Raw genomic sequence first — 273,244 nt, forward strand, 5'->3', positions numbered from 1 at the left:
CTGGTTAAGTGTGGATTATCAGCTCTCTAGGCCATGAAAACTTGGACAAGATATGCTTGCAGTTCATGTTTCTTCTCCTCTCTATTCTCAATTATTTCAGTGAGCATCGTGGTTGGACTTAAACCAAACTACGGTTGTTACACCAAGCCCTCAAGCAACTACAAAGTATCCTTATAAGGATCTCATCGCCCTGCCAGACCTAAATTAGGAAAGTCACAAGGTCCTTTTTTTTGTTGCAAGGATTACATCTCATTTGTTTCTCATTAAAGATGAATACTGTTATCAAGCACCATTTGCACCAAATTATAGGACTTGTTTCATGAAAGTGGCCTTGATTTATCCTAGTAAGATATTTAATCAGTTTTTAAGAAAATCAGGTAGAGCTGATCAGAAATAGTTGATAACCCAAACATTTAAGCGGAGGAAGATAGATGTTGTTGAGGCTCAAAAATAAAGAGCAGACTCACCACCTAAAACACAAGGACTGAAAACTCCCATCACTCCCAAAAAGATTGACAGGTCTTTTAATACAGGCTCTAACACTGGACAACAACTGAATCCAAGTTATTAATGTTTGCTGATGCTGTTAGGGTTTGTTTACATCAATGTGAGGACAATTCAATCCGTCTGAAGCGATGCATTGACCCCTCTGTGGTGTGACTTATGGAGCCTTAACACTGAAGTGTGCCTTGTTTCAGGATTGTTCTCAAATATATGATACTAAAATGTGAGTTTATTCTGCAGCATTATGTACATTTGAAGCTTAACTTAAGATCAGGACAGCAGAAAGTCTACATATATTTTGTTGCAAACTGGAAACCCACCTGTTTCACCTGTACCTTGGCCATAAACTGAATCAGTTTTGCCCATTTGAAACTAAATGCTATTCAACTGTTTGGCTTATTTGACTGTTTGCTGTTCTGAGTTTGTCTCTTAATATTTTTTTTGCACATATTGTAAGTCGCTTTGAATAAAAACCTCTGCTAAATGTAATGAAAGAGAGACAGACTGCAAACGGTTGTCATTTGTCACGTCAGATTTTCAACATGCTGTTGTCTTACTATTGCACTGTTCTCTGTGCGCCAGTCCTACAGCGTTTGGCTCTGCTTTCAACAGGAAATTCTCAGAGGCCTTTCTTACAACCTCTCCTAACACTACTCGTGAGCGTCGCCTCAAACCCAAAGAGCTTGTTCACCACTTCAACACCATATCTTTGACCATATTCTTGATGCTGTCACTGCTTTTGAGAGAACAAACTACCATGACACAACATCATATCATTGAAAATTGTCTTGAGCCTTGTCATCAGTCATTTTTCTTGAATCAAATTGTTTCATTATAGTTCAACCCTCAATAGATCATCTCCTTGATCCTGTCAACTGTGTCTTTCTCTTGAGTGCTTATACAGTACTTACGGTTTGGGCAAAAATGATATCTTTGAACACAATTTTAGAAAGCACAAAGTCCGCTCTTGGCACACCAGCAGATACAAGCACAATTCTCAATTTGCATTCTTGCTAATGCTTTTGACCTTCAATTGTCTTGTTCTTGACTTCAGCAGAGCATGATGCTGCCACAATTTGTTGGCGTTTGCTTTTCAAAGACAATATCTAACCATTACATTTAACAACTCCGACAGCAGCAGCTCTGCCCTGGCGGTCTTTTGGTGTCCTCTCTGAGCTTTTTCCCCATATGGAGCCAATTTGAAAGACGATCATTAGGATCATAGTTTTCATTAAAACAAACTTCCACACAGTGGCGGCTGGTGAACATTTTTTTGGGGGGGGCGCAGTTGGGCGGCACGGTTTAAATAGCACTTTTTTAGAGGTTTAGCTTAAGACAGTTGGTTAGGTGGCTGCGGCCACATTCGTGCTTCTTACATTTTTGTGTGAAGTGCTTTAGATCCTTCATCCCGGTTGTAGTCCAAAGTGTTTCAGTCCCAGGACTTTGAAATAACAGACAAGGGAAACAAAAAAAGGCATTGCTCACTGTACAACCAGCTAACCAATTCCGCTTAGCATACAAGTTTGAGGAGAAAGTCCGAGTGTAGGTTCTCCCGCGATCAGTGGTCGTCTGTTGAATGTTTAAATCCGGACGCTCGGGTCCCAAGTCTTTCAATTTCTTCTTTTCGACATCTGATAGTCGATGAAATGGTGTTTTAAGTAGAGCTTGCACGGAGTTCTCAGCCATCGATGTCGCCATATTCACTCAATCTAAGTTTCAGCTAGCTACGGTGCTGCTCTTTACGCTTGTGGTTAGGGAATGATAACGATGCTGATTCGCCGAAATAGTCCAATCGCGTATCTAAGAATGTCACATTGAACTAAGAAACAATGCCATTGGCTGTGGGCGCAAAGATTTGCGCCCACAGATCTAAGTTTCATCCCCCAATGAAAAGCTATCCTTGCTAAAATGACTGAGAAAAGTATAAGCTCTCCTATACTCCCATGTTATCGGCGCCCACGGACGGTAGCCGACCTGCCTATTCTCAGAAAAGGCGAATGGCAATATATTATGTCCGGACACATTTTAGCGGTTCTTGACAGTGGTCTCCCATACACATTTAACCCATAAACACGGTACATTTCTTATTTCAATTATGTTGTATATATAACGTTTTTTAACTCAAAAAGTCAGGGTGGGCGGCGCCCAAGCGCCCACTATTGACGCACCGCCACTGCTTCCACATTTGAACTTTTTATATCCTCCAATAATCCGTGTATTAATCCGTCCTTGTTGAGATCACCTTCTCTCACTCTGTGCTAGCTTGGCTTCAGAATGTATATAAGGGCTTTAATTAGCTGTTTAATACAATGGCCGACAGGTGCAAACGAGTTACAACGGCCCAAAGCATTTCCATTTGGAGAAAAGTGCTTTAGTCTCCAAAAAATAATGCTTTTAGTAAACCCTGTCAAGTTGAATGTTTTGTAAATACTGCACATGTGTTTACAAGTTGGGGAAGATGTTTCTTCATTTGCATGTGTTTCGGCACATTTGGGTTTTTATTTGCATTGTTATTTTTAAAGTGCAGCACATTACTACTGGGGCCGTTGTGCGTTTGCACCTGTCACAGTAGTTCTAAAGTTGAATTCTTGAGGCAATACAACTCCACCATCCCATATTGGTGAATTAATCATTTCTGTGAACAGTTGAACTTTGGAGATGTAGCAGTTTTTCACTCTGCAGCACGGGCAGAAAGAAAGAAGTGCTGAATCCTCATAAGCACTGAAGGACATTAGTACCCTGGAGCCTTGCCTGGGTGGGTCTGTCTGTTAGCAGTTAGCAGTGTCCCCAGCCAGCCTTTAGCTCCAAGGGCGGTCTCTACAACAATATTACTGGGCCAAGTAAGGAAGGACCTGCTCCCAGATGCTTGAGTGGATGAATAATGACACTGTAACACGACTCCCCCCCCCCCCCTCTCTCTCTCTCGCTCCCTCTGGTAATGAGGAACAGAAGAGCAGACCCTCCCCGAGGCACAGCACCTGGACAGGACTGCCTTCCTGTCTACATCAGGCTCTATCTCTCTCAGGAGAGGCAAAGCAGAAGAGTGAGACTTTGGCCGTACGCCAGACTCTCCGTCTCACTTACACTATCACACTCCTTTTGGTCTAATTGTGAAATTATGAAACATCTTATAAAGTTACTTGACCATGATAGAGCTCATCAGGCCCCTTTAACCTGCTTTCTCAAACACTTTTTCATTTGTTTCTTTTTAGTCAGGCATCTTTAGATGTATATATATGCACTGTATATGCCCCCTGGCTTCCTCTCTCCACACCTATATCTTTCCTTCAGCTTCTCACTCCTCTCCCTGCAGAGAAGCTTTGCCAAGTGGAGTCAATTAAAACTACATCTAAGTGAGAAATGTCTGTTTTAGTGTGTGTGTGTGTGTGTGTGTGTGTGTGTGTGTGTGTGTGTGTGTGTGTGTGTGTGTGTGTGTGTGTGTGTGTGTGTGTGTGTGTGTGTGTGTGTATGTGTGTGTTGGTGCATATGGCTTCCTAACTGCCCTTAGTGCTTCTTTGTGAGAAGTGTGAATTTGTGTTATTTTCAAATGCATGTGTGGTGTGTGTGTGTGTGTGTGTGTGTGTGTGTGTGTGTGTGTGTGTGTGTGTGTGTGTGTGTGTGTGTATGTGTGTGCAATCAGTGTGAGTGTAGCGGCGGCAGCTCCCATGGGGCCTGGCAGTATGGCGCTGTAGCGCTGAACACTCCTCCTCCGAAAACGCCTCCAATGGGACCGGGACAGCTGTGGCCAACCTATACCGCTTCATGGGCCATAGCAAGCCTTATCACACACACACACACACACACACACACACACACACACACACACACACACACACACACACACACACACACACACACACACACACACACACACACACACACACACACACACACACACACACACACACACACACACACACACACACACACACACACACACACACACACACACACACACACACACACACACACACACACACACACACAAAAACAAAATCACCCTATTTCTCTCTTGCTTTTTCATGTAAGTGATGCTTCCTGACATACAGTATGTGAAGGTATTACTTTTTTTCCCATTTTTCATTCATACAGCCCACTCTTTCTGCCTCCCACGCAGCTACTCGGTGTCCTGCTCAAACACGAATGCCAAGAGAGGTTGGGAGTTATTAAAGGAGGTATTTTTCAAAATATACACAATGAAGAAATAAATTACCAAGGAACAAACATTGATTTATCTTGTCAGCTGTTGTATACATGCACGAGAGAGAAATAGCACCTGACAAGTACAAGTAGCTCAGAAGAATCCACTGAAATCTCTGAATTGCAAGGAAAAGGTCACAGCCATTTTTTTTGGAAAACAAATTCATGGTCAGATTCACAAAATTACAAAGACAGAGGTTTTCTTTTCATTTCATTTATTTAACAGTCACCAGATGATGAGATACATTCTCTTAGAAAAGAAATAGACAACAAAACTGATATTATTTTGAGATTTTTAAAAACTATTATACAATATTCTTAATATATAGATTTTGTACAAAATAAAAGTCAGTAAAAGGGGCAAAGGGAGAGTGACATCTTAAAAAACAGAGAAATAAAAGAAAGGAAAAAAGGAGTTGACTCAAACAACTACCACATTTAGGAGTGACAAAGACCAATCTCTTTTATAAATAAATATAGGAAAATTAGACATCATATATAGCTCTCTTTCCAATAGTAGGGCATCCCTAAATGTCTGTAGCATAGGCTAACATAACAGCTTTTTGTGGACCATTTGCTTAGAAAATTCCACGCATTTTCCACACAGAGATTGGCTGGAACCAGCGTAACTAAAAGCCCTGAAATAAAGGTATTTATCTCAATAATGGGTCTGATAGTCTGCGCCGTGCTTGACCTTTGGCTGTAACAATAACCCGCCGCCAGCCCTTACCCCCCATCTTTCTCTTTGTCTGCCGTACTTGGTGCAGACCAAGCGCAGACAGCCTCCTTAAGGGTGACCATAGAGAAAAGGGGTCTTTTTTTCTCTTTCTCTCTCAAGGCCAGTGAGAAACTAAGCTTCAGACTCCCCCACTCACAAACAGAGACAATTGAGGAGAGCGCGTGTGGGAGGGGTTGCACGGTATCAGAGCTTAGGAAGGTCATACTGCACTACCGACAACATCTCACCGTTGTATCCCGTCCTTACACTATGGATATTTAAGCGCCGTCCTTGTTGGTCTTTAGAAATTCAACAATACAACAACAACTACAAGACAACAGAATAAACGCACAAAAAGTGGATGTGGATGGCTTGACGCAGACTCATGCCACTTAGATTGGCTGATTGTTTTCTCCTTAAGTCGCTCCCTTTGCACCTATTCGAGGCTCAGGGTATAAGCAGTGGAAACATGGGGACAAGGGGGATACAGACATTGGAGATGATTTACAATACGGATACACTACCTGTTTTCAGACACACACGCCCAAAGAGTATGGAAACTGAGGCTAATGATTGATTCCACTGCAACAACAGACTTTTGTTCTCTCCTTGTCTCCCATTTTTTCCTTTTTGTACCCTCGGTGAGCCGGCAAGCGGACAGTGACATTGGCCCCTCTCAGAGCAGGACAGCAGGCAGAGTGACTTGGCGTTAATCACAGTTTGTCTCGCTTTCTTGGCACGTTAAGTCGGAAAGCCGGGGTGAGAGATGGGAGGACAACGCGTTAGATTCTCAATAATGACGCATCGCTGCCGCATCACTTTGGAGATTAAAAGCAAGATGCTGAATTTCAATCAAGCCACATTAATGGCTCGGTGTGAGGAATGGTCACTTTGTCTCCACTGGCAGGCAGGGGGGAGAGAGAGAAACTGGCGAGAGAAGCCCAGGTGAGACAAGGTGATACAACATTTTTAATTCAGCAGATTGCATGCTAGCCGGTAATGATGGAATCCATTTAACGATGTAGTGACAATATTCTCTAACCGAAAGGCAGAAGGGCATTGACAAAATGTTACATCCAAGATAAAGTCAAAGCACTAAATGCAGGTAGCTGTATTTAACAGGACTGATCTAATGAGCATGTGAATGTCATTATCCTATAAACGGTAAACTTGTTCTTGATCAGATTTCTATTTTAATATGGTGTACAATATCGTATTAATTGACAGTTTAAATTTGGTATATTATATTTGTATACTTGATACTTTTATAATGCTGCGACTTATCTCACTTGGAATGTGTAATTATTATTTGATTTTAAATATGGATGCCATGTCTCCATTATTGTCTCTTTGCTGTAACGACATAATCCGCCCCCCCCCCCCCCCCCCCCACACCCTCTGAGGGACTAATAAAGGAATTCTGATTCAAATAAAGAAGAGGAAACGTATACAGTTTTGCAAATATGAATCTAAAAGACACACAAAAAAAAAGATTGTCGTCACCACCTCTGCAAATGAAAGAGTATGAGAAGAGGAGTTCAATTTTAATTCAATGCCAAGACGTGTCACTTTATAAACAGAGCTTGTGATTTCCTCATTTGTTGCCGTCAAATGCTGCAGCCACCTTACAAAACATGTCAAGCTCTGCCTGCACTGCTCTGAGAACGCGTTGCACTGGGAGATGTGACCCACTTGCAATAAAGTGCATTGAGAGTTCAGTTCTCATGGTAGATGAGAAGCGATGTCGGGCAAGCACAGCTGAGAGATTGTCATCACAGTATAGCTGAAGAAAAAACTAACGTGACATGAACTAGTTCTCTGAAGGGGGGAGAAGGGAAATCAAAAGAGGGTAGGGTGACAGAATAATTGTCAAGACAACAAAGGGGGGAAAGTGTTGGTCCTATAGTCTCTGTGTCAAGTCAGGAATGTCACAGTTGAGCACAGTGCTTTATGGGTAGGGTAGTTCATTAAGGGTTAAGGATGTGTTGTCATAGACTTCAGCCAGGCACCCAGCTCTGGTTGCTGTGGGCTTGTTGTGGACCAGTCAGACCGCTCATCCCCATCCCCATGCCCATGGTCACACCCATGCCCATACCCATGCCGATGCCCACCCCCTGGGCAAGGGAGCAGTCAAAGTTAAAGTCCATCTCCTCCGCAGAGTCCATAATGTCATGGAGGAGGATGGACTCCACGTCGCAGTCCAAGCTACCGTGGAACATGTCAATGTCCAGGTCCGCTGGTAGTCTCTCGTGGGGGAGAGGTTGGTGATAGCCATGGTAGTTGCTACCAACACAACCGTTACCAATCCCCTGGCCATGATGGTATGGTCCGTTAGTCATGCCTTGGTGTTGTGGGTCTGGGTAATGGTTGTGACGGGGGTGTGGGGCGGTGGCCAAGTGGCAGGAGTCCTGGGGCATGCCGAGCATACCTGCTGGGTTTGGGGGGAGGGTGGTCGTGGCCGGGAGGTGGGCATGTGAAGGGGGGCTGTACAGGTAGGGGGCTTTGTGGTTGTAGGTCTGCAGCTGATTGCTGTTTCCGCGGGGGGTGAGGGCCACAGCCCGGGGCGGTGTGTGGTTATGGCTCTGGTTGAGGTTGTGACCGTTGTGAGCGAGGCTGTGAGGTGAGTTGTGGTTGTGGTTAGTGACATTGTTGTGGTTATGACTACTCGTATGGCTGTGAGTTCTGTTATGGCTATGAGCAGAGCTGTGATTATGAGGTCCATTGTGGCTGTGGCCATTGTGGGGGCCAGGGTGGTGGCTGTGATGGTTGGAGCCTACTCCATTACTCGTTTGACCCATCATAGGATGGCTTTCCCTCTCCTGTCCCAGCATCATGTCCTTGGAACAGTACTGCTGCCTTGCTGGAACTCCTGTTAGCAGACTCTGCAGGGCGTTGGTGCTGGAGTAAGCCCGCATGGTTCCAGAGAAACTTGCCGGCTTGTTCTCCTGAATGGTCTGCATGGGTGAGTGGTGGCGTAGCATCCCCATGCCTGTTGCACCATAGACGCCTGCACCATAGGGGCTCTGACCCTTCACTCCCGAGCTGTAGTGGTAGACGGGGGTTTGGTGCTTATGCCTGCCAACAGCTGAATGCTGCTGATGTTGCGATGGGTGATGATGATGGTAACTATCCTCCATCAGTTGCTCATCCAGGCGGATGGCACCTGTCAAGTTAGCTAGCTGGGGCAGCTGCTCGAGTGGAGGACAGAGATTTCCTGCCCCCCTGGACGGAGAGTGGGCACTGGTCGGTGAGGGATAGAGATGGGGGGAGGTGGAACAGGACAGGCCGCTCTCCTCTGGTTCCTCTGGCTCTCCTTCTGCGAGGATGGGTGACAGACGGCCGCTCAGTGTGGATGCTGAAGAACTAGCCCTGGAATGGAGGTCCGTCCAAGCATCAAACTCTCCGTCTGTCCCACATGAACCCCCAGTTGCTGGGAGGCCTTTCCGGGGTGGGCTGCCATGGTCGGGGGAGCCCTGAAGCCCAACGACAACAGACCCCGCTCCTATCCCAGGACGGCCAACCCTTTTGCCTCGGACGCGGCCTTTGCTCTTTAGGTATTTGGTGCTGTTGTCCATGGAGACTGCTCGCCGGCGGGGAGACTTGCCCATCTTCCCTCCATCCGGGTTCAGCATCCACCAAGAACTCTTCCCTGTTCCCTCATTCTGTACCCTGATAAAACGTGTGTGGAGGGATAGGTTGTGACGGATGGAGTTCTGCAAAGAGATAAGAGAGACACACACAGTGAGGGAGCGATCAAATTAAATACAAATCACTTATCATTTGTACATAAAGCACTTTTCTGAGGTAAGCACTTCAAATAAGACACATTAGCATAAGATTCATATAAAATGTTCCAGAGGAATATAGGATTTTTTGACATCAAACGTAAAAATCAATAATGCACACAAACATACTTATAAATCATTCAGTCTTTACATGCTCAGTCATAGAGAAATGTGCCAAATTATCGGGTCTCTTCCACGTCTATTATTAAATATACAAAACACACAGAATTGTATGCACAGCCCTCTATGCAATCACTGTCAACTGGAGTCAGAAAATTGGGTGTGCATTTAAAAACACAGACATGTATGACGGAAAGCTGCAGCTGGCACCAGCGCGACCCTGTCAACCTCAACCAACCTGAAACGACCCGAGACTCGATTATGAGACACACTCCTTATGTACGTCAATCCTCCCACTTTCATTTCCATCAATCCATCTGTCCTCCTCTACTTCTCCTTTCAGCCGGGCTGATGTAAGCTGCTGTGGTTGGGCGTACTGTATGTTTGAAGTCGGTGCCAGTCTGGCTTAGTGCCAGCCCTATCTCTTTTGCTCTCGTAGGTTGAATGGGGGGATGTATTGGAAGAATGAGCCGGGAGCAAGGAAGGCTAATGGATGTATCCCACCTTCCGACAGCTACCTTCACTCCCTATCTCCCTTCCTTCCCTTGTTCTGTCTTTATCATGATCGCTTTTTCTCCTTTGTCACGGAGTACTACATATTTTCTATTTTTCTTATTTCACACACCTCTTTGCACACAACAGTCATTTTCCACTTCTGCTTTCAATCTCTGTGCCTTCAATTATACAGCGTGTCACCAATTACTTTCCCATTATCCTCTACACTGGCATTACAGTCACTGACTCAGTAATTCGAAAGATATAGTGTCTTTTTATTATCATTTTACTATCATTTATCTCAAGGGTTGCTGAATGCTTAAGGTTCCCGGTGTGCAACAGTCTGTTGTTGCAATTCTGCTCTTTGTTGTGCGTGAGGCTTTTTGACGCTCATGCAGGAAAAATATCAAATCAAAAGCACCTCCCGTGGTTCGGGAATATACTGGGACAAAAGATTGTTTCAGATTGAGGGGTACTTCTACCATCTCCATTATGTTGCGGATTATTTGTATTCACACGGAATTGCACGGCGGGGAAACAAATAAATCAAATTGCGGCAGAGAACACATAAATGGGAGGCGAACTGAATTCAGGTGATCTGTGAATGCCTCCTTGGGTTATCTCGCTGTGACACCTCCGGCATTGGGTAGCCATGGCAACCGGGTAAACGTGCAACTGCAGAACTATATCATATTGTGTTGCGAGTCAATAGATGGAGAGATGGAGGGAGAGTGGGGGATGGGGGAAAAGGATGCAAGAGGAGGCGGTTGTTTGATGCTGCTGCTCCAACACTAAACAGCCTTTCATCTCGGCAGTGCAGGTCCGCAGGGGATGCCCGCTCCCTGCTTCTGACGGCTTCTCTACGTGCCGCACCAACTCCCCGTCTCACCCTGGCTGGATCATCCACCCATCATACCACTCCAAATCATCCCCATCAAGTCCTGTACATGCCTGAATTAAAACATATGTAAGCTTTCCACAGCGGCCAGTCGTAAATGGGGCATCTTTTAGAGAGCTGAACCACTTCATGCTGCCACTCTGTGTGACCTGTCTGATTCAAATCGCAATTTATCCCCGTATGAGGGACGAGCGGCCCCATTGAACTTGGAAGGATTTGTCATCATCCCAAACCCTCTTTATCTGATGAATCCACCTGCCACAGAGATTTGAGAGATTTCAGACTGCGGCCAGCCACGGCATCATCATCCTCGTCATCACTAGACGCTGGCTTCCTGTCGTGTAGTTTTCCACCACATGTTATTCTTTGTCATCCTGTTTGTGAGTTTTACGATCTAATAATAGCTCAGGTTGCAAGGTGTTCCACTGTGGGTGTGGTTCTGTCCGCCTCCTGTTCCATGAGTCTGAGTCAGGGGCAATTTGGCCAGCCTATGGCCCTCACGCCCCCGAAACAAGCAGTCACCGCTAATCCCCCTCCATCCCCGAGTAATCCCAGACAATCCTGGGCTAATCCCAAGTTGATTCAGGGGCACTCCCAGCTGGGTGTCTCACACAGAGCCATGCCAGGTCACCACGGACACAGCGGGCAGGCCGGATATGCTATGATCCAATAGTAGTACAGCATAAGGGAAGTTGAAGATGTGGGAAATAGGGACGCTATAAACCCCTTATGGATGTAGGGTTAAACCATTCCTGATGTTAGCGTGTGCATATTTTAGTAGATTTTTTTTCAAAATGTTAACTACAATTTTGATGCCTCCATCGAATCAACTACCTTTACCCTGTGTTCTGTCCTTGAGGGTTGGCTTTGCCACATTTCTGCCCCTGCGGGTTGAATAGAATAAAATTGAAAACTTTATTATGTATTAAATATTCATAAAATGGAAATTCTCTTTCAGCCCCCTGGCTTGCTGAGGCAGACGGATGAAGCCCACAGAAACATACAATGACAGAGAGGAACACACACATCACACGCCTGGGTCCAGGAAGCTGCTTCCTATTCAAATCATACCCCTTTAATACAATGGGCCTAGTGGAGAGGGTTCTAAATAATGAATGAACCGCTGGCTGGGTTTATGCAGAGAGATGCATTGCATGGTCCCATAATACTGAGAAGAACAGACAGAGTCATAAGTAGAGGTTTGACTTCTTTGTTTTGTTTTCAGGGACATTTACCCTCATCTAAGTCTCTAAACACAACTCAATCAGGCTGAAAGGGGTTAACCTGGACATAAAGTTAAAGAGGATAAGGGGAAGAGTTTATGGACCAATCAAGCCAATTAAGGTGAACAAGGTTCTCTTGGTTGCAGGAAAAACAATCAGCTTGGGTTCAACTCTCATTAAGACCTAAAAATCCTTATAGCTGATTTAGATATTTAGACAACGGACAACAAGCCGCAGGACAGCCCTCTTTGTCCACAGATTAAAAGCTTCGGCTCTTTTTGAACAAATCTGACTTGTTGACAATTTTTTTTCTATAACAGGTGGACTTAGTACAGAGAGGTTTCTTTTAATGGCTTAAGAAAGGAGACAGAATCAGACAGGAATTTCTTGATGATTGCCCAATTTTAATGGATGATCAGATTCATCGATAAGAATCTCTGAAAGAACCACCTATATGGTGCTGCTAACTCTTAAAATACCAATCAATTGTTCTACTGTTTCCCCTCCCTTCTCTCATGCAAACTCAGTTTGATTCAGGGACTGGAGAGGCCCCTTTAATGTTGGTAATCAATGAAGTTTAATGGCTATCAGGGCTGAGGCTTAGCACACATCAAAGTCCGTCTGCCTTCATGACCCAGCTCTATTATAGAGGCCAATATGGGTGCTCAATATGCAATATCCCCACTTTTCCCTCAACAATCTTTAACTGCCATTGGCTTGTCAGTTTAGTGACAAGCCAGTGACACAAGTGCAGTGGCACTTGTGCATTTTGGCTAGTTTCCCAATGAGTCCCTCTGTTGCCTCTCATGTCAGTCAGGCATTATCATTGGGTATTTGAGTATGGGGGCAGGGGTCTGTATGTGCAGGGGTCTGTATGTCGGGCCCAATGGCTGAGCTTGGGTAACTTGACTGGCATGGGGGTAGATGTGCTTGAGGGGACGGCAGGAGGTGGAGGCTCCTTGGGGTAAAGGGTGGGAATATGGAGGTAAGAGAGGCCCTTCCACGCCACACAAAGGGGTGCCCTCAAAATGCCCCCCATCCCCTCCATTAGCCCCCCCATCAGAACCCATACCAGGGTTTTTCCCGCTCACATACATGCTCACACACAGAGAGGCGAGGAAACAGGTCAAATGGTTTATAGGATCCATCTTGTGGCGAATGTGCACTCATTCAAACAGAACTGAGTGACGAACTAAAGGACTGTGAGTGGGGTCTGGGAACCAGCAAAAAGAAACCACTCACCCGATTCAAACAACCTCAAGGGTGAAGCAGCGTGGTGCGCTTGCCCAGCTAAGAACACAGCAGCTGTTCTTGTAGTGGCACTGGGTAAAGCCGTTTGCCACACTCGACTGGTATTACCAAACCATTTCATGCAGAATGGAGCCATTATGTATTGTCAAAGGGTATCCCTCTATGGTGCACATTCATTTGATAAGCCTAAATCAAGGGGGAGTAACAGAAGCACTAACTGTGTTTATTGTGATGCTGTTTTTGCCTGTGCAGAAGGCAGGAGGGTTTAGGGGGAGGGGGAGGATTCAACACAAGCAGTTTTGTTCAGCACAGGAATGAGTTTTGTCAGCTAAGCCTGTCTCCAGGCTATTGGTGGAAATTAGCGCCGGCTAAATATTCGCTTTCCATGATTGATGTCACGGCTCGCGTTGTCCCTTTGAAGGGAAATAAAGAATTTAGAGCCATGTGGATTAATAGGGACAGGGTTGGGGAGTTTTGTGTGTCTGAGGGGGACTTGAAGAGGGACTGAAGGGCCTAATGGCTGCACAGATATGGCCCAATGGAGCCAAGACGATATGGTGTATGAGAGAGTGAGAGAAGACAAGTGAGACTATGACAGTGAGTACAAGAAAGAAAATTGGAAATTGTTTGTTTGTGTGTGTATGTGTGTAAGAGAGAGAGGGAGGGAGAGAGAAAGAGAATATGTGTGCGAGAGAGAAAAAGAGAGATGTAGCCATTTGCCTGTGAAGCCCGAAGTCAGATGATTAAAATCCCTTTAGGAGGCTTCTTTAAGAGAGACAGATGGGCAGACGGGCCTGTTTTTGGAATGCAATCAAATTGAAAAGATTAAAAAGGAGTCTCTTTTATTAGGAGGTGAGAAACAGTTACTTCTCTGCCACATGCCATCATCGCCTCCACAGCAGTGGTCACGACTGCATTGGCATGCAAGGCACATTACAGCTCTTGTTGGAGAAGAAATAAACCTGGGATTAAGAATTGTACCTCAGTTTATAACTGTGGGGTCTCTCAAGGATTGGCAGCATTTCTAATTTCTTATTGGATAAATATGATTTACAGGAAAGAGACAAAAACTTCAGGCTATGATTTCTTCAAGAATCATTACAGTTAGAGCCTTAAGTGAACCGGGTTAACTCAATCTTTTCCCCCAATATTTGTCCTATTATGGCCAAAACTTTCACTTGATCTCAATGCCGAATCTGAACAGGTACAATTCAAATGTGAATTCCCTCGGCTGCGATTGTACTTGAATAGACCGAGTATGCACAGTAGAGCGATTCAAGCACTGTGAAAGGTGCTCTGTATTCGACCCTATTATTCCACAACACTGCAGGAGTGCCATTTATAAAAAGGTTTAAAATGGAAAGCAAGTGTGTGGTAGTGTGTCTGGTAGCCTCAGATCAGGAAGTGGCTGTGGAGAGGGGTGTAATGGAGTTGGTAGGGGATTCCTGCCTGACTGTGCACTAATTGCATCCAATGGCTTGCGAGTCATCAGCCGTGCCCACTCTGGCGCCAAGGGAAGGGTTGGCATCGGGGGCAGGGTGTGGGATAGAGAAGGGCTGCTGCAGCTTTGGAGGGTAAAAATAGCTGCTAACAGATTAGTGGAGCATCTGAGACCCGGACAGGGGATCGGAAAATCCGTTCGCCTGATGCCAGGGACAGCTGAGTGTTTCCGGTGGGCGCAAAGGGGACACAATCTGGGCATCACGTCTGACACCCACGCACGAAACGGGGGAGCCTCAGAACGGGTGTGAGCACATGGGTGTGGTTTTCTACTTGGACCTGCAAGGTAGGAAGAGCTCACGCCCTCCCACTGAGGATTCACACAACAGGTGTTTGGGCTTGGCCACCTGTGGGGCCGGCCGCCTGCTCGCACTTCACACCTCGTCTAGGGAGCAAACTAACATTTTCCACTGGGCCTGCCATGCTTTTTGTTAAACACCAACACGTTTCTGGAGAGGCTTTTACAGCTATTTTTACAAGATCTGCATGATATATGCATGTGCAAGCGTGCACAAGTCAATCTGCATTAATGCGAGCGCCTGTGTGTCTATATTTGTGTATCAGCCCATTTAATAGCCAACAGGCACAGTGTGGATTTGATTATATTGAAACCTCCCTCTGCTGTATACAAAGAAACTGTCGGTGGAATCAATGCAGGCCCAGGTTTTTTTTTCACACTTTGCCTCCACATAATCTCATTCATAACAATGAGAATCTCATTTCCCACATTCTAAAGGTCAGTGCACACTTCTGATCACACTTTAATAAACATCATTCTCAGCGTTTAATTTAATTTCAGCAGAGCAGGAAACTCATACGCAGCCATGCAAAATTCATCAGATCGTCCCTTTAATTGTTTCGCTTTCACACTACAGAGAAGAATGACCACAATCACGGGAAAGAAAGAAATAAGGCACAAAGATGCAGAAACAAGCACACATCTGCAGAACACACACACCCACCCACACACACACACACACACACACATCCAAACAGAGAAGACAGTCAAGTGCCAGTTTTTGTTACGTTTTAATAAAATAAGCTTCAGGATTTTTTCTTGGCTCAGCACCAACTCGTCGCTCCACATCTCTTTGTCATCACATATTTTAACTCTCTCCGAAATTGGCAAACTGTACCAAACAAACATTTCCCCCCACACACACACCTATGCACACACTCTCTCACTCTGTCACACAAGTACATTGCGCACACATGCCAACATGACACAAAGCCTGGCACACCGGGCACACTCGTTACCGCAATGCCAAGCTACCAGTTGCTAAGGAGACCTGTGGGAGAGGGAGGGTTCCTTGTTGTTGCCATAGCAGCCGGCTCGCTCCCTGCCAACCCTCTCCCTCAGGGAGAAACAAGGCGAGAGGTGGGGGGTGAAGTGGGTAGAGGTAGGGGGCAGCGGTTTAATAGGGCTATGAGGTGCAGAGGAACTTCATTAGCCATCAGTGTGCGTCGCACCAGCCGCTGCTTCCCATGAATGCAGACCCACATGCAGCACTTCAGCCCGCAGACTCCCACTTACTCACGCACAGCCCATAGACTTCCACTTATTCACACACCTATACGGGGACAGATGAAGAATGGCATGCTCTGAATGAAAAGCGGGGAGTTGGCAGTGAGGGTCGAGTATATGCGTAGGAGGGGGTTGAGAGGGCAGAGGTGGGTGAAGGATGGGGGAACAAAGGAGAGTTAGAAAGAGTCGTGGATGTGGGGGCCCGCTTGAAATAGTGCTACACTCTTAGGTTCTTAGGGAGTTAAGGCTGCATGAAAGCAGTTCCCTCTGTAACTGCGCCCCCTCCTTTCCAACCTTGACCTTCAGCTACAGCCTCGATTTTTCAAACAATAGAATAGCTCCGTATAGCCAAATACTTATGGCACACTGTACATACTGTATGATTTTTCTGTTGAACATTCAAGTGCACGACAAAGCAATGGTTCCTCTGTATAGCCCTTGGAGCTATTAAAAGCCTACTGGAAGTTGCTTTCTGATAACAATATTCTCCTGTACCATGTCCATTGTAAAGAATACAAATTTGATTTTTTTTAAAACTACATTTGCCATTATAGATTGCTTTCTAAAAGTTTGTTACACACACTTAAATTCCAAAGTACAGTCAGAAGCTCTGCTTGGTTGCATATTGACATATCCTTCAGTTTGTGTTGTCAGATTAAAAATAATAATTTGATTGTGACTGCTATGAACACCACGCTCCTGTAAGATTGACAAGCTTTTGCAAACACAGCCAAGGCGCCTCATCTCAGCCAACGAATGTCCCCGTGATACTAAAGTTGTATTAAATAAATGTAACTGTCAATAAATGTATTGGTTTCACAATAAAATGTTTTTTAATTGTCTTAATGTGGCAGCCCAAAAGCATTAGATAATAGACACCAAATGATGAGCATCATCCAAACACTTGGAAGGAAAATCTTCAACTTCAGGTGTTTCTCACTTTGATTTTGATGGAAGAAAAAACACAGAGAAAAAGGGATTTTAAAACCAATATGTACTAAAAAATAAGATGAAGTAAGGTAGTGGATTATTTATTTATTTTTATCAACAAAACAGTCCTGACAAACTTGAACAGACTGGGAAAAATCTGACTGTGTATCAACAGTTTCACCCAAAAGTGGCATTAATTTTGTACTGCAGTTCTACTTTAATTGCTAACCATTATAAATGCTTAATTTATTTCACAAATGACATGACAATTACATGCACGAGAAGAAATGACTGCTTTGGTTGACAAAAAAGGAAAGGAACTCCAGAAAACAGAACTAGATTTTTATTTCTTTTCAAAGAGATTGGCTACTGGTGCTCGAAAGCGCTGCCTCGGCTCAGATCTCATCTAGAGAGAAAAAGATGTGTTTCAAAAGAATCCACGTTAGTGTGGACATGACCTCCAAACAGGATGCTTGTGAAATCATTGAGAAGCGAGCTCGACTCCTGCTGTGGGGTCAAAGTGAAATCTGTATTCAGGAGCAGAGCCTGTGTTATTGACTGCCTGATAACCCACGATGCTCCTGGCTGCCTCAAATTCTCATACTTTAAGTACCAGTGTATAGTATGAACAAGGGGACGGTATTGATTGGGCCTGAATGAACTCTGTGAGGTTATATACGGTTAAGAAAACCACTCACCACCCCCCTAAAACCTCTCTTACCCCAACCAGAGCTTAATCGGGGGCTCATGAGGAGAGAAAATGCAAGATAGCAAGTGAAAGACACTACTGTCAAACTGAGAGGAATGAGGATATGGGGGGGGGGGGGGGGGGGGACAACACAAGACAGGATTTACCCCTCCTCCATCCCTCCTTTCTCCGTTTTCTGAAACAAAAAGAGCCCAATTAAGTCAGTTTGAGTTAGGGTCTTGTGTGTGTGTGTGTGTGTGTGGGGGGGGGGGGGGGAACATGTATCCAGATCATGTTGTGTGTGTGTGTGCAATAAATAGAAATAGGGGGCCAATGCAATGTAAGTTGTCTGAGAGAGGGGCGAGGGGGGGGGCGTTGGGAAGAAAGGGGATGGGTGAAGCTCTCTCTCTCTCTCTCTCTCTCTTTAGCCTAAGAGGGCCAAACTTGCTCTCAGCTCCTCGACGGGAGACGCTGAAATATTAATCGCCACGCTCCAGCCGCAGACTAGTGAACACAATCGCTTCAAACTCCCACCCTAATGAGTGTGTTCATGAATGGCTAATGTGCACAGATGGGGGGCTGATGACTGGATAGTTGCATCGGCGGGGTGAGGGAGGGAGAGGAAGAAGGGGGAAAGTGAACTTTTGGCGGGGCGGCGGTGAGGGTGTGCAGAGGCATGCCATGACCTTTTAAGATCCTCCTGAAAACTTAATTAAGACTAGCCCCGCGCTACTCTCTCTCACGCACACACCCTCAATCCTGCATGCCTGCACACACACACATAAAAAAAATCTCTATGATCCCTCTTTCTCAACCTCCCTCTTCCAAGTGCATGCTGCTTGTTTACCCCCTTGCCCTTTGCACACCTCCCACTGAGCAGTAGATTTCTGTTTCTAAAACAAAAATAACTCATGCAGGAACACATCAATTTCTTGGTCATGTTAAAACACATATCCAGAGATAAACAAAAAACACAAGTCGACATTAAAACTGCAGAACCAGGTATGTCGTTCCTTGCCCCCTGCGTGGAAACATCTCAGAAAGAGGATGGAACAAATCCACAGGGCTCTGAAGAGCAAGGTGAAGAGATCCTAAACTGGTTGATATGGCGGGGCGTGTATAGGCCAAGGCGCTCTCTCCACTGGAGCTTGTTCTTTGAAAATAGTAATGCTTCACATGCATCTTTTATAGCTGAATCTGACCTCTTCCCTCACCCCTGGGATACATTTTACCACGGCATCCTCCTCATCGTCGTCATTCCAGGTACTGACGTCAGACACATTTTGATAACATGTGGAGGAACACAGAAATGCGGGTTAACGCGTCCTCCATGCACTCTCCATTAACATAGAGGCCACCTACGGATTAAGTGCATTCAGCGTGCAGACGCATATACACACACACACACACACACACACACACACACACACACACACACACACACACACACACACACACACACACGCACGCACACACACACACGCACACACACACACACACACACACACACACACACACACACACACACACACACACACACACACACACACGCAGATGCAAACACTCACAGCATCTAATTAGAGGAGTGAGATGCTGTGACCTAATTCCTAATCTCGCCTCGGCAGTAAGGATCGGCGCCTATGCGGGGATCGGTTGGATTAGGGCGGGAAAGTGGAAGGTGCCTCATGGAAAAAAGTATAGGAATGGAGAGAGGGGAGTAAATGAGGAGACAGGATTTAGGTGGCAAAGGCTAAGACAACTATGACACCATTATGTGCAGCTAAATTTGACGCGTGACACTAATGTGCATCACGTAATACAATGCTCAACATGCACTTCCCCTCAAAATGAACTTTTGTTTTAGGACATTATGAAACTGCAGAATCTACATGTTGGCCATTGAAACTTTTTGACTTTTTGTTGACTATTTATTAGAGTTTAAACCTAGTTTCCTCAAAATAAACTTGAAAATGATCAAATCTTCAACATAATTCTGTTATCTATGCCAAATCATTTACTTACTGCTCATGCAACCTTACATTAATGTATGCAAAATGATTTGTTTAACACTAAATAGAGCATTTTCTTGAGATGTTTTCAACTAATCTGTATTCTTCCCTCAAAATCAGCTAAAGGTGATATAAAAAAGTAAGCTCGAACATAACAAATATATATCAAGTACTTTAAATATATAGAGAATAAAATAGTTATTTAGTAGTAAAGTTGTTATTACTTCTATTACTTACCTACAAATGTCCATTCCCTAGGATTGCCCCATGCATTTTAGGCCACACAGACTTGAAAACTAGCCGCAGCACAACAAGCTGCTTTCACTCTCCCTCCCCCTCCCACTCTTATCCCCCATCTAACTGCCTTTCGTGCCAACACACTGTAGGCGTAATAGAGGGAAACCAGTGGAGGTACTGAGAGGGAAATTAACCTTTTGGAAGGGACTGCTTTGGCAATGCTTTCTGTGATATAGGAGTTCAAGATTGTACTCTGCTGTCAACAGGATGCTACAGTGCATTTATCATCCTTTGGGGTAATTCTGTCATCTGAATTTTAAAATAAAGTGGATTTCATATGCAGTATACATCAAATCTTCCACGTTGATGCTGTACCTGCAGAGACAAAATGATACCAGTTCCATGTAGCCTTGCATATCTCTGCAAAAGGCAAAACTTCAAAATCAATTTTCAACTGTCTTCTCATTCTCATCATCGCCGCTTTCACTAATACATTTGTCATCAAGCTCACGGGCCAAAATACAGACTGGTAGCATCATTATCGAGCTAGCTGTACCCTGTGATTACCTCGATAGCCCAAGTCTATCCATCACATAAAAATTCCTGAGGACAGATGCAGCTGGATGGAGGCATATTTACAGTAAGTGCGTGACTGTGAGCACAGCGGATGGGTTATGTGATGGTTACATACACACACACACACACACACACACACACACACACACACACACACACACACACACACACCTGTCACCAGCTTTGCATGGAGCTGTTACATGTATGGGAGAGAGTGCTACACTTCTGTATGTTATTTGTGTGTGTGTGTGTGTGTGTGTGTGTGTGTGTGTGTGTGTGTGTGTGTGTGTGTGTGTGTGTGTGTGTGTGTGTGTGTGTGTGTGTGTGTGTGTCACAGCACTCCTGGAAGGGGGGTGCAGCCTTTTCCGCCTGAGTGCGACTGTCAGCGGGCATCACTCAGCCTGGCAGTGTGGCAGGACGCGGGGATCATTAGTGGACGTGAAGGGAGTGAGAGAGGGAGCAGAAAGGAGGAGAGTAAAGGAGGAAAGGGGGAGAGAGGGGCAGTGACTGTGTGAGTCGGGCCGCGCGTCTTAATATCCGTCTTGAGAGCATTACACACACAGCAGTGCACTTTCCTCTCAGTCACGCAATCGCCCCACCACGAAGACCCCCCTCCTCTGTCATTTTTCTCCCCTCTGTCACTCTCCCTCCCTGCATCCATCTAACCCCCTTTCACCCTGCATATCTGATTGACCCTCTCTGTCCCTCCCCATATCTCTCAAGCCATGGCCTCACTTAAGCACAGTGCGTTGCAGCTTTTCATTTCCCCAGCTCCAGATTTATCCATCCTGCTTCTCCTCTCCGCTTACATCTTTCCATTTCAGCCCATTGCTTCCATTTTCACCCACTCTGCATCGCACAGGCCCTCTTCTCCCTCGTACTGAGCATCATTGCAAGTTGACCTACTCTTTACCGCAGCAAGGTGAAACAACTGTTCTACACATGTGAGACAAAAGCTCTTTTCACGTGCTTCCTTACGCAGTCTGTCTCAGCACTTCATCCCCTGCAAGCTGCTCGTGCCAAGCCTTTACTCCTTCAACCATCAGCTTATTCCTTTGTACATTTGCCCATCAATCCATCTATTCATCTGACAATTTGTATCAGTATGCTTCATGTCCACAGTCAACCGTGCACCACATGACCGTCAGCGTTTCTCCATCATTCCCTTCCCCAACTCCCTCTCTTTAGTCAGGGTGATCCCTCTGATCTGCGCTGTGACCTGTGCTGCTGAATACCACAATCAAACATGCCTGACATTTAACAAACAGAACAGCTTCCACAGAGATAGTTGTGTTAGCACAAGTGCTAATACTCCCTATAGTTTGCTTACTCAGTATGTTCAGGGATCCATCTGTTTGCTGTACTGTCGTAGCATTTATCAAACACAGATTAGGCCCGTTCGCTAATATATTTGTCCCAGTGAAACATTTGTGAGCTTGGTTTTGGCACCTGCAGTGAGTGAGTAGTTTAGAAAATGCCCTGCTTTCTGGACAGATGCCAGCTCTGTTTAACAGGTTTTAGATTGTGTGGAGCCAAAAATGAAACTTGCATGTGAGCGTTTGCCCAAGGAACACATGACCCATCAGGTGCAACAGTGGATGGAGGGGTAGCTTCAGGGCAAAAAAGGCCATTGAAGCCTTCTAAAAAGTGGTACAAATGACCCCGTTTTTGGATGCTTGCATAAGGGCTTTGTCCTTATATTTTCTTCATTCATGCACTAAACAATAATCTAATAATGAACATAATAGATGGATTACTTTTATATCCACCAGAGGATTTGGCATTCCAACGTATTTAATGATCTTCATGGTCAAACGAGGTGAAAAGCTCCAAACTATAGTTTCCACTCCCTAATCATAAACAGGTACAATAATAAGCCCATCAACGTCTATCCTTGTATCTTTTTCTCACAAACACACATACAGAATCCCTTGCATGAATTACAACATCTTCATAATCCCGGTTCCAGATAACACAGCACTGAAAATGTACAAAGAAAGCTCCGCCAATCACACACAGCCTTGACCCTCTTGCACCTCCGTGGCTCTCATTTAGATCTCTCCCCGGCCGCTCTTTGGGCATGGATCACTTGTAAGGATTTGAGAAAAGACTTTGCTAAGCTGATTGCTAAAGGGGAGGGGGCAAATTACCCTTGCACAACCACGTAAAAACCTTCTTGGGTCATGATTTGCCTTATGTAATAGATTGTGTGTATGTGTGTGTGTGTGTGTGTGTGTGTGTGTGTGTGTGTGTGTGTGTGTGTGTGTGTGTGTGTGTGTGTGTGTGTGTGTGTGTGTGTGTGTGTGTGTGTGTGTGTGTGTGTGTGTGTGTGTGTGTGTGTGTGTTCCCGAAATACCACTCCCCACCCCCCTGCAGATCCTACCCTACGCCATTTATCCATTTTGCACTAATTGAGGGATCTTTTTTCGGAAGCTGTTATTGCACGCATTTAATTATTTATTTTGACGGGAAGCAATCTGGTGGCTAGTGAAGGGATCGTTTGTGTGTGTGTGTGTGTGTGTGTGTGTGTGTATGTGTGTGTGTGTGTTTGAGTGAGAGAAAGTGAGAGTGAGATTGAGACAGGTGCAAGACTGGGTCAGTGTAGCTTTTTGGGTAAATTTGTGTGAGGGTAGAGCTACTGTAAGCTAACTGTACTGGGGTTTTTCTCCATGTATGAACAGCAAATAAGAACTTTACTGTATTTGTGTGCATATGCGCGTGTGTTTTGCATCACAGAGTGCACGGCTTTCTGAGTGCAATGGGAGTGCACTAATGGACGCACACTTGAGCTGAAAAGTGCAGAGCGTGGCTGAAGTGCAGCCAAGTCTGGCTTCCAGTCCTGCTTGGATGCCCTATAATCTACTCTCCACTATTCCAGCTCTCTTTCCTCTGCCTCTCCATTTTCCTCACGTCCGTCTCCTTGTCTTTCTATCTCAGTCTCTCTATCAGTTTAATATTTTCATCCCGTTTTCATTGTCTGAGTGGGCTGCCCCTTCTCCCTGCTGTCTTCCTATTAAATCTCTTCATCCGGGTTCGGAAAATGAAGAGACGTGGATCAGAATCGTCGCGGGCTGGCCGCTGACTTTCCTTTACTCCCTGCTGTGCAGTGAAGAGAATGAAATAAGGGAAGAGGACATGCAGCCACCAGTAGTCTTGACCTTTATCAAGCTGTAGTGCCTGAGGCAGGCTGATGAGACATTAAGAAAATGACTGAGCAATATTAACCCCTACTCACTGACACACGTGGCACACTGTCTGGTCTGAACAATAGCTCTCTTGCCCATTTCCTTGGCCAGTTCTTCCTGACACTAAGGATATGCTAAAGACAAATGATCAAACTGGGAGTAACACTTATGCATTCTGCGTCACGTCACTTTAGAAAGAAAAGAATGGCAAGACGGGCCGGCCTGCCTGCTCAGATTGTTTAACTGTGATTGATCCCTTGTCGAGCCCCGGTTTCCCAGCACTCCCGTGAATGCCAAGTCCTGTTGAGAATTGATGCTTCATTATAAACCAACCTTACAAGTTCTTGAAATAATGCATCAGCATCTGAGTGAAAGCTGGACCTGCGAGAGCCAGATGTTAACCCTGACGGCTGCAGTCCCAGCAAAGCTACACTTCTAATGATAGATTGTTTCCCTGCTCCCTCTTCTTCTTCTGCTTTTCTCTTTTGTGCCAGTGTGCACGTCTGAGTGACTGGCGCATGTGCATGTGTGGCCATCCTTCTACTCCAGTCAATCAATGAGCAGAGACAATTCCCCGAGTGACATTTACGGAGAAGAAAGAGAGCCATTTATCACTTTAGTTTTGGGATAATAAAGGAATGACTGAATGAGCCAGTGTGTGTGTGTGTGTGTGTGTGTGTGTGTGTGTGTGTGTGTGTGTGTGTGTGTGTGTGTATAATGTGTGTGTGAGGGAAAGCAGGCAACAGAGAGAGGGAGCGCTAAAGATGAAAAGGGGATTTCAAAAGCACATGAAAGGAGCAGGAGAAATGAGCGAGGGAAGAGGCAAATGAGTGATAAAAAGGCTACTTTGTGAGGAGGACTGAGAGTGTGAAATAGAACAAGTGAGGAGAGAAGAGAAGGCCGTGAGTGACTGACAGTGAGAAAGAGAACACGAGGAAGAAGGGTATGAAAAAAAGCCTTGGGTATGGAAAGAAAAAAGGCAGAGAGACAGGGGAGGGGATAGAAAAAGGCTCTGGGCACAGAGAGAAAAAACGAAGGAGAAAGACTGGGAAGAGACGGAGATGAAAAAAAAGTGTCCAAGAGAAAGTGAGAAAGGGGGAGAGGAGACAGAGTGAGGCAGACGTGTTGGGTTCATTCCGGGCTATGAGCAGACTCGGAGTTCAGACCTCACACGGTCAGCATACTAAACACCGGACCCAGAGTCCTGACCCAGATTCAAGGCAGTGACATACCAATCCAATTGGGGAGAATTTCACCCCCCTGTCTGAGCATATCTCCCCCTCAAAACACAGACTCCCCTTCCCCCCTCAACCCCAGCTGGTCACCTCATAACCCAACAACCTCGCCCTAGTCCTGTAACCTCCCCACACATATGCTGGCTCCCACACAGATTTGCTCACACATGGGTTGTTCAACACATACAAATGCACACATCCAGGCAGAGCCATACATGTACAGTGATTTCTACCCAAGGTCAGAGTGCTTTTAATAGCTCAGGTGAGCAGACATTACAGCTCAGCGGGGTTCCTGACCAGCCACTACCCGAGGTGACCTCCACAGATCCATCCATCAGCCGCGGACGCATGGCACAGCCGCAGCATATCCACCAGCTATTAGCATAACAAGCATCTTTCTCTTGAACATAACTCTCGCTACTCCTCCCCTCCGCTGCCCTCCTTCGTTTTCCATCTACCTGCTCCGATCAGTCAACGTTAACTACATTTTCTTTTGTGAGCCGGCTCCCTCCATCACTTGCCGGGACCGCCAAGCTCAGGTAAACTGATAGACGGCCTCTCGTACGCTCTCCTTTCCCCTCCCACAATCCTTTGGCTCATGACAGCGGCTTGATGGACTGGCAGACAGGAACGAGAGACCCGGGCGTGGCTGCCAGGAAGTGTCCGGAGATGGAGCGTTGTGAAATACACCGTTTAGCCGTGCATACATCATCTCTTTCACAGGGACAGAAATGCTTGCAAGTAAACACACACATTTACACACATGCGCACGGCCATCAATCCCTTGCATACAGGAAGAGATATCCGACCAAGAGAAAAATTGAATTAGGAAATATGGGCACCGTGATTTGTGGAAATCGAGTTTTGTGGCCGGGAGAGAAATACAGCTTGGAGCACACTTCATCTTATAGCGAGAGCAAAGAGGAAGAAGCATCTGTGTTGTTTATCTAAAGCCCCATCTAGTTACAATGGGCTTATTTGAAATATTCATATACATGTATGACAAGATCAGGCCCATTATGTAGCTCTCTCGGTGGGGCTTCAGTGAATTCATTGAATGGAAACCCATCAGTCAGTGTAAATTATGAAGACAAGATACATTACATAAGCCAATAGATGATCGTGAAGAGGAGTATTATTGTAGCCTAATATCAATCATGACAACACACGTTCTATAGTGTCATCAGTATGATAATATGCTATAGGCTATTTCAAGGATAAACTTGCCATTATAATATATCACAAAGCATATACCCACAGCAAAACACATTAGGCTTTCTGTAGTGTGCATCATCATAAGGCATTATATGGCTTTATGTTCGAGATGGATCTGCAAGAACACAAATCGTGCTTCAGTCATAATGAGCCATGAATCATACAATCTACAAGGGCTGCCATTCTTTCTTTAGCAATAAACGTTAATTTTATGTTTAATCGTTGACAGACTCAGAAGACTTTGAAGGAAATATGCTAAAATATTACATTTATTATTATATTTAACCAAGAAAAGCAACATCTGGGAGGCTGAAAATAACATATTTTGGTATTTTTCTCTGATAAAATGGCTAAAGACATTCCTAGATTAACGAAATATCAATACATTTTTCTGCTGATCAACAAATATGATTAATTAATCTGGTATTTCATCCCTACAACCAACCAAATCATGGAATAAATGACGTCTTTGTTGGCCTACAACACCAAAAATTCCATAGTGATGCCCAAACAGTGCACGTGTCTGCATCTAATCAGAAATATATGAGGCACATCTTTAAGTACAAAGAAAATAGCATGTTTCATAGTGCTTTACGGCTGTTAAAGGTGTACGCTAGCATGGACAAGGCTAGCCTGAGGCCATCTTGCTGTGATAGGGGTGAGTACTGAAGGCAGAGGAGAACAGAGTGGAGCAGAGCAGGCCCTGTAGTTGTGGAGAAAAAGACAGAGAGAGTCGACCCAGCGTGACTACCGCCTGCCTGAGTGGAGCAGCCTGCCTGCAATTAAGGTGGAATCAGGGAGAAATCTGCGCTGCCTTGATAATGAGCCTCGTCTGAATTATTAACGAGAGCTGTTCCCCCGGGACCCGGGCTCCCACTGAGCCCATCAACCCCCCCCAACACACCCACATGCACACCCAGACACACATTCATACACTGATGCAGGGAAAAAGGGAGAGAAATGCAGTCATAAACCTCCACTCACACACACGACGGCAATCGCACATTATGCACATTGACACAGATGAGCAACAAGCATGCTGCTACACACGGAAACCAAAATTTCAAGCACCACGAGGTCTAACACATTTTATTCACACGCTGTAGTGAATATCCAAAGCCATTTACAACATTTGCAATACAAATAACAGTTCCCTGGGACAAAATAACTTGCTATCAGATTGAAACTGACAGACTTTTCTCTGTATTAAAATAAGCTACTTCTACACGACACTCGACGGAATTTGAGAAATTTCACATACATAATGCAGAAAGAACCCTTGATGTGTGTGAATCCTGTCCATTTAGCTTACTGTACTGATCAGGCATGATGACAATGGGCATTTTCATGACCAAATTATATTTAGAAATTGAGAAAAAAGGAACAAGCAAGTCATTATGAGTCATTTATGGCCTATTAGTCATTTTGTAAATGATTTATGTTTATGAATAAAGAATGCTTTATTGGAAGCAATGTAATCTGGAAGTAATATTACTATTAACTCAGCTGACAAAGATGTGTGATTGTTCCCTCTAAACTAGCAGAATATGAGCAATGCATGGAGTTTTTATTAGTAAGGCTACAAGTCACAGGGGCACTGGTGTCAACAGGATCTGGCTTGATGGTTAACTTAGCGAGAACACAGGGACTTTTACTCTCATTTTATTGAAATGTGGGCATTGTTGCTGTATGCCTCAAGCTCTAGACATACAGTATAGACCAATCAATAGGAGAAGACCAAGTTTCATTAACATGGAAAATAAAAAGAGATGTTCTAATCACCCAGCACTGGTGTAATCCCCCCCCCTCTCTCCTTCCCATCATCTCCATGACATCCCTTACACAGCCTCAGAGAGAAACACACACCACATTCTGTCCCTGCAGCTGTGAGCGGTTTTGCCAAAAAATCCGCGGGCGCTTACCAAACACAGCCACGCCTTCCAAATGAGCCAATCGCCGCGAGTCAGACAGGTTTCAAAACAAATCAGACAGCAAAACAGCACCGCAAACACTCGCTTCCGCTCTCGGTCAGCCCCCTCCTCTCCCAAAATAAATGGTTCACCCCACCCAAGAACAGAGTGTTCCTCCATGGGTGGTTCGAGGAGGCACAAGTGTGTTGTGTATTTCTGTGCAAATGTGACTGTGTGTGTGTGTGTGTGTGTGTGTGTGTGTGTGTGTGTGTGTGTGTGTGTGTGTGTGTGTGTGTGTGTGTGTGTGTGTGTGTGTGTGTGTGTGTGTGTGTGTGTGTGTGTGTGTGTGTGTGTGTGTGTGCATGAGCCAGAGGGGAATAGAGGAAACCATCACCCTAAATAGTGCAATGGGAAAAGAATGAGAAATTATCATTCTCTTCAGTTTATGGAAACTAAATTAAGTGAAAGGAGGCTTTAATAATCTGAGAAATGTCACTAAATGGCTCTAAAAAAATAAATGTGCAGAGCCATGAGTAACAAGCATGGTAAGAAATGCTTCAACAGCTGAAGTTCAGTTCGGCTGAGAAGAGCATCCAAATGATTCAACCCTGTCAAATTGGGAACTTGACGGTCTCATCCTATATTCTGCTCCAAAAGACCCAGTAGCTGAGAGGAGTCGAGCTGAGGAAAATACAGCATTGTTATCCCATTATCTCGGAGATAATGTGAGATATGAGATTTCTCTTAGATGAGAGGAGGCCCACTGCTTAAGGCAGTCTAGATTACTGGCAGGAGACTGATGCCAAAGCTCTCTTGAGAAAGACTCCTCACCTCAATTGGCCCTTGTGCCAAAGACTGCTAAGACAGTAAAAATGTATGGAATGTCTATTAGATGGATGGATTGAGAGAGAAAGGCGGGGAGATAAAAGAGGAGATAACAGCGGTGTCTGCCTGATAAAATGATATGATAGAGCAAAGTAATATCTAAGGCAAAATGATATTGTTTTTCATATTAGTGTCTCCTGATTGCTGTCTTGCATATTTGAATGTGTGCCCATGCTTTGGTAATTTGCATGTACATTAATCATTTTCAGTGATAAATGAACTGCCACGGCTGCCTGGCGGCTGCAAAAGGGAGAGAGTGGTGAGACCGGGCTTCTTGGCATCAGAAACCCAGCACAACCCGAATATACAGCATGAACCCAACCTGGCTACGGCTGCACGAGCCAAGGGGAGATGTAAGGTGCTCATAATCCTGGACCATAAATCTGTCCAGCATGCATCATATGCTCTCATTTTCTGAGTGTGTGAATGTGTGTCTGTCGCACTCTTAAATTACTCTGCTCCCCTGAGCCAAAACGGAGGATAAAATATGAATCAGCTGAAGTCTAGGATACTTTCCAGTCTCTCCAGACTCCCCAACCATCAACAAGCAACACAAGCATGTATTTCCACACACACACACACACACACACACACACACACACACACACACACACACACACACACACACACACACACACACACACACACACACACACACACACACACACACACACACACACACACACACACACACACACACACACACACACACACACACACACACACACACACACACACAGTTTCAAGTCTTTCCACTTCATGCTAAGCTTCTGTCAAACACGCTCTCTGCTGCAGCGATTTGACATTCATATCCCTCACATTTGACAAGTGTTTCTCCACTGCAGCTGCCGTAGCCCGTGCATAGTGACAGGATTACGAGACTCTGTCTGTCTTCTTACCTATAAATCAATTAGATAAAGTGATATGATCCGGCTCTGTTATAAAAACTACTACCTATGAAGACAGGGGTTATGTGATTATTTTATGTGATTAGACTTTACCTACCTAGGGATACATCTTTTCTTTCACATCCCTTTCTTTCCTCACGCACTGTCCTCCCCTCTTCTCTGCAGTATGTCCCATATTTGTCACTAACATTTTATTTAGTTCGATTTTATCAGATTTCTGACCTATGACCTTTTGCCCTGCTGACCCTGCACACTGCACTACCAAAGTACACTTTCTAAATAACAGTCTAGTTGTCATAGATTAAAGTGTCTGAGTGACTGCCTGACTAGCTTTTGCCGACCTGCTGCGCAATCCCCTGGCATCCAACTGCCCAATCCCCAGAAAAAGCCCTGTAAACACACGCAGGGGAAACTACGTGTGGTACAATAAAGCGGGTAGAAACAGACACACACTTCACTGTTGCACTGTAGTTGCAATTGCTGAAAACATCATGTGAGGATATCTTAGATGTGCATCATCTATTCCTATTTAAATAAACATAATGCATGAAAGCATAAGTGAATTATGGATTCCTTTATCCCATAACTTCCCACACGGACATACACAAAAAAGAAACCCCCCTGAGCGTAACAATGGCAGCATCTAACCCCCTTGAAGTTAATGAACTTCTAGGCGCCTACAGGGCATTCCCTGCACCAAGTTGCCTTAAAACCCCACCATTAGAGGCATTATGAAGTCAAGAGCGAGACTACGCAGCATTCTCTGCAGTGACATGCTGTCAGACCAATCAGCGGGCCCAAACACACATGTCTAAAGAAGTAGACAGCCCCTCCCCCTGCACTAGCCCCCACAAAGAAGCACACAACACTCCCAACCCTGATGCTTTGTTGCAATCGACATGTGCTTCGCCCGCGCACAAATGCAGTATATATCCACATGTATGAGTAGATATTTTTAGATATAATTAGCCAGAAAGATATAAAAATATGGGCCTTTAAAAACAATCACTAACTTCACAGCATCAATCAAATGTTGGATCAGCTTCTAGTTTAAGAACACTGGGAAATAAAGGCTTGTAAACTTGCCTTACATCTACAGTGCTGTGATGGTAAAAAGGTATCCTAGGGTTCACAAGTCCAATGTATACTTCCTTCCATGGGGAGGTGATTAGAAAGCCATGACCTCAGAATACCGCGTCTTTCCTAGAAATCAGAAGCCATTAGGTATTTATAGGAGCTTAATGGCACTATCTAGGTGTACCGGCTGTCTAGCACCAAGCCATCAACCCCAACCCCCTGCCTGCCCGCCTCCTACGCAAACTGCCAAGCTATACCACTTAATTTCATTTCGTTTCATCATCAGCTTACCAACAATTCTTTTATCTTTTTATTTCTCCCTTTGCCTGCCACAACAACAAAATAAATACACACTGGTTTGCATCAAATGCTTTGCTCGTGCGTTATATTTCTGATTGAGATGAAAATGTAGTGAATTATACAAGTAATGTTTTCCAACTCCCAAATGCTGCTGTCAAATAGAATGGCCTGATATGATTGTTGTGAGAGTAGAGCACCTGTGTTGGGGGGAGGTGGGGTAATTTAGGGTCCTGGGCTCATGGATTTAATCTGAACATCTTTTTATATATACCCCGTCAAACTTGCTTTTTTTAGCTGACTTTACATGCTATCCGACTGTTAATCTCTTATAAAAGAGATGTTTGTGTGTCCACGCCCTCTATTCCTACCAAGCTTCATGAAATAGCTACATGCACATTTTGTCACACTCCCAAAGGGCTTCATTATGTATTCCAAGTCCTGCAAATTAAAATGGGTGTCTCATTTGATGAACCAAGTTCAATTAAAAGTTGAACACATTTATTGCAGGAGCCAAGGTAGGCAGTTGCATCAGAAATGAGGGTTTCACTGTACATGCACGCATGCTGCTGGATGAACATTTCCATATGCAGTTTGTTTGGTTCCAGTAAGCAAGTTACACATGTGATTCCTAAGTGTATGTTTACATCACAATTCTGTCTCTAACCAAAACCAGGTCAGTCCTGTTACTGACATTATGGCTGCCTGCTTTAAACGACTTACCTAATGCCCCGTCATTACCTGGAATGGGCCCCATGTCTCGCCTGTGGCCTTAAATAGCCCTGGACCTCAGGCTGCCACGCTTAACCCCCCCCTAATTTGCCGTTTCATAAATAGCAAACTAGGATTTTGGCACTAAAGATAAAGTGGCCATGTGGTTGAAGATTCTTGGTGCAACTGCTGGGCTAATGAAACAGACCTGGAGGCACACCTTAGGAGAGTTCACTTTAACGGAAAGGATTCAAATGTGTCAGTCAAGTGCTTCAGATTAGGGCTCAATGCCAAGCTGTGAGATAAAGTATGTTTGCAACAGCAACAAGTTTTACCTTGATGTCTTTGGAAAGGCCAAAAATATGCACCATGTTGGACCGATCCTATTATTTTGGTCTTTGATCTATGATATTAAAAGTTCTGAGAAGGGAAAAATGATGTGATCTGCCAACTCTATAACTCAGGAACTAAGAATTTCATTTTTGCTATCAGCATCAACAGTCTATGCAATAATGTAAAGTCCTGTTTATTTGTTTCGCTTGAGTAAAACAAGATTCTGATGACAGACGAGGCATCTGCAAATAGCGACCATAGAGACACTAAGGTCTCAGCTCAGCAAAGGTGCAACATGAGGACATGCACTGCTGCCCTGCTGATCTCCCTGCCCCTTCTCCCTGTCCTCAGATGGCCATAATGAATAGAAACAAGATGAGGCTGGGAGCAGAGGCTGATAACATGGGCAAATGTCCAGGAGGTTATTCTAGGCTCTTAGCCAGACAGACAGTCGTGGTTGACTGTGGTCAATTGAACACCCTTCTGAATATTTACACTGTGGACAGCCGACCTGTGACTTCCTACTACTGAGTGTCCCACTACTGATGTGTTTTTAAACTGATAAGAATATTTGTGTTAAATGTACATTCTATAACTGCCTAATTTGTTCGCAGCAGATATGGCAATTAATCATTTGCAAATGCTGTGCTGTTATGGTGTAAGGATTTCATGCACTGCAACGGACGCTGTTGCCCATCATGAGCTGATCTGAGATGACCAAAGCCTTGTTACACATGCACAGCAAGTGACTACTCTCCAGTCTATTACATTCTGCCATCGATGCTCTACTACAATGACTGACGGCATTAATGAACTAAGACAAGATAACGCATGGCACCATTCATGCGTAACCTACACTGAATCCCATGGTGACATGTGTATGGCAAAGGGGTGAAAAAAAATCATAATGGCTTAACGATAATTCTACTAGACACTCTGTGATTAACACATCAAATCTACGTCATGTGTTTTACTCCTTACCTTCCAGCCAGCTGAGCTATTGCTGTCGCCCTTATCCTTGAAATAGGGCACATAACGGACCATCCAGTCGTATATCTGTGACAGCGTTAGTCTCTTTTCTGGGGTGCTCTCAATGGCGCGGGTAATGAGATCAGCGTAGGACTGGTTCCCCCACGCGTTCCGCCGCGAGGATTTGGCTTTGCGCAGCGGTCCGGTCACATCCAGCGCCGCGCCAACCAGGCATGGGTGCGTCGCGCCTGTGGGTGCTGGGGCACCGGCTGGATGCTTTAGCTCTCCCGGCGTTCCGCCTACGAGCCCCGCTATGCAAGCCGGGACGTCTTCTTGTTCTACCTTGATGTTGACCAGTGGAAGACCCCCGCTGACCTCGTTGCCTCCGGGGAAGTCCTCCGGGCAAGGCAGCGGCCAGGTGCACGAGCGAGGCCGGCTTTGCGGCTCGAAATCCGAATCAACCTGATGAGCGTCCAATTCGTCGTCCTCCATCATCAACATTTACCCTTCAGTTTAAAATGGAATAAATCAAATAAAGAACAAGGGAGGGAAATACCTCCGCGACCCCCGTATCCAACTGTCCTCAGCAGGCTTTCACTTCACGTTGAAATTCGTCTTGTAATGTATTGAGTTTACACTCTGAATCAATAAGAGGCAATCCAACGGAGTAAAAGGATCATGATGAATACAAGCAGAATCACTGCCTCGCGTGTAGAGATAAGAGAAGTAATAAAAGTAATAATAATTTCTCGTCCATTTTACCTGAAGTAAAAAACGGGGAATAAAATGCTTCTTATTTAACAGTCCATCCCAAGGCAGTCTATCTGAAACGCGTGTCAGAGCCAGTCATGGGGGTTTTTCAATCCAGTTGCAGCAACAGATGATATTTCAGATAAGCGTTATATTTGCCGAGCAGTCGTCGATAAATCCTCCACGACACAACAGGAAGAATGGGGAAAGAGAGGGAGAAATCACCAGAGCTGTGTTGAGTGCATCCACTGAGGCGATAATGCGTGATTACCGTGAATTATTAAATCTTCCAGTCTGCACGGATTAGGCTGGCAGCTACACATTCAAGTCCATTCAGCCTGAACAGCACCCAACTGTCTGCAATTATAATGAAGAGGCGTGCGCATGTGACGAATCGATAAATCCCCAGTCTGAAAATATAAAGAAAAATATAGTCCAGCGATCAAATTTCGTATCCACTTGTCAGGTTGATAAAAGAGTCCTTTATCACACCTCCTCTTGCTCCCCTATCCCCCCTTGCCTTTTCTCACTCTCTCAGATCCCACACATGTTCTCATTTGCTTACAACTCGTTCCGTCGATGTGAACCGAGGATGACGCGCCGGCGCTGTAGTGGAGATGCTGCCAATTGGATTGCGCTCACGAAATCAATACTCTCGGAACATGATTACAGCGAAATCCCGAAGTCCTCTCTCCCTCTCTCTCTAGCTCTACTCCCCTCCCTCTCCACCATCTCTGATATGAACTGAGAGCAAACCTCAAATTCTTAATCAAAACTGCATAATGATCTTTCTGGCAGAGCGTCACCCGGCGCTTTGTGTGCCAGCCCTCCAAGTCCAGCGGAGATAAAACAAGACAATGTGAAAATTACACGAGGGGAAATTCTTACATCATTTCGACAAGGTTTTTTTCGTCTTTTAAAAAATGCCTTTGTGCGTAGCAAATTGTCCCGGGCAACGTGCGGAGCGTCCAAATGCCCTCCAGGGAGAACTCACTCCGCGCAGCAGGTTTCACTGCTGATTATGTGCGGGCAATACCTTAGCCGGTATAATTTCCTATTGCCGATTAGACAGATTTAGTTCAGATTAAGAGAGATTAGGTAACTCTAGACTTTAATCTGAGAGGAGTGAGGTGAAATGGAGGTCTTCAGAGGCCAGATTGAAAGATCATCTCAGGTCCACACTCAAGCCAAGGTGGGGAGGCATAAAACACTTGCACATCCCAAATCGCATTTGCCAAGCCTCCATGCCAAAGACATCCTCCTCTGGCAGACAGAACCTCACTGGTCAGACCCATGTGCTCAAAACTGACCGAGGGGGATTCCATTCTCCATCCCACCCTCTCCCCAAATCTGACAGCAGGGCGGGCACACTGTCACAGGTGCTCTAATCCTATTGGCTTTTTATTTCCCTCACATGCCGAGATTTTTTTCAGGAAAAGAAATGAGTATGGAAGCCCTACACTGCCCCTCACTTTTCACCTTCATCCAAAAGATGTGCTGAGCACACTTTCAGCAACAGTCTGCTTCACATTTTTATGCACATTCACACCTGTTATTTTGATGGTTGCTGTGGGGACAATATTACTTATTCATGGACTTCTACTACTCACACACAGCTACACTTTCTGATAATATTTGGAAATTGGCAACCGCTCCATGTAGGCATTTTAACCACCCCTGGGTAATCAATATGACCTATGGGGACATGTTGGTATGAATGGACTGCAGTCAAAATACTCAACAGCTGAATAAATTGAAAGCAAGTTTTCATTCTGTGCTGTCAGACACTAAAGAAAGGACTGTTCTGAACATATTTCACTCCTACAATCTCGTATTTTTAGAGCCACACATGCACAGTTCATGAGCACCATCAAAACAAGCACCCTTGCAGAAAGGTGGTTAAAACTACCTGAGGATCCCGCCCTCTATTTGCAAAGGCTGCATGGACGGAGGCTGTACTTAAAAGTTGCACAACATAGCCACAACCGTGTGCACTCAGACATGACTGATGTTGAGAAATGTGTTTTCAAAATAGAACGATTTTAAATGCGGGAGGATGTGTCACAGTGTGTCATAGAAATGACTTAATGGTGAACATCAGTGGGATCAGATGGGTAAAAATGCCATGTTGCTAATAGTTTGTCTGTGTCTTCAAGCCCTATTGCAACTATACCTTTGATTAATGAGAAATAACTTGTTATATTTGTATCATGTACGTTACTTCAAATATATGCTTTAGTCTGGAACACAAAGGGACAGATTTGTTGAGAAAGACCACACAATGCATCTTGATTACACACAAAGCTGAAAGAAAAGTCATTATGAAGACAACCGATCAGATTTAGAGGCTCACAGCAGAACTAGGATTCCAAAACAAGACTCAGAGGAAGTCAGAAGGACAGAGAGGAGGGAGGCCCAGACAGCACAACTTTAAAAACTACATATGTGTTCAGTCCCCTCCAGGCAGACTGCTACGCTGTCCCCATACCAGACATTCCAGAGGCAGCGTGGCTGGCTTCAGGCTGACTGGCTGATCCTGGAACAGCATGTTCTGCACAGCAGTAATCACCTCTGCCAGCCACAAGCAAAGCAGAGCACCACATCAACAACAAGGCAGAGCTTTGTGCCCGTCAATTTGCACCCCGAAAAACTTCTCTGGAATTTCATTCACTTGGACACTTTTTTTTTTTTTCAGAAACGACCATCCTCTATCCTTGGCCCCCTGTCACTCCAGACATCCCCCGCAACCTCATGATGTTGTGCAATGTATCCCTGCAACCATCGCGCCCAAGGGGATTAGGAAGAGAGGAAGCTGCAGAAGCCACAAGAACACCCTTGGGAGATCGATGCCTGTTTGGGAAAACACTTCCCCCTGGTTCTCCTCCCCTCTCAGCAAACAACCCACACTGTCTAACAACCATATGGACTCCCAATGACACATGAAGGAGAGGGCTCAATTCCAAGATTCGAGGACGTTTCTGAGTATACCAAGCTGGATTTCAACCCTTGGTGGCAGCAGCCCAAAGTAGGATGACTTAAGGACTTCCTGCCCCGAGCTAGAGTTAGGTTTCTGTGGCATCTTGGCATGTGTGCTGCCAACTATGAACATTACGTTTAGAGGCATCAAAGACAATCGGTGCCAAGAGTTTTAATTAGGACTGTGTTATGGAATGGAAAGCAAAGGCATGTGCAGGTGATGGTGCCTCTCCCCATTGCAGAGGTCTAACAAAATATAATTAACTAACTGCTATCTGCTGTAGACAATTAATTTTTATTCAACAGTTAAAGAGCCAGAACCCACGGAATTACCCAAAGAGGAAAATCATTGTGCTCTGCTCTCACACCTAAAAGTGCAGCGAGCCTTGCATTATAATAAACTGAACATGTTGATGCTTAAAAGAGAGTAAAGGTGAGTGGATGGATAAAATCCCAACTCACTCCAAAATCACTGTAAGGGTTACTATGAAACCAGAAGAAAGAAGTATTATAGAGTCTTACTGCATTACATTTCCACCAGGTGTCTATAAACAAAGTGTCTATACTAACCAATAACATACATAAAAAGATCAAAATTAGTGAACAAAAACTAAGATATATGTTATCACTATGATTATCACTATGGAGCGATTGATTATTATTGTATCATAGTTCTGATTATTATTGAAGAAATATAAAAAGATTATGGTGTGATTTTTCTAGCGGACCTGTATCAAGCACACATGGTAGGTTAAGTCTGCAGAATATGATTAGTAGGCCTAGATTTCTCAGAATCTCCACTATACATCATTCAAATTGGTATTTAACACATGTGCTCCCTGCGTTTAGCAATTGCACTAGTCCCTAAAAAGTTTTTTTCATAAAAATGTGATTCATTGTACAGCCCTTATACATTTTTATTAAATATATGCTTTTACCAACAAGCATTCAAAACAGCAATGCTTATAAGCTTCTACATTCACCACATTTCTCTCCAAACAATCCCAGAATTAAAAGTAATTAGTTTCATGATCAGTCACACGGTGAAACTCTAACTCCTTGCGACATTTTATTCATATCAAGATCTTCGCCTTTATGCATTGAAATACTGTCACTCGTGTCTCAGTTTCTTTAAAATAAACCATGCAGAATAGTATCATGCCTCAGGCAACAAGTTAAATCCCTCACTTGTGGAAGTCAGTGGTTTGGCTACATCCACAATAGCCAAGAAGGCCTGATGCCAAGACTCTGATTAGCCTAGCTTTGCCTCAGTTCTCCAGGCGATGTGGAGTGGAGGTGCAGTGGGAGTCCAGCTCATCACCAAAGAGCACTGCGCTAAACACAAGTTTAAGTGGAAGAAAGCCAGCAGACTGAAGTGTATCCATGTTGGACATATAAAGCCTTGGGCAAGGAGGCATCTGCTTCTTTAATACATAATTCACTCAGAGCTGAAACATCATGCTTTAGACCTAAGGGCCAGTCTGCTTCTGGATGTTGGAACATAAAACTGTCTCCATCAGATAATCTGCTCTCATTGACGGGCATTTTTGTGTAATAAAAAAATGTGGTGCAATCTGAGCACAGATGATTCCAAAACACAAGCATTAAAAACAATCCCACTTCAATACAATGTACAGGATAAACAATCATTCAAAGCGAAGTTATCAAGGTGCACTGAATGTATTTGGAAGCAGTGTCAACTCACCTTTCCACCTCAGCAACTTTGTCCTCATCAGCCTTGATATGCAGGTAGGTCAACACGTAGAGACAGCACACTGCCCTCGAGCCCTCCTTTCAGACACGCACACGGTCACTTTACATCGCAACCGCTGCAAATGCATCTTCCTGTTGAGGTATTATTAGAAGCACTCATGTCTTATTGCCCACATTATTATCATAACTGACAGGATGTGCATTAGTTACATCAGTCTCTGTAGCAGATTGCCCATAATGTTGACACACAAGTGTACACGCCATTTTGGCATCGAGCATGAGCAGAGAAGAACCTGAGGCAGCGGTAGAGCTTTCACATGTAATAGTCCCAGCTCAAGTTCCCATGAAAGAGGCACTAATGGGTTAACAGTAGAAATGAGAGGGGAAGAGAGGGAAAATCAATGCTTTTGTTCAGGGGGAAGAAAGAAAGGCTTTTACAGGTCTATGTATCATTAAGCAATTGAGAAAGCTAATTAGAGTGGGGGGAAAAGATGTGCAGATCTCACAGCTAATTATTTCCATGGCAACCAGAGCTCTTGTAGATGATCTGAGGTAGCATTCAGATGGAAAGACGACCAGTCACACGAAGAGCAAGAGAGACCCCTAGTGGGTTATAATGAATGTGTTCACAAGAAGCCATAAAACCGATATGATTTTAAAACAGAAGTTTTAAACATAGCATCCAATCACAGCTGATATAAAACCTTGCATTTGTATGTGTTAATGCTCTCAGAGATAAATAAACCAATGTTTTCTTTTTCAAATCAAGTGCCTTTCTAAGAACTGTCATGTCTATGTTATTATGACAACTAACATTTGTCCAGATAAGTGTTCTTTTTTTCACTTTGGCCACTGAAATTTGTTCCCAAGCACATCCCTTTTGTATCTTTTATAAACACCACTGTGCAGGAAAGGATACATCCTGATGGATCTATAACAAATCCTACAATTTAAAAGCCATGATTTTAACCAAAATCATGCTGTTTTAATGATGAATTAGTGCTGCGATAACCATGTCATGTCTGTGACCACAATTTTGTGGAAAATGGTGGATTGCAGTAATAATATTTCGTAGTAAGTTCATACACAATTTGACCAGAAGTATAACTGATGTCAAAGTTTGTCAATGTATTTAATTTGAGTACAAAAGTAAACATTTAAAAAAGAAATGTGTCCATGGTAGTTAGAGATGATTAAAGGTCCCCCTTCAGTGTCTCTGTTTGCTGGGGTCAATCTTCTCCAGGTGAACCAGAGGTTTGAGTTGCTCTGCAAAGCTGCGCATGTCCTCTGAAACAGTGTCCTGTCCGGCTGGAGCCAACACACTCAGCTCCACCAGGTATGAAAGCGATAGACGCTCTGTGTTCTCCGTGTTCCCCGGTACCAGGATGCGTGACAGCTTGCTGACCACAATTTTCATAACACCTTTGCGGAATATGTGCCCGTTGGCCACAAACTCGTGGTCCATGCGGAAGCCCATCTCATTGAGGAACTCCGGCAGGCTGTGAGAGGCAGCCACGTCGACACAGTTGCGCACCAGAGCATGGCGGCTCTTATCTCCCACTTCTGGTTGGCCAAGGTAGCGTAGGTGCCATGGGGATGTGGGGTGGGAGAGGGAGCGCCGGGCACGCAGAATGAAAGGGTTCCCTTGTTGGCCTTTCAGAAGATAAACAAGTTCATGATCTGTGAAGGTCTCAGGATCCATGTTGTCACACAGGCCTCGGAGGCGATGCAAGAGGCTTTCCAGTGCCTGGTCTAACACACTGCCTGTTTGAATAATGAGTAGAGAAACAGTTATATACAGAATATACATCTGGGCTGCAATATATATTGTACATAGATTATAATACAAACGTCACTAAAATGGTACTTATTGTTGGTTTTTCAAACTCGATTCACCATATGTCTGAATACCACATGACTGTTCTCAATAGGAATTCACACACAATAGTTGTTATGCATTATAGTCATTTAAATCATAATGTGGCTGTTTTCTTAAAAAGAGACATTTATTAATTATATTTACAACTGTAACCATAACCAAAGCAATGTTGTAAAGCCAGTGGTGAAAAGTATGCTACTTTATACTTCTGTATCGTATTACTAATCCACACAGTATTTCAAGTTCATAAATGTGGTCCACATTGACAGACTACAATACTTAAATGCTCTTATATGTATAAAAACAGGATACAATAATTAATCCATTTGCATAACCAGTGTTACTGTTTATATAATAGGTTCATTTATTATGTACTAATTTTTTCTCAAATGGGCCATTGGGCAGAATGATTACTTTTACTTTTTGTTATAAAGTATATTCTGATGCTGTAATCAGAATGTGCTACTTGTAATGGAGTATTTTAAGACAAAGGTATCAGTACTTTTATGGATAAGGATCCGTATTCACTTTGTTTCATTAATTCCTACATATCGTAGAGCGTTATAAGCAGTAACCAGTAACCAGTGTTGCTTTCATTGTTTGTCTTTAGATGTGGATGTTTCTAACGCTTGCTTACCTTGCAGCAGATACTCCATCATATTGATTGCGCCCCCGGTGACAGGCATCGAAGTAACAGGAGGAGCTTCCATCTTTTCTCAGCCACAAGGATGCTTATACCTGTAAGGGGAACGTGTGAATTAGCTATGCTGGTACAGTCTGGAATGATTTGATACCGTATTCAAGTAGCGTTTGGTGTTGAAAGACTTTAAGGCAAGGCAAGTTTATTTATACAAAACCTTTCAAAACAAAGCAATTCAAAGTGCTTTACAAAAACAGTCAACATGAAGGGAATTAAGAAATAGGGCAGCATAATCACATTATAAAATAGCATTTCAAATCAGTCATTAAAAAGTGAAGATAATAAAAACAAAACATAAAACAAGCTGATATAGAATAACAGTTGTAAAATACAAGAATAAGAGCTACCATGCAGGGTGAGATATGAATAGTTCAATTGAAAGCAAAAAGAAAATCGTCAGCCTGGATTTAAAAGTGGCAAGATCTGCAGTAAAGGGATTAAAACTAGCTGCACCTTCACCAGCTTATATAAACACATTAATGCCTCAATCATTATAATCAAAACCTATATTGTACATCATTCTGAAGTGGGCAAATCTGCATAATGAGTACTCTGCCAATACTTTTGTACTTTTACTTGAGTAACATTTTGAATGCAGGACTTTAAATTGAACAGAGTATTCCTACAGTCTGGTACTTATACTTTTACTTAAGTACACAATCCCAGTACTTCTTCCACGTCTGTTAACAAGTAATGCTACCTTACAAACAGTGATAGCTTAATATAGCGTCCTAGCTAGCTAACTCACTTAGGTAGTTCAGTTAACGTCAAAACACTCTGAATAGTGGCTTGCTTCATTACCTGAGAAAGCAAAACACAGCTCTTGACTTGTTGGTTGAAACAGGTAGAAGTTGATGTGTTTGTTTTCGCAAACCACAGTTTAGAGAACCTCAACACACGGCTAGTTGCTATCCATCTATCAAGCTAGCAGTTAGCGAAATTACATAGAAATATTTAGCTCCAATAACGTTTGCTGTGGTATCCAGATTGCCGCAATAAGGGTATGTTATTACCCACTGGTTTTGAATGGGATGGCATATATTTACCTGTGGAAACAAATAGTGTATTTAAGTAAAACGGCTCCGTTTATTAACAGAAATAAAATGAACGACAACGTTGAATGAAAATCGTCCTACTTCTTCTTCTTCGTTGGTTTTTCTTCTGTTTCTCTCGGATTATTGGTGGGTCGCAAGCAATTTAAAGGTGCATACCGCCACCTGCTGTACAAGCGCGTGCTTCATCATGACAACTAATCACCACTCGTGGCAATAAACTATTTTAAATTATTCTTATCAGCCCTGTTTCAGTCACGCAAATAATTCAAAAATGCATCACTGGTAACCCCTCTCCTTCTGTTCCCAGTATCATTATCAGGCTCCACTCCACTTCAGAGGCAAAGTGTGTTCTTTTACTCCACTACATTTATTTAATACCTTTAGTTACTTTGCAGAGTTAGATTAAAGTTGTGAAATATAATCAACACTTAAGCCTTTAGTTCAGTGGTTCTTAACCTGGGTTCTATCGAACCCCAGGGGTTCGGTGAGTCAGTCTCAGGGGTTCGGCGGAGGTCAAGACACACACCCGACTCATATGATTCATGATGACACGCACCGCTTGGCCATCACTGGCTGCAGGTGATCACGCTACATCGCTTGGCCTATCTGTGCTGCAGGGAATTTGATGCGCTCAGTAGTCGACTCGACTCAGTAGCCGAGTGACTGTCGTGATCAGGGCCGGTTCTTCCTACAGGCCATCAAGGCGACCGCCTAGGGCGCCAAATTGGCGCTGTGTTGTCCTCACTGCAGTCTAGCAACTGTAGCTATGTACAACTAGCTAACTCTGATGCAAAATGACGACAAGTCGTAGTGAACGTTTACTTGCTGTTTACTGTGGCTTCTAACATCATCTTACATGACAGAGTGAAAACTATAACAAAGGAATAAAGTTTGACTGTTTTAGCATAAATGGAATATAGTTGTAAATATATGTAAATAAAACGTTGTACCTATGTGTTGTCTTTCCTTTTTAAACAGTATTTTAACATTAACTTATTAACATAACAATGAATTTGTACTTACGACATTGCTTCTAGTGCTAACAACCGATGTATTTGACGTGTACAGATTCTGTCTGTTTACTTTCCACTTTACAGGAAAATGGCCGTTTCTTACCCCAAACTCCGCGACAGCTTGTCAAAATAAAAGTCCCTTAAACATTTTGCCTTAATGGCAACACACTCCCCGCCTGGCCTCTGTGAGGTCACTATACAAACAAATTATGAATCAACTGAACTACACATCACTCTTTACTCAGAAGCAAAACCAGTTCTGTAACTGGTCTTAGGTAAGTTTTTGAATGTCCTTGATCTGTGGTCTTCAATTCCACATTACGGACTTTACCATCTTCTCCAGGAGTAGCCTTTGTGATTACCGCCAAAGGCCAGTTATTGCGGACAGCTTGGTTGTCTTTGAGAAGGACAACGTCTCCTTCTTTAGTCAGTAGGGGCTTGGACTGGGAATCGTAGGGTCGCCGGTTCAAGTCCCCAAACAGACATGAAATATGGAAAGTGGACTGCTACTTGGAGAGGTCCCAGTTCACCTCCTAGGCCCTGCTGTGGTGCCCTTGAGCAAGGCACCGGACACCTCCAATCCCCCCTCCCCATTGCTCCCCGGGCGCTGCGCAATAGCTGCCCACTGCTCCTAGGACTAGGATGGGTTAAATGCAGAGGACCAATTTCACTGTGTGTGCTCTGCTGTGTGCATGTATGTGACGATAAAGAGGGTTTCATCCTCCGATTCTATCGATTCTATCTATCTTCTTGCAGATTTTGGTGGGACTTAGTCCATTTTTTCCGGCTGTGCAAAGTTGACAAGTATACTTTTCTCCAACGGCTCCAGAACATGTTGGACAAGGCTTGTACTTGTCTCCACTGCTTGGTGAGGAGGTCTCTGTCCGTAAAGTCTCCTGGAGGAGGCGGGACGCCGATTTTCTGAGTTAATAGGAGGGATGCTGTGAGAATGAATGGATCCTCTGGGTCACTTGAAACCGGAACTAGTGGTCTTGCGTTCATAATTGCTGCCACTTCTGCCATTAATGTGCACAAGACTTTGTGTGTCAGGTGAGTGCCCTGTTCAAGAAGCATTGAATCCAGGATCCTTCGGGCTACTCCAATGAGACGTTCCCATGAACCACCCATATGCGAAGCATGTGGTGGGTTAAACACCCAGGAACACCCTTGTTGGTGTAGGTACCTCTGCACAGTGGTGCCTGGTTGGTCTGCATTGGTTGTTAATGTATCTGAGGACCACTTTGCTATCCATGTAGAACTTAGTGGAATCTAGCTTCAAGTCCAATTCATCCTGAATCAGTTCAGCCATTTCAACAGCCAAAACCGCTGCACAAAGCTTGAGTCTCGGTATGGTTGGCTCAGATTGAGGAGCAAGTTAGACTTCCCCATGACAAATCCAATGTCAACAATGTCTTCTTGGATGGTCTTCAAATAGGCTACAGCACCAATGGCCTTAGCAGAAGCATCACAGAACTCACAGAGTTCCACTTGTTCGGCCTTGATTAGAGAGATGCCTGTGTACATCCTCGGTATATGGAAATGCTTCAACTCTTGAAGGGAGTTTCGTCAAGCCTCCCACTTGCCTAATTTATCTTCAGGTAATGGGGTGTCCCACTCTGATGTCTCAGAATTCAGCTCTCTGAGAAGGGCTCTTCCTTGGATCGTGACCGGAGCCACAAAACCCAAGGGGTCCAAAACACTGTTCACCATGGAGAGAACTCCACGCAGGTGAATGGCTTACTGTCAGTTGACACAGAGAAGGTGAATGTGTCACTTGCTATCTCCCACAGGAGGCCTAAACTGCGTTGAGTTGGCGACTCATCTCCACTGAGGTCTACATCTTTCCTAGCTGCCACACAGTCTTCACTTGGGAAGGCCGCCAAGACAGCCTGACTGTTCGAAGCAAACTTGTGAAGCCTGAGGTTGGACCCAGCAAGTGAAGCCTAAGTCCTACGCAGCAAGTCAATGGCTTCAGCATCAGTTGGGAAAGAACAAAGACTGTCATCAACATAAAAGTGGCGCTCGACGAAGGTGACAGTGTCTGCTCCATGTCTTTGCACACCCTCTCTGATGGCTCTTCTAAGCCCGTAGATAGCCACTGCTGGAGATGGGCTATTTCCAAAAACATGGACCTTCATCCTGTAGTTTATGACTTCATTCGTCACATCATTGTCCTTGAACCATAGAAATCTCAGATAGTTCCTGTGCTTTTCCTCTACGAGGAAGCAGTAAAACATCTGCTGTATATCAGCCATGATAGCAACCTTTTCCTTTCGGAACCGCATAAGTACTCCGAGAAGGGAGTTGTTAAGATCAGGGCCAGTCAAGAGCACATCATTTAAGGAGATTCCGGAGTGTTGGGCACTCGAATCAAACACCACCCTGATTTGACCAGGTTTTTGTGGATGAAATACTGCAAAGCTTGGTAAGTACCAGCACTCTTTGTCTTCCCCTAGTCCTGGCGCCACCTCAGCATGGTCATTTTCCAGCAGTTTACCCATGAATGCCACATATTGATGTTCTACCTCTGGCCTCCTCCTCAGGTTGCGTTGAAGTGATTTAAACCGTCCAAGCGCTTGATCACGGTTGTTAGGCAACCGTTGTCTAGGCTGCCTGAACGGTAACGGAGCGACCCAACTGAGTGAATCATTTCTGTAGACTTCTTTGTCCATTATTCTCAAGAAGATCTCATCTTCAACTGAAGGTGCCAGCCTGTTGTCTTGTTCGGTGCGGTCAAATGCATTTTGCCCCAGCCGATCTCCTTTAGCCCTGCTGGGCCCTAAGACACCGTTCCTAGGCTCTTTGCCATGAATCTCTTCTCTGACATGCAAAAAGTTGAATGTCACCTGGAGTAACATTCACTACCTTTTCATCTACCCTGCACACAGTGCTTAAGACTATCGCTGCACGTTTAAGAGCTTTGATTAAATCTTTAATGCATCAAGATTTATAATCAATATATGATATACGTATATTATTCTGAAATGTACCACTCTACATAATGAGTACTTTTACTTGTAGTACTTAAGTGTATTTTGATGCTAATACTTTTGTACTTTTACTTGAGTAACATTTATGATAGCAGGATGTTTACCGTTTGGGACCGTATGGAAGCCCCTCTTTATTTGTTCACCTGCTGAGCAGAATGAAATGTGTTTGGTTGCTATAAGTAAAGGGGAACAGCCATAACCAGTGTGATTCTGGTGTGAGTATGACTATCCTAGAACAAGTTGTAAGGTGGGTGCCAAATTAGGCAGCTGCACATTTTGCTCTGTGGAGAACAGTGCAGATCTTCCCAGTGCAGATTTGGGTGTGAATTGATACTCTCAGTTCACACCCAAATGTAGTCGGATCACCTTCACTTCTACAAGAACGCGCTTTCCATTGCCAAATCCTCATATTACTCCAACCTCATCAGCACTGGTAACAACAGAGTTATTTTCTCCACAGTCAGTCACCTACTGTCCAGCAGTGGCTCAGTAAGTAGGGGCTTGGACTAGGAATTGTAGGGTCGCCAGTCCAAGTCCCCGAACAGACTTGAAATATGGAAAGTGGACTGCTACTTGGAGAGGTCCCAGTTCACCTCCTATGCCCTGCTGTGGTGCCCTTGAGCAAGGCACTGGACACCTCCAATCCCCCATCCCCATTGCTCCCCGGGCACTGCACAATAGCTGCCCACTGCTCCTAGTACTAGGATGGGTTAAATGCAGAGGACCAATTTCACTGTATGTGCTCTGCTGTGTGCATGTATGTGACTAATAAAGAGGGTTTCATCCTCCGATTCTATCTATCTATCTATCTATCTATCTATCTATCTATCTATCTATCTATCTATCTATCTATCTATCTATCTATCTATCTATCTATCTATCTATCTATCTATCTATCTATCTATCTATCTATCTATCTATCTATCTATCTATCTATCTATCTATCTATCTATCTATCTATCTATCTATCTATCTATCTATCTATCTATCTATCTATCTATCTATCTATCTATCTACTTCGGCCTCCTCAAACCCTCCCCCCAGATATCTCCATTGACCAATGCACTGACTTTTTGCAATTTTTTCACTCCAAAATTAACACCATCCACCTACAGCTGGCCTCAGCATGCACTTCCTCAAGTGATCCACCCTGGATGGTTACCACTGGCCCACCACTCATCAGCTCCCTCTCCATCTTCACCCAAACATTGGAATACAGCATCTCAGAGCTCATCCGTAAAGCCAAAACCACCACCTGTCAGCTTGATCCTCTTCCTACCACCCTGGTGAAGGCTTGTCTACCAGCAATATCACCCGTGATTACTGACATAATTAACTCCTCCCTCACTTCTGGAATTGTACCCCCCACCCTCAAACTGGCTGCAATCACCCCCATCCTCAAAAAACCCGATGCTGACCCAGTCGAGCTAAACCACTACAGGCCCATCTCCAACCTACCCTTCATTTCCAATACCCTTGAGAAGGTGGTTGCCACACAGCTTCAGTCCCATCTTGATATAAACAACCTCCTTGAACCTTTTCAATCTGGTTTCCACCAAAAATACAGTACAGAAACAGCCCTGGTTAAAATCACCAACGACCTTCTCCATGCAAATGACTCTAGACTTCTCACCATCCTCCACCTCCTTGACCTCAGCACTGCATTCAACACCATTTCTCACCCACTAATCCTGGACTGCCTAGCTGGCATTGGGATCACTGGTCCATTTAACTTACTTCACCTTACACAATATTACAGTTCAGATAATACCGTTAGCAAATGTTTGTAATCCTGTGTGTTCTCCTTGTGTGTTTGTGTGTGTGTGTGTGTGTGTGTGTGTGTGTGTGTGTGTGTGTGTGTGTGTGTGTGTGTGTGTGTGTGTGTGTGTGTGTGTGTGTGTGTGTGTGTGCGTGCGTGTGTGTTGTGTTTGTGTGTGTGTGTGTGTGTTCTCCGGGTGTGTGTGTGTTCTCAGTGTGTGGTCAAATACTGTTTGGCTTTCTAGGGGAACCTCTATCCAAGTACATTTTTTCCTACCTTTATACCTACAGTATTAATTGCTCCTACAATCATATTCCACATTTTTACAAAATGTATGTTTATGGTGCTTTAGGTATTTTTGTTGACTACCTAAATAACCAATTAAATAAGAAAAAACCTTTATATTATCAAGGAGAGTTACATGTATTGTGTTTGGGGTCAATATGGAAATATTGCCATTCCAGTGTTAGATACTTAAGGCTTTCTGTTGCCCTTCTTTTGGACACTCCTGCTAAAATTAGCAACCTAATGTGGGTAGTTTTAGAATATATAGTATTCTCCCATCCCCTTTGTGAATTATGAGGGGTTCTCCCACTTTAGGTATTATATGTTATTAGATAACTAAAGCAGAAGGTGATATATTTGCATGTAATAGTCACCTCAATATCATCCTACACAATCAACACAACTGTGTTTAAAATGTTGACATGTTTATATGTTTTATACAACTAAAACAGCCGTGGGTCAAATTGACCCCAAGGAACACTGATGCGTACAAAGTCTGTACAGGACTTTGAAAACAGAGCATCATGTTAATTTTATGTTTACCTATTTGTCCTCACTGAAGGAGGAGAAAGTCAAATATTAAGCCAAAAAAAAAGCATAAATTAAACATTGAATGGGGTCAAATTGACCTCAATGATAACAGGTAATCTGTCAGGAAGATCTCATTTAAATGAGAGAAAATAAATAATTGATTTCGTTATACCGCTTAGAAGACTAGACCAAAAGCTCAAGAACTGAATTTATGTCATGCGTGCGCGTCCCCGCCCTCGCAAACACGGCTGCAGTCTTTGGCAAGCCTTCAATCTACGCCGGCCTCATTCCACACCCACATCCTGACGGAAACATCACACACTCACACATATAACCTGTGTTGTCTGCATCCCTGTTTATCATCAAGCAGGCCGCCAGCATGGACTCAACTAAGGCTTTCGTGAAATATCAGCTGGGCTTCCCTCAAATACTCCACTTGATCGCAGTGCTCTGTCTTGTTGCCGTCGTTTATAAGCTGACTATCTTGCTCGCTCGAAGAAGAGTTTTGATACAAAACATGAACCTTTTTCCAGGACCACCGTCGCACTGGCTCTTTGGACATGTGAAGGAGGTAATTTGAATCATGATTGCCTATTGTGACTCAGAAGCAAGAAGCAAGTAATAATAATAAGAAAAGAATCAGAAAGCCAAGTAGGCTCGTTACACATAGAGGAATTTGTCATGGTGTACGTTGCATTCATAAACAGAGAAAGAAGATAAAAGTAAGAAAAACAACCCAAATTTGAATAAAAACTATTTTTTTACAGTTAAGATATAGAAAACTATTTACGTTAAGATATAGAAAACTATTTACGTTAAGATATAGAAAACTATTTACGTTAAGATATAGAAAACTATTTACATAATATACCCAAAAACTATACAGTATGCTATATTTTTTTTAAAGTGCTGTTTTGTTATGGAAAGTGAAAAACTGTCTAGATACTAAGAGAGGTGTACTCTACACATTTGCAATATATTTGGAGGGTTCTGCAGAAGTGGCAATACTTCAACGATATAAAAATACACTATGTTCAAGTAAACCTACTTGTACACATGGACTTTTTAGATCATAGCAGAGTTGTAACAAAAGTCAAAGTATGACTTTGAGGTCATAAATACCAAATACCTGACTGAACCCATTTTAGTATCTGGAATACAATGTATTTGATTTGGTAGTAGGGGAGACAAGGGACAGTTGCAACACTTGCATTTCTCTCAGTTGATCAATGTGTTTTCTAACAACCAATGCCATTTAAAGATGATTAAATGTGTCATATAATTTGTTTATTTGCTTGGGACTAGTTGTTTCAATAGCAGATGTGGAATATGTCTTCCTGCTGGTGGGATGGGCTAACTGAGCATGAACAGAAGCCTATAGGTGTCATCACTCTAGCATGTTTCTAATCAGAGGAATAAGAATGAATGCAACCGTTACCCCTTGCAGCATCCCCAGTCTCACCATGTGCCAAAATACTCAGATTTTCAAAAAGAAAAGCCTGAGAACACTGAGAAAAAAAGGAAATTCAAAGTGTATTCTTATTTTATTGTTGTTACTGGGGTTATTTAATTTTGGTTGTCCCTGATCTGAACTTTTTGACTTTTTAAGTAAATATTTGAATGCAAGGCTTAAACTTAGTAGTTGAGTATTAGTTTATAGAGCATCACAACTCAGGGGGTAACGTTGTCCTCTTCAGGCTACACCATGTTGGTTAAGCTTAACCTTTGTTGTTACTTTCTTTCAGTTTAAAATGGATGGGACAGACTTACAAAAGTCTTTGAAATGGGGACAGCAGTACCCTTATGCTTACCCACTGTGGTTCGGTCCCTTTGTTTGTTTCCTCAACATTCACCATCCAGACTATGTGAAAACCATATTGACATCTACAGGTGGGTGAGCCATTGTTTTAACTTTGCTGGAGTCATAAACCTTCAAACTGTAGCAGTTAAGTCAATTTATATTTTGGCAATGCTTTTACTACTTCCTATAAACTCATAATGGTTTATTATCTGCATTTCAACAAACAAAGTTCAATGTAACATAATCTTTAATTGTTTGTTTCTGACAGAGCCAAAAGATAACCTTGCATATAATTTTATTAAGGCTTGGATTGGTAAGACTGCTTTGATTTTCTTCTACAGCATAGTTTGGCTTACTGCAGAGTTTTTTATGTTAAGCTGCTTCACTCGCTGACACATGCTGTCTCTGTCCGTCTTCAGGTGAGGGCTTATTGGTGTCTAAAGGTCAGAAGTGGTTTCGCCACAGACGACTCTTGACCCCAGGGTTCCATTATGAAGTTTTGAAACCCTACTTAAATCTGATGTCAGACTCTGTTAAAACCATGCTGGTATGTTAATGATATGGTATGTTTTGTGACAAGTTGGATTTCACATATAGTACAAGGAATATGCTTTTGTGTATAGTGTGATAAGTAGTCAAATACCTTAATGTTGAAGTGATATTAAGATAATATGGGCTTAGGCTTTCTAGAAGCTGAAGCCACTTTTTGTTAAACTTGTTCAAGCCAAAGTGTGTTGGAGTTTTTCCCGCAGAGACCTCACATCTGTTCTTTCACTGTTTCCAGGACAAATGGGAAAGGTATGCAAACACCAATGAGTCCTTTGAATTGTTTAACCCTGTGAGCCTTATGACACTGGACACTATCCTGAAGTGTGCATTCAGCGACAACAGCAACTGCCAGACCGAGAGGCGAGTCCATACAAACGTTTTCCCGCCTTTCACTATTACAGGTTTTTGTTCTGAGTTGTTTACAGTTTTTGTCTATGTTCTTATTTCAGTGGAACAAATGAATACATCAAGGCAGTGTATGAGCTCACTGATTTGATTAAACTGCGGTTCAGGACGTTTCCATACCACAGTGACCTGATTTTCAACCTCAGCCCACATGGCTTCAGACAAAGAAAAGCATGCAAGGTGGCTCACAGTCATACAGGTACGATGTTGACACATATTAACATTAATGAATATCTGAAACTAAATTCAGCTTACCCATACATCAAAATTGTTTAGGCTATAAACTTTAGGTATATGGTTGCTGCATTTTAAGTGTTACTGGGCATATGCTGATTCATTATTCTCTTATTTTGAAGAGGAAGTCATACGAAAGAGGAAGGAAGCACTCAAGAAGGAGAATGATCTGGACTGCGTACAGAACAAGAGAAACATGGACTTTCTGGACATCCTTCTAGTAGCGAGAGTACGTTATATGCCGTTTATTGAATTCACAAAATTAGACACTTTTGATCAATGACATGACATCTGTGATAACCAGCATACTTAAAATCTGCAGCTGTCAAAGCAGTAATAAGCTAATACTGACACAATAAGCTAACCGGTGACACCTGTGTAAGTCAGTAACATCCTGGTTTTCCAATACAACTTCCAACAACAAAATATATAGCATTGTTTCAATTACTCCTTTCTGTCCAAACACAGTGTACCTGTAAAAGGAACCCACAGACGTTAGCTGTATCTGTGCCGATTCCAATAGGCCTACGAAACACCAACCAGACTGTCGGTGTCTTTTGTCTTTGCATTTTGGATGGTCTTTAATCACAGGTTTTTGGAGAAGTAGTGTCACATTAACAAATAATATGTTGATTACTCATTTTATTTAAGGATGAGAACAAACAGGGTCTGTCAGATGAAGATATTCGAGCAGAAGTGGACACCTTCATGTTTGAGGGCCATGACACCACAGCCAGTGCCATGTCCTTCATCCTCTACTCTCTGGCCTGCCACCCAGAATACCAGCAGAGGTGCAGAGATGAGGTCATTCAGGCCCTGGATGGAAAGGACACCATGGCGTGGTAGACTTACATTTTAAAAACAATGCAAATGTATGTCAGTACAGCCCATTTTTTGTTGCATACATTGAACTAACACTTGTCTATTTACTTTTAAGGGAGGATCTCAGTAACATTCCATACACTACAATGTTCATCAAAGAGTCCCTCCGGCTTTACCCTCCTGTACCAGTAATATCTAGAATCACCACCAAACCCATTACCTTTTTTGATGGAAGGACTTTGCCTGAAGGTTTGTCTGTAATGGGTATTTGCAGTTTCATGTGAATAAAACAACATGCAGTTGCCTGCATTAAACCTTTATACCCTGTGGTATGAAAGATAAATATTAACATGTTAAACTTGGAACACATTTCTTTTTATTGAGTCAAGCTTGTACAAGTGAACCCGTTAAATTACAGCAGCAGGTTTGCAAAATTGTCTCAAACTGTTTTTCCCTGCACAATCTTAATGCTAAATAAATGTTTTTCTCTTATTTTAAGGAACTCTTATTGGAACAACTGTGATTGGGCTTCACAGGAATGCAACTGTCTGGGAAAACCCTGAAGTAAGTAAAGATGATATAAGAAAATATTTCCCCAACAAATAGCATTTCAGAAAAACATGACATTTCACAAAGTAAAAGGATTCCTCGTCGCTGATTGGTTGCACTGTCTGTCAATCTGCAACAATATTAAAAAACCCACCCACATTTCCCATCATGTCTAATGCTGACTGATGGTTATGTTTGCACAGTAGTTCAAACACAACAGTTTTTCGAGATGTCATAATACCACAGACTGACTCCTAGGAGTTAGCGTGGTTTATTCACTCACTGTATATGTGCTAGAGCATAAAATCATAAATGTTTTTTGGAGAAATTAAGAAAAAGTGGGGTTTTTCCATCTTGTGTCAACACAGGTCTTTGACCCACTGCGTTTTCTACCGGAGAATGTTTCCAAGCGGCCTCCTCATGCATTCGTGCCCTTCTCTGCTGGGCCAAGGTTTGTCCTCATATTGTACCATGTGACTAGCTTACCAAAATTAGGGCAGCTAAGTTTGGAATTTACAACACGTTACAATACAACAGCCCTGCAGTCAAAGCATATATGGCGAGCACAGGTTTCCAATTCCTTATTTGCATTTATTGTAGAACTTGATATTTTTCTTACAAACTGTGACAATAAATGCATGGCTCATAGAGAACAAAAAAAACAACAACACTTCTCCCAAAGAACTGATAATGAGCTTCTTCATATCTGCATGTTTACTGAAAGGCTGTTGACATATCTTTTTGTCAAACCTATTCCAATCTTCAAAGGTTCAAAGGTTTTATTTGTCATATGCACAGCAGATACAGTGTATATGTTGGCAATGAAAATCCTATATCCCAGGCTCCTCCAACAACTCAACATACACAGTGCAAATAAGATAAATAAAATAGTGCAAAAATTAGAAAAGAAAATATATACATTAACCACACTAAGGATGTAAAGATGTAAAATATATACATATGTAGAATAAATTCAAATTTATTGAAATATACTGTACAGTCATTTACAGTGGTATGCAAAAGTTTGGGCACCCCTTAGGAAAACCACTGCATCAGTTTGTCACTTGCTGAGCTTTTGAAGCAGCAACTTCATTTTAACATATGTTATACCTTATGGTAACAGAAACATCTCAGTAGTGAAATAACTTTTATTGGTCAAACAGAAACATGTTTATGTGCATTCAAACAAAAATAGGCATGTGCATAAATTTGGGCACCCCTAAGAAATAATTCCATTAATATTTAGTATTGCCTCCTTTTGCTGCAATAACGGCCTGTAGACGCCTCCTGTAGCCACAGACAAGTCCCTTAAGCCTGGCAGGTGGTATTTTGGCCCATTCTTCCACACAAAACGTCTCCAGTTCAGTCAGGTTTCTTGGCCTCCGTGCATGGACAGCCTTCTTCAAATAAATCCATACATTTTCAATGATGTTAAGGTCTGGGGACTGGGATGGCCATTCCAGAACATTGTACCTGTGCTTCTGCATGAATTCCTTGGTGGATTTTGATCGGTGCTTAGGATCATTGTCCTGCTGAAAAATCCAACCCCGGCGTAGCTTCAACTTTGTGACTGACTCTAGAACATTCTTGTCAAGAATCTCCTGGTACTGTAAGGAATTCATGTGGCCCTCAACTTTAACAAGTTTTCCAGTACCTGTGCTAGCCACACAGCCCCATAACATGATAGATCCTCCACCAAATTTTACAGTGGGCAACAAGTTCTTTTCATTGAATGCAGTGTGTTTTTTTCGCCATGCATACCTGTTCATGTTATGACCAAATAACTCAATCTTGGTCTCATCTGACCACAGTATTTTGTTCCAAAATGCTTCTGGCTTGTCCAGATGTGCTTTTGCATACCTCATGCGACTCTTCTTGTGATTAACACTCAGGAAAGGCTTTTTGCACATCACCCTTCCAATGAGCTCTTCCTGGTGCAAAGTACGCTGGATTGTGGAACGGTGAACAACTACACCATCAGCAGCCAGATGTTGTTGTAGTTCTCTGGAGGTGGTCTGTGGCTTCTCTGTGAACATTTTCACCATCCTTCGCCTGTGCCTTTCCCCTATTTTTGTCGGCCTACCACATCTTTCCTTCACACGGACTGTTCCTGTGGCCTTCCATTTCACAACTACGTTTCTGACTGTGGAGACAGACAGTTTAAACCTGTCAGATAATTTTTTGTACCCTTCTCCTAATTTATAATGTTGGATTATCTTAGCTTTCAGGTCAGTGGAGAGTTGTTTTGAGGTCCCCATCTTGCCACTCCCTAAGAAAGAACCTAGGCCAGGCACAGCCAGCTATTACCTATGTTAAATAGCCTTTTTCATGATTGGTTCCACCTGTCTTTGTAATTGAAGGTCTAATGAGCTAATCAAAGCAATTTTGTGCAGCAACCTGTCAGCTATAAATCCGTACAGGTGTTGAAATGAATGCTATTTATAAGGGTGCCCAAACTTTTGCACATCCCATTTTTTGCATTTTATTTTATTATAATAAAACTATGTAATGCTACCCTAAGAATTTTGGTCTGGAAAACACTAAAACGTCTACATCTTTGTAGGAAAACAAATGTTGTTGCTGTGATCTTCTATTATAAAGGAAAAGCAAATTGTCATGAAATCTCAGAGGGGTGCCCAAACTTTTGCATACCACTGTAAGTACTTTATACTGTTGTATGAGGAGGTATAGACTGATGCATATATTACGTATAAAAAGATATTTATGGCAGATATGTATAATATATAGATATGTGTACTATAAACAGATGTGAGTAGACATTCACAGAGCTCAGGAGTTCAGCAGTCTTATAGCCTGTGGTATAAAACTGTCCCTGAGTCTGGTAGTCTTGGTCCGGATGCTGCGGTACCGTCTGCCAGGCGGCAGCAGACAGAACAGATTGTTGCTGGGGTGATGGGGGTCCTTTAATATCCTACCGGCCTTCTTCCTACACCGCTGGGTGTAGAGGTCCTCCATGGATGGCAGCTCCGTCCTGGTGATGTGCTGAGCAGTTTTCACCACCCTCTGTAGAGTCTTACGGTTGAGGGCGGTGCAACTGCCATACCAGGCGGTGATGCAGCCAGTCAGGATACTCTCGATGGTGCACCTGTAGAAGTTGCAGAGTATCCTGAAGTCCATGTTGAACTTCCGCAGCCTGCGGAGGAAGAAGAGCCGCTGTCGAGCTGTCTTGGATATAACCCTGGTGTGATATGTCCATGTCAGGTCCTCACTGATGTTTACCCCGAGGAACCTGAAGCTGCTGACTCTTTCCACAGGAGTCCCGTCGATGGTGATGGGTGTGTGTGCCTCTCTCTGCCTCTTCCTGTAGTCCACAATCAGTTCCTTTGTTTTGCTGACGTTGAGATGGAGGTTGTTGTCCTAGCACCAAGATGTCAGGGCTTTGACCTCCTCTCTGTATGCCATCTCGTCGCCGTCTGTGATCAGGCCGATGACGGTCGTGTCGTCAGCAAACTTGATGATGGTGTTGGAGCTGTGTGTGGCCACGCAGTCGTGCGTGAACAGGGAGTAGAGGAGAGGGCTGAGCACACAACCCTGAGGGGCTCCGGTGTTGAGGGTCAAGGTGGAGGATGTTATGTTCCCCATCCACATTGCCTGGGATCTGCCCGTCAGGAAGCTCAGGATCCAGTCACTGAGGGCGCTGTTGAGCCCGAGGTCCCTGAGCTTAATGATGAGCTTGGAGGGCACAATGGTGTTGAATGCTGAACTGTAGTCAATGAACAGCATTCTCACATAAGTGTTCGTCCGGTCCAGGTGGGAGAGGGCAGTGTGGATGGTGAGGGAGATGGCATCATCCGTGGACCTGTTTGCTCTGTAGGCAAACTGCAGGGGGTCCAGTGAGTCAGGGAGGGAGGAGGTGATAAAGGGTTTGACTAACCGCTCAAAGCACTTCATGATGATGGAGGTGAGTGCAACTGGGCGGTAGTCATTGAGGCAGATGGTTTTTGTCTTTTTGGGGACAGGGACAATGATGGACTCTTTAAAACATGTGGGGACTACAGACTGGAGCAGTGACCCATTGAAAATGTCTGTGAAAACATTTGCCAGCTGAACTGCACACACCTTGAGAGCACGGCCAGGGATGCCATTAGGTCCAGGAGCCCTGTGTGTGTTGATCCTTTTCAGAGATCTATACACATCTGCACTGGTTAAAACCAGTGAGCAGGGATCCTGGGCCTTCTGTGCCTCCACAGCCGGGGGCCTCTCAAATCGTGCATAAAATTTGTTCAGTTCATCTGGGAGAGCGGCAGACACTTCCTCAGCACCATTCGTTGTCCTTTTGTAGTCTGTTATTGTTTTTGTCCAGACCACAATCTTATGTCAATCAATATTTAATAAAGTATATCATTTGGTATTGACTGCTGATCTGACTACCATAACCTTAAGTGCAGTCTTCATATGATGTTACTTTAAAGCTTCGCTTGTCACCATATTCCTCACATTGGTGCTGTTTTCCTCTCTCAGAAACTGCATTGGTCAGAACTTTGCCATGAACGAGCTGAAAGTGGCAACAGCGCTGACACTGAAGCGATATCAGCTGATTGAGGACCCGACGCATAAACCAAAACTACTTCCTAGACTGGTGCTTCGTTCAATTAATGGTATCTACATCAAAATAAAACCTGTAGACCCATAAGTGAAATTGGAAATAACTGTAAGAAAATAACTTGGGAAGTGCATTGATCATGAGGAAACATTCTCTATGACTTGACGAAACCTTTAAACTAACAAAGAATCATGAACAGATAATAATGAAGTGATTAATTGTTTAGTATTTTATCAAGTGTCTAATGATTATTTACACCGGAACCTGTTTAATGAGACATTTATCGCACTTCACAAATGAAAAAGGAATATATTTATATTTGTGATCATTAAAATGGGAAACATAATTAACTGTTTCGTTTCATCATTTATAAATGCATTAATTCCTATCTCAAATGCTTTAGCTGAGCATTGTAGAGAGTCTATAGAGTGTGTTCGCTTGTCATTTCGTTCATTAAAAAGGTACTGAACTTTAACAGGTCCCAAGGCCCTCGTTGTTGCATCTAGTAAATGTTTTACTCAGAAAACAGGCTTTGTTTAACTTGGCTCTAATTTTGTGCTGTCTGGGGTTTGGGTCACCATATGATTAGCTGTATCTGTTAATGTGCTGCTATTCCTACTCGGAAATAATATGTTACTACTTAAAACAATCAAAATAACCAAGAATGAAGAAATCTGACGTTGACTTTAATAAAATGTTTTATGTCCGTAAATTTCACGTAATTATATTAGGTTGGTTGAAAGCAATAATCTTGAGTTAAAGCTTATATTTTTTTATTTAAACTTAATATTATTGCTTTCCAATAACCGAGTACAGTTATGTCAAATTTGTTGACATAAAACATTGAATTAAAGTCAATATTTTTCAGTGAACTTGATGTACTTGTTGGTAAGCATTGGCATACAAACTATTTGAAACTCAATGTACTGTGATAAGACAAATGTGATGATCATACTCTCATGTCCATCGAATGCCATGTGTAGATTGTGACCAAGGTTAAGGTTAGTGCAACAGGCCTGACATAGTGGTACCTGCACTTATGTACAGTTTCAAAATTGAAATGTCATATATAAGCTATAGTCCCTCCAGTTGCTGTTCACACTGTAAACATCGCATCACGATGCATGAAAAACATAAGTAGCCTTATATCCAAGGAGGGATGTCATTAGTGAGTAACAAACGGTGAACGGCAGAAAGTTTGATGCGCATTTGATCCTCTTAAATAACTTGTAATCACGACGGGAACAGTTTGCAGCGCTGTCAATGGTTCAAATCGCCTCTTTTAAACATCACTATTGCTGGAAATAAAATCCGGAGGATACATCAGTGTGTCCTCAGTTATAGGATACACAATGCTTGATCCTCGATATGCATTTAGAGAAATGAGGAGTCCTATAACATGGTGTGCTGAAATCATTTTGGCTGTGTGGAAGACAGGGAAGCCATTAGGTACATTACCTGAGTGCTTCGGTTATTGACAGTCTGTTCCACACTAACTAATCTGGCTCAGTTAAAAAGGTATCCTTGGATATCTGGTCAATGGTTGCCTCTGGAATAAAGTATAAGAAGCTCAATTAAACAGTAAACATGTTTCTCATTCTGTGGTTTGCTAAAGAGCAATCCAATGACTTGCTTTTATAAGAATATCAGCTTAAATGCAACATTATAATCACAGCTAAAAACATTCCAGAGTTATGATTCAAAAGTATTCATTTTTTATTTACAGTCATATGATTACAAAAATCCACACTCCTACAAGGACATGTAGTCACCAGCAGTTTGTAAACGGGAAACACCTCGTTTGTTGTTGAGTTTCCATAATATCCAATCTTTCGAAAAGACCCCATGAAATGGCCACTTGAGCTTCCTATAAAACATTAAGGCCATCTGATATTTCCATCAACTTGAGCTCAGTTTTTTTCAACAACCACTTTGTTTACAGCAGAATTGTGATTACGTCTCAGGAATTCTGTTCCAGGGCACTTTACGTCTCCTGTCCCCTCTACGGTCAAGTTTTGAATTAAGACAACAAAAAAACCCAGGAGTAAGGACACCATTTCATGGGAGGACAGTGTTCACCAGGTTGACATGGCTAACCTAGATGTTCTGCTACTGTGCAAACGCTGTTACTATGTCTCACTCTCAGTTAAGGGTAAAATGCACCGTACTGTTTGATTTGAAAAATGTCAACACACTAAATTAACATTAAAACTTATTAAATCTGTTTTGTTTTTACTACCTTTTATGATTGTGCAGCAAAGTTTGTTTTTGTTACTGTGCTGCCATTTCAATTCTGAAATGAAATAGCGTCACTCTAGTTCATTGCCAATATAGAACCTGTCAAATCCTTGTAGTTGTAGTATGCTGATAAAAACAGTCATAAACCATTTACAACTCAATATACTGGAAAAACACTACTTTGATGTGATCCCATGAATAGATTTTGACCAAGGTTAGAGCAACAGGCCATAGACTGCAACTAAACCTGACTGAAAACTCTGACCATTGTGCACAAGTCGCCATCAAGTGGCTTTTTGGACAAATACCTAACACAGTTGTGATTATAACGGTCTTATACATGTATTGAAAATGTTTCACATTGAATCATTAGGTTTTCCAAATAAAAAGCAGCCCTGTGTTTTGAAACTGACTTCATGTCTGGATTCTCTGACTTCTCACAGTAAAATATTTTATATAAAAGTACATGTGCCATTTGTTTAACAGCATTATCAAAACATGGGAGTGAAAAGAAAATCTGAAACATGTTTAGTAAAAAAAACTTCCAACGTTACATCCAAAATATAACTCCGCATCATCCATCCTACCCAGGTAGCCGTCACTCACAGACCGACATGTGTACCTCTGAGACTCACATGCTAAGTCCTGTAAATGTACGTTAATTGTGTTCACGATCAACAAGCTCTTGCTGTTTTCTGACCAAAATGCTGACTTGGTGATGTACAGTAGATGATACCTAATGACAGACCACAAGGAAATTGTGTTGATCCTTTTTGTGATGACAATGAGTAACAAATAAAAAAGGAGATTGAGAATGAGGGACTCCATCTCAGCCAGGTCCCAGTCCATGGTTTATCTGCTTGGAACACAATGTGCTAAGACACCTGTTAGATGAGTAGTGAAGGGGTGGGTTTCTTTCCCGGCCAAGCTTCTTTGGCATACTTCTTTTTGCGTGGCTCGTTGTGGGTCTCTGGTAGGTATGGGGCTGTGACAGGGGTGGGGTTGAGTGTGATAGGAGGCTGGTGGGCTTCTGGGTCCAGGTCCACCTCTGGTGCTGGGTTGGGGAAGGGCAGAGGAAGCCCTCCCTGCAGAGAAGCCCCTCCTGGAGCTCCTGTTGGCTGGTTCTCATGACTGGTCGGGGGCAAGTCCCCATAGAGACCACTGCCCAAGTTGTAGCTGTGGATGCGCTTTGAAGTCATGTCATCAAGACCCAGCGTGTTGTGGCCCTCTGATCTGCGTTTCTGCAGCAGGGATGACAGAGTTGAGTCATTAATGATGGGCGAAATAAGCGTGAAGGATTCAAATGCAGCAAATACTGTCCTTTGGTGGCTATTAAAACATACACCTTCATTACTGTAGCACGTGAGGCCTATGAAAGATATACACTCATCAAAATCTGAAAGGAAGCTCAGGGATTGGACGGAGAACAGCAGAGGCTAATGGCTATTCTACTATCCAGCCTGCTCATGGCTGATGTTGGTCACAGGGAAATAAGACTCAGGCTAACCCAATAACGGGAGATATGCCCACAATTTTAAAAGAAACCTGGCTCCATCGTGGCATCTCGGGTCAAGCTTTTTGCTGGCGAACCACAACACCGAGTAGCAGGACTTTGGAGAAAGAGTTCCCATTTGGTGCTCATATGTCAAAGTTAATGCGCGTTTTTCCTGGATGTGGATTTGTTTAATGTTAAGATGCCTGCCAGGAGAATTCACAATTGTTGCTCAAACTGTTTACATTCATCCTGACACAAATTTTAAAACAAATGCACCCGCGGAATTCACTTCTGTTTTTATTTTAACGTTTTTTTGTGTAGCATAAATCTACTACAACTTCATTGTGTTGTGCACCCCTGTTTTGTACAATGAACTTAGGTTATTCTTGAATCCACATAGAAATGGATCAGTTATATCTCCTGTATCTGTTAATTTAAATGACAAAACTGAAGCTTACCTTGATAGGGATGACAGCAGTCTGCACCATGTTTCTAAACCGTCCCACCGAGGGGTCTATGTCCTCTGTAAGAATTTAAAAGAAAAGTGTTACAATATAATGTGGAGTCAAATCAGATGTGTGCTTTTCTTCACTTAAAAAGTAGAAATGCACACATCTGATCAGGAAAGTAGCTTGGTTATATGTTTAAAGTGTGCAAGGAAGTCTTCACTGCAAAACCCTCCTGTTCGAGTTATCTAAAACTATTTATTCATATTTTACAGTTTGTAAAAGTCTATAATGACGTCAAATACTCTAATATAATTTCTTTCTCAGTTATATGCTGTTAAATATGAGAGCAATCAACTATAAAAAAAATCTGTTAGTTAGAATGACAAATGTTTTTTTTGTTTTATATTTATACCGCCTTCCCTTTGATTAGTACCTGGGTTGATGATGGAGTCATCCTCGTTGAAGGTAACCCTGGAGTTTCTCCGTTTCCGCTTAGGTCTCTGGATTTCCAGATTGCCCTCCTCGATGGTCAGTAGGGAGATGCGCTTGTTGTGTGCTGTGTTGAACTCTGTCAGGTTCTGGAAAGACGCAGACAAAAAAAAATTACATTTCAAGATGTAACTACTTTACAATAGGACAGAAAACCAGAAAGAGCATGCTAATAACAGCATCACACACCAAGGGAAAAGACAAGACTAGTTAATAATAGGAAAGTAACAGCTAGGTTCCTTGAATTTTTGGCAAAAGGTATGTATGCTTTTTTTACCACTCTCTTATAAGCGTTCATAAAGTTATCTATTAATGAAGTGGAAAAAGCACTAAACACATACACCTTGTGGTGCATCTATTAGCAGTCTACCTAAAACAGCAATTTGCAGGCAACAAATGCTAAGATTATAACACAAGATGCTTCCATTTTATTTTTTTCTATATCGTTCATGTTTGAAAGCATAATAATATTGTTATTATTGAGGAACTAAAAAGGTACCTCCAGCTCCGTCTCTTCCTCTGGAAGTCCAAGCAATCCTTTCAGCTCTTCGTCCTCTCCGGTCTTGCTGTCTCCTGTGCCGGCGGTGCCCTGGGTTTGGGGTTTTTCTCTGATGGTGTAGGTTCTTGTTGATGCCCCAAACGATATTGTAGAGTCTATGGGAACTTGCTGAGGCTTGTGTGCCTCTAAACGGATGTGTCCAAGAAAAGTACCGTGTGCTAAAATAAAAACAATCAAATTGAGAGGTTCGGATATGTTAGGACAGATTATTCATAGTTTCCAAATTTTACATTATCATTACAGTGGAAGTGAAGGGAATGTCATTCAAAAATAAAAACGTACTACTAGACGAAGACAGATATGATTATTAAAAATAAACATAAAAGTGTTCCTGAATCCAAAAATGAAATGTACAAATTGCTTTTTAGCCTGACAGTTAAAAAGAAGAAATTAACACTTAGAGGGGTATTAGACAACACAGCTTTAAAACCTTACATTAACAATGCTTAAAAATCATTATCAAAATAGTTTCCAATACATTTTCTGTAAATCAAGACTCAACTGATTATCTTCAGGGATTTATTTGTTTTTCCAGCCCATTGAATATGTATGTCAACATATGATAGAATGTTTTCTTACTGCTGTTGAGGTCAATGAGAAAGACCCTTTTCAGGTGTTTGTGGTAGATCAGGGCAGCATGGACACGCGAACATGACTGATGATCGATGGTGAAGTCGCACCAGTCAGGGTTCCTCCCAAACAAGTAGTACTTCTTTTCATCTATGATCAGTTTCTACAGGGAGAGACAGTTTCTGTTAGTCATAGTCATTCAAACTGGCTGAAATGGTCTGTAAACAATCTCTCTGTGCCTCTGAGCCATAACTCTACAGTGTTACTTTCCACTGAAGAGCTTAAATCTCAGGGCTGCTGATGATTTTGCACCATTTGAAGCCATGCAGCCATAGAAAGTCCCAAATGTGTTCACATCTGGGACAAAGTGGACTGTCAGGCGTGTATCTGGTGCATTCAACTATCCTACAATATTATCCGTTACATATGGGGGTGCAATGAAGTGAAGGACATCTACTCAAGTAATGTACTTAAGTATTTTTGGGTACTTGTTCCTTAAGTAGGACTTGTCACTTGTAACACTTTAGTATTTCTAATTTCAGTAACATATCGGAGTACTCTTTCCATCACTGATCACATGCTTTGACAGGATTGTACAATTAAACTTATGGAAAAAAAACCAAACAAAATTACCTCCATTAATTTATCTCCCTTCATCACGTCTAGATGGAGTCCCTGGGGTGGCTTTCCTGCCCTGCAAGAAAAAAAGAATGAACTTTTTAAACATTTACAGAGTATACATTTCGTGCATTTGTACAGAGGTGATCATTTAGAGGTGTATTGCTGTATCAGCTCATGAAAACGTTAACGTTGCAGCGGACGTCATCTATGCAGAGCTATCACAGACCAGAAATAAAAAGACTGAGACATGTTAAAATGCCCTATCATTATCACTAGAGGACTTCTGCTCATAAAATACACTTTTAAAATCATGCATATGCAGCAACTTCTTAAAAAAGGACGAAGAAGAAAAAGGACACCAGCGTTCATTGGTTAGCATGCTAGCTAGCTTGGTTGCTATTGAATGCTACAGTCAATAGAACCTTTTCTCTGAGTTGAAGGTCAGTTATATAAATGAGGGAACGCTGTTCTGCTCATGTGCATTTGGTATCGAATAACAAACAAACAGTTAAAACTTTAGCATGTGCATTTTGCTCACCATGATGGACAATCAAAGGGAGGAGCACTCTCTTTGCTTATTTTAGTCGCCATCTTGCCTCATCTTCTCACTGCCGAGGTGCATGTTGGGAAAACGTGACTTGGGTTAACTGGCCTGGGAGTTGTAGTCTTACAACTCTAATACGTTACGTTCAAATAATCAGCTCTACTATTTAAAAATAAATCCAATGTGTCCGTTATTATTACTGATATTTAGCGAAGTTATCATGATCATACTTTCACTGTGCAAAAAGGGAGGGACAATACATTTGACAACAAGATTAGATTTTTGTCAGCCTAAATACCACTGGTTCCTGTCCTCAAGTAAAAGTATATAACTATCGATCAGATATTTAGGATCAGATATACTCTGTTACAGGTAAAAATCATGTATTAAAAAGGTTACTTTTAAAAATACAAAAGGAGTGGCATCAATATATACATTAAATACCGAAGTACTCATAATGCAGATTGGCCCATTTCCAAAATTATATGATTTATGTTTTGATTATAATTATTGATGCATTAATATGTTGATCACAGCTGCAAACAGTGCAGCTAATTTGTATTCCTTGGCATAGTGCAGTAGCTTGTGGATTTGCTCCAGGTGTAGCTAAAGTCTTATTAACATTACATTGTGGTGGCACATTGAGGGACATAAATCACCGTTGTATTGCTGTGGGTGGGAAACGTGTTATAGTGTTTCCATACGGACCCGGTAGTGGGTGGGACCTAAGAGTTCCGATTTGCTGTTGTCAATCATTCATGCCGCGTAGTAGAAAGTAGTTAAATTGTGTTCGTGTGTGTGTGAGTTAAATGGAGATTAAAGTGTGGAGTTCCATATGAAACACACCGCCTCCGACTCCCATTTATCGGCTCTACAAAGTGTTTATTAAATGTCATATCATTAATCCAAATCTGCACGGTAACTCAAGTATACACTAAACGTAGTTGAGTTAAAATACACTATTTACTTCTTAATTGCATTGGGTTAGATTTAGAAATTATACTCGATTAAAGTATAAGTCCCTCAAAATTCTACTTAAATGTACTTTAACTGTGAATAGGTGTGTTGAAGAAAAATAACATTTAAATCTGATTTGTGTTGTGGAAATTAATCTGAGACAAGTGTTGTTGTGAGAAGTTTGCATCTTAATTCTCGGCTGAGTTTAAAGGAAAAAAACATACCTCCATTTTCAGTACATGGGTGGTTTGTCAAAATAGCATTTGCCCAAAAATGGGGCTGGGGGAGGGGTTGATAAAAAGGTTAAACAAGGTTTTCATTAGTAAAGTGTTGTGGGTTTTGTCCGATGCTGTGGGATGATTTTGTCATGTCACAGAGGTGGGAGGAGATCAGCAGAAGGAAGTAAGGGGTTGCTGTCTTTTTCTCAAGTGAACAGAAGGTATAATACAATTAGCTCCTAAACAGCTCAAGGTAACCCTTTTCTGGTTGTCTTGGTTAAACATGTAGCCTCTGTCCTATCTGTCAATTATGAAGAATTATTTTTGTGTGTTTGTGTTAGTACTTCGCAAAATAGATTAAGGAACAAATTATATTCAACTATGTGTAATCTCTTCACACAGTCTTTACATATTTAAAAAAAAAACGTTGTGGTTTTAATAAGACCATGTTTGCACCTGCTTGTCATGCAAACACAAGATGATGTGTCTTGAATGTTTTGTTCTTGAAACAAAATTGATTATACATACAATTTACAATTTATTATCCCAGGAATTGTATGTAGATGCAGATCAACACACAAACACATTACATTTTGACCCATTTCCTTTAAATAGTCTAAATAAGAATATTAACTTATATGTTCTTCCTGTGAAAGCAAATCAAATAGTAATTTAGAATTCTTAAGTTCACATCAACAGTACCATGAAGCATAACTCATATAATTTGTCCTCCGCCTTCGAATGCAAGCAACGTGCAAAAAGTTCCTGTTACTTCCTCATTCAATTTTGTGGTTTTGACTGAGAGGCAACCACCTTTTATGCTTCAGTTGTCAGCCTTCACTTCTGATCGCAGTTCACTGAGCCAGCAGTGATGGCAGGCCTGACTGCTCTGTCACTTGAACAATGCATTGCTTCATTGGACAAATCTTGTCTGCCAAAAATTCTAAAAGTTTGCTCTGGAGTGTATTTCCAAGGTAAGCATTTGATTGTTTTATTCATTGTGAACTGATAATGTGAGGGTAGATGAGGCGAGGACACAGCTGAGTGGGTTCAAGATTATCTGACGAGAAAGGTTGCAACACATGGAAAAATGTCTGGATTTTTGTATTGTGTCTGTTGCATACTTTTGAACCTTTATTGTATTTATGTTGCATATTTTCCAAACCCCACATCAGACCTTTTTATTGAAAAAGTAGCACTGAGCATTATCTTTTTGTTGGTTACTTGTGCTTGAAAGACCTGCTCACTTTTAAATGATGATCTTGGTATTTGACTTTGCTCTATTTCCTATTGTCATTCTCAGGGTCTATATATGAACTTTCTGGGAGTGAAGTCTGCTTTTCTACTGGGGATCTAATAAAGGTCATTGACATTGAGCTCCTGTCAGTTAGCTGCAATGACATCAGCAACAATGTGAAGTTTGAGCTTCCTATCAACCACACAGGTCGGTCTGAGCTGCAGATAAGATTCTCGTGAAAACAGCTCAATTTGTTTCTTAGCTGATTGCTGACATTTGTTGCTCTTTCTCAGGTTTGTTCAAGCTTGTTCCTGAGGAGATGCCATACAGTTCAGTCAAGGAGATGGTGAGCCTGAGGCCCCAGGGCATAGAGACCTGCCTCCCCTTCACTTTCAGCAGCCGCTCAAAGATAACCGTTGGGAACTTCACAATGGGGGCAGGAAGAGCTTTGACGGTGCTCTCCGTTGAGAAGCATGAGGGTGAAGAGGATCATGTGCGCTGCCATGTTAAAGGACAACAAGAAACCTCGGCAGAAGTGTGTATCCCACTCTCTGCCCAAGGGGAGTTCAGAGAGTGTGAAAGTGAGGAGCGCTTCACTTTGCAAGAAATCCTGTCCTCGCCATGCCTGCGCACTCGCAGGTTTCACTTCATCAACACCACCATGTGTGAGCAGTCCCTGAACCTCTGTCCGATATACCAGGTCCACGCCATCATGAGCAGTAAGATAACCAGATTCTCATTTTGTTTGAAAATAATTGAAAGTATCTGAATTGAGCGTATAGTACATCATCATATCGGTTGATTAGAATTGAATCAAATAAATATAAATTGTAGTCACATGTTATTTCTCAAGCACTACACTCAATTTTTAGCCTTTGCAGACCATTTACATGCACAAAAACCTATATAACACACAACAGGAAAGGGAAATCCCAAAAAGCATAAAAGGGCATTGTTTTAGATGTCATTACCTACCACTCAATAAAGTATTAAAAGTGTAGAGTAAAATGTGTGCCACCTTGACCAACGTCAATACATTAGTGATCAAACATATGATACAGATTATTATATTAGTATACAGTCCTCTTGACAGTTTATCATCTCCATAATGATTACTTTTGCTTGTGAGACTTTCAGTACATGTTGTTGATGACCACATTACGTTTCTTTTGCCTAATGGAAGTGTATTTTTTAAACAGTACTGCTATTTCTACTTGTATTGTACACTGCCCAGCCCAAAAAAAAGAAGGTCACAGGCCTGTGGGGCGCTGTGCTATGATCTGGGGTTGCTGCAGTTGGTCTGGTCTAGGTTCAGCAACTTTATGTGCCCAAAGAATGAGGTCAGCTGACTACCTGAATATACTGAATGACAGAAATGAATGTTGTGACCTTGCAGAAGCTTGTGGAAATGATGCCAAAGCGAATGCGTGCCGTAATCAAAGCTAAAGGCGGTCCAACGAATATTAGAGTGTGTGACCTTTTCTTTGGCCGGGCAGTGTATAATTACATAGAGGAACAGTGTTCTTTCCATCACTGATAAAGCACAATGTATTTCATCAAGTACTGCTTCTATAATTGTTTCTCTTTTACAGTGAGGAAGAACGTGTTGAAGTTTCCCTCCAGCTTAGAGGTGGATGTGGTCGATGTCACCGATCTGTGTGAAGATTTGAATTTTGTGACGCCGCTCAGCCTGACAGAGGCCGTTTCCCAGTCAGATGAATCCTTCCCTGTGTTAGTGGAGATATTGGAAGTCCCTGAGACACGGTCTCTGTTCAAATGCAGCTGGCTACCAGAAATGAACAAGGGCAGCAACATGGTTTTCCACAAGAAAGGCATCACAGCCATGGCTCTGTTATCCAGCCTGAAGAGCCGAAAGTCACAGCAGTTCTTCCTGGTGTCTCAGCAATACGGTGGACGATTCCGCAGGCGGCCAAGAGAGTTTAATTCAGTGTATGAGCTGTATGTTGCTTCAACCCAGACATCGGGTCTGAAAGTGGGTGTAACAAGGAGCTGTGAGGAGGTGGAGGAGGAGGGCCTGCCTGCTCTCAGTGTGGGAGATCAGCTGGAAGTTGTTCGCTGTGAGATGATGGAGCTGCCTTCTGAAAGCAGCAAGAAGAGCTTTGTCGAGGCTCTCCTGTGTAGGCGTCAGGAGCCAGATGATGGTGAGGATGATGATGATGATGAAGAGGAAGAAGACAAGGTGAAGCAGGAGGATGGCAGAGAGGATATTTTTCTGCCTCTGTACATGCAGTGTCCCTTTGTGGAAATGCTCAGTGATAACAAGAAGTACAGACTCAAGGACTTGGTTAAGCAGTTCAGTTTTCCCCTGGATGTTAAAGTGGTGAGCCGGGACACTGAACTTGAAGCTGATCCCCTCGTTGGGTTTGCATGTCTCAGAATAGAAGCGTCCATGTTAGAACCCACCATCCAGGCCAGCTTTGCAAACAGGCCAGAACACTGTTTTGAAATCCCAACACAGTGGCTCTCTATGTCTGTCGATTTTACCAAGGACCCCCTTCCATGGCCTGTCAGCCAACCCCCTAAATGCCACGTGGACACAGTCACTGAGGTGACAGACATGTTCTTTTATGAATTTCGCAAACAGGGGATCTCCGATGCAGCTCCTCCACCCCGACCCCCAAAGCCAAACATGTCCTCTTCAAAGTCTCCCAAAACACCATCAAAACCCTCAAAAAAATCAACGAAAAAGTCATCCAACAAGAGCGACCCTAGCCAGGAGTTAGCCAATATGACTTTGAATAGCAAACGAAGGCCCCCAGCTCCCCTACCTCCAGTAAGTATGTATTTTAGTTCTTTAGTATTTATTTAGAGTGGAAATACTTTTAGTAAATGCACAGGACGGGATAAAAAGAAACCAACCAACACTGATATAAAAAAAAATACATTATGTTTTAAAGAAGAACATTAAACTGTATAGAAAATCAACAGTGAGATGAAAGTTGCCATGAGACTGTTTCAGGGAATAGGAAGTGAATTTATAAGAAATTGAAATACAGAAGTACCCATCTGAGGAGTTTAAATAATGGGAGAATATGAGCATTAGTCATATTATCTTATAATAACTGGAAAACATGAGTTTTTCTATAATATTTGATTGGACACTAGTTGTATATGTCCACTTTCGAAGGTGCTACGAATAAAAGTAGCAAATGTGTTTTAAAGAAACGTATCGTTTTTGAGTACAGTAATGTTACTAACAAAATGTACAGAAGAAACATATTCCTCATTAAGCAGATGATAAATGGACATTATTATACAGTATACCGTATTAAGTATACTTAAACTCACAAGGTATGTAAGGATATGCTTTAGAGTTATAGAATACATAAAGTTGTGTACTGATGTACAATACATCATGTTTTAATTGCGATACAATTCCAATATGTCTGCAGCTTTATGGACACATACCATTTTTTCATGCACAAGTTTAGACGTGTATTGTGGTTGAGCAGTCATTTTTATCAAAACTTCTTGTCATGTGTCTCAAGTAATTCCATGAAACCAACCACAGTGTTGCTTTTGACTGAGAAAACAATATTTTTTTCACAGTGAACCGGAATATTCAAACTCAAACGAAATGCTTCCACTTTTTGCTGTGGTGAAGAAATGGGGAGTTTAATCAAGCTGAATGTTTCTTATTTCCTCTTTTTGTGCAGGCTATTTTGACTGATCAACCTCCACCACTAGTACCCCGAAAGCACTCAGCGGCTGAGATGAAAACAGGCAATGCTCTGCCGAACACTTACGTGGAAAGGGCGGACTCGATGAAAAACGGTGAAGCTCCGTCTCCAAATGTTTCAAGTTAAAATGAAAACTGGTTTCTCTTAAAAAAAGAAGACAACTCAAGTTTGTAACTCAAGCAGGAGGACCTTCATTTGGGCACTTTATTCGGATGCAACTAAAAACACATTGGTGCTCTAGTCTATAACACAAGGACAGCAACACCTTCCAGTAGAACAAACCAAACCTTATAAAACACCAGCGTGAATATGTGTCAAAGATATTTGGGCCAACAAAGAGTGGCTTCATAATCCGCTCACTCACTCTCTAGTCTTGATGTATCTATGACACAAGAACATTGCATGTGGCATTGACACAATATATGAAATACACTACAGTACCCAGGTGAACGAGGAAGTAGAAAAGTGCTTGAAATAGAGCTCGATGATAGAGAGGATCAGCTTTATCATATCAACTCATTTACTTGTTTGTGTTTATTGGATTTGGAGGAGGAAAAGTATTGCAAATATACAATATTAATGACTAAAAAATGAACTGTACTTCTCTTTTCCCACAGTGCAATGCAGTCCACATCTGCATGAAGTCGCAGCAGACGTGGACAGCGACCACGACTATGAAACTGTGGATGAGACTTTTGCCACGATCCTGAAGAACGCCCAACAGAACGTCATGTTTTACTGAAATTATTTTCAATATGGTCTGTGGGAACTGAAAAGAAAATGGCATATGGCAGTCATCAAGCTCTTTCGTCTTGAATTATTTTAGAGACGAAATGGTGTCAAATAAGGTCAGATATTTCAGTAAAAGAGCTCTTATCATGCAGGGCTTTCCCTTTCCTGTACTTTGTTAAATAGGTTTTTGTGTAACTTAAACGTATAGATTGGACTCCTTTGTTTGATAGTCACTATGTAACACTTGCTCTTCTCTTAGCTAACGCCCGAACACATTGTACGTGATAGTTATAGTGGCAGGACATCTCTAAGCAGTTAACCAATGACAACAGAGCCGGCCAGCTAACCAATCAGAGCTCTGGTTTCAGACGGAGGGTGAAAAGAGGTGCTGCAGCACAGGCAAAAATAAAGCACCTTTTGTATATTAAAGGATGGAAACATGTCACAGTAAAGGCAAATAATACAAAATGGACCTGAAAATAAGAATTATATGTCTTTTCTAAATATTAAATTACATAGGCTCCTTCCTGCCTTTGATAATTTGCAGGATTTATAACACCCCGCAGGACTTTTGGTGGCTTGTGTCCTGACCTGTTAAAATCAGACCTTTTACCAGAGAGCAAACAAAGTGAATGATAGACAGCAACACTTTGATTAGCTAATGTTTACCCCCACAGTCTGGCAGTGTATCTCAAAACATAACAACCTGGCTTCTCATGTGGTCAGCGAAACACTTTGATGCCTCAACCATTTGTCTCTGAGCTTTAACCACTTTATTCTCCCAGAGAGTGAAAGTGGCTACAGCTGTTCCTTTTATCTTCAACACACTGCCCTTGTCATTTGTTGGAATATGTATAAGAATATTTGTCAGCTAATGTTGTATTTGGCTATATAAGAGTTTCAGGGGCTGTAATATTGTGTACAACAACGTGTGATTGTTTTAATGTCCTGAAGCAAGACAGCAACACTTTCCAGTATAACACACAACCAAAATTGAAATTGACAAATTGAATGAATAAGGAACCCTTCTACAGTATACGTGCAAACTAAACACTGTATACATTTAGAAAAGCTGAGAGCGCAAGTCTTAACCACATTTACCCCAATATAGCAGCAGCTCCCCTACAAGTCACAGATTTGCCTGTACTTTAATGTTGTACCAAAGATGTGTCTCAACAAAATAGTGGCTTAATAATCAGCGCACTCATTTGGTTCCTTTGAATTCTGTTAAAACCTGTTTACTTTGTTTAGCGGTGGATATTTATAGACATATTTTGGCTCTACATGTATGCATCCTGCCAACAAGTGAACTGAACAACAGGTGGACTTATTCAAGTAAAAACAGACATCTGAAGTTGCGTCAAGCTAAAAACTCATGTAAATAAAGTGTTTTAATGCATTTTGACACATTTCTTGTTGTTATTGGGATTGTGTGTTGATGCCTCATTGTCTTTCACTCAGGTTTAAAGCACAAAATGTGGAGAAAAGTGAATTTCTTGAAGAATTTCTAAGCAAACTAGGCCTACTACATGAAGTAAGAAGAATATTTATTATACAATATTTTATTTTGGCAAAAGTGAGTTACACAGACAAAGAAAAACGATTGAAGTACTTGCGTTGAAAATATTTTAAAATTACAAAATGCTTTTCAAACAAAAAGGTGGGTAACGCAGAGAAACAGCATTTACTACCAACAACAACACTTCCTCAAAAGCATTACCTCTGGGACTGGCAAAATACAGAAGCAGCCTTGAGGATACAGGATGTGTAAACCAACAGTCTCAACGAACTAATCCATGTTCTTCAGCTAACACCGACCACAGTGCAGTGACTGAGGAGGATCCTGGAAAGTCACTTAAGTTTTAGCGATGGCAAGGGCAGAGAGGTGGTGATTTAGTGGAAAGCTTTGAGTTGTTAGTCAGATACTGAAGGAAATATCAGGTTAAACTCAAAGAACGGCGTCTAATCATCGCTGTCTGTTGATTTGTAGTGATCTTCGTCGATGGTGGAAAAGATGTGACCTTCGTTGCTTAGGAATTCCACTGCTTGCCTGTTAGAGAACGAAGATAAGGAATGTTAGGGTCTTTTTGTATGAATTTAAAACGAGGCAAATAAAACTTTGACATTTACAACTGCAGCTGCAACCGTGGGTAAATCAAGAGAAAATAAATTGGAACACATATTTTGCTTTTTTCTAGCAAACATTTGTAGCTTTTCCATTTTCTTTTCTTTGATTGCAAATATAAATAAAGTATAAAATAGACACAGCTTTGGGATATCAAAAAGGTCATTATCAATACGAGAATGAAAGTCTATAAAATAAAAAGGGACGGGTGGCCTCAAACAACCTGGCAGTTGTCTTACAGATTATATTTAAGCCAGTTTTTAACCGATAAAGCCATCGAACCGAGTGCTCCAATGAAAATCCTGACTGCACATTATATTCAAAAGAATTACAAACTTTAGTATTTGCATTATATACAGTTATTGAATTGTTTAGGATTCTTCAGCTCAGCTTTGTCTGTTCATAAAAGGAAAGCTAAGAAACAAAAATGCAAATGACTGTCCATTGTCGATGAGTCATTATCAAAAAAGTCCCCAAATAGCATCACTGATCTGATGCTCTGATATTACTGTGGTTGCAATGCTTCATTACAGTGGAAAGAGCACTTTCTGTATTTTTGCAAGTTAACCATTCAACAACAGGAAGAGGAACTTCTCTTACTTTATGACAAGGAAATTTATCCCAGTCAGTCGCAGCTTCAGATCATGAATGCTGATGCCCTGCGGTTCGGGGCAGCCTCTTATCAAACTCAGCACCTTGTGAGAGGAGCAATGACGCATCCAAACATGAACAAAGCGTCACAGTAGAAATACACATGCATCCTTCAACTCCAGAAACTGAAGCCAAAACCTACCTTTTCTCAGAAACCATGTTCGTGCATTCCAGATATAATAAGGAGGGGCCAGACAAATACAAGCTAGAATCATTTGCAAGTTTTTCTGATAATAACTGCAGCTTTTCTGTTCAGAGATTATGGTTGATGATCTTAATTCAAAGTTAAATTGTATGTTTCATTTTTTCTTAATTAATTAATTAACATACATTTAAACTTTCATTGTCAGTGTTAGGTCAGCACACCCCAACTGAGTCCTACCTCATACCAGTGTATTATCTTCTAATTTAATACATCATTAAGGCTCACCTGATTCTGGTTTGCGCTTAACCCGTTGTTCACCATGTCTTTGGCACCTGAATAGCCTTCTCCCTTGTTTCCCGTGTCCAGTCGTGCAAGGGGCGTGACCTGTAAGACAAACAAAAACAAATTGCCTGAACACATTTCCTGGTAACGGCATATAGAACCTCCCCAAAGAAAATGGGAAGACAGATTTGCAGAATAATGATATGAGCAAATGTGCTTCCTCATGTCTCTACAGGGGGAAAACAAACAGTATACTTTTCTCTGGTGGTTAAATGGCAATCGTTTTCAGTTTCTGCAAGCTTATTAGCATATTGAAAGGGATTGCAGGTCGGTACACTTGCATCTGATTAAAATAAAGAATACTTAAACATATTTTTAAGAACTAACAGCTAAACTCTCTTCCTAAAAATATGTGTTTGCAGCAAGCACAAACCTCCAGGGCTCAGCAGTGAAACCCATGTGGATGTTTTTTGAACGGCCACTTGAGGGTGGCTCCAGAAGGGAGTTAATCTCCATAGACTCCCATGCTAAAAGATATATTCTGACCCATGACTGCAAACCCAGCTACAGCTCCAACCACATCGTGAAGTTCGCTGACGACACTACCGTGGTGGGTCTCATCAGCTAACAACGATGAGACTAACTACAGGAAGGAAGTGAACCAGCTGGCCCGTTGGTGCCAAAATAACAATCTCTTCCTCGATGTGGGGAAAACAAAGGAGATTGTTGTTGACTTCAGGAGAACCCACTCCCAACCCACCCTCCCTCTGACCGTCAATGGTGCTGCTGTGGAGCAGGTGAGCAGCACCAAATCCCTGGGTGTGACCATCACAGACGACCTCACCTGGAACAACACCACTGCACTGGCAAAGAAGGCCCAGCAACACCTCTACTTCATCAGGAAGCCCCCCCCTGCTACTGAAAATGTACTTTGCACAAAGTATTTTTTGCACTAAAGAACTACCTGCACTACTGTCAAACTGTGTTGATTGTGTCGAACATATGTATATATTACTTAGGTTTTTTTTGTTCTTGTTTATATTTGCACTGTGGGACGGCCAGAAACGGTATTTCAATTTTCTGTATGTATAACACATGTGGAAACTTTGACAATAAAGTGGACTTTGACTGATATATATATTTTATAGACGTCCATACATTATTCAGTTTATGCTTTGCTTTAACCAAGAACAAAAGCTGCTGTGGTTTATGCTTCAGATTGCTTACCTGGCTCTGTGGTTTGCCGAGCATCATGTGCGCTTGAACAACCTCCAGCATGTGAGAGGTGATTTCATTCATATCCTCCAGGGGCCTGACGCCAAATGCCACGACAGATCTGTGATTCTGAGACAAGAAGCCAACGATTCACACTCATTTACAGGAACTACTACGCTAAAAACTAGAATTACATTATTAAAACATAAACTGCTCATGAAACAAGCTTATCTACTAACAGTCCAAATGTCACATGATCACGTGGCCTTGCACTGGATCATAAAGTTAAAGTTTGTATTTGTTTTTGGTACATATGAACAGTATGTAAAGGTTGGTAAACTCACCTGAAAAGAGCGCAGGTTGCCGGAGACTTTGACATACGTGCCTGGAGGCAGCACGGTGCTGTCCACACTGGGATCCTATCCCAAAGAAACACATTCTTATTAAAAGGACTTTGTGTAGTTTACCAAATACAGATATACTTAAGTTCTGATAAAGTGGGAATAAATACATGTTCTATATGTTTACACTTGAATGTGTACTGCATCAATTACATCCTATTATAATTTAAGCGGTTTACGGGAAGGTAATGGCTTATCTCGACGTTGTAATTGTTTTCTTTTGGATGTATAATGTACTGCACAGATCACATTTATGCGAAGTCATGCACATTGGTGTTTGTGTGTCACCTCTTTGGTATCTGTTTTTCACCAAACCTCTCTCAGGTTATTTATAAAGGATGAGAAGCGAAACTGAATGTTGACCATCATTTCTGGATAGCATTGAGTTTGTGTAATGAGAATAGCCCAGCTCATAAAAGGGTCCAAGAACCACAGTAGAACAGGGAACCATCTCCTTCTTGGCAAATTTTTTTTTTCATCATCCTTTTTAAAGGCTTGTGCGAGGGTAAAAGCAGCATCACTGACCTCTGTGTCTACCCACTGCTTCACATCCATGGGTGCGCCTGTCATGTCGTCGACCTTGTACTGGATGTTGGTCATGGATTTGTCTGTGCTCCTGATGATACCCACAATGGTAACCTATGACACAGAACAGGAACTGTGAGATCAACAAGTTGAATTGCTTAATTGTGATTATAGCAGTGACTCAATAGATTGTAGAGTCACCTTCTCTTAAACAAGTTAAAGATGCATCAAAAAAATGAATCTGTTTCCTTCAAATCTGGCAGTTTTGACTGTTTTTCTCTAACGGATTATTCTCCCAGAACTGTTGTCATGTTCTCTGCCCAGCTAGTGAAAAGTACAGACCATTAGAACCACCGAGAACTTTAATGTCACAATCACAGAAGATACTATCGATTGTTTCCAGCATTGAGTGAACCCATTAATTGTTGATCTCTATTAAAAACCAGAAAATAGAAGAAAAAAAAAGGACAATTAATTTTGTTCAGAAACACTACTAATACTAAACCCTCACATATGACAAACTACACCTTGTAAACATTGGCATTTTCAACATGGTTACAGCTTACCTGGGTAACTTCCACCTCGCCTACTTTGAAGGCCTCTTCAGCCTGGGCGGCAGACATCAGCTGTGACACTGTGCAGGGGATTATCTGTGTGGCACGAGTTCTCTGCAAAACACACACAAACACAGAAGTTGGCAAACAGTGTAAATAGAAAAAGAGGGCTATAAACCCAATTATAGTACTCAAATCTATACTATTATACAATACAAGTCCTAATCAAATAAAAAGCCCACTTCAGGGAGATATTATATACTGTATATCATTGGATTATACATGTATTATTCTAATGTTGCAGCTGGTTAAAGAAGGGCTCATATTAATTACTGTATTTAGTATTGGTTAGGTTAACTTACGAAACTGTATTGTTTTTAATTGTTGGTGTTACTAATATAAAATCAAAAAGTAACTAAAGCTTTACAATAAATGTAGAGGAGTAAAAATCCCAATATCTGCCTCGATATTATAGTGAGGAGGATTTATAGTAAGCATAAAATGGAAATCAAGTAAAGTAAACAAGTTAATAACAAGTATAATATTTGCGAAAATAGCCTTAATTTAAAAAATGTGATGAACCTGTCCTATTTAATACATGAATGTACAATTTAAAAGTGATGTGTCGTTTTGAATGGTGTTTAGCACCATTTTTCTCGCTTTGCATCAGTTTCAAGTAGAGATATAAAAAGGAGTTACAGTGTAGATTTGAGTACAAACCCCTTTCTTCTCTCCTCCCTGGGATGCAGCAGGTGATGCAAAGCCTCCTGGAGATTGAGTGTAACCTCCAACCGTACTTGAGTCATTGTATCCTCCTGGAAAACAAAACAAGGCATAGATAAGGAGGTTAAGGTTTATAATTCCTATGCAAAAGAGTCATTTTAACCGTCAGAGCCACAACAACAAAGGGGCATGTTAGTAGTCAAGCTAACGTTAGCTGCAACCAGACAACGTCAACAACCCGAGCTGAACACTTTACTAAAAGTAACAGTGAGGACACCAAACGCTTACCTTGATTCCACATGCTGGCAATGTTCTATTAACTCAATAAAGTCAGATATAAATGTTTCAAACACTTTGGAGCAAAGACAACAGCAGCACGCAGTTCTGCAGACTTCCTTGAGTAGTCCCGCGCGCTAAACTCAATATACTGCGCATGCGCGTAGCGGAAGTCCCGCGAAACCTACCCAAATCGACTGATATTCTAGCCCTGGATTTGGGCTGTCAGGAAGTTTGGATGAGTACAATTGTCGATTTTACGCCGGATCTTACTCTCCACAACAGCTCAAAACATACACACAGAGTATTTAGATATATATTTCGATATAGCGTGTTGGGGAGGGATTTATTCAATGGCCAAAAGGAATGCCTAAAAGGTAAAGCTCGGGACATCACAAATGTTCGTTAGGCGCCATGGCTGTGCTGCCTTCAGGTCCTGTCGGAAATATTGCGTGTGATACTATAAAAAAAGAGGTGACGCTTACTATTTTCTTTATCTGTTTACCTTACATGGTCTTGTTTGGTGTTGTGTGTGCAGCCCAATATATTACATTTGAATGTCAACCGTTAAGGTCAATAGCAATATTACGACCCAACCTCCGAGAAGTACGAGCATTACACGAAGGCAGCACGCCTACTTTAAGACTGATGTAGACGCTTTTTTTATACTCAGAATGAACACAACATTAAAATGGAAACGTACCACACTAATAAATCAAAAACGTGTACCCATATATGCTGTGATAGCCCAAAGGCCAACACTGAAAAGTCAAAAGTATACATCCCAAAGAGGACAATTAAATGACGTTATATGTATATTTGTATCAAGGGATGGCACAGTATCAAGATGTGTTTGTGCCCATAAAAAAAATCTTCATCACACCTGCCTCTCTCTTAAATCTTCAGAGCCAATTTGAAGTTTTCAAATTTAGAGGAAACGAAGTTTGCCTGCAGAAAAAATAGTAGGCCTAATGCACCATACGCGTCATGATTAACTCCGTCTTATCTTTATAGACTTACCTCTCAAACCTTGACTTCACTTTTGTCAGACGTTTGCATTCCTCATTTAATTCAACATGTACACAGTCAGGCTGCTCTTATCTTGTCTGCTTTTTAAGGAGGTCATCTCATTGTCAGGTAAGAATCCTTGTGATTATATATATGTATATTAAGATATTTCCTGGCAAACTCGTGTAATCCGGGACGACTTCATACGCGCAATTACGCATCGTTTTTATCCAGGAAGTTTCTGGCACATCACGGATCTGCACTGGGACCCGACCTACGAACTGAACAACGATCCTGAACTTGTTTGTCAATCAAGTGACAAACGACCTGCAGCCAATGCTGGAAAGTTTGGAGACTATGCTTGTGACTCTCCATGGCTCCTTATAAACTCCTCTGTGTATGCCATGAAGGATATTCTGCCAGATCCGGACTTCATCGTTTGGACAGGGTATGTATCCGCTTGAGGTTGATTGTGAAACATTTTCATTGCTTGGTGCTGTTTTGTTAGGTCCCAAGTCCATCTCTAGAGAAAATGCTTCCGTGGCTTCATAACCATTGTGTTTATGTTTTATTTTTCATTATATAGCATTCACTAGTGACACAACCTAGACTAATTATACACCAAAATAAAACATAATTATTAAAGGTCTTAAGTTTAACCAACTCTCCTTGTCCAAAATTGGGGCCACAAATATAATCAACTCCTCCTTTAAGCATGTAATCCTAAAACAACCTTCTATCTCTTGTTTTGCTGCACAGAGATGACACACCACATGCAGATCTGGGAGAGAAAGTGGTGCTCCCCATTATCAGCAACCTTACCCACATTATAAATCAAGTGTTTCCAAGTAAGTGGATCCTCAGTGACTTGTTTATTAATGGAGAAAAACCAACATAACTGTAGAGTTGTATCATTTATGCACTGATATTATTTCGGAATACTTTACACAACTTCCTTCCTTAGATACTAAAGTCTACTCTGCTTTGGGCAACCATGACTACCACCCTAAAAACCAGCTTCCTGCAGGCCCAAATCACATCTATAGCCAAACAGCTGAAATGTGGCAGGAATGGTTGGATCCAGCGTCCCAGGAAACGTTTAAAAAAGGTGGACAGAGCCTCTTGTAAATAATACATGGCACATGGCATTTAACATTTGAAAGCACATGCTAAATTGTGTCATGCATTTTCTGTAATTCTTTTCTTTACATAGGTGGATATTACACAGAAAAGCTGCTGAATCGAACGGGTTTCAGGATGCTGGTACTAAACACTAACCTCTACTATGACCAGAACAAGCAGACGCAGAACATGGTCGACCCAGCGGGACAGTTTACCTGGGCGGATCAGGTTCTTACAGAGGCCGCCAACAACAAAGAAAAGGCATGGCATCTTTTATTTTCGTGCATTGCAACTAGGGTTTAATTTAGTCTAATGTGATGTTTTAAACAGGTTTAAGGGAAATACGTTTAATGAGTCATAAAAACATCATTCCTCTTTTTGATGCTTGTTACCAAGGTAAGCAAGAAGTACTATTTGAATTTACATCCCCTTTATGGGTAATTATTATATCATGGAAAGTAGATCTACTTTAACAACAAGATACTAAAGCCTTGCAAAAACCATGAGTAAGATAGATAGTTATAGTATATAGAAATAGTTGAACTCTAGCTACTGGGTTTTAAAATAGACTATTTTTGCCAACTCTACATCGGTTTCCCTCCCAGGTGTACATCATTGGCCACGTTCCCCCAGGTTTCTTTGAGAAGAAGAGAAGTAAGCCTTGGTTTGTGCCAGGATTCAACAAGCTTTACCTGGATTTAATTCAGAGGCATCATTCAGTCATACTGGGACAGTTTTTTGGCCATCATCACACCGATAGCTTCCGAATGTTCTACAACTCAGATGGTAAGGATGGACTGTGCTATATCTATCAGTCGCGAAAGAAGTATCAAGATATTTGGTTAGGTTGAGGTTGTCCAATCCTATCCTATCCTGTATTAATTATTTATGTATTCATGTGTAAGTATCATGTTGGTAAAAGGCATTTTTTTATTATATGATATACTGCTTGGGAGCTTAACCTATAACAATACAACATACTTTATCAGTTGATATATGCTTTTTTCTTTTATTCATTTGAACTTGCAAAAAAACTAATAAGTTAGTAAGTAAGGTACAATATTTGCCTCCAAAATGTAGAGAGGTGAATGTATAAATTGGACAAAACAGTAAATATTCAAGTACCTTTTAGTTATTACATTACTTGTGTCAATGTACTTCATTAGATTCCACCCGATACTAATACTACCAGTACTGCTTTTACTCTTTGGTTTGTATTTAGGTTACATAGTTTTTACTATTTAATATGTTGACTGTGAAGCACAGTGACTCTGACATTATGGTTCTAGATGTTCTCTTTTGCGCTTATTATTGTGATAATCACAGGGGGATGGCCTTTCTGTTTCTACAGGCTCTCCTATCAGTACGATGTTCCTCAGCCCAGGTGTCACACCGTGGAAAACATCACTTCCTGGAGTCGTGGATGGAGCCAACAACCCTGGGATTCGGGTTTTAGAATATGACACCCAAACACTCCTGGTCAAAGTGAGTCACAGCAAGTCTGTAAAACATCCATTTACATGTGGTGGGCTGCAATATAAACATTTTTGCAGAAAAAAACCCACTCACGCTTCTGTTTCTGGTTTGTATTTCTTAAACAGGATGTGGTGACTTACTATCTGAACCTGACTCGTGCTAATGCAGGTGGAGGACGCTGGGAGAAAGAGTATCGCCTCACCGAGAGCTTCAGAGTGCCAGATGCCTCGCCAGCCTCCATGCATCAGGCCCTAAACCGCATTGCCACTGACCCATGTTACCTTCAGAAGTACTATGAGTACAACTCTGTCAACTACGACTTGACAGAGTGCAACAGCGACTGCCGCATTGACCATGTTTGTGCAGCCAGAGAGGTAGACTTTGACAGGTATGAACGCTGTCTGGTAACAGAAGGGGCATTTGCCATTTACAGCGGGTTGCTCCCTGTCCTCTCTGTGGCTGTAAGTCTGGTGCTTGCCAATCGATAATCATATTTTACCTTTTACTGTTTAAAATGTATTATTGAAGCTTCATGGAGTCACAAACTAAAATTCAAGTTCAACACAGTGTGATCATGTAAATATTTAACACCAAAGGAAGTGTTTTCTTATTTAAAATCATATGGCATCTATAATTCAGGTGACTCAAGCCTAAAATATGTACTCAACCAGGGAAAAACAACCTTTGGTTTCAGCAATCTTTGGTGTGGCCTCTAGACCTTGGTTTATTTGTGCTGGTTGCTTCCCTGTCAAACTATACTATATTTAATAAAACCAGAAAAAGGCCTAAACTGTTTCTTATTGATTGAATGTTTGTTTTTTTCGCAGCAAGAATCAAGGCCCCGTTAATATCAGTATTAACGCAACAGTAAATCTTTAATTAATAAAAGTTGCACTTGCTCATGCCCATGTAACTTAGAAACAATTAAACATTTACTGTCTGATAAAGCTGCATTATCTAGGTTTTACAATGCTTCCTGTTATTCCACATAGCTACATAAAGGCTTGATTACTTTTTAATACCTGTCAGTAAACTACAAAATATCATAAAGTGAGAGATGCTGGACTTTGAGCCTGTTGTGGGAACACATTTATTGACCATGTGCTGCATCAGTGGGCTTGATTCACACATTGGCAATAATGTGGCAGTCCTAGGGTTACACTCATGACTGTGAACTGATTGGTTGGTGGGTCTGTTCACATAATGAAGACCTGTTTAGCCGAGGTGAAAGACTGCATAGCTGCATCCAGAGCTTTGTTGAAGTCTTTGAGGCTGACTTCAGTGCAGGCAGGTGCTGTCAGTTTCCCCTGTCGGATGAGCTGGCACAGTTCATCCAGCATGGCTCTGAATGCCCTTCCATCTGTGGAGAAATGTCATATCATTTTACAATTCAATTTACTGTTAGAGATTTAGGTGAAGAAAGAGGAAACTTAACACCAACTCACCACTTGAGTGATCTCTCTTCCATTGTGTGACCCAAAATCCCTGAACCTTCACATCCTTGAAAATAAGAGCGCTCTGCACAGAAAAAGTAAGGATGAGTTTCTTTGTAAAATGTAATATTAAACCTAGGAGGTCGTACAAGCTTTCTTACCACAGGAACAGTTACTGGCTGTTTGGCCATCCCTCCATACGTCACCATAGATCCTCCAAACCTGGAATCAATCAATCAATAAAGCTTTATTGTCCCCAAAGTGCAAATCAGGTGCAACATAAAGACAAAAAAAGGGGAAAATGTGCTCTTCATAGACAAAATTAACATCAAGTAACAAGAAGTATACTGTAGATACATCAGAAACTAAAACAAAATGAATCATTATTAGCAGACATAAGCAATGAGTAAGTGCTAGTATGTACAAAGTCTCTTGGAAATATGGGAATTGTGGCATACTATAAACAGATGTTTTCTTTATTGTAAGATATTTGATCAAGTCAATAAAGATGATCCTCACTGTAGATAACGGAGCAGCTCTGTTGCACTCTTGCCGCCGACTCCATTCAGCGCCAGTTTAGGCTTTGGAAAGGTCTTTTTTAAAAGAAACAGAATACATACTTATAAAATATAGTGTTGTGCTTATTAACCAATAGTCAAAGGCACATGAGGATATGTCTTCAGGCTGACCTTGAACAGTTCCCTCGTCTCAGGCCGCCTCAGTGCTTCTTCTTTGATCACATGAGTTCCTCCCATGGCGTTCAGCCTATCACTGAGCTGCGTGAACTCTGGTCTTTGAAAGAAGTTTGAAGAAGTAGCAAGTTCATCACACTCATAAATTACAACACAGACAGACAAGACTCTCTCTCTCTCTCTCTCTCTCTCTCTCTCTCTCACAACTTTGGACAAAACACCTCATTATCTCAGTTATTAAGACTGATAACCTGAGCCAGTGATTATTAGTGATTAGGACTGAAACATTTAGTTCCTGAAGAGACATGATATACTCGTGTTCACCTGTCTCTGATGACGTTGATAGTGTTTATTCCCCTCGCAGCAGCAATCTGAATTACAGCCTGCCCGACTCCACTGTTGGCTGCGTTCTGGATCACAGAATCTCCTGCAAGGACAGTAGGTTGAGGAAAACGGTCAGATGACGGTTAAACACCTGCACAGTATGCCATGTTTCAGAGATAACTGAATCAGGATTAGTGCTTCCTCATATCTCTTTTCAGATTTGTATTTTAATTAGCACTAAGATTAGGTTTATTATGCTTAATCAAGTTCAACCTCCAATCCCGGCTCGTAAATATAAACAAAGCAGTGGCTTTAAATTAACTGACTGAATAATAAGAACTACTCCAGTTTGAAACACATGATAACAAACAAAAACCTAACATATAAAAATGGGGGTTGTTATATTATGAGTGTTTCTGCAACCAGGGGGATGATGTTGTTATGAGTTGTAGAAGATCAATTACCCGCACACCACATCATAAGGCAGTATCAAAAAGCAAATGGGAAGGCCTGAACACTTACTACATGCAACAAAAATGTATTACTTACAACATTTTGATCCTATCTGGATCTTTGTCTCGTGAATAAAATAAAACCTGACAAAGATCTAATTGAAATATAGTCAATAAATTGCAATTAAACCAATATTTCCCTTCTTAAAGTAGAATCATACATTTGAAAAATATGTCTAGCTTCCATGTCTATCTGTGTATGTGTAATATAGGGGCTTGTGAATCTGTAAATACAAATATGTTGTGAATCTGTGTGTGGAAATACATACCTGGCTTGAGATCTACAAAGTCAGAGAGCATTCTGAAGGCGGTACAGGGATTCACCCCCAATGTTGCGGCTGACAGCATGGGAATATCATTGGGCAGCGAGATGACATCATTCTCTGCTAGCACTGCCTCTGTCCTCCACGTGCCTGCTCCCACAGGCACACAGAAATCCTAAGAGCTAACCTTGAAAGACATAATTGTAACCCCTTGATTCACTAATGTAATTAAACCAGTTGTTTTACCTAGACCAGCGTCTTTGGGAATAACCCAGTCCCCTGTTTTGAGGGACGTCACCTGGTGGCCCACCTCTACCACCTGGGCCACACCTTCGTTGCCCCCAACAGCTGGGAGGTCAGGCAGGATGGCATATGTACCTGATGGGAATATACTCAACAATTGATTTTCAACCTTTTCAAAAGTGTTAAATGTGTTTGTTTTTTTTAGTTCCTGTATTTGTTTTTTACCTTGAATCATGTTGATGTCAGATGGGTTTATTGGAGCTGCAAGCATTTTAACCAGGACATCCTTTTCACCTATAGGGGGCAGATCTACCTCCTCTAACCTGGCAACCAAAAAAAACCTTGCATGTATTGAAGCTTCTATACACAATATCATTTAAGGTTTGGAGACAGCGTTCTAACGTATAACATATCTCAGATTTCACAGATACAACAACTGAGTCCAGGAAACGTTTCCAATGTGGCCCCTGGTGTTTGTCAAGAAAACTGTAATCCTAAAAGCAAACAGATATTTAATAAAACGCTGGCATAATATCCAAAACACCCCATACAAATCCTAGACAATTGATGAACACACTGATCCATAACGAAAAAGTCTGTTGGTCATAGCCCTCAATAACTCGGTTTTCAGTTTAGCTCTAACACTCACTATTAGTTTAAAGCAGAACATGGCACAAGTATAAAACAAAAATCACCGTCTTCTGAACTTAAAACGTTGAAGTACTGTTAGAAAATAATCTGGATAAAGCATAAAGGTCACATTACAACAAATCTTTCTTGAGATTTCTTTTCAAAACTACTATGAACAGGAGGTGTTCTTCGCCCTCTTACCTAAAGGGGGCAGTAAAGAGCACAGTAAGACTCGCCACTCCACAATAAGGCTAAGAAGATCAATATTACAAGCGTGTCAAATAAAAAAGGAGAGTGTCTTCTCAAGGTGTGTGGAGTAATTTTAGAAGAGGAAGCAGTGGTTTCTACGGGAAATGCACGTCTGTTTACTTGCCTCATAGAGCACCTCTAGCCACAACTGTAGCTATTGCATGTGCAGTGTCAAATAAACAATGCTTTCATTTAAACGGACTTACTGTACGACTTTAGAAGGGTCTCCGTGATTCCTGAACTGAAGAGCCTTGCATGTGTGTGCTGCAGCTGACTGACTGAGGAGAGACACGTTTCCCCTGTGCCTTGAACACTTTGAAAGAGCAGCAGCGACGCTTCTTCTGCACGCTGTCCGGCTTCCTAAACACACTGTGTGAAATGTCAGCCACATTGCATACCCAGGAGTTCACTTCGATATAAAAAATAAACTTCACGATTCAAAACTATTTCTCATTTGAGCTTTTGAGCTGTACTTGCATTCCTCTCACTGCACGGCCATATTGGATTGTGAGGTTGTGTCATTGAAAACATAAACAGAGAACAGCGCCCCTGCGGTAATGGACGCTACATTACTTCTGTATTATTGAGTAACAAACAGAAACAAGAGGAACTGGTGTTATTTCCGGTTATAAAGCGACGTTTCCCACACCTTATGCAACAATTGTGAAATGTAACTCAGCAATCACACAAATGTTGATTCGTTTTGTGGGAGATTTTCTTCCTTCCGTCTTTATAAAGGCAGTTTCTCAGTACATGTAAGGAAGTATTATAAGACTTCAACAAGTGAAATGTTAAATAAAAATGCAATAGCATGATTCATATTGGATTATTCTATTTCATTTTTTTCCCTTGATTTTTTGGATGCCATCAAAAATGTGAGATAACATAACCATATGTTTGTCTTACAACTAAACATAAATGTACAATAAAGACAGTGTTAAGTAGTACATTCTCTTTAAGCCAGGACCTCAAGTATTTCGTTTTCTGTTATTAATTCAAGTGTTTTCCTTTTACACCAATATTTGACCGTTAATCCCTGCTTACCATTAATTAATTCATATTTTAAATTATAATTAATGACTGTTTCCGTCGTTACAACGCCGTTATCGTTACTGAACGTTAAATGCAAAGCGTTCCTATGAATGAATTGAATAAACTACCCGTAGCCTGCTGTCATCCGAGGCTTGGGGTGCGTTCACACAAACTGCCAGTGAGGAGACTGGGTGGGTTAACAACGAGATAAGCGATTATGATTGGCTAAGGCAGAGTCATGTTTCATGGTAGCCAATCGGAGCCAGTGTTTTTACACACATGCCAGGACACACGCGCGCCACACACACACACACACACACACACACACACACACACACACACACACACACACACACACACACACACACACACACACACACACACACACACACACACACACACACACACACACACACACACACACACACACACACACACAACGAAGCAGCAGAAATGGCGAGTCCGGAGCAATCCGATGAAAAGTTGCCATTTTCAAGGTGGAGCTATAAGCACTACTTCAAATTCATTGGGGTCAAATATAGCAACTATTTTTTTTACAGTAACGCAAATAGTTACTTTCCGTGGTAACTACTTATTTTTATTATAGAGTAATTCAGTTACTAACTCAGTTAAATTTTGGAACAAGTAGTGAGTAACTATAACTAATTACTTTTTTAAAGTAACGTTCCCAACACTGCATATGAGATAACCTGAAGGATAGTCAACATAAAAGTATCTCCAATTCACCCGCCACACCTGGTGTCATCTTATAATAAGGCTTATTTTGTGTTCAAGTAAAAAAAAAAAGACTTTTGTTAATATGTTTTTTAAATATGTATGTTAGGACATCATAGATCAATTATAAACCATTAAAACGAAAGACCTGATGTCGGTCTACCATAATTAAGTCAATTTAGCTGGTATGTCCTAAGGAGTCATACAACAGTACACCTGTATGCCGATAACATGTTTGTACATTTATACCATAAAGATTTTCAATGAAAGATTATTTTCTTGTAAGAGCAGGAATAAAGCAGACAAAAGACACATGAATATTGACATATTTACTAGGAAATGGAGCAGATCTTTACATATAAAAACGTAACCACAGTAATACTTAGAAAAGCCTACATGCTGCTCATCATTGACACACTAGCCATTAAATCAACATAAGTTGGATCAAGATAGATGTAGTTTCATGGCATTAAACATTGATACAATCATCAGTAATAATGGCACATATTTTTGGAAGTAGCTCTAGCTAATAATCTTTTAAGATACAACACCACAGATTTATGGCTGATGGTCACAAACAAGATGTACAATGAAAAGCACACATAGCGCAAACTGTGGTACAGCATGCTTTGATCTGCTTCAAATGTTGCCCTGAGCACATAGTCTTACAAATCCTTGAATTTTCAAGGTATATCTGACCCATTAAACACCCCACAATGAAATCAGAATCACACACCACTGAGGGGTCGAACAGGTTGCAATCAGAACAGACTTCTCATGGACTAGTTTCCAAATGATACTTTGAAAACACCACCAAGTTCAGCAGAATGTTGCATACATTACAATACAACACTTTCGTTCAACCTCTATCTAAAATAGTGGGTGTCAGAATCCAAGTTTGACTGACGAGTTAGTCAGTGGTGTTGGGGATTTCAAACAAAGTTACAGATTGATCACAAAAGACATCCATGTGTGACCCTTTTAAAAATGGAGAGAAAGTAAAGTGTTAGAGTTAGAGAAAATACTGGCAATCATGAGAGGTCATTTCAACATAGAAACAGACAGAAATGTAAACCATTCCATCTAGTCAGAGCACTTTAACAATCTTTCTGTCCAATCAAATCCTGAGTTGAGTTAAACAGTCTTTTTATCAGTTATTAAACGTTTACATTTCATCACCTAACAGCAGAGTAGGAATGTTTTTTTTGAGTTTTCATCCATGACACATTCTTTTTGTCTTAAGCATTGATAGTCTGAAACACCAAAGTCTTGGCCATGTGTTGAGATGAGACAACCCCAGATTATATACTACTAGCCCCAATCCCTTTTACAATATTCTACTACATCCCCATCTACAACGATTACAGAGGAAAAAAATACAATAATAGTGGAACATTTTCTTCATATCATGGCAGGTTAGGTCAAAGAGGAGAAAATATAAAGATCATTATCACACGGGTGCATGGAAAGATGACAAAGTATAAGAGTCACAAAGCATAAAAATCTCAAACGTGACCATTTCAATAATCATTCTTTTTTCGGCCACAATCCTATTTTTTTTTCTTCTTAAAAGTAAAATAAATTGTTGCACCATCACATCACGAAACCCATTTTACTTTGGCATCTTAATCATACGCTTCACATCATACGGATGAACATTCGGTCTCTACTTTTTCCTGAACACTCCTCGACTCCTTCTAATCAATCTGAAGCATTCCCTGAGTTTTCAGATTGGCAATTCCTGAGGGGAGCCTTAGAGTGGGGTTTTTTTTTTTCAAACCAACCAGCGACCTACTCTATGTGGTATATGAAAATCTAAAAAAATACAATATAAAATATGCAACATATATTTGAAAAAAAAGAAGATTGAACTGAATATAAAAAATTAATTAATGCATCTTACACATGATTAGTGCAGAGTAACATTGCATTGGTTTTGGCATAGATAGGAATAACAATGGGGCTCTCTTCGGAGAGGCTCATCGTGCACAAAAACAAAGAATTTAAGAAATCATACAAGGCAAAAAAAAGTAAAAACAAACTCACAGTTACTGTCACTCCTCATAATACTATGTACCTGTACAGAATGTTCTGTATAATGTTACTTGTGCGTTGGAATATATTACTGTTCAATACTGCTTTGAACTATTGTTAAGGACAATGATTTATCAAGCACATTTTGTACACAGCAATACAAGTACCTGGATGTTAAATTGTGTTACCCATATTCTCTTGTCACATATAGCTTTGAATGACATTCGGTTGCTGAGAGGCTTCAACAGGAGCAGAGGGGGGAGGGGAAGCTGCAGCACTCTTGGATGAAAATAAATAAGAATGACTTTTTAAAAAGGCTTTAGAATACCTTTACATATATATATTAATTCGGTGTAAAAGTCGTGTCAGCTTCTCCTGTAAAACGGGAGTAAAACGCTGAGTCGCTAGCTAGTTCTACATGCTCCTCTGTGCAGGCTTGGTGTTCCTGAGCTAAAACCCTACTAAAGGGTAATGTCTTAAATAACTACCTAGAAATGAATCACACTGAATATAAACAAAACACCAGCCACCCCACTGGCGATATCATGTTTGATTCTGCTTCATTTTATTCAAGTATCAAGAGGAGAGCTAGCTGGACCCTCAGTATCTCAGTCCAGGTCAAGTATCGTAGAAGTGATGAGGTATTATTCTTTTAAGTATCATATTTGTTGGAATTCTATCAAATCCAAGTTGAAGTTTCTATTAAATTTCAGTATTTCATTTTAAACACATCAGCCATTAAATTAAGAGAATAGCATCGATTGCAAAGCTCCCTTAAACATAAAAGAGTAACTTTACACCAAACTTAAACACAGGCTGCTGCCTTCTCCGGGACTTTGAAAAGTTACTACACCCAGTTTTTTAACCAGGGCGGCCCTTGACTAAAACAAATCTTAGTTAACTAAAACTCACAGTATGTCAATTAATGTAAAAATTCATAAAAATGACTTAAAGACTAAATGAATCTTAATAATTACAACCAAAACTACCAATGATTCGAGTAATTGAGGGCCGGCCTTCTAAAAGACTGACTTTCCTTGCCAATTGGTGTTGACAAAATGTTTTATCGTCACTGAGCAGCTGTGATGTCTTGGAGAAATTGATGTGGTCATCAAATTCTGTATTTTTCCCAATTGTGACATCAACAAGTTTTAGAAAAGGTGTTGAATTACTTCTTAATAGGGTTTTCATTAATTGAATGGCCGTTCTGTGTAAATACTGTAGTGCAAAAAGGATTTGATTTCATCCCAATAATCTCCAAAGCTGTATTCTGAGAATATTTGGTTTACCATCAGCAGTTAGAATGAGTATTGGTAGCAGACCAATCATGCTCCAATGAGGTAGATCACGCACCTTTAGACAGCCAGCAAAATGCTGGATGAAAATAATTGAAATGACAGAAAATTAATCCGACCAAGAGTTTGAAAAAACACTTCTGGTCTGACATTCATTTCGCCCCAGGATTACTGGATGGTCGATTGCAATATTGACAGATGCCAATACATTGCCTTAAGCTATACCGTAAAACCCATCCCATACGTTTTCACGAACCCTCCCTTTCCCCATGCGATATGCAAAGTAACATTCATTACAGAGGTACCAACCGTCCCGTCTCTGCCTTGTCGGTTAGTCAGGTGTAACAGTCAGGAAGGGGACTAAATGGTAAGGCAGCAAAAGTGTAACTCTAATACTAAACACACTTACTGAGTATTACGCAAAAACAAATGAGGTAGAACACCCACTGGAAGGGCAGATTCACATAAAAACAAAACACAGATTCTACAAAAAAAGATCATCTGTTATAGGACATTGCTCACTATGATCTGAAACAGCAGTGATTCGAACATTTAGAAAGTTTCCTGAGTGCAATAATACAGCAGTATTCCTGAGTGTTACACCAACTTAAAACAAACAAACAAAAACTTTAGCAACATTCTTCATCAGCATTTTTTTTTTTTTTTTTTTTAACCTGAGGTAGTTCCAAAAGCAGCTTCGACAGGTGGAAGGGGATCCTTGTGTCCCGTCTCACCGTCAAAGCAGTTTGATTGGCCTCTGCTCTTCCCCGGCATCAGTGTAACCCGATTTCTCGCCTAATCGGAGGTCTCGGGAGGCGGTGCCGAGAGGCTGTGCTCCTCCTCCTCCTCCTCGTCTCCTTTCGAGGGAGGCGGTTTTCCCTGAGATCCTGGCGACGACTGTTGTGCTTTGATTGGGCAGTTGGCAACCATGTGGTCGATGCTCTGGCAGAAATGGCACTTCTTGGGCTGGGGTGGCAATTTGCACTCTTTGGCATGGTGGTCCAGGCCTCCGCAGTTGTAGCACCTAAAAATAAATAAGAACAGAGCACTAAATAAATTGCATGTAGTGTGTGCTTGAGAATGCAATAATTGATTGTTGGGCCACTTTGGGGGTTGCGTAAAGAAGCTTGAACACAATAGAGGATCCATTACAGGGTTTAGGATGAAATGACCTACTACAAGTTCATATGAGCAACATTATTACAAATGTACACTCTAATTGGTTGCTTCCTTGTCATTTTAGGTCCACAATTCACTCTCATTTATCTCAGTTTTTCATCTTATTTTTTAACTTTTACACTATATTATTATTGCGTATTTGTACATTTGTATATTCCATTTAAATTTTTCATTCATTTTTATTTTTACTTAATTTTTTATTTTTACTTCTAATTATTTGTATTTGTTTTGCTTCTCTTTGTATTTCACTGCTGCAACGCAAACATTTCGCAGTTTGGGATGTATAAAGTACTTCTGATTCTGATTCTGAATGGCGCTGTTTGACTCCGGTGGTTTAGATACCTGTTCTGGCACTGAAAGAGAAACCACTGAGCCAGGGACTTAATATTTTTGGTAGACTGCACAACCTTGTAGAACTCAGTAATTGTACCTCTTAGATTTTTAAGTTTTGATGGAAGAAAACTATTTCATGAGTCAAACATTGAAGAATGAATAAACAATACCCAGAACACATTTTGAGAGGAGGCAGAGTTTTCAAGATACACATTCGGCCACTAGATGGCCACATTTCACCTGGAGTGACAAATCTCGCAAGGGGCATTTCAGGTCACTCTGGGAGGAGCACACTACTACAGAATGTCTAAAGATATGTGTAAGTGAACAAATGGTGAATTTACAACTAAAATGTGTTGCTTTTTTACAGTAGCATCCTTAAGGCTAGTATATGTTTCTCCAAAAATTAACTGGATTTTTACTAATCCAAAAATATAGCTACAGGGCTCCTTTTACGTGGACATGGTTTGGTTACCATGACTCATTTACTCAAGGTATTTCGAACAGCTTGTCCTATGTGTCAGTTTGTCACTGCAGAAAGCTTCCCGTTGGCCTCCATTGTACCAAAGTTAGACATGTGTTTCATTGGCATTGAACTTTAGAAATGGAAAACTATGAGGGGTCAGCGGGAGCCATCACGGGTGCCATCGGCCCACCTCTGTTCAAACATAATACTAAAGAATGGCCACGCGTGCAGGGGCGCAAGACAGATGGGTGGTGGGCGTGGGGCGATCACTCTGTGCCACTGCAGACCCCCTGCCACCATTGTAGTAGCAGATGACGTTTGAACGGGGCGGCTGCCGAGGGGTCAGTGTGGCCGTTGGGGACGGTGTCAAGGTCTATACCGTCACTTCAATGAAGCTCCCCAAATCAGCATCCATCAGGAGGAAAGTGGAGGGAAGGGGAAGTGGTCCCTTTGTCTAAAAAAGCTGCAGTAATGACCTCTGAACCCTGCCCTCCCCGCCCTCTCCTCAATTCTCTAACCCCACAATTCCATCCCAGCCCCCAGTCCCTCCTTTGCATTTACTCATACGATGTTGCCATGGCAGCAGTGACCTTTCACCCCCTCGCCCAGGCTTTTACATCTGTTATCAATTAAATGGACAGGAGCTTCTTTTTTTTTCCCCACCCTCACTCTTATGGTGATGGTGATACACATATATATTTAGATATAAAACGTTGGACTGAAACACAGCAGTTCACTTTGGTGGTGGTGGTGATGGTGGCACAGCATGAACCCAGAAATCCTCACCCTTGTACCAAAAGATACGAAAAGATGGTTGTGATCAATCAATCGCACATGAACCATTGAAATCCAGTTGCATATTGAAATACGCTAGAGGGGAAATATATCTTATCCATGGATCAGTGTGGTCTAGGGAGAGTTATTGAGCCACAGCAGGCCTCCCAGGACTCTTTGAGGCGGTAATGATCTCTGTTCTCACACCGGCTACTCTCTGGCTCTAATCACAACTGACAGGGAGGTGAAGTTGATACACCTCTAACCCTGTGCTATATCGATATTCAAAAGGACCCAAAAATCAAGATCCCCCTGGCTCTACTTTCTTTCACCTGGGGGACAATGTTGCCTTTGAGTGAAACCCTTGCATCTTCAGAAGAAATGCTTGCTCGTCACCAGGAACATTTTAGATTAGGTTCAGAGCAAATGAAAATATTTCTTTTAATCACATCTTTTGCAGTGATGGGGAATGACATGATCACAACATGAAGTTGGTATGCTTGATAAAATAACCAAGCAAACTCTAGAGGAGTTGTTGCATTATTCAAATTAAAATGATCTTCTTTGTTATGAGATTGGTTTTGGAGTAACAAATCACATTTGTGGTTGAGGAAGGGAGAGAGAGAGAGAGTCAGTGGGTGTGAATTCACCAGGGGCCAGCAGATTTAAACAGTTATTGATCCAGGTCACACGTCAAGCCTGCTGCTGTGACCCTTGCTAGGGCTAGAGGTGGGGGGTTGGGGGTTAAGGAAGAGGAAGGAAAATGGGGAGAAACCAAAAAGCCATTCTATATCCGATCCAAACTGGACACAACAATGACTGTTTGTATACTCTGGAGAAATAAACCCTTGTAGGGTGTCTAATGTAAAAGATGAGTCATTGTTTCTTAGCCAGTGAAAAATCATATATCTCCAAATTTGTTTTAGATCAAGACACTTTTCCAAGATCTTACCTATCGCCCTTGGAACGTCGCTTCTGGACCTTCTTGCCTTTGGGTCTCCTTTCGCTGCCCAAACAGTGGGTGCCTTCAGGGCCTGTAACTTGCTGCGACTCCAGGCCCTTTGATGACTTCTTGAAGGTAAACTCGACCGCCTCACCTTCCTTCAGGCTGCGGAAGCCCTCCATGTGCAACTTGCTCTGAAAGAAGACATAGGAAAAGAGTTCAGCATCAACAATATAGTTTGGTGGGGATTTTATAATGTTTAATGGTGACTGAGGTTTGCCAAAAGCTATGGATTCTGTTTCCCCCCACTGCAAATCATTTTTATTGTAATATAAATATATAAGAACTAATTGTGTTTTTCAGAAACTGCCATATTACTCAACCAGTGACCCCATTGAGCCTGTGAATACTTCAGAACCCCCACCCAGCCCTAGATGAGTGATACCATCAGAGACTTATAGGACTTATCAGGTATTTTAATGTGATCATTCCGTCCCACCTGATAAACAAACGCCACAAAGCTTGCGGTTCCACTCTACTGATCAGTCTTTACACACACTCTACCTTGGATAAAAAGGCACTGTTGCCTTAATGATGCTTTGTCTTTTTGCTGTGTTTGAATTGTAAACCTGACGAGGATAACCTTCAACCCATCCCCCCCCTCCGGAGGAACGGCATTCCACACTGCTGCCCCCACCCCATCTCTCTTCCCACCCACATCACAAAGCTCCACTAACACACTGACCACCACTAACCCTAAACTGCAGGATGCAGGGGTTAGTGCAGCAGTTGGGGGTGGGGTGAGAAGGCAGCGTGGTTCTCTGGGAGGTTGGGGGTCAGGGTAACATTCCTTGGATAGTTGTTTGGCAGAAAGACGTGGAAGATAAAAGTTAAAGGGAAAGCACAATTGATTGATATCTTCCTTTGATGGCAGTGCTTGAATTTCTGGCATTCTTTGAGAAAATGAATGACATGATTTTATTTTGTAGTACATCTGATGAAGAGCAACATTGGAGAGGTGCATAATTAGCCACAGAGAAACAATGGAAGGGTTTGCATATGCTAAGAGTAAACACTTACTTAGCCTCCTGCTAAGCTACATATTCACTGAGACTATGTTCACCTGAAGTGACCTTTGAGGAGGTTTGTCTTTCTAAAACCATTTCCGATCCCAGAAGTAAACTGTGTTGAAGGGAAGGGAAGGGAAGGGAAGGGAAGTAGTAGCTTTTAGGGTACAACTCAGAGGTTGGCTATCACAACATGGGAAACCCCTCTCTGAAATTCCCCTGGTGGGATTGGGAGATTAACTTGTCACAACTATAGAAGCTGTTTACATAGGAACAAAGATCTATGATGTAGCAGGTTTGTTTTGATAAACATAATCCCATTTTCTTTATCTATTTTTGGGGTAAAGTCTTACCGTCTAATCAAGGACTATGATCTGCACTCTGTGTTGATCAAAACCACTACAGATAAAATGGAGCTTTTCAATGCATTCAGTTTGATGTGAGGATTAACTTTAAACTCAATCCAACAGAAGGATCCGTTAGGACGTTTTTAATGAAAGGATACAAGGGGTGCGATAATAACTACCAACGCTGTATGCAATTAAAAAACAAAACCAAACAAAAGCACCGTCCTTTCAAATCCTGCGACTCACAGTTGTGAGCATCTGCTACAAAAGTAGTGAGCCATGACATCTGAGTGGCATCATGGATGTCTACAAAAGCCTCAATCGCATCAGGCCTCTCTTCTTTGGTGACCGTTAACCCACTTCCTCTTCCATGTGTGACCTTCCCCACCCCCATAAAGGCCCTCAGTAGACACATGTCCACTTCAGGTTATCCACACACAGATACATGTACAGGCTCAACTTCAGGGATGTAATGTTAAGGTGTATTTACAGGGGTCTACTGTAAACTTTAACCCTTGCCCAGAATGTGTCTAGAAGCCAAGTGAAGCAGAGAAAGACATCAGAGCAGTGAGGGACAAAAGCAGAGCTGCTGCTGAGACAAAGAGGGGCTCGGTCACGGCCGAGGGGTCCTCTATTCGGATGCATGGCTCTTTTGTCCACCTGCACAAAGGCCAGAGGACCCTGGGAGTTCATTTTCCTTGACACGCGGCCACTAATTTTAGGGTTGAGGCCTTTTACGTTGCCATAACCTCGCAACATCCATCATTGACACGCGTCTCTCTTCCTTTTTCAGTGACAGATGGAAGTATGCCATTGGTTGCACATTTGTTGTGAATATATTGAGCGCACAGTGTGAGGTTTCTGCTGATAATTAACGCTTTTCACTTTAAATTTAGGCTTAAGCGATTATCAACTTGTTTCTTCAAAGAAATGGACATTTCTTTGAAAGATTCTTATGTTTGCTGTTCAGTAAAATCTACCATTCATCTCAATTTTCTTGTTAAGCTACCTGGGCACTCAACTGTAGGTTTCTGTCCCCCGTTGAACTCATGTTTTGATTTGCATTATGATTAATCAGGCACCTACTTCCTGTGTATAGTCAAACAATATGTCAGTTACAACAGCTGGAAAAGAGCAATTTCTCAATATGCATCATCAAAAAGCAGAGAGACATTCAAACAGAAATGAGTAAGAGTGGCAAACTGGCTTTAACTCAATGGGGAAAAGCAGGTTTTTAAGAATAGTGTTTTACTTACAAAGGATATACAGTATATTGCATAGAAAGTTAAATCTTTTTAAAAAGGCACTGTGGGAGACAAATGTCCCCACAGCATGGGGCCCGGAGGGTCATGGCCTGGTGTGGCAAAGGACATTTACCTAAAATAAACCCTGAGATCTTCTTTCCTCTTTAGAGCTAGTATAACACAGCCACACACACTGAGGGGATTGAGCAGACAGCAAAGAGCCTTTAATCACTTTATGACAGGAACCTTAAGCTGAATGAGTCGCGAGTGAGGACTCCTCTCATTCACATGCTAAACCTTTACCTTATCAGATGGCAATGGAGACGCTCACTCACATGAGAAGTAGGAGGGAAATGCACCCCCACCCCCCAAAGCTCTTTACCTCCCACATGATATGCAAGTAGGTAAATGAAGGCGTTGGTTTAACTTGGATGAAATGAGAAGTTTTCTTGTGAAAGTTCAAGTGGAAACTTCACCAACCACACAACTGAATCCAGTTAGATGTTGCAAAACACAGTCCAGGTGGTAATAAATACATCTATGTAAAATGATTGTTAGCCTGGAGAAGTAACAAAAAAGGCAAAATCATCAATATTGCCAAACAAAGGTGTGTGTGAGAAGCACATTCTATCAATAATCAATGGTTTGTCTTTTCACTGAGGTCAAACAATTTATGACTAATTTGAAAAGCTTCCACTTTGTGAAAGATGGAATGCTAAATGGGAAATCTACTTCTCATTTTCCAAACAAATACTTAAGTTATATCGATGTTGAAAGGAGAGGATCAATTGCCCGTTTCCTTCTTCTTAAAAGAGCAGTTTTCATGCAGCTCACACACCACTCACTGTATTCACCTAATGAGCATTGACGCTAGCCTATTGAAGTGCATAAGCTCTGACCACACTGGTCTCTACAATATATATATGAGGGTCCCTTCCTAAAACAAAAACACGAGGGAGGCCCGCAGACCTCCTCTGGCTGCAACACGTGTTCCCTGAGTGAGAAACACCCACTACACTACAAAAAACACCCGGTTAAACACATTTACATTAACTTTTGTCAAACAGACCAAACAATTCTGCAAAATAGGGTGTTAGTTCTCCTGTGTTCGTTGACGTGTAACGCTATTTGTTTGGGTTATCGTGTATAACTAGGACTAATGACTCATTGGTGACTAGTTTCAACAATGCAAAAAAAAAAAACTACATTTAGCTGTATTACAAACAGCTGGGATTATCTCACGGTCGCTGGTTCGAATTTCCCTTAAACAAAAGTAGCCTTTCAGTCGAGATGTGTTGATACTTTTTTTTGCAGTGTTGTTGTGCATCTCCAGTTCGGGGTTTCCGGTCATTGAATTTCACTTTTTTTTTAAAGGCAGCGAAAGAAGTCATCCTACCTGATGGACAAATACATCGACCGGTTCGTCCAGTGGCACTCCCTCCCGGTTAGTCATGGACAGGAACCCGAAGCCCATGCGGACGTTGAACCATTTGCACGAGCCGACCCCGTGGAAAGGCTGAGAATCCTCCTCTGTGCTCGGTCCTTCATCCTCCTCGGTCTTACACACTCCTGAAAAACATTTAAAAATATTATCAGTTAAAATGTACTTATTTATGCAAATTCATTTTTATCTTAAACTACTACTGTTTTTTTTAAAATGCTTAATTTCAATAGTGAAACTTTTCTCCTCTTTCTTTCGCGTCGCTGCATCATCAATCAATAAATCAATGAAACGAGTAACAAGCTGAGGCTGCATTTTGGCTTCATTTCGATTGTCACTAATTTCATAAAAGCAACTAAACAACAAACGACATTTTTTTCTGAATGAATATCCAAGTTTTATCTTCTTTTTTAAGGTTTGCATGATATAATAATCTCTACAAAACGTATTGATAGTCGCATTTATCGACCATCACGTGCATGAACAATGCTTTAAATTCTCCACTACAATCAGGTAGCGAAGCCACATCAGAAAACAAGTTAATTAACTCGTACAAAAACAAGCAAAATGCAGGTTATTTTGTTACTCCACCTGGGAATTCCTGGTTGGAAACGGAGCCCATGTCTTCAGTTCTGCCTTGAGTCAAAATAAGCACTCAAGCTACAGTATACTTTTTTCTCTAGCCCTCAAACTGGGTAATCCTCACAGAATGCCACTTTCATGCAAAATGCTGCTAAAACCAGAAACTGCGCAGTGAGAGGGAAAGCGGGAGAGGGGAGGTAAACAAAAGGGGGTTGGCAACCTATTCCTCCTAAACAATGAGAGGTGGAGGGGGTGGGGGTCGCCGGGCAGGATTTTTACTGAAGAACCCCCCCCTCAAAAAAAGGAAAAAAACTTGTAAAACAATGCAAGAAGAGATAACCCCCCCAATCTCCCAACATACCTTCTGCCATGTTTGTGGGCCAGTTTACTCCTGGTGTCTTTCTTTCTTTCCTGCAAAGCGTTTTCCTCCCCTCTCTCTTCTGCAGTGGTCAGCTCGGTGTGTTGGTCAATACAAATGACCATTTCGCATCGAACAAACCCCCCACACTCTCGGTCATGTCCACGTGATTCACAATTATATTCCCCAGGGATATATTGGATATTGTGTGATAGAAGGGCCCAAATGTGGGAAGTGACCAACACTCCCTAGAAAAAATTCCTTATGTTTTTATGGTATTTCTTTCAGTTTTAAGAGACTCTTAGGAAGATACCATCTTAAATATATATATATATATATATATATATATATATATATATATATATGCAGTATTTTATTGCATGGATGGGGTTTATTTCTGTATAAAGAAAGTTAAACCTGTTTTAATCAGGTATTTCTAAAACGACCAATGTCCAATAGATCAATGTTTAAATCATACTGAAATAGGCAGAAATAAATAGCATAGTTTACGCCCTTAAAAGTGTAATGTAAACGCTAAAGATATGAAGGAAATAAACCTGAAACTGAAAGGGTTTTTTGTAGGACTGGTTTGGTTTAATATATGGGTTTCAATATTTATAAAACAGTATGATTTACTTTTTTGCAGGTTACCTTTATTTGTGTATTTTATTTGTTCCACAATTTAGACAAAACCATGTAGACTTTAAACAATGTACTGCTCCTTAATCAAAAATAGATTGTCTATCAATGTGCTTGATGTAAAATCATGTTTGGTTTCTCGTCGTGATTGCATTTGTTTCTTTGCTATCAGTGGGCTGCTGTCCTAACATGCCACAGAGGTTTGTAATGCTAATCCAGATGAAACATGGAGGGGGGAAGTGTTGTCCTCTTAGGCAGGAGCGGAGAAGCAGCTCTCAAACCTCCAAGGCCAAGAGTCTACAATATATAAGAAACGAAAGCGCATTTGAACCAAACAAACGAAAACGAATACATAACTGATTTTTTTTTATTTATAAACTGCCCAAAATGCAAGATTGCAGCATGTAAACAAGTCAAGCTGGCCAAACGAATTCATGGATCGATAGTGATTGATCACATCACGTTAAAATGTTGACTCGTGTCCTTGTGGAGTGATGGATGAATCAAAGACACAGGAAAGTGATCTTCCAACGAAGCTTTGAGGGAAACCATCCAGCTACGAAATAACCAACATGTAACTAAACATATTTTTCAATTATTCACTAGAGCTAAGTAAAAACCAAGCTACAGCCGGCAATAGAGAACTATAATAAAAGTAAATCAAAAGCAAGGTATAAAACATATTTTTCGGAATATGCATTTGTTTAGATTATACCAACACACGTTAGAAGGAAAAGCCCGATTTTTTAAACATGTTAAAATCTTAAATCAAAACTTTAGCTTAATTTTCATCCCGTGAGAAGGAGAAAGAAGGACCTTCAGTTCAATTAGCTACTTTAACTTATCTGTCGTGATAAAATTACTTTACCTAATCAGTATTTTTATTTCTATGTTTTTTTGGTTAATGAAAGACCTGTCAATTTCGTCACAACTACACAACGACCCCTTGTGGACCCGCAAAACGCCTATTTGTGGCCCTTAACATGACAAAATCGACAGATCTAAATTGATCATGAATGACAAAAGTATTTCAGAGAAAGCTTAGCAACATACCAATGCGTTAAATAGTGTTTCCAATACATTTTCTGAAATACACAAATATCTTTTCATAAAATGTGTTTATAAACAGCCTAAATAGTTAAGCTAAAACAAGAGAAAACTATTAAAAGTGTAGGAATAAATACTTGTTTGTTATTCAGCCAAATACAAACACAAGACAACATAGATTTTACTGAATTTAACTAGAAAGTCGTTTTTATCAGTTTGGGAACTATAGAATTTTATTATGGGATGTTGAAATGTTAAATGACCAAAGGTCTTTTTATGTGACAAAATGATTAGCATATTATAAATATGTCGTGTTGATCCTGCAGTTTCCTCTGTGAATTTAAACTAACCAATACAGTAACAAGTTAAAAGAGAAGCGATCAATTGAATCTATTCCCTTTATAAAAGCTAGATAAAAGCTGTATATTAATGCTACCTTATTATACATTTTTGGTAGTATGCTTTATGTCTCCAAAAACAACAATTTGCTCGACAAAATGTTAGTTATTTTAGATTTAATTACCTAACAGCACTATAGAAACACTTATAACGTCGGTTGCATGAATATATTTCATTGTATGCCTTGAATTAACTTCTCAAGACAATAAGAATACAATCTAATGAAGTATCATGAGCCGGATCATTACTAGTGGACGGGTCAGTAGCTACTGAAGTGCTGCCTCTGATCATTCTGGCCGGAAGCCAAGATCTCACTGCTGGACTCCAGCCAAGGTGTAAAGAGTTATGAACAGCAAAGATGACTGTCTCTTGTTAATTAATCCATTTTTTTCTTAAACTCACATTGATTTCCTTAAGGCTCTGTGAAAGAAAGAAAACCGCAGGACGTCCTTGACTTTATGGTGACATGTTACCTTCCAGAAATCCTTCTAAACTTCAGCACGGTGTCATGCCAGTAGTCATAAATGAAATTTAAGAAAAAAAGAATGATTTCGATCAAAAATATTTGTAAAAACATCAAATAATGTTATATTATTTGAAAGTATCCAGTTGATTTCAACACAGTTTGCCTACTTCCGTTATCCTTCTGTATATTAAACTCATCACAGCATTTAGAGATCGATATCCCGGCCGTACCTGAAGGCAGCACAGTGAAGTGAACGTTGTGTTTTACGAACTGACCACTAGATGTCAGTATAACTCTGAACTCAGTGTGCAGTCAACACAAAAACGTGAGATCGAACTTTAAAACCAAATCTCATAATTGACAGTGTGTCATGTAAAGAGAGTAGTCTCTGCTAAAGTCATAGTGACATAAAGACTATAGCCTATAGCTGACGGGCAGACAACACTCATATGTTTTTTTCTATGGATGTGTGTCAGCGCATGGTTTTGCAGCCACTTACAAAAAGCAAAACAGAGATCGGACGAGCCCCGCCTCTTTGATATCCTAAACGCACTGTGTGAAGCAGAAACTAACCAACCACGGAGGATGGACAGCCCCCCGGACACCATCACCGGACAGCATCAACGAAGAGCATCACCGGATAGCATCAAAGTCTGCATCTCAACACCGGTCGTTGGTGCGGGATCAGCTACTGGGTGGGACTCTGCAGCCAGCTGGAGAGGTGACAGTTTGGAGATTAGTGAGTGTGGCGTTTTGATGAGAACAGCATCGATAACTTCTGTCCGGATGCATCATTAGATCCTACATTTTTCAGAAAGTCTTTCATGAACTGAAGGGAAACCAAGTCATAGATAAACGTGTTTATTCCCACTCTGAAGTGCGTAACAAACGCTTTGCAAAGTGAGTTTCCTTACAGGCTGCACTACGCAGTTTAGCAGCATGCAAACCATGAAGCTGCTGAAGAAAGTTAGAGATCTAAAAACGAACTGCGTCAGATAGTCTGCTGCGACTAGACTGCAACCATGTAGCCAGATTGTTTTGGTTATTCATTCAAGAGTATATTCCATTTGCAGTTACCATGCAAGGCACTTTGAAGAGTAGCTCGTAGGTTGTGGTGAGCTATAGGAGATAGAAGCAGTAAAGAGAGAGGTTTATTTGAGCTCCCATCCACGCAGTTTTCAGCTTCTGATACTCCAGACAAACATGGCAAGACTACGGAGGAAAGCTTGCATAGCCCTGTTTCTCTTTACGCTTTTTATTTTTGGAGCCATGATGGGTCTGCGGACCCTGAAGCCCACTGACGGCTTTTCAGATCTGGCTCCGGGCGTGGAGCTCGTGCCGATGATCGGGGGGAAGATGGATCGGAGATCCGTGTCCCGTGATGGCACTGCACCCACTGGTGAAGCCCAACCGGGAGCCAGCAACACCAAAGCAGTTTTGTCCAACTCCGGACCCGAGGGAACTATATTTTATGACGTTCATATTTTTTACTACACCTGGTACGGTAACCCAAACTTGGACGGTAAATACATTCATTGGGACCACATACTGGTTCCTCACTGGGACATCAAGGTAGCTTCCAGCTACCCGAGAGGGAGACACATGCCACCCGAGGACATCGGCTCCAGTTTCTACCCAGAACTTAATCCGTACAGCTCGAGGGACCCGGACGTCTTGGAGTCCCACATGGAGCAGATCGGGGCATCTGCTGCAGGTAGGCTACAGTTCAGAGAAACAACGGACACCCTGCATTTCTTGAAAAGAGAAAGAAAGAGCAGTGTTTTCTAGCCTGTATTACACATTTCAGCACCACATCCAGTGGACAGCTCTCAACCCGCTCAGCTCAAAGTCCTTAAATATCTGCTGCTGCTGCTGCTGCACTTTTTCTGCAGCACAGGGATAACCTTTATGGCTGTAAAAGCCACAGTTAATAATATATATATATATATTAACTAAGTCTACGTTGTGTCTAGACTACCCTTCCTATCTATTTTTCAGCATATCCCTGGGCTGGGTAATATCAGGATTCTAAATGCTTTACATTTTTAATTACTTTCATGGCAAAGTCAACATTTCAAAGAGTTAACATGATTTGAATGGAGTGTATGGTTTAACTTCTATGCTTTTCATCAGAATTCTCTTATCATTTCTATTTGAAATCACTTATTTAATGAACACAATTGAGTAAAACAACTAGCATAACCAGACAACCAACACAAAGGGAAAAATACATTTCTAACAAAAAAAAAATCCAAATTCATAAAACACATGATCATAGAGCTTTAAGATGTTCAACGGGAGTTAAATAATGTACATTTAAACGTGTCTAGTTATCTGGGTGCAATATACTACGCATAACATACAACATGTGTAAGGCATGAAAATGATTACTCAGTCCCTTTTAAATGCTTTAACCTCTTTATTGTCAGATACAAAATAGCTATAGTGTAGTTTTGACAATGAAAACCTTAAGTCTCAGGCTCCTTCAACAACAAAACATACTATACTCAAGAAATAATAGAAATATAGACATAAAATTGTGAAATAGAATAGTGCAAAGACACATTTTTATGCATATTGAGAACTTAACGCTCAGAAGCCGTATTTGAAATCTTGTGAAATTCAATCTGTTTATTGTCTTATCAAAAACACATATGGCATCCCTAAGAGACAGAAAAGTCCTGCAGCCTGGTATCGAGTAACAGCCTGGTGTATCCAGCTGTCTGCAGCCTACACATGATAGGCCCTGATGTTTCTGTCCTGCGGCTCAGGAGGTTATTGTACACCATGCATGATAATGACCAGGCCAACCATCCCTGACAGATGGATCATGGGAGTGCTGGCTTACAATGCTTAGTTAAAACAATCAATTTAATTCGACACCACAGCCTGCCAAACTCTAAATACTTCCATTTGGCTTGTTGACTGACTCCCCACCACTTCAGAAGGCCCATAAATAAAATGAATAGCAGCGGCCATATTCCTAATACACACAGACATAGTTGGGTATTGTAATTTTATAGTCCCATAGAAAAAATAGACATACAGATAGATAGAGTCGGAGGATGAAACCCTCTTTATTTGTCACATACATGCACACAGCAGAGCACACACACTGAAATTGGTCCTCTGCATTTAACCCATCCTAGTACTAGGAGCAGTGGGCAGCTATTGTGCAGTGCCCGGGGAGCAATGGGGAGGGAGGATTGGAGGTGTCCGGTGCCTTGCTCAAGGACACCACAGCAGGGCCTAGGAGGTGAACTGGGACCTCTCCAAGTAGCAGTCCATCTTCCATATTTTCAAGTCTGTTCGGGGACTTGAGCCGGCGACCCTACGATTCCCAGTCCAAGCCCCTACTGACTGAGCCACTGCTGGACTAAATTGGATGAATAAGCTCTTAGTGCATATCTGATGTGCCAGATCCTTTTAGGAGCAAGCAACCATTGTGGCCAATATGTTTCTTCAGCATAAGGACGCTTTTCCCTACTGGAATTTATGAGCCGTCATAAACTCAAACTGCGTGGAGAGATTGCCACTAAAACAAAACAAAATAAATAGTTCAAAGTTGACAGTTCGTGTTCATCAATCAGGCACTGGATGTGGGTGATGGGAAAGTAGGCATTCTGAAAAATAATCAACCCTCCACATGAATGAATTACTGAACTGGCCTACTTAGGCTCTATTTGAAGCAAATGTCAACATTTGTTACGGACAACAAACACCGGGCTGGTAAGAGTGTTCCTATGTCAGAAAAGGTCTCATTATTAATGCATCAACAGCATAAGAGCATTAACCAACAAAAACAAAGATAGAGTCGGAAAACCTCCACAAAGAGATGATAAACAAGCACGAAGAGTTTCAAAATGGCCACAAAGAAACCCAAAATGACCAGAAAGAGATACGTTTTGCTCTTTGTGACGTTTCGCTCCTTTTAGATGGGTTTACATATTGGTACCCTAGGATCCACAATCATATACTCTATCCACGCTTACAGCATCACATCACACACTTTACCAGAATCTGTCTGGTCCTATAAAACATGATAACTACCCATAGATTGTAATTACCCTAAAGGATTACAGGGCAGAATGCTCCCAGCGTGTTCAGTAAAAACACAACTGAATATTGAATAGTCTCAAATGTAATACTGTGTAAAGGGCTGCATGAGAACCTGCATGTAGATTAATAAAAGCAAAACCTTTTCCAGCTCAGGTTTCTCCCCACAGGATTGTCAGCATTTCTTTTTTATTTTTACAATGAGCATGAAATCCATACATCATTAAAACAATGCCTCAGATAAAAGTTTTAGTGGTTAATTTGCATTTTGGATATAGTGTCTCAGCAGTAGGTGCTCTATGAGGTATTACCATTGTCTTACGTAGAGAAAGAATGATCAGACTCATGAGTTTCTGTGCATCTCCAGGGGTCCTGGTCCTGTCATGGTATCCTCCTGGCTTTGCTGACGACCACGGGGAACCCACTGAGGATTTGGTACCATCTGTACTGGATGCTGCGTATAGACACAACCTCAAGGTAAAAGTCATCAGCACATTTTGAGTGAGTGTGTTGCAAAGTTTGTATGCGTCAGATACGGGAGAAGTGGGGGATGAGTCCAACGCTGGATGAAGAGCAATGAATCAAATCCTTTGTGAGTCATGAAATTCAGCTCAGTTTGTACACACACTGCAAGTTGTCACAGGGAAATGAGTGTCGATTTTTCAATGATTTGTCAATTTTGAATCAGAAGCTGTGAAAGAAAAGTTGGTTTTCCATTAGTAATGCTGCAATGGGCTTGGCAGCGGGTATTCCAAATTGTATCTTTCTTTATATTTGTATTTATTTAACATTTATACACTGTCTGGCCCAAAAAAAAGGTCACACTCTAATATTCGTTGGACCGCCTTTAGCTTTGATTACGGCACGCATTCGCTGTGGCATCGTTTCCACGAGCTTCTGTCACAACATTTATTTCCATCTCGCATTCATTTTTCGCCAAGATCTTGTATTGATGACGGGAGATTCGGACCACTGCGCAAAGTTTTCTCCAGCACATCCCAAAGATTCCCAATCCAGGTCTGGACTCTGTGGTGGCCAATCCATGTGTGAAAATGATGTCTCATGCTCCCTGAACCCCTCTTTCACAATTTGAGCCCGATGGATCCTGGCATTGTCATCTTGGAACATGCCCGTGCCATCAGGGAAGAAAACACCCATTGATGGAATAACCTGGTCATTCAGTATATTCAGGGAGTCAGCTGACCTCATTCTTTGGGCACGTTGCTGAACCTAGACCAGACCAACTGCAGCAACCCCAGATCATAGCACAGCCCCCACAGGCTTGTGACCCTTTTTTTTTGTCCGGGCAGTGTATAACCAGGTGAAAGGCATCAAACCAGCCTCTTTTACATGAAGACCCAGGAAGACAGATAACAACAAAAACAGATTCAAAGCAGCCTAAAAAAATGTTAAAACAGACAGAGCTTTATGTCTTACTGACATACGGTATACATATGTTCTTAGTGATAGAGAGGATCTTTTTAGGAATATAAATGACTCAGAATGGCTTAAAAAATGAAAAGGGAAAAAACGGATGATTTAAATACGTGATGACTTCAGTCTCAGGTTGTTTCAAAGAAGACACACATCAGGCCAAATATCTAAATATTGTAACAAGTAACATGGTACGATGTCTTCCCCTTAGCTGTAGCAATTATCAGAATGTTCGTAGGCCCGCATTTTAAAAGAACATTGTTAGCTAGCAAGGGGAGTTAGATTAGAAGTGAGCTTTTATTCAGTTTAGTACTAGATGGAGTTGAGTGAGCACAGACAGCCACATATTAAGGGTTGACTGTATTTATTAAGTGTATCTGGTAGGGAAGAACCACAGATAAACATCTTATCATCTGCATAGCTATGATTAGTTCAATGCACATTAAAACCTAAATCATGTAGAGAAAATTAAAGTAGGCCAAGCACAGAGCCTTGAGGAACTCCATTAACCACAGTAACTCAGCTTTTTAGTTTACACTTTCAAACACAACAAACTAAACAACCTAAAAAAAAAAAGGCAACATCTTCGACAGACAATGTGCTGTCTGGTAAGCGACGTTATAAACATCAAAGGCAATGCTTGGAGAGATCCCTATGATTTCCTCTCTAAATAATTGCCAGGTGATGTGTAAATATGACCGTCTGTCCAATATCTCTCCATCCATGTATCTCACTAAGAGCACAGTGACACAGGGGCTGGAAAAGGATTAATGATGCTTTACAGAGGTGAGCAGAGAGCTTAACACTGCACATGGTAGTAATCTCAAAGCAGACATGGTGTGTATACATAAGCTGCGGTTTGTTTTTAGAAAGTTAGTACGTTTGAGAATTTTTAAACCTGGTGTGGTGCTTCTTCTAAAGCTATCTGTGCTTCTTAGTGATTTGTTGTTTCCAGCTGCAGTGACATCTCCAGAATTACAGAAAAAAACAGGTCAAATAGCTGCTGGATCAGTTGTTCAGTGAGGATTGAATGAGCTTGGGAGCAGAGAACAGCAGGGCAGAGAGGTGGGGGGTTGCAAAACCACATGACCAATTTGCCAATTAGGTTGGAAAATGGCACATTGAAGGGAATAACCACCCCCCATGTTGGCCTATGTGCCTCCTGTCACTGTATCAAGGGCCTTATTAAACATTTACAGGCTAAGCTGGCTGGTAATGCGATACAATTCACGTCAGAGCCTCCCTACATAACGAAAGAGGGAAAGTGTAACGAAAGATAAGAGGCTATGACACAGTGATCAGAGTTGGAGGTGTTTTTTTTGTAAGACTTTCCCCTAAAAATGATGTCTAATTAGCGTTAGAACAGATACATCATGTGGATTTGTGCATATTTAAAGCTACTCAGAAGCTTTCTGTAGGAATTTGAAATGACATATAAGAGAGACAGGCGTGTAAGAGTTTTCTTATGTCAAAAAGCAGGTGCCATGAATAATTCAAAAACAGCATTTGCGCCAAACACTGAATGTCTAGGGAAAATAAAAAAGCAGCCAACCGACAAGATCAACGCGTCAGAATTTCTGGAAGGTTAGGCGTCAGTATTTTTGAAGATTTGATTATTGGTTTTAAGAAGTTTTAAAGCAAAAATAACAAATCATAAATCATAGTTCTGTGCTTGAGTCAGCAGTTTTCACACTCAATTGTATTCTTATGTTCCTATTTTAGTGAAAGGGACAACAAACCACTGACATAGGTAAACAAGTTATTACAACCTGTTCAAGTTGTTAGCAAGGTTAATTACAAAGCAAACTGGAAAAACGATAACGTAATTTATTATGACGGCAGTGTCTGTATCCTGATGTGAGGCTAAAGATAATTTATTTACCCGCTGCGTTTGCCACATATTGGCCTTGTCTTCCCCATAAACAACTCTGATGAGAGGCAGTAAGTCTGTCAGGCCCGTCTGTCAGACTTGATATTGCATTTGTTTAGTGTCCTGTTTGGGTGCAGGCAGACAAATAATGTATCTCTGCAAGGGCAACACAAGAAACCCTGGATTAGACATGCAACACTGAGCTGATGAGGTTATACACATAATGCTGTCAGGAGAGACGCTAATAGATTGAATTTAATGCCATGCTTTATTTTCATGAGTGACCGAGCATGCACGACATTTTCATAAAAAGCAAGGAAGCGCGAGTGGAAAGACAGAACGATGCTTTCTACAAATACACTTCACATTCAGGGACCTCACTGACATAAGGAAGTAAGGGATGTCTTATGAAAGCATGTGGAAAAGTCACAGCAGAGCAGAGAAAGAGAATATGTTGTGTCTGTGTACAGCAGCATGGTTGCAGCAGCACTGCACTGACGGACATATAGAATTCTTCTTCTAGCATCATTTCAGTCAAATGCTGGCTAAGTTATTATTATCTAAAGCAACAACATTAAGTAATGTCTTTGCTCTTGTGTACTTAAAAGGCGAGCCAAAAGGAGGCAGGGAAGCCCAAGTGAGGATGACAGATGGTCCCACAGTGGCAACAGCCAAAAATATATCAGATCAGGATTCAGGAAACACATATCTGCTTTTTGACAAAAAGTGGCAACCAGCCACTTTTCTACTAGAAATGCTTGTCAGAAGGCATGGGCAGTTTTGTTTTTGAAACAGCAGGCCCCTGGAAAGTTGGTATGATACGGAAAAAAACCCATAATGTCACTGAGAAAAAGATTAGCAAATGAAACAGAGATGAGGCAAAGGCAGAACTCTCATAATTCATGCCTTGAAAAAAAGAAATCTATTTACTGCAAAAGGGTTGGGATAGGATGCCTCTCCATACACACTCAGTTCTCCATCCAATATCCTTTCCCTTCTTATCCATTGTTTTAGAGTCTTATTCGTCTCCTGCTATCTGAGAATGGCAGTCTTCCTAACTAACTGCTACGCAGCATTTGAATGAGTCCTTACAGTGGATTTCTGTGACTCAATGGGGCATTAACCTTTCCAAGATTCATGGCCAGATGAATCGCTTGTATTTATTTAACAGTATGCACATTCGGATTGAGAGCACATATTAACCAGGCCTGCAACTAGCTCCCAACATTTGCCTTTAATTACGGATCAATTGTATGGTCTATAGATGTGAAATAGTTAAATATGCTCTTTTAGTTTGATTGATGTATTCACAATGCTAGTTTTATTCAAATGTATTGTGTTTTCAGTTTGCTCGTATACAAGACTGGAAAAAACCCAAACATTCTCAAGTTTTAGAAGCTGGAACAATGTTGACCAATAAATGCAAGCTCAGAAGTTAAAATTGAGGCAACTGGAAACAGGAGCAGAGCTATCTCGCCAAAAAACAAATCCAACTTCCATCATACAGGCAGTCCCACAGCACAGAGCTAAAAACACACTGCTTTTTTTTTGTTGGGTAATGCTCCACAATAGAGCAATGTACTTGTTCTTATGTAAGTTGAACAGTATTTCAGCAGCACCCACACACACAGCTTCTGTTTTTTTGAACACCAAAGTTGGAGAGCGGATCACATGAAGCCTCCACAGCAGAGCTGATGCTCAACCTCAGACTGAAGAGGATCTGAAATAGTCCTTCTGCCCAGGGGACGGTGGGGGCGGCTAGATGGGGACAGGGCGGGGGGTGATTGGAAGCTGGAGCAGAGGGGAAATGTGCATCATGGGTCCCATGACTCAGTATGCCTCTCTGAACAATTTGCACCCTAAGGGGCTATAAAAGTCCTATCCAGTAAGTAGGCCATGTACACAGGGGAAAAAGGGCATTGGTGCCCTAGGACGGCATCATCCACACGTTCTTTGACCACTGAGTGAAACAGACATTTCTTGTAAAAAAAATCTGCTCAGCTTTTGGGAAATTGATCTAATTGTTATAACTGGAGCTCTATCTCTGTGTTGGCTCGCATCCCTCCTTTAGTGCTTTCTGCATGACATGGCACTAAATTCCTCTCTGCTCAGCATGTATCAGGCTGGGGTTGTTTCTGGCTCATACCGCCAATGTTTATGAGGTATTTAAATGTGTCTACTCTGTCTCATTTACTTTTAAATTACCACAGAGTAATGGGCCAGTGTGTTTGGAAAATGAGCCTCTCTAGTGGCCTGCGTTCTGCTGCTGTGATCAGGACATAGCAGCTTTTTCCCGCCTCTCTGAATGATAATTATATGGTTTCATATCAGCTAAAACCTTTTTCCAAATAGGTTTGTATTGGCTATGCCTTTACTTTGCTCAAAATTCCCAGAGAGAGAATAGAGTATTATGGCTTCATAAACACGGTTTCAAGGCTATGGTTTACTAGGATGCCAAGGATATTCCTTATATTTTTCTTCAAATTGATATTTTGTCAGCAAAGTGCATCTTAACCCATCAAAATATTTGCTCTGTAGTGCATAAAAGCACTTAGCATCTGCATTAGTGGCACAAGCGGTTCTGTTTTTCTAGCCTTCAGTCTTGACAGTTTAAGTATAGACATTTGCAGTTTAACATTTTGTTTAAACTACACTTTTAACCATTAGCGCTCTAGGCGACAGCAAATGAAGCTAACAGTCTGCAGAGAAACACTAATGCTGTTGCATGTTTGCAACACAGTTTCCCAACAAACATTTTAGCAAACAGGCACACTATTACGACTTCGATGTAACGTCTGACTCACATGTTGCGTGTTTAGAAAATGATGTTATAATCCTTTAGATTATCTGTGAGTGTGCTGATCTATCCTGTCTAACAGAAATCAATAATTATAAGATGGATTGCCATGAAATTCAAAGTGGAAATCATGCGGTGGGTGGTTAAAGGGGCCCTACTTTGCTCATTTTCAGGAATAATATTTGTATTTTGTGCCTCTTCTGTTAAAAAATATACCTCTTTTCACCCTCTGTCTGAAACCAGAGCCCAGTCCGCTCTGATTGGCTGGCTGGCCGGCTATGTTGTGATTGGTCAACAGCTTAAAGAGGTCCCGTCCCTTAGCCTATCATGCACAATGTGTTGGTGAGATGAAAGAAACTACCTCTGGAGGGAAGTTTAGAATTTGAGCCTTTGCAGACCATTTACATGCACACAAGCCTATATATCACACTACAGGAAAGGGATCACCTAAAAAGCACAATAGGGCCCCTTTAAAAACTTGAAGACTGTTGATCCCTTTACTCTGATTCGAGCACCACCAGCAGACATGTAATGGTTTTGCAAAGTGAAATATTTCTGCAACTATTGAATTGATTCCTATGAGATTTGCTTAACACATGCACGCCCCTCTGAGGATGAAGTGCAATACCTCTGGTGACCACTTAACATTTTCAACAGGTCAAACATGTCATGCCTAATCAGTCCTATACTAGTTGAAGCAAAACACTGTTCATAATCAGACTTTCTTTAGGTTTTCATCAGGAGTATACAACAGAGGCAAAGTGTCTTACTGGATGACATCTCGCATCCGTTTAGTTACTGTAGGCCTTCAGCATGTTAAAAAGCCCCTTTCCTTCACATTGTTCCCCATGGGTGTCCACTGCTAGAGGAGAAACGTGTTTCACTTTGATCATGCATTATTCAACTCTCTGAATTCTCTGGCCATTCCTTGAAATATTCAACTCAAGCACTTTTTGTGTACTTGTCACTTCAGGTCCCTTGTTCCCTAGCTGCGTTTGTTCATCAATTACAAATACACGTTTTCTTTGCTAAGGCAGGAACAAAAGTCCCCAGAGCGGCAGCACTTAGGGTGAAAAACATCTACATAAGGACAGAATCCATCACGAAAATGGAGCGGTTAAAAACATAGTTCTTTTGTCACATCCTGTCTCAAAGGATCTGCTTGAATGGGCAACTGTGGTATGCTGTTCTCCTAGCTATAGTCAGTCTTATTCACAGCTTTTTACAAAACATGTAAATATGGTCATGTGTAACATGGTTCTAGCACAGAGAAACCAGACATCTGTTTTCATGCCATACTCTAGTGAAACACAAGGTCAGAAAGACTGAACCAATGTTTGAGGAGAACGATTTTGCAGTCAGATCAGCTCTCACTACCTTTGGCTATCATATAGTGTGCATCTTATTGAGCGATTTCTTTCCTGGCAACTTCCCAAACATTAATTTAAAACTAGATTAATATTGCCATTGTTGGCCAGACCTATGAGAAGTCTCCCCTTAGAATCTGAATTCTTTAAGGCAATGGACTTTATATAATAAATTCAAAAAAACTAACAAGGTGTTTTTCTCTCTCTGCATGCTTCCCTTCCTTAGGTTGCATTTCACATCCAAACCTACAGAGGACGAAACGACCAGAGTGTGCACGAAAACATCAAGTTTATAATTGACAGGTAGGCTGCACTTCTCCATCAATGACTCAACTTTCAAAAGAAAGTCATTCATATTTCATGCAGTTAAAGACACATCAGTTACAGAACAGACATACTTTTAGAAAGCATTTGTGATTATATAAGGCTGGTTTCATGACTTATGGATGACTTTTTCAAGCAAAAATGTTGGTATCAAGGTTGCTCTGAAAAGGGACTGCACATTAAAATGAGCCTGTATGGTTATCCTTGCACATTTACATGATGGACTGAAGTGTCCATGTTAACTAGTGTGCATTGTCCCAGTTTGAATTAAAAAACTAAAAAGGTAAAAATGAGCACCTGGGAGATACAAACGCCTCCCGTAAGATATCCAGTTTCCGACAGACTTTAACGAGCTAGGGAAACACATTTTCATACAATGACAACACATCTTGAAGCAATTTGCTGTGGTTATTCATGATACCCAGAGGATACATCCTAGTACCCTATATAGCTCTTTGGCAGCAGCTGAAAAAAGCTATACAAGCCAACATCAACATTTCCGATACAATTGGACAAATACAAATCAAATATTCACTCTATTTTAGCTAAAAAATGTTAATAGCATATCTACCAAGCATCTCCATGTCTGCATAATTTCCAATGTGTATCCATATTTGCCATCTTTAGAAACCTTTGGATGTTAACTAGAACTTAAAATGAAGTACTGTTGGTTAGTATGACTGACCCAAAATAATATCCACCTTTATTGACTTCTTATTTCTTAGTATTCCAAAGAAAAAATAAACATGATTCAAGTTCCTCAGAGGATAAACACTTTCCAACATTGACTTCATATCCTACATTCAAGTTCAGTTGTTGATTAAGTCACCGCTAACAAACTACTTTACCGTCGTCTTTTAAAAGGTATGGTGACCATGGAGCCTTCTACAAGTATACTACCAACACAGGAAAGAGCCTTCCTCTCTTTTACATCTACGACTCGTACCTGACTCCTCCAGAGTCCTGGTCTGAATTCCTGACTCCGACGGGCTCCCACAGTGTGCGAGACTCAGCCTATGACTCCATCTTCATCGCCCTGATTGTGGAAGAGCGCCACAAGCATGACATCCTCGCAGGGGGCTTTGATGGCATGTACACTTATTTCGCCTCCAACGGTTTCTCTTTCGGTTCTTCTCACCAGAACTGGAAGGCAATCAAGGCTTTCTGTGACGGCAACAATCTCATCTTCATCCCCAGCGTTGGACCCGGTTATATCGACACTAGCATCCGGCCGTGGAACAACCACAACATGCGCAACAGGGTGAACGGTCGGTACTATGAGACGGCCCAGCAGGCGGCACTCAATGCGAGGCCAGAAATCGTCACCATCACTTCCTTTAATGAGTGGCACGAGGGGACGCAGATAGAGAGAGCGATGCCCAAAAAAACAGTCACCCGTGTTTACTTGGACTATCAGCCACATGGACCCGATCACTACCTGGAGTTGACCCGCCGCTGGGCAGAGCAGTTCAACAAAGAGAAGCAGCAGTGGCTCATGTGAGCTTTATCAGAAAGACTTGAAACGGCATGCTATGGTGAAGTGATAGAACAAAAGACGGGGGATGATATAAATGTAGATGGATCCTTTGAGATGTGAGTGCATAAGGACATGCTATAACCTTCAACAAGGCCAGATGTGCGAGTTTCTATGCATGCATACGTTTGTGCACACATGCTAATCTGGCAGGTTAGGACACTGTGTCCTCAGTGCGACTTGTCCCGGTTGAGTTTTTGGGTAAAGCTGTAATAAAAGGTTATTCTGGGGAAGTTCTGAAAGGCTTTGTCGGCAGTCTCTTGCTCTTTTAAAAAAAATGTATGCAACTTAATAAACTAAACAAACACACCAAGAGAACAGTAACCATGGATTGACCTACACCCTGACACTTTGTCGAACTGAGTTACACCGTTTTTGTACACAGATTTTCCCGTTTACCAGCGAGTTTGATCAAATGGTGATGACATGGTTTTCAAAAAGCACTGAGGGTTAAGTGTGCAAGTGAAGAGAAGCATAGCACTGTGTGAAATACTTGAATTGACATGTCTACATTTCCCTAAAAGGTCAAACTGCTTTTAGAGTCAGATGTTATTTTGAATCATTTGATATAATATATTTGAGTTCAATTGAATTCCTTTAAGAAAGCTGCCTCATTAAAATCAAGGACGAGCTTGAAAAGAACTCCAGAAACAGTATGTTTGTTGGCAAGTCAAATAATATACCCTAAAGAGTTAGCATTCAGATTAGCATCAACATCAGTCAATCCATCTGGCAAGTAAAGTGAATCAGACAGCCTGTCTTGTGGCTGCAAAAACAGTCCAAATATAGCAAAAATGTCCCCTTATATTTACAGACGTACCAATTAACTAATCTGAGTTTTGGGGTAATTTCGTTTTATGGAGCGAAGCCATGTTCATCGTGGGCACACATTACTCTCTGCCACTTCAATAAAAAACACAGAATGGGAAGTGTTAAGGCCAAGGCTCCATGTTTAAAAGTGGATATGAATAGAAATGTACCAATTCCTGTTGCACTGTTTGCGGGTTTTTCTTTCTTTTCAAAAAAACTAACCTCCAGACACCTAGAAATAAAAGACAGACTGACAGTACTTCTGAAATTATTTCTCATGCATGACGAATAAGACTTCAATACTGAAAAAGATATTTATTGTGGCAATGCCGAGGTTTCACAATCCATCAACACAAGTTAACGTTGGAGATCCAGTTTTAAATAAGCATGTGGGCAGATTTATTTCATACCGTTTATCCATATGCTCAACATGCCAATCAACAGAAGTCGGAAATTTATAGTATTTCAAGCTACATTAACATAAAACAGAGGCACAGTAACTGTACCAAGTGAGCAATTACAGTGTAAGCCAAACACTGTTAGACTGACATGCGGATACAATAAATATAGGGGATTCATAAGTTAATGAAAATAAATCCAGTCTCAACACAGAACTTCTCCCATCCCTTGTATTATCAAATACTTTGTTAAACCATACAATGAGTGCCTTAACACCTGTTTCCTTACAGAAGTATTACAATTAAAACTAAATCTCATGTATTCTCCATTTAGCCTCATAGCTTTGACAATACAAACAAGATGTAGTTTACATTTTGAACAACCAACAAAGCCCACACTATGTAACTGACCCCTTTTGCTGTATTTCTGAATAAATGGTCCAGAAATGTGAGACTCTTAAAACCTCACATAATAAAGCAAGGCATGAATTATGTTCACAAAGAGAAGAAAAGTTACTCCAGACCTTACAGCAGCCACCAGGAAGAGATCTGCCATCAAGTTTTTTCGGAGTTTTAGTCCTTCCCGCAAAAGACCCATTTCCAATGTGACCATGAAAATAATTCATCTCCACTGAAGAAGCCCCCGCCCCCGGGGGTCAACGCTGTTTGTGCATCTCAGCTTGTGCAGTGTGGAGAGTTCAGACAAGGTCATTCTTCCCCGAGTCCTCTGACATTCCGTATTTGTGCTCCAGCACATCAACCGTAGAAGAAAGGGCGCTGAAAACAGAGTCACAGTCATGTCATGTACAGCGTGTCCTTAAGAGCCGCGTTTGATACAAAAACACCCCTAATTACTACAGCATTTACATATTCTGAATTCACATGCTTTGTTTATTCGTTTTCCGGAGATTCATAAGCACATCTGGTGCTGCGGGGGGCTCACCCTCCCAGTGGTGGAGCACATTGTGATGACAGTGTTGCTTTAATAGAAAGCACAGCAGTAAACCAAAAATAACTTTCTAGGAAATTAGCCTCTACTTCTTCCTTGGCTGCAAATATTCTTACCTGCAAAATCTGAAGATTGTGTTGCTCTTCAGTTCTACATACACTTTCTCTGTCTCCTACTAGTGTCATCAGTGCCTCAAATCCATACTACAGTAAGTACTAACTCTATACACAATATGTACTGGTCCTTGTATATTTGTTACAGCAGTCCACTATGAAAATAATCTTGAACAATTCAGCAATGACGCAATATGTATAACGTCAGTTGTCAATAATACTGCGACTTTGGAAAGCTACGGCTAATTACACTTCACAAAGAAACATAAACAAAAGCCATCTCAATACTGACACTTCCATGTAGTACACTGTGTACACCATTCACTTACTTGGGTATAGTGTGAATTTCGAAATGTCTTCTCAAGTCTCGTATGGCTGTTACACTCACACTAGCCAGAAATGACAACCCCAATCTTCTTCTTCTTTTAATGGCAAACAGCATTACCAGCCAACATTGGCCCTTGATTGTCATACGCATAATATCTACTGGCTTGTTTGCTTACTAGAAATCTGTACGATTGGTATTCATCGGAGCAACCGCAACACAGCTAAAGCTTGTGATGGTAAGGCTCTATAAGTACACCACCTGGGTACCCATAGTGCACTGCACTTTGCCATACTTGTGGGTATTAACACAGTTGTGCACTCAAAGTAGTAAGTGTAAGTATGCAAATCGGGAAACATTCAGACATTTTGTTGGAGCTGTTTTACCACCACTAAAGTATTTTTATATTTTCCAGCTGTAAGCATCCTCAAAACTAATACTCAAAAACTGACCAGATTAAGTACGCATACTGTCTGCCTTGAGTATACTTCATTTAGTCACCTTTCCCCTTTGCCTCCTAAAGAGTAGATTCAGAATCAGTATGCAAGATGAATTTGGGACACTGCATATGTATATGAAAATGCTCATCATTATTCTGTCAATGGCGTGGTGTTGTGCCATATTACACTACCAGATAACAAACTGCAGTATCAGCCTCACACAGTGTTTACAGATAGCTCTTATCAACATTTATGCACAAAACCTGATCCACTATCTCACATTCTTTGGTTTTTGCCATTTTTTTGCAAAGAAGTGACCTTTATTTTGTGTACACATACAGTCTACAGTGATAAATAGTCAAAAGGCCAAAAACATACATCATAGGTCAAATGTGAAGTAATTGCTCAGTGCAATTTCAATTGTGTAAATAAATACTTTTTCTGCACTTATGGTTAATTGCTTCTATATACAATTGGTGGATATTTTTAGTGGGTGTGAGAAAAGAACGGCAAAAGTAACAGCAGCAAGTTTAAGTTCAGTCAATAAGAGCATGAACTCACCAGCCGGGTCTGATGATGCTATATTTGCCGAGTACTGATAGGTCCACCACTGTTGATCCGAGGCGGCTGTGGTCTCCTATTGGTCCGTCGTCCACCACCACTGCTAGTTTGGGCCAGAGCTCCTGAAACTCCTTCATGAAGAAAAAAGCAAAACGGCATTAAAGATTTGATAATGATAAAGAATTTTGTAATGACAAAAAAATGTGTGGACGTGTGAAGAGGCTAGGGTCTTACAAAATTAAAAACATTAAATGGGATACTGATAATAAAAAATAAAATCTCTTAATGTCATGTATCAGTTCTCCACTTACATGCACTGCCACAGTGCTGGTGTGTGAGCTGATGTTGGCGCTGGTAAGTGCGAGTGGTTCAGCGCACATCTGGCAGAGGCGTCTCATAAAGTAATGGTCTGGAATACGTACGCCTACAAGCTGAGGGGCACATAAACATGAGTATTTATTCATTAAAAAAAACCTTTGTTTGCATTTTTCTTATCAGTAAAATCAGATTCAAGAGTTGACCTACTGAGGTAAACGGGTTGAGATCTGTGTTCAGTACTTCAGATCTTTCGAACACCAGAGTGACGGGGCCAGGTAGCAGGTCAGCTAACAGCGCCTCCTTCACCTTCACTTTACAGTACCTGGAAAACACAAGATTACGTGCTTTAAAGCTGGCGGTACAAAAATCATTATCCAAGAAATTAAAGATAGTACTGCACAGATTCACATGTATTTTTCTGTGATTTACATACAAAATAATTAATGAATATGCAGTCTTTCTGTGACAGCAGGTTTATCTGTCACTGTAAATGTAAAATGTGTCTTTGTTGGTGTGAAGAAGACATCGCTTCCTCTTCTGTGTGTGACTCATCTGTGGATGACTAACATGTTTGTGCAGTTTTGTAGGTCTGCAAAGAAACCATTAAACGGCTGAAGGACTGTCCGATAAAATTTAGATTACACCTACAAACTATAGCTCCGTTTGACAAAAATCAGGCTCACCATGAAAAAACAGAAAAGCCCCATATCTATCTCGAGTGGTAAAGCAATAGACACCTGTACACTTACTTATAGATATCGTGAATTTCTCCAACACAGATGGCCAGTGGTTTATTTTTATTTCGTCCTTTGATGTCGTAGATTTTTTTGACCGCTTCAGAGTTCTGTGTCAGACATGCCAGGCCGTAGATGGTGTCTGTGGGAACACCGACCACATGACCCTCCTTCAGCGCTTTCACCATGCAACTCAGGACTTCAGCACCATCTGCAGTTCAAGAACGAGGGTCGATAAGGCATCATTCACCACAACACACACATAACAATACATTGAGGAAAGAAAAAACGAATATCCTATTTTAGTTGCCTATTGGAAATGGATTTAGGGGTAATGAAGGGCTAAAAGAAATACATTAATTATTTAAGAACTGTACATAGGAGGAGACTACTGATTATACATATGGAAGCCTGTGTCCTTACAAGAGTAGTACTATTCAAGCTTTTGGAAAAAGTAGAATTGAACTATTTTGGAGCTCAACCTATACCTGCATCCTTATGACCAATCTTTAAAAAACATATTTGCATATTGCTCAACATCTTTGAGAAAAACAACGCAATACGTTTTATTTATTTTTCATCGTAGCACAATAATTCTGTTTGAATACGTTTATTCTTTACTCAGGATTTTGAAGAAACCAAGCACCATTTCCCAAAATAAAGCAAAGTCTTCAAATATATGAGCATATCACAAAGGTCGATTCACTTTTTTATGGAAGGAGAAACATGCCAAATGAGGTGTAAAACACATAGTCCCACTACAGACCAAAAGTATTGGACTATTGGGAATACGATCAGTACAGTATGTATTGGGCATGTCCAATTCATGCATGACAGGAAAATCCGGAATATGATGTAACATGCTGCAAAGTTTACGTTACTTACTGACAAACAACGCGTGCAAATGCTTCTTCAGTGGCTAAAAGTAGCTGCCATAGCCTCAAACTCATGTTATAATAGGGATGCACTTTTGGTGTGAATGTAAACTGACCTGTGTGGCCCTCCTGATGAACAGACGGCCCGGTGCAGTTCTGCGGTAACAGTCGCAGCACTTTGGTCTTGAGCTCTTTACACATCTCTCCTCCGACTCTACGAGCTGCAGCTGAACTGTGAGCTCTTCTTGATTTGATTAATTCAACAGCAATGTTACAAACAGGCCTCATAAAAGCAAAGCTACGGCGGTGGATGTCTTATTTCAGCCGGGGAGCATGTTAGCTCCTGATGACAGGGTGCTTCCGGGTTACGCTTCCAAAATAATGACGCAGTTTTCTTAAAGGGCCAGCAACACGTTGCTTCAGATGCAAGTTCTGGAGAAAAAGTTTGTAGAGAATGATAGTTTTTTTTTAAAAAATTACTCCAAATATGAAATTCAACGCAGTCCGACTTTTACATTTTCGGAATATTATTTTGAAACAGCATTTCCTGGAACAAACCTTTTATTCCCATTGTATGCTTTCAGCCATGCTCCTTGTCCTTCCCTCATTAATTAGGATAATTTAGGGCACCTGCTAGCATTGATTTAAATAAACTGAAAGCAGGTGCAACATTGAAATCTAGAGATTACAGGGCATCAAATAACGTTATAGTCATGGATTCGAACACAGGTAAGAAAACATGCACTTTTCAGCATACTTGTATATTATTAATATGTCTCGAAGAAATGTGTTTAAAAGTTACCTGTTGTACAGAAGGCACCCTGGCCCTGCAGACAGATGAGGCCATGGCACTGGACAAACAGGTGAGCCACTATCTGAGCTTTTGATGCCTGTCTGCCCAGAAAGGAACTCATTTAGTGACATTTTTTCCTCCACAGGCCCAGGAGGATGTCAGCGACAGACTGGTGACCCTGTCTGATAAGCTTAACATATGCAACCAACTCCTGAAGGACCTCAAAGAACTAAGCGACATCCTAGTGGTAAGCTCTATTTCTCTCTTACGTATTTACATAACTTATGCAGATTTTAAAAACATTATCTTTATTTCCACAGAGGAAATCTCTCCAGGATGTGACCCTACCTCAGCAGGAGTGACCTGAAGTGAAACGCTATTTTCTTTTTAATAATAAATAAATAAAACCATCAATGTGATCAGTAAGACTTAATTGAGCTGGAGAAGCAAACATTTCAGTGACAAGGATAAGGTTTTATTAGTATTATATTGCTCTCAGTCCAGAAATGTTTTTGATAATATTACTTTGTACGAAACAAGCATAAGCACACATTTTCACATTATACATTCTCTTTTAAAAAATACAAATCCTTAACAATTCCTCAGTCTTTGGGTGTCGAGACATTTCTTTCGAAAGCGTATAGTGTCCTTCTTTGCCCAATTAGAAAAATGTAAGGAAATCTGGACTCGATTTCCGTAAACACTTTACAAGCTGCTTCCAAACTAATGTCTCCATCAGTGATTTGCTCTCAATACCACTTTAGGTCAACTTAAAATCAAACAAAAACCTGGGCCACATTTAATTTCTCTGCTTCTTGATTAAACAAATATGGGCAGCTGCTGGTTGAACTTTTATTTGTGATTTATGAGGCAACAAATAATTAAGTAAAAAGCTGAGATGATTACAGTGAGCCCAAATAATATGTTTACGCATAAGTGTAAAAAAAAGAGAAGCTGCATACATTTGACCAAAAATAATTCTTAAAACAGAATATTTCAATGACTCATTCAGTAAATACTCCTTCAAACAAGTCCAGTTGGTTTTAAACAGCATGTCAAAGGATCGCTGTATTGCAACATTCATGGGATCAGTACCTTAAACAAAACTCTAAATATGAAATGCAATTTACTGGAGTTCAATAAACATGTCTTACATTGTTCTGCCTATAAGGTTGCGGCAAGATATAATTAAATAGAGGAGGGGGGGGAATAAATATTCTTTATTTGAACTGGATGCCACATGTAAAATTGCATAGTTGTGTTCTTTGACTGTATGCATTTATGATAATATATATGGTATGAACTTGATTCCGGGCAAGTGCTTTAATAGGGAAATGGTGAGCAAACGATTTTGTAATCCAATGGAACCAAGTGCAAACTCCTGATCTCTAATACTGCATACATGGAATGGTTTAGAGAGCACAAAATGAGTGACCGCAGCCTTTCACAACATATCTCACTGCCTTCTTGGCACATTTGTGTCAAAGGAAAGTTTCACTGTTCTAGATTTTGGCAGAAAAACAAAGGAAAAAAAAGGCAGACATAAATGATGTGACATGCATATCAGATTTGATCCTTAAAACCTGGTCACTTCACTCGTTATGCTGCATATCCATTAATTACTTTCCCCACAGACAGCTTTTCTGTCTCGATGCCTCATTGTGATTTGCTGCTGTGTGATTGCCTGAGACTCAATGAAGATGAGTGTGTCGGCGTTTCAATGGCAGGTCTGTCTGAAGCGGAGACTGTGAAGGCAAGGAGGCTCACAGAACAGTTGTGTTGTAAGGCCGAGTAGCTCTACACTCTAGCATACGGGGCATAATGCCTTCGTTCTATCATCATTGCATTGTGTCCCGTGTGAAACAATATCGTTAAATTATACTCTGAGCATGAGGCTATGCGTTTCATATATTTTGTTAATATGGGGACTGTACATAAAGCCCAGCTGCTTGAAGAACAATTCAACTTAACACAGCGAAAGCTCTCCTGCATAAATGAGACTGTGGTTAGAATGCAAGGATAGGATAGAGGGTATACATTAGCTCCAAACTCTGAGAGGAAGTAATTCAAAGGTCTATACAAAAATACAAATTCTAGAATAATCTACAAGTTTCGCAAAGATCTTTACACTAAAATGTACTGTATTTACACTGTCGCCAGGACACCATCTTTTTTTTAAAATGCTACTTTACAGCAGGTGTGTACAAAAAGGTCTGTAGTGGTTCTGCACCTCAGCCAACAAGCTGTCAGATCTCAGTGTGCATTAACAGGGAAGAGTGCAGCAAAACGAAGGGCAGCTGCAAGTGTGGGGCTGAGAGAAACGTTTGAGTAATAAATTAAGGGAACCAGGATCACTAATGACTTGATGCATCCCTGAGAGGGTCACAACCCTATAAAATATGGGATGTTGACAGTAGTTTCTTACTGTTTCATGTGGACAATCTTTGCAAACAAGCAGATCCTCAGAGATAATTTGTTTTACTGTGCAGTCTACTATACTCTTTTCTCAAGCTTGCTTTTAGCAATACCCATTATGTTCACAAAAAGAAAAGAAAAGCAAAAGATCAAATCAGTAACACAAACACAGCTTAAAGTACAACAAGTGATTGGAATAAATTATTAGATTTTGCACTACTATCTTGAAGATAATTGAAAGTAAAATGAAAGAATCAAGTATTTAAATAAATTAACATGTACAATTTTAAATTAGTTAAAAAAAAGTTATAGGCAACTTATGATGTATTAATTTCACTTAAAAAACAGGCAGATGCGATCCCAGGTTCTTTTCTCAATTAGTAAATAACCGTCAAAAGATGTAAAAAAAAAAAGGAAGGGATTAATCACATTTTCTGGACTACACTAGTCTTCGTAGAAAACAAAAACACTGAGGAATTACTTCATTTTGAGTAAGAGGGGCTTTGTGGCCAACCTCGTCAAATTCTTACTGGGAGCAATGCTTATTCAAATCACATTCGTCTAATAAACAGTGCATTCTGGTCTGTTGCATACCAGCTAGAAGCATTTGTTTGGACCGGTAGTACAGTACAAGGATATACAGACTTGCTTTGTTTTCCTGCTCAGGTGTCTGGCCTTTAAGCCAGGAACATGGAAATATTAAGTCATCAGTGCTTGGACAACACTCATTTGTTTCGATCGATTCAGAGTGAATATCGAGGGTTATTATGTACACTTTGATTATGTTCATAACAAGAGGATCTACTGCCTTTTCCCTGCATTCATTATGCATTAACGTTGTTAAATCTCAATAAGCAAACTAATCCTGTTTTCAGCTACTACAAAGAGACTCAACAGAAAATAAATCACTTCTGGTTAGTGTATATGTTGCGCAATGCCACACAGAACTGAACGAACTGCAGGTACAGGAGGCTCGATACACACTCTATATAAGAGAAAGAAGAGGCCTCGCTGTGGAGAAGGACTCGAGAAGTGGGTGGATTTGATGTGTGTGGATGAGTGGGTGCAGCAGGGAACACACGGTGCAGGACGCAGCTCTTCTAAGGGTTGCTGTCAGTGGTCATGCTGAAGTCATGAGCTTGCAGCAGCAGAGCCTCAATGTTGTCCGCCGTCTCCGGACTCTGCAGGGAGAGGAAATCCGAGACGTACATATTGGCTAACCCTTCAGACGAGGGAGAGTTTGTGGCAGTGCTGCTCACTATCGAGGAGAAAGTCTGAGCTTTGGAGGAGGAAGCAGAAGAAGAGGGGGCCTCCGGTAACACCTCACCCACCTTTGAGGAAGACTCGGGGAGGCTGCTTGGAGAAGATGTAGAAGAGGAGGGTGGATGTTGTGGAGGCTCTGGGGGCTGTGAAGGCGGGGGAGGGGGCGGCTCTGGTGGTTGCGGCTGGGCTGGGGCTGAAACAATGGAGGAAGCACTCTTTGAAGTCTTGTCTTTAGCAGCGTCCCTGCAGGCACACTGGCACTGGCAGGACTCCTCCTGTTTGATGATGATGACGGGCAGACTGAGGCCGATCTGTTGGACCGAGTTGCCTGAAAACAGAGACATGAATTCTCTGAAACAAGAAGTACAAAACATATGTGCGTTCCGAAGCTCCTGTAAAAAGGATGAAATGACAGGGGGTAGGGCTACCTCCATATCAGATCAGATCTAGCACTGTGCATTAACAGAGTAACCGCTTCTGGGCGTGTGTGTGTGTTTTAAATCTGCAGTGACAGTATGCAAGTGGAGCTCCCAGGACACCAACCTACCATGTAATGAATCATATTGAAGCTCAACTGCCTTACATGTCCAAACAAATGTGTGATTCAATTACAGCCTTTTGTCCAATGTCCAAAACAGGAATTATGGTTAAGATCAACTTACCGGCATTTCCTCCCACTGGTATGGCCGTTGTGAAGAAAACCTTTTCCACTTTTGGAGCTCCTTGATGTGTCTGCGAACAAATATTAAACCATTGAAGCAGGATTACATATTGTGGGGACACAGTGGAGTAAGATGAGGTCATTTTGCACAATGTTTATAACTACTAAAGGATGTGTGTGTGGTCTATCTGTTTCATTACCATAATTAATATTAATTAAAGTAACACCTGTCCTTTGCTACACTTACTGCAAATACAGATTCATTTTCAACGACAATTGAATTGTTAAACGTATACTCTAATTTAGTTAACTGCATTGTGTGTTGCAAAGTGTAATCCTCTTACAATATCAAGAACAAATGCTAAAGGATATCCACGATTTTATCCGTATAGGAATGTGTTTTTAATCTTAACTCGTACAAATGGAACCCCTCCTCTGTGCTGACACTGTGGGGGAGTTACTCACTGCTTGGTCGGGGTTCTGTTGGCTGTTAGCAGCACTGCTGAGGATCCACTGCAGGTTCTGGTCAGACATGACCAGGCTGGGCTGCAGCAGGTTGGAGGTGGGACCTATGGTGATGGTGGCAGGGGCGGGAGCCAAACCCGTGCCGGGGTTGGGGACGGGGAGGGAGACAGGGTTGTTGGTCAAAGGCAAAGGTTGAGCCGCCGCTTCCACAGCAGCTGTGTCTGTTGGGGGTGCTGCAACCACAGCTGCAGGGCCCGGTGCTGCGGCGGTCAGCGACGGAGCCACAGGAGGGGAGGTGGAGATGGCAGGTGGGATGGGAGCAGTCGTGGGGGCATTATCCGGCTGCAGGAATGTGGGTGGTATTGTCACAAAGTGCTGGGGGGGGCCACTGTTTGGTGCTTGGGCAGGTGCCTTGGCAGGCACATCAGGGATCTGCTGAGGCCTGGTCACTTGCACGAAAGGTGTAGGCTGCGTGGAGCTGACGGTGGCAGTGACAGGGGCGGGGGTGGAGGCCTGCGAAGAGGAACTCTGGATGAGCCGTGAAGGAGCCTCCATGACTGAAGTGGAGTGTGAGCAGGAGGATGAGCAGGTAGGATGGAAAGAGAAAGAGATGAGAGACGAGCCGTCAGTCGCTCCCCGTGGGGTCGACATCTCCAGGCTGAACGATTCAATAAGGCTCTCTGAGGGGGGAGAAAAACACATCAGTGAACAAGAACATTCAAATATACTTAATCTGGCAGGTTCTGAAACGTACTGACCGTTGGGATGGGCTTCATCTTGGCTGACACTATTTTCAGGACTCTGGAACATGAGCTCAAAGATTTTCACAGGAGTCACATTGTTCAGGTCCAATTGAGCCTGTAAGGAAATAAAAAGTAGTCATTGCATAATTCCTAAAACAGTGACAGCTGAACGGGTTGTCTAAATAGATGCCAGATACTTGAATCTATTGACAACTCTTCAGCTGCATCAAAGTCTGTTTGTCAAAGCTGGCTGAAGCAAAGGCCACACTTACATTATGGATGTTCTCCCGGAGATCTGAGTCTGTCGAGATGAGGCTCAGGTCACTGAGGCACAGCGAGTGATTTGCATCCTGTAATTAAAACATGAATTAGACCTGGTTTATCTTGACACTGCTGTTGGATTTAGCTAAATTGTAAAAGAATGCAACACCTACTGAATAATAATGCAATTACCACACAAGGTAAACTTGCAGGTAATGCCAATCAATAACAATTATTAGAAAAAACATGTGCAAGATGTGTTCAGTATCAGTGACCAAAGCCTTTCTTTCATTTACAATTTGTGTCATGGAAAACTCTCAAACTCCTTTTCAGACTATTAAAAATGGCAACACCTTGCAGGGATACAGATTTGTGTACTGTACTGTCTAGAATGCCTCTCATCTAGTAAAACTTGCCACATTATTTGAGTGAGCACAACACAAGTACTGTGTATGTGAAACACGCACATTGTCCCCACATCAAAATAAAGAAGAAACAACATCTGAGTGCGGCGAGTACTTCAAGGACCACAGTGTCACATCGCTCGCATGACTCACTTCAGAGAGCGGATGTGTGAGGGTGACGGTGAATGGCTGTCCTTTGTCGTGGCCCCGGATGTGACTCTTCAGACTGTACTGGCTGCTGAACGTCTTCTCACAGCCGTCACTGGGGCAGTTGAAAGGCTTCTCCCCTACAGAAGAGGAGAGACGGGGGGGGTCTTAAGCTATACGGATTAATGTAACTACAGGAGTAACTTAAGCATGAAAGGTAGATCAGAACAAATGAATGAAATCAAACAAGAAATAAGTTCTAGGGTTATTTATTTTATATTAAACTCTTAGCTATCAACAATTAGGGAGGCTATTTGTTCGATCAATAAGATTACAAGCCTTCTTAACTACATTGCCACACACACATTGGAAAGGTAGACATTAGACAGATATTTGGTCCGGCAATTCAAACCAACTGTGTGTGGGAGGGTTTGGAAACACTGAATGCAAATCAGGCATAGCTGATCGAATTGTCCTTGTTAAAAAAAATGTCAAGGTTACATAAAACAAATTTAGAAATATGTACCTGTGTGTGTCCGTACATGTGTTTTCAGGTGATGACTCGCAGCAAAGGCTTTACCACAGCCGTCGTGGTCACACCTGAGGGGAAAGAAGCAAAACAATGTCAGAACTGCTTCAAGACAAGACGTTATAGACATTGATACATTTTGAGCACCATGTATAACATATTTTTCTAAAGTAAAGGAGCGCACCTGCAAACAATATAATACTATTTCAAGCTTTCCTAACTTAAATAAAGCCCCCAAAAGAACAGAGTGAGAGAAGCCTTTTAATAACAAAAACAAACATTAATTTTTAATAAGTAAGCAAACATTAAAACAGCTGTGAGCGTATATATTGGTGTCACAGCTGGATATCAACTGGTGTGATAATGGAAATGCTCACCGGAACGGTTTCTCCCCAGTGTGTGTGCGAATGTGCTTCCTCAGGTCACTCAGCGTGGTGAAGTACTTGGAGCATCCCTCTGATTCACAGTTGAATGTCTTGCCTGTGTGAAGTCTCTGGTGTGCTTTCAGTCTGCAGAGACAATCAGGTGTTTTTAAACATGCAGAGAGAAACCGACTGAACACAGTGGCAGGAAAGAGGCACGCTTAAAATATGAGTGGCGTTGAAGAAGGGCATGAAGACAGAATCCACCACCCATGTGTGGCGTTGGTCTGCTGCCCTGAGAACCACTATCTGATAGCAGGAGCATTCAAACAGTTAAAATGCTACAAACACAGGCTTGGCGCTAATCAAATATAGATTGAAACCGTAATGAAGCCTGGCGTTGCATCATCATCTGCAGTTTCAAATTCAGAAAACAGATGTTTCTCGTTTATAAAATGACACACAGAATCTTCCACAAGGATGTCCCCCATTACAGGTTGGTTGCATGCCTCTGCCAACCAGTACATTTTCACAATTGGCTTTAAATATGGCTAAAATGTGTTTTGTAAGGTCAAGTATATGTCTGTATGGCAACACATTTCACTTATATTTAATATTTTATTGTGTCAATATCATATTGCAAAGTTAGACATGTCAGTACAGCGGCAACATCAACTGTTCTGTAAGCCGTGTCTACAGTTTTTAAACACTGCTTGCATAACCTATACTGTCTGTGTAAAGGCCTACCTGTATAACGTGTTGAAGGCCTTCTCACAGCCCTGCACATCACACTCAAACGGCTTCTCCTTGGTGTGAACGCGGACGTGGATCTTGAGGCTGTAGGAGGTGAGGAAGGCCTTTCCACAGCCCTGTTGATTACACACAAATGTGTACTCGCCCCGATGCGTCTTCTGGTGTGTTCGCAGGTTTCCCGCCGTGCTGTACGTCCTGGTGCAGCCTTCGAACATGCACTGGTAGCGCTTCACCTGAAAGAGGAAGAAGACGGAGGGGGATATCAGTGCCTGAACATGGTCGAACTCAACTCTACTGTACGCAATCATCCTGAAACGAGGGAGAACCATCGCATTTGCTCTTGTAAGAATGAATCAAATAGTATTAAGCGTGAATTTAAAAGCCATGCAAGTAAGAGTGAGTGAAATATTAAGCAACCTAAGTATACATAGCCATAAAAGTTAGAGTGACCTTTCAGACGGGACTTGAACTCAATGAGTCAGCTGCCCGTCAGCACACAGCGGGTGAACACAAAGGACAGCCATGATGACTAACCCCCACTGCAATACATGCTATTCTGATCCACAGCAGCAATCTCCACTGCAGTGTCTCCTGCTCTCTCCTCACACAAAAGACCCGGGGCCATGGGAATAAAGGCAGTTCATTCTCTCCCTGAAAAAAAATGCTGTCCTGTGTTGAACACAAAGTCAGGAGGAGGAAGCTTGTGGCGGGCCACCTCAACAAAAGGGTCCTCTTTATCAGCTGACATCTTTCTTGTAACCAACTGTCCCACTCTTGTAAAGACAACGAATAAATCCACCATTGAATGACCCATTAAGATAACCCTTTTTTACCCCTGGCCATGTTAGAACAGGCTGTTGAGTGTCCAGAGGAGTGGGGGAAATAAAAGAAAATGTTGTAGTGTAATGTCATGTTTACAGAATGTAATGCAAATCGGATTTTGTTTAGCAGAACAATTTCAAAGATAGCATTTTAATACACACAGCAGTTAAATGCTAGTGCATGACGATAATTATTTTCTTACGCAAAAACGTAACGTTCTTTATGATGTTTTACATTTCTCATTATTCAAGATTCAACATGAATATACAGCCGCGGAAAAAAATTAAGAGACCACTTCAGCATTATCAGCTCCTCTTGTGTTATTATTTATATGTCTTTGAGTTAAATTATTCTTATTTTTTAAAATTGTATTCTACAAACCACTAATTTTTCTCTGTGTTGGAATTCAACAAACACTGGAATGGCTGCCATACATGTAGAGAGAAACATTTAAGAAAGATGTTGGAAGATTGAAAGAAATAACAGATTAGAAAACATTTCTTAAACATTTCTGTGTGGCACAAACTGAACTCAATGCACACGTTGCACCACATTGCAGTGTGTCTATATTCATATCAGCCTGTGACTGCAACACTTTAATACACACACTGGGATTTCATGTAAAAGAAAATGCAGTTTTTTGTGTTAAACTGAAAATAATATTTGACAAAGAAGCAAGATGGAGCTTTGTTTAGTTCTTCCCATCTCTGGCATGTGCAGTTCAGTTTATAGAGAGGGAAGTTTGGGGAACAGCTTAGATCACTGTCTTCTTGGAAATTGAATCAGTGCTGAGCAAATCAAGCCATAATGTCATAACAATGACACTGGTAACCACAACAAGACAGACACAAAACAACAACAATGTGATATTACGATCAGATTAAACAAACACTGCGCTACAACAGTGAGATCAGTAAGACCGACAAATACTGGCCACACTTCACTGAAGGGGGGGGGGGATTTGCATCTTTGATTGTATAGTGGTATTATTCTGGGTGGTTAAAAAGCCTTAAAAGGCACATTGCTTCAGATAGACGGCACTGTGTACCATCAACCTAATTTTCACTGAAAAGAGGTTGTGATAAACCACCAAACTAACCTCATTGTCTTGTGACTCAGAACAATCAGAACAGTGTTGCAACCTTTTTGTAGGAAATATAAATTGTGCAGTTTCTTCTTTTCTCAGACACAAAAGAGAGTAGCACAAATTCATAAAAACACTGTCCTTGGCCGTCTAATAATCATTCACAATGTCAATATGCATTCTCCTTGTGAAGGCAGCGACGACAGGTCTAAAATAATATTAACAAGACTTTGCTTTGTGTTAAAACTGGACTGACACCAACTAAAAACCCCTAGGTCCCATGCACAATTCATTATCTCATCCTCATTGATCAAACAACGTTGGCTAGGTCATCAGATTTCTTTTTTTCATTCAGCACCGAATGGAAAGTGATGCTTTGTAGGGGCTCTGTATTAATAACATTAGAGAAAACACAATACTGTTTCCAGCACTCCATCATTATGAAAGTTCTACTATTCACATCCAGCTGTAGAAGTCTCTCCATTTAATTAAAGTCTTTGAATATTAACACACTTTGAAAAGAAAGTATGAAAAAATAACATAAAACAACATGAGCATTTTTGGGGGTAAATAAAGAGGACATTTCCTGCAGTATATGTTAGCATCCTCCTGTTGTCACTTCTGTACAAACTGTGATGCTTTTACAATATTTCAGCACTATTACTCAAAATGGGCCAGCAGCTTAACCAGTGCACACCCCCTGTCAGATGGTTTAATAGTACACTTGCAATAATAAGACTGGGATAGCTGTCAAAATATGGCAAATCACCACAAGAACACTGAGAAGATGCAGTGTGTGGTGAGTGGGCTTAGCTCAAGGCTAGCACTGGGGAAGCAGCAGGACAGCATTAGCAGACACGAGCTGGAATCTGTCGCATTCTAATATTGTTTAGCCCTATTTGCAATTGAACTGTGCATTCCACCAGGGAAATGCATGGAAATTATAACACTTGCTATATTGTTACATTATGCATCTCAAAATGTATAAGGCCACGTTAAATCTTTAAAGTTTAAAGCATCAGCTGTTCTGTTGAGCAGCTAGCTAAAATGACAAGAAGAGACCTCCACAAACCAAACAATAGCTTCAGCACTTACCAAAATAATCTAGCACGTACCCAGCTGCCCACATTCTACCCTCATCTGTGTTGTGACAGGTGGGAAAATGAATGTACACAATATATGTGACTGAATTGCAGCACAAAAGCTTGGTACAAAATGAACTGCTTTTTTAAATCATTGTGCAGCTGTGTTCAGACTAAACATTCAAAAGGAAAGGCTTCACGTCTGAGAACTCAACAAAAGTGATACCCTTGTTGACCCAACAAGCAGCACATTTGTATGAAACTAGCCTTTTATTCTTAGGAGGAGATGCACTTTTTAAGCTTACCTCTCTCAGCTTGGTCTCGGGGCACTCGGAGTGCAGGGTGAGGGTGGCCCCCTCTATGTTGCGTGGCATACGGGTGGAGCCTGGATTAATTGTGAACTGGATCTGGTCTGGAGAAATAGTGTGGTGCACATATCCCTGTGACATGCCATCAGGGTCAGACATAAAAGCCAGAGAGCCATCCTCCTCATCTCCATCACCTTCCCCTTCAGTGAGGAAGGTGACCCCGTCCTCGTCCCCTCCACAGTGACCCTCCTCTTCGCCCTCCTCATCTAGCCGGATAGGGTCCCGCTCAATGAGTACTGTTGTGCGGTCGTACACCCGACCAGATGACGATGAAGGCTCGGCGATCAGGTCATCATCTTTGTCAAAGTGGATCTTGTCTTCTTCTTCGTCGTCATCATCCCGCCCCAGGTGATCCACCTCTACCTCGAAGTACATCGTCGCCTCAGTATGAGGGCCATTTCACTCATGGTCCCTGGTGCCTCTCCTTCCCTGGCAAGGAGGACTGCACACTCACACTGTAGACGTTACAGCCTGAAACATACATTTGTAAAAAGTATTATTATAGATAAATGATGTAAAGCCATTTGAATTTCCTAAGACATACAACATAATATGTAACGGTACTGAATAGACCAAATGTAGGAGGCTCATTGTAGGATTTCTAAATAGTCTAATTCGAGTGATGATTATGTCTTATATAATGAATCCATATTTGTAAAGTAACTTTAAACATTACATAAATGTAGCAGAGTAAAAGCACAATATTTACCTCTGAAATGACTTGGATGTACTAAGTAGCAGAACATGGAGATACTCAAGTACCTAAAGAATTGTACAGTACTTGAGTAAATGTACTTGGTTACTCTACACCACTGCTGGCTATGCACATCCTCAAATATGTGTGCTATGTCTAGTGCAGGGCTTTGATAATACACTCAACACATGTAAACACGTCAATGTTTCAATCCAAAGAAGGTCAATTACTTTCATTAGTGGAAACCACATTATAACGGAAACAAACCTTACCGACACCAAACCGAGATCTAGAACTTTCTGATTTCAATGACAGAAGTCACGAGACTACAGCAGCGGCTAAATCCAGCTAATAAACATGATCATTTTGATCAATTAAAACTCCTCAGGATACCTTTTTATAAAACGTTATGAGTCTGAAACATGTCACATTCACACAACAATTCCAGTTTACATTTCAGTACTGGGCATGGCTAGCTAACGTTTACAAACACAACAGTAGCCTGATAAACACGCAGTGATTGTCATAGTTGTTATAGGCTGAAAATACAGTAATGTTAACTTAATGTCTCGGTAATTATGTTAAAAGCGTTGCAATGTTAACATGCTGTGTACAAATCTGCTGTTTGATACTGACCTGACGTTGTCTCACACAGTACATCTTGGTTACTAGCCTCAGAGATATGTCGCTAGCTTCCTGTTGCGAATAACAAACCGTAGGTCGCGTAGATTAAATAATATTATTATAAGCACTTCTTAACGTTTTGCGACTTCTTTGCACAGTCCACATAACAGTTGTGTATTTTGCTTGCGAGCTCCAGAAAGCTAAATATACGTACTAGCTTTAACGTTAGTCAAGTTATCATGTATTCTGTGCACATGCATAGCTTTGCTAGCTAGCAACAGTTTTGACACAGCTAAGCTAGGGAGCTACATCAAGCACCCAGGAAGTGCGCCGGACGTTGAAGCAAATGTCCGTAGTGGCCAGACGGTGGTACTACAACTCATTGGGCCTAACAATACTTTTCCCCCATTGATTTACATTGAGAAAGAGACGTCTGTAAATCAGCGGATATTTTTTTTTGTTCAACCAAATCAGCAGCACACCACGAACTATGTATTGACCCTTATCAAATCATTAGATCTTTAAGTTTTAAAAGGGGCATAAAGCCTGAATCCAGAGTAATTTTACCTCACCATTCATCTGTCTGAGCCGAGAGCTGGAGATCGGAGGCGGGGCTTAAGAGAAAATGAAGTGCGCACGCTCTATGGGCCCACATACGGGTCCTTTTTGGCTTCATGCGTCACTGAGCAACTTTCATAGGAATGAACGGGGTCCCGCCTCCAACACTGTATCCAGTTATCTTTATACAGAGCTACGTTCTGCTTCACAGCTAAGCTAGACAGTTAGCCAGTAACGTTAGCCAGTTCACTGCCGACACAGTTGACATAACCTATCTTCCCTGCAAAAATAACAAGTATCATGTTACTAAGTGCTAAACGGACTAACACAAAGTAGTGCGCTAATGCTTCAGTTTAGCAGTATCAAAAACGAAATTACAATAAAATATATTTACCTGTTCAAATTTAAGCCTTCCCCTATGCTTTGGATGTTAAGCACTTTCTTCATATCCCCTCCCTAGGATACCAAACGTCACAGATTCTGTCATTCCTGATGAATTATGGGAAATTAAGTAGCATTACTGATGTTTAATTAATAACCAATAGTATTTTTTTTGTAAATATGTGACTTTCCACTTTTTATTTGCAAATGTTATTCTGTTGGCTACATTTAGAGAAGTGACTCTTCAGACAAACACACCTTATGAAAGAACTACACCTATTATTTTAAAGTGCTCTATTGCTGACAAGAATCCCGGTTTACACAGACATTGTTTTCAACATTTTTATATAAAAAAACAATATGCTGTTGGAATCAGAAACATTAAAATACACATTATTTTTTAAATAAAAAATACATAGATAAAAAATTGTTAGGTCTCTACAGATTTGCCATGATATACATTATACTTTGTGCCTCAGCATATCACAAACATTGCCATCTGTGAAACAAGCTTATATCAATTAAGACTCGTCACTTACAATAATTATACTATATTTCTATACAAAGAGCCATCTAAGAATATAAGAAATGATTCCATTTTTATCTCAAATACAGGACTATACAATTTTTAGTGTTCAGCTTAAGCATGAAGGGCAAGAAGGAGAAGTCCTCTATCTAGGGGGAGCCTTAGGCCAAGAAGTGCTGGAAGAACTCCTGAGTCTTTCTCTTCTCTGCAAGATCCTGCTTCGTAGGCGACTTCAGGAGCAAGGAGGCAAAAATGGTGGCTATGCAGAAAGAAAACAAATATTCATATAGCGTCCCAGAATATAATATCTTGATTAGCAGTGATTATTTTATTGTGGACAGAGATAAGAAAAAAGTAATTAACTAGATATATATCAAAAAATCATGTATGTTGCAAAAATCCTTTTGATACACTCGTTTTTTTTCCATAATCAACCTTTATTTTGGGAAGGTTGGGTGAGCATACGTTCTTTAACAGAAACAAATAGTTTCACTAATGAGTATTTAAGACCTATTCAATGCAAAAAGTCCTTGAGTCATAATCAGAACATGATATTAAAACAGGACTTCCATTCAATTCACTTTCCATTGCTTCAGTAGTTAGTTTCTCTTCACTTTCTCAACATGCTGACTAAGGCAAAATACATCAACTCAACATAACAAATGCACAAGTGAAAGAGACTGAAATGCGACCTGCTTCCTTTCTTACCCAAGATGTTGACATCTAATCGATTGCTAGCAGAATTCTTCAACAGTTCACGGAGAAAGGCAGCTAAATAGTTGAACACATTTTTATGGCACTGAGGTAGCTTGGAAATGATCTGAAGACAGAAAAAATAAACATATGTTACAAAGGGTAACGATTTACTTGCATAATTGATCATTTAGTAAAAGATAAATAGTGATCAGAGATTAATCGTATGAGGTCTTACTCACTTTCTCACACTGACTGGCATTGGAGCAGCTTTCTAGGCACTGCTGGTAAAAGGAGAAGGGAACCACAGGCTGTGGGAGGGCATCTAGGAAGAGTAGCAAGGCCTCTGCTACAGAGTGGTTACTGCCCGCTGCAGGAACACACAGAGTCAAGGACGTAATACTTGGGCAGAGTCTGCATCTTTTTACATTTCTTTGCCAAAAATACATTTTTCAAATACAAGACTGACCATCTGAAATACTGCAAAGTATTTGGAAAGTCACACATCATGTTTGCATTGCCTAAGCAAAGTGCTACGGAATACTTATAAAACAATACGGCGGTTGTCATAAACAATCCTTTTTATATTGACGGTTATGGTGGCAACAGTGTTGAAGGATACGAAGAGAATCTGGTATGCCAGTATCAAGGCAATCCCTTATTACTGCAAAGTCACTCCGGAGGCCAGGTTGCTGAAATATGTCTTCCTGCAAATAAAAGCACAATGGTGTATTTATTCATTAAAAATAAAGATGAATTTCATTTTCCGCATCAGGAGCACTTAATCAAATTTGTACGTTTTTTTTTAAGTTTGTAGTTTTTTGGTTTGCCCTACTCTTCTGGTATGCAGCGACTTTGCATTTTATTTGTTCTCATATCATTTTATGAACTTAAAGATATAACCCTGCATACAAAAAAACTGACCCAATCAACTAAAATCAGACAGAAAAATAAAAGGCGTATCAACATTTTCCGTCTTTTCTCAAAATCTTCTGACCTGTTTGAGTGCATTGCGGAACAAGTGATCCACCATCATCCACAGTTCTTTAGGAATGTCCAGAGGCTTTTCTGTGTTTGCCGTATTGTCATCTCCAGCCTTCTCCACCTGATGTTAGAAACAAACAAAGCAAAGAGAAGCAGTGTTAAGAATCAAATATGCACTTTGTTCACAAATTAAACCACTTAATTTGTACTACTTATAACCCACATCACACATGCTGTGGGCTATAAGACAACCCTGAATGGAGAAGAGGTAGTTTAAGGACATCGTCCTTGCTCTGCACATGGGAGCACTTACCAGTTTTCGAAGAGTCTCTTGTGGCATGTCCTGGATTGGCTCCTTTAGCTGACACAATGAATTGATGGATGAACCGTAGCAGCTGGGCAGGTAGTTTCCTGAGATAGAGATGAAGTAGTCCTTGCCACGCTCCAGGTGGAGCACCAGGATGTCTTCGATCTGCTCCTTGCCAGAGTTAAGTTCAGGCGCGGTTGAACGGTTTACGAAAACCTCAAAGTCAATGTCGACAGTACCACCTGGTGGTTGAGAGAGATGCACATTTATGGAAAAGGGGAAAACAAACAGGAAATCTACACCTAAAGTAAATGATTACTTGCCTCTACACTAATTGTTTCATTTATAAGAGGATATGAAACAACAAACACTTGAGTTAATTGTCACGTAAAATCTTTATTCACAACACTTCGGTTCAGCACCTTTTTTTTTAAATTCAAAATGCCCAGTATATAACAGCAACTCTCAGAGAGATGAAGAGGAAGGAACATATGCTCCATTTATCCAGAGAAAAAACATGCATTTAAATCTTTTGTATCTGATTTAGTGATTACTTATCTTGCAAGACAAAAATCCTGCCGTTGTAAGTCAAAACCAAAGAGATCTGGCCTCAGCTCATTAAGTACTTAAACATTTCTCAAACCTTAAGGCAGGAAATGAAGGATAGGATATCAGAAAAATAAATGTGACTCTGGGATGAATCTCTGTATGCGCTACTCACCATTGGCGATAAAGCCTTTGGAGGGGTTGGCCGTGAGCCAGGCTTTGCAGTATGTCGACTCATTCGGCTTCTGGATAAACTCAAACTGACACGGGACCTGCCCGTCATTGAAGAGGCTCAAAGTTTCTGCCTGGTGCTCCATGTATTTCAAGTCCTTAAAGTGAAACTGAGAGAAGATCGAAGGATTCATGAGGAAGGAGAGAAAAAGTCTACAGTGGGATGTAACTGTATCCATTACAGCCCTCAATCAATGCACACATTCATTAGTGGTAGTTTAATTGAGAAGTCAAATTAATTGTACAGGGCTTAGCAGAGAGGCACGGAATACAGTGTAATGAAACTGGAATTGATGGGAAATGTTTACCTCACGCTTGGATAAGGTTACAGATGGAATACACTCGTTCTCCATTTTGTCTATATTGCGTACGATCTCTTCAAAGGTCCTCTTATAGTCGTCAGGATTTACTCTCTTAATCTGTCAAAAGAGAGGCAGAGTAAGAATGCAGCATGGATATCTGTTTTATGACCTTTTAAGTAAAATATAATCTATATGACATTTGCAAAAAGCCCTCTAGCATGAAGCGAGCAGATACCTTTATATCTTAAACATGTTTTATTGATTCCTCATTTATCGGTTCTGCATCTTTCGCACAACAGAAACTGAATGAAAAAAATGCAAGATGAAAAAACGGAGAAGGCTGAATCACTAACCCCGATCTCGAGCAGGGAACTGACTGGTTTATGGTCACTGGTCTTCAGAGCCATGTGACTCTGATACTGCTTTTGCACAATGTTCTTCCCTCTCCACAGGATGCGGTCACACCATGCTGGCACGCGGCATTTCTCACTAAATGCAGAAGAAACAATGTTGATTCCCAAGCATGTTTATAACGTTTTGTATTAAGTTAAATATCTAAATACAGAAAATATGACTTCCTTTCCACAGTTTATTTGCACATACAGATAGTAAAGATACCACACAACACTGCTTCTGCATTAACTAGGAGTCATAGTTACTGATAATCTTAAGAGCCAAAAAATGGGTGGCAAAAAATATGTTTCATTCCTGCCCGTGCCAATTAATGTTGTTGAATTTTTACTGATTTAAAGTGAGAAACCCCCTCATATGTTTAACAGGTGAGACGTGTAAAGCTAACAGTTTTAACTTTGCTTCAGGGCACAAAACGTAAATGGCTATCTCTCATTTGTGTTGTATTTGCATTACATTGTCAGCTTTCCTCCCTGAACACAACATTTCAGTCACAACGCCACTGTGATATCCTCTAGTGCCAATCATTCTGTGCAAACTCAGATAAAGTGGTTTTAACAAAGATAAAAAACAGACATTTGCACATGGATGAACATAACCGTATCTGTGATAAAACTTGTCTCCTATAAATATTCCATGATGCTATTTACAGTCAGACCTCCGTATCACTTTACCTTGTATCCCACAAATCAGAGCCGGTGTCATATTTATAGGTGGGCTGGAAATCAATGTGTCCCTCCACAAACCCAACAAACACGGCCTCCTCATCGATCTGTCTCTTGAGCTGAAAGTATAGAGAGCCGGTAAGTATCACACTCGGCTCAAATAAAGAGAATAAAAGGGATAATCATTTACGTTACCTGATCATAATTGTGCAGCGTTTCAAAGTCCTTGTTGCTGATCAGCTCCTTCACATTGGACACGTCAAGTTCACTGATTCTGTAGTTGAGGTCCCCGATCCATAAAACGACACTGAGGAACAGAGTCAGAGGAACAAACGGTAAAATTACCAAAATATGTATAAAGAATTGTCACAGTAGGTTACAAATGACCAAGACCTGATTCAACTACAACACAAATAACATACTTCTCCTACAATTATATACAAACATATGTGGATTCAAAGCAAAAGCATTTCTATGATCACTTTTAATGCATATGTAAGTCTGTGATTGGTTTCATACTCGTGCTTCATGATAGTGAGTGGAGGCTGGTTAGGGTCGAGCTGGCGAAACAGGAGACGACTGCAGATGTCCTTGTAGTCTTGATTACGTCTCTCGTACTCTTCGATGTGGGCAGCCAAGTGAGAGTTGACCACGCAGATATCAGAGTTGTGGAAGCGAAAACGGATTGACACAGCACCCTTATTTCCCTGCAGATCAATGAGAGATTTAAAGACAGAAAGAGAAAAGTAGTCAGAACAACGTGAGCAACATCATCTAATTACTGCAAAATGATTTAGAGAAACACAAACTTTTAGACTGTATGAAGGTATCTTTTCTATATCCCAAATGATGCGCACACTTGGCATGCTTCAGATGGGTCGTGGCGAAAAGCAAATGATCACTGGTCACCAGCCAGCCGTAAGTAAGGCAGCACACAAAACAAGATACATCTCATTCTGCAAGAGGATTCAAAATGTGTTTGCATACAGTTGAAGCAGGAAGCAGATACAATTTGAATGTTTGTCATTACAGCACAACACTTGCGCATGATACTGCCTTATTGACTGCTATTTACCTGCAGAGAAACAACACTGTCATCGTAGGATCCCAATGTTTGTTTTTCTCTGCCTCGCTCATTTGCATTTTGCTTTAACCTGGTGTTAATGTGTGAAGCTACTGTTGGTAGGAATTCAACACTTCTTGTATGCATTTATGTAATGGGTGGTGGTGGCAAAGTCCATAGGGTGTTGGCCTGGGAACTGGAAGGTCACCAGTTCAAGTCCCCGAAAGACCAAGTGCCACCGTGGTGTCCCTGAGCAAGACACTGGTTACCTACACTGCTCCCCGGGCGCCGTACATAATGGCAGCCCACTGCTCCTAACACTAGGATGGGTCAAATGCAGAGACCGCATTTCGTTGTCCTAGTACTTGTACTCTGTGCAATGACAACAAAGTTGAATCTCCATCTTCATCTTCATCTAATGGCGATGGAAGACCTTTTCGTGAAGCCAAAGACAAAACCAGTGACGTTACTAATCATGATTTTGACATTTTGGGCTTGAAAGTCTCCAATACTAAATTGTTTTTTATTAGATCTCTGACAAAGCAAGATAAGGGTGATTGAATCAGCAGCAAAGATTGATGTTTGGTATGTGAGCAAAAGAAGGGAAGGAGATGGAGATGAGTGACACGTTTTCAGGTCACTTGAAGCATGGACTCGGACCACAGCTGCTCAACAGATTAGAATATCTTATAATAAACACAATATTGGGATATGTGCATTACAAGAATAAGACCTTTAAATTCAGTCCTTACCATCCTCCCCATGATGCCCGTGCCTACTGTCTCAGCCTCCACATCAGAGATGAACGCTGCATGCTCATTCTTCACATAGAAGATCAGCATGATACCCACCAGACGCACCAACTTCACCTGGAGAAGATGAGTAGATGCAAAAATGTCATTTCTATACAGGAAAGGGAACAGATACAGATGCTAAAGTACTCGAATACAGGTTTTTGCTGCTTTTATTTGCATCTTAATCTTATCTTTAGAAAACAGAAACAAAAATCCCTTCTCAGAATCGAAGCAGCTGCAAAAAATAGTTTCCTAAGCCTCCTTGTCAAAGCCAGACGTATTCTAATTCAAACATGAGGGTAAAAAAAGCTTTTATTATCTTGCTGAACTATACAGTGTCAGGTACAGATCAGCCATGCATACTTTATTCAGAGCATTAAGGAAATATTGTCTTTAGACCCCCTATGTGACTTACAGACATCTCGTAAGCCCTGAAATACTAGGGCCTGCCAAGAAAGAAGGAAGCTAATAAGCTGGAGTCAGCACTCTGAGAAAAGGGAAGTAGATGAACGCTAATAAAGGAACGAGAAGAAAAACAGAAGGCTTTACTAAGCTCTTGTCTAACAACTTGCATAATCTAATGGTACACTGTTAATTTAGGCAGTGACTATAGCCATAGGCTCAAGTTGCATGAGCCATCTGCCAGTTTATTAACACTTCGAAAGAACATGTTAACAGCACCCATGTTAAGAAGGGTGTAACAAGCTTTGCATACAACATAAGTATAAGTTGCCATTTTTGAACAGTGGTTGGGGTATTGGTACAACAGGTTATACAAGTGAGCTCACCAGGATAGGTAGCAGTGATTGTGGGTGGGGTACGCGCAGTTTTTGACCGTGTAGCCATGCATACACTATGGTTTTTGGTTGTAAAAAAAAATGGTATTGCAACTAAATACCATCATTCTTGTTGAGTGCACACGCTTAAACTACTTTTACCCAGTTTAGCAATCTCTCTGTGACATTGAGAAGCACTAGTAAGCACAATAACTATAGCAAAATAGTTCAGTTAGAATAAAAAGGGAATAAAAAAAGGTTTTCTTACTAAGGCATACTTGGCATCTGGATGCAAGGCCTCAGACACGGCCTTCGTCCACTCCAGCTCTTTGGGGGTGTCGTTGAAGAAGAAAGCCTCTTTGCTGAGGTCAAGCTCCTGAAAACTATCAGGAAGGACAAGGTATTTGTTATTCTTAAAACGTTTTCACATCAAAGTAGTCAACTGAAACAAAGCCAGGATTTAACACAGTCCTGGATTTGTGGGTGGGCACATGGTGTTACTTATAACAGGATCAATGGCTGCATACATCTGTCAGAGATGTGAGCAGTATGTGTGTGTCTGTGTAATGGGATTAAGCGGAGAATTGAAAGGCTATTCTCCCGCAGGGTGGATGTGACTTACCCCACGCAGTACATGTCAGGAGGGTCTGAAGTGCAGTTCAGCCAAGGGTAGAGGCTTTCCTTCGGTGTCTGTCCGTTCACATTGTATGTGCCGAGAAAAATACTGAAACAAAACAGGGAGGGATGAGAAGTAAAGCACAAAGGAGAGGAATACAAAGCAACAGTTTGACTGCACACTATTTTGAGTTTAATCTTCAGATGGTGAAGGATTATAGCAAAACCTGTCTTTTCAGGGGAGATTGAAATAGAGAAACAATGACCTCAATCTCTGTTTGGACCCCTGGGTTTATGGCATTGCTCATCTCTAGAAATGTGCATTTTTCAGCAAACTTTACTGAGAGAGTATACTGTGTCAGAACTGCTAGACAGATAAGTGAATAGCTTCAAAAGTCCTGTCCCAATGGCTGGATGCAACCATATCTGCGACTTTCTCAACCTGATGAACGAACATTCAAACCCACTTCTACAAGGAACTAGGGTTTGATTACTTTCGGTTTTCTTTTTATATTTTTCCAGAACTATCTATGCCTTTTTCCTGTGTGTGCGACCAAGTGCAACACTCTGATTGTCTTCCAGGAGAAAAACGCATGAAAGCGTGTCTTGCTATCCTCATATATAGGAAATACCATGTCTCCAGCTCTGTGACGGCTGACTTTTCTCTCCCCTTTTGTGTCTAGCTGCTATAAACACTTTTGATTTCGTGTTTGACGGCACATTTTAAAAACTTAGCTGGATCAAGTATACTTCGGCTCTTACACAAACACACAGCTTCACAGAGGAGCTGTCCAAACTGCAAAGGAACAGTAGAGAACAAAAATAGACCTCTGAGCAGCCTCACTAAAACTAAAGTGACTGGTGGAAAAGCACTTCAAGTGTGACCTCTTCATTTACCTCCCAATTGAGATGTATCCTTCACATTGAAGATCGGCTTTCTTGCATTCAATAGCCCTCTTCTCTGACTCTCAGGCTGCTGCTGCACAAGAGCAGCACAGAGCTCTTTATTTTGTACCATTGCTCAGTAAAAACCCTTTCTGCCCTAATGGCACCTCCCTTAGCTAACTTGAAAGATGCTGAAGATGTTTTAAATAATAGTCATGGGAGTGCCATTTTCATTCCCTGCGTATTTGCATACATTTCAGTGCATTCTCAATATGTACCGCAATACAAGGTGCAGGAAGCAGGCAATGCACATGTGATTAAGTACAATGTAAAAGCTGAATCTCTGCCTTTTCCCATAAAGATAACTTTTCAAGATTATAGGACGAAAGCACAGAATGAATCATTTTTTTCTAAGTATTGCTATTCTGGGTCATGCAGGAAAAGGAGCCCTGCCAGCACCCTGGAGAGGTTGCAATTGAGTCACCAGTCTGACACAAACACATTCAGGTTCACACCTACAAACAATTCAGAGACCACAATTATCATGGGCTTCATGTCTGGTGTGTGGGAGGAAATCAAAACACCCAGGAGGAAATGTGTACCCACCATGCAAATTACACTCAAAAAAGCAATGGGAGTTGGAGCATAACGAAACTTCTGGGCATCACCCACTGAGCTGACATGCTGCCAATGCCACACACAAGGCTTGAATAGCATGTATACAGTATCCCCCTTTTGGATTGTAATAGGTGCTTTGCATTTTAAAACTTCTATAAGATCTAGGATTCCTTTTTTCATTCCAATTAAATCTACATTGTTGTTTATGTTTTGCTATGACCTTTGTTTGAGTGTACATATTAGGCACTTTGCTACCAGCAGGAGGCAGTAGCAGCATCAAAGCTAAACATCAACATTGAAATTGTCAGTTTTTTTTTACCTTTGATAAGATACAACAACCACCCTTAATACAATGTCAAGGCTTCTACAGTATATTCATTTCTGTAAGAAGAACAAAGACCACATCGTTTTCCATCCACATGCATGAACCAAACACATGTATGTTTCTGTAACACATTCAAAACACGTTGTTAGCTTACCTGAAGTTCTGTAGGTACGTGTAAAGGTCCTCATTCTTCATCAGCTCACACTTGATGAGGTTGTCGCGCAGGCCGAACTGCGGCATGGCGAGTATCTGTGCTTTGTTGGCGGTTGTGTGGCTGGAGGAGCGCACCAGGTCATCCCGGTCCTCCCGACTGGAGAGGCCCTGACTGAACACCAGGAGAGAAGAGATAACAGTGAGGCGCGGGGCTGAGGGACGGACCAAGATAGAAACAGGGGAATATTATCAGGCTGTTGTCAGCTCACGTACCCTAATGCAAACAGGAACTCGATCTATGTAGTAAAGCTCTATTTCCATGTTGCCAATGTGGAATGAAGCTGAGGGGTGAGGAAGAAATGTAATGTGCCCCGACACTGTAATCTTCCAGGGAAAAGCTGCAACTAAACTCCATCTTACATAAGCATATAAAAGCATTCATTCTAAAAGTGGCAGCAATAGTTTCCACACACTGAAGTGAGCAAATTTGCACTTTAGACTTTGACAACTTTAAATAAATGAAACACTCATCTTCAAATGCTGCCAGGCAAGTGCACAGTGTGTTGTAAACTGGTTGGGGTAGGTGATTAAATAACCATTATACCATTATTTGTATGCACTCATACTTCGCTCATCAACAAAATAGCATAAATGTAATCTTCAAAATAGAAAGTGGTATGCTTGTACCGACAAGGACAGGAAATTGGACATGGATTTTGTAAGGAAGTTTTACAACCATTAGAATCTGGGCAAAAATGTTGGATAAAGAAATTATACCAAGAGCTTTATATGGAAGTGAGATCTGGGGCCCGCTCAGTCCAAAGGAACAGGACACATGGGAAACATGGAGGCACTTGACACTGAATTATGATGAAGTACTTATAACCTTCAAAGACAACAAATAACGCCTGCCAAGCAGAACTGGTAGGTTGCCCCACTTCTTTTAAACATACAAAAATAGGCAAAACATTTTTGGACAGATCTTAATTCAAGGCAGAGAGACAAACTTGTGTTCAACAAATAAAAAGAACACAAGAACTGAATCTGTAAAATGCCCTTGATGATAAATCCACCATGATTTCATTATCACAAATTCAAAACCAAACAAAATAATACAAATAATCATGAGTCAATCAAAAGACCTATATCTTGAACACTGGAACAATTAAACAAAAACCCAAAGAAGACTCTTAACAGAGGGTATACATTTGCTGAGATATGTAGGGGATATTAGGATGAGTCTTTCAACCATAATGTAAAAACACATAGTTGTGTTAGGAGTTTTAGTCTTCAGAGCTCTCACGTGAGGATAAATAAAAAGGACTTACCTCTCTTGGCTGGAATATGCTTTGGACTTCTGCGTGCCACTGTTAGAAGACCCTTTGTCCCTTTCTAAAGATGCCTTTTTGTCGGACGATTTCTCTGTTCGGGAAGAGAAGGAGCGAAAAGGAAGATTCATTTTTTGATTTGTGTCGAATGTTTAACAGATCATAAAGGTAAAGGGCAGCATTGTAGCACAGCTCTTCCGTATGATGTCCATCCGAGTTTCCTGCACGTTGATCCCAACCTACAATATCGTTTGCAGGTTGCGAGTACAGACTGTCACTGCGTCGTGCCTGCTGCAGGGAGTCCTTCCCATCAACATTAGCTTAAACTCAGCCCGAGGTATTGACAGCCAGGGACGACTCACTCTAATAAGAAAGAACCCAACCATGAGCAAACCCATAATTCAACTGATATGGACACGACTAGTTAATAATCACTTAGAATAAAACAATCACGCACAGCAACAGATAAGTCAGTCATAAAAGTGCAAAGTCAGGTTTAAGTTGTGGTGGTCAATCGACTGAAGCTGCCTTTTGCAGTTGGTTACAGTTAGTGCATCTCAAGTAGCTGATTTAATGGACGGGTGTGAGGTATGAGACAGCATGGCCCCTGTCTCCTGCAGCTTGGCAGGGAACACAGCTGGCTGCTCTGAAAGGGAAGCCGTGGTCTCTGAGAAGGAAATTAAACTCTACGAAGTTATAACATGCCACATTACCAGTGCACCTGACCAGAATACAAAAAACATAATAGGCTTTTATGTTTGTAATGTTTTTATAACCATGACATGATTTCCAAAATTAGGTAACAGAGGTAAATACATAAAAAGGGAAAGGAAATAAATATGTGAAACAAAGGTTATTGGGAAAATCCTTTAAAAAAGGCTTTGCAAATTGCAAAAACAATGCAAATTAAAGTTAAAAAAGCTCTGCCAATCTATCAGCCCAACTTCTGTAAGAAAGGTGTTCATCAAGGCTGAGTCTAGAGCAACAGTAAAGTCTGATTCTTTTTCTAACAAGAACAAAAAAGGAAATGTTCTCTTCAATCTTTACTGTTCAAGTTCTGAGAAAACCTCAACATGTCAGAAATGCTTACGCTGTTTCATTTGGTGTGAATACTAAAAAGAGAGAAACAAAACAAGGTTAGGCTACACAAGGTCAAAACTAAGCACCAGCATCTTTGTTATTTGCTTGAACAGGAAAAGAGAAAGAACATGTTCCTTTGTTTGATTGAGAAAACCGCCAGCAAACTGTGAAATACTTGAGGGACTGTGCACAGGAATACTTCATCTGAGATGGTGAAAATCTCCATATGGACCCAGACAAAAAAACCTGTCTGACTGAAGAGTTCTCAGCTAAAATATGAGAAAAATCAATCACGAGTACAACCCTCACTCTTGGATTGCAAGGAGTCCTGTTAGCTAAATCATAAACTATTAGAGACAATTTCATCCTATCCTGCTTTTTGCGTTGATACAGTAAACTCATGTTACAGTACACTGAGATTAAAATAAAACAGAGATTCTCATTGAAAAAAATGAGATATACCTGCAGAATAAGACACAAAATAAATCTTGAGGCTTGTCTTGAATGTGCAAATGGTTGTTATTATCAGAGCATGTCTCAGATTTAAATGAAATAACTTAACACTAAATACACTATTGACTGTTCCCTGCACCACATACCCCGTTACTGAACCTAACCACTGTTTTTTTGCAACCTGAATAAGGCCCCCAAGGGTTTTGAGTGTAAGTAGCTTGGGTTATTTTAAGGCATATTCTACATTCCTGCTCATGCTTTACTGTTTTTTTACCAGCTGATGAGCTTTACCAAACTTTCAACCACCGAGCTGCAAGTTGCATGAGGACTGCAATTTCGCACGTCATGTCTCTCTATCTGTGGTTGATCACAAGTCAGCATAAATGTCAAGGTCTATCAGGCCTTAGGCTCCTCAGTATTAAAACCATGATAGCTTTACTACATCCGTACAAAGTTCAGCTTTGCACAACTTCCCCTAATGATTTAAAACTATAGGTAATAAACTGATGATGAACGTATTTTGTATTTTTTCCCCCCCCATCTCATTCAGCTTTGATCAACGTAAATGTACCATACTTAAGTAAACATTTCAAGTACTTCTGTATCCAGTTCATGCTACTTTCTCCTTCTATCCCTACAATTCAGATGTAAATATTGTACTTTTACTTGCCTACATTTATAAGTAAGTACTTTTAGTTACTATGCAGATATAGATACATTATAAACAATATAAAATCACCACTTAAATAAGACTTTAGTTACACCTAGGGTAAATCAACAAGCTACCCTGCAGTATACAAAGTAATTAAAACCAGCTCCACCTTTACCAGCTTTAATAACACATTAATACATCCAAATGTATAAAAGATATATATTATTCTGGAATGGGCAATTCTGCATAATGAGTACTTTTGTTGGTAAATGTTGTTGCTAATATTTATGTACTTGGGTAACATTTTAAATGAAAGACTAATACTTGTTAAAGAGTATTCCTACATTTGGGTATTTCTACTTTCACTTAGGTACACGATCTGAGTACTTCTTCAACCTCTGATCTTGAAAATGATTCGCTTGGATAATATGCTGCTGAATGACAGAGGCTTCTCATTGAGGGGGCAGTAGGAAGAAAGTTTACAGACAACTGGTTTTAGCTAGCAGTATAAAGTAATATAGAGGATGAGCCACAAATTCTATCTCACAGGTAAATAAAAAAAGCACACTGCACAAGAACCAAGAGAGAAACAACGACTCACTTTATGTCCCAATTCCGTGTCACCAAAGCACGTTATTACACCACCAACCACAACAGGTGTGTCATTTTCACATAGCATCCCCTTGACCATTTAGCCACATTAGCTCTTAAAGTATGAATGTATCAACCGTCTAAACTGCCTAACATTCACAGTAGCTTCATATCGAGTTAGCAGAAAATACAAACAGGCTTTTAAACTAATCAATATTCCACCTGGCCCTTTAGTTAATTTGGCTAAAATGAGCTTATTTAGAACGAACTACCATCGATGCTAGCCTTTAGCATTAGCTGGGCAGCTTGCTAATAAGCATAGACTGAATGCTTCAGAGTAGTAAGATGGCGTTTCGTTTCAGCACCTCGAACAACAATGTAAAGAATAGTTTTCATACCAGAGTCTTTCATTATCCTAGACATCTCCATGCACCGCTCCCACGCATTCTGTGCAGATGAGCAATGTCCACTTTGTGTCAGACCTGCCCATGCTAACGTTGTAGGAGGAGGAGTTTACCTTCCCCTGCTGCAGAGAAAGGAGGCTGGACCATGGGCTGAACAAACAATAATCTACTATGCAGAAAATGCGACCGGAAAACGCTTCATCACATCAGTATTACATTAGGAAGTCAGCTCATGGACTTCAACAAGACAAATAAATGTTAAACTTACAGGCTTATAGGACTAGGTGTATGATAAGATTTGCATATTATAAACATTAGATTGGTTTTTGTTCCATATACATAATGTTTGCAACATAATCATGCATTTCATAAACAGCATTGGTTTAATATAGCATGCAAATACATAGTGCATGAAAGGTGTGTGAAATGGACTTTCCACATACAAATGAGACATTTCACAACTATGTGAAATGTCTAATTTGGAATCTTTTTTTGTGTTTTACATGAGGTGGCCTTTCCTGTGTATACTATTTATAATTACTTTATGGGTAGAAGATTGCCTGGCTCCGCCCTCCTACATACTTCTGCTCAATTTTCATTTCCCTTACAATGAAATGTAGCACGAGAGTCTGGTAGGACCAGGCTAGGTATAAGGTACTTACTACAACAACCTAAAATCCTTAGAACCTACCTGTATAAACTGAGAGCTTTGTACAACTTATAACTGTGTGTTATTAAACTAATAATAAGTGCACTGCATTTAGTTTGCTGTTTTGCGTGCTGGCTCATTATCATTACTATCATCTAAATTGAATGAAGTCATAATAACTGAATTTTTCTGCTTCAACAAATTGTACTTGACTGTGTCTTTCTCCTCTGCCAAATATGAGTAAATGTGTTACAGCTCATACATAGGTTGTGCCAATTGCATTTAAGGGAAGTGGTACTTGAAAAACCACCCAGTGTTATCTTGCAACCCATTGATGTACACTTTTATCTGTGTATGGCTATCTATTGCTAAAAAGAACAAACACTTAAGTCATAAAGATCATCTCCTGTCATCCACAGCACTGTTAAGCATATTTCAAATAATTTAAGTTTGATTGGACATGAAATTCTGCAAATGCAAGTAAGATGACACACCTGTTTTCTTGTGCTCGAGTTTAGTGAGTGTTGAGCCGAGTGGAGAGAGGGCCTGTTTGAACGATCCCTGGCCTCTGGGGTTTTTGTGGTACTTGCTGATCCACTCGAACCTGGGTGCATGTGTGGCCAACTTGCAAACATCTAAAGAAAGACAGACATAGAAAAACTTAGTAACTTACACAAACCATACATTGGTTTAAAGTTGTTTAAACTCAACTTTATATGTTTTCAACTCAACTTTGTACGTTTTTCTATGTCTTGCTCTTACATCAGGGTCTTACTTTCAGGTTGTGAAACCATTTCCCCAATTCGTTCTCTAGTGCTTTAAATGTTCATCCAAGTTACAGGACACTTTTAACTGCTTAGCTTCAGCACTTCCCACATTTTTTAAAAACAACAGGTGTCAGTTTATTAAATATTTCAATCCCTGGTCTGGTTACCCCAAAACACAAATAGCAAATCAGTCTTCGTCTGTGCTCACATGTAGTTTCCACTGTGAAAAATAGTGAGCCAGTGACGAAAGTGACACATCCCTAACAAAACAGATAGTCTGTTAACCACCTAACCCACTCCATTCAGAGGACAAGATTAAGATAGGATGTGTCACATCCAACATAAAGTAACTGACAGACAAAGTAACAAAACCAGTTTGTGCTCCTAAAATCGGATCAACATAGTAGAGTCACACATGTTTCTGTGTACCAGTTTTAAATGTTTTTTTTTTCCAATAAACTAATGACACATTAAAAAAAATAAAGGTTTTATATATCGCAACCTAAACACAGGGCAGATGAAGACTGGCTGAGCAGGTTTCCGCTAGACAGGTGGTTGGAGCAGATTACACATTGTCACTCATGGATGCCTCCTACATTGTTCAGAAAAGAAAATCTAACGATAATAAAATTACTACTGAATCCAAAAAGGGGAGGGTTCACGTTAATGTACTATTTGAACGAATGGTAACTTTCCACATGTACAGTATTTCATTGGTAGCCTTGCTAAAGTCATTTTATTTAAATCTTATTTTTACATTTCCAAGAACTTCATGTACTTTTCTCAAAGGCTGTGAGGTTCCTCTATTAAAACAATTACAGCAGGACGTGATCTGAAAATATCACACATCTCTGAGGGCTGACCTACCACTCCACGCCCTGTTGACCTCACTCAGGAAGAGCCGCGAGTGAGACCCAAAAGGAAGTCTGAGCTCTAATTCCTCCTCTTGGTAGCTTACTCTCACTCTAGTATCAGCACCTAGAAATCAGATGAAGAACACAGGAATAAATACCATGTTCAGTTTACTTCAGTGGATCAGTAGTGTGGCACATTATGATTAAGCAAAAATGGACTCACCCACGACCGCAAGTTCCTCTGGTGAAGAAACTAAATAAGAGTGAAGGGGGAGAAATGTGTTCATGGGCACCACTGAGAAATTACTGTAATTGTTTTCGGTAGAACCCATAGTTATTTAGAGAAACACATTATTATCTGCAGTAGGGTAAAACATATAGAGGCAGCTCACCCTCCACGACAGCAAAGTCGAGGGAGATGGGTATGATGTCCTCCAGCGACACGTCATCAGCAGTAATAGCCATCCTTCGATGGGTATAAACAAAGATTCTACAAAATATGACAACAGGAATTATATTTCAGTGTGATGCACATACAGGGGTGGATGAGATAAAAAGACAGCCAATACAGTAGCCTTGCAGCTTGGCAATAAATGCTTCCATTTTCATATATCATTTGTTATAGAGGCTGATGCAACTATGTGGTCATTGTAGTGTCAGTTTGTGTTGTTGATTGCATGAAACAGTCACTCCCTCTTCTTACAAAATGACATGGTTACCCTCGAATACGAGTATATTGTTGAAGAATAAACAGAAGCAATATTACAGGTCATTTTAAACTTACGCATGCTCTTTTGTAGACTCCACCAATCCCAGCAGCCTGCTCTCTGTATTGTCATCAAAGAAGACATCGCATTGGACAGCATGTTTACAGTTTAGTTAAGGATAATGTGGAAACATGTTCATGTGTTCCTTCAGTGGCACCCTTAATATTTCATCAGAAAATATGACCTACTTCTGGTTTTCACTCGTTTTTTTCTGTACAATGGGGAACATTTTAAACGTGCTTCATACAGTAAGTGGTGCTTTTCCTAGAGTATTTCTATTTCATACTCATTCCCTTATTTTTCACAGAGAAATGTGCACTTTTTAACTCCACTTTTTATCTGACGGCTGAAGTTACTAAGCAAATTATTGTTTACAGATTACAACAACAGTTTAAAAAAGATGTGTCCAGTTTTGCTACTTCGCAGTATTACAATAGTTGAAATTAGTTTCCCCTTCCATCAGATTCAACATTACATTGCTGCTTACATGTTTCTGCTTATTAACAATATTGAATAGCCTTATATATTGCACTGTATTAAAGTATTGGCGTTTCTGTATTTTAGCACATAAGGATGGCACTTAATTTGACTTGCATCACCTTATGAATGCGGTGCTTTTACTTCATTGATATTTTTTTACTTTAGTTTAAAGTGAAATACCACTTCTTGTTTCACCACTACCTTTGCATTATGAGAAAACAGAGGCTGGTGAACCAAAGTGCCATCTTGTGGCTGAAAGGTCTCACTATATGTTGGCACAAATCCCTGAAGTCACACCCGACTAAACCCACACTATAAACTACGTACAGTATAAATGCACTGCCCGGATTGAAATCACAGTGAGGTTCTGGGTAACTATAAATAGATGTCAACCGAGTGGCAGCGCCTTAATCTGACAATGCCTCTCCGGGAGCTCTGATATTCTTTAAATTCAACTCGAAGCAGGAAATCCTTCATAGGAAGTTATTAAAATCCACAAAACAGCATGTGACCGTCGCAAAGGATACTATTATGCAGTTTTCTTTCCTTTCCAAAGTTTCTTGAATTGCGACGGATTGATCCATAGTGAAGATTTGTGTGGCAACTCCACGCTTCCCACACTCGTAAATATCCGGAGGAGTTTCGACAAAACTCCAGTTACTAATCTGTAAATGCACAGCAGGAAGAGAGACACTCAGGAGCCTCGTGTAATCCAACACTATTCCCTTTAGATCCAGATGTGTTCTTCTTCCTGCGCTGCTGGTCCGGCCCAGTCTGCTGCCACGCACTGGTTCAGGATCAGTGCGCTGACGTCACATCTGGGCTGTCATCAACAATTTGGATTAGGCCTCAAGCGTTTCATCCAAACCGGATTATGGCTCACAGTGGAGCCGAAACCACCTAACAATACGAGTTTTGTCAAAGTGTTTCTGAGGTTTTATGAGCTATCAAGTCAATCAGGTTAAAGGGGGCTGTAAATTGTAGGGAAAAACAACTTGTGTTACATTTTTCAGTTTAAAATGTATAAAATGAATTTGTATTTCTAGCAAAATGTTCTTTAGTAAAATGGATAACATTTTTTATCTGCAAATTACCATCTTTTTAGAGGAACTCTCATCAAATTGAGATGTTTAAAGGTAAAAGTAGATAACTAAATTAATTAAAATACATTTAAAAAAACTGGTTTTTTTTAGTGTCAAGACTTAACACAATATTTGTCTTGTTTGATAAAATGACCTTGTCTTTTTTATGTAAAAGCTTATTCTGTAAAATAATCAGTAACGAAAATGCTCTGTAAATAAAGAAAAGTCACAACAAATTGTAGCTACTTGGGTAAATCTACTAAATTACTTCACACCCCAAGTCACTTACTGAACCAGTTAAATGATTAATAAGCAAAAGGTTTAAGAAAAGTGGACAACGCCAAACAGAGAAACTCACCAGACCTTAGTCTTCATAAAACAATTATTCCACTTTCACGCTGTGGCAACTTCTTCAAATAAAGATTCTTTATAAATAGTTTATTATAGCTCATTTATTTCTTAGGCACAATCATACTTTACACAGTACACAAAACTAGAATATATTGTAACAATTCTAATTGTATTTAACATTTACATGACACCATTATACCTTAAAATATTCTCTGTAAACCACACAATATAGACACCCATCTCAAAATTCACAAAATATCAACTAAAGAGTAGCCCAAAGTACTAAATTGCTCACCTCATTAGGATCACATCTACATGAAAATGCTCCAGCAAACCTTCACAACACCCTATAACAGCTCAACATGTGTGTTTCATAAAGTGCATTTACAGTCAAAGCTGTGTTTCTCTCACAATGGCTTGAATAGATGATAATCTAGGGAGAGTTTAACGTACTAAAATACACTTATAACAACATAAACCTTTGTGTTTAGGCTCACTCTCCCACTCCAAAATAAGAATATGTCTAAAATATTTTCCATATGACAGGTGTAAACAAAAACAGCTTTCTTTTAGAAGGCAGATCCTGGATTAAATTACAATTATGGGCAAGGTCATGACCAATTACATGGTGATTCAATATGACTTCTTAAAACTTCACTGAGAACTATGATTGTGTTAATTATAAAGTTGATTTGCACCTTAAATGTAAAGTGATTCCTGAAGTTATATAAGATCATTTTTCATTTACAAATACTGTTCAAGCTATTTTGGTTAGACTTGAACTAGAGATAAAAAGGGATTTAAAAAAGGAGACACAAATTCAACATTGTAACTGAGGCTTTACACATTCCCTTACATATATACATTACAATCACATATTATTATCAGTGAGATGAATGAAGCAGTGGTATGCTCTGCACTGCTAAGCTTTTCTTCTGGAGGAATGAGTTACACAAAGCTCTGATTTCCTAATGACCTGAACAGCAGCTGAACTAGCTTCCACTCAGAGACTCAGAGCAGTAAAGTGATGGCGAGCAGGCAAAGTAAGGAAGCAACCAACTCTGTGTGGATATGAGGACCTCTTGTGGAGGAATTAGGGACATTCATCGTGCCGTTCAACCACAAGCAGGAGGTCAAAGTGGCGTTGCAGCACTCCAGGTGACATGGAGGTTGTGTGGTGACCTTGCATGGAGTCTGGCCAGAACAGTTGGAGCAGCCGGCTGTCCACTTCAAACCAGTCCCCTGTGTCTCCTTTTTCAGCTGAAAAGGCAATCGTGAGTGAGAAAGAACAGTGTAGCTCTTTAGACAAGTGGTCTAAATATGAGGGTATGTTGTTGGTCTATTCATTGTGGAATACAATGAGCATATTTTATACATAGAAACTTAACTTTATTAGTCAATTATAAAGAGACAAGCCTGTTGGCTGCAAATATTTTTTCGAAAGAGAATTTAAATGAATTATTTATATAAGGGCAATTTCAAAGGTGCTAAACAAAGACAGCATTGAATGCATAGAATGCTGGCTAAAATCTGCCTGCATTCAAGATGGTTAACCATTTCAGTAAATTACATATTCATAAATATGACATTCAATATTGCTAGATCCTCACTTGGCAGTGTGGCTGTGAGGAGGTGCATGTGTGGGCCGTATTAAAAGTTGTGTAGCAATCTGTGCCAGTACATGAACCAACATGGCATGCGTTCCCCTGAAAAAAAACAAACAGGAGAATTAACAATACCAATCTCACACTTAATCTGGCTATCACAGTTTTCATATATTTTCAGACATTAACATCCGTTTCCAGTTAGTGACACACTATTTCTGGCTGCCTGTCTGAGGCTAGGTGAACAAGAGGAGACAGAGTGAACTGAATGGACACACACACAACTCTCTAGCTTTCTGTCACCATACGTATATGCATCTATGAGAATGCGAGCAAACACAATGAAATCCATCATTTTGTCCTTACTTTTTTTGCTGTTGTTGGAATAATGGTGGTTGTCATTGGGGGTTTGGTTGTTATTGTTGTCGTTGGCATTACTAAAATCAGGAAAGGAAAAGAATGAACTTTTAAAGAAATTGCAAAATTGCAACCTTACGATTACAAGTGTACTGTACATCTGTAAATATGTAGTGAGAGAAATCCTTAATTCCCTCTGCGGATAAGATTTCTCTTATAGATTGTAATCTTATGTAATAAATAAAACAATTGCGTGAATCATAAAATGGGGACGTTAAAGATGAGTCTACCTGTGGTTGTATTCATCATCATGGATTCAAAAGTTCTTCTAAGGCAGCCGGTAGTATTGCAGCAGGTCACGGAGCAGTTCGTCTGAGAGCCGTTGACGCAGACATCAGCACAGGAGGCGCTGCAGCCAACGGTGTAAGAAATGTCTGTCTGTTTTATCAGCTAACACAGTGAAGAATGACACATTAGAAGACATAGTTAAGTTGCCTTTTAAAAAAATATATTTTTGAACATACCATTGACTATTGAGCAAGATATTATATACTGAAAGACGTAAAAGACTGTTAGGATGGTTCTTTGTTATGAACAATGCATCAAATCTTTTTTTTCAGTATCATTTTCGCCCCTACCTGACACCAGCACACACCATCAGCACATAAAGTCGTATTCTGACTGGTGTACATTGTATAGCAGTCTGAGTAGTTACAGGTGAATGAGGGGCAGTATATCTGTGTTTGAGAGAGACAAAAAGCATATGATGAGAAAAACGGATACAATCATTAAAGTTTTCTCTAAATAACTTGGACTTGCAATGCTCATTGATGCTACATTTACCATAGTGGTTCCATTCATACCAGCAATACCACCTGCAGCAAAAAGATGGATTTCATGATTAAAGATACAGAAAGATAGTCGACATATTACAAAACACAATTCTCTTTTTTACATGGAACAAATAAAGCCTTACAAGTACCATTTGATGAAGGACTGGTGGATATCATTGAGGTCCATTGAGTGGTGGGAATGGATGTTGAGCCTCCGGATGTTGATGTGGGGGACTGGGTGGATGCTGTGGAAGCTGAGGTGGTTGTAAGTGTAGGAGACTGGGTGGTGAGTGCTGTGCCTCCGGAGGTTATGAGTGTAGGGGACTGGGTGGTGGGTGCTGTGCCTCCGGAGGTTGTGAGTGTAGGGGACTGGGTGGTGGGTGCTGTGCCTCCGGAGGTTGTGAGTGTAGGGGACTGGGTGGTGGGTGCTGTGCCTCCGGAGGTTGTGAGTGTAGGGGACTGGGTGGTGGGTGCTGTGCCTCCGGAGGTTGTGAGTGTAGGGGACTGGGCGGTGGGTGCTGTGCCTCCGGAGGTTGTGAGTGTAGGGGACTGGGCGGTGGGTGCTGTGCCTCCGGACGTTGTGAGTGTAGGGGACTGGGTGGTGGGTGCTGTGCCTCCGGAGGTTGTGAGTGTAGGGGACTGGGTGGTGAGTGCTGTGCCTCCGGAGGTTGTGAGTGTAAGGGACTGGGCGGTGGGTGCTGTGCCTCCGGAGGTTGTGAGTGTAGGGGACTGGGTGGTGAGTGCTGTGCCTCCGGAGGTTGTGAGTGTAAGGGACTGGGCGGTGGGTGCTGTGCCTCCGGAGGTTGTGAGTGTAGGGGACTGGGTAGTGCTTATTATTGTTGTACCTCCAACAGTGGTGGTGGTCGGGGGCTGTGTATTGGTGCCGGCGGCCATGGTGGTAGAAGGTGCTGCGGTTGACATGGAGGCAGTAACAGAGGAGGACGGGGACATTGTAGATGTTTGGGCAGACACTGGTGGCAGGAGTAGTCCGAACAGCAGGACGCACAGCATGCCTGTGCAGCCTGACATTTGGGGGAAAAAAACAAAGAACATATTTATGTTATTGTATGAAAACCAGATGTGAAATAAAAATCTGTTATTTAGCTTAGCTCCCACTCTTCATATTTGTTTACCCTCAAACAATAGACACTCTAATAAGGTCTTTAAATTGCTATGAGTTAGGAAAAGGGTATTTAGGATTATAAATAACACTTTTAAGTGATTCCTAAAGGGAGTGACAAAGAAATACTTTAAAGACTGAAGATAAACTAATAGGCAGGTATGCCTGTTTTTGTTTGAGGACAGGCATAGTGCGCTGTGCACTGTAACTATGCCGACATGCATGTGTCATCTATTCATGAGAGAGATACATTATGAAAAATGTGCTTTTGGGACAGCGGCGTAGTGTCTTTGAGCTAGACCCGCACAAAAGTATTTGCAATTGGGTCTGCATAAGATGACCCTATACTGCAAAATGTTCTCTACTCTGTCAATACCATATCTACCGTCGTTTTTTCAGAACATTTTCCTTGTCTGAATTTAGAATTTAAAGATAGAGAGTGTCGATGCTTGCATTGCAAAGAAAATTAACTTGGCTTGGCTCATTCATGTCCCTTGAAGTGTAAACATGTATGTAAGCACTGACAGTGATTTCTAATAAGCAAACACTCATACCTGCGTCTTTTATGAAAGTAGTGGAGGCCATCATCACATTAGCAGAAATGGAGAGAGCTCTTTGTCCAGTCTGCATGAATCCTAACAAATGGAAGAGAAAAACACACAACTAACATGATGGCTGAGAGATGTTCTGCTATTCATTCACAAAGTTGTACACAGACGTCAAATAACAAATGTCTGCTCGCAGGATAAGCAGAGCTATAACAAACTGAGTTTAGAGTGCTGACAACAGATCTTTGTGAGGGATGGTAATATGGGCACAAGGGAAATTGTTTGCCCTTGCTAGCCATGCATGCTCTTTCATTGTATCCCACCTGGGCACTTCTTTTAATATGACACTCATCTGTGGCTTATCTGTTTACAATCCTCTAACTGTTCAGGTAAACTGATCTCATAATTGCTCAGTGACAATAGGACATTGATAAACGTGAGATTAAAAGCTACAATAATATTATTTTATATTGTTCAGTGTCTCACATTACATTGTTCTTTATCTTGAACTAATTTTCTACTCTGTTTCATCTTGCACAGTTTGAATTGTTTTTTTTATTTGTTTTATCTGTTATATATATTTATGTTGCATTGTTGGACGACAACAGGACTTAAGATTTTCATTGCCTTAACTACCCTGTAGCAACTGAGAAAAAGCCTTTGAATCTTTAATCTTTTGTCATCTTGAAAAAAAATCTTTGGTCATAACATTTTGAATCAATCATGAGAAGCAACTTCCATCAATGGTCACCCCCGCATGACGTCATTTTTGCCAAGACAAGTTCTGTGTAGTGACTTGCAATTATATCATATATCTCTGTTTGCAGTGGTTTATTATAAAAGACAATTAAAATGTGTTTGTTCCTCCATCAGTCCCCTTGGGAGAGGAGCTAAGCTGCAAGGCTTGTTTTTTTCCGCTCTCCCTTGGAACCCAGCCCGTCCTCCTATGGGCTCTACACCCTGGAAACTGGGTGACAACAGTGGCCATTTTGGCCTCTGGGTGAAAATGTACCAGTTTAACTGGAAAAAATGAAGATACTATATCCATAAGGATATTCAGTTTGGTGAACAGCATCAAGAGGTGTGTTCGGGTATTACATTTTCATCACACCTTCCTCGGGTTTGCATTTGACATTTTACTGGTGATCAGATTCAAGATTTAATTTCAGGACTATTCAGATGAAAACAAAATTAACCCTCAACATAATCCAACTAAAACGTAAATATTGAAAAGAGATTTATTGTGTAGTTATGATTTTTGAAATGAGGCGAGGCTATAAGCTTAAAACTGGAAAAGTTACAGTTTGTCACAATCAGTCAAAAAGTGAATCGTAAGGATACGACTCATCCTTATGGGATATTTGTGACTGAAAACATGTTAAAATTGGCTGAAATACAGACAAATTAACTCTGAAGTGAAAAAGAATGTAAATTTAAATAAAATTCTCCATTAAAGTTATTGTTTTACCACAAATTCCCCTGCTGCTGTATCATTCACAGGCTACAATAGCACCACTGTTGCTGACCAGCATCACCATGTGCTCAAACATCAAAGCTCTATTTAGCGGAATTCAAATCACGCTCACAAAATCAAACAATTAAAATCAGAAATGTTTCTATTGAAGCCCACTCACCTGCTGTAAGCTCTGTGGGGTGTTCGGTTGTCAGCTGTGGTTGAAGTGAAGGACCTCTCTCTCTCTCTGGCTTTCCTATCTCTGTTGCTCTCTGTCACCAACCCCCCTTCGCTTCCTGTCGACACTGAAGTGGCAACGTAATAAGAACAAACTCTCACCTGCACAGCTTCACTATGTGAGAGGAGGAGACCAAAGGCCTGTGGTTTCTGGGTGGGTCTCAGGATGCCACATAATTGATGAGGAAATTATTCTTGGAAGAGGGTTTATTTTAATACTTGGCAGGTTAAATTATATCATCAAAACTAAAAGCACTTGGTTCATTATAATCCCAAAATGACTTGTTATGAGTTTTGATGTGAAGGTAGAATTTAACGCTTAATTTGAACACGAATTCATTGAAATTGTAATAAAGTATTAACACATTTATAAAACGTGCTGTATTTCATATTGCTACATGGAATCTACAGGTGCATAAACACTTTTAAAAAACGTTTCAGCGATCAAAATATCTTTTAATTGCCCTGTACAGTACGAGCTTAAAAGAACATATTACATTACAGTACGTTGCATTGTTTGGGTTGCTTTAGTGATAGTTTGTTTAAACTATGCACCCAGCATTTAAGGATTTACTAAAATAACTCAGTGGATTAAGCCTTTGTGAGTCTATACGAGTGCAGGTGAGATTTCACTGCCCTGTGAGGTGATTGTATAGGAAACTCCTGGTTTCTGTTCAACACAATGTGAAATCAGACCCCCTCTCTCTGCCTGCCATAAAACCCCAACACACTACAATTACCTCTTTGTGGACTAAAGAGCGTAGAATTCTTGGGCACCACACAAAAGGCAGTGACAGAAGTCCTTCCTTTTTACATCACAGCTCCATGAGACACATGAAATGCTGTCTGCTGCGTTTGGATTATTCAACGTGTTGTTACAAAAGATTAGTTCAATTTACAGCAGGTGCAAACAAAAAAAGAAGAAGCAGCCTGCTGCTTGATTTAATGATAGGTCACATTAAGTGGCTTTAAAACATTACTAACATACAGTATGCATAAACTGTATATCAGTAGCTGTAACTGTTATGATGTCAAGTGTTGTGTTTGTGTGAGTGTTTGTCAGCAGGATAAATGCACTACTAACCCAATTTGAATGAATCCTGGTTGAAAGGTGCATCATGGGTTATGGAAAAACCCATTTAATTTTGGACCACATCCATATCACAGTCCACATACACAACATATTATTCACTTTTGTTGATGATGCATTTGGCCTATGCACAATTCTGCGTCCCTCTAGTAAATTTAAATGCCTCTTCTTACATTACAGAACATTCAGGATTGGTAAGCATTTGGTGCTCACACTGCTGTTTGGACAACAGGTAAATAACTGAATAATTGTAACTTTTAACTTAACATATCAGAACTGTTTTAAGACAGAACATTAATTTAGAATACATAGCTATACTTTACCTATTAGCCTTTTAGTAGAAAGATACTGTCTTTAATGTCCGTGAGAGAGATTTGTTTTCACACACATACACACACAGCATACATGCACAGCCCTTTACCACGCACATGCTACTAACACATAGTATTTTATTTTGGGCTTCTATGACTGGTCCTCTTTCCTAGATATCAGGTTCACAGCATTTTGAGTTTTAGTCAAATGTGTGACTGTGAGCAGCTTAGATTACTGCTAGATCATTGTTATTGTGAAAACCTGGGAAGTAGTATCAGTATATTATTTGTTTGCATGCACATAGACGACTTGTGTGTAAGATTACATGACCCAAACGTGTTTTCCGTCTCTCTGAATAAGGACAACACTTTAAGCAGTGCACCTGAACAGAAGCTGACCATGTGAGGGCTGATTTTAAACGGCTATTCACGCACAACAATGTAGATATTGCGCGCAGGCTCACATTTCACTTGAATGCCCATATTTACTTTGAAACCAAAGACTCTTGTATGATTCAACCAGGAATTGAATTTTCACACTTGATTTCCTGACAATAAGACATGAACAAATATCTTTTATCTGCTTTCATACGGGCTAAAAAAGTTAATATGTTTAAAAATAAAGAGGGTCCAGAGGTCTAAATACGTTTTAGTTTTGTGTATTAAGAGTATGGATTGCATTCATACTTCTAATATGTTATGGGGCGACGGTCTTATAATTATACACACCCGGTGAAATGTCAAAGACAAAGTGTTATTTTTAAAGCAATGACATTGTTTCAGGTCCTCCGAGCTCTCAACAAAATGTTTTGAATGTTCCAAGCTACAACATGTTTGTTTTTTGTTATGGTGATGAATGAAAAGATTTGCATTGAGACTTCTTTTACAAAAGCCACAGCGTCCACACAGAGCAGAATGAATAGGCTCCAACTGTTTAGTGTCAGCCGGGACATTAACATACATTTATGGTTCAATTAGAACATCCACAAACATCCACACACCCAAAAATAACACAAACAGTAGCCTTTTGATATGAGCAGAAGCAAAATTATGAATGTTGAATCTTGAGTTTGATACATTTTTAAGGTGATTACTGCTCACAAGAGATGCTCTACCAGACATGCACTGCCTTGCAATGTTTACCGAACAACTGTGGGATAATTTCATCATATGAAACAGTACATTCATAGAAATGCATTTTATCCCTTAAATGAAATCATCCTTTGAAACAGATACAATAAAATACATAACCAGCATCAGACATCAATTCCTCCCTGCCCCTGACATGCTAACAATATCTTTTCTACCATCCAAGGTTTTTTTTATAAACATTGTTCAGACTTTATTAAACGTAACATCTAGTGGAGATGCCAAAGTGACCAAAAATACCAAAAATGTCAGGGTCATTTTTAGTGATACAAAGATCTTCTTTTACACTGTTTTTTAAATTTTTATTTTCCCATTACTGGACAGCAAGTGTCACTGTTCACTCACTTTATAGCTGTTATCTTTTCTTTATGCTGAACCATGTCCACATACCTCCAAGAGGGGCCCCTGGGGAAAAGTCTGAAGTCCCTTGTGTTTTAATGTTTTATGAGGGTAAAAACTCAGGAGTTAAATGAGGAGGTAGTAAAACCAGAAGAAAACATATGTGTGATGTTGTCACAGTTTGGGAAATGTAAGTCAAGTATGATGAAAAATAAATTGGAAATCTAGGGTATGAGTATTTTTGGCCTTAATTTAGCATTTTATGTCTTCAGCTCTTACGACTGAAGCAAAGGACCCTGAATCCTCTAACAGGAGTTACAGTTGCACTGCATGTGGAGGATTATTCACATTGTTTATAGATAAAGCTTAGTAGCCCAAATTAAGCAACCTGTACGCAACTGGACTGTGTATCTGCATGACTAAGAGGATTAGAGCAGATTTACCTACCAGGTTCTTGCACACTTGCTGCATAGCAACAGGTTGTGTGCGCCACATTAGCATTCACCATGGAGTAGGACAGAGAAGCATTGATCAGAAATGGGAGCCATTTCCTTGTGACCCTGTGGCGGGATTTTGTCCTCCCATCCTACAGCTGAGCTTCTGGCAAAGGTCAGTGTCTAGCTCCATCTGTTTGATTTCCAATTGAAAGCTTGCATGCATGTGCGTTTGTCTGTGTGTAAGATCATAGCGTGTCAGCACCAATCTGCAGATGGCCTACTTTACTTTAGCAGCCTACAATTGATGTCTATACTCATTTAACCACAAACAGCAACTAGTTAGTAGAATTATCTCTCCTATTTATGACCTATAATGTGAGGATGGACAGAGCACTAAGATCTTTTACTTAATCAAAGGTGGCAATACCAAAGTGTAGACATACTTACAACTAAAAGTCCTGCATTATAAAATGTAACTCAGTAAAAGTACACAAATATAAGCATCAAAATCTACCTAAAATAAGTAATCACTCTGCACAGCAGCCCATATAAGAATTACATTATTGAATGATTGATATATTATTGCTTTTTAACACTTTAATTTTACAGTTGTTTAAGGTGGAGTATCTTCATTTATTTTCCCTGACATGTACTACCAGGTGGATCTGACCAAGGGATCATTAAAGTTGTATGTTTTTTAGGACTACTTGAATCTTCAACGTAACCAAAGTAATCTGTTAAATGTAGGGGAATATAAAAGACAATATTTGGCTCTGAACTGTGAAGAAGATAAAATAAGGGGAAATACAAAAGTAAACTAGAAGTACCTTATATGAATTGTACTAAAACAGTAATTGAGTATGTGCGTGTAGTAACTGTGAACCACTGGTGGTAAAAGATGAATCACATTAACAGTAATCCTCTTTATCACAGTCTGAACACCACAATGTGAAGGGAACATGCTTCATCATGACCTCTTATATCCTGTGGACTGTGTTTACATGGACATTCAAAGGGATACTGTGCACCTGCAGGTTCCTCTGGGTAAGTGTTTGCTCTGTGAAACGTGCCATTTACGTTTTCTCTCAGTAACACATTTTGATCATTGTTGTTTGTTTTTATGGTGACTATAAACCGTGTTCATTTGCATTTCAGATATGCCCGTATAATGCCATCAAATTCTTGCCTAGGGAGCGGCACATTAATGAAGACACAAGCCGACAGAAACAACTTGTGGGTAAGGATCTCATAAAATCAGCGATAAACACTGACCAATAAAATCTTTACTTTTAATTAAAACATATTTAACAGGCTTGAATATATTCAGAGATACTGATGTGTTTTAACCACACAACACTTTAATGTGCATTGGTCCTTAAAATGTAATGACGGAAAAAAGATGATATATCAAGGTTCAATGTAAACCAACAACAAGCTGTATTGTCTTATCAAGTTAGTGGAGCCAAAGGTCTTTTTACATTCTAGTCTAAATCCACTTTACATCGGTGTGAGGAGAGATATGATGTGTTGATCTTATTTGACTTTATTTGTCAGGTACTGAAAGCAAAGGGTTTGCAGTCATACCAGGCAGCCCGGACCATGCAGGAGCTCTTCATAAAAGGCTGACACAAACCGAAAAAGAGATTCTGGCACTCAAGGCCAGGGTCGCCTGTGAGAAAGCATCATGGGAAAGGAGGTTTACGCAGCTGCAGAGAAAGCACGAGGACCTATGTAATCAGGTGTGCTTGTGAAAGCGTGTGTGTGCATGTGGTTAGAGTAGTGCCTTATAGGAAGTGTTCAATCATTTACTTAAGTTGAGGTGGCAATACCACAGTATAAGAATACTCAAAGTCCTGCATCCGCAATTTCACTTCAGTAAAAGTGCAGAAGTATTGAAAAAATACATCATAAAAATACTGTGTTCTTGTAAAATGTGAGTGAATCAATAATAATTAAGTACGTAAGGGATAAGTATGCAAGGGAAACTTTAATATTTCATTTGTTTGAGGGTAGGCTCATCACTCACTGCCACATAGTTTTAGTTTCTCCCTCTCCATAACAATGAACATTATGCACAACTGTTATTTATACTATGTATACAGTATACCTGCTACCGTAATATATTAGTCTTTCATATAACTGTCTAACTTGTCTAGAACATTTTATATTTAGTATTCTTTGTGGTTCATTTCCTTTTCTACTGTAACAATTAGTAACTAAAGTAAATACTCTTTGTTGCTTTCCACCACTGGACTTCAGTAATGATCATTTCTCTCCCTCTCCCTAGTTGGCTGTGTTGGTGAGAGGGGCTGGTTGTGATGAAGAGTCTGTGGGGGACAATGGTGAATCACTTGAGGACAGTTCAAGTGAATGACAGTAACACACTGAGCTCATTCAAATGCTTTCATACATGTATGCTTTCTAAATTCAATAGCAATGTCAACTCTCATGTACAGGAGGTCTCTCAAGACTGATGCGCCAACACAAAGGGTCTGACGTGTCATCGAGAGGCGACGTTTACGCAGGCAGCCAGTTCTACTCATCAGTGACTCTGAGCCCAAGACCTTCCTCTTCCTCATCCTCCTCAGCCTCCAGGTGCAGTGTTCGGCAGAAAGTTAGTTTAGAAATATTGACCATTCTCATATCTGTACAGCACATAACCAGCAGCAGCTCCAGTTTAGATTATCTCAGCACACTGACCTGAAACAGGGAAACAGTGACCTCTATAGATCACCCATTTATAGACCTCTTCAAAACGACAGCTCTTCCACTTTTAAATGTTGATATACTGTACACACTGCTTTTCCTTTTTTGTGAAATGTGTCCTTTTGTTTCCGGTTTTTATAAATGTTCATAAAATACATTTCACACTTATTTATATTTGCTCTTAACTTCTTACTTCCTCTTAGAAGATTAATGTATGCACCATTACAACCCAAAGAAAATCCCATGTCTGTGTAAACTTTCTTGCAGATAAACCTGATTCTTACCCTGATTTGCATAATCTGCACACAAGAAGGGGATTGTATGCAGGACTGTTTCCTGGTTAGTAGGGAGAGAGCATTACCTTCATAAAGTCTTTACAAGTTGCTTTACAACTGCATCCATGCAAGAACTTGTCCAGTACATAACCCCTGTAACATCCTGATTTACTATTCAGTTTATGTGCAGATTAACAGAGGCAAATAAGGAAAATTAGTAGCATTTCCAGCTGCTATGAGATTTTATTAGTTTGCTCTACGGGTTCACATTTGCTGTACATACAAAAACGTGGTATCAGTCTTATGATGCATAGCTCTGTGCGAGAAAAGAAAACACCCACATGTCAAAATTACACTCTGTGGTTTTCAGGTTTAGTAAATGTTACACTTCTTTTTATTTATTTCACTTGACAAATTATATTTAAACAAATGAAAACTTACTTATGTGTTAAAGAGTTAAACCCTCTCTTCCTCCAGTGTGAGGTCCTGGAGGACTTCCAAAGGTCCTCACCGGGTTTTTGTTCCCCATTCCCCCATGGACCTGGAGCTGGGTCACCGGGTCAGGATCATGCTGCCGTCCGGAAGGATCAGCACGGGAACGATTTGTTTCCTGGGCCACCTGCAGGGGGAGGCAGATCTCCATCTTGGGGTGGAGCTGCAGACACCTGATCATGGATTGCATGACGGCAGCCACAGGGGACACAGCTACTTTGAATGGTAACTGATCTCATTTGCCTACTGTGTGAACTAAAGCAACACATAGCATCTCAGGGTGTGTGACCTGACATTCACTGCTGCACTGGGATTTATTGGGTTCACATTGCAGATTTATAACTTTGCTATTAACTTAATGGCAGGATAGTCTGAAATGAAACTATTGTTGTCAAAACATCTGGCTCGTTGAGTTAAAACATAACTCTTAGGTATTCGACTGCCTCCAGGCACACTTACTCAAATACTTTGCACTTAGTGGTGAACTTGTCAGCCGTCGGAAGATGAGGCATAAACTTGTGATGTGAAGTGGGAATTTATTTGTCCGTAGCATGACACATTTTTCTCCTTTCTTCTTCACGGAAACAGGTGTAGTATGTAGTCTTTTCTTCAGACCTAGTAGGGGAATACAATAAGCACATGAACTACACATGGGAAACGGAAATCAATATCTTAAAAACTACATGAATTTGTCTTTTCTTTTCCTACTCGTGACTTAAGCTCATTAACTTAAGGAAGATTAACTTTTAATGTATGACTTCAGAACTGTAATGAAAATATATCTTCATTGCAATATCTTGATTATTTGTCAATACTTCATTTATCAAAAACTGGCCATTATTAATATACGTTTTATTTCTCTCCTTTGAAGCAATCCTGGCTATGGCGCCTTTGTACCATTCCACAAACTACTGATGGCCTGGGAGTGACAGAATTACAGACTCCTCATTTAGAGGCAACTGGATGTATGGCAAGATGGCCAAGAAAAAGCAAAAGACTAGTTACATTAATGAATATAAATCTTTGTATCAAAGTATCTACAAAAAAGTGTGTATTGTCTTTTATGTTATTCCCATTAAAAATAACTTGTTGAATAGTTGTGTTTTGTGAGTACACAGTAATGTTTGACTTGCAGAAATAAATGGCTGGTCTTTTGTTGAGATAGTCGGTGGATTAGACCTCTCACTAAACAAGCCATACAGTGTCTTACTCTCCCGGTGGTTATAGGTCATAAACAACAAGTTGTGCACTGTTAACAAAACATGCTTGATGCCCTAAGCTAAACACTCAAACATTCTCACAATTGCTGTGTTATTTTAGCCTGAAAGCATGTGCTGATTATCACTAAACCCAGTAGTAGAACAGTAATGACTGATGGTGATGTCATTAGTGTTTCAGGTATGCGTTTGAAAACCAATGCTGCCATAGGGGTTAAAGTTATCATCTCTGCTCTGGGGACCATGAATGTGTCCTCCCAAATTCCAAGCAATCCATCCTGATAGAGTTGTTAGAAGTCAACTCAGAAGATCACTGAAGTATGTACGAAATGTAAAGGCAATCAATCATATAGATGTCAAGCTCACTGTGTAAATTAACAGAGCTTAAGCGAACATAGGAACACACACACAGTCTGACCTTTTCCCCCTCAGTCATTTGGTTTTTTTTAAGCTTGTGACATCAGAGAACATTTATAAAAGTCCAGATTTTTAAGAAAAATGGTTGAAATAGGAGATATACTTGTGAAATTGAGTAAGGGTGTTTGGTAGAAAAATCTTAGGCAATGTGGTATGACGTAAGCACAAGTATTTGCCAACACTTAGTTCCTGATAAACTTTGGAGACTTATTCACAGAGGCATTAGCCAAGCTCAAAAAAGTACGACACACACCATATCATTTTTATTTAGAATCTTTTTTATTTAGACATGCTTACTGTAAATGTATCGAACAGTACACATTTACACAACACTTGTTCCGGGAGTGTTTCATGAAACTGATGCAGATTTACAGGAAAGAGTGATGACACACAAGCAAATTACTTTTGCTTGTATAAAATAATTATCAGCTTCCTTGTTCCTTAACATTTGTGAGGGTGGATCTCCAACTCGATTGACACCAGCTGAATTCTCAAACCTACTTCTCAGAGATAATATAGAAAAACCCATTTCTCTGGAGAACTACAGTGAAATACAAATACAAACATTAAACTTTACACAGCCATTTGTTGTTGCATGAGAACTTATTATGGGAAATGGAATAAAATATATAACATTTGACACAATATGCATCAACAGTCAAAACTCTAGAAACACTAGGCTTACATTTTTTGTTAAAGAAGCACATTTCATCCAAATCATTGGATCACAAGGTCACATTTGACTATGATGTCATACACATACATAGCACAGATGTCTTAACTGTTCATAAATAGGAAGTCACATTTGCAGTTCTGCATTGGCAACTTAGAGACAGAATTAAACATATTCAAATTGCCTTATCATGATCACGATCACTCATCTGTAGACGCAATTAAGCTTTCCAATTTAATCCTTGTTTGCTATGTTAGTCAACACAAGTGTGATGGTAGTTCTGACTTAAAAGGAAGCAATGGAAGTAAATCATCAGAGGATTATCAGAATATCACTCTCTGAGCCTTCAGGTTCAGGATCTCTGCAGCCAGTTTCTCTGCATTCGTCACATGTGGATACATTTCCATGACGGTATCCACCTGACTGGGGTTGAAGATGGCTTGCAGTTTCTTGCGGAGATCCATCCTTTTTTGTGGGTCAAACGCAACAGGGGATCCTTGCTGTGGGCCCCAAGAGTGGTACTGCTGGCCTTGGTAAGAGTTGCTGTTGGTGTGTGAGGAGTGGGCTGAAGAGGGGACACTACACGGAGTCCTGGCTTGGGGCAGCCCCTGAAATGGATCCGACCAGTAACTTTGCTGATGATGCGGGGCTCCACCGTAATGGAGATGACTGTTTTGGGGAGGCACACCAGGCGGGAACATGTGAGGAGGGTAGCTGTCATATGGGGAATGACCCTTGCAGTCTGGGTTTCCATGAGACTGCTGGTAAACTGTTGAGGGCCCTACATGGGAACAGCACCTGCAAGACTGGCTGGTGTTTTTGTTCTCTAAATGCACTGGGGCCTGTCTGGGTCCGGCGACGGCACTTAACTGCTGGGGCCTGGGCCTGTTGGGGTTGCTGAGGCAATGCGAATAGTCAGAGTACTGACTCTCATAAGACCCAAGGCCAGAATCAAGGTACTCGTGAGAGATGTTGGCATAGTAATGACTGGGCATGGAGTGCATCCCAGGCCACTCGGTATTACACTGGCTTACAGAACAGGGCATTTGATTAGGACTTTTTCTCTGATCCTCCCTGTACAGCAGTGTATTTTCATAAACCTGACTGGGATGTGAAGGACTTTGCCTGTCTCTTGTGTGCTCTTTGGTAGAGTCTATAGGATAGGAAAAGGCATTATGAGCAGGATCGGTCTGATGCTGTCTGGGTGATAATCTGGCATTTCTTTCTTCTTTTACAGTAGAAATCTGGGCTTTTTCTCTCAGTTCATCCGCCAAGGAAAGGTAGGACTGGTTCGATCGCTCTGGATGGTAGAACTTACATTTGAGGCCGTAAGTGCACTTTTTGTCTGAGGAAAACAAAAATAGGTACACAAAAATGGGTGAAAGGTAATCTAATTAAGGATACAATTTACTTCCCTTTCCAAATCTTAAAATAGTGGAGCTCGCTGCTTATCATATCTTACCATAAGGACAGAGCTGTCTCTTTTGCTCTGTAGGGAGAGGCTTTTTCCGAAGGAAGTTGTCAAGACTCGGGCCATGACGACCCAGAGGGTCATCCGGGGGCATGAACCTGGGGAAAAAGCAAAAGAAAAATGCTGATTTCTTTCTTTCCTTGAGACAAATCAGCTGGGTGCTGCACGATTATTTGTTGCCTATTACCCCGAAAAGATGCAGGCTAGTTTTAGGCTTACTTGTCATTCACAAAGGAGAACATGAGAAGCCTCTCCTCGATGCATTTCTTCCACTCAGGTCGTTCTCCTTGGAGGTCACGGTAGGTGTCATTGGATACGATCACTCCATCCGACTCATATGCCACCTTGACGATAAAGCGGTCGTCGTAGCAAACCACCCGCTTACCACCGACACGGCGCGATGGAGTGAAGACCACTATTTTCATTTTTTCAAGCTCCGTCAAGACGTGTTGATCTGAAAGAGCAAACAATCACTGTTGAGATGGCTGTTGAGAGTATGGAGCAGGTACATGTACTCCCCCATTTGTTGAAAGCTACATAAAGAGAACAGCTTTGTTATGTACTGTAACATGACAGACAGTCGCCATGTTCCAAAACCACAAATACAAGATACATAAACCACTGAGCATTTTACAAAGCCACAGCAATCAAATTTAGGAAACACAAGACGACAAAGTATCACCTATCCAAACATAACCGTCAAATATGTACATGAGATCAGTTTACCCTACCCTGTAATATGAGTTGAAACACAATACACACACTGTTAGTGCATTCTAGGTTAGTCAGAAGTTAAATGAACCAAAAAATCTGAATGAATGAACAAGAGGCCATGTCACATGAAAGCTGGATGTTTTGTATGCCTGAGCAACTGTCTTTCAGACAAGACACGCAAACAGTACAGCCACTTTTCTAACTGAGTGTCTTTCAGGTTAACTGTCTTCATTCTTTGCGTACACTAGGTGTGGAAGAAAAACAGCTGTACTTCCTGATGGGGCTTTTCCAGGAATGACTGCAGGCTGAATTTTACTTCCTTGTTCACGGATTGAAAATAGAACCTTTGGATTGCTCCACCCAGGGTACACAGTTACTAAATCGTGAGAGGCACAGGGTTTTGAAAGGATTTTCCACCCTTTATTATTGTGGTTTAGGATCCCAAAGGGCAGCTTCTCTACTCAAAGATATGGGGTAGTTCAGATATGATATTCATCTGGTTTGTAAAGGTACACCAGTCAGTGATTTTGCACTATGAAATGTAGAGCTGTTTGCTGTGTTCACACAGATGAACCCACAAAAAACTATAGCTTCAAATAATTGTCAGCATATGCCCTTTAGGCTTCAAATGGAAACATCAGTTGGGAGCCAATTGGGTAAACCCGTTACACAATATTAAATTTGTTGCCAAATGGCTTTGGCATGAGTTCAGTGTTTTTGCATCTAGACACAATTCAAACAGTAGCTTATGGTTATTGTGGTATTGCTTCACAGATACAAGAACATGCATAAATACAACTCCAGTTTCACAAGGAGATTTAAGTGTTTGTCACATTTATACATCACACATCACAGAGACAATGCAAAAGAACAACTAGTTTCTGGATATTTCAAGGAAGAGCTAAAAAAGAGGAAACAACATCAATCTCAACACTTGTTAACCCGACTCATTACATATTGTTTGTTTAATCTAACCAAAAACAGTGTAAAGAAACCGTTTGTTTACATAAGGATTATGTGTTGAATGAATTATTGTGCGGGTTTGGATTGTCGGGCAATCATGGAGACAAACCTCCCCTTTTAAAATGTCAAATTTATATATTCACACCTTAATAATACCATAACAGTTTCGTCCTGTTTTCCATCTCTGTACTCAGCTACGTAACCAGCGTTTAGCAGCTCTTACATCCGATCATCACTAAAATTACGTTTAGTCTAGACTGCTTATTCATTGGCTGTGAGTCAATAAAAGTAACTATATGCAAATTATAATTATTTTGTCTGTAGGCATAACCGTAATTTGTAACCGCAGAGCAAGCTATGCTCACTGGCATAGAGCCCATATCCCTAACGCTCGTGTTCCCCAAATGAACAGACTTTTTTTTTTTAATGTCTCCAAGGGATGTTCAGAACATGTATGAACAAATCAGTTTGAACACATTTTAAAAGAGAAACGACTGTCCTGATCAACTTCTTCACTGTCACTGAGCGAATCAGAAGCGTTTAGCAAAAGAGCTACTATTACTGAGAGCAGCTCAGCCGTCCCACCAAAGGATTATTAGAAATGTACGAAAGCCAAAGAAATTCATACACTATTAATTATTGGACTGTTGATCTATTGAGCTATTAAGCTAGTTTTGTACTGAACCGAATGTAACAGTATGGAATAGAAACAATCTGAAATTGAGATAAGCCGCTACATTTTGGGCGTTGTAATTAGAGGTCCGTTCTGCTTACTGCTGTACATACCGAAGTGGATTTGAACAATAATCTGGCCACTTAGCTAAAATAACAGTGATTACATCTTTGAACTGAACTCAACAAAGTGAGTCGACTAAGCTAAGTGATTTAGGATGTCTTCTCTACTCTCTCCTGTAAGTGTGACATCCAGTGATGTGGCTTAACCTGACCTAGTTAGCCTAGTTGACCTGCTGGCCTCTCATGTTTATGACTTCAAGGGTCAAGCAATTAAAAATGTAAAAGGTTAGCCACTACTTGATCATGGCTTAATCAATGCGATTGTTTCTGCTTTGAATGGGAAGGGTTTGTTGGGTAAATTGACATCAGTAGTATCTGTCTGCTTGGTTGTACAGTTATTGAATCCTCACCTGTTATTGGGGCATCAGGTCTGGGCTGCTCTTTGCGCCAAGTTGGGACAAACACAGTAATGGTATTATGACCTCTGTCCAGGAAGAAGTTCACTGCGAGCTGGATGCCACGACATGAAAACACTTCCTTGTTCCCATGACTGTAAAAGAAAGAAGCGGGGTTGGATGAGCTCAAATGATTTGACTATAAATAAAATGAAAGGGAGAAGTACACATTCCGTTGATCTGTGTAAACACCACACGCCTTCAAATGCTCTTTCAGAGGGAACCTTCCCTCTGGGCTATCACCAATCAAACTTCCTGCACAACAACTCAAATATATTGGAAGGTGGAGATTTTTAGGTGTGTGCCTAGAATTTGCATATTGCAGCAGTGTCTCTGAAAAAAAAAAACATGCACAGGCAGGGTGGTAAACGCCCATTTTAACGTGACACAACAAAGTGTTTTTTCTGGGTCAGAGTTAAATGACAACAAGGCAATGATTGATGACACATAATTTTACAAACAATTAACAGCCTGGGGTTGACCACACTGTTGTAGTTTGTCAATAAGGATTTATATAATAACAATTAATCAAGATAAAAGCTCAAGATTAAATTACCTCATAGCAACATTGCTGCCGTCAATAACAATAGGTCTCAATTCTGCATCTGAATTCCTCTGCTCCACTGGTTTTTGTGTGATTCGGTAGGGTCCAATAGCCCAACTGGGGGGCAGCAGAGGGTCCTTTTGGTTCCTGTCATCGCTGTCAGAGCAGGGTGCAGTGCCAGTCCTGCTCCGAACCAGCTCCCCCAGCACCGAGTTAGTGTCTGTGTTGAGGCCAAGCTTCCTCAGAGCAGCCTTAACCTCTGCTGAGGAGTAACCCAGCTTCCTGAAGAAGTCCACTCTGAGCTGCAGCTCCTCGCTGTCTGCTTCCAGCAGGTCTGACGCTGGGCTCTGGCTGGGAAGTGCCTGATCCATCCTGGAGCATCTGGGCCTCTTTTCAGCAGCATAGACGATGTGGGATACTCATGGACTGACTGGAGGAAATTCATTTAATTAGGAATAAATGTTTATTTGATTTGATCCTGTTTTGCCTCATTGTATACAGATTTCCCCAAAATTCTGCCCGGTCCACTAATCATAAATCCTCAATTTGAAGCAAACAATGGACCCCATAAATTGGCCCTATCAGTTTAACCTTTCGATTTTATGATTTGGTTGTTCAATTTTTATAGAGCAAACTTTTATTGATTGATCAGGGAAATAATTGACTGATTAACATATAATGAAAACTAATGTCAGTTAAAACTTTAAACTCCCCTTTTTTTAGTAAAGTATTTTCACAAATAATTTCCTGTATAGGTCTACCAATCATTTCAATCACTTCTTAATATGCTCTTGACAGAATAGTTCGTTGGTTATTATGTGGGTGTATGTGAAAAAAGCTAATTAAATAAATGTTATGTCCTTGTTTTCATATGCGTATTTGTCACATTTCAGAATGAGAGATTAAAATAACATGCAAATAAATCGCCAACTAAAAAGTTCCAGGTACATGAGGCCCGTGCATAAGACTTTACTGTAAAACCTGCTCGGCTTCACCCTCATGTTTAACAAATGACAGCTGAACAACAGGAAACTCTACGCCAATTCATTGTGTTCCATCCAGGCTAAGGTACTTATAAACGACCAATAAACGCCCCACTATTAGGATAAACCTACCTGGCTCAGGTAAGTTTCCTACGGGATATTACCGGTGCTAACCGGCTGGCATTCTGGGTAACACCTCATCTACCGTCAACAAAAGTAAAACCGACAACTCACCTTCACTGCTCGTGTCTGTCTCCTCGTGTCCTGTTTGTCCGCAGAAGTCCCTCACAAGTCCCAATAATGTTTGGAGGTACAGTAACTTTGACACGCTTCAGACTTTGTGGCACCTCCCTCTTAGAAAAATAAATTCTTCCCGTTTCCTCCTGCTGACGGAGGCATGCTGAGCCTTGAAAATATTTGCATATCAGCGAACAGATAAGGTGCTGCTTTTTCTTTGGCTGTCAGTCAGTAACGCAGTAGTACACCGGCTATTTCCTTTCATTCTGTGTGCGTGTGTGTGTGTGTGTGTGTGTGTGTGTGTGTGTGTGTGTGTGTGTGTGTGTGTGTGTGTGTGTGTGTGTGTGTGTGTGTGCGCGCGTGTGCGTGTGTGTAGTTTTAAAAAAAATACATTGTCTTTGTTGTTGACCCTTCAGTCGATATACAGAATAAAACAAAAAGAAATATGAAAAGCAACACATGTAATGGAAGCATTATAGATGTAGCACATACAATTAAAATCACATCAGGGCAAATACAAAATATTAACGAATTTATTTCATATAAATGATGTAAAAAAAAAAACAAGATTAAAAACTATATATATATATAATATATTGAGGTTACATTTCGGATGTATAATGGCATCAATGGTGTATAATGTATTTTGTTTAACCTCTCTTATGGATTAAAACATTGATTTTGTATCTATGATGCAATGAGAAGATAAATGAGGAACCCATTTGGGGCAGAATTTAAAAAGGTTGGTGGTTTTGGAGTTAAGATCAAAACCTCAAGGTGGAACAAAGCTTCCCTCGTTTTAAGAGTAACTTCACACCTATATTAAATATCTGTGAATCCCCTATCATACTTTTTATATTGCGAAATAAAAAAAAGACGCCCCCTTGTGGTCTTATGATATAGTGACACAAATCTATCCAACATACTGAATTTATTTTTATTTGATTTTATTTCTGATTTTCGTTTATGTGTAAAAGTGAATGGAAGCAAAACAAGATTAGTGTTCCTATGTAAAGGGACAGTAAATGTACTAATAGCAGTAGATACTATCAGAAAAAGTAATTCAGAAATATCCCTCATAAAAAAAGACTAAACAATGTATCACCATTTAGTCATACACCTTTCTTTAAAATAAAAATGGTGACATATTTTAAAAATTATATTTGGCTGGAGTTTTGTTTTTGTGTGGCAGGTGTGGAAAGCTACTTAATATGTAACTGAGAATAGGTTTACATGTTATTCTAATTCAAGCTTTTTGACAAACCCTTGACAGAAACGTTATTCACTAAACAGATTGACAAACAACCCACTTCTCTACAGAACATGATTAAATTGCCGTTTGTTTAAGGTGTTTCGTAACACGAGAGGAAGTGTCACATGATGAAGCTGAATCACGGCGAGCGAGGGACTTTATCCTGATAAGAACTTCCCCCTTTAACTTTAAGTGATGTGTTTAACAGAAAGACAGTCTCTAGTGTGTATGTATTAACTAATCTTTATTGATAATACTTCATCATAAAACTCCAATGCTCTTTAGCTCTGAACAAAGTTATAATAATCAAAGGAACAATTCCTCAGTTCAAATTTGTAATTCGTCTAAAAACTCTTGCTTTTCTATTGTAATTTACCATTTTCATCGCTATCAAAATATAAAATGTAAGCCCATTGATTACATTGTGACCAGTTTCTGACTGTGCATACAGTGTAAGAAGGTAGGCTACAAGTTTATGACTTTTTTGGTTGTTATGATTAATTAAACCAGATGCTTCACAACTCAAAGGTTAAACTTTTTATAGTGGGGTATTTTGTTCTTGGGTATATGTATGACCTATGGAAAAAATGTGAACTTCTCGATTGGTATTTTTAGCTGCCATGTGACTTGTTTGTATTTTATTTTGCTATGATTTTATATCACATGTACATTGTAGCCTTACTTAACCAAACAGGATTTCTCCCTATCTACAGCTGTGGAAAAAAACCAGAGACCTCTTCAAATTTCCCTAAATCTTTGTCTCTACATGTATGGCAGCCATTCCACTGTTTGTTGAATTTCAGCAAAATTGTCAGTAGTTTATAGGATCCGCGACTGTATGTATCTTTGCTGTAGTTGAACTTGTTGTTGGCTTTCAGAGCAGCATTCCCATCACTGATCATACACTGAAAAAACAAACACATAGCATTATCAAACTGATAAACCACCAAGCATAACTCACTTTTAACACACTTACTGTCATGGTGGCACACAGGTTGGGTTGATGGAAAAGCAAACAGAGAAATATTTCCTTTTCGATGTTATAAACACACTTATTCAAAGCAGATTGAGTTGTGGCTCCGCCCAGAGCTTATCAAGATCATGGGCAACATGGAAGACTTACAACACACAATAATGCATTGTTAATAACGCCAACGCATTCAGATGACACATACTGTAAGAATACAACGCTCTGAATGGGGTGACTCTGTTAGTGGGGAGGACAGTTCTGTTTAACAAAGCACATCCAGTATAAAACCCAGATGAGGAATATTATATGCAATATTAAAGGTCAAACATTGGGTAAGACCTTTTTTGGGGTGTAACTGAACCCACACATAAGTCACTAAACAAACTGTAGAAGTGTCTGGTAAAACAAGGAAAAACACAATTGATCTCGCATCACAAATATGACAAAGAAACACATGATATTGTTTCTCATATGGGAAAAAACAAACTCTTAATTTCCATGTTTTGTTACGTAATTCTGTGTTTCTAATGACTGCCACCAAGTGTTCACAAACAATACAGCAATATAAATAAACAAAATACCACGTAAGCCAACATAAACACAAATTACTCCCATAAACACTTTAAATGTTAAGGTTGATTTTGCCTTCTAAATATTCCTTTTACACCGACAGAATGGAGTCAGTGGGACCACATAAAATGGGGAAATAGAGTAAACTTGACCAAATCCAAAAGGTTAATACCAACATATTACCTCCCAAACTGGGTTAGGCAAAACCATACTGTGGCCTTCATACTGAAATTACATTATTACATACAAACACCTACATTTTTTTAATTTGAGGGCATCTTCCTAATCGTTTTAACCCTGTTTATATAACCATAACACACTGTAACGACCCTTTACATGTAACAGCACATGTCCAAATGTTCTATAATTTGGCCACTAGATGTCCCCCACGCTTCATGTGAACCCACTCTGCACTCACTGCAGAGTTACTGGAAGATGTTGGTCTGCAGATGGTTGTGGCCTCAGTAGGCCTCTGGTTAAGCTGGGAATGCCTGTCTAGTACGTGTGTGTGTGTGTGTGTGTGTGTGTGTGTGTGTGTGTGTGTGTGTGTGTGTGTGTGTGTGTGTGTGTACGTTTGTAAACAACCCTTTGTGTACAGGGTTGATGGCATGGGAGTTGGGATCACATGGTGTGCAGCTGGTTAATGGCATATACAGAGTTGAGTTCCGGTGAGTGGAGAAAGTAATCAGGGCCAGTTGCCTGGCGGTTGCCTCCTCTGAGGGCCCACACCACCGGTCCCAGGTGTCTGCAAGGCCTGATATTACTGCAGGGCAATGAGCTGCAACCGGTGAAGATGAGTTGGGGTGAATACACACACTCATACACGCTCAAACACGTGCAAACACACATATATTCAAGCTGAGACTGAAACAAATATATAAAGAGCACACGTCAAGTCACACCTTTGTACGAGTGAGTTTTCATATGCATTCAATACAATCTACAAAAGCCCCTAGCATTTTGTATTGTTTTATAATTATGTGGTATGATTATATTGGAAGGCATCATTGGCATCCAAAAACGTATTGCAAATAACGACCCTTGCTGAGAAACCAGGAGCCCGAGATCCGACGAGATCAGTCCAGGTTGGGTATTGTGAACATCAAACGCTTATTTCCTTAACATCTTGGGGGGAGGCATTGCCCCGCTCAAAGGCATATCTTTTTCCTCCAGGCAGATGTAGTTTGGCAAGGCTTGTTAAACCCGAGACAGTTGATAAAATATTCAGCCAGGCTCATTGTGCTGCTGAGAGCTTTTGGATGTCGCGGGGACCGTGCCGTGCAGATAAAACCAGCTTTGTAGTGCCTCAGCGCTAGCCTCCCTTTGCTTTTCCTTTTTCGTTGACCGCCCGGGTCACCCGTCTGTCAGAGAAATTAATTTTTGTATGATTTCCTTAAAAAGAGCCAAAGTAAAGAAAAGGCAGCCTTTAACTGGAGTAATCCATCTTGCGCCAATGGTGTCAGAGTGATTCACGATTTCCAATTTAGCCATAGTTTGAATCTAAAGTAAATCAGACAGGACGGCTCCACCCTTTGTGCAGCCGGACGACAAACCCTCAGTGACAAGAGCTTTCAAACGAACATATCCCCCACATTCATCTTGTTCATTTATTACTTTAGACACCCTCTCCTTGTCCTACATAGATCAGCAAGCAAGGACCCCCCGGTATTGTGTGTGGGTGCAGAGAAGGTAACCCATTAAAGCTGCATGGCTGTAGCACTGATTGATCGGACAAGATCGGACAAAAGAGCAGTGGAACGGATAGGGCCCGGGTTTTTAAATCTATGTTTAATTACATTTGCTTTGATTAGTGACAAGTGAATTCCCTGAGCAGGATGTGATCGCAATTTAGTGACTCCTGCAGTCTGCTGATCATAGACATCTACCTGCTGAGATATACTGTTGAAGCCTTTTCATTAATCCTCATGTCACAAACACCGACTTGTGTTAGTTTCTCTAAACGTGAGTGGCCCATATACCTTCTTACTGGCCAGCAGTCAATTCAAAAATATATATTTCAGTCATTGCCACACTGGCAAACATACAGACTTAACAGAAAGGTAAATGAATAAGATTGTTAAAAAGGTGCTGCATTGCCACCCCTACCCAACCTGGAAACAAAAAGGGTCAACCTGCAAAAGAGTCGCTACAGCTATTACCCAGGAGACATACAATTTAACAAAAAATACCATTAAGCTTTGGATAAAACAGATCTATTTCTTTATATACAGATTTTGAATTAGAACAAATCGAAATCCTTTTGTACCTGAGTGGACATTTGCCCGTCTCTTTCAAAATTAAAGTGCTGTGCATGTTGTCGGGCAGATCTGTTTGATCTGCTGCAGTGACGGTGGGTCTCATGTACCCTCAGAGCAGGAACAAGAACACGGGAATCGTTTTCATGATCGCCGACTTTAACGATCTTTGGAGTAGAGAGATGATCATAGAGCGAGGAATTTAAATAAGCATGTACCCAGGGGCTAGTTTCAAGTCTTTTGGGATACAGCATGAATATGATTTTGTAAATTATTGCCCCATTTAGAGTGAAATAGATAGAAGATAAAGTCATACAGTGTACCTTAAGGCAGGAATACCTTGTGATTGTCAGGTCACTACCACAGAGTTGTCCTGTTTGTTCACCCTTACAAAGCATTTTGTTGTAGTTCCACCCTCTGTTGTCACTTCTGGTTGCAAAAAAGCATGATGGCGATGGCCAAAAAGCCAAATCCAAGACTTTTATCCATAGGCCTAGCCCTCAAATCAATAAGTGATGTCCCTCGTTCCATTTCTTATATGCAATATTTACTCTGTGTTTATTGTCATCTAATTGTTCACTGTTTAACTTATTTATGTACTCCCATTTGTGGCGTCTATGTCAAATCTTGTTTTCTTTATGAGGGAATATATTTTTGTATACCTTAGGTGAACCGAGTCTTTATCTATTCAACAACAATGTAACAACTTGCTTCCTTGCTTTAAAAAATGTGCTCCAGCTGGCCATAGATCATTTAGAGATCATTGTGTGTAGGTTGTCTGGCTCGCATACAGTGCAGCAGCAGTCCTTGCAGGTGTAACCTCAGCATGAAGTCCATCCTCGTCCAGGAGCACCAACACGCTCTGATTAATTGTTCCTGTCAGTTTAGGTCATTTTGTTCTTCCTTTTACTCTGCATATTACTCATATCCGCCCCAACAAAGGCGCACACTCACAACGCAGAAGGACGTACAGGTACACAGAAGTGCACACATTATAAGTACACATGGACACAGAGATGGTCACTGGCACACACTAAGACACACAAACAAAACCGCTTCCAAAGGCCGGCCTCATGTGTGTACGCAATTCATGCTCAGGCAGCCAGGCAACGCTCCAAGGTATTCATTACTATTGATGTCAGAATCCACAACAAGAAGTGATGGCTGAACCTCCTGCAGTCTGTACTGTTTAAAGCCGAGCTCCTCTCCCCCAGCTGTTGCTCTCTGTCCTCACTTAGAAAGGAGACTGTGATGATTAATGCACTCTCTGCTGGGATCTCAGAGAGAAAGAACCTGGAGTTTGTGCTGAAGTGCTTCGCTCACATTGTGGTGATTCAGCCGCACAATATGTGCACTGTGGAGCAACGCTGAAAAACAACAAAATTGAAAATCATGACGGTCTCGCATTGTGCCATGTGTGCGGCTCAAGATAGATTCTGCTGATGCTTGTTCGGTCTTGTATCATTGTTACGGGTTTATCATGGTGGTGGATTGTGTTTTATGGCAAGATAAATAATGGCGTTAGTAGGGATGTTAAATAGAGAAAAAGAGGTGAATTTGTTCTTGGGTGTGACAGCTTACTTTGATGCCTGTTCCCCTCAGGACTCCTGTGTGTTGCTGACGGTGCTCAGTGTTAGTGTTTAAACTGGTATACTGATAACACAAACCTCATTCGGCTAGCTGGTGCTGCTGAACGCTGGAGATACTGCTCATCTTGGTGAGTGCTGCTGTTCACTCCAGTCAATGTTTGTCAGATACAGCCCGCAGGGTAAGTAGCTTTGTTGTTGATTAAACAAGGCTTTAATGTATCGTGATAGCTTATTACTTCTGCTCTCATGATAAGCAGTAGCTTACAATACATTATAATCTTTGAATATTCTTTTATGTACCAGAAAAGCAATACATGATAAGAAAAAGGGGCACGCTGGTAAAATAAATGCAATATAGATGGTTAAAATAATAACATATTGAGGCTGGCCAACATCTCTGATCCCAAAGATGTATTGAACTGTCGTATGGTATCACACCGTACAGTATCGTATCGGAAAATGAAAAGAACTGAAGCAGGGGTATTTTTACTTTTAGTCTTTAGCATGGGTCAAGTTGAAGGAACATCAGATCTCATACATTTCCCATAATGCAAAGCCTCATAGTGGCATTTTAACAACCACCCTGCCAGATACATCTTTTCCAACTCCAAACCACACGCACTCGGCCTCTTACAAAATTAGTAGTCTGCGCCCAAACAGAGGGTTATTTTCTCAGACACCTGCCTTCTGAAAAGCAACAAAGAACCACCGCTGTTTCTTACAGGCTGCATTATACTCATGAGTAAGCTGTCATTTCGGTGTAAAATGTGACGTAGTATAGGATAATGAACAAAAACAATACCTTCAATTTTCTTACTTTTAATCATTGCTTTGGTGTGAGCAGCACTCAAGTGGCCTAAAAGATTTGAGTAGCTATGAAATATAAATATGATGTTGGTACACGCAGAGAGATGTCAAAACAAAGATTTAAACAAACTGCGTTAAAAGCAACATCTGCCCAAATCATCGTCAACCTGAATAAAAGAGAGGCGAAACATAACAAAAACAGATGTTTTCATACTGAGCATGAGGCGCTCCTGACTAGAATGAGTATACAAATGATGTGAATCATATTTTATGGCCCTCGTGACGCCGAGAGCCTGAAATAAGTGTTTGATGCATGTTTACAAGGATTAAATGAATTTACTCCTTCCCTTGAATACACTCCCTCTTCCACTTCCGAAAAAAATGCTAAAAAGGGAAATCCAATCGTTAGTGGTAAACGTCTAAAGAGGTGTTTTAAAAAGAAATAACAGCCATCAATTTAAACTGCGGGCTGATTCTTCTCTCTTTCTTCTGCCAGTTTATACCCACAGGGTCATGGTGGGGTGTTGACAGCCCTTGTGCTGCACTCTGTATGTGTGGGCATTAGTTTGCTGTCAGTAGCGCTACCATGGGGTGACTGCTGCCATTAGCTGTTAGATTTCTGATTCACACCCAGTGGGAGTGGGCTTTCAGGAGCCAGGCTGCCAACTGGCTGAGGTAGGCCTCATGCCCTCTTTTGTCCTTTATGACCATTGACCCAAACTAGAGCTGAGACACTTTTGAATATAGGATAATCTGTGGATTTATAAATATTCATCACTAGTTCTGAGCCAATGGGATGTCTTCATATGTCTTGTTTTATGAGAAATAGTCCAATAACCAACTGATTAAAAAAAAGTTTGACTGTTGCGTTTGATCCAACAGAATCTGGAGAAGCTGGGAGTTTGAGTGTTAAATGAAGGTGTTTTATCATGTCATGATTAATGACGTTCTTTGGATATGACATGTGACTCGGTAATAGCTCCATTAGGATCTCCCCCAAAAAGATTGATACAGTAACTCGCCCTTCCCGCAGACCACTATCATGCTTTTTACTATGTGTGCTTTGGGGGTCATACAGAGTGATTTTGATGAGCTTTAAATCACTTATGTCTTCTACTGAGAAAAAGGCTTAAACCGCTAAGAAAGAAAGATGCTTTTAGTTTTTTCTTTGCCTGGGTTTTTTTCCAAGAGTTTAAAGAGCTTTTCACCCCACACCAGGCTTTGTTTACTCTGCTCAGTGATGTGTAAAAATGTAATTCTTCCTTATCATGACCCAAACATGCAGCCATTTATCCGGCAGCTGCCAGTTTTTATTTGCTCGGCTTCAGTTCGCTTGTCAGCCTCATGAAATGAATACCTGAAATGGAATTTTGAGTGGTTAAACACAGGTAGTAATTCACCGCCTTTTTTCCTCTAATGAAAATGATTACCATACAATACTGTGCACATTGTTGTCTTCGGCTCCGGAGGCTTATTAGGATGATCAGTTCTTGTCATTTCATTGCCAAGGACTTTAATAGAATTGCTGGATAATTGCAAAAATGCTAATGGGAATCAGAGTTTTTCAAATGTAAAATTGCAGAAAACAAATAATAGGAGGGCGGATGAACGTGCAATAGTAATAGCAATTGCTAATATCTGTGAGAATACAAAGAGAATTGCACGTTAATGTGTTTTTTACGCAAGAAGTGTTTACGACCCAGAAGACAGAGGGAGTATAAATCACATGAGCATCAAGATATTAGTCAGAATATAAATCGAAATGGATTCAATGATGCGATACTCACAAAAGAAAAAGTCAACAATAAACAATCTTGCCGGCGGTACGGATTTACGACACATAAGCATGAGTCTCAATCTCTTGTATAGTTGGACTGGAGGGGGAAACGGGGAACGTTTCAATTACAGTATACATGGAAAGGGCATCTCGGCAGCACGATTGATATGTCATTCTTACAATGTCCAATTAAAAAGGGAGAATGCTTCCATTATTCATTTATTAAAAGACCCGTGCCTCAAACTGCATTGAAAGACATGCACATTCCCGGTTAAAGGTGAAACTCCATCAGGCGTGAAATGAGTACAGCACACATAAAATAATTCCTATTTCCCCATGGCTACCATAAAATTAGCTTTGCAATTATATTGAATGAGTTTATGTGTTTGTGTTTTCATGCCATTGAAACATGCAAATTAGGACTTTTATGATTGGTTTCTATTCATATGATGTGATTTATCATGTACTTCCTTTCCCTGATATCCGCAATAAGGCCCAGACAAGTTGGCTTGAAAGGCTAATAAAGAGACAGTTTAGATTTAACAGAACTACTTATAAACAACAGATTTGTACGATATTTCATAAAGTCATTATTTGCAGTTCCATTACCTCAGAAATAACTTCATAAAGACGTTTTTTTTCTGAATAAATAACCCCTCCTGTCCTCTTTTTGGCCAGTATCACAACATCACAGAATGATTGTCACTTGTAGAAAAGTCCTACATCTTTCCCAAGTGTGTTGCTTGTTCGATTAGTATATTAATTAAATAGAAGATTAATCGGCTGCTATCTTGATATATCACTATTGATTTTGCAGAGAAAGTATTCCAAAAATATAGCTGTGTTTTAAAAGAAGTATGCTATATGAAATGATCTGGTCCAGCTGCTCCAACATCTCAGACTTATTGCTTAGCTCTATTTTATATAATTATTAACTGAATGTCTCTGAATTTGGGCCAATAGTTGGACAAATAAACAAGCAGCATAAATGAATAAATAAAAAATGGGCTTTGGGCTATTTGCATTTTTTAAAATAATGCTTTATATACTTAACCAAGCATAAACTCAATCAACATGGCTGATATTCAAGATAACTAATACAGTATATTGAGAAGAAACTAAAGCAGCATTTGTAGGGTAGTATTCACTGCCTGCAGGTGGCGCTGCTTTCAGAGCTGCAGGGGTTTAAATGGAATTCAGCATCTTTTGCTGGAGTGCTGTGTCCTTATTGACTAATAGTCGAATGTGCTTAGAAAAGAGGGGCAATAGTTCATATGAAAATGAACTTTGCTCGAGTATCTGCTGTGTAACTGGCACGCCATTAAAGGAATACTTATGCAAAGAGAAATGGCCTGCGGGGTCTTTATCGTGACCCAGTTCAAACTTTGCGGGAGGCGAGAAAAAATTCCTCATAGCTTCTCTTCTTCTCGAATACAGCGGAAAAAGATGGAATACATTAATGGCAATGGAGGACTATGACCTGACACATAAATCAATGGCGATGAAGATGTGCCCGACAAATCCAAAGGAGATGGGTAGAGCATTCTGTTGCTTCCCCAGTGACATCGGGTGGAACTGGCTTACTGAGTGGGGAATAGCTCAAGTGCTTAACAATACGTAAAAAATGCAGGCTGATTGAATCCATGCACTCCCACTCCAGCAGCTTCCTCCTCCAGCTACTACATTGGACCTAATTATCCCTAGTAAGCAGCTGCCTGGGGATAAGCCGCATCTGAATACTCAAAACTGTCTGTTATACCTCACAATATAAGCCTGCGTTACTCTGGTTATCAGCATTTCCTGCTGCTTCAAGCTGCTTCGTCCATTTCCTAAATAGCATAATTGCCTTGACACGCTCGTCACGTGTGGCATGAAATGTTCATTCCACCTTAATTATCTTCCCCAGGGGTCATCGCGGTGACTTCTGCAGAGTAAATAAAGCAGCGCCGCATGCACACAGGCGAGCCTAGCAGTGTTAGTCAGTGCCTTTTAAAAAAAAAGTCGGAGCCCAAATGAGTGCCTCGTTCGCCATAATTAAACCTCCACCTTGACACATTTCAACAATTACCTTTTAATCACTTGGATCTTCCTAAATCAGAATCTCATGGCTGACGTTTATAACTCAGTCTTCTCTGCGGCTGGGGCGAAGGGTCAGTCTCATCAAATGAAATTTGAAATAAATCATGTGAGGTAATTGAGAGTGTGAGAGGAGCCAGTCTCGCCTTGTGACAAAACATGTCGTCTCAGCAGAGAGTGATGGCTGCTGGGAAGTCAGGAGGAACTTCCAACTGAACCCGTTTGGTGCATGTTCTTTAATACTTTAGTAACTACTTTCAGGGATATTAAATAAGTTAATTTAAGAAACTTTGAGTCATTTCCGAAGTGCTGTTGTACATGAAATCAGGTGCTCCCTACAAACCCTCTCATCACCTTTATCAAGAATACATCTGTTTCACTCCTTGAGTTTAATCCACTTGACAAAATCGGTAATGTCATGATGCCTTTAGTGAATGATGAAAGCCAAGAGAAATGCTAGTTCATATTAACATTCCCATCTGCATATGTCTTATTCATTTTTTTTCACTCTGGAGCAAATTAAACCTGAAGTCAAACTCGGGACATTTTTTCTGCACTGAAACCCAATTACACTTCACTTACTGTAGACAGCACAGCACCCTGCACTCCACATTTCAAATGAAATCTCTGATGCCCGTGTCATAACTTAAGCACATTTGCAAATTTAAGATGATTCATTCTTTTCTGTTTTGACTTATACGAGCAGTGGCAGGATAAATACAATGATATCAGCTTTGTTCCTCACAATGAGTCCCTCAGTTGTTTCACCAGCAAATGTAAATGTAAAATTCGTGTAAATCCATTCTACAAAGTCTCAAAAGGGGCCCTATTATGCTTATTGTAAGGTTCATATATTATTATTTGTTCATAATGCTCATGTAGGACTTTATTTGTCTCATACCGCCTGTGCTGCAGCACCTCTTTTCACCCTCTGTCTGAAACCAGAGCCCAATCTGCTCTTATTGGTGAGCTAGCCAGCTCTGTTGTGATTAGTCAACTGCTTAGAGATGTCCAGCCTATTAGCCTATCAAGTATAATGTGTTGGAGCGCTAGCCCATAGAAGCCTGATTGTCAGGTAGCGATGTCATTATGTTACGTAAGTAAACAAATGAGTGAAAGAGAAACTTTGTGATTTTCACCTTTGCAGACTATTAACATGCAAAACAACCTAAAACACACTACAGGAAAGGGAATTCCCCAAAGAGAATAATAGAACCTCTTAAAAGCAAGAGGAGTTTATGCAGACTTAATCGTTGCTACTGTAACCAATTATTTGTTCTAAGCTATAGCAAATAGTCAAACTAAATTGTGGCGCAATTTAGTATTATTGTTTATCCAGGAAGTGCTTTTAAATGAACTAATAAAACTATGAGATAGGAACAAAACAGCATAACATTAATGGCATTCTGTAAATTAAGACACAACTGCAGCTTACATTTTGTCATTGGATTTTTAATAAGTTTGCAAACCAATTAAAGACGTATCTTTTTAATTTGGCTTTTTATTCGGGTTAAATTACTGGTAGCATTATTAATGTTTTGTTGTATTGTGTGATTATTGTGTCGTTTGTTTTCCTCCTACAGTGCAACTGCTTTTTATTTGTTAGTACCTTCTGATCTTTTGGGCTGCAGCTTTGCATGAAATCCCGAAAAATAAATCAAATTATAATAATGTTCTTTAAATAACAGCCAGTGTGCACACCAAATATGTATAGGACCTTATTCATCCAGTAAATCTTCATAATAGATATTCAAAAGAGTTTTGTTATGGGTAGTGAATAATCTGAGTTGTTCTTACACCGCTGCACATTTATATTGAGACACATTTTTATCTAACACCAAAATAAAAACCAGAGGAGGCACTGATTTCTAGCTGCAAAATGTAAACTATAGCCTTCTAATGACAGCTGTACATTAGCTTTAAAAGAGAAGGAGGAAACACTGTGGAGATGTGAAGCAAGGAGACTAACCCCACCTGCTGACTGGTGCTACTTCCCAAGAGAGGAGGGAGAGCAGGGGGCAAATATGGCCTCGAGACAGAGGGTCTGTCACAGTGTAGCCAGTGCCAGGCTGATTTCACGCTTGATGTCCCCCTGAGACCAGAAAGATGTGCCATTACTCCCTGTAAGTATATTCTCCACCAACAGGGGTCACTCTGTGTTTAGGAAAAAAAGAAGACCGGCAGCTGATGGGAAAAATAGTAACAAGAGGGAGAAAAGGGTAATCAGGAAGCAACTTGAACAAAGGTGAGCTTGGAGGGAAAATAACATGGGTGAGGGTTGGTGGCCAAGGGGGGAATGACATAGGAGATGAGTGTGGACATTTCTGGGGGAGAACAGATTGATTAGAGCAAATTAACCGAGCTAAACGCAGATGGACTTGTCCACAAAGACAAAAGGGAGAGACAGACAGCAGGGGCTAGAGAAAGGGATAGAAAATAACAATCTGAAATTGAGAAAGAGGTGAGGGAGGGACTCCAGTGGGCGGCATACCATTTGGCACTAACAACTCCACTGTTGTCTTGAAAACTGGTCAGGGAACAGACTGGACATTTTCAAAAATCCCACCAGCTCTGTGATGGCTGTGGTGCTATGATCCTCAGGGAGTGAAAAGGATGGATTAGTCCATTTTTATTGCTTGGCAAACGCACCCAACAGCCCTGTCTGCTCATCAATCATTCACAGTATACTCCTATTCCCCAGTAAGCTGCCCCCTCGTCCTCTCTTTTCTCCTTCCAAATCCTCCCTTTCCTTTTCCCATTCTTCTTTCGTTCTGTCTATTCTCCACTGTCAGTCCTCAGAGCCTCGAAGCACAAGTTGAGATACATTAAAGATGAATGTGCAAGGATCTTCCCATAGGATCCTGTCTTAAGTTTGTGGAGTGTCCGTGTCTTAAGTCTGTTTCACTGCCTCACACTCTTCACTGTATTGGTTGGACTTAATGTGACGATGAAGAGTGTTCTTAAGGTAGCTCTCCTCTCTGACAATTAGCGGGAGCTTAACGGGCATCCAGCCAAAAAGATTTTACTCACAATTAAACAGCCAGGTAATCTCATCTTTAGAGTACTGCACTTTGATGTAACTGTTTTCACAACAGGTAAAGTGGAGTAGAGCAGAATAAAATACAGTCCACTGGGTTAGAAAGCTCCAACTCTCCAGAGACAAAACAGAGTTTTTGAAGCGCGGGGTTAGCCACTGAGCTGTGGCCTTGCAAACAAACATCCCCATATCTTATGTCAATGCTTTACAGATTTAAAGTCTAAATATTTGAAATTTTTTGAGGCACTTCACCAGAAATACACCTTAGGAGGGGTAGTGTGCAATGATATTGAATGTATACTTTCTTTGATTTTGAAATCTCAATAAAAACTGTTAAACAAAAATTTGACTTGAACATTTGAACTGAATAGCTTCATAGCGTAGCAAAAAAATGCAATTAAGTTTTGTATGTATACCAATTAGTTTCTGAAATGAGTAACGAGAAGCCAGGCCATTTTGGAATAATAGGTTATGCATGTTAAGCACTAAAACACTGCCCTGTGGACAGCATCATTGTGCTTTCCTTTTCTTTCTCCTTCGACACCATTTTTAGCTTGGTCAAAAAACTGAATTAATGTCTCTTCTCTGATCAGAGATTGGAAAGTAATTTCCCTCTCCCCCCTCCTTTTCCCTCCTTTTTTTATTTGAGGAGCAAATGAATTTTCCATGCAAGCCACCGTGCTCTCTCTTTCCTAACAGATGTTTGGGTGTATGCGAAGCATCCTGGGTGATTAACCCTGGATTTCGTTCGACTAAATTTGGATGCTCCAGATTCTCGTCGGCAGTGTTGTGGGATCTAAGTACTCTCACGTAACTCTGAGGTGCTTCCTTATCTATTTTTAATATCAGCGCTGGAGGAAGAATTCATCCTGTACTTATTGCTCAGGTAAAGATACTAAAACCACACTATAAACATACTCTGTTAAAAGTTAAAGTCATGCTAAAATATGTCATGATATATGTAGTGATTAAACTATATGTACTCGTGCAAAAATAAAAGTAGGATTACAGAAAGAGGACTTGAGACAATGACTATTTCTTATGATGTATTATATTATATATGTATTTTTGGAATTAATGGATTGATTGGTTTGTCAAAATTAATCTATAATAGGAAATAATCTGTCACAGTTAGGCCTCATTTACATCTTAACAAGGCCTGATATTTGTCTAATTGTCCAAATTTAAAAATGATTAAAATAGATTGAAACTATTTTAAGGAAGATGATCTATTCCTCCCATTTGTAATGCCTGAATCAGGACATGTTTGGCTATTTTGCTCAATTAATTTACTGTCGATCAATAAATCAGTTAATCTATGTAATGTTTCATCGCTCAAATGTTTAGTATGCATTGATTTGTAAAGAAAAAAAAACTAAATATTGTAAATACTGAAAAGTACAATATTTACCTCTCAAAGGAAATGAAGGATAAGTGAAATGTCCCATAAAGAGTTAATATGAAAATATGAAAAAAGTGAACTTAAGTAATTGAGTCAATGTGCTTTGTTACATATCACCACTGAAAAACCACATCAAGTACGTACATGATATAAAAATAATAAGGAGCATATCAAGCCATCCCCGTGAACATCATCACAATCCATTATTCAAGGCAGCGAGACTCACTTTCTCTCTTAAAAGCCTCCTCCATTATTCCCCCCAAACAGCAGTGTTTTTCTATACAACACTGCTGTAAATTATTTTAGGAGTGTACTCTCTGCTTTGGGAACACCTCTTGAAATCAAACAACTGACAAAAGTAGGATGTGCTTGTTTTCATGATGTAAGGCGTCCTCAAAAGAAGTGTCTTTTTCTTTGTGTGTGTGTGTCTGTGTGTGTGTGTGTGTGTTTTAGAGAGTGGATTGGCTACAGCTCCCTTGTGCACAGTTAAGCTACAAGAGCTCCCCATGTCAATATTAGTGTTTACATTCACACTCAACTGTGACTCACTTTGGTACTTCTGAGGATGGATGGTTAATCTTGCCTTATGTCACTCTTAACATCCTTGGCAAATGGCTGGATTTATAGACTAATGACTGTGTTTCTGTGGGCTGGGACCAGCAATTAAGTCAGCACGGTGTTGGTGGAGGGAATCAGTGACTTCTGCTTTCATTTCCTTAGCGACGATGGGGTTTACTTCCCTTCATTCTTACAGCTCTGTGGGTTCAGCTTACTATTGAGACACAAAAACGAAATCAATGAGGTATCAAATACAGTGGAACCCTCTCAAAGTGGTCAAGTGTATCCTGGGGGATTAGTATACCCATATAATTGTCTTTATTTCCCATGCATATAACTATCTTATTGACATTTGTACAGAAATGAAATGGACAGCTTTACTTTTTGATGATTTGCATTGACTGTTTAAATATATTACAGCTGTTTTGACACTCACATGTGCTCTGTTTATTTCAAATACACTATAATACAGTTCAGTGTGAGGCACTGAGTTAACTGTAGTTCAAATGATATATAGGGCTTTGCCAAAACAAATTCAGTAAAATTGAGCAAATAGGATACTCATTTTGGCTGTGCATTTCATTTCACCATTTTAGTGTCTTTTAGCTCTTTGTCTTGGTCTAAAGGCCTTCAATTCACCCTTTAGTTTCAGAATCAAAGCTGTTATCAGTGTTGTTTTCAGCCACAGCAGACGGCTATCGTCTCAGCTCCAAAACAGCAAATAAAGAGGCTAGCAGGTGAACAAAGTGGAGCATTTTGCAAATAAAGTGCCAGATATTTTTCTCCAGAGTTGTTGGAGTCTAAAACAGAGCCACACGGTTAGTGAATGTTATGTACATGTCTACTGGATGTATAAATAAGAAATGGTTTTGTATGAATTGTTAGTTTCTGTTTAAAGATTGTTCTGGCTAAAAAATATGTTAAAATAGGGCTTCAGTCTTCAGTATTTATTGAATACATATCTATATTTTTGTTGTGTGTGGCAAAGATAGAGAGAACTCATGCTTTTCACTCAATTGCTGCTTCAAAGAAATATGATTAAAGTTGCAAATTGAATTAAAACCAATACTGGCATAGCTAAAAGTTCTATTAAAGAAAGGTGCAACACTGTGGGAGAAACTTTACTGAAGACTTGTTTTTCAAATTGATGTTTTAAATAAGAACATTTTCTTCACCAGATAATTAGGGTTTAAATAAATATTGCTCAGGACTTTTGTGTTTGTGCTCCACATCCATCACAGGAAAGTAATGTGTGTGTGTTTCTAATCTGGGGTTTTATAGAGTCGCCTTTGGAGATAAATCGAGATAGAGCACATGCCACATCAAAGCATCAAAGCAGACTGAGATGCAGATGGACTTTGTGTCCCTTCATTACACATGCACTAAACCTCTTGGCTGTGATTTCACTTGCCACTGGTGGAGGGATATGTGGCCACTTAACCAGCTGTATAGCTTCAGCCCATTGTGACAAATGGTCAAACACATTTATTTCGCTCAATCAATACTACTGCCGATCACTAAAAGCTCTTTATAGAAGATCATTTCCTCTGTCAGATAAGTCTTCCCGTCCGTGTTCCTGTCTCCATTTTTCTTCCCACTTGTCTCCCAGTTGCTATTAAATACACACAGACACACACAGACACACACCTAAACCCAGTCCCACGTGCCGTGTACACATAAGTTCATGTGTAAGGATGGGATCTGGGTGCCATGACAACAGGGCACATCAAAATCCAATTAAATGGAACTTCCTCCTACTTCAGCAGACCAACAAATAACTTCCTCCCACCCTCTTCTCTTCCTTTGCATGTAACATGTGTGACGTTTAAGTTATTCACATCTGCACTCTCGTCAAGTTGATAACATTTAAGCGTCAAATCTAACTGGTGGAGAAGATGGGGGGGGGAGACACTTTATACAGCATAAAGAAGTGGTAGCCTGCAGCACAAATGCAATTTCTCCGGACATGACGCTGCACTGCATGACACAAACATGGAGTGATCATGGTCCAATGACTGCATAATAACACTCATTCAAGCATTATACACTTGCATTAAATCTGACAATGCATATCAAATCTGTGAAAAATGGAGAATATTTAAACAGGCTCCATGTCTTCATGCCTTCTAGAGTGATACTTTAAATCATTATTTACCCCTCTCCTGACACGTGTCATTAGATGATCAAAGGGATGATCTACATGATGAAACACACTGCAATTGTAAAACAACACAGTGATACACAGCACCCACAATGACTTCCTCCAGCCCTCGGTGTGTGTAGCTTTGCATAGAAGCATGTATCTGTAGATCCCCATCTGTCGCCGGGTTTCCACAGTGTGTTAAACGGAGTGGGCATCATCAATCACTGCCACCCCCACATGGGCACTGCCAAGCCCCCAGAGAGAAAAGCAAGAGCCGGGGCAAGACAGAGAACCAGGCTCCCTGCCTCCAGTGAGAAGCAGCTTACATATTACACATCCGAGGGGGTGGCCTGGTAATGTCCCTCAAGGGCTGCCATCACGCTGTGCTCAGTGGCTGATGGGGTACAGGCTGCCTCGGCAAGACTTAATGCATGAGACTGAACATCACATTAACGCCGGGGCGAGCCTTGGGAGGCCTGCCACTGTAGATGGAGAGGCCAGGCCCACAACCACAATTAAAAGGAAAATGATTAACAATTAGCCTGCCAGAGAGAAATAAACAAGCGGTTTGCTGAGACAACTTTTCCAGTGCTGTAGACCAATTTGTGTAATGGGGAGCATGTATATTCTGTTGAAGATAGTGAAGTGCTCTCCATGTGCTGATGAGTGTGCATAGCCCACGGGGCTCAGCAGGGTTTGTACCTCCTACACCACGCCGCCCAAACCCACGCACTCCACTCGTCTGAGCAGAGAGTGAAGAGAGAGCAAGGTCATTTGTTTGGTTTGTAGCATAGTGTTGGCCTCAGCACCACTCATGCTTTTCTGATGTGGACCGATGTGACTACTATACAATTTGCAAAAATTAATAGATTGATTGTAAAATGCTGTTTCCTATCGTTGGGTCACCGTTGAGTTCTGCATCTTTGATGTTTTCCTGGAAGTTTGCTGTGTTTGGGCTGCAATGACACTTGTCGAATGCTGACTCAGAGTGACTTTTATAAATTGTAAAATAAATCAAAAGACACTGGAGAAAACATGATAAAATCCTCTGACAATTGAATGATAAATTTGCTGCCCCTTACACAAGTGTGCTCCGGATTGCCTGGAGGTTATTGCTGTGTACTTTATCCACTGTTGGTCATTCATCACCTGCATGGGCACAGTATCAGCCGCAGTCTCCCAGTCACATATGCAGAGGGAGGGAGGGAGGGAGGGAAGGAGGGAGAGAGGTGGAAAAAACAAATTCAGACTGCCTCACTGCTATAGGGAGTATTTTTGTGTGTAGAGCTAACGCCAGTCTTGAAACATTTCTTATTTATATTTCTCTCTCAAACCTTTTTAACAAGATTTCTGAGATTACTAATATTTGAATTGAATTAAAATCATGCAAAGGTTTCATTTTTTCATACCAACACAATTGATGGGATTGACTGAATACCTTTTACAAGCGAATCTTAAAAAGAGCACCAGATTACGGAAAATGTGTTTGGTTGGTATATGAGGGGGTAAGGCGTATCACGTGTACGTGTGTAATTGAAGCTCGAGTTCACTGCCTGAACTCGCTTGAAGGATTCGCTCCAAGTTTTGATTGAAACAGTTAATTCGGGAAAGAAGTGCCGTTTAAATGTTGTGCGTAACAAAAACTTAATCCCATTTACCGTAGATGTATTTTTGGGTTGAGAAATCTCCAAATTGTGTATCATAGAACAGGAGATATCTTACTTACTTATCACTACTCGACATTTTACTAGTGCCAATTGGAAAAAGTTGTGCAAAACAGGATCTAAAAGAACTGAGGGTTATTTGGCACACCAATGTATGTGGAAACATGATGGAACAACCCAGCTATTTATCAAGTGGCACTGCCATTCAACATCTATAACATCCCGTAGTTTGATTTGTGCATCTGAATTGAATACTAATGTGGGACATAAATATACACAGTGACTTGGAGTTGCAGAAAAGACTGCCTGTTGAGAGCCTATGCAGCACAATATACAATATAAGGACACAACCATAGATACACATTAATATTATAGCAAACGTTGTGAGCGATGGCAGACAGCTTATCTGTAATCATAAATAATAATTGTCATTTCCACCCCGTTGTGTGACCGCCTGCTGGTTCTGACACCGGGAAGACACGTGAACGTACATGCTGCTTCTCATCTCAGCTTTGCTTGTTTTCTTCTGAATATATTAGGAGCGTCTCTCCATCAGCTACCCCGGTGAAGCAACGTTGTGATGTTCGAAACCCCTCGCTTGGAAAATTCCCAAACAGCCTGGAAGTCTCCCAGATTTAAAGTATGCATATTCATAAGTCCTTATCTTGGCTGAGGCTCTGTAGAACTTCATTACATATGCGTACAGAGGGAGTTTACTTATATACATGACTACTTTGTAAACTCTATAGTATACTAATTTAATAGCAGAAATCTAGAATTCCTGCTCAAGTTTAAGGTCAATTTACTCTTTAAACCTATTTTTTTTATTGATGATAGAATAACTACAATTAAAATACTTGAAGTAGAATGACCTGGATGTATTTAGATGTTAGCCTTCAGGAAGCTTCTTACAAATAATGACCGTGGGCCTAACAAATGCTGCATTAGCTTTCTTGGCCCTTAAACTGGAATTTGAGTGCAGCCACACAGAAATGCAATTAAGATAGTCTGAAGACAAGAAATAGAACAAAATAGAGACCAAAGACATAATAAAAATGGCTAACAGATACTACAAAAAGAATGAAGTGACAAAGCCCTGACTGTCATTTCAAACAGTGGACATTTTGGCAAACGTCTCACTTTGGGCTTACAGGTAGAGCGCTTTCTTTTGAGCTGTTGCCGTTTATTTCTCATCCATCCGTCAAGAGAAAGCTGCAGCATGTTGGCGGAGCACTCGCCGCCTTTGTCTTGTAAATTCAACTTCTGACATCAACGAGACTGCAGAGGGTTGTCGCTCGGCAGAAATAGATTTACGTTTTTGTTTTTTGGTCTTTTTTTTCGCTCGTTTCCTAACAACAAAGCACCTCTGTATGAAAACCGCAAAGGGTGTACCTTGAAGTAGGAGCCATATATAGAAATCTTGTAGATCAGGCATGAATTAACACCGAGGTGGCTGTTGGCTTGGAACATTTCAAACCCCCTCAGAATAACGATGATGTTGGCGATGACAGAGGAAAGAATTTATTATAAAAGTGGCAAGCAAGACAGAAAATGCACTTTGTACTAGTGCGGCACAGGAACATTGTGGGATCATTTAATACACTTTTCAGTACAATTGTAACAATTAATGCCCCTGTGAGTCTGATATTGCTTATAGAGCTGAAAATGACTCCCGTTCAAACTAACTTGTATGTATCTGATGCGAAAATGAAAAGTTTTTCACAATCGATACATAATAGCCCGAGATTTAAAAATACTGTGCCGCTACACTGCACAGTCTGATGCTGGATCAATGGAGAAAGGCATCTGGTTCACAGCAGGAGAGATTGAGGGTGGATCAATAATAAGCAAATTTCCAGGAATTGCAAGCAGTATCGACTATTTAATTAGCCATTTCTCTCAAAAGGTGCATCAAAGACTTGTGACAAAAAAAAAAGCTAATGGGCCTTGTGAGGAACGTAGACTACATCGTGCAGATGAGTGAACGCGTGTTGCAGGAGAGAGAAGAGAAGCCTTGAACATCAAAGTCATACTTACCCTGTAGTAAAAATTCATAAACTTGCAGAAGAAACAAGTTTTCTAAATGCATCTGTCTTGTGCATTTGGGGATTTATTAGGATATATGATTTCTATTTGTCAAAACCCCCCCCCATTAAAAGATTAAAATTAAATTGATTTCGGTCAAAACAACTGAAGAAACTCATGCACAGCAGTGCTTCTCTCCTGGGTGCAATTTCGTGAGGGTTGAACCAAAATAAATCAAAGTGTTCCAGTGCACACCAGGATACTAGGCACACTTTTTATCAACAGATATATTAAAAAACTAAAATAATATCCTGATGTGCACTGGAACTTTGATTTCTTTTGGTAGCACTTTTGTGATGTTGTCATAGGATCTGTTGAAAGTCAGAATATCACCAGCTTGTATATAGGAGTACTATGCTATAAATTAATGCTTTTTACTAGGCAATCTGCTAAAAAAGAAGTGAATCTGTCCTTGAAGGTGACATTGGCAACAAATAAGATCACATTTAAAGCCCAGACATGAGTGGGTGTAATTGGCCAATGAACACCGGCATTAAAAACTGGCACTTAAGAACTTAAAAGCTTTACATGATCTGAAAAAAGCCTGGAACAAAAAAAAAGCGTTTCGCTTTAAAATGTTTATGCAGTAAATTGTGGAAATTTTAATTTTGCTTGTTGTTTCCTTTCCAAGAGCATCACCCACACTTAGATGGCACGTCTCTATGCGAGGTGAGTATTCACTCGGAGGGGTTTTAATACAGAGCTAACGCCGAGAGAAGATCAGAAGATAGAAACATATGTGCGCAAAGGGATGTAGTTCCACCTTTTCCTGGCTAGCGTGCAAAAAAACATGAAGACAAAACAGATGAATCATGAAAAAGAAAACTAAGAAGAAAAACCCGATGGATGCCTTTGTGAGCAAAAAATGCTTACACACCGACGCTGAGTGACGCTTATGGGCATTCGAGTTTTTTTCTTCTCATGACTCCACTCATGATTTATGTAGGTAGAGGCTGCTCCTCTGACCTTGAGAGATGCTTCACTTTGTGCTGATGTTCGGGTTAACTGGGGATTGTGGGAATTGGTGGACCCTCTGAGGAATCTTTTTTTCTTGACCTCACACAGGCTTTTGGTGTGTGCAGGTATCATGATCAATATCCACCTCAGTTCATGTGGGTTTTACAGAGATATGAGCTACTGATGATAGATTGAGAGTTTGATTTTTTCCTTTGAACCCACCTTGCCGGAAAAAAATCCTTTCGGATAGTTCGTTGGGATGCAGAAACATTGCTAGAAGCTACCGTGATAATATGATTATTAAAGGAGCCCTGTTATGCTTTTTGGGGTTTTCCCTTACCTGTAGTGCGATATTCAGGTTGTTGTGCATGTAAATGGTCTACTAAAACTTTAAATAAAGCACCTGTGTAACATTAAAGAACGTAAACATGTCACAGTAAACTGAAAAAACTGAAATGTTGACTTTAATTAAATGTCTTATGTCAACAGATTGCACATTAGGTAAGTTGAAAGCAATAACATTAAGTTGACCCTAATTTATTTAAATTTAAACTTAATATTATTGCTTTCAAATAACCTAATACAGTTATGTGAAATCGATTGATGTAATACATTTAATTAATTCTGTTTTCTTCAGTGTAGAGGCACAAATCACAATAATGAAATCTGAAAAGGAGCATATTAGGGCCCCTTTATAACCTTTGCTTTTCCATTAACGTTAGATCAGAACGTTTATAAACATTTCTCTTTATAAAGTCACCTTTCCCTACATATTAATCATAATTTAACGCTAATGGCCAGTCTTTATTTTTTCTTTACCATCACCCGACATCTCTTTTCTGTCATTTCAAAGATTAATGATAATCAACTGAATCGACTCTCGTAAATCCTCATCAGCAGCCCGAGGGGCATGTTCAAAGCCACTAAATCAGCGTATTCATTCAAAGGTTTTAAATATTCAGATGAGTCCCTGAGGCTTCGATGCAATAAAAGCTTATTTACCGGGGCACGGGAAACACACCTTGCATCTTAATACACTGACAAAGTGAAGAGATGAATAGCGCGGTTACATCTGTATCATGTTCACGGTAGATCAATCTGTCACTCTGTCGCGGCTGGTTATTCAATATTGTCCTTGGCCTTAAACTGCACCAAGTGAGATTTATGCTGTCAGAGCGAGCTTGGGGAAGAACAGACAAAAATTAAGGCTCAAAGTACTACAGAGGTATTAGATTTCCTTCATTTGAATTCATCACTTCACTAATGGAATAAGCACCCAGGCATATTTCCTCTTTTTCTTTTCAAAATCGCTCATGATAAATGTTGTAATTGTGAGCGCAATACACTGCCGAATCTTTCATCAGCACTGTAGACAGCTCAGTAAATCTGCAGAAAGAATGATTAACATGAAGAAAAAATAAATCACTGCTTATGGCAACAAGGAAAATACTATTACCTCTGAAACTGAACATGAAACAGAAACATAGATGAAGTCACACATTCAGCTGGTTCAATTTTCAGTGTCAGATGAAAGTTTCTAGTGCCATCATCACAGTCTCGAGAATGCGTACTTATCCTCAAATAAATAACCCTGCCTAATTTGAAGCAAAGTGTAAAAAGCAGGACAGAATACATTTACTCCCTGCAGATCTTTGAAACAACAACCACCCCATAGTTCTGACAAGTGAAATGTTTATCAATGTCCTTCTTGTTCCACCTCTAATGGCACATGATTAAATGCTAAGGAGGTCTCATCATCTCCAGCGCCTATGTTATGCTAAACAAACAGGCAAGGTAAGCCTGAGTCACCTTAGTGTTGTTGATTATCAAAGCTAGATGGCTTATTTATACAGTATGAAGCTGATTATTCCAAACAGTCAAGGTGTTTAAAAGTCTACATTTTTTATGATAATAACCCACATAAGCATGATATCACTCAAAACCTCAGGTTACTTGAGCCCTAACAAAATGCTTTGATTCTTTTAAACATGAACATGCAATCCTTAATCATACTCTTATTGAGACTGGAAATTAAAAATATATATATTTATTTCTCAAAAATCGATAAAAATGCAGTTACATGTCAGGGATTTATGTAGGTAGAACTGTTTTATGCTCCTTGTATTTTCTCCAATAAGGTTTTGTTGGGCTAAAATCCCAGAGTTTCCTCCAGAGGGAGTTTTTTTCACACACACCCTGCCTGAAATGCCTCGATTAGACTCCTTTGTTTATTTCCATGAAATCATTTTGTGGCACTTCTATTGGCTTGCGCTCCAACACATTGCATGCGATATGTTAAGAGGAGGGACATTTCTAAGGGGTTGACCATTCACAACAGAGCTAACCAATCAGAGCAGACTGGGCTCTGGTTTCAGACAGAGGGTGAAAAGAGGTGCAGCAGCACAGGCAGAATGAGAAACATAAAGAGCTTTTTGAACATTAAAGCATGGAGACATGTCGCAGTAGAGGAATAGAATACAATTATGACACCTGAACATTAGCATAAAAGGGCTCCTTTAAGGAAAAGTAAGGAAAGGCTCAGCAACACACACAGATTTTTTTTGCTGCAAAAGTTCTGACCACTACTGATGCTTTTATTATAGTGAATACAATAAGGGAAATATGGCAACTACACAGAGAAATATTATATTCATCCATGACTTACCACAGGCAGACTTTGCACTCTGTAAAAAGTAATCTAAGCACAGCCTGATCATGTAAAATCCATCCTTCTGGTGTTGGAGATGATGCTGTCAAGGGATGAAAACACTTAACTGTTGGTCAAAAGCTGTGCCTTAGATATCTTCATTCAAGAATATCATGGTCTAAATCCAGCTTAGCTGTGACATGTTTCATCTGCATCGGCGTCTGTGCTAATGGGGCTCGATTCAGGCGGGAACATGAAGTCATTTGCGTCATCCCCGTGAGCTGATCATGAGCTGATCTTCTTAAGTGCCACATAAAAACCTAAATGTATCTCAAACATCTGCTGCTGCTTTTCTCTAACCAGCAGCTGAAGCAGCACCACACCAGCCTCCACCAACACGTTCGATTTTAGCTGCTAATTAACAAGACTAGTTGACTTCCATTAAGAATCTAAATTTAGATTTCTGCTTCGTAGCACCTTGTCGCGTGCACATTAACAACTTTGTACCTCCGGGTTTTAGTTTTGCTTCGAACTGAGCCACTGCTAGAAATTCAGGCTGCAACTACGGTATGAAAATAGTGTTTCTGACTGGAGTGAAGTTAAAATAACTAAAATTGCAGTGCTGTCATCAACTCGTGCTGGCCTCTGAGCATCAGACAGCAGATGTTGCCGGATGACACAAAGTGGTGAAGCCTCCCAAGTTAATGAGGTCTCAGAGGTTTCATAACCCCCCTAACTGCCTCTTTCCGTGTCTCTTTCTGCAGGTTGTTTTTTATTCTCACACACATGCAAACATACTTACTACCCACACAAATGTGTCTATGTATACTGCTGATGGCTGCAGGCTGTTGAGGATACACAGTGGGTCGTGTTGAAGGTCAAAGGTGGGTGCAAGATGAGCGTGCATCTTGGGAAAGTTTATTGTTTATTGAATTACTATTTGAAATTGTTGTTTGCAGAGGACAACTGATTTTTTCTGTTGCTCACCCGCTGCCTTTTCCTTAACTGCCTATTGGCTCACAATTACGCTGATGATGATACTATTTACTCGTGGTTTTCTTCCCTCTGTAATGGTGAGCAGTGACACTACCGACTTCACGGATTTCCATTCACATGTATTGATATCTTCATCACGTTAAACAATTCCCTCTCCAGGAGCCTGTTTTCCATTCTGCAAATCTAACATCATCAAGCTCACGCTGATGTGGTTCAAAGAGGAGCCATTCCAGCAATATGGCTCTTGGGTTCAGTCATTTCCCCGCCAAAGGTGTACACAAAGGAGAAGAAGAGAGGCAATATATTTTGAATATAATTACAGCCTGTGTGTTATAAAGTCTGGACCCCCAATTCCCTGATTAGTTATTGAAATAAAAGGAAAAGTCTAATTGACTGAGCTTCTAGTGATTAAAGGAGACAAATAATCACCCAACCCTGAGCAGCAACGGAAAATAAATGAGGATCGTCGATGCTCTGCACATTCCCATCGATATATCCGAAACCATACCATGCTCTCTTCCAATGCGCGGTAGACATCGCTGTACTCGTCAAGCAAATGAGTATTTTAGATTTACAGAGCGGTAATGTGACATAATCATGTTATAATTTATCAATTAGAATAATTAGGAGGCAGATCCAATTTAATTAAAGTGTTGAAAAGGCTCAGAGGAAGCCAGACACACACAAATGAGTCTGTGTGGGTTTTTTCTTTTCCGCCGGTTGTGGCTTCAGATGCTCGGGTGAGTTTACTGTCATTCTCATTCCCTCCCCATCTAATTGAATTACGATCTCAGAGCGCAGGAATAGAGCATACAGTTCTTCCAATTGCTCCTTCGTACAGGAAAAGCTGGGAAAAACGGAAAGATCTAAAAAAAACTTGTATGTAATGCCTTGTGGCATTATGACTTAGAGTTTGGCTGTGCTTCAGTGGACACTAATGAATTGGCACTGTCAGCAGTGTGAACTGTAGACCCGACAGTGGGGATGTGCTTAGTGGTCGTGCTGAAGCATGTCAGCAGGCTAGGCCCAGTGAGCTTGTAAGACAGAAATGAGAGAATGAGACAGTGAGGAGGGGGCACAGAGAGAGGGAGAAAGAAAAACGCTGCCAGAAAAGGCCCCATCAGCCATGTTTGATAAAATCAGCTGGCTCTGCTCCTGGTCTTAAGGATGTAGGATTCCTCTCCACCTGCCCAAGTTATCACTGTGTCACACACTCACACTGGAGATTACCTCTCATCATTTGGTGTTGGATCAGGCGTGGAAAATGCTCTCTCACACAGTCATTTAAAGCGAAGGGAGGATTTATTTTCTCTCTTTACATTACCCTTCCTTTCTCCCCCAGCGTCACTCGCCCTTTCCTTCCTCCCTCCATCTCTTCCTCCCTTTTCATTCTACCACTCCCTCTTCTTCCTTCTTCTTCCTCCCCTTGTCCTTTTTCGCCTCGTACTTGAGGGCAAACGGCTCACAAAAGCAACTTGACGCCTCTCACAATGACAAACGGTCATTTAAAAAGGCCAACCTGTCAGGCATACCGCACCGCAGAAGCATTGCAGAGACGAATGAAGGAAAAATATACTCAAGGTAAAGGAGACAAATGATCAGAGCGAGTTGAAGAGGAAGGGATGAAGAAGAAGCTGGAGGAGATGAAGACTGCTTGGAGGGAAAAGACTGGAAGTTTCTGACTCTCTGTAGTTCGAGGCAGCCTTACTATACTTTTTTAATATAGTGATTTTAATGCCTGCTGTTGACTTCATATTTGAAGCCTGCGTGCATTCACTTTATATTTAAAAAGTTCCAAGATGATCGGGCCTCTCCTCTGTGAATTAGCTGGATGTCACTATAAATAACATTTCAAAGCGATCATATAAACCCATAAATAAACAAATGAATAATTCAGTTTGGAAGTCAATCCATCAAACATTCATCCAACCACATCATCCCCTAGGGTTTGAAAAATTAAGTGAAAATAACCAAGCAAGTTAATGATTTTTTTGCCCTGTCAAAAGCAGAGATAAGAGCAGATATTGTATAATAATAATAATACTTATTGAATCTTTGACAAATGAAGTGTTTCTGAACAGACAAGTAGTTTATTGTATGTATCTGTAATCCAACTGTTGTGCTGTGGAGATTACACTGGCAATAGATAACATGTTTGCTTTGATTTATGATGAAGTAAAATGGTCGTTTAGGGTGATCAGTCCACTGCTAACTTAGCTATAGCCATTAGAGAAGACGTTGCGTTAGACAATTACTCAGGTCTGTTATGACAGAATACAAGTCAATTTTATACAGGGTTTGATCACATGTAAAGTAAAGGGAAGGCTTCATATACTATGTGCACATTTGCCAGTGGAAGTGCTACTCAGTCAAAGACATGTTCTCATGAGATGAAGACGGCTCAACCTGACCAAAGAACAGATATGGGAGGAAAGACTGGAGGGGTATAAAAGTCAAGTTCAGGGATTATTTAGTGGCTGAGCTGCCTTGTAAAAGACACAGGCCCTCCCCATACACACGGTTAGCCGCTAGCAGGCTTACAGCTAACGTCAGTTGGCAAATATTCTTTATTTGGTGTGTGTAGCTCGCTGTGTAGCTTTAGTTAGTATGTAGTAAATGATTGTAGCTCACCGTTTTATATGAACAAGAAATTAAACAAGACCTGCCCAGAAGGATGTCAATCAAACTGGTATTTTAGAAAAAGCTACTGCCAATTAAATTAAACAAAGACAATGGAAATTGCATTTCCTCAGATGTAATACTTTAGTTTCGGCTTTCATAGACGTTCCTGGAGCTGTCCTGCCTATTTGAACAGTTTGATGTATTCTCTCCAGCTGTGAAAAGCTTCTCTGTTTCCTTTGTGCAATGTCTTGTGAGGAACTATAGCGTAAATCCAGACAAAAGCACACACAAAAACAAGCTTATTTGAAACTGTATGTACACCTAATTTATGCACATTTAGGAAGGAGTATCTGGTATAGATCAGGGACACAGCTAAACAGTAAACATTGTCCTATTATGTCATTTGAAGATGAAGCCTTTACAGAGGCTTTGAAAATCCTGTGTTATCTGGAATAGCATGAATATAAGATGATAGGTGCATCGATGCAATCAATGTTTAATGTTGATGTTCTATCCTTTCCCAAGAACCAGCAGATTTTTTTCCCTGCCTTCAGTTCTACCAGCAGCCGAACTTCTCCATGCAGCAAAGTGCAAAAGAAAAAGATATAAAACAAACTTTCCATCTTTAAATATACTTTTTTTCCCCTTATATTTAACTTCAATTTGACACCATTTTTCTCCTTGAAAACTTTTCTAGGTTTATTCAACTGCAAATTTCTCTCCCAACTTTGAACAGTTTTTGCAGAATGCTATAGTAGTGGGAGGAGACCCTCGCATTGCAACCAAGTCACACAATGCATGTTGGGCTTCGCCATATGAATTCAATTTCCATTACCCCCCTGTAATAAATGCGGTGTGAATCCTAGGAGGCCATGGCAGCAAAAAATAAATCTGATACATGAATAAACGATATCCCTGGGGAAGCAGGCTCCTCCTTTGTGAGGAAGATTGACTCCTCCAAGATGGGACACATCAGCCACAAGGAACGGAAACAGAAATAGAAACTGCAGACAGAAAGACACTTTCTTACAGACTTTCTGTTCAGCCTGCCAACCAATCTCAGAGCTGTATATAATAATAATAATACATATTCTATGCAGTGTGACTGCAAGCCAACAAATTCTCCCAGAGGTCAGCACTTTTGTAATTTTCCACACTATGAAAATGTAATTAAACTTTGACACAGGAACTTAGTCACTGCACTTCATTCTCCGTGTCTTCAGTCTGCCCAAATCATTTCTGAGATGCATGTGCGGGGGGATGTTTACACATTTAAGACTTTGTCAGGTTCATACAGAGTCGAAAATGTGCTGCTGAGTTATATTTTCATCTCACTTCTGCAACACTTTGCGACTACAATGCTACTTTTGAGTTTTTCTGGTGTACTGTAGCAGCCTCAGAAAACATCAACACATCTTTGTTTGACTGTATTTTATTCCTCAGATATTTCTTATTGACAGACTAGTAACATTTTTATGTTTACCTCAACAACACTGGCTGTTCATCTGGCATCACAGATGGTGGACTGACACTCATAGCTAGGTGCAAATATTTGATATTATTTCAAAGTTGCAGCACATGATTTTGCAATAAACCCCTGTGTAAATGGTCTGCAAAGGCTTAAATCATTCCCCTTCCGGAAATGCCTCCTTTGGACTCCTTGGAACAGTTGTGCTTCTTTTGGCTAGAGCTCCAACACAATGTACGAAATAGGCTAAGGGGCGGGACATTTCAGAACATTCGACAAATCACAACAGAGCTGGCCAGCTAACCAATCAGAGCAGTCTGGGCTCTGGTTTCAGACAGAGGGGGAAAAAAGGTGCTGCTGTATGAGAAAAATAAAGAGCTTTTTGAAGATGAAAGCATGGAAATATATAACAGCAGAGGCATAAAATACAAATGTGAATCTCAAAATGAGCAAAATAGGGCCTCTCTAAGACAATATGAAGCGTTAAAAGCAATCAATCCGCCATCATCTTACTTCCTCTGTGCTGGAAGTGCAAACTCAATAAGTTTCACTGAGCATTTAAATAATATTACATTAATCCTCAAACCTCTGAGGAAACAAACGCTTCATTTACAAATCGGTCCATGCTACTGTGGCGAATCTCACTGAGGGCTATTAGCTCAACCACTGAATTCAACCTTCTGCAACCCCCCCAATCTGGCGTCACAGCAGATGGGCGGAGGTCTGTGATCTGTTGAGGCAATTTTGTGCATGGCTGCCATGGCCTGTCCTGGTGTGACATCTCCTGCTGCTTGTCGGCCTGTACCCTGACCTTCACACTGGGCTGGTGTACAGCTGTCTGGCTGGGAAAAGCAAACACACACTTACTCCCCATGCACACACACACATACACATAACACACTTGAAATCCCCAGGGAAGAGCGAAAAGTTTACTTGGGAGGGAGGTTTTGGTGGTATGTGTTATGTGTTATTGCATTGGCTGGCTACAGTAGACAACTAGCTGGCAGGCAAAAGGGCAGCACGCTCTGTTGAACAAAATGTCAAATATGGCTCCAAACATTGGTGCTTAGCTGGTCACAGATTTGACACAGATGATGGAGATTGGGAAAAGATGATATGTATTTGTGAAGCAATTCGGTGCTGTGGAAAATGTCAAATACAGGGTACAGAAAAGAGGGTACACAAAACCAAACACTCACACACAGATTGCACACGTGGGCAAACACACAACCCCCAGCTTTTGCGCTTCCTATTTGTCGGGTTAGAGCGCGAGGACACATAACGTAAACCCAAAGAGACACTTCCTCCATGGGGAGAGATCTCCTCTCATTACGAGTAGGATTGACACTGGGCCTGCCCTGTCCAGAGGGAGGTCTAAACCAATAAGAGGGTAATTGAAAGAGGCGCTTGACTTCCCGTCTGTAACAGCTTACAGACCGAGGTTGATGTGCCTCCAGGAGCACAGCGTTTATAAAACAGATGGGCAAAGACAAACACCATGAAAGTTGGCTGAGATTTGCAGGGGAAGAAAAAACAATTCGGAGAGCGACGGCATTTTCACTTCCGCGTGAATTATCACGATTGTCTCCACGTATCAGTGTGTGTGATGCCTTATCTCAAACTGGTGCTGATTTGCCAAGTAGATACGTGATTAACATCCTGTCACATTTGCCTTGGGTAATGTACAAAAATGACTGGCTGGAATAAGCTTTAAGAAAAATACCGTGGAGAAACGTGGCAACAGAGGAGTGTTTCATGGCTTTCCAATATCCTCAGAGCGGCTGTGGTCCTAAGTGTCGACTGCTGGAGTCATAATGCGGAGAGGTAGAGGCTGAGCCATTGCATCTTGTCTAACTGAGGTGTGTGTGTTGAATCCCGGCGGCTAGACTTGTTACGGAGATGACAGCATGTTTTGTTTCACTACACAGCCTTCGCGCTGACAGTCTGAAAGCCTGGAGCCAAACAAACAGAGGCAGCAGCGATGCCACGTATCTCAAGATCTCTCTCACAGACACACACAATATACACATGCAGGCAGTACACATTCAGATTTCAGGAGATACACACACACAATATAGCATGAAGAAAACCCAGACACATCTCCAAGTAAACCAATTTTATGTTGTACAGAACACCTGCATCATTGCAGTACTTTGGCTGGTAGAAAAGTGACGCAATTCCTCCTCTGTTTATATCACAATAATACCACAATCATTATTTTACACCTAAAGAAGTCACGATTAAATGAATATTAGTAGTCATGTACAATATCCAACAGACTTTTACAGCAAATACAATCTTCTAGCAGTGAATATTGCTTAAAATATACGGCCCGAAACCCAGTGGGGATGAGTAGATGAAGACTATGCATCATTTACCATACTGTACGCACCTGTGAAGCATCAATAATTCAAGCAGCACTTGAACCCCAGATGAAGAAAGAAGGTAGGCCTTGAAACATTCCTGGAGAAACTGCAGTACTTCTCGATTGACGCAACACTTGACACGATCTAGAAACTGAGCCGGCAGAGTGAACACGCTTCACCAAAGAACAGAATGTTATCCAAGACTTGTCAAGTTTTACCCAGAAGCTGCTCAGGGTGCAGTCCTCAGCTGCTGCAATAATCCAGTTAGTTTGAGCCCAAGCTTTTACAGGAAAGGAGGCAGCGAGCTAAAGGTTGGACCGGGGGGGCTCGTGAGTGAAGGTCTTGAGTTTGAATCCTTGGATTGGTGACCGCAACAAACTTTGAAAGATTCATAAATTCCAACACTGCGAATATGTTCTTTCACAATGTTTTGAACTCAAATAATGCTGTTGTGTATAATTCGGTATGCATGACAAGCAAGGCACCGCTCAAAAATAAAGCTGATGTTACCTACTGTAGGCTATTAGAAGAATTGTGTGAACTGTGCACAATGTGTACATTTGACCCTTTCGGCCTTCAAAGCAACTATGGGCTTGAAGCAGTACGACTTGTTTGGAAGCTGCAGTCATCATGGGAAACTTTAAACATGGTCCTGTGAGCACACACATTAATATGGGTGTGTGAGTCATTATATATCCACATGCATGATAACAGTCCCATTCAGTAAAGCCTGATGAAAGAGCTTCCTTTTCCCTTTCCCTTCATCTTCTTCCTTTGACCGAGCTTTTCTCCTCTCTCACTATCATCCACCGTAACTAAAGCATCTGCAGAGAATGAGCGTGAAATATTGATAGTGTGGCAGTAATGAAGTCTTAATAAGAGGGAGCCTGTCCAAACAATGCGAGGGAGGGTCATCCAGGGTAGAGGAAGGTGTGACGCCCAGTGTGCCACATCAGAGCCACCTCTATTGTTATTTTTTAAGGTCAACTCAATTATGTGGCCAGCACAGGTAATTTATTCAATTGGCACACTTAATAAACACTGGAAGGGATTTCCCCGCCAACTCCCAGTGTGGACTCTGTCAATTGCAATTTAAATCATAGACCTGACTCGGAGGTACGAGTTACTGAAAACAGACAACAGGTAATGATCTATGCTTTAAAAGACTCTGCCAAAGAGAAAGAGAGAGCTCGTTGGGGAGTTGGGAAATGGGAGGGGTCTTATTTAGCAACGTCTATTTCCACATCCACACTGAAAACAAAGGGAAGAACAAAAGAAAAGTACCTCTTGAATTACTGGGGGAGCTGGCACACTTGTTTTCTGTGCCCCGTGTTGGAATAAAAGATTTGTCTGAGTATAATTTATTCCAGTACTCCCTTTGCCATTTCCCTCTCCTTTCCCCAGTGATATACACAGAGGCTTAATGTGGTAGAATTCCAGATGATAAATACTGCACATTTATAAAAAGTTGAGATGGGGTATTTAGAACAGAGGAAGATACTGCATAAGACCTTATGCTTTATTCACGTCCCTGTGGGAGCCGCGGTATCCAGGGAGACGTTATGTAAAACTGGTCAAAGCCATGCTAATGTGATTTTGAATGCATGACTTCATCATTTGTGTACCACAGGTATTGCCTTGCAGAACAGGTTGCTCAGACTAATATGTCAAGCAGAACCAAACACCCCTTACAGGGATCAATAAATAATATGTAAATAAAGCCTACATTGCAGCTTAATATTCATTATTATGTTGATTTTAAAAACGCGTCATATTAAGACCCTCATGCAGGATGTGTGGGGACAAGAGAAAGAAGAAGTGTTGGTTTTCTAAATGTGATTAACTTTATCTGATGCTGTGCAATTAAAATCAGCGCTTTTGCATTTTTATATTACTCCATCCCCTAACAGTCTTGCTATTTTGGAGTGTGTTGTAACGTTGGATAATGCTTGTGGGAATGGACTTGTCACCAAGGGGGATACTGTTGAAATGAAGCATGTGGGTGTGCATTTGGTGTATTGCTGTCTTTGCCTGAAGCAAGAAATGAGAATATCGGAATAAAGAGACAACTCAGAACATTTCATTTTCTTTTTTGGTTCAACACTGATACATACACACTGCCAGAGAAAGAAATGGTGACACATCCACATGCAGAGAAACCTACCTCACATGCTTTATACATAACAACACTCCCGAATAGATATTATAACTATCTATCTATACTGATTTCTATACTGATTTGTTGCCGCTTATTTTAAATATTCTTGTCATGTCAATTTAAGACCAAACTGTTGTAACACAGATACCATTGGAGTCCTTGGAAAGCTGTGATCTGCAAGAAACGCTGGACAGACAAAATAAATGACCCATCAAAGGTTTATGAGGTGTCCTGATGTCAATAGCCATGCCAAACCAAGTATCCAGCCTAGATGAGAAGTCACTCAATAAGACACAGGGTCTGCTCACCCAGAGGCACAAATGCTAAAAACATAATAGTCTGTTAAACCAGCAGTGAAATGAAATGGAGGACGGACGAGATTAGATTAGATGTCAGACATTGCCAATAGAGATTTGTGTGACATGCCTCGATATGACTCCATTGTCCTCCAGTGAAATATGTGACCAAGACATTGAGGATTGTATTTACGTACGGAGGAGTGTAAAACTAAATTATCTTTTTACATTTCCCAGCACTTAATGTTTCAACACTAAGTGGAGTGGTTGTAATTTCCTTTGGCACAATGGCATCATAATGGGAACAGAAGTGAGCATTTGACAAGGTCACTAGTTGGAGTTTTGGCTCAAGAGTGTGAGTATAATAAGAGGCGCTCTAGACAACTTCTTAATAAGCGCCCTTGATCAAAGAAAGCCCTGGCTGCTTAAATTATATCACATGGCAATAGATGATTAGAATAGGCAACACTCCCTGAAACGTCTTGTCCCCTGCAGTGCTGTAAATATACACAAAGGTTAACAATGTAGAAAATATATGAAATAAGTCCTAAAAAGTTTGTTCAGTCTAGCAGAAATACAGCCAGTTGTGGTGCTGTCCATGGTGCTGGTACTAATGGGTCAAAATACACCTAGTTGTGTGTTGTTGTCTGTACTTGTGTTCTTGTAGACTTCAGGAATCAGTGACAGCCCGAGTACTGTCCCAATTTAAAGTCCTCATTTAGCCAAGTTTGGTTCAAATCCCTGTATGTTCTTATCAAGGCTGCTCGGGGAGTTGAGTCGTGTTTACTTGGCAACAACAAGTATCTTAGCAGACATTTCAGATCAGTTAGTGTTGATGGGGGAGAATATGAGCTTGACACCAGGCATGGACTAACCAGGATGTTAAATGGCAAGGTTGCAGCAAAATGAAATATGTCAAATAAAATCGGCACAGTTGGAGTGTCTGCTGGATGAGGCAAAATGATCAGGGTGGATAGATGTTAGATTTAACTTTGGTGAACTTTTACATGAAAACTCACACTGTTTACAGTCATCAAGGACATGAAGACCTGACAGGCTGAGAGTCCCAAATAGTTTTGTTGCAGTATAAACATTTATTAAACCTCCTTTGATTGAGTAAGCTTTGAACCCATCGAAAGTTAATTGTAAAACACATATTAGCATTAGCAAACCAAAGTACAGTCAGCTAACATTAAACCAACTGGCCCGGGGAGCACCAAGCTTCCAGCCCCACTGATTTAATGTGGACGAGCCAATGTCACTTTGTGGTGTGACCTTCATGAGACGGGAAATTCAAACGTTGCATCATCTGTATCGAGAAAGGCTTTATGTCCACTTCCTACTTCACACAGGATTTGACTGCTAATGATCTGTAAAGGTTTGACCGCCCTCACTGTGGAGCAGAACAATTATTCAAGCCTATAGAGATGTATAAAGGCTGCTGCCACTGCTTAAAGAATCACTCTGCATCCTTGTTATGGCTTGATTTATACTTTATTAATTGTTGAGTCTACTAAAGAGAACATTATTAGAGTGAGATATCCAGAGCAGTGTTGGGATTGATAGAAACTTTTCTCATCTTACTTTGATGTTACCTGCCACACCTTTAGACTTTTCATCCGGTGGCACCACTTTAAATATTCATCACCGTGGTTCTTTGTGATAAGCATCAGGAAATCCCTAGTGGTTCCTCTCCTTTGTTCGGTGTGCAGAGACTAGTCATGTCCCGTGGTACTTCTGAAAGTTTCTGTCCCTGAACTTTTATACTAAATTTCCCAGTCTGGTATGTTACGACCGGAAGCTACATCATAATGCAGGCTACTTTACAATCACTCACTAATGAGTGACTTGTTTAGTATTATTACATTTGTATTATTCTCATTTTATTTTACTTTAAGTTTGATAACAGGCGTTTCACTAGCTGCCCCAAAGCAGTGTTGTTTGCTTGCTTAATGTCATATTATAATGTGCATTTTTATCAAGCAGATTCTCTACATCATAATAAAAAAACACATTTAGAAATGATTCATTGGTTATGTCTGATAAAACATTGTATTATCAACTTTTGAATGTTTCCCATAAAGCTGAGCAAATGTGGTTTATTCTAATAGCTAATCAACTATTTATGATGATTAAACAAAGCATTGTGTGGGCTTCTGGTAATTTCATAATAATATTTGTACTGTAAACATCGCTGCCGCTGGTCTCCTACTGGCTGACACCATGACATTGAGACGATGACCATCATTGCCATTCATTCAGAAATGTACAGTAAGTCCACTTTCCACAACAAAGTGTTTTTCATTCATGGCACCATTGGATCTCGGACATCCCATCTTCAAGGCTGGAGATCAAACATTGGTGGAGAACTACAGACCCATTAGTATCCTACCTGTGATCTCCAAGGTAGCCGAGAAATGGGTGGCAAAGCAGCTGACCACTCATCTTAACAAAGGCCAAACACCACTGCACCCAATGCAGTTTGGCTTTCGAAGTAACCACTCCACAGAAACAGCCAACTGCTTTCTCATTGAGAATATAAAAATGAAACTAGATAAAAGGGAGCATTGTGGGTGCAGTATTTTTAGACTTAAAGAAGGCCTTTGACACTGTCAATCATGAAGTTCTTTTGTCAAAACTCTCTTACTTTAATTTCTCTGGGGATGCCATCAAATGGATGAAATCATATTGAACTGACAGAAAGCAAAGTACATGCATAAATAACACTCGGTCTACATACCTAAGCTGTAAAATAGGTGTCCCTCAAGGATCTATACTGGGCCCTCTTTTGTTCAGTCTATACATCAATGACCTGCCCAGAGTCTGTCCATCAGTGCACATACAAATGTATGCAGATGACACTGTCCTCTATGTGCATGTTAAAAATAAACAACAAGCCACACACCAACTGACTGAAGCCATGGGCCATGTATCCAACTGGCTAACCAATTCATGCTTACACCTGAACATAAGCAAAACTCTGTGTATGTATTTTTCAAAACAATCTACTGTGTCTCATAACCCTGCTGTCCTAGTGAAACAAGAGAAGATCAGAGTGGTGCCTGACTTTAAATATATAGGAATCATCCTAGACGCACGACTCTCATTTCAAAAGCATGCAAAAAAGGTGGCCAATACTGGCAAATTTAACCTGGCAAATTTTAGGCACATAAGACCATACCTGCCAATGAAGGCTGCACAGCTCTTCTTGCATGCAATGCTCTTCCAATTGAATCTCTCTATAAGCAAGCACTAAAAACACTGGACCGTAAGTCAAATAGTTATCACCATTGTCTTATAGTGAAAAAGCATAACCTGTTTAACTTTGAAAACGTTATACAATTCTCTGATGCCTGTCTCATCTTTAAGGTACTTCATGGGCTTGCTCCACCCCCACTGCACCAATTCATAAAACAGAAAGATAATGTCAATAGAGTAACCAGATCAACCGCCAGAGGGGACTGCGTAGTGCAGTACAGACAAAGCAAGTTTGGACACACAGCCTTTTCCATTAGAGCCACCAATTATTGGAATGGTCTGCCCAATGAATTAAGGGAGTGTAACAGCCTTACAACTTTCAAAACAAACTCAAGTTTTGGATTAGGGAACATCATATCTGTAACCACATACCAAATGCTTAAAAGCCATGTAATGTTATTCTTCTCTTTCCCCCCTTTCTTTATTCATACTGTAACCTACTGTATGCTGTCATCTTTACGTGGAGGGTGTAGTGAGAGGCGTGCATTGTCTGTGTCTGTTTGAGGGTGTGTTTATGTCTTTGTAATTATGGTTTTATTTGTTATCAGTTTATGTATTTTTATATCTTAGGGTGCCTTTTAAGATCTGGCTAGGGACAACAGACGGAAATTAGCATAGCAGCTAACTCTGGCTTATTTACAGCAATTTGTCTGTTAATCAATGAGCACTGTCCCTACCAACTAAATAAATAAAAAATAAAAAATCATATCCCTTCACTGCACAAGATAAATATTTCAAAATGCGTAATGAAGTTGTACCTCCCTGTCAATATATGGGTGTGCATGGCCCGTACTATTCCTGATTTCCCTTGGAGTAATACTCCTTAAATGCTTCAGGGGGCCAAATAGTTCCTGGAGGACTAATAGAACATTTCACGTTATAGGAAATCTGGTGTCTGAAAGTGCTGTTCCTTTTTTGACGATAGTATGTGTGAGTTTCACCCTCTGCAGTCTCACTGTGCTTAGTTTAGTAGTATATGCAACAAATTTAGAGCCAACAAGTCATTTCAATAACTCACAACTTAGTGAGAGTCTTATAAGGATTCGAAAAGTACCGTGGAGAAACGTGACAAGTGACAGTTATTGAAAGGACTTATTACAGTACAACTTCTTAGTGATTATTAGTGCAATGTTTCCTTAAGCATAACAAATGCCCAGTACCCCATGGCTAATGGAAGGGGACTCATTATTTGCCACGCTTCCACTATCTGTTTAAAAACATAAATTATATATTTAAAGAATTCGGAGGAAAACACATTGGTAATTGGGGGGAACATCAGTACTTTTACATTTCCAGCCCTAACTGAGTGTCAGAATTCAATCAACCTCCCCATTCTTCCCTCAATCATTCTGTTAAAGGACTTTAAACCAGATAATTGAAGCCTCATCAGGCATAATGTGCTTTTTTTAGGCTATTGTCATCTCATCAGTAAAGTGCTGCAACCATTTATATGAAGGTTAGCGTGTCACTCGTGCGCTGTGCAACAATATTCATCCCTTAATGGGGGCAGCGAATATGACTTTCTGTTCTCATATTGTGTTTGTGTGATAGTTTTGCATGTGAGTTATTATGGCTTCTGATTGCTGTTGTTGTACAGCTGGTTTAATACCGTGATTTCCTACTGCGTAACAATGAGAGTGATAAAATCCAAGAGCAGTCCTAGTCTCAGAAAACCCGGATTTCTTTGCCACATTTTGTTCAGTGTTATACAACATTGGATCATTCATGTATTCTCTGCTTCCTGAATACTGCTTCTTTGCTCATTGCATTCATTTTACAGGCTGGCTCCCCCTTCAGCAGGAGCAGTGTTTGTTTTATATGAACTCACCGATGACCCTGCTGACCACAAATCATGTTGAAAGAGGAGTGAGAGTAGAATAAACCTCCATCAGGGGGCCTTTTAAGATCCGTCAAAGCCTTTGCTAATAGGGGTTATCCATCCAGGGCTTTCAAAATGTCACATCTGAGCCTCGGCCATTTGCATAACCTCTAAAAGCAGCCCGTAGAGTGTGCGGCGCATTGATTTAGCCAGAGGTTTGGGAGATGCTTCCCCTTGTTGACACAGTCGTCTAAGTGAGTGTGACTTTGGCACTCCTTAATCCACTAAACTGTGTGGCGAGTATGTACTCTGCTGCAGTTTTACAACCCCATCATTCCCACACACTCAGCCCTCCTAATCTGCTGACTACTCCTGGGTAAATATCATTATTTGGTCTCTGATAAATCATGAATATGTCTCGTAATAGCCCGCTGAAATGAGTTTATGGTCTGAACTATGAAGAGCTCTGTGTGACTTTGAGAGCCTAACTCAGCAACTTTCAAGTCCATTAATGGATGATTTCCAAAACAGCAGCTGTAAGTGCCTTAAACATTACAAGTGTTTAAAAATGTTATGTTACACCAAAGGAGAGAGACTCAAAATGAAAGTGCATTGAAGAGGATTGAGCCACTTCCCACTAATTAACCTCTGTACAAAGAGGGAACATAATGCTATATCACATGAAACCATTTTTGTATCACTTGATGGATATATATCGAGGTAATGTTTTTTCTTTGAGGTTAACAGATGATTGGTTCATTTATCAGCTGTTCAACTTGTGTTCAATCATATCATTTGAATGTCTGCTTTTCAATTCATGCCGCTTTTATTGTTTCTCTTTGTGCCTTACATTGGAGTCACATACGGCTTTATTTTGGGTTGCAAGCTCATATTCCTGGTCTGTAAAAAGAGACGGAATTGGATCCTCACAGAAGAGGAAACATATTTGTAGCAACTCAACCTGACCTCAGATTGCCTTTCAAGTGTTTTATTTTTCAGTACTCAATGTGGATAACACATACGCAACCAAAGAGCTGAGTGAACACGAGGGAGAGGCAGCTAGACAATATTGTTTCCTTGACAAATACACTAGCTCTCAGGAATGCGTTCTGCTTCAGCACTCTGAAATGCATCAACAAGTCGGCCGGAATAAGAAAATCCATGTTATTGTTGTTGCACCTAAAGGTCCTGGATAATATTGGTATCTAAGCGGGGAGCAGTTCAGTTGTAGACAAGGCAACACGATTTTTAATTACAGAAAAGTGTTTACACTTGGTGGTAAGGTTAAGATATGTTGCACAGGTGAATGGTTTGGGTTACAGTACACGTTTGGGTTTAGGCTAAGCGTAAAACACCTTGTTGTGGTAAAGGATATTGTAGGAAACACATGAAAAGTATTTTCAGTTTTTTATGTCACATATTTTGAGTCACTACACGTGGTGGCTGTGTCTATTGGGTTTGGGTGGTGACTAGAAGGTATATCTGTTTGCTCTTACCTGCTCACCTGGTGATAGATGGAGAGGGAGTGAGTATTGGGGTGGATCATTTTTGTTGACCGCGTCACGCATACATCGCTGGATTGTTTTGTTTGCTCACTTTATTCAACAAATAACAGCTTAAACGGATACCAGAGAAAGGCTGCGTTATTTGCGCCAGTCAATGTTTTTCCCCGTGTTTAGTCCCTCGCGGCACCTTTTTAATATTGGATTATTACAGCCGCAATAGATATAAAATGATTAAAAGTACAACAAAAGATGGAGACAGCTTTTCCAATGAACTTATGGATGAACTCTTAGCTTAGTTAGCCAATTTGCTACACCTAACTGCACAAATGAAACATCAGTCTTAAGTAGAATAAATGATCTTCTGACAATAACTAACAACAAAAACAGCCACTGGCCAGAAATGAAAAGTCCTCTGTCTATGTGATATGATGTTGTTGGATAATTGGCCTTTTTCTCTAAAATTGCATATTTGACATAGGCAATTTAAAAAAATGGAGCAAGACAATCTAACTTTTGGTAACTTCAAAAAAATATACAAAAAGGCAGATTCAATATAAGCCCCTCTCCTTTCCTTATGAGACACAATGTGAGGGTTCTCCTCAGCCTTTGCAGTAAGATAAAAACCACCTTAGGGTAAGACTGTGACACATTGAAATGGATATGTACAACTTGAGACGTACAACAAACAGAAAGCTCTTCTGCTCAGAGGAGTCACACCAAAGAGAATCTCATTAATGGACCTTTTTTTCATTGTTCCAGGTCTTCTTTCAACACCATCAAGACATTGTTTCTGGCGGAGACACAGCTCACCTTATGGATTGTCGACACGTCTGCTACAACTAAAAGTCATTTTTAAAGGATTGAATTTGTTCCAAATCATCACTTCATAATATCACGTTAAAATCCTTCACTCTCGGGTGCCTCAGAGCTTCAATAGAGATCAATTTGGTTAGCTCTCTGCAAACACCAGCAGTGAAGAACTTTAATCCTCTACTTTTGGCAGGCAGGTCAGTCGCCTTAAATAAATGAAGTTTGAGATATGTGCTGTTATGAAATGTGTGTTTTCCACTATGAACATCAAACACAATAGACGGTAAGATAATGGAGCGTCTAAGTGCAGCAAGCAGGAGAAATGATGGCGAGTGAACAGGATTTAATTTGTACAGTCTCAAACAGGGGGCCGTCAAAGCATAATTTATCACCACCTCCATCTCCCGAGTTATTAATCCCTTATGGCAATGTTTCCACAGATAGAGATCACAATGACACAAGATTCTGGTAAAAGGAAATTAGAAAAGACACAGTGGTGGGAAGTTTAGTAAGTAGATCCAACCCACTGGTGCGGTGAATGAAAAACTGATAACTTCAACGCTGCTGCTCATATGATCCACCTGAAATCAAAGTAAGGGTCTCAGTTGTTATCAATCATTGCTAAAGCAAGCTGGGACACCTGGTCATTACACCTTCTGATATAGATGTGCACATTTTATATTTAGTTTTCATCATAATGGAACATTCAGAAGCTTATTTTGGTTAGAAAACAAAATAAAGCCAGAATCATGACTGAAAATGATATACTATATGTTGCCCTTTGTCTTGGAGATGTGAATAGACTGTTTGCTGACACATCTACCACTACATAATAAAGTGTTCTATCATCATAAATCGAACATCTTTGTGTTTTGGACTCCAAAAACACGCCCTATTATGCTCATTTCCAGGTTCATATTTGTATTTTGTGCCTCTACTGGGACATGTCTCCATTCTTTAATGTTCAGAAAGCTCTTTATTTTTCTCATACTGCTTGTGCTGCGGCACCTCTTTTCACCCTCTGTCTGAAACCAGAGCCCAGTCTGCACTGATTGGTTAGCTGGCTGGCTCTGTTGTAATTGGTCAACTGGTTAGAGATCCCTTAGCCAATCATGTACAATGTGTTGGAGCGCTAGCCTTTAGGATTTTATCCTTTGCAGACCATTTACACGTGGAAAAAACAGTAACACTACAGGAAAGATAAAACCCCAAAAAGCATAATAGGACCTCTTACAGGTAAACTGTAATGGCAATTTTATCATTAATAACTTTTGAATTACTTGGGGAAAATAGAAACTATTACAAAAGTATATCTAATATATATATATAGTATATTTTAGTATATTTTCGGGTTGTATAAAAGTTGGATGTTGATTTTTTTCTCCATTCCCATATTCTCTAAGCTTTATTGTCATCAACCGTGCAACTTAGCTGTCAAACTCTGTGAGTTATCTCAGTCTTGCAAACTACAATTAATACTTTTGACAATAACCACACCGCACAATGCAGTCCGTACAAGCTCATTCTGCAAAACAATAAACCATTAGCATGCATGATTGTGATGTATTATACGGGGAATAAAATAGCGCCGTACTTCATAAGCTTCGGGCACTGAATCGATTCAGAGTTGCAACATCAGCTGGAGTGCATGCGTGTTTGTGTGTGTGTCTGTGTGTGTGAGAGAGAGAGAGAGAGAGAGAGAGAGAGAGAGAGAGAGAGAGAGAGAGAGAGAGAGAGAGAGAGAATGATTCATTGGGGAAAGGGCTGGGGGAGGTTTAGGAAGGATGATGAAAATCGATAAGGAATAATAAATGAGAAACAACTGGGCAGATTATGGAGGTTATTAGGATGTGGAAAAAGACTTGCTTCGTCCTTTCAGTTCACACGAGTGTACAGTGGGAGACGAATACTTTATTATTATAATAAAGCATGGAAAACACCTTTATGTGGTAATGCTGGATTGCATTTTCTGTACTGAAGCTTGTTCACTGCTTCCTTTTTGTACAATAGAGGGCGGTTGTAGCCTCAAGGTTAGAGAGGCAAGATTGTGAGTGGAAGGTCACAGGATTGAACTTCTCTGAATGAAGGACGGGAGCGAATAATCTCTTGCCCGGAACTACTAATTAGGTGCCCTTGAGCAAGGTCTTCAACCCCTAACTGCTCCATTGCATATACTCAGGGGTGCATCGTAGGAGCATCTCCCAGGTGTAAGTGTGCTGGCGAAAAAAAAGTGCTCCGTCTTCCGGGGTTTTAAGAAAAAGCACCGTAGCTGAAAAGCAAGGAGCAATGAGTTGTTTGACCTTGCAGAATTGAAAGTTTGTCGAATACATACAGCACTGGTTAGGAGAAATCCAATCACAGGCACAAACAATGGTAGTAAATTAAAAAGGCAGGCGCTGCTTTTGCCTTTCTTTATCTTTAAGAAAACATACAGAGGCTGTCTGCAGATTAATTAAAACCTTATGGTGTATTGATTAGAATACGCCGGTGGAAGAATAATGACAAATAAATAGACAGCTCGCCCCTTTCATGGAAATTCTCACGCTTTGACAAAAACAAATCAGAGTTAGTTTACAGACCGGTGAAAACAGAGATAGCTAAAAAAGTAAAGAAAACTAATCTTCATGCAACAGCCCTAACAGGAGGGAGGATTGGGAAACACCGGTGTTTAGTGCATGTGCCTGGAATCACAATCAATGGGTTTCCACACAAATGTTGTAGCACGTATTACTCGGTTTTTAAAGTTCTATTAACCCCATCACTAGTATGAGCCACTAAGCTATATCATATTTATAGATAGCATCAACATTAAATAAGGCCTTGATAAAGTATTTTATAAATGCATTACCCACTTTTACTTTTCGTAATTGGAACAGCAGAAAGAAAAAACTGAAGCTTTCACACACACAAAAAAACCATGTCTGACAATTCAAGATAAGATATAACTTCATTTTTAGTTTGATTTCTTGCTGCTAATCGTTAAAACCGTATTGGTCTTTGGCCTCTCGGAGCAGCACAACAAGCTGAAAACAAGATTGACATGCTACCTGCCTTAAAAGTTGAAACTGCAAACATAGAACATCAATCTAAACATTGAGCATAAAGAGCAACACAGGCATTCACTAGATGTTTTGTTATCCAGTTACTAAAGAATAAACTAGTATGGCTATTAAGCACAAGTTAGAAAAATGCTCATTATTTTATTGCAAAAATTATACAAAAAACTGTCCATTACACTTTTACCATTAACTTAGGAAAAAACACAATTGTAAAATGTTCCCCTTGGCCATGGTTTATGTGCATTGAATGACAAATTAGAACAAGAACAGCCTGAAATATATATCTTTTGGGAGAAATGAAAGGAAAAAACGAAGACAGCCAGGATATCTTCTCTAGGTAGGTAAATACTGATAAAGGAAGTAGGGCTGCTCAGAGAAAACATAAATATTGAACTGCAAGATGCTATGAATGCTCAATAGAGTTGAGGGCCACTGAAGAGTCGGGTAAAGATTCTCTGTTCGTCACCACAAACGATGCTTTGCCCTCCACATGTAGTCACCAGTCTATCAAAATATGGATGAGTGCATCTTTAAAGTGTTTTGCCTTCATAGATCAAAAGAATGGGAGAATGAATATCCGATGTGGAAAATAAAACAAGCGTGAATCAATACTGGACTGAAACTGGCCCTCACCCATTCCAAGGCCAGGCCGACCTCATATCATTTAACAGGACTCTTTCAATAAAGCACAACTACAGCAGCTGTAGCAACATGCACCCGCCAATATCTCATCTTACTCAGACAACTGACTCAGTTTTTATGTTTCATTTTGCATTACCCGGACATGAGGCCATGCATTTCAAGAAACCCAGATTCTCAGGGGACTGTTGGCGGTTGTTTTACCATAAAAGAATGACCAGGTGCTTTGATGAAATTGCAGAGGCCATGCACAGCTGGCTGTAGCGGATAAGGTGGTGGGGATGTGGGGGTGAGATGGCAGGGCTGAAGGAGGGAGACTCAGAGCCGAGAGCCCACCTCAGAGAGCTCCATCTGTTCCCTCCGTCAAGTCCTGATGGGCAGGGGTTCCTGTGCCAGGATCCTGCTGGCTTCCCCTCCTACTGGCAATGCGCACACACTCACACCATACACAGTGACAGGAGCTCAAACAGACCTAAACACACACGCACACACACAATCACTCTACGGCTGTAATTGAAAAGTGCACTCAAGATGTGGCTTGTCAGAAAATGTAAGAACTCATTTTTCTACCACTCCATCATCCTCCTGTCCTTGACCTCACAACCTCAGAGCCAGAGGTATTGCACTGAGTCCGCAGGGGAGCAAATGTTCAGCCTCTCACCCCGATGAGGGAATAACCGTCTGCTTTTGATGCAGCTTTACCACGGTGCCCAATTTTAATTCACCCGCACAAGCAAGGTGTGGACTTTACAAAGATGACACCCGAAACTCTGTCATCTCTCGTGGAGGAAAAAACGCTTCAGTCTCATCTGCAGCGGCTAAGAGGATTTGTCTCAGCGAGGTGCCTCTGCTGTAAGTTTTAAATCACTGTTGACACCAGAGTTTCTCCCTGGATTAGATCTCCAGTATCATTACGATAGCATCTCCTGCTGAATTGATAGAAGGTGGCTTTATTATTTGACACTAAAATGTTTCCCCCCCGTACCAGACTGAAATTAATTCCAAGTTAAAAGAGACTTGTGTTGCCTGGATGTAGGACAGCCATATATTGCCTTTTGGAGTAAAGTGATAAAATGCTTCCTTTGAACTTGCACGTCAATTAGTACTTCTCTGTAGATTTGATCTATTGTTTTGAAGAAGTGCACGCTGTGTGGGTGGACACCATTGTGTTCAGAGCTGCATGTGTGACACATAAAGATACAAGCGGAGAATTGACTGCTCGACAGTGTCAGTTCAGCACGGTACAATTAGTTTTAGAGATACAGTATGAGGACAGTGTGAATGTAGCCTAGTGGATAGCCTACCACAGTGTGTGTCTTAAAACTTTTATGTGTGGAGATTCAGACAATTTTGGTTGCATGCATTAATGTGTCATTTCTGCTTTTTAAATGGTCTGCAAAGGATAACATCTCAAAGTTTCTGTCCGACACACCACCCCTGCCTGAAATGCCTCCATTAGACTTACTTGAGGAACATATTGACATCACTAACACTAACCCTCCTGTTGGGTAGCGCTCCAACACATTGTACGTGATAGTTCAAAAGGGGGGGGATATCTTTGAGTGCCAATCAGAGCAGACTGGGCTCTGGTTTCAGACAGAGGATGAAAAGAGGTGCTGCAGCACAGGCAGTATGAGAAAAATAAAAGAGTTATATTGAACATTAAAGCATGGAAACATGTCCCAGTAGAGGCACAAAATACAAGTAGGAAACCTAAACTGGAGCATAGTAGGGCCCCTTTAGAATGACAAAATCAAGTACCTGTCAGTCAGACAAAATGTTCAGACAGAAAGATAATTGAGATATAGTAGGACGACTGTGGATGCTCAGCAATTGTTGTTTAAAATCATCATAATTAACTTTCAATGGCCCCTGAGGGGACATGTTTGTTTTCCCTAAGTTGTGAGTGGGAAACTACATGATGTGTAGAGGAAACTTGTGTACACTAAACAGCATGCTCATGTTGCCTTCAGGGCTCTTTTGTATCCATCTTTAAGTTGAGGCAACTGAAAACACTTACTTAAGGTCAGGGAAAGATGGATGGATACTTTGAAAATGAAAAGGTGTTTGGGTAATAGCGTGTAACTGTTGCCGCATAGTTTCTTACTCTGTGGGAGTATAGTTGATGTGAATGTCATGCAATAAAATATGGCTTGAAGTAGATTACTACTGAGAAAGAGAGATAGAGAAAGGCCCTCAGTGTAACCTCTCTTAATGGGCCCATCTTCTGTATAACAGGATACTGGGTTAAAGGTCTAGTACAACTGTCTGAGGAAATCAGGGGCTGAAAGAATTAATAAAGGCTGAACTCCACCCCTTTAACCATTTTGTAATTCACAGATTCAAATCTCATTTCTGGGCCGTAATAGCGGGGATATCCTGTCAAAACACGAGTGCGACAGGGAGCTGCTTTGCTCAGTTGAACCAACTCATGCTTGATAGTGCATTATCATTAGCAGGGAGCTGCAGATTAATATTTCATTAGGACTGTGGCTTTGCAGGGGTTTTCAGACATGCCGAGTGATATGTTATTCCCTTCTTCACACCTATTACTCTCTCACAGGCAGGGCTTGGATACAAGAGCTCTTATTATGATGGACAGAGCAGTGAAGCAAGGTGTTCAGGAATAAAAAGAGATATCCCTATTTAACGGTGAGTAAGCATGGCCGGCCAAAGCGGGGTATCATCACTTTTCATGGCATGGCTATAACCAACCATTATTGGGCTGCTGGGGGTGGTGAGGAGGGGAAACCATTTTTAACAGTAACGCTTGTCATGGACAACAGGGATGACTAACTCCCTTTAAGATTCAAATATGAAAAGGAATAAAGGAAAAAACAGCGTATGCAAAGGAAAGATATACCTGAAGTTCAGCTGGAAAAATCTGAGTAATCCAAAGGTATAGTAAGTCACTCGGATAGATAGTAAGTGCAGGTGGCACTGACAAGATTACTTATCCAACTTTTATCAGAGAATGGGAACTGGTATTGCTCAACTTATGCAAGTTTAGTGCTGAGTTTTCTGAAAACCAGAAGCTCTTTGCTCCATGTTGTTGCTAGGGAGGGCATCTCTTTCTCTCTCTTTCTGACTCTCCCCTCACTCCCAGCACCCCTCCATATCGGTACTACGGACAAAGCAACCCCGGTATCACGCTGGGAGACGTCGAGGACGACACGATTTCCCCCCCTCAAAATGTGACAGGTACACGGTATTGTTAACACGGCCCACCAGTGGAGGAATACCTGGATGTTGACCAGCAAGTGCTTTAATTGGGGAAAAAATGTTGGTAACCCTCAATTGCTTTTCTTCATTATCCTAAAGTTAAGGGACATTTTCTGAACAGACACTTTAACGTTTGAATTAAGAGAGACTGAAAGCATGTTAAAAATAAGGGGTTACAATGAATTACCTGGCAATCTACAGTATGTAATGCTTTTACCCCTGCACAGATATTTATCTCATATTAACATTCCTGAATCTTTGTCATGGTTAAACAAATATAACAAAATGTATGATATTTAGCTGAATTATGGTGATTTTGATTACTCCTCATACATTTATAAGTTGCTTTTTAACTTCCCTTACTGATACATAGCTTTTCAAATCCTGCCTTGGCATTTTACCTCCATTTAAAACTCAAAACCTGCCTTGCTATAATCGCCGCCTGGTATTTCAGAGACAGTTTGACAGACGCGTAAACAGGTTACAAGAAGAAAACAGAATAACTTTACTTGAGCTCGTGGATGCTTGTACTTTGTGATAGGCGACATCAGATATCATCTGAAAAACCCTGTTTGATAAAACTTAAGCAAATCCTTCTCTCTACCGAGTGCCAGTATTATTTTTGACATTCTCTAGGAACTGGGTGTCTTCAAAGACGGCGTGTTTAAACCTAGAAGTGTTTGAAATATCAAAGTGCTAGTATGGCAACTTTCTAAATGTCACCGTGGGGGATCTTCCTCTCGTTTGAAGCTCATTTCATGAGGAGCAGTGACAGGTCTGAAGGTGTTTCAGCAACCCTATCAATGCAGAGGTGCTACTCTTATGTCATTCCTGTTTGAATAATCACTTTGAGTATATGATGATGAATCATTATTTCATTCCCTAAATCTGCACATTTTTCATCTTTTGAATGATGTAAATTCATGACTTACAGGGTAATGGCAGTTGTCACTTTCCTGGATTTCCAATGCCCCTATCAGTGGTGTCTATTACAGTCTAAAAGCATTATGCATATAAAGCTGGAGGAGTTCATTCACACCTAAAGGAAATACTGGCCTCTAATCTCATTTATCAGGCAGATTTTAATATAAAAAGAGTAAATGAGGAATCTCTTTATTGCTACGAGTATTGCTGCATGCCCCAAGGCTGCTACTGACTGACTAATGATAGATATACAAGCTGATGGGCTGAAGCAGCAAGGGTTTTATGTAGAAATGTGAGCTCCACTTAATGACTGCATTGACCCAACAGCGAGTGTGCATACAAAAGGCAGTCCTCCCCTGAGTAATGTCTCCATTTTATAATTTGGGGCAGAGACAACACGATTGTTACTCTATTTGATGGTTATCCCGCTCACAGAACACTTTTCATTTGTCAGTGTCTCCTCCATTCATTTCTATTCTACGCAGAGCTGATCCAATCCACCTCACAGAATGTCTAATAGGCTTTAATTAAGTTCATCAAACCTCCCTCTCCCCTCTCCTGCCATCCATTTGGGACGAGGGTGGCTGCAGATAAAAAATATATTGCTATGCACACAATGTGCACTCTGACTTCATGACCGGCTAATCAGCACATCAATGGTGATAATGAGCATTTGTTGCGGGAATTTATATCAACAGCCCAGTCAGAAAGGGGTAAAATTTCACCTTCAGGGGACCTCAAGCTTTCATTTAGGAACCCTTGTGTTCAGTGACTGTAAAACAGCAGGAGCACAAACTCCAAAAATGTTAGAGGTTTAACATCTGTGGTTGACTGATAAACAGCCAAACCCAAACTTGCTTTGTTTAGGATTTGAAGTAATTGGAAAAACGAAGGTTTGATAAAAGAAAAACCAAGAATAAAAAAGTAGAGACAGGTTGGCGCCACCACAGGTCACCAGCCGCTTACTGTCTTGATTGATAATTGATGCATTTATTGACATTGGTTTAGTTTAAGCTAGTTACAGTGTCTGCCTCATTATCTTGAATTTTCATGAACGTCAGCGTCAACAGTTCTCAGGGATACAGTGTCGGTAGTGCCCCTGAACATCAGATTAGATATGTGAGTGGGAAGGAGCAGTTCACATGTGCTCTGGGGACAATCCAATGCACTTACGTTATTGCACTCCAACTGGTACCACTGGCCTTTCTGTCCATTATTGTTCACAGAAGGACAGCTACTGATTTTGTATCAGGCACACTGACAGCTGTGCAAACTCGCATTCACAGTATACTGTACTCACAGACCGAATCTGCTACTGTATGCAACGTTAACCAATCACTCCTGCTGAAATTTAAAGTAATGTCACCTATTTTTGGTAATCAGAATATATACAGACAGACAATAACTGTGTTATTATTGCTGTTTTAGTATCTTTCCCACTATCCTCTCTGAAGTTTTGGCATCTCCTTCAGCATGCAGTGCATGGTCAATGCCATTCTGACCTGTTCTGGACATTGTGTGCTGTAGATTTTGGAAAAAGAGCAAAATAGTTCAGTCAACAGTCCGCGGCTGCTGGCAGGGTGTAGAGCTGTGCTGCTGCTTTGTCTGGTCCGCTGTGTATTCCCCTCAGTTTGACATTCAGTATGGTTTCCCCCATGCTACCAACCCTTTGACCTCTTCACATCCTTCTTGCAGGCTGTTGGTGACTCCTTCTGACCTGAATGTTGGCTCAGCAGAGATCCAGAATAAGAACTGGGAAGCATCCTACACTAAGAACATTAATATTTTATCTTCCAGGTGGGCACATCCAGGGAGTATGCGTGGGGTCTTTTAAGCTCATTTTATTTATTGGTACATTTCTGCCCTCTGTTTGGATAGGAATAACAACACAATATCTGAAAAAAAGGGCTGCAGAGAGTTTGTCATAAGATGCAGATATGTTTGGCTTACTCTTGATGGTTATCCCAGTATACGTTTCCTGTACATATTATAAATCCTATGGGGGAAAAGCTGCACAATGTACCTTTATCTGATTACCAAATTAGGTATTTCTAGTTTATATTAAAGAAAGAATTCGAAAGGCATTGAAAAAATGTTCTCTCGCCCCCCCACACAGTTCGATGGTTAGATTCTTCCTACATATTGTCAGATTAATTGGCTTTTTCATACAGTTGTAAAATAGAGCAGGCAGGAAAGGTGACATCTGGTTGGTTTCTCAAGTGACTTTTTCCTAAGTTAACATAAGCTCTCTCTACTTATTATCCTGAAAACAGTCAAATTCCCAGGACACTTTTGTAACACTTTCTGTGTTACTCTCTGCATGGTTGATGTTATGGCTTCAAGAGGGTCCTCTGAAGTCCCCAGCTCCGCAGAGCTGATGAAGCGTGGAGTTGGAACCATCAGGAAACAAAGGACTGAGGGAGCATAAGCTCCCATTTTCCAGAGCAAGTTAAAAGCAGCACAGCTTCTTCTAATGCTCAGAGGCCTATTTTAGATATATAGGGAGTTTTTAATGTGTAATGCACATTGCCGGGCTCACTGGCAATGTGGATAGGAGAAGAGGGACTTCAAAAGAGCAACAAACATGGAGCGCTCCACATTTTTTGAAAGAAAGATGTGCTGCCTGGATGAATGAGGTGCAAATGATGTAATTTGAGTGAAAGTAAGAAAACATTGATCCAGTTCAGTTTAAATTAAGAATAAATAATAGTGTATATTATTTTGACAAGTTCAGTTGCTGTGAAAACATCAATTCTCAACCTGCACCTAGTATGGCTGTTTGTGTGAGGAGAGGTATTTTAAAATGCTCTGTTCAGCTCTCGGTTTACTGTATTTGAATTATTTGATATATATCCTCTGAGATTTTGCATTATTATTATTATTGTATGGCATTACTATCACAATTTATTTTTAATCATTATGAGAAAGCGATTTTATCAGAACACAACATTTTCTCTAAATAAAATAAATTATGAAATACATTTTAATGAATAGATTTTGTAAAACTTAAACAGTTTGTGAACTTATTGAAGGTTAGATTACAATTTAGCTCCTAGAAAAAGGTTTATTCTTAAAAGTAAAAATATGAAGTAGCATGTTTTATCAATGAGTTGAGTATAAATCATTTTTTAAACTTGAACTAAGATAAACATAACTTCTTGATGAGCAGAGTTATGTCCTCTCTCGTCCACCTTTTCTCCCAAAAGCTTCCGACAGCAGCAGATTAAATCTCCTCAGTCTAAGAAGAGCTCTTTAGGAGACATCCTAAAATGAACAGTGTCTCCAATTGCTTTTGATGTCAAAGGTTTAAGGGCTCTTCATTAGGTCACATCCAATAAAGATAAGGTCCTTAATGTCCACATGCACCAGTGTTCATGCCTTAATATCTAATTCCTCTTGTGATCCTCACTACACCACCTTTAACGAAGTGACTTCAACAATGGATTGCGGGGTGTGTGCACATTATTCACCTGGTAAGCCATACACCACGTTCCGTCTGCTGTAAAGAGCAGGGTGATTACTTGCTTATTTACTGTCGCCGTATATCAGGCCTGTGCTTTGCTCTTCCTCTGTTCTTCCTGAATGCTTTTTATTTTTGTTCAGGGTGTTACAAGACCCATTGCAATGTTCAAGTCTCCCATGTAAGTAAAAGTAAAGGAAACCCCTGTACTGTATCAGACCTATCATTTTCATCATCATTGTTTTCAGGTTTCATCTTTTCTTTTCTTTTCATACAGAACAATTCTGTCTCGCTTCAATCATGTTGTAGTCTACAGTGGATGTCTGCCATTTTTCTTAAACCTTAAAAGTCATGATGAGAGCTCGTGTTGTAAGGCTTGATAAAACACTCCCACTCAACTCAATTGCTGAAGCTTTCACACACACTACAGCATCGGTGTTGAGAGAGCTGTGCCATAATAATCATCTGGGGTGATCTGTAATGACAGGGCAGGGGTACGGAGGTCTGGTTGAGCAGAGCTGATGAATGGGAAGCAAAATGGCAAACAGGGAATCCATCTGGCCAGGAGAGGGCTCTGGATGTCAGGGAAAATAACTGCAGAGTGGGAAATGTCAAGATTTAGAAAGCTAATTTGTTAGGCCTGCCATCATCTAGATCTCATCTCTTCTAAATACAGGTTTTTCTCTTCTGTTTCTTCCTTCTTTTCTTTTTCGTCTATTGTCCACTCCTTCTCTCACCCTCATCCTCCATACCTTGCACCAAGACGCTGAGCATTAACACCCCGGTCTAGTCTCTGACTGCTGTTGAATATTTCAATATAGCTCTGCTTATCTGGCAGCCCCTATGACCTGCCTGGATGAGCGAGGGAAAGTCAGAGATTCGCATGGCGAGCTGTGGAATGGATACTATACAGTCATATATAAGTGAAGAACTTGCCTTGAGGTGAGCAAGCACATGAATACCAGATCTCCTCGCTCGCTCTCATTTGTGTGGATGGGCACCGAATTCCATAACAGATACTGAAATCCTGCCTTCTTTGGGATTTTTTTCTCAATTTCTGCTTTAAAAACCAAGGCCGAAAAAAGTCTGAAAGTCCAATAGCTATGAGACTCACAATTTGGTTGTTTCTATTTTCCATTTTTTTGAATTTCATTATAGTTATAGAGTGAAATATTGAAGTTAAAATGCTGCACAGTCCAGGTCCATCACATAGTTTCACCCCTCGATAATGATGCAGGTCCTTTGAGATGGAGGCTTGGGGTCAATTCACTGAGGGAATGGATAACACTATGAGCTAAATACTTCAGTATTCATCCTCTGTTAATACACACAACGAAGTTGTATCAATGCAACTACTGATTCTCTTTTTTACATTACAGGTCATTTGTTAGACGCTTTTATCCAAAGCGACTTACACACATTCAATACTGTGGACAATCCCTACAGGAGAAACTTGGGGTGAAGTGTCTTGCCCAGGGACACAACAATATGCTGACTGCAAAGGCCATGGAACTAGCTCTCCCCTGATCCCAACATCAGCACACTATCCCACTGCGCCACAGCCTCGCCCCCCCCCCCCCCCCCCCCCGCCCCCTTTCAAATCCTTTCATCTGCTGATTATATTCTCTATTAACTGTTATCAAAGAGCAAAAAATGGCCATTACAAGCTGCCAAAGTTCATGCTAATGTCCTAAAATGTCTTATGTTGTCCAGACACAAACCCACATTTATTCAGAATCAGATTTATCGCCAACTAAGTGCGTGCACGTGCCAGGAATGTGTCTTTTGTATTGGTGTAATTAGATAGAATAAGTCCTAACAGCTCATATTATAAATAATAATACGAGGTTTATCAGAATATCTGTTATTACTCTTTTATGGATCGACTCATCGCTTCAGCTCTAAAGCAGCTACAATGTCACACTTAGCATTTAACTTCGAGAGACTAATCACTTGTTATTTATGTTTGGTAAATAGCAGCAATTTTATGAGATGTAGCAGAGACTCCAGCCACTGCTCTTCAGACCGCACTGAACCGCAAATACCATCAAACAAGATTGCCTACTTGTCAATATCTATTACCATTAGAGGGGTGATTTCATATATATAGTCCCTGCATTTTAAACAACCTGCCTTGTTTGTCCTTCAGTGGTGACTGACGTGTTACCAGAATGCACAATGAGATCGGGGAATACTCTGACCATCGAATCCCGTGGAAAAAAAAAAACAACTCCTCATTGCAAGCCTACTTTACTGGGAGGTTAGTGATCTAGAGACTTCTGAGTGTGTGTGTTGCTGTCAACAACAAACACTGTTGGCTCACCACAGACTTCAATCTGCCAATCTATGGGGTTGAGGCTGACCGTTGGGGGTCTCCGCAGTAGACCACAGAGAATATAAAGAAGGGCCTGGACCACGGATAAGGAACGGCAGCCCCAACATTAGGGGGCAATGTTTGGGGAATGATTTGACTCCAACCAATGGAGAGGAGTTAAAGGATCATGGGATAGCAGCTTGGGGGGAACAGGGAGGGTAGAGGACACCATGCCGCCTCTAATTGGTTTCTCTTTCTGGAACATCCATTGCTCCCTTTCTCTTGGAGAGCTGCTGTGCTCAGAGAGCCACAACTGAGAGCCCAGCAAAGCCTATTGGATTTAACGGGAATCTGTATCTTAAAGGGGTGCTGGGCTGCAAGAAGGGGGTGTGATACAATCAATAATTCATAAGGCCTTCCCTTATTAGGGCTTCTTCTGACTGGGCTAGTGGTTCTTATGCCCAGCTCTGTGTCGGATGAGAAGCTTCTTGGAAGGCAAAGCCGCACAGGAACTGCCAGATCTACGTTGTTGCCTGCTCTGCCATTCCCCACCCTGCACCCTCACCCGATGCATTTGTTACTCATGGTTTCCCCAACCCTTCAAATATGAATCCAGCCTCCAGCCCTCTTAGCATAACAACGAGGACGGTATAGAGCACTCGATATGTAAATAGGTGTTTGCATAGATGGAAAAAGGCAGTTGTGAAAACCTTATTGTTTGTTCCAAAATAAAAATGTATGGTGTTAGAGAAATATTATTTATAATGATTCAGTGGAAAAGGTTTTCTGACAAAACCAAAGAAAAACTCCAAGCACTTAAGAGTAAATGTCTGAGTTTAATACTGCATGTTTTTATGGGTGAATTTAATTTGTTTATTATCTTGCCTCCGAATGGAAACTCATTCTTCATGAATGACAACAAACCCTGCTGCCCTTTCAAAAGTGATGAATGATTTTTTGTAATTTAAAATTATGTTGGGAAGAAGTAGACCGCTATTAAGATAAGATACGCTGTCTTTTGTTTCTTTTAAAAAAAACATTTAGAGTAGTGAAGAGCATCTCTTGGTTGTTCAAACGGTTGGGTTATTTTCACCACAGTAAACATGACACTACACTGTGTACTTGAATGCGACATTTGCATCTGAGCAACAAGCATTCAAGTGGATAAATGACTGAATACACTTACAATAGCCCTGCAACAAAAGTAACCAGGTGAAACATATTCTATGTTTTCATTGAGACAGATATTATTATATATGATTATTTATTGTTTCTGAGCAAATACACAAATAAGTGTCTTTCAGTCATTTTACACACCCAGAACTAGTGCTGTTTGGTCATAATGTACAGTATTTCACGGGGAAGATACAAGAAAACAGAAGCCCTTTGTGTCGGCCCTCCACACAACTGAGCTGACCGATAACTGCAGAGTCATGGGGAGCGGGTGTCCAGGTCTCCTCTCTGGGCCTCTCTCATTAGACTGCAGCTGCAGCACATTAACAGCAGATGAATAACTCATCTGCCATGTGGTGAGATCTAATCACGACCACGCAGCTCCTCTGGATAGCTTTACATCATTAGCTTCCCCCTGGTTTTTCCTCACTGCTTGTTTGGCTCATCATCCGAACCCATAAACTTAACTAGATTTATTATCCTGAGCAGCACTTAGAGAAGTTACCTTGCAGTAACTGAACCTTTCACCCTGTTGGGTTTAAATTTCTTTATTTTACGCCTCACTATCCCAATATATGATATATTGCGATCACCTTGCAGTGGTGAATGTGTTCCTAAATATATTTTGTATAAGGTCTACGAGGGACGGTGTTAGAGGGGATATTTTCAGGCACATTGAATTCCACATGTTCATTTAATGCCACTAAAAGTGACTGTTGTGCTGGTAAGAGCTATGATGCGAAATAGATAAACAGTGATTACGGTCACCGTGATAAATGAAAGGGCACATCGCCAATGAGAGGAGTTTTACTCACCATAGATCACAATTTGTAAGTGCTGCTTGCTCGGGATGCCAGAGCGGAGTGGAAGCCAGCTCTTTTTTATCCAATCAATAAGATTTTATGCAGTTGTATGCTACATTAAAAAGGTGGCTGCAAAGCAAAACACCCAGCCTCTGAGTATACGTGAAAATAATTCAGTCCATACCAAATGTTGGCATCCGTTATAAGGATGGGAAAGAAAGCAAAATGTTGCAATTTTTTTTTATCAGTGATAACAACTCTTTATCTCCTTTAAAAAGCTACATGATTGTTTTTGATCCTTTTGCTTTTCATAAAAAATGTTTTAACTAAATATTGTATCAACAAAAAATCTCATTAGTGAACTATATGTATATTTACCGAAGTACAGATAAAAAAATGCTTTAAATAAATACTTTTCCAGCTGGAGTTATTGGTTACCTGCTTACATTTTGCATAATTTTCTTTATAAATACTTTCTAATACATTTCTACCCCATGTAAAAGGTAAAGGACACTCTTCCACCACTATTGTATGTACAGCTGTGTACAGTGCTATACTTGTAACCTATGATAAATCTTGATCATCACTTGTCCACTCATGCAACAATGATGAAGACAGAGAGACACTAAACATGTGCTTGGTCCTAAGTATATGTCATAAATTACTCGAGGTTAAAATGTCTAGCTGCTCCTGACTTGAAAAATGAATTTTACATGTGGGGCAGAAGAAGCACTGAACTGGATGTAGTGACAAGCAGTGCAGATTTCTGCGTTTTTCAGTGACTAAAGCTAATCCTGATTGACAAGATGAATAGTAACAAATGATTAAAGTTTGGTTTTACAAGATTTAAGAAACCCACAAGCTTACACTTCAATGAAAAGCAGTGTACAGTTATTTAAGCTGTGTGCTGTAATTAAATATGTAGACCTATGGTTTAAGTTTTCATTGAGAAACTTGGCTTTAATGAAATGAAAACACTCTTTAAAGGAATTAATCAACCTCTCTGTGAGAATTAGATGAGATGATGAAAATCACTGAGACATCTCACATTTATCTGCATATCAGTATGAGGAATCTGTAGCTAGAGCCAGGAGATGGTTAGCTTAGATTACTTGACTTAAGCACAACTTTGTATAGCCTCACAAGTAACACACATGCCACAAGATGGTTAGCTTAGCTTATCCTCAAAACTTGAAGCAGAGATAAAGTCTGACTTCTTTTAAACTTGAATATAACTCAGAAGTTTTGGTAGGTTTTATTTTTTTAAAATCTTTGGACAGAGCCAGGTTATCTGTCGCCCCCTGCTTTCCATCTCTGTGCTAAGCTAAGCTTACTGGCTACTTTCTGTAGCTTCATATTTAACAGCAAGATAGTAGCATTGATCTTCTGAATTTAATCTGAGCAAGAAAGCAAAGAAGTATATTTCCCAAAATGTTCTACCACTCCTTTAACAAACCAATAACACAAATGACAAACCACTTTAGAGGTATATAAAAGGATAAACAGATTCTCAACCTTCCTGGAAACCATTTAATAATCACATTTATTGCATTACAGTAAAATGTTGAGAGAACCTTTTAAAAGAGTCAACTACTTGAGGACAGAGCCATGTAAACACTCCATTTGTATCAATTTAGTTGGAGGGTTCAGGCGTCACTGACTTTGTACCTGTCTCATCTGCTAGTCATCAGTGGAATGCAAAGTGGCCGCCTTCATGATCCCACCAATAATTAGATTTTAATGTATTCTCTTTTTCATGCACCTTAAAGATCTGCATGAAAGCAAGGAGTAAGTGTTGGGGCTGGTGATGATCAGAGAGAGATCTCCCACCAGCCCAGCCCTGTTTACTCTGCCTGGCCAAATAACCAGAGCCTTTCCCTCCAGAAATAGGAAAGAGGGCTTGAGTGCTTTTTGAAGTAGACAACAACTCTAGGTCAAAAACCAGGCTGATTTTGTCCTTATGGGAACACCACCTGTTTGAATTAAGCCAACCTCTGGCAGCTGTGACTTTAAATGCCTCTGTTGGAACTCACAATATTAACTTAAGTAATTATTTATACCTCACAGAGCTGAGGGGGAATCTCACAAAAACATCTCCTTTCTTTACTTGAAAATGTGAAGTTTTAAACGCTGACGGTTTTACTAAGAACAAACTCGCATCAAAAGCACTCTGTACTTTGCTGCAGAATTGTTTGTTGTTCCTGACGGCTAATATCATTTGTTGTTTTATGTCAATAATTGTCTGATTTTTGCTGCATGAAAGGCGTCTTTGTGTGTTGTGAAGATATTCCAAAATAATCTCAAACAAGACAGGAGCCATTAGACACTGTATGCCATGGATATTAATCAGACTTTGTTTATCGAGAGAACATCTTAATGTCTTATTCTCTTTGAAATAATGAACTGCAACAAGATGAAAACAAGTTAATTTCTTAATCCATTCCCCGTTTCGCATTGCCCTATTACCCTGGAGTATTAGCAAGTGTTCTGTTCTTGAATTTCTGGAAAACAACAAAACTGCTTTTGCTACTTTCAATTATCTTGGTGCTTATTTTTGTTGGTTTCTGTACTCTTGCCTGTTTAATAGGGTTATTAGGATATGCTACAGTCAGATAATGAATTATGACTATTATGGTATGTCAAACAACTCAGTATTTTTTAATCTCTAGGCTTCTTCACTTCTTGCTCTCTCTCTGAATGCAAACTCATAACAACATTTAGAAACTCATACTTTCTTTTTGCGGTTTATTCAGGTTGCCTGACCACCTTTTTAGAGCTTAATCTCAGTCTGTATTTTACTAGTTGTGTCTCAATGTAGAAAAATCTAAATAATCGTTTGTGTTTTTGAAAGCTTCTCTCAACCTCCTCTTATATGTAATCTCAAAAAGGACAGATTTCTTTTTTTATTTTCTATTTCAAAGGAAAGGATAGGCCTTCTGAAAGAACCCGGGGTGCAGAAATAATTATTTGTGGTTTGAGTTTAATATGTACTCCTTTCAGCAACACTGAACTATCCTCTGAAGAGTTATTTTGTTGTTCCATGAGGGACACTGAGAATTGCATCTGTCGGATTCATGATGGAAGTTTTACAAATTATTATCAAGAACTCAAACCAGAAATGATGCAGCAGAACCAGAGATATTGTATTTATTATTATAACATTTTGACATTAAATATGCAAGTCGATCAGCTGATGTTGCCTTGAGCTGCTAGCCTGAAACAAAAATGAGGACTACAAAGGTCTAATTACCTCACTTCTTTCTAAGTCCATTTTGTTTTCATATTCAAACTTGTAGTCTTTGACCTTTACCGCCACTGTCTCGAGTGACATCACTTGCTCAAGGCAAAATGTTTAGCTAGGACATACAGGAAATTGTATATTTCTGATATTAAGCAATCATTCTCCATATCCTTCTATACAGCTGCAGACGTATGCTGCTGTCTTGCAGTATCTCAGGTGACCTAGGTAAATCATTGTTTATAATAAAGAGGCCTGTGTGCAGAGGGAGTTGTGTCAGCACTTTGGGGGGCTGGGGCTTTGCCAAACTGTTGAGCTAAAATGACATGACAGAGGGAAAGAATTGCCATTGACTGCTGTCCAGCAACACGGAACAATGTCCCTTCATAAAAGGCTACTTGGCATTATCAGTTAGATTGTATTTGTAGGTATGTCTGTCCATTCACCTTTCATTAACTTTCCATCCTCCTCTTTTATGGCAGCGACTGTGAGTGGGCAGGCTCAGCAAAACACAAGAAAGCTGACATCTTGGCAGTATGAAGCTGTTCTGCTTAAATGAATGTTGATAGCTCACATTCACTAATTGTTTTGTCAGAGAGAGGGTTGTTATGATTTCTTTTTCATGTCAGTGCCTTTGGTTTCCAGTGTACTTCATCTCTGCACTGTCACCTGGCTGTTGGGGGGGTTTCGGCTGATATAAATAGCTCTACTTTCTGCAGCTGTGTGTATTGTTAGTCAGTGTTGCTGTCAGAGCCTGTTTACGCCACAAACAGCCTCCTACTAAGGTCTGCGGTCCTCATACTGTCACATGTGATTGGCCGTCTGCTGCTCGATGCCCCATTCTGCCAACATGCTGCAGAGGGAGGGAGGAGTTGTGAAGCCCCCGAAGCAACGGCAGTCACTGTCATCTTTGGGCCTGACTCTGGGCTGAGTGAATAAGCGAAGGTAAAGATTGATAGATGACATGAACAGAGGGTTGTAGGGGAGATGGGGGGTTGCTGACAGAATATGCTTCGGACTGGAGAGGTCCTGAGAGGGCTAGCTTGACTTCAACCGCACATGACTAACAGCCCCGAAGGCAGGTAGAGAAAAGGCCCTGTCATAGCCTATTACTGTATCTCAGCTCTCGAGGCAACATTACAGCTACACAGCAAACGCGTCTACGCCTTCTGTACGGGGCTGAGGAGAGAGGGTTTGATGTATCTGTGCTAATTGAACTAAAAACTGAGTTGCATTGCATGTTAAATCACATGCAACACACATCCACTTGTATCCCATGAGTAATGCATGTGGCTCTGCTCTGCTTAAGACATGTTTGTCATGAAGATCAATATGCTGTTCTCCTGAAACCACTCGGAGTGAAAGGTGTCACATTATCACTCTGAAGAATTCAATAAAACAATGGTACCCAAGCTAAATGTGAAAATAGTGGACATTTAGCAAGATTATGTGATGCACAGCTGAAATAAAAACACATTTTGAAAGCTTTATTTTGTATGAGCTGCATGATATGCTCTGAGCTGCATCAGTCGAGCACCGCTGCAACACAACCACGCTGACAGCAGTTAAGCGTTCATCGTGCTGCAAGGTGCACATGTAATCCTCAGTCGGCGACAGCATTAATCACATTTTAACACTTGCTGTATAAAAGGGAAAAGGGGAGAGGGTTTCTCCTAATCTCCCTCTTTCACTTGTTCAACAACTATTAGTTTATCAGGAAATAGTTGTCCGTGATAAAATATGTTAAATACCATAGGGCTTTAAAATTACCCGGTGTAGCCCAGAATGAAGGGATCAATGGCAACAGAGGAAATTTGGGAAATATCCCAGGCTCCTTATTATGTAAATTCCTCCCGTCTGGATTCTAGCACCATCTATTGACAGCTACTTATACTATTTCCTTAATGTATTTCCAGGTACATGAAGACAAAATCAATAATCCGTGAGTACTAGATTGTGTCCCATTGTGAGTACTAGCGGAATAAATTTGCTCATCAAAGAGAATTTGATTATAAAACCACACATGGGCACTATTAGAGGGCCAGTCAGCTGTCTGCCTGAGGGTGTGCCTCAGGTGTAATTTGCAATAAAAATTGAGACCTTTCAGACGGCGATGCCCTGTCTGACTGGTCACGGAACGGGTTGATTTGATCCAAGTGATTTTTTAACTGGCATGGGTGTCACTGCTCAGGAAGGGGAGGGCGTGGGGGAGTATGGGCTTATTTTGCACCTTTTAATTTAAATATATATTTTTGTTTTTACCTAATAAATATTTTATTTAGTTTTTCTATATATTTATTCACTTTTTTAAATTATTATTATCATTATTATATATTTTTTTCTTAACCTATTTTTTTTAGTCATTATTATTATTATTATTATTATTATTATTATTATTATTTAATTTTAATTTTATTTGACTATGTATGTTTGTATTCCTTTCACACCATGTCATTTTTTGGGGGCTGTTCTGTGTGTCTTCTACGTTCGATAAGAGAAGCATGGTATCCACCATGAACTCTGATCGGCCTTCTTGCAAAGCAGAACGAGGAGCTGATGTCAGCATGAAACCCTTCACATCAGCTGGTAGTAGTAAGCTGATTGGAATAAAAATAGTCACAAATAAATCATTCAGATCAGTGTCTATGTGATGGGTCCATGTGGTTTACAATGGATCATAATCATAATTCTACAAGAATTGAGAGCCAGTACTCTAAATCAGATGTTTTAATCAAGAAGTTTTACAATTGGGAAATGATAAGCAGGCGGATATCAAACAGAAGAGCTGGATTAAACGCTGTATAATTTCCATTTGAATCACTCATACATATAGGCACTCTGAATCCAGCGTGGTAATGGCAGACACTAACAATGAAAACTGATACATAAAGGTGTAATTACATAATGTAAGTGCATTAAATGGTTATTGCTGAAAAGATCCAGACCACAAATTCATGATGATTGTTGAAGATGAGTGTAGGGGAATGTGTGAAGAAATAATGAGAGCTACACAAAAGGACACAATGGAGAAATAATGGTATACAAGCATTAGACCGGGCACCCGTCTAGACCAGTAGGTTTTCCTAAATCAGTCAACAGACACATCTCTAAAAATGAATATGTTGAGACAGAAGTGAAACTTTACAGAGAGTTTAAAAGTGATCAATGTTTTTGTGATCATTATTATTACTACACCTTTTCCTGTATTTCTTGATCCAGTTGATTGCGTTTCACTGATCCATGAAGTGGTCATTCAAGTGTCACTCCATGAATAGTAGGCTGATCAAGCGAAGCCTGTTGTCATGGCAACTGCCAGGGGTACACAGGTAAGGGCACGGATGATTGCCCGAACTGAAGAGTGCTTGATGAGAGGTAGGGGCCACTGTACAATCACCGCTCTGTGTGTCAGGTTCAGTGCGACACAAAAGAGAAAAGACATTTGGGATGGTGCAGCTGCAATTCCCAAATGTCTAAAAATCACTGGTGTTTTATACGATTGACCAACCAGATATTTCGGTCTTCACACCTTTTGACTGTTCTATGTGAAACCCCACAGGATGTGGACTCTGGTGGTTTGATGTGCAGGGCTTTCTGGACATTGAGTAGACTCGGAAACGGCTGAAAAAAAAAACGGTGTGATCTATAACAGTAATATTTTGGGTCATCCCTCCCTTCCAACATCTATTTTACAGTGCTTTTTTTTCTCACTCTTGACATTAACCTTGAACAAGGTGTTCTTCCAGACTTTTTGTGAATCATAAGGATGCTGCCTCATGTAAGATTATGGCACTAATAGTCCTCCACAGATGCCCCATTATTGATTCTCACATCGCACAAATAGTCAGCCTAATATACCAAGCCAGTGGAGCAAAACCGACATCATCCACCCGTGGCCCCCTTTCGCAGCATGGCACATAGAGATAAATGTTCTTCTAAACAAAGCTGCTTTTTTTTTTTTAGCTGTACCCCTGGCTGATGGATTAATTGTAGTAAATAAAATGTTCTTTCTTCTTCTTATCGATTCCACAGAGTGAATATACAGACGATGTATGTGTGAGCGGCAGCTCCTGTGAGCATCCACATGTCCAACTGCTACAATATGCAGCTTTTATCTTTTTGTGCGAGGCCCTGCGTGAAGTCTTGTGACCATGCTGTGGTGTCAGGTGTTGTCTCAGGGAAAACTGTACAATAGCCACTTAAAGTCAAAGGCAGCCTTTTGAAGAAGAAAGGATGTCATTAGATGAAATACAAGAGAAAGACAGCTGCGTGTGTCACAACGGGTGTGAAAGATTTGGAGTGTCAATGAAAAGTGGGTCCTTACACCCAAATGTCATCAGCTCATTGAAAGCCCAAGAGGTTTGAATGCGAGTCCTCCATCTAACTATGTGTCTAACAATGTATCCATCTACTTTATGAGTTAGCAGACAAATACCCAGATTAAAGAAGAAAGGTTCGGCGTACATTCAGCAGCTTGGTTATTTAACTTTATACTTACCCCTGACTTTTTTCGAAAAGATTACTTTTACCTTCAACCCCATTATTTCCTATCCTGTCTGCATTTTTTTGTCATGCATATTGTTATAATATGCATCCAAGATCCAAGATAATCGAAACTAGGTAACTTGTGCACAGGACATGTGCTGTATGACATCAGCTTAAAGCTTACTGTGAATACATGTAAAAAGCTGTATGAACTGCATATACATTTATGATACATATCCAACCATATCAATAATTGCTGGTAGTATAGTATACATTATTCAATACATATGAGTGGAAATGATCTTTAAGCAATGTACAGTATTTGTGTATTTATACTTTCTTTTGCCTTCGCCCTCCTTTCCATGTACACACGGTTTTCCACCTAGACCTTCTAACCCAGTAAAGTAGCAAGTCTAATTATTGGTCCCCTCACTGGGAGGTCTGTTCATTAAACTATTGGCAGTACTATCATCCAATTAGCACTTGCATTTAATTATTAATTTTGCATGGTAAGTTCCCTAACCTTTCATTTACATGTAAACAAATGGTGCGGAGTTTCATCACAGCAGAACAAGAAGTGCAGATCATTTAAGTAATATAAATATTAACATCACAGTTTCTATTTTAAGCACAGACTCGCTCATGCCAAGTGTACACCATGATAAATACACACATCCAGAGGTGGCTATGCATATTCATGTCATCCCGCTGGGCAATCATTACTAGTCCTGCTAGAATATGCTATGTATTTGTATGCAGGAGTTGAACAGAGCCACGTACATATTTGTGAGTGTAAGTACACATTTTAATATTCCAAATCGGTAAAAACGTTTTGGTGGAAATACTGCAATAAAAACAATTCCATTTTTATATATTTTGAACTGCTTTTGGGCAATTATTAAACCAGATTAAAACAGCCTAGATATCCCTATACTGTAGAGCAGTTTCCAGATAGCCCCAGTACTCGTCAGCCAGTGAGTACTGTGTGAGCCCTTCCCAATGCACCGGACATTCAGAGTAGAATGATGTTCTGATTCATCATCAACATTTGTTAAGCTACTAAAAGAGTAACACACTTTCCTACTTACTTACTTATATAATAAGGTATCTCTAATAATGTATCAAATGGTAAAGTGGCAATGAGACGCATCGCCTGAATCTGCAGCTCCCCTAGACTTTGTGGACCAACACAACCTTACAGATTTGGTTCACTGTCATTTCAGCCTCAGCAGGCTTTTATTTTTTACAGATAAAAGCCCTAAAACTGTACATTTCCTGCCCAGCAAGAAATGGCAAACACTAGAGCAGACAAGCTGGTCCTCACAGTGGAGAAAGTAGTCTATAAAGTGCAAGATGTTTCTTTATGCCAAGTGGACAGAACAAAATGATTACAGGTTGTAGCAAACATCATGGTTTCTGACATGGCAGCAATACTAAAAAAAGGTTTATTGCAGCTCAGTTTCTTGGTCTCTTACTTGGGAATGAGGGGTGTCAATCTCTGTTGGCTCCTTTTCCTTATCTGGTTCCCAACAGAGTGGGAACTGAAGTGGCCGATGTATGAATGTTATGAGTCTGATCCAGTAGAGAGGCTAGGCCCTGTTTGTCTCTGATTGTTCGTTTGCACAGATTCTGTAGATGAGTCTTTCCCCCCATTCAATAGTCCATTATACATTCCCTCTTTTAAATTAGGAAATGTATTGCAGCTTCTCTGACTCATTTCTTCCAGAGCACTATATAGAAAAGTCAACAAGGAACAATACTGATAAATAACAGTTTTTGGCAGCTTGCATATTTCAGCAACAATGCTCGGTGCTGATGTCAGCGGTTGTATCTAACTGGACTTTTTCAGCATGGGCAACTGCAGTCAGCTCTGAAAGGCTGGCTTTCGTTGAATGTTTCAGCACCAGGGATTACATTTCACTCTGCTTCCCTTGCCCTCTTCTTTCACTTATGCTGTAGATATCTGTCTTTCCACCTTTTGGTGAGATGCTAGGTTGTTTTGCTTCTCAGTGGGCATGTGTTTACACTTTGAAGAGGCATTTCTTGTGTGAGAGAGATTGCTGGACCTTGCAAGTCTGTGTTGTCAGATCAGCAGGGTTGCCACCGAATACCCACTTGCTTTTCAGCATGATTGTCTGACACCTGCAGACTGCTTTGTGTGGGAGTGTCTCATGGACAGTCAAGCATTGTGGTGTCATACGAGCCCGATGTTTTGATGCAGGGTACAATGGATTTGTGCCATATAGGGATTTGATGGTTGGCCAACTTCCTTCATGAAAGACTAAATGATTACACATTGTAATCCTACACTACTTCTAAAAACACAGATTGTTTTCTCTAACCTATTCACAATCTGATACTTTAGATTTGTTTTTTTGTCCAATTCTTTCAATTTAATCCAGCAAAAACATTATAGCATGCACAGTACAATTAAATAAGATCATGATCTTAATTGCGATTTTTTTGTTTAATAATTGCAGAGCTTTATGGTCACATGTCAGTGTCTTTAGGAAAAATACTAAACCCAAAATTGCTCCTGATGACATGCCAATAAGTTTCAGGTTCCATTTGTATTACATGCTTCTACTATGACAGGTTTGCTTGCTTTAATATTAACAAACAATGTTAATTTGTTCTCATACTGCCTGTGCTGCAGCACCTCTTTTCACCCTCTGTCTGAAATCACAGCCCAGGTTACTCTGATTGGTTATCTGGCCGGCTCTGGTGTGATTGGTCAAATGCTTGCAGATGTGTCTGAAATGTCCCGTCCCTTCACTGTATTGAACTGCTAGCCAATAGAAGCTCCAGTGTTAGGGGGGCATTTACATGCACACAAACCTGAATATCACACTACAAGAAAGGGAAAACCCCCAAAAGCCTCATAAAGCCCCTTTGATCTCTCCTGATAAGCAGGTAGCACCCTGTATGTCAGCCTCTGCCCTCAGTGTATGAACGTGTTTGTGAATGCTGACTTGTGTTGTAAAAGTGCTTTGAGTGGAAAAAAGATCTATAAAAGCAGTCAATTTAGATATTGTGGTGATCTTTAATGCCCTGTGCTTACCATTTTCAATAACTAATTCTCAGTTTCATTCACTTATCTTCGTGTTAATTCGACCTTTGTTGACTTTGCTGTAATATGTAGTGATTCAATTACTCTAATAGACATATCATGAGGCCACAAAGGCTAGTTTGAAAGGAATTAGATATTAAATTATCTTGGTCTGAGCATCTGAGTCTAGCAGTAGTTATCTAAAATATGTAACCAGAAAGAAACTAAGGTAAGGTATGTTCATTTAACAATAACAATCCTTTTTAAATGACCCTTTTGGATGAGATAAAGGTCATACTGTACTCTGACATTTCCCAGATCTATCTTCTGTAGTAAAATGTGTAACATATGTAGTCAAGATATATAGAATATATTCCTATTCAAAAGATTTATGAATAGTTTTATTGGGTGACAAGATTTATCGCTGAACCTGTAGTGTAGTTCTTTGAGGGACTAGTGTTTGAATATATAAGAATAACGAGGACAACGAATGAAAGGGGTGCAGTTGAAGGAAACATCTCCTCACCATTCATTTGCTATTATCTGTAAGTCCAGTTTAATGAAAGTGGTTGTAATCCTGTAGTTATACTCGTAGCTAATGCATTGCGATTGGCCTTCTTCTCTCCAGGCAAACCCGGAGGTGTCAGACTTCATCCGCTCCCGTGCTGCCGGAGGGGATATCATCCGGTTTGATAAATGATGAATTCCTGAAGGATCGCCTCCAGTCAGTCAGCGGACAGAAAATAGCTCAGAGCTCACATGACGAATGTTACCCTTTTCACACACTCCAATTGACCCTAGGAAAGATGGACAGCCTGCCTTGTTGTTATTTTTCCTCTATCTTTTTTAAACAACATGTTTAACAGTCAGTAATGTTAACAATTACCACGTCCACCCACTAAATGACTACATTTTCAGGAAGCAGATTTAAAACCTTTAACATGCGCTTGAATTGATTGTTAGTCACTGAATCATTAATTAAAGCACGGGACATTTCCTGGCAAGCTGCACATTGATGGAGGGAAGATCATTAGTGGCCCTTTGGGTCCTTTTAATATACTCGTCCGACAGTGGGCAATTCAGCAGTGACTTGAGTAGGAGGACACAACCCGCAAATCAACCTTGTTGACCTGTAATTTGCCGTGGGCTGGATATCAGCTGCACTAAAAATAAGTAGACACCCTCTGGTGTTTCCCATCTATTTCCTCTTTTATTAGCTGGTAAGGATTGTTATGGAGTTGAAGCATTAGCATAAATATGTGCTGTGCATTTAATGCTTTGGTATTTTTCTGTTTTACTAGTTAAAACTAGCAGAATTAACGACAGGTACGATGCAAACAAATTTAAGATCCTCAAAGCCATTTATTACATTTTGTCTATATCTCATTATCTGCCTGCGTCCTTTCAGTAAGCTGTGTTGATCTGTTATGACTGCTGTGCCACACTGAGGGCCATGGTAGTTCAATAGCAATGATCACCAATCCTGAAATCAATTGTGTCCTTATTTCCCCACTTGTAAGTATTGGCAGTTTGATAGATCTCATAACTTCAGGGTATTGTATGTAATTAAACTGAGTGAAAAGGAGCCTTAAGGTGACAAGGCTTCGCATTTCTAATGACCTAATTTTCAGAGCTCACATTTTGATGCAAACAGAGAGAGAAAAATAAATGCGTGCGGCAGCATCGACCTCACCTTGAGCACATAAAACGACAGGCTAGTAAGATGTCACATAAAAGGGAGTGTCCCCACACATAGCACACTGTAAAAGGCTAGTGACCTTTACAAGAAAGGAAGTGCTCACACTCCATTGACTATGAACTCGAGAGTGATGGAGAAAATTACATGCTTTCTGGGAGCACTATCTTTGGATAGATAAAGGAAAAAAATGGGAAAAAATAAGCGATGTTGCTAATTCTTGAAGGCATGTCTCTATGGGGCAGACCTATGGTGGTCCCAGCTCCCTAGTGACCCTCGAACCCCGTAGAGCAGCCAGATTTCAGTTCACAAATCAAATGAAGCTCACGATCGCATCTTCAACCAACATCGATTTCTCTGGTCTGTAGAAGACCACAATTCAATACCTAACCCCTGATCAAACATCAGCGACATGCCTGATAAAGTGCTGGAGGCCATCTCCTGCACACTTTAGTACCTTCGGGAATTCAAAGCTGATTTTGTGGTAAGTCCACTGAGAGGCTTCTTATTACTACCCAACCTTTGACATGCGTTAGAGGAGGGCGACTGAATCTAGATACAAATTACAATCAGATTGAAATTATTTAAAGTCCTATAGAGTATTAATTCATTCTAAAGGAATAGGTTAAAACTACTACCCATTAACGTTTAAACCACAGCTCAGATCCCTCAATGGATCAGGGATTAAAACAGAAGTAAAGGAGGAGAAACCATTTATGGTCAGACACAATGTAAAAATGTTGCTTTGTTAATCATTCAAGCCACTTCACAGCCAGGCATAAGAAGCGTGTGGGCTAGAATAACATAATAAAGGCTACACTTTGCCCTCAGTGTTTTTTTTCTCCAGCCCAAATGATTTCTGTAAAATGTGGTTTTGAAATAATCACAGGTGAAGCCAGGAGAGCAGGTCACCCGGGCTTTCGGCCCATTATGAACAAAAGAGCCACGTTGTCCTTTGAAAGCAAATTAATCACCAGTTAAAAGACGTGAAATATTCCAGATCAGCTTCAGTGGATAACATTTTTTGTTCCTATAACTGGCAACTGCCCACGAGAAGCCTCGTCATTTGATTCAATAGACAAAGTTAAACACAGCAAGGATTGAAATGTTAAGGCGCAAATTATATTAATTAATATGTGGCAATTTCTTATAGCTTCTGCAAGCTGAGGATGAAATACATACTGTATAGACACAAAGAACACAAAAGGCTTGCACCCATTTAGTATTTCCCAGCCAGACCAGTGTTGAGTTATATTTGATAACTTATCGAACACCCAATAAAATGTGCAGTAAGGAGTTTTTCCCTTCTAGGAGGATGTAAACGGATGGGGTGCTCTGCTAGAGTGGATTTGGGGGAGCCAGCCGAGGCTGACTAATCAGAGGGTGCTTGGGAGAGCATTAAGACAGACGTGTGCAGGGGAAATGTGACACCTGGAAATTACACAATGTAATGGAATCAGCCAAGTGGTAAATGTAGCTTTTAAATAGGTTTTGTGTTCTCCATTAACTTGCCAGACACTGATTAGTCCTGACAGCAAGGGAAAGTGACGGTCAGCATGTTGCCCCCTCCCTCCCATACAGCCTCTGTTGCGTGTGTACACTCTCACACACACTTACACACTGGCACACACACACACACACACACACACACGGGTATCACTGTGGGACACAAAGTTCTCTGTAGTTAGTGGGGGCTTCTGGAGCCAAATGAAAGCTGGAGCTGGGTACAGGTGATCACAGCACAGGGGCTGCAGTCATGCTCAATTGCATCCTTTTGCAGTTCAGGCTGTACATGCAGGGTTATAGTCGAATCAGTTTGATTTCCACTTTTTTCAATACTATTTGAAATAATCTCTTTGCATTAAAATGATGAACATTAAAATTAGATTTGTCTAAAGTTGCAGCATCGATTTAAATTACATGAAATAAATGAAATCTAAAACTACTGTGCAGAATATTTACTCATGCCTTTGGTTGTTTTGCCGTTTCTACATGTTCTGTTTACATATAACTTTCCTCGAGCAGAGGAAAAACGCTCTCCTGAGTACAGAAATGTGTATCAGTATTACTGGGGCTCTAATTTCTTAGTGACTTTTCTGATTTAATTTCCCGCTGAGAGTGGATTGGATTTTTTATTGTATTAGTGAGATAGGCTCAACGGGCTCCTTGGTTTGATCACATTTCATAGTTAGAACATGAAGGAATTATATGGCAAACCTTCTTGTATGTGTGTGTGTGTGTGTGTGTCAATAATTATAATATTTGTATCGACTTACTATTCTCCAGTCCGTAGAGTAATGCTGTGCTTATATTTGAATTCTCCTAACTTTTTGCCTAAAATAAATACAACTGTAACGATACCACAGTTATTGCATAGAGCATGTTTTGCATTCTTCAAAAGGATAGAAACACATTTTTAGACAAGGTTGAAAATCATCTAAGCTTCAGTGGGAGTTACAGACAGCAGTAGTTGAGTAACATCGAGAGCGTTTGTTTTCCTCTCAACTTCTGTGTTGTGCAACTGACTCATACTGTAGCTTGGTATAACCTATATATATGCTGATACAAGCCTAGATAGCAATGCCTATGTTCGATTTTCAGTTTAAATTTAAGTTTACACCTGTCTATTTACATCACAAACCAAACATTGAGTAAGATAAGGATTCATGAGGAACATAGGGAGGCCAAAATGACAGAGAGTATGACAACGACACAGATATTGGAATAGCCCAATCATTATCAGTACTGACGGTGTGGGAAACAAAAAAAATCATTCCTTATAGAAAACCCTTAAATTAAACAAAAGAATAAAGCGTAATATTCTACTTAAGTATGCGTAACAACAAACAGAGCAAATATACTCTTTGAATCCCCTACAAAATTGAAGAATAGATACCAGCTTATAATTAAAACTTGTACTTTATTTTAAACAGCGGCTGTAAAATATTACCTTATTGAATCACCCAATCAGTCTCCTTAAGCAGCCAGTAAAGCACTAAGCTTGTAGAACACCATGTAACACATTTACATACCCTATACTTGGGTATTTACCCTAGTTTCCATGTTTATATTATGCATAGTTGCCAATGTGTGTTGGGGCAATGAGCGCGGTTTGCCTTTGCTCAGAGCGCTAACATGTTCACCAACATGTGGGAGTATGAACTGGCTCAAGGGGGCCCACACTGAGCCATGAAGCTCATAAGCCCCAGCCTTTGCACAGACCCTGCAGGCCTTTCAATGCAAATGAGAGTGGAAAAGAGAGGAGAGCTTAGTTGGGTATGTTCAGTATCTGCCTCCCTGGTTTTGCATTTCAAATGAATACATGATAAAAGTCCACTTTTTAGTCAGTCAGTGAATGTCCTTTCTCACTCACTCTCCCTATTCATTTACTGAACTGCCTCTCTCTCTCCACCCCTCTTCCCATCATTCCTCTCGTTCTCAGTGTACTGTGACTTTCCCTTGACGGCTAGATATTCTCCCTCTTTTGAATCTGAGGTTTTGTATGCATAATAACTGAATCTCATATTAAATGGCTAATTTGACCTGTTTTGTTAATCGTTTTTCTAGTAATGAAATGCCTTTCATTGAGGGTCCCTGGTGTTTTACAGGTAGTCATCGAAGAAGAAAACAATTCAATCATTGTGTAAAATTCGCACTGCAGCTAAAAAAAACTCATTTTATTGAAGCCATTCTTGGAAATGTTGGTTTTTACTGCTGATCCCTAACAGTAGGCAAGAGCCCCAACCTCTACCTCTGTTTCACCTCTGCTGTTTAACCTTAGCCGCCTGTGGTAAATGCTAAACGTTGGTGTGCATCGAAATAATGTTTAACATTACTATTTCTCTTTCTTAAGAACACTGGAGGCCCGTGATGCTAAGATGGTGGGAGGGTGTGTTGAAAATGTGCACTACCTCATGGGATATGGGGGTGGAAAAGAGTATGCTGGAGTCAAACACAAATTACTCTAGGCACTGAACCTCTAGATAATCCATAGCAAGAGAAACACTCAATATAGTATTGTATGTAATATCATATCAGCCTGATTGATAGAATATATGTAGACTAACACAACGTTTGACAATGGTATGACTGATTTCAGTGTGTTGCGTGCTGTGTGTTCAGTCAGTGGAGAGACTTGTCCAGTGTGTTAGGAAGGCATGTGGGTAAGAAGGAGGTTAACCAAACCGAAAGAAAAGAGCAATGTGGGTTAGGGGGACACTGTTTGTCTTTTCATTTTGTTGTTAGCCAGCTTGATGTTTGGCTACTGGCTACAGTTTGGATGGATAAAATCAATAGTTGTTAACTCTGAAGCTGTCTTTGCCAGACTCACGTCTCAGCTGTGTTGCTTTACCTGAGTTTAGTCTGCTATCACTCTAACTCTAACCCTAACCACACACTCTCTTCACACACACTATGCATTGGCCCATTGAGCCATGATCATATGCAGCTGTGTTGATGAAAAAGTAGATCAGTAGTACTACTTAGGCATGCAAATTTGGAACAATTTTGAATCCTTAGCAGAAACAAAAAGTCCAGCTGTTGATCCGTTGCAGCCTCTACCAGCCGGTAAAGAGGAGTGGGTAGTCAGTAGTTAATGACAGTATAAAACAAGTGATAAAATAGCCATTGGTGGAAAAACAGACACAAAAAACCCCAATTCCAAACACATCATCTCTTGGCGGAGATTATAATGATTCATTTGTAACGTGTATGATTACATTGTTCATATAATCTGCCTAACACCGATGCTAACAGATGCAAATATGCCAAGTTCAGCAAACAGACTGAGGCAAAGACACAACTGTGTAAATTGAAAATGTCCAGTGGGAGGATTAACATTCAGGGGCTGAGAGTCATACAAACATATTCTGTAGAAGAGAGGAAATTGAAAGACTGGAGGGAAATCATAGAAAGAGTTCCTGGTGAGATCAAGAGCAGACACACGTATGCGGGCGATAACCATACGACCAACTGGAACACGCACGGACCAACATCACATTTCTACTTTATTTTGGGCTGAAATATGGCACAAAAAAGAAGATGTGTTACTATGAATCTCAGATGAAACTTTATTTACAGACTATTCCTCCCCAGGGACCCAATACTGTCCCAGCATGACGTTACTACGCTTCACCCAAGATGTTGCTTAACATGAAAAGAAAATACAAATGCATTGCAGATACCCCACTGTCGACTCCACCAGGATATTGAAAGCAATTACAACTTTAAAAAATAATATAAAAATACTCTTAGTTTCTCTTAGAAGAGAGTATACATCTTAGATAATGCATACAACTTGGAAATTAAAATGTTTCATTATTGATGTCAACAAGAGAGTGAACACAGTGAGAACAGTAAACTACTTGTAACACGCACAATGATGAAATTAAAACTTAAACACAAGATATTTCATTTCGGCTGCAGACGGGTTTGCAAGCAGAGAAATCTGGGACAAATTCATTCATTATTTATCCAGCTTTTATTTCCGCACTTTCTCATTTGATTATCTGCTTTCTGAAATGGCAGCGCTCATTTGCCTTCATATATTAATAATTCAGATTCTACTGGTGTTCAGACACAGATACTTTCACACTCCCGGTGTTGTGTAACAGCAACGCTTTGTTTCCTTGTTGCATTCAGTATGAGTCCACAGACTTATTTGCCGTCTAAATCCCTGTCTGTTGTTTTCCTGCTTTTTTGGAGGGAAAACAACTGATAGCAGTAAAATATATTAAATGTTCATGTTGGAAATGATTTCATGACTGAATTATATTAAAGCATTTCTGAAAGGAAGAGTCGGATTCATCTTCAGCAGAGACTATTCTGAAGAAGAAACACACTACATCAAATTAAGGTTGTTTTTCTTTAATGCTAAGACCGTTGTCATTATTCTGTGTCATACAGTATTTTCAGAATATTGAGTATTTCAGGTCCATGGCAACAGCAATTTCGCAAAAAAAAACCCCAAACATCTATCGCATCTCAAAACTCTGTTACGAACTCACAGCTCCTACAGCGGCTGCTCGTGTTTTCTGCCCTCACAATGCTATGCGAGTAGAAACTCTATTAGGCTTAACATTTACCACATTTCATCTTTAATGAGACTGGTTCAAATGTTATCACATTTCCCTTTTTCGTAGCATCAGTCAAAATCGTTCACGCCTTGTGAAAGATTCTGAAGCCATGATGCGAGACGGGTCTTATCAGGGAAGACAGATGGGATTGTCGATAGTTGACAGACATGCTGATAACGGATTTTGGTTTTATCTCCAGTCACTTCATAGGGTGGAAAGCCTGACAGCCTGCATCTTCAAAGTGACAAAAGGCCAGAAACACACCGTGCACAAAACAGATGGAGAGGCTGTGTTTTTAATAACCTCAGAGCACACCACGGCCCGACAACGAAGACAGACACAGGGGTGCCGAAGAGGGACATCGCACTGGTGTGGCTTCGTGGCTCTCACATCTGCTCGGCGGCAAAGGTGATAACATCTTATCTAGCATTAAAAAAATGGCAATATGGTGGGCGGGGCACTTGTGTTGTGGAATTTGCTCTTTGAATTTGCTTTTGAAATGTTAATATCTCCTTTACATGTTGTCAGATGTAATTGTAACGGCCATATGTCAGGTGACACGTTTGCAATCCTTTGAAGTTTCCTAACATCAACACTAAACACATCAGTCCTGAGGCGTATGCATTGAAGTCCATATAAAAAGGCAGTTTGTTTGTTTATTATTCACTCACATGCTGCGGCCTTCAAGTTAACACAGTCAACGTCAGGTCAAAGCCAATTATCTTAAGCAGAAAAGCTCAATCCATGTGACGTCCCCCCAGATGGACTGACGTCTCACAAGCTTCAGCAAAGCTGCTCTTACTGTCTCGGTGACAGTTACAGTCAGAGCCACAACTGACCGCGCAGCATTAATGTGAACTGATCTCGTCTCTTAACGGCGCACTGAATTCTAATGTCAACAGTCATGCATCGTTTTTCATTAGCATTATGAATCACTGCCTGCGCTCATCGTCCTGTTGCTCTAATGAATCACCGCTGTGTAGGTTCAATGTTGCACAACTGATCATTCCCTCAACAACCCCCAGGAAACGTCTAATTCTGGGTTTTAATTTGGATTTCAATACAGCAAAAAATGATTTAAGACCACCTAGAGATAATATTTAAAACAATAAATCACACACACTGACACACATGGTGCTCCATCACGGATCATATTGGAGTTAAAGAGTGAAATGGAGAGCCCTGTAGAGATAAGAACTGACTATCGACTGGCCATTGATAAATAATGTATCACTTTACAGCACAGTTTGATGTGAATTGCATAATGCCTGCAATGAGGTTTTCAATGTTTAATGGGAACACTGTTTAGAAGTGTTGATAGAGAACAACTACGCAGAACGGTTATTTTTTCCAGCTATTGACACTCTGCACTAATTTGAGACACAAACACATAGCATGATACAGTACATGGTAAAAGCATATGTTGCACTTTAGAGAGTTGAATTGAGCATGAGTTATTTATAACAGGTCTACATACAGTACAGTCTCTACAGAAGTCATTACAGCTGCAGAAACACAGTTGTACTGGTGCTTTATATGTATGCATTTGTTTTCACCAGAGCTATCAACACACACTCACACACAAAGCTTTGAGCAAGCTACAGTGCATGAAATATTTCATATATCTACCAAGTTGACTGCTCTCAGGTGTCATTCAATATATAAAGAATTCATCGAATATATAATACAGTACTGCATGACAGAATAAATTCATGTATTCAGTCAGGCTGGCTTTGGTAGAGAGGCTGGCCAGTATGTCCCACCAGAGTTACATATATGTCCCAATTTATCTTCCTTTTTGTCAAATGGCATATGATCAAAACAATTAAGACCACAGTGCCTTAAAAATGGGAAAAGCCTTTGACATAGAGTCTACAACCACACAAGCAACTCAGAGCTAAATGCTAATATGATGCTGAAATGATCACAGAATAAATGGTAATATGTTAAGCAAAGTTACCTGTGTTCACTGTGTTGGTTTACCTTTTAAGCAAGCTTACATTTGCTAATTACAGGTTATTTAAAACCTCTCGCATCAGACTCATGATCACGACAATGAAAGAAACAAGTCAGGGGATCATACAAGTCACAACGACTCATCCTCTGGTGACCATGTCTGTAATGTGTCATAGAAATCCATTCGATAGTTGTCTTTTTATTTTTAGTTTGGACCAAACATCCCAAATAACAGTGAGTATTGCCATCCAGTGAGCCTTCTGCTTGCATGGCTGGCAGGCCTGGTTCTGCTTCCCCACTGCTGTTTGAATCCCTATCACAGTGGGGTAAGTGACAGACTTGTTAGCTCTATTGTTTTGCCTGAGTCACTTGTACCTAAAAACATAATGTACTACTGTTGTACAACCTATCCCTAAAAATAACAGCCGTCTGTTGATGCACAGAGGGGAACCTCAGGCTCAATCCATGCACATCTGTCAGGCAGGTTTACGCAGAAGCACGCTGCATTATTAATAATGCCCCGCTTAGGGAGAAGCTGGGGGCCAAGCCTAGGGATGACATCTGTCAAAGAGCAGCGCATCTCTCTCTAGGCTCGTACTACCGTCCAGACTGACAATAGGGGATTTCGTGTGAGGGTTTTTTAGGCTGACCTTCACATCCCTTAACTTAATTCATCACCAAATCTTCCCGCTCATTTTCTTACAGTACTGTTCTTTTCTCGTAGTGCTGTTTAACTGTGGCTATTTTAGAACTCATTAGTTTAATTGGCTATAAACGGCAATTATTTTTTGCAGCTGTAAACTGCATTTCTGAGCGACTACAAACACTGTTGGACTCGCACATGAAGAGAATGCCAGCAGCAGCTTGCCTGGATTTCTCCCTCTCCGTTCTGCATGGCTGTATGGAGAGATAATAATTACTGCTGAGGGGGGTGGGCAAGTTCATCTTAAAACTTCCCCTGCACCAAAAGAGTCAATTTTCTTCTCCCCTACCTTAAGAATAACACCATTGTGGGCTTGTCTGTGGCTTTCCATGACTCAGTAAAAAATGGATGAATAAATAATAAGCTCAATTGAAGGCACTTGGTACACATTCATGCTCCAGCTTCTTCTCCCTTACACAGAAACTTCCCTATTCCCTGCTCACATGCATTATTCATATGTTTAGGAATGTGAGTATGTGTTTGGAAACCTGACTGATGATGGGGAATTGAAAACACACAAATAAATGATGGTCAGTATACGGAAAACATCATTTTTTGTTCAACCTATTCATATTATTACAGCACAAACGCTAGAAATTCAAGAGACAAAAGCTGAAGGGGTATAAAGATGCAGCACGGTGACTGATAGCAGCGAGCATAGTATCAGTGCCTCTTTTTACAATATGGATATTCACAGATTTAAATTAAACTACACAATAAAGTGGCACACCACTGACAGAAAACCAGCACAAATGGAAGATATGATTTAAATGGAAAGAGACCATGACACAAAAACCATGACGTCAATTAATGGCCACCCAACTGTATAATGGTCAACAGACAGGTAAAAGGTCCGTCAGAGTTCGGACAATTAATCTATGTGAATGGGTGTTTACTACAAAGATGAATGTGTTGTGTGTATGTCAGTGTGTGTATATTCTTCTAGGCATTTTGTTTTTCATGTTCTTATGTGTATGTGGCTCACAGGCAATGAGACCTTGGACAGGAGAGTAATTGATTCAGAGAATCTTCAAATCAATTCTTGGACAGCTGGGACCGAGGAGATTAGAAGTGAAGCACAGGCGGCCCCCGAGTGCAGTCAGACAGAGCCCAGAGCAAACAGTAATCTCAGGATTATAGACCTGGGGGAGATGTACCTGTTTTCTCTCATTTCTCTCAGAGCAGTGACAGTCTATATTCACTACTTACCACTTTCCCCCAAAATGCTACACTCCCCTCTTCCATCTGTAGAGCTTCACAATACAAATGGGACTAAAAGCTATTGCTGACATCGAGGTGGGATTTCAATGAGAGTAGATGAACGTAAGGCGATGGGGGAGGATGTGGCCTGGCTGATATATGCTGCCAGATGACTTTTGACCTTTTTTTTTCCCACTGCATTTTCTTCAAATAAAGCTTATTGCAAAAGTAGCCACGTCAGTGGCAAATGTAGCTGAAAGAAACCACTTACCCTAATGAAGAAAATAAGGTAATGTGTCCAAAGGTCATTTGTATAATTGTTTTGGTCAGACTGAGTGCAGACGAATGATGCAGACCTTTGTCCCATGGCTGGAATATATCTCCCTGCCCTTTCCAATTGATGGAATTAAATCACTAGAGTAAATCTGTCAGCTTAATGGTGGAAAAATTGGCTTTAGAAAGAGGTAAGGAGGAGTAATTTTAAAAAGAGCTTGGGAACCGACAGCACAGAGGCTGCAGTTGTCACAAAACAAACCCTAATAACTTACTCTATATGCGGTATTTGCTGTTTGACTTGTGACTTGTAATTTTGCCTTTGAGCCAACATGAAAAATATATAAACCCCTAATTAACTACAGTTTGCAAAGTCCACTGAATGCATCTTTGCATTCAAATGATATGTCTTAAGAGAGGGAAATAAACTCCATCCTGCCATCTCCAGTGTTTTCTAACATTTTAATTGTCTCACAGGGGATTCTAATGAACATGCCACAGCTAAACCTAGGCTAGTGGGACAGTGCACCAATCAATAATAATAAACAGAAGTTATTCTCTGAAATGAAACAGGCATGTGTGCTCATTACCAGGTTTAATATTGAGGGAACTTGTCTTAATTAATACATTTAAAACTTAAGATGTTGAAATGTTGCTTAATATCTCCCACAAATGAGGAGTAAATATACTTTGACATATCCACACAATGCATTTTGCTCATGACCGTTTTAATAAGCTGTAGGACAAGGGTTTAGACATAGCAGCAGCTCTGGAATAAAGAGATAACATGTTTACAAAGAATGTCAACAGAATGCATAGCATTACAACAGGGCCAGCTCTACCGAATGAGCAGTTACCATAATGTTGCCTACTCTTCTGGGACAAATGAGTCACTCACGCTTGACTTATCAGTCTGTTCATCAAACTAACCCATGCTATTTGGCACTGCAACACCATAGACAGCTTTTATTCTGAAGTGTTAGCCATGCATTCTGAGAAGGGCTTTTGAGAACTCTCTATAGGCTAAGATTGAGCAGAAGCAGCAGGAATTGTAGGGGCTTCTTAATTCAGGTTGGTATGTCAGTCAATTGGACAGTTGATCAACACAAATAACAACAATCTACAACTACAAGAATTGGTCTGATTTAGCTTCTCAAAGAGGATTGTTTTCTGTTAGTCTTTGTATTATTTCATCATTAACTGATCATCTCTGAGACTTCGAAACAATATGAATCGTCACTTTGGGCTCAGAGTTAAATAAAAATGATCCATCTACTAATCAGAAGTAGCAGCCCTCAGTTACATGAATCTGAAACTGCCTTCTCTTTGTGAAACTTGAGATCCGACCTGGAGGTCTTTACAATGGCGTCTGTAAAAGCTCAAATTGAAATCATTCTGTGTGAGGAGATTAGAAAAGGAACAATAGCTGGAGGATGGATATCTCAGTCAGCATATTCCTGCTGGATGGAGTTCAAATGAGTCTCTGTAACAAGATGAGACTTCTGTCAGCTGTGTGGTCACATTGATGAGAACGGTGGCTCCAACAACGCTCCGTCAAGGACTTGACAGGCTCTTAAGGTGATTACTGGCTGATTAGTATTACAGTAATCACAAGATGATCTCTGATATGACTGTTGCTCCATAGTTCATGACATTGCAGAAGCATCAGTCCTGTCCAGTGAGTGAGAGCAGGCTGGGCAGAAGAGAAACCCTCCGACTGTGATCAGTACACTATGGAGCAGGATCAGTTCAACTTAGGAGTGTCATAATGCAATTTGCAGCCAGTCTCTCAGTCTGACATTAAAGCCTATGGAATTGCTGGCTCTAGGGTTACTTACAGTTGCTATCTTTAAAAGCAGGGAAAGACAAGGAAATAACAACAAAAACAAATAAAGGATGAATGTTAAAAAATATTGCAAAGAAAAGGGTGTGGGGGAGGGGGGGTGTCTCTATTCAGAATTAAGTTTTGGGTTCTTCATCAACAGTAAGGGTGTCAATGTCATCCAAAAAAGGCTGCCAGGTTTTATGGAACGTCGTCAGGGAGCCTCTAAGGGAGAACCTAATCCTTTCAAGCCTGACGCAATACAAGATTTTGTGTATCCATCTATTATGGGTGGGAGGAGAGGAATGCAAGTAAAATATTTGTATTGCAATCCATCCAATAGTTTTAAAAGAAAGGTATGCAAGGACCAAAGTTGTAGACCCCTGTACTTACCCAGTCTGTCAGCCCAACAATAGTAGGGATACAAAAACAGATGCTGTCTCAGCTTTAACAGAGCTTCACAATATGGAAAACTCCGTGCAATTTGAAATAATTCCTTAGATTGACATCTAAGGGCGACTGTGGCTGCAAGGTAGTTCGGTCATCTTTCAACCAGAAGGTTGTGGGTTCGATCCCAGCCCTAGCAGTCAACATGTCAATGTATCCTTGGGCAAGATACCTAACCCCGATTTTGCTCCCATGGCCAACGGTGTATGAATGTGTGTGAAAGGTAGAGCAATACTGCTATGTATAAATGGGTGTGAATGGGGTGAATGACATGTATGTAAAGTGCTTTGAGGGGTCGCAAAGACTGGATAAAGCGCTATATAAGTACAAGTCCATTTACCATTTAATCTGGAGGTAAAGGGGGAGAATCAAATGTTAGTGGAACTTTTCCTTGGATTATTCCAGATCCAGAATGTAGAAAAAAGGAAATAAAGGCAGCTGGAGCTTTTGAGTGGGCACTAGTTGTAATGCACCACTGCATCTGTTCAGTGATGCAAAAACGGGGGATCAGGAAGAGAAATTAGAGGAGCACCTCGCAAAGTTTTCCACTGGAAGCCTGAGGTTTGACAGAACCGTGCAATTTTTTACACTTGTCAGACTGTGTACCAGATGCATGGCATGTAAATTAAACTGGCAACCAAACACAGCCAGTAGGCAATGAAGGCAACTGAGGTTTCAAGTTAAAAAATCTAAAAGTATTAGCCGGGAACAGAGTTTGAAGGAGTGTGCTATTGTGACTGCTGGAGGAGCTCTATTATTCTCTACAAAAAACATTTGCGGGGTTGAGATTCCTGCCTCACTTTCTAACATTGCCAGTGGCATTCAAAAAATCAATAACTCCAAAATAAGACTGCTGTTCCTCCAAATCCTCTATGATTACTCCCACGTTACCAATAACTACTGCAAACACTGTCCTTCACCGTACTGCCTGGGATAATCTTATATACACTGCAAAATGACCCACAACTGAACAGGAACTCTTTTTAAAGACAGTATCCAGTGCTTCACATATTAATGTTTCCTTTGGCTTCCTGCTGAAACACAAATAGAAAGAAATGGCTGTAAATCCAGCCATTGATTGCTGCCAAGTGTTCCCTGGCATTTGGCTTTTTCTGGTTTTAATAATGGTACTAGAGCAGAAGAACTTCTGGGCCACAAATTGAGCCACATATTTGTTCATAGCACAAAATTCAGAATAGTGGTTGAAATGTTTCCTATCATGCATATGTTAGCTGGCAATTCAAAGTACATATCTATTGCATCTATCCATCAACACGACTCCATCAAAATGACACTGTATTATGCAAAGGTACGTAGGTAATGTGTTGTTGAGTGCACAGCAGGTCTTGTGATTCAGCCTTTTCAGGTGCAGCTCTTTCCAACACTTTGCATTCATGCAGAATTGATCCCAGAAAGACTTTCTACGAACCCAGAGAATCCACCTGTTCTGAACTTTTCAGTCCATACAGAGTGAAAAGATTGATAGCAAAATAGTGAAAATAATAAAGTAGAGTTTGTCAGGTCACAGAAAGGTGAGAAGTACCCATTACTCAAAAACCTGCCTTTCATCTGTAATGGATTTATTTCTGTACGAGTGCTGAACATGGTGGCAACAAGGCACATCTAGAAAGAGGCTCTTTCTCCTAACCATCTAAAGTTCTGATGATTAAAGATGATGTTTTTACATGACAGTTTCTACTCCAAAGTAGCTGCACTGAAAACATTGTACACGTCACGGTGCATGGTTGACCAATTGTGAACTTCCAGAAAGAAACCTTTTGAAACAGTGTTACAGTAAATTGATTTGTCAATGTATTAATCTATGGATAGCAAATTGTGAAACCAAGACTTGATTAATTTAAATGAACTATTGTTTGATTTAGAAGGGCCTCCTTTTCGACACATATTACTAGTTTGTTTGAAAAATCAGCTGTCAGGTACTTGAAGTATCTGAATGCTCACCGCCACGTTTGATTCCAGGAGTTTCTTATGCATTCACGCAGCCCCTTATTTCACATTTCTCGCATTAGTGTGATAAGCAGTTGGCTCCCAATGTTGATTAATGTGATTTCATACACGGAGACACGTCTGCCTGATGCCTAATATTTAGCTGATCCAAAAGACAATGGATGTTAATTATTATTGTAACCGATGCTTATGGCACGAAATATTCTCATTACCTATTCCCATCTAATTTACCAACAGAGAGAGAGAGGGTAACGCATAGAATTTGCAAGCAATAGAAAATATAGGAAGAGAACACGCAAGAGAAAAATATAATTGCAAATATTAGATTACAGATTATTATTTATTTATACTCCAACTAAAGCACAAAAAGTCCTGAAAAATGCATAAGGGTCATTTTATATTCAACATATTCAAACCTATAGTTTACAATAATAAGGTAGTGCCTTAACAACATGCAGAATTTAAATCATACTGGGTAACAGTGTAAGTAAACTACTGTAGGGTCCCAGCAGACACATTGTGTTTTATGCATGTCTTAGGCTTTACTGGGGTTACTGGTTTTCAAGAGGTGATAAAACTCTGTGAATATTTAGTGTTGGACATGGTAGAGGCCCATGCATTTCAGCATGTTGAGAAATAGGAAGCTGGAATGACCTGTGATGATTGCAAAGCTATAATTGCTGCTATGGCATGAATACATGCGATGTAGCTGTTGAAGAGAGAACCTGAGCTGCATTTGACATTGTGACGTTTGTCAAATTTGTCAAACGCAAAGGCTTCATGTACAATTCCTTTTCAAAGGCTGGTTTTAAACAGCCTGCAAAATCACAAAAGCCATATTTTCTCTAAAGTTCAATTCAAAAACTGATGGAGGACATATTCTGAGCTGGTAATACAACACCTTTTGTCCTGTTGAAGTGAGATCCTTGGGCAAAGCTTAGAAAATGCTTCTCCTTGAGATGATAGAAGACCTGTGCAATGCCTCCCTATCCAGCACTCAATGGGAAAACAATAAACAAACCTGGAGGGGAGCGGGGAGATTGAGAGGCGTGCAGTTCTGATCACTCAACCGATAGAAACTCACTTTACCGGTTCTGTGCTTTATGCACATTTGTGTTTATGAAATTGCAATCGATTGTTTCAATTACATGCGCGGTTAGACCATGGCGTTGTCACAATTGATGTGCTACTCTGAGTCAACCTTTCAACCATTCAAGTCGTAACTGCGGTAAAAAACTTATTTTTCAGACTATTCTTTTCTACTGTAGTCTGAAACACTTCACATACTGCCTCTCCATCAGACTTCGGTGGAAAATACACAGATAAAAAAGGCTTTGTTCTACCTTTCATCTGTACACAGAAGCTTTGGGGTAGTGACCATAACAAAAAGATCACGAGTCAAAGAAGCTGAAATTGGGTTTCTCTGTAGGGTGGATCTTTATCCATGAGTAGGTTCAGTGATCTGAAAATACCTTGGAGTCAAACCACTATTTCTCCACATTGAAAAGAGGCCCCTAATGTAGCCGTTTCACATGGTAAGACAATCGTAGTGCTTAGAATATGAACAAACATATATTTAATACCAGATAAATAGTCTTTAACTGGGATCAAAACCACAACACTTTTAGCTAAACCACGGTATGATACTTCCTGGTTAAACCACTGAGACCATGAAAACAACTTGTGAAATATTAAATTATATACAAAGAACAGAGTCAATGACAACAGGTCTTCATACTTAATTCAAAGATACTCTACAGAGTGATTCAAGAGTCAACTTCTACAGGGTTAGGGTTAGACGGATGGTCTTTTTTCGGCTGTGGATGAATTGTATTCAGTATTTTATGGATATAAGTTATAAAGACTCCTTGATGAGTTTACATCCAGAAATCCTTGTGTTGCCATTTAATTGTTATCCAAAGACAGCATCCACAGTGCTAAACTATGTACTGCTGCTTTTTATTGGCCAAATATAATTATTGCACCCTGCAAATTGGCCATTTAGCTGCATAAAAGAAGGCAAAGACGCTGAGATGATGATTGTAACTGAGCTTAAATTAATGGACGATCCATCGAGCCGTCTTATTTAGTTTTTTCTGTGTTTCCCATATGATCCTGTTCCATTTAAAATAAATTAAAGCACCACCACTTTGGTGTCAGACTTCCTATTTAATTATGTAAGAGCTACAGAGACCTTTGAGGCTGTACCTGTAATTAAAGGCAATACACTAAACTCTACTAGAATAGAGAAACCCTGGGGAACCTCATGGTTCAATGCACTGTGATGCTGGCACTGTCGTCCTGTTTCTTTATATAGTTATAAATACACAGATAAACAAACCCCATGAGTAAAAAAATAACAAGAACTTGCTGCCAACTCTTTCGTCCTTTCCCACAACATATAACCCACCCTTCTTTACCCAAAGTCTTTCAATTTACCGAGGTAGCTCTAAGGTGTTACTGGAAATTTCACTGAATGTGCACAAATCCCTGGCCACTAATCCCCATAATTCCGGCATATTGTATTGTCATTAACCACTCACTGGCTGGTAAATACAAATCCTTCCACCTTTCACTTTGCAGTCCATGGATAATTGCTGTATCCTCTCCTCAGAAGTGTTCCCATGGGGAGAAATAAGCAGAACCCAGGAAGCAGGTGGGCTTGACACCGTATTATGGAGCTACAGTAAACTGGAGCTCAATTGGCAGTGGAAGGAAAGGCCTTGTACAGGTCTGCCGTTGCTTACAGAGCAGACACAGGGGCTAATAAGACCTTTGCAACCTCCCAGTGGTGCAACCCTTTAATGTGTGGTCTTTGAGTTGAAGCTCTTCAAGGCGGCTCCCTGGTGAAGCCAGAGCTTAGTGTTCTGCCGATTATTTATCAAAATGGAGGAGGCTTACTGGAAACTGAAGAACTACCATTCTCCCAGTCGAGTGTCTGCTAAACCAAGTACCTTGTCATTTACATCATCCTTCATTGGAAAATGCGCCGGCAACTTAAATATAATTTACATTCTCGTCAGGTCATACCCTCTTATTGACTACTGAAGTAAAGGAGGAGCATTAACTCAGAAGCACTATTTCCCGCAGGGCCTTCATGAACAATATAGGTTAATTAATTCTCATGAGACTTGTACCGGTCTATGATGACTATGTGATTAATGTAACAGAAGAATAAAAAAAGCTTGGATATAAGCAGCTCCAGCAACAGAAGCATCATTGGAAGCAACATGGACACTCATGCTCTCTAATAATGATATATAAAATCCGTTACACACCCATCAGAGTTGCTGAGGGTGCTACGACAACCCCCCCACCCAGCACTTGGTGAGGGATATTATGTATATTGGGCTTTTTTCTGTCATGTTACACCCCACCTCTCGTGGTCGCTGTCACCTTGTAATCTATTGTTTTAATTATTGTGAGCAGCACAAGCTTTCCAGATGGCTTCCTATAATATTTTGTAAAGTATCTTGTAGTAATTTGTCAGTGTGCTTATTGATCTGTTGTGGCAGGAAGTTTTGGACTGGATTCAGACAGCCTCTCTAGCATGAAGGAAATATAATTCAAATGCAGCTTTAACCCATCAGCCGCACTTTGAAAATGGTTCATGAGTGACTATGAGTAAAGTAGCCTACAGTATGTTCACCAACTGTGCTGTCACACTGTTTGGTAGACAAAACATCATATGGTGCTTTAGTCAAAATATGATTTACAATGTCACAACAAGATTATTAAAGTGGTTTGCACATAACTGTATTGCCATGATTTTATTGGATAAATTACAATGGCAATGCATGCATAAATTAAGAATATCACGTTGCATAAAAACATCTGAATATTTGATGAGACATGATCTAACAGCCACTTACAATTAAATACATTTCTTTCTGAATCCAGAAAACATTTTAAAAATGAAGACGGATAGATCAAATGTAAATATCTATGATACTCATCATTTCCCACTGCTGTTTAAAATGTTATAAACACACAAAAAAAGAAAGAGGGTACATTAAACGCCAAGAAGTTTCCTCTGGATACTCAGCTGTTTTGGCACTAATTCTTATGAAATGCTCCCTTATGCTTTTCCTTCCAGTTTCCAGACAAATTAGATATTTATTTCAACCCTTTCTCTAACATAGGACATCAACTGATATCACTCAGATTTCATGGACCTTATGTTGCGTTTATTTCAATGGACATCTACTGTATGATAACTGTCATAGGTGGTCCGAACTCCAATTGAAGTTTTTCACATACTTGCATTTGATCGTTTCTTCTTCAACAGGTTGTTTGAATTGGGTTGGAAACCAACACACTGGTTCTCAAGCACCACCATTTTTGGTTCCTTCTCTTGGTGTTATAGGTAATTTAAACTCAACTTTGTCTCTACAGGATCAACCACTGATTAAAGGAAGTGGCAGAAAAACAACATTTCTCCTTCTGTTAATCACCTTGTGACCTCCTTTATCTCTTGACTCTATGTTGGAGTCCTGAATCGCTAGTTAAAACTGAAGCCATAAAGCACTTCATTACAGGCAAACAGACCTACAGGGCACAACACTTTAATGAAATAAAAGGGTTCATTAATTATTTCTCTCATCATAACTGCACTCACGATTTCACTTTTAAACCATTATATATAGCAGAGATATTTTCCATATCCACTTCCAAAAACTAACAGTAACTCTATAATCGATTTAGAATTGCATTCCAACCCTCCATTAAGCAGAATCACCATCAAACTGTAACCCCCCACTGATGTGTGAACGATGATTGGAAGAAAGTGCTTTTGATGTTTTCAGCTGCACGCAGATAACATCGCATGCGGTGATCAAGCGGATGGAGTGTGAGTGAGACTGACTCCTGTAACTCAATATATGCAAATGTCAGCCAGGCAAGGTTCACTTGTAGCGATTATCCATGTACAAGATCTGTGATTAAGCCCGCACGCCGCAGTGTACATTGATTGAAAGAGCACGTTTCCCAATGACCCCTGTCTCACGCTACAGTATTTTACCTAATCAGTGACTACTTCAGTAAGCATAGCGGTCATTTTCCCAGTGTGTTTGATGTTTCTTGTCATAATAACTCAAGCTTTAAATAGGTGTTTTGTATACCCTAATAAAAGCATGTCTTGTAATCATCAACATTTAAATATGGAATAAATCCTGCAATAAATGCCATATGTCTATGCTTATTACCGAACACCTTCCTCGTTCCATCATCATGTTATCTCGTGAGATGTATCCTAAAGGTCTATTTAATCCTCTCCGGAAAATTGGTTTCATATCACTTAGGATATCAAGAAATTCCAGAGGGAAGAAAGTGTTAGAATGAGAGACTTGTTGGTATAAAACTGCACGTTTTTGTGCTACATTATCTGATAAACGACTGAAATAATTGAGTTCTTGTTGCAACATTTTAATTGAACTGAATCTGGTGTCTGCATGTTTCACGACGTGAGCTGCATAATGAAAACTGATTCAAATGACGATTCCTTTTTCTTCAAAGAGAAAAATATTTCTAAGATGTTGCTTCCTGTGTGCTCATCTGTTAAAAAAAGATATAGATTTATGATTTATATTTAGATGTGGTGGTCAAAACTGGTAGTGAAGCAATCACGCCTCGACGTGTTCTTTGACTCAAGTGTGACAAGAGGGACATGCCCAACACGAAGCTGTGAGTGACATGCTGCTGGTTGGTACGAGCTTGACTTCACACTCGTGTGCTCCTACGATGATGGACAGCGCACACACACACATTCATCTCCACAGGGAGAGCTGTTTCAGGCGTAGGCTATAGAAAACATAAATGATCCACAGTGCCCGAGGAATACGTTACACGGGGTTCATTCATTCATGTTGTCAGTGCTGTACCTCTGCTATTCCCTTTCTTCAAAAAATAAAGAGACTTCAGCTCATCTGCTAGCTCACAGATTTTATAAGCATTCCTTGGATTTGCTGCACAATATTTTAAATACCTTATCAACATAAGGATAATCCCTCACTTACATCCACAAATACCATGGTGTGAGTTCATCTCAGTTTAATAAACATGTTTTCATGATTTAGGGAAGCCAGTCCTCGTACCACGCCAGAGTTAATGTAATCGTTCAAGACTCCAGCGGAGACATTAATGCAGCAGAGCGTTTGCACTTTGTAACATAATTAAAAGTTGTCCAGGGGTAGGGACTGCTGCAGGGTGCAATTACTCATAACTGCCAATGTGATAACATGAACGTCTGCGGATCACTGTATTGTGCACAAACGCAAACACGTTTCAAATTAGTAAGACACTGTCTTTCACAGGTTGTCTGAATGTGTGTATGTGGGTGTCAGAGGATTTAAACACACACACGCACGCAAGCAATTACAAACACACAAACATTAATACACACATTGATGAATGCAGTCTATAAGCTGCCATTCTGTGTGACCTGCCATGAATGTGTGCAGTGATCTTTGACCAATGCAACCAACTAAATGTCACACAGTAATAAGGATTACGTAAAATGCGTCAAACCTCAAGGTTTTTATCGCCACACAAAAGATATTCATCATCTTCATCCTTGTTTCAGAATAAGTGAAGATCTGCTTTCTGTCCAACCTTAAAGTTCAATCAATAAAGGAGTCCCTAAGAGCATAATATTCACAATAACGCTGATACTCATGATCTGCAAACACCTGCGCTTTCATGATATCCATTTTATGTTGCTGCAGATTTTTTAATGGGCCATTGATTTGGCAGACACAATTGAAAACAAGGCGGAAAAGCATTCTAAACCATTTATACCGTAGTTTTGAAGCCGCTAAGCTTGTCTGGGTTGGATGCTGCATATAATTAATTTCTCATTGTTTGTGTTGGACAGGGTCATTGAGGTTAATTGAGTCTTACTTCAAAATTCTGGCTTGAAGCCACACGTGCAGTCCTTACTGTATATTCATTTTAATTAACATAAAAAGGAGTCTGCAGCCAGCCTTGCCAAGCCTAATGATGGGAAAACGCAGTGTAAACAACAACAAAGGCTGGCCCTGTTCAACTGCCGCGCAATATTAGCCGACATAGCTTCTAATCGTACAGTGGCTGTCACCGCTGCTCCCTTTCCGTCACTGATAGATAGGCTACGCGAGTGAACTGAGTAGAGGGTGAAGATAACCCCAGAAACAAAGCCTTGTGGGTATTGGCTGCTGGAGTATTTGCGAGGCATGTCATGATACCGGCCTCTCACTCCGCCTCACTTTGAAGCACGGAAATAACTCTCTGGAGATGGTAAACATACTTTAAGGATGCTTCGCTGATGGCCTTCCCATAGTTCTAAAATAAAAACACGTAATTATGTTTTTACAAGGATTCATATTATGAAATCCTCCAGACATTTTGCATTAAGCTCAGCACAGTCCTCTACTCATGGATAAACACACAGCTTTGTTCAGTAAAATTAAAGAAACAAACCAGTTCCTAAGACATCAGGGTTTAAAGCAATTTTAATCTTGACAAGTGTTTGAGTAATCCTTCACTCTTGCTCAGTATATTTGAAACGGTAGAATGGAAAATGTCTTTCAGAGTCCCTATCGCTCAAGCTTCCTAAATTTGAGGACTGGCAGCCTTTCTTTGTCTTATGTGATAGGGAAGAAATAATCAAGCCATTTCTAAACAATGAAAATAATTGTTTGTGGCAGACGTAGATACAGTATGTCCATTCTTACTTTTTCTGCAAATTAGGTATGCAGTAGTGATGCGCGGGCTGGCCCAAAACCCGTGGGTCCCGCGGGCTAGCCCGTGGGTCGGGCGGGCCGGGTTGTTTTTTCCGTGGAAAATGCGGGTAGCGGGCGGGTCGGGTAAGAAAATAGCCCTACATCATAGTGGGAAGGTGGCCTAATATTATAGGCTCGCAAATGAGATATGTAGCCTACCATGTCATTTGACAGTTTTGTTTATGCTACATTATGGTTGATGTTCTCTGGCTTTATAATGCGACCGCCTGTTGTGTGTGCGTGCGTGCACTGCTGTGTATTAAGAATAAAACTATGTTGTTTGGAACATTTTGCCGTTCCATGATTGAGATTCCGTGAATGCCTAAAGTAATGCATCATATAAAAGTTTGGGACAATCAAACAGCAGTACAAGGTGAGCAAAACCCCTCGTTAATAGGCCTACCGTTTGGCAAATCACTGGTATCTTTTTTTTTTTTTTTCTCCCATTTTCGCGGGTTGGGTCGGGTTGGGTTAAAAAATCAGAGCGTAATTTTGCGGGTCGGGCGGTGCGGATTGGCTGTCACGATGGGTTGGGTTGGTGCGGGGGTTAAAAATCCTTAACCCGCGCATCACTAGTATGCAGGTATGTATGGATATGTGGTACAGCAGGGTTGTTTCTTTTTAGATTTTGTAAATCAAATAAAGTGAGGTTTCTCTTTATTTGGTGAGCCAAATAAAGGTTTCATTTAATAAAAATATACTGGCAGCTCAAAATGCTCAATGAATTAAACCTGTGTAAATTGTCATTCTACGCAGTTCTACAGTTCAGTAGTAAAAAAATCTAATATGAATTTTTAAAGAGAAAAAAATGAAAGATGAGAAGATATATTTTGCTCTTACTAATCAAAGCAGTTGGCTGTATCTTCACTATAGCACAGTTTGATCAGACAAAGAAAATAAACCTGGTGAAAAATAGGGCAAGAGCTTTGGATCTCTCTTTTTAAATATCAACAAATAAATATCATCATTTTAATTTAGGCTTTTGTTTACACATGTCTTTGAGGACTTGGACTGAAGGTTTTGTAATACTTCATAGCGACCTTCTTTTCCCGACTTATCTTTGGTCGAACCCGGGATTTAATGTGCACCTTGTAGTAAACCACTACAGGGACACTATCCTAACATTTTATCAGGGTATTTTTAAGGTCTAAACAAATATATATTCTGAGCAGATGTTTTACTTCACATGATGTTGGATATTTACGATCAAAGCTCAAAAGCGATGCCCTCAATCTAAGACCCCAACATATCCAAAGCTTGACAACCACTACAACAGCTATGCAAATGCTATAACCTCAGAATATGGCAACAACATGTCCGTGACTACATTGTGATGACAGCCTGGGCGTGGGTCTGGACCCGGTGCACGCAGGGTCAAGTGTAATCACAGAGTTTTAGGAGAAATTGAATGAGTCGTTGATTTAACACTATAGCTTCTCCAACAGAAGTGTTGAAGTGTGATTTTAATTCCCCAGTTCCCTCCTTGACCTTAAAGGTCTGCTTGAACGTCAAGAACCAGTCACTCACGAGCTGAGGGGCAGGATTTTGTAGGAGGGGAAGAATTGTTTTTTATTTGATAGGCTCATACAAGCGTCTTTGTAGCCGTGACATTCATCGTTTTTTTTATAGAAACATCTGTTCACTTAATCTCCAAATATAGACGTGTTGACTTAAAGGTCATGAAAGTGTGGTTGGGTTTTTTTTTCTTAATACATGGATAAAAACTGCTACAACCTGGCTTTCAGTATTTATTGAAGATAGAGGACGGGGATGATAAAGATGATAACACTAATAATTCAATTGATAAATCAGGCCGGGTCAGGAATCTATTATTACTCTGTGCCTTTCTCATCTATAACCAGTGGCTGAACCCCGCTAGCAGTCATTTCCCATCTCAGAGACTGTCTGGATGACTGATCAGGGTTGTGATTGTCTTCCCGCTCCCCAACACCACCGCTACATACGTCAGAAGCAGCACATACATCTTGAGCAGTCTCTAACTCCAAGCCAGGGCAGTATAGAGCCTCAGTAAACGTTGCAATCAGAGCCAGAATTGGGCCAATTCCTCATAACCTTGTCTGCACGTGGCACCTTGCCTTGAATCATAAGAGCGTGAGGCTGCAGCAAGTGTTCAATCTGTCAGCAAAGCAGCTATATTGCCCCAGTACAGTTGAAGAGGGTAAAACGACATTTAATTATCTGTCTGCCCATGAAAAGCTGCATGGTTATCGTAGAACTGATGTAATGGAGTCGCCATAAACCCTGTCATGGCAGCAATATGTACAAACAGCAGCTGTATGACATTGCATCTATTTGCGTAAGATATGTGCCCTGCCTGAAAGCGGACCTTTGAACAAAGCTTTTTGAAAGTTTTAATGTGAGAAGACACAGCCTTTGCAAAGAGAAAGACAAATATGTAATATTTATTCCCAAACATCGAGCTTTCATGCCTTCACAAACTATTTTTGATTCGTCATTATCTTTCTTTAGAGAAATCGATGCAACTCCCTGGTAGTTTTTAAAGTTGCCTTTTGCATGAAAAGCATAATCTTTTCTTTAACAAAGCTAAAGCATCACAATCAAAAGACTTTTAAAAAAGGGCTGTTAATTTATAACCACACACTTAGACTTAGAAATGAGTTTCTTCTATTGACCCATTGTCGCGGGGAGATTCGATCTTCAGCATTGTGTTCAGTCTAGTGACTGGACTTCTTTATGTTTAGAAAAGCTAAATCAATTGTGAAAACGCTTCACATGATTCATTTTTGAGGCTCAATCGAAGCGCAGCAATTTTTTCAAATAATTATGAACAATCTAACATTTTGGATTGCACACTTTCTCCAGCCAATCATAGGTGTATAAGCGAGCAGTGA

At 40.6% G+C, this 273,244-nt stretch overlaps 16 protein-coding genes, 1 long non-coding RNA gene and 1 other non-coding gene across 25 annotated transcripts; 6 read left to right on the forward strand and 12 right to left on the reverse strand.

The window, feature by feature from the left end:
* Positions 1-6,832: 6,832 nt before the first annotated feature.
* LOC134861330 (forkhead box protein O3-like) lies at positions 6,833-34,632 on the reverse strand. The gene is made up of 2 exons (XM_063878443.1): positions 33,397-34,632; positions 6,833-9,135 (listed from the first exon to the last, which is right to left on the reverse strand). The coding sequence occupies exons 1-2, from the start codon at positions 33,883-33,885 to the stop codon at positions 7,420-7,422; spliced, it is 2,205 nt and encodes a 734-aa protein (XP_063734513.1). The 5' UTR covers positions 33,886-34,632; the 3' UTR covers positions 6,833-7,419.
* Positions 34,633-39,936: 5,304 nt separating this feature from the next.
* On the reverse strand, positions 39,937-42,588 carry med18 (mediator of RNA polymerase II transcription, subunit 18 homolog (yeast)). 3 transcript variants are annotated; one of them, XM_063878445.1, is made up of 4 exons: positions 42,539-42,588; positions 42,204-42,448; positions 41,340-41,440; positions 39,937-40,587 (listed from the first exon to the last, which is right to left on the reverse strand). In XM_063878445.1, exons 3-4 carry the CDS (start codon positions 41,410-41,412, stop codon positions 40,031-40,033), a joined length of 630 nt encoding a protein of 209 aa, XP_063734515.1. In that variant the 5' UTR covers positions 41,413-41,440; positions 42,204-42,448; positions 42,539-42,588; the 3' UTR covers positions 39,937-40,030. The 3 variants fall into 3 exon arrangements, with proteins under 3 accessions (XP_063734515.1, XP_063734516.1, XP_063734514.1); XM_063878446.1 differs by lacking the exon at positions 42,204-42,448 and having other exon boundaries at positions 42,449-42,563; XM_063878444.1 differs by having other exon boundaries at positions 42,204-42,563.
* A 6,802-nt stretch (positions 42,589-49,390) lies between these two features.
* LOC134861902 (cytochrome P450 4B1) lies at positions 49,391-58,434 on the forward strand. Its single transcript, XM_063879497.1, has 12 exons — positions 49,391-49,606; positions 50,781-50,925; positions 51,105-51,149; positions 51,256-51,383; positions 51,621-51,745; positions 51,835-51,989; positions 52,147-52,253; positions 52,676-52,866; positions 52,962-53,095; positions 53,346-53,410; positions 53,764-53,846; positions 57,878-58,434. The coding sequence occupies exons 1-12, from the start codon at positions 49,415-49,417 to the stop codon at positions 58,047-58,049; spliced, it is 1,542 nt and encodes a 513-aa protein (XP_063735567.1). The 5' UTR covers positions 49,391-49,414; the 3' UTR covers positions 58,050-58,434.
* Positions 58,435-59,651: 1,217 nt separating this feature from the next.
* On the reverse strand, positions 59,652-65,051 carry ppp1r8b (protein phosphatase 1, regulatory subunit 8b). Its single transcript, XM_063879498.1, has 7 exons — positions 64,919-65,051; positions 64,393-64,453; positions 63,769-63,922; positions 63,130-63,347; positions 62,575-62,719; positions 62,151-62,215; positions 59,652-61,438 (listed from the first exon to the last, which is right to left on the reverse strand). Exons 1-7 carry the CDS (start codon positions 64,969-64,971, stop codon positions 61,085-61,087), a joined length of 1,050 nt encoding a protein of 349 aa, XP_063735568.1. The 5' UTR covers positions 64,972-65,051; the 3' UTR covers positions 59,652-61,084.
* LOC134862474 (small Cajal body-specific RNA 1) lies at positions 63,991-64,155 on the reverse strand. Its single transcript, XR_010165519.1, has one exon. It is a non-coding gene; the product is annotated as a small Cajal body-specific RNA 1 (non-coding RNA).
* A 1,263-nt stretch (positions 65,052-66,314) lies between the features above and the next one.
* Positions 66,315-73,174, forward strand: themis2 (thymocyte selection associated family member 2). Its single transcript, XM_063878652.1, has 6 exons — positions 66,315-67,073; positions 67,403-67,543; positions 67,630-68,055; positions 68,929-70,130; positions 71,014-71,131; positions 71,655-73,174. The coding sequence occupies exons 1-6, from the start codon at positions 66,971-66,973 to the stop codon at positions 71,777-71,779; spliced, it is 2,115 nt and encodes a 704-aa protein (XP_063734722.1). The 5' UTR covers positions 66,315-66,970; the 3' UTR covers positions 71,780-73,174.
* Positions 73,175-73,299: 125 nt separating this feature from the next.
* rpa2 (replication protein A2) lies at positions 73,300-78,866 on the reverse strand. Its single transcript, XM_063878655.1, has 9 exons — positions 78,679-78,866; positions 78,388-78,482; positions 77,680-77,781; positions 77,114-77,227; positions 76,532-76,606; positions 76,200-76,316; positions 74,976-75,074; positions 74,495-74,589; positions 73,300-73,819 (listed from the first exon to the last, which is right to left on the reverse strand). Exons 1-9 carry the CDS (start codon positions 78,689-78,691, stop codon positions 73,732-73,734), a joined length of 798 nt encoding a protein of 265 aa, XP_063734725.1. The 5' UTR covers positions 78,692-78,866; the 3' UTR covers positions 73,300-73,731.
* A 719-nt stretch (positions 78,867-79,585) lies between these two features.
* On the forward strand, positions 79,586-83,074 carry smpdl3b (sphingomyelin phosphodiesterase acid like 3B). The gene is made up of 8 exons (XM_063878653.1): positions 79,586-79,803; positions 79,909-80,122; positions 80,434-80,522; positions 80,639-80,782; positions 80,888-81,057; positions 81,402-81,582; positions 82,148-82,281; positions 82,398-83,074. Exons 1-8 carry the CDS (start codon positions 79,743-79,745, stop codon positions 82,758-82,760), a joined length of 1,356 nt encoding a protein of 451 aa, XP_063734723.1. The 5' UTR covers positions 79,586-79,742; the 3' UTR covers positions 82,761-83,074.
* A 264-nt stretch (positions 83,075-83,338) lies between these two features.
* Positions 83,339-87,769, reverse strand: mecr (mitochondrial trans-2-enoyl-CoA reductase). Its single transcript, XM_063878654.1, has 10 exons — positions 86,825-87,769; positions 85,965-86,062; positions 85,743-85,874; positions 85,503-85,646; positions 84,722-84,824; positions 84,395-84,497; positions 84,225-84,298; positions 83,867-83,927; positions 83,718-83,790; positions 83,339-83,632 (listed from the first exon to the last, which is right to left on the reverse strand). The coding sequence occupies exons 1-10, from the start codon at positions 87,007-87,009 to the stop codon at positions 83,469-83,471; spliced, it is 1,137 nt and encodes a 378-aa protein (XP_063734724.1). The 5' UTR covers positions 87,010-87,769; the 3' UTR covers positions 83,339-83,468.
* A 930-nt stretch (positions 87,770-88,699) lies between these two features.
* Positions 88,700-100,552, reverse strand: lin28aa (lin-28 homolog Aa). Of its 2 annotated transcripts, none has more exons than XM_063878658.1 (4): positions 100,452-100,552; positions 99,464-99,636; positions 95,419-95,603; positions 88,700-92,738 (listed from the first exon to the last, which is right to left on the reverse strand). In XM_063878658.1, exons 1-4 carry the CDS (start codon positions 100,459-100,461, stop codon positions 92,510-92,512), a joined length of 597 nt encoding a protein of 198 aa, XP_063734728.1. In that variant the 5' UTR covers positions 100,462-100,552; the 3' UTR covers positions 88,700-92,509. The 2 variants fall into 2 exon arrangements, with proteins under 2 accessions (XP_063734728.1, XP_063734726.1); XM_063878656.1 differs by lacking the exon at positions 100,452-100,552 and adding an exon at positions 100,100-100,247.
* A 2,968-nt stretch (positions 100,553-103,520) lies between these two features.
* Positions 103,521-116,677, forward strand: LOC134862030 (glycoprotein endo-alpha-1,2-mannosidase-like protein). Its single transcript, XM_063879688.1, has 4 exons — positions 103,521-104,713; positions 107,423-107,532; positions 114,750-114,826; positions 115,712-116,677. Exons 1-4 carry the CDS (start codon positions 104,203-104,205, stop codon positions 116,346-116,348), a joined length of 1,335 nt encoding a protein of 444 aa, XP_063735758.1. The 5' UTR covers positions 103,521-104,202; the 3' UTR covers positions 116,349-116,677.
* An 814-nt stretch (positions 116,678-117,491) lies between these two features.
* yrdc (yrdC N(6)-threonylcarbamoyltransferase domain containing) lies at positions 117,492-122,457 on the reverse strand. Its single transcript, XM_063879935.1, has 6 exons — positions 122,021-122,457; positions 121,045-121,240; positions 120,503-120,617; positions 120,289-120,408; positions 119,978-120,108; positions 117,492-118,366 (listed from the first exon to the last, which is right to left on the reverse strand). The coding sequence occupies exons 1-6, from the start codon at positions 122,190-122,192 to the stop codon at positions 118,288-118,290; spliced, it is 813 nt and encodes a 270-aa protein (XP_063736005.1). The 5' UTR covers positions 122,193-122,457; the 3' UTR covers positions 117,492-118,287.
* On the forward strand, positions 122,281-123,111 carry LOC134862184 (uncharacterized). Its single transcript, XR_010165473.1, has 4 exons — positions 122,281-122,633; positions 122,718-122,767; positions 122,843-122,944; positions 123,018-123,111. It is a non-coding gene; the product is annotated as an uncharacterized LOC134862184 (long non-coding RNA).
* A 39-nt stretch (positions 123,112-123,150) lies between these two features.
* mtf1 (metal-regulatory transcription factor 1) lies at positions 123,151-136,502 on the reverse strand. Of its 3 annotated transcripts, none has more exons than XM_063879933.1 (11): positions 136,327-136,502; positions 133,994-134,527; positions 130,695-130,933; positions 129,963-130,094; positions 129,583-129,656; positions 129,063-129,196; positions 128,517-128,594; positions 128,260-128,359; positions 127,502-128,181; positions 127,038-127,107; positions 123,151-126,703 (listed from the first exon to the last, which is right to left on the reverse strand). In XM_063879933.1, the coding sequence occupies exons 2-11, from the start codon at positions 134,429-134,431 to the stop codon at positions 126,213-126,215; spliced, it is 2,436 nt and encodes an 811-aa protein (XP_063736003.1). In that variant the 5' UTR covers positions 134,432-134,527; positions 136,327-136,502; the 3' UTR covers positions 123,151-126,212. The 3 variants fall into 3 exon arrangements, with proteins under 3 accessions (XP_063736003.1, XP_063736001.1, XP_063736004.1); XM_063879931.1 differs by lacking the exon at positions 136,327-136,502 and adding an exon at positions 135,387-135,642; XM_063879934.1 differs by lacking the exon at positions 136,327-136,502 and adding an exon at positions 134,766-135,313.
* Positions 136,503-136,641: 139 nt separating this feature from the next.
* inpp5b (inositol polyphosphate-5-phosphatase B) lies at positions 136,642-155,007 on the reverse strand. 2 transcript variants are annotated; one of them, XM_063879929.1, is made up of 23 exons: positions 154,759-155,007; positions 153,770-153,848; positions 153,378-153,475; positions 153,209-153,238; positions 152,999-153,109; positions 151,859-151,999; positions 147,536-147,629; positions 146,209-146,379; positions 144,234-144,335; positions 143,880-143,994; positions 142,794-142,910; positions 141,498-141,685; positions 141,174-141,285; positions 140,988-141,097; positions 140,256-140,391; positions 139,909-140,019; positions 139,545-139,710; positions 138,830-139,065; positions 138,530-138,637; positions 138,155-138,239; positions 137,775-137,902; positions 137,548-137,659; positions 136,642-137,098 (listed from the first exon to the last, which is right to left on the reverse strand). In XM_063879929.1, the coding sequence occupies exons 1-23, from the start codon at positions 154,814-154,816 to the stop codon at positions 137,001-137,003; spliced, it is 2,706 nt and encodes a 901-aa protein (XP_063735999.1). In that variant the 5' UTR covers positions 154,817-155,007; the 3' UTR covers positions 136,642-137,000. The 2 variants fall into 2 exon arrangements, with proteins under 2 accessions (XP_063735999.1, XP_063736000.1); XM_063879930.1 differs by lacking the exons at positions 151,859-151,999; positions 152,999-153,109; positions 153,209-153,238; ... (1 more) ...; positions 153,770-153,848; positions 154,759-155,007 and adding an exon at positions 150,710-150,876.
* Positions 155,008-155,767: 760 nt separating this feature from the next.
* Positions 155,768-161,891, reverse strand: LOC134862036 (mucin-2). Its single transcript, XM_063879696.1, has 9 exons — positions 161,762-161,891; positions 160,134-160,214; positions 158,609-159,481; positions 158,470-158,501; positions 158,265-158,363; positions 157,917-158,076; positions 157,636-157,706; positions 157,276-157,371; positions 155,768-156,925 (listed from the first exon to the last, which is right to left on the reverse strand). Exons 2-9 carry the CDS (start codon positions 160,207-160,209, stop codon positions 156,677-156,679), a joined length of 1,656 nt encoding a protein of 551 aa, XP_063735766.1. The 5' UTR covers positions 160,210-160,214; positions 161,762-161,891; the 3' UTR covers positions 155,768-156,676.
* Positions 161,892-165,134: 3,243 nt separating this feature from the next.
* On the forward strand, positions 165,135-169,691 carry LOC134862189 (uncharacterized). 2 transcript variants are annotated; one of them, XM_063879943.1, is made up of 8 exons: positions 165,135-165,315; positions 166,077-166,187; positions 166,299-166,380; positions 166,698-166,882; positions 167,431-167,509; positions 167,600-167,738; positions 168,602-168,841; positions 169,488-169,691. In XM_063879943.1, exons 2-8 carry the CDS (start codon positions 166,113-166,115, stop codon positions 169,543-169,545), a joined length of 858 nt encoding a protein of 285 aa, XP_063736013.1. In that variant the 5' UTR covers positions 165,135-165,315; positions 166,077-166,112; the 3' UTR covers positions 169,546-169,691. The 2 variants fall into 2 exon arrangements, with proteins under 2 accessions (XP_063736013.1, XP_063736015.1); XM_063879945.1 differs by having other exon boundaries at positions 165,136-165,315; positions 167,431-167,485.
* An 816-nt stretch (positions 169,692-170,507) lies between these two features.
* Positions 170,508-177,264, reverse strand: LOC134862115 (endoribonuclease ZC3H12A). The gene is made up of 6 exons (XM_063879830.1): positions 177,023-177,264; positions 175,818-176,235; positions 175,217-175,356; positions 172,614-172,848; positions 172,386-172,492; positions 170,508-172,268 (listed from the first exon to the last, which is right to left on the reverse strand). The coding sequence occupies exons 2-6, from the start codon at positions 176,174-176,176 to the stop codon at positions 171,247-171,249; spliced, it is 1,863 nt and encodes a 620-aa protein (XP_063735900.1). The 5' UTR covers positions 176,177-176,235; positions 177,023-177,264; the 3' UTR covers positions 170,508-171,246.
* Between the last annotated feature and the right edge of the window lie 95,980 nt (positions 177,265-273,244).

The sequence above is a fragment of the Eleginops maclovinus genome, chromosome 3, assembly GCF_036324505.1.
Source record: "Eleginops maclovinus isolate JMC-PN-2008 ecotype Puerto Natales chromosome 3, JC_Emac_rtc_rv5, whole genome shotgun sequence".
Lineage (NCBI taxonomy): Eukaryota > Metazoa > Chordata > Actinopteri > Perciformes > Eleginopidae > Eleginops > Eleginops maclovinus.

What these genes read in the sequence shown, in the direction of transcription:
- LOC134861330 (XM_063878443.1), bottom strand. Translation starts at nt 33,885, where the DNA reads ATGTTGATGATGGAGGACGACGAATTGGACGCTCATCAGGTTGATTCG. An exon ending in ATAGCTCAGCTGGCTGGAAG is followed by an intron (nt 9,136 to 33,396) that starts GTAAGGAGTAAA and finishes ATCTCTTTGCAG; the next exon opens with AACTCCATCCGTCACAACCT.
- med18 (XM_063878445.1), bottom strand. Translation starts at nt 41,412, where the DNA reads ATGGAAGCTCCTCCTGTTACTTCGATGCCTGTCACCGGGGGCGCAATC. An exon ending in GATGGAGTATCTGCTGCAAG is followed by an intron (nt 40,588 to 41,339) that starts GTAAGCAAGCGT and finishes TTATTCAAACAG; the next exon opens with GCAGTGTGTTAGACCAGGCA.
- LOC134861902 (XM_063879497.1), top strand. Translation starts at nt 49,415, where the DNA reads ATGGACTCAACTAAGGCTTTCGTGAAATATCAGCTGGGCTTCCCTCAA. An exon ending in TCTTTGGACATGTGAAGGAG is followed by an intron (nt 49,607 to 50,780) that starts GTAATTTGAATC and finishes ACTTTCTTTCAG; the next exon opens with TTTAAAATGGATGGGACAGA. An exon ending in AGCAACTGCCAGACCGAGAG is followed by an intron (nt 51,746 to 51,834) that starts GCGAGTCCATAC and finishes TTCTTATTTCAG; the next exon opens with TGGAACAAATGAATACATCA.
- ppp1r8b (XM_063879498.1), bottom strand. Translation starts at nt 64,971, where the DNA reads ATGGCGACTAAAATAAGCAAAGAGAGTGCTCCTCCCTTTGATTGTCCA. An exon ending in AGGAAGAGACGGAGCTGGAG is followed by an intron (nt 62,720 to 63,129) that starts GTACCTTTTTAG and finishes GCGTCTTTCCAG; the next exon opens with AACCTGACAGAGTTCAACAC. An exon ending in CTGCTGTCATCCCTATCAAG is followed by an intron (nt 61,439 to 62,150) that starts GTAAGCTTCAGT and finishes TCCCTGCTGCAG; the next exon opens with AAACGCAGATCAGAGGGCCA.
- themis2 (XM_063878652.1), top strand. Translation starts at nt 66,971, where the DNA reads ATGGCAGGCCTGACTGCTCTGTCACTTGAACAATGCATTGCTTCATTG. An exon ending in GGTCCACGCCATCATGAGCA is followed by an intron (nt 68,056 to 68,928) that starts GTAAGATAACCA and finishes TCTCTTTTACAG; the next exon opens with TGAGGAAGAACGTGTTGAAG. An exon ending in GGCGGACTCGATGAAAAACG is followed by an intron (nt 71,132 to 71,654) that starts GTGAAGCTCCGT and finishes CTTTTCCCACAG; the next exon opens with TGCAATGCAGTCCACATCTG.
- rpa2 (XM_063878655.1), bottom strand. An exon ending in AGGGAGGAGAGAAGAAAGGG is followed by an intron (nt 77,782 to 78,387) that starts GTTTGTACTCAA and finishes TGTGTTTTGCAG; the next exon opens with AGAACTCGTGCCACACAGAT. An exon ending in GCGAGGTGGAAGTTACCCAG is followed by an intron (nt 77,228 to 77,679) that starts GTAAGCTGTAAC and finishes TCTGTGTCATAG; the next exon opens with GTTACCATTGTGGGTATCAT.
- smpdl3b (XM_063878653.1), top strand. Translation starts at nt 79,743, where the DNA reads ATGTACACAGTCAGGCTGCTCTTATCTTGTCTGCTTTTTAAGGAGGTC. An exon ending in CCAGGAAACGTTTAAAAAAG is followed by an intron (nt 80,783 to 80,887) that starts GTGGACAGAGCC and finishes TTCTTTACATAG; the next exon opens with GTGGATATTACACAGAAAAG. An exon ending in AATGTTCTACAACTCAGATG is followed by an intron (nt 81,583 to 82,147) that starts GTAAGGATGGAC and finishes CTGTTTCTACAG; the next exon opens with GCTCTCCTATCAGTACGATG.
- mecr (XM_063878654.1), bottom strand. Translation starts at nt 87,009, where the DNA reads ATGTGGCTGACATTTCACACAGTGTGTTTAGGAAGCCGGACAGCGTGC. An exon ending in TCCCAAAGACGCTGGTCTAG is followed by an intron (nt 85,647 to 85,742) that starts GTAAAACAACTG and finishes CTGTGGGAGCAG; the next exon opens with GCACGTGGAGGACAGAGGCA. An exon ending in CTTTGTAGATCTCAAGCCAG is followed by an intron (nt 84,825 to 85,502) that starts GTATGTATTTCC and finishes CTGTCCTTGCAG; the next exon opens with GAGATTCTGTGATCCAGAAC.
- lin28aa (XM_063878656.1), bottom strand. Translation starts at nt 100,130, where the DNA reads ATGGGCTCCGTTTCCAACCAGGAATTCCCAG. An exon ending in TTCCAACCAGGAATTCCCAG is followed by an intron (nt 99,637 to 100,099) that starts GTGGAGTAACAA and finishes AATGTTTTTCAG; the next exon opens with GAGTGTGTAAGACCGAGGAG. An exon ending in CGACGTTCCAAGGGCGATAG is followed by an intron (nt 92,739 to 95,418) that starts GTAAGATCTTGG and finishes ATTTATTTTTAG; the next exon opens with GTGCTACAACTGCGGAGGCC.
- LOC134862030 (XM_063879688.1), top strand. Translation starts at nt 104,203, where the DNA reads ATGGCAAGACTACGGAGGAAAGCTTGCATAGCCCTGTTTCTCTTTACG. An exon ending in GATCGGGGCATCTGCTGCAG is followed by an intron (nt 104,714 to 107,422) that starts GTAGGCTACAGT and finishes GTGCATCTCCAG; the next exon opens with GGGTCCTGGTCCTGTCATGG. An exon ending in CGTATAGACACAACCTCAAG is followed by an intron (nt 107,533 to 114,749) that starts GTAAAAGTCATC and finishes TCCCTTCCTTAG; the next exon opens with GTTGCATTTCACATCCAAAC.
- yrdc (XM_063879935.1), bottom strand. Translation starts at nt 122,192, where the DNA reads ATGAGGCCTGTTTGTAACATTGCTGTTGAATTAATCAAATCAAGAAGA. An exon ending in ATCTCAACCCGTTTACCTCA is followed by an intron (nt 120,409 to 120,502) that starts GTAGGTCAACTC and finishes TGTGCCCCTCAG; the next exon opens with CTTGTAGGCGTACGTATTCC. An exon ending in CCAGCACTGTGGCAGTGCAT is followed by an intron (nt 120,109 to 120,288) that starts GTAAGTGGAGAA and finishes TTCTTCATGAAG; the next exon opens with GAGTTTCAGGAGCTCTGGCC.
- mtf1 (XM_063879933.1), bottom strand. Translation starts at nt 134,431, where the DNA reads ATGTACTTCGAGGTAGAGGTGGATCACCTGGGGCGGGATGATGACGAC. An exon ending in ACATGTACGGACACACACAG is followed by an intron (nt 129,197 to 129,582) that starts GTACATATTTCT and finishes CCTCTTCTGTAG; the next exon opens with GGGAGAAGCCTTTCAACTGC. An exon ending in AACAGAACCCCGACCAAGCA is followed by an intron (nt 127,108 to 127,501) that starts GTGAGTAACTCC and finishes ATTTGTTCGCAG; the next exon opens with ACACATCAAGGAGCTCCAAA.
- inpp5b (XM_063879929.1), bottom strand. Translation starts at nt 154,816, where the DNA reads ATGGATCAATCCGTCGCAATTCAAGAAACTTTGGAAAGGAAAGAAAAC. An exon ending in GTTCCCTGCTCGAGATCGGG is followed by an intron (nt 140,020 to 140,255) that starts GTTAGTGATTCA and finishes CTCTTTTGACAG; the next exon opens with ATTAAGAGAGTAAATCCTGA. An exon ending in TGGCATACCAGATTCTCTTC is followed by an intron (nt 137,903 to 138,154) that starts GTATCCTTCAAC and finishes GTGTTCCTGCAG; the next exon opens with CGGGCAGTAACCACTCTGTA.
- LOC134862036 (XM_063879696.1), bottom strand. Translation starts at nt 160,209, where the DNA reads ATGCAGACTGGACAAAGAGCTCTCTCCATTTCTGCTAATGTGATGATG. An exon ending in TACTTTCATAAAAGACGCAG is followed by an intron (nt 159,482 to 160,133) that starts GTATGAGTGTTT and finishes CCCAAATGTCAG; the next exon opens with GCTGCACAGGCATGCTGTGC. An exon ending in CACCAGTCCTTCATCAAATG is followed by an intron (nt 158,502 to 158,608) that starts GTACTTGTAAGG and finishes TTTTTGCTGCAG; the next exon opens with GTGGTATTGCTGGTATGAAT.
- LOC134862189 (XM_063879943.1), top strand. Translation starts at nt 166,113, where the DNA reads ATGACCTCTTATATCCTGTGGACTGTGTTTACATGGACATTCAAAGGG. An exon ending in GCACCTGCAGGTTCCTCTGG is followed by an intron (nt 166,188 to 166,298) that starts GTAAGTGTTTGC and finishes TTTGCATTTCAG; the next exon opens with ATATGCCCGTATAATGCCAT. An exon ending in ACGAGGACCTATGTAATCAG is followed by an intron (nt 166,883 to 167,430) that starts GTGTGCTTGTGA and finishes CCCTCTCCCTAG; the next exon opens with TTGGCTGTGTTGGTGAGAGG.
- LOC134862115 (XM_063879830.1), bottom strand. Translation starts at nt 176,176, where the DNA reads ATGGATCAGGCACTTCCCAGCCAGAGCCCAGCGTCAGACCTGCTGGAA. An exon ending in GGCAGCAATGTTGCTATGAG is followed by an intron (nt 175,357 to 175,817) that starts GTAATTTAATCT and finishes TTTCTTTTACAG; the next exon opens with TCATGGGAACAAGGAAGTGT. An exon ending in GAGACAGCTCTGTCCTTATG is followed by an intron (nt 172,269 to 172,385) that starts GTAAGATATGAT and finishes TGTTTTCCTCAG; the next exon opens with ACAAAAAGTGCACTTACGGC.